The sequence below is a fragment of the Lycorma delicatula genome, chromosome 10 (assembly GCF_047948215.1).
Source record: "Lycorma delicatula isolate Av1 chromosome 10, ASM4794821v1, whole genome shotgun sequence".
Lineage (NCBI taxonomy): Eukaryota > Metazoa > Arthropoda > Insecta > Hemiptera > Fulgoridae > Lycorma > Lycorma delicatula.
The window spans coordinates 102,805,363-103,028,637 of NC_134464.1; the positions used below are offsets into that span (position 1 = coordinate 102,805,363).

Genomic DNA, 223,275 nt, shown 5'->3' on the forward strand with positions numbered 1-223,275 from the left:
AGAAAATAAAATTATACTTTTTCATTCAGTTTTTAAATTTATAGAAAATATTTTTTTTTAATTTTGAGAAGATTGACCCCAAAAAATTATCTATACCGCCAAAACATTTACCAATAAATCTCTGTATAAGATGTCATGAAAATCAGTTTATCCAGTAAAAAGTTATTAAGATTCAAACATAAATATTTATATATGAACATTATCCCCCACTTTTGTTTTTTGGTCTGACTGATTTTATTGAACAAATCTATCAAACACATCTCTTAACAAATGAATTTAATAAGTTTGAATTTTGTTATCCATTATGTACATTGTACATAATATAGTAAAGTACATTGTACTTCACTATATCGGTGAAACCACTTACACAAACCATCTCATTGATATATGTACAATATACCTTGCACGTAAATTTTAAAGAAGTAACACAATGTCGTTTAACTACGAGGGTTATTTTTTTTCAAGGTCCGATCGGTCGCAAAATAAAAACCAGCACTAAAATCGGATGAACCTTTGCGCATATGTATTGCATAGCGTCTCTAGTATGTCTTTCTCCATGACAATGCTCGGCTGCACACTGCAGCTGTAACAAAGAAGCTCCTGCAGCGTTTTCGTTGCGAAGTGTTTGATCATCCACCATACAGCCCGGACTTGGCTCCATCTGATTTTCACCTCTTTGCTCATATGAGACGCTGGCTAGGAGGACAAAATTTTGGCACAGACATCGAGCTGCAGACCAGCGTAGAAACATAGCTGAAAACACAGGCGGCTCCGTTCTATAACAAGGGTATTGGAAAGTTTGTACCACGCTACGACAAATGTCTAAATCGGAGTGGCGACTATGTAGAGAAATAGCGTAACTATGTAAGTACTTGTTACAAATAAAACATTTTAAATTTTCACTGTGGTTTTAATTTCGTGACCGATCGGACCTTGAAAAAAAATAACCCTCGTGTGTGTGTATATATATATATATATATATATACGTATTACAAATCATAAATTTCCTTCAAACCTTAATACCTTAATACATACACCCAATAGGTTAATAATATTAAATAATATTAAGCAGTTACTGAAAAAACTTGATTAGAAAAAGCTACCTCAAACTTAATTTATGGTTTTACTTCTTTCACTTTAAATTAAAATGTACATTTTTTTTGCTTGATAAACTAATTGTATGTGGGAATATGGAAATGGAATTTTTTTAGTGTACGAAAAATGCCATATCTGACTGTGATCTGAATCCAGGACTCGGGTTGACTTGAGGACCTCAGTATGAAAGGCTAAGATTAAGATGCCACAGAGATGGAGACCCATACAATTTTTTTAGGTATGTTCATGCTTTACCTTTTAGTGAAATGTTATAATGAACCATTTTTTAACTTTATTAGAAATTCCTCTGGTTATTCCATAATTTTTTTCTATATATAGGGCATTGATGCCTTAAATTTTCAACTTAAAAGGTGAAGGGGTGAAGCAAGGTCATCTTTAGTATCTTTGAGATTTCACTTAATATTTTTCTTAGGCACATTTGTTAAAAATTAAAAAATAACAAAATTTGCAAAATCGCATTCCCACCCCCAAAAAATACAGTTGTCTGCTATGTTGTGATGTAACAGGTGAGCAGTCGAATTAAATAAATGAATAATATTTAACATATAAAAAAGTAACTTGATCTGGCTGGATCTCAGATTTGATCGCCTGGTTGTTACAGTATTTGGGGTGTTACGCTTCACAGCTATACCACTGTGCCAACTGTACAAGCGAAATTCGTTCTATGTAAGTTGTGAAATTATGTTAGTTTAGTTAGTGCTGATTGCCGCCGCTAGTACTGACACACCTCACAAATTAAATACGCTATGCGTGGACTTTCCTGGTACATGGCTTTAGCCTCTTGATGGAAAATCCTAGAACTGTGTTGTCAGCTTTTTTTTTTATGTCTTTCTATGCATACTAGTAGTGCAAGGGACTCAAAAAATACTTTGGGTTCAATTCTGTGAGTGGGGAAGCTGATAAAACTTTTAATATATCAATATTTTTTAATTAAAAAAATTTTATTTATTTTCATGCGTTATTTTTTCATTATATAAGAATAAACAACCAATGCCAGGAAAGTATTACAACTTTGTTGTATTTTTTCTAACAGAATAAAAAATTACATTGTCAAGAAAAAAAATTATCATAAAGTTTTAAACTAAAGAAAATGTTTGGGAACTGGATAAATTACATCACTTACAACCTGACAGTTCTTTTAAAAAGTACCTGATTGTCCTGGAGAAAATTTAAAAAGTGAAAAGAAAATTGAAGAAGTGAAATAAGATAAAACACCAATCACCTGTTACATTTAATAAAACAGTCAAACAATCATGTCATGTTATTAGCAGCAAATTATCAAAACAGTTAATGTCACTTGGAAAAAAGTTAGGAAAACAAAATACAACATCAGTGACTTAAATTAATAAAACATTATTCATTTATTTAATTCGTTCACCTGTGACGTTACAACATAGTTGGTGCCGGAGGCTAAACAGAAAAAGAAAGTAAGACGACTACAGCAGTTGTATGTCAGTTCTACACTAGCGCTACTTGTGGTGAGACGGGATACTAATGATACACTGTACTCACTTAGACACTAAGTTTATTTAGAGCATTTTTTGGGGCGGGGGTGCGACTTTACAAAATGTTTTTTTGGAGATATTATTTTTTAATTCCTACCAAATGTGTCTAAGAAAAATTTGACTTTAATTAGGTGAAACTCAAAATAATAAAGGTAACCTTACTCTACAGCCTCACTCCCTTGACTTGAAAATTTAATGGCATCGATGCTCCATAAAGTATAATGACCCAGTTTGGTCAAAATATGTCCAGTAGTTCTGTAGATATAAGTGATTCTAAATCACTGGCTTCTAAGGTCAACATCAAACACACATGTATACATACCAACATTAACATCTGAAAAATTTCCATCTGGTTTTTTAGGTTCCTTAGGTGTTAAAATGTAAAAATCAGGTGAAAACTGCATAAGCCCAATTTGGACTTTCTCTTATACAGTTAAGTACGAGGTAGGAAGTAATAAGATATCTGAACAGGATGTATTTCACCCAACATATATTTTCAGGTTAACAGTATTCTAAATCAATAGATGCAAGGATGTAAATAAATGCAAACATACAAATCTATATAATATGAATTTCCTCTTGTATTACGGTCCAGTTAAATAAACAGAGAAATGACAACAATGAATAACTAACTAAGTAAGCAAAGTAGGGATGATAAATAGTGAAGTACTATAGAGATGATGGTGGTAAGGGGTTTATAAAATTTGTGAATAGAAAATGAGTCAAACCCTTTTGAGTGGCTGTTTAATGTTTACTAGTCTCTTTTCACTCCCTACTTCCCCTACATTTCTTGTACAGTCCCAATAACAATCTCCTTTACTTTTCCAGTAAATAGAGTTCATTACCATATTTTCTTCACTAATTTTTTTTTTTAAATAAAAATCAGCACAATGTTTTAATAAAATTTTTGTTTACAAGAGAAGTATAGTATTAACGATGAATATAAAGATTTGGTAGCACAAGGCAGACAGTAACTGCATAGTGCAGGGCATTATGTTACTCTTTTCTTGAAACATTAGGCTAATTCAGAAACCGAGTATTTGGCAATACAGGGTATTTAATTATTTTCATAAATAGTAAAAATTCTTTCCACAATTAAAATTTATTATAATTTTGTTTAATTTCAGATGATAATTTATTTAAAAATATTTAGCATACTTATAAATATCTCTTATTGTATACAGTACAAAAACAAATAGTTTATACTTGTATTAATAGATTATTATTACACTCCCTCCATCAAGTGAGTCATAAAATGAATGACCACTTTATAAGAATAAAGGATGTTTATTACTATAAACATCATCATTAAATAATAGGCCTATACACTACAAATTATAATAATTTATGAATAGCTTAGTCATTTTATATGTATTCATAGAATAACTAAGTAGTAATTTTTGTATTGCATTATTGGCTAATATTCAATACTAATGTTTACATTTCATTTTTTGCAATGGTAGAATTTAAATCGTCAGCTAAGAATAAAAAGCTCCATTCTCATGAAATAGTTAATAATGTATACAATTTTATGAAAAAAGAAGCAGTAAAATTTAAAAAAATTAGATGATAAACATTTATTATACATTTAAAAATGTAAAGAAAGAATTGCTGCAGCTTGTGGGATTTCAAGATCACAAGTTTAAAAAATCCAAAAAGAAAAGCAGGCTCTTCTTAAATTTAAATCACAGTTGTGCTCATTCATCACACCAAAAAGTTTTAAACAAAGTTCAAAACCATTCATCAGTGGATTAGAAAATTTAGATCAAGGCGTTATAAGATGAGTAAATGAGTTTCACGCAAAATATAATGAACTGCCCACATTAAATAAATTATGTAAAGAACTTCAGAAGAGTATTCAATTTAAAGATCCTAGAACTGCGCTAGTAGCAGCTAAACCCAAAATCTGAATGATATAATTTAATTTAAAATTAATAATTTTTTATACTAAAATCAATCTTTTTAATTAGACCCGCATTATTTTACCGCTTTAATGTTTGGTAATTTAAACTTCATGAAGCCATTCTTATACCAAAACTCCATAATTTGGTGGTTTAACTTTTAATACTATACCTTGATGAATTCTCTGGTACTCCTAATCATGTCTGGTCAACACTGTACATATGAACAGTAGATCTAAAGAGACTGTACAAAACAGAAATAAAAAAATCATTTCACATCAATTAAATTGAAGAATTATATTTCATAAAAAATTACATTAAATATGCACATATATATATATATTAATATTAAAAAAGTATAAAAATACAGTAAAAAAATATATTATAGATTATCATGAAAGTTAATACTAATTTTATATTAGAGAAATACTAAAAACAATTAAGAATATTAAAGTGTAATTAATAAATAAAAAGTGTATCTAACTAGTAATTGTAAATATCAGCAGCTGACAATATACATTATAAAGTTAGATATATAAGGATACATATAGAAAATACTGATTATAATTCCAGCCACTGGAAAAGTAATTGTACCTATAGTTTATCGGATTCAAAATGAATACTTGGAAATTGATTGACGAGTTAACAAATGAACTGCATCACTTTTATTACTAGTATGTTGCTTAATTTATAAAACTAGTCATTAAACTATTATTTTTAAATTATACAGAACTACATATAATTTAATAGTAACCATTGATTGTCTTATAAACTAATTATATATAATTCGATAAACATCTAACAAGGAAAAATTATATAATATTTAAATGTAGATAAATTAGTCCACTAATTATTCATTAGTTGAAACTATTATCATTACATCAATCTAAAAAGGAATCACTTAATGTGTTAAACATATATAATTTACATCTGTACAAATAATATACAATAATTATTGCAAAAAATAATCATCTGTAATAAGAAAACACTAATTTATTACTGGCAACACACGTTTCCAATTTGATGAGTTAAACAAATGTATTTAATCTGCTGCTATTATTAATAAACTTTAAAATAATGCTGCCAATAAATACTAAAATTTATATAGAGTTTTAAACAAACTTGAAAGATAAACTTCAAGCTGATATTATATACAATAAAAATAATAATTTTAATAAGAATTTCAACTAATTCCAAACTACAATTAAGATTACTATAAAATATTATTTTATACACCTACTATTTCTAATTTCTACTTGGTACTTACTCTATTAATTGATAATATTTTAAGTCTTAAAAGCAATATGTTTTAAAATGTAAGGTACACTTTAATTCAAACAAATATTGAGAGAAATTGGACTGCTGCTTTAGAAACATTACAATTAAGTACATCAAAAAATTTACTACTCTAACTTGTAAATTTAGTGCAATTAAAATTGTTTAATTTGACAATTACTTTACTTAACTGCTGCTTGCAGAAATTAAAATTTTGTTATTACTAACAAAATTAATGATAAAATTGTCATGTATGATTAAAATAAACAATCTGTTAATTTTAAAATGAAGTATTGAATAACATTTTTTAGTTATTACGGCATTACATTTTTTACAAGTTCTCTACGTTACAAGCTCAAATTACAAGTTGTTTTTTTAAAAATTGCAGGTTATTACTACATTAAATCACCACCGTTTTTTTGGTTTCAAGAGTTTGGTTATTTGAAGCTAGCTACTGTGATCAGCAACCAGCTCAAAATGGCACAAGTACTTGAATAATTTACAATAGACATTGTTGTTATTGTTGCACATTTTCAAGGTCAACTGAATAATAGCACAAAATTTTAAAAGAAATACTGAAGTAGATAATAAAAATATTATGTAATCAACTAGATCCACCTGATCCTAAACTGATGCAGGATCCCATGAAAATAGTCTAGCAGAAAAACAACAAAATAAGGTAAGATATTTCTTAATTCTGTACTTGGGTGGATCAAGTTGATTTACATTATATATTTATTAGTACAGAGAAGAAACAGGTCTTGAAAGGATTGATTTTAGAAAAAAAAAAAAATATATATATAAATAATGTAATCAACTTGATCCACCCAAGTACAGAATTAAGAAATATCCTTACCTTATTTTGTTGTTTTTAACCTTTTATTTTTTTATATATTCTTTTTAATTTATTTTATTTATTATTTTTTTTAAATTTTTAATCTTTTTATGTTTGATATGTAATTATACAAAATGTTTTTTGTATAAACTGACGCAGGATCCCATGAAAACAGTCTAGCAGAAAAACAACAAAATAAGGTAAGATATTTCTTAATTCTATACTTGGGTAGATCAAGTTGATTTATATTTTAGTACAGAGAAGAAACAGGTTTTGAAAGCATTGATTTTCAAAAAAAAACAAATATATATATATATATATATATAATGTAATGTAATCAACTTGATCCACCCAAGTACAGAATTAAGAAATATCCTTACCTTATTTTGTTGTTTTTAACCTTTTATTTTTTTATATATTCTTTTTAATTTATTTTATTTATTATTTTTTTTTAATTTTTAATCTTTTTATGTTTGATATGTAATTATACAAAATGTTTTTTGTATAAACTGATGCAGGATCCCATGAAAATAGTCTAGCAGAAAAACAACAAAATAAGGTAAGATATTTCTTAATTCTGTACTTGGGTGGATCAAGTTGATTTACATTATATATTTATTAGTACAGAGAAGAAACAGGTCTTGAAAGGATTGATTTTAGAAAAAAAAATATATATATATATAAATAATGTAATCAACTTGATCCACCCAAGTTCAGAATTAAGAAATATCCTTACCTTATTTTGTTGTTTTTAACCTTTAATTTTTTTTATTTATTTTGTTTTGTTTTAATTTTTTTTTTTAATTTTAATCTTTTTATGTTTGATATGTAATTATACAAAATGTTTTTTGTATAAACTGATGCAGGATCCCACAAAAATAGTGTCTAGCAGAAAAACAACAAAATAAGGTAAGATATTTCTTAATTCTATACTTGGGTAGATCAAGTTGATTTATATTTTAGTACAGAGAAGAAACAGGTTTTGAAAGCATTGATTTAAAAAAAAAAACAAATATATATATATATATATATAATGTAATGTAATCAACTTGATCCACCCAAGTACAGAATTAAGAAATATCCTTACCTTATTTTGTTGTTTTTAACCTTTAATTTTTTTTTTATTTATTTTTTTTTGTTTTAATTTTTTTTTAATTTTAATATTTTTATGTTTAATATGTAATTATACAAAATGTTTTTTGTATAAACTGACGCAGGATCCCATGAAAACAGTCTAGCAGAAAAACAACAAAATAAGGTAAGATATTTCTTAATTCTATACTTGGGTAGATCAAGTTGATTTATATTTTAGTACAGAGAAGAAACAGGTTTTGAAAGCATTGATTTTCAAAAAAAAACAAATATATATATATATATATATATATAATGTAATGTAATCAACTTGATCCACCCAAGTACAGAATTAAGAAATATCCTTACCTTATTTTGTTGTTTTTAACCTTTTATTTTTTTATATATTCTTTTTAATTTATTTTATTTATTATTTTTTTTTAATTTTTAATCTTTTTATGTTTGATATGTAATTATACAAAATGTTTTTTGTATAAACTGATGCAGGATCCCATGAAAATAGTCTAGCAGAAAAACAACAAAATAAGGTAAGATATTTCTTAATTCTGTACTTGGGTGGATCAAGTTGATTTACATTATATATTTATTAGTACAGAGAAGAAACAGGTCTTGAAAGGATTGATTTTAGAAAAAAAAATATATATATATATAAATAATGTAATCAACTTGATCCACCCAAGTTCAGAATTAAGAAATATCCTTACCTTATTTTGTTGTTTTTAACCTTTAATTTTTTTTATTTATTTTGTTTTGTTTTAATTTTTTTTTTTAATTTTAATCTTTTTATGTTTGATATGTAATTATACAAAATGTTTTTTGTATAAACTGATGCAGGATCCCACAAAAATAGTGTCTAGCAGAAAAACAACAAAATAAGGTAAGATATTTCTTAATTCTATACTTGGGTAGATCAAGTTGATTTATATTTTAGTACAGAGAAGAAACAGGTTTTGAAAGCATTGATTTAAAAAAAAAAACAAATATATATATATATATATATAATGTAATGTAATCAACTTGATCCACCCAAGTACAGAATTAAGAAATATCCTTACCTTATTTTGTTGTTTTTAACCTTTAATTTTTTTTTTATTTATTTTTTTTTGTTTTAATTTTTTTTTAATTTTAATATTTTTATGTTTAATATGTAATTATACAAAATGTTTTTTGTATAAACTGATGCAGGATCCCACAAAAATAGTGTCTAGCAGAAAAACAACAAAATAAGGTAAGATATTTCTTAATTCTGTACTTGGGTGGATCAAGTTGATTTACATTATATATTTATTAGTACATTGAAGAAACAGGTTTTGAAAGCATTGATTTTCGAAAAAAACAAATATATATATATATATAATGTAATGTAATCAACTTGATCCACCCAAGTACAGAATTAAGAAATATCCTTACCTTATTTTGTTGTTTTTAACCTTTAATTTTTTTTTTTATTTATTTTTTTTGTTTTAATTTTTTTTTAATTTTAATATTTTTATGTTTAATATGTAATTATACAAAATGTTTTTTGTATAAACTGATGCAGGATCCCATGAAAATAGTCTAGCAGAAAAACAACAAAATAAGGTAAGATATTTCTTAATTCTGTACTTGGGTGGATCAAGTTGATTTACATTATATATTTATTAGTACATTGAAGAAACAGGTTTTGAAAGCATTGATTTTCGAAAAAAACAAATATATATATATATATATATAATGTAATAATCAACTTGATCCACCCAAGTACAGAATTAAGAAATATCCTTACCTTATTTTGTTGTTTTTAACCTTTTATTTTTTTTTTTAGTTTTAATTTTTTTTTAATTTTAATCTTTTTATGTTTAATATGTAATTATACAAAATGTTTTTTGTATAAACTGATGCAGGATCCCATGAAAATAGTCTAGCAGAAAAACAACAAAATAAGGTAAGATATTTCTTAATTCTGTACTTGGGTGGATCAAGTTGATTTACATTATATATTTATTAGTACAGAGAAGAAACAGGTTTTGAAAGCATTGATTTTCAAAAAAAAACAAATATATATATATAATGTAATGTAATCAACTTGATCCACCCAAGTACAGAATTAAGAAATATCCTTACCTTATTTTGTTGTTTTTAACCTTTTATTTTTTTATATATTCTTTTTAATTTATTTTATTTATTATTTTTTTTTAATTTTTAATCTTTTTATGTTTGATATGTAATTATACAAAATGTTTTTTGTATAAACTGATGCAGGATCCCATGAAAATAGTCTAGCAGAAAAACAACAAAATAAGGTAAGATATTTCTTAATTCTGTACTTGGGTGGATCAAGTTGATTTACATTATATATTTATTAGTACAGAGAAGAAACAGGTCTTGAAAGGATTGATTTTAGAAAAAAAAATATATATATATATAAATAATGTAATCAACTTGATCCACCCAAGTTCAGAATTAAGAAATATCCTTACCTTATTTTGTTGTTTTTAACCTTTAATTTTTTTTATTTATTTTGTTTTGTTTTAATTTTTTTTTTAAATTTTAATCTTTTTATGTTTGATATGTAATTATACAAAATGTTTTTTGTATAAACTGATGCAGGATCCCACAAAAATAGTGTCTAGCAGAAAAACAACAAAATAAGGTAAGATATTTCTTAATTCTATACTTGGGTAGATCAAGTTGATTTATATTTTAGTACAGAGAAGAAACAGGTTTTGAAAGCATTGATTTAAAAAAAAAAACAAATATATATATATATATATATATAATGTAATGTAATCAACTTGATCCACCCAAGTACAGAATTAAGAAATATCCTTACCTTATTTTGTTGTTTTTAACCTTTAATTTTTTTTTTTATTTATTTTTTTTGTTTTAATTTTTTTTTAATTTTAATATTTTTATGTTTAATATGTAATTATACAAAATGTTTTTTGTATAAACTGATGCAGGATCCCATGAAAATAGTCTAGCAGAAAAACAACAAAATAAGGTAAGATATTTCTTAATTCTGTACTTGGGTGGATCAAGTTGATTTACATTATATATTTATTAGTACAGAGAAGAAACAGGTCTTGAAAGGATTGATTTTAGAAAAAAAAAAAATATATATATATAAATAATGTAATCAACTTGATCCACCCAAGTTCAGAATTAAGAAATATCCTTACCTTATTTTGTTGTTTTTAACCTTTAATTTTTTTTATTTATTTTGTTTTGTTTTAATTTTTTTTTTAATTTTAATCTTTTTATGTTTGATATGTAATTATACAAAATGTTTTTTGTATAAACTGATGCAGGATCCCACAAAAATAGTGTCTAGCAGAAAAACAACAAAATAAGGTAAGATATTTCTTAATTCTATACTTGGGTAGATCAAGTTGATTTATATTTTAGTACAGAGAAGAAACAGGTTTTGAAAGCATTGATTTTCAAAAAAAAACAAATATATATATATATATATATATATATATATATATATATATATATATATATATAATGTAATGTAATCAACTTGATCCACCCAAGTACAGAATTAAGAAATATCCTTACCTTATTTTGTTGTTTTTAACCTTTAATTTTTTTTATTTATTTTGTTTTGTTTTAATTTTTTTTTTAATTTTAATCTTTTTATGTTTGATATGTAATTATACAAAATGTTTTTTGTATAAACTGATGCAGGATCCCACAAAAATAGTGTCTAGCAGAAAAACAACAAAATAAGGTAAGATATTTCTTAATTCTATACTTGGGTAGATCAAGTTGATTTATATTTTAGTACAGAGAAGAAACAGGTTTTGAAAGCATTGATTTTCAAAAAAAAACAAATATATATATATATATATATATATATATATAATGTAATGTAATCAACTTGATCCACCCAAGTACAGAATTAAGAAATATCCTTACCTTATTTTGTTGTTTTTAACCTTTAATTTTTTTTATTTATTTTGTTTTGTTTTAATTTTTTTTTTAATTTTAACCTTTTTATGTTTGATATGTAATTATACAAAATGTTTTTTGTATAAACTGATGCAGGATCCCACAAAAATAGTGTCTAGCAGAAAAACAACAAAATAAGGTAAGATATTTCTTAATTCTATACTTGGGTAGATCAAGTTGATTTATATTTTAGTACAGAGAAGAAACAGGTTTTGAAAGCATTGATTTTCAAAAAAAAACAAATATATATATATATATATATAATGTAATGTAATCAACTTGATCCACCCAAGTACAGAATTAAGAAATATCCTTACCTTATTTTGTTGTTTTTAACCTTTAATTTTTTTTTTTATTTATTTTGTTTTGTTTTAATTTTTTTTTTAATTTTAATCTTTTTATGTTTGATATGTAATTATACAAAATGTTTTTTGTATAAACTGATGCAGGATCCCACAAAAATAGTGTCTAGCAGAAAAACAACAAAATAAGGTAAGATATTTCTTAATTCTATACTTGGGTAGATCAAGTTGATTTATATATTTAGTACAGAGAAGAAACAGGTTTTGAAAGCATTGATTTTCGAAAAAAACAAATATATATATATATATATATATATATATATATATAATGTAATAATCAACTTGATCCACCCAAGTACAGAATTAAGAAATATCCTTACCTTATTTTGTTGTTTTTAACCTTTTATTTTTTTATATATTCTTTTTAATTTATTTTATTTATTATTTTTTTTTAATTTTTAATCTTTTTATGTTTGATATGTAATTATACAAAATGTTTTTTGTATAAACTGATGCAGGATCCCATGAAAATAGTCTAGCAGAAAAACAACAAAATAAGGTAAGATATTTCTTAATTCTGTACTTGGGTGGATCAAGTTGATTTACATTATATATTTATTAGTACAGAGAAGAAACAGGTCTTGAAAGGATTGATTTTAGAAAAAAAAAATATATATATATATAAATAATGTAATCAACTTGATCCACCCAAGTTCAGAATTAAGAAATATCCTTACCTTATTTTGTTGTTTTTAACCTTTAATTTTTTTTATTTATTTTGTTTTGTTTTAATTTTTTTTTTAAATTTTAATCTTTTTATGTTTGATATGTAATTATACAAAATGTTTTTTGTATAAACTGATGCAGGATCCCACAAAAATAGTATCTAGCAGAAAAACAACAAAATAAGGTAAGATATTTCTTAATTCTATACTTGGGTAGATCAAGTTGATTTATATTTTAGTACAGAGAAGAAACAGGTTTTGAAAGCATTGATTTTCAAAAAAAAACAAATATATATATATATATATATAATGTAATGTAATCAACTTGATCCACCCAAGTACAGAATTAAGAAATATCCTTACCTTATTTTGTTGTTTTTAACCTTTAATTTTGTTTTTTATTTATTTTTTTTTGTTTTAATTTTTTTTAATTTTAATATTTTTATGTTTAATATGTAATTATACAAAATGTTTTTTGTATAAACTGATGCAGGATCCCACAAAAATAGTGTCTAGCAGAAAAACAACAAAATAAGGTAAGATATTTCTTAATTCTGTACTTGGGTGGATCAAGTTGATTTACATTATATATTTATTAGTACATTGAAGAAACAGGTTTTGAAGGCATTGATTTTCGAAAAAAACAAATATATATATATATATATATATATATATATATATATATATATATATAATGTAATAATCAACTTGATCCACCCAAGTACAGAATTAAGAAATATCCTTACCTTATTTTGTTGTTTTTAACCTTTTATTTTTTTTTTTAGTTTTAATTTTTTTTAAATTTTAATCTTTTTATGTTTAATATGTAATTATACAAAATGTTTTTTGTATAAACTGATGCAGGATCCCACAGAAATAGTGTCTAGCTGAAAAACAACAAAATAAGGTAAGATATTTCTTAATTCTATACTTGGGTGGATCAAGTTGATTTATATTTTAGTACAGAGAAGAAACAGGTTTTGAAAGCATTGATTTAAAAAAAAAAACAAATATATATATATACATAAATGTAATCAACTTGATCCACCCAAGTACAGAATTAAGAAATATCCTTACCTTATTTTGTTGTTTTTAACCATTTTTTTTTTGTAATGTTTTTATTTATTTTTTTTTTTTGGTTTTAATTTTTTTTGTATAAACTGATGCAGAATCTAAGATAATAATCTTAGATTATTTTCGTGGGATTCTGCATCAGTCTATACAAAAAAAAAATTAGAACCAAAAAAATAAAAATAAAATTAAAATTTAAAAAAATAAATAAAAACATTACAAAAAAAATAATGGTTAAAAACAACAAAATAAGGTAAAATATTTCTTAATTCTGTACTTGGGTGTGGATCAAGTTGATTTACATTATATATTTATTAGTACAGAGAAGAAACAGGTCTTGAAAGGATTGATTTAAGAAAAAAATATATATATGTATATATATATATGTATGTAAATGTGTGTAATGGTCAAAATATTATTTATTGTTCTCTTTTTTTTATTCATTATCTTATAGTTTTTACTGCTTGGCTAAAGAAAAGAAAAATTATTGTTTTTTCTTGCGATTTTATACTAACTTATTCATAGTATGGAGCCAAGTATAACAATATATATTCTAAACGTAACAGAATACTCAAACAAAATGTAAGAATACTGATCACCATTGCATTTATTCCAATAAGTGTTTTTTTTGTCAAAGGAAAAATCACACTTTGATCACATGGAAGATGTTGAAAATCAAATGTATCTAACCTTGTGAGTGACACAGAACATTTTATAATTCACCTTAATGACTTGCATTTAAGCACCAGAAGTACAGAAAGATATTAGATAGTCTAGCTGTTAACCTATTAGAAAAATATAATAAAAAAGAAATTGCAATAACCAAAATAATGTAACAATTTTTACAGCAATTAAATTGTGTGTACATAGTGTAATATGAAATAAAGCACAATTAACAACTAAAAAATGTTTAAAATAAATGCCATGGCTAGTCAAGATGGATTACAAAATATTCTTTCAAAGTTTTCTGATAAATAATACCATCATTAACATTTTTGTTATCTCTAACAAAAATGTTGGCATGAAAATATCTGAAAGCCCCAGAGCTCAAAATTTTATTAGCTATTTTAATTTTTTAGAAAGACAGTATTAAGATAAATATGTTTTCATTGTGAATAATTTTTCTTATATACTAATAACTGTCTAAAGTATTCCTGTTTAATGAATATATTAACAACGGTTCTATTATCTAAAATAGAAAACCTTCTTTCATTTAACAGAATCTGTAAAATGAATAATTTCCTTCAGAAACAGGATAAATATAAAACTAAAGTAGTAACAAAAATGCATTTACAACATGGTAACTTACACTTGGTTTCACTTTAACTGTTAATTGTCAGCAAGCCTATCAGGGTAATAATTAGATAAAAAAATATTATTTATAATACAAACAACGCAGTTTATCAGCAGATCTTTTGCACATCCATTGAAATTTATGTAATTCAGTACCAACTAAATTTTTGGTTAAATTAATATTAAGTTGTAATGGATCTTGCAAACAGATTCCATTAGTTATAATAAATTTTTCATTACGATCTTGTTGTACCCTATATTTGTATTTGTTAAATGGTCCAGGTAAATAAAGTTTATCGAATTTATTTTTCACAAAAGCTTGTCCAGTCAAAGGGCAGTGAACATATTTAATAATATGATAACTACCAAAATATAAAAAAAAACCACTTAATAATTCATAAACTGAACTTTTACATGATAACACAGGTAATTGTGATATGTCTTTACAAAATCGACAATCCCAACCTGAAAAATAAAATAAAAGAAATAAAACCTTAAAAAAAATAAATAAACAGAAATAAAAACAAAAAATAAAATTAAAAAAAAAAATTATAATCACCTATATTGTTTTTTTACATTATAACTAAAAGTTTAAAAGCAGTTAACCTACTAGGGTAATAATTACTACTATAGGGTAATACCTACTATGGTATCACAACAATTCACAAGTACTTTTTACAAATGGGTCATGCAGTCATTTTTTTAAAAACTCACAGAAAATTCAATTTTCATCTTATATACTATTGAGCCAAACTGTCTGCCGCATGCCCGTGTCGATACTAGCCTAACCAAAAACATCATGCTTGCTTCCATTATCTAACACCTGTAGTTCAGCTAATGTGAACTGCTAAACTAACATTCATCAAAATTAAACTTATCTGATAATAGACCTCACTAATGTGTAACTTAGAAATAATTATTATGAATTTGTTAATTAATGTATTTACTTTGAATTTATATTATTAAAATCAAAACATGATCTTATAATTTTTTATTCTTCACTCATTTGACTGGTTTGATGCAGCTTTCCAAGATTCCCTATCTAGTGCCAGTCGTTTCAATTCTGTATACTCCCTACATCCAACATCTCTAACAATTTGTTTTACAGATTCCAAATGTTGCCTGCCTGTACAATTTTTCCCATCTTCCTGTCCCTCCTCCTAGAATAGCTGTCAAAGTAACTATTCCAGGATGCCTTAATATGTGGCCTATAAGTCTGTCTCTTTTTAACTACATTTTTCCAAATATTTCTTTCTTCATCAATTTGCCACAGTACCTATTCATTTGTCACTTTATCCACCCATCTGGATTTTAACATTCTCCTACAGCATCACATTTCAAAAGCTTCTAATCTTTTCTTCTCAGGTACTATGATCATCCAAGTTTCACTTCCATATAAAGCTATGCTCCAAACATATACTTTCAAAATGTTCCCCTGATGTTTAAATTAATTTTTGATGTAAGTAAATTATATTTCTGACTGAAAGCTCATTTCGCCTGTGCTATTTGGAATTTTATATCGCTCCTGCTTCGTCCGTCTTTAGTAATTCTACTTCCCAAATAACAAAATTCTTCTACCTCCATAATATTTTCTCTTCCTATTTTTATATTCAGCGGTCCATCTACATTATTTCTACTACATTTCATTACTTTTATTTTGTTTTTGTTTATTTTTATGTGGTAGTTCTTGCATAGGATTTCACCCACACCAATCATTATTTTTTCTAAATCTTTTTTACTCTCAACTACAATTACTGTATCATCAGCAAATTGTAGCATCTTTATATTTTCACCCTGCGCTGTTACTTCAGATCTAAATTGTTCTTTAACATCATTAACAATGTAAAGATAAAAAAGTAAGGGGGATAGAGAACATCCTTATCAGACTCCCTTTCTTATTGTGGCATCTTTCTCATGTTCTTCAATTATTACAGTTGCAGTTTGGTTCTTCTATCCCTACAGTGGAATCCTAAATTTTTTTAAGTGCTGAACATTTTATTCCAGTCTATCAAATGTTTTTTCTAAGTCTATAAGTCTACTCTAAATTTCTATAATACAGTACTTAATAAACTGCACATATAAATTTCTATAAACTACACATATTAATTTAATCTCAATTTATCCAATACAAAATTATTTAATAAAATATGATGACCAAGTATGTTATTGTAATAGCACTATAAAATAATTAAGTAGTATATTTCAAAGCATACTTTCTGTCAATTAATTACAACTATTATGAACTATTTCATAACTTTTATTATAATAATAGTAAAAAGGAATATTTTACTGTACTTACCCTACAATGAAATGGTTAAAAAAATGTTACAGCTTTACCTATCACTTATTACTTAACCATTAGCACTACATTAACAATTAAGGCATAATAAAGAAGTATTAATCAAGGAATATTTTATAAAAATCAAAAAAACATCATTGGTTATCTTTTCAAGTACCTTCACTTTTTCACTCATGCAGCTCAACCCCACTCATGTCATCTGAGTTTTCATCACTGCTCTCCAATGAGATGATTAACGATTCAACGAGGTTGTCGATCTCACTTTCCTTTGATAAGAACTCGTCTTCAATTTTTTTTTTTACATACGTCGCACTTCCTTATGCAGACTTCTTGGCCCATGCTAGCAATATTCTCTTCAGTTAACATTTGAACTTAAGGAAAACTACAAGATGTATCTTTACTAGCGACGTAGCTTTTAACATCAACCTAAATGAGTTCAATTGGGTTGAGATCCTGATGATATGGTGCCATTCTTAAGATATCATGACCCTTCTTTTGAACAACTTCATCAAGGATATAGCGACAAAATTAGGTTTGTGCAATTTTACCAGTTTGTACAGCTCGGGGACATATACAGCATCGGTAAAAGAAATGTGTTTCACTAGGCAATCTTTAATATCTTATTTTCTGCTCTTTGAGTTCAGGACTTTATTGATTTGAACATTATGGTGAAGAGCGTTGTCTGTTACTAAAACACTCCTTGGCTCCAAATTTGGCAGCAATTTTTCTTTCACCAATTTCATAAACATGTCAACTGTTTACATTATCGTGATAATTCCCAGTTTGATTTGTTGCTTTCCATATTGTCAAGGCATTTGAGATGAAACCTTTTTCACTGCAAGTATGAATAATTATTAATCTGTACCCTTTAGAGATTAGGTGTCAGACACCATTGTTGGAATTTTCTGACCACGATTGATTTTTAAGGTGTCTGCTAAGTATGTAAGATTCATCGAGATAAGTTATGGGTCATCCTTGATTAACTGAAATGCTTCATTGTCCTCAGATAAGAAATTCTTTGTTCTCAAACGTCTGGAGTTAATCATTTTCTGTAATTTTGGGTTCTTCTCCATTTGAAGCAAAGATCCTTCAGAATATATTTCAAACTGCTTTTCTGCCCTTGAAAGTTAATACTCTCTCGTAGCTCTTGTAATAGAATTTTCACTGTAGGAGGTAATGCATTTGCAAGTGAAAATTATAAACTATTTGTCTACCATTCATTTATTTAAGTCGTCCAGCCCTGTGATAGTTCTTTTAGAAGTTGGTAGTTTGCGCGACATTGAAAAATATTTTGTTTCATTGTCATCACTATCTGTTATTTTTTTCATTTGCTATTAATTGTTGTCACCACGCGCTCAGACACACCACATGCTGCAGCAGTTCTTCCTCAAGCTTTTAATAAAGGAATTGTCACAATCTAGTTATCTGCTTTTTCCTTCATAAACTTGTAAACAATAGGAATAATTTATAAGCCCTGACTATGAATGATGCGTCCTTTCAATTTTGATTAAACATTTTTATGCAAGCACAAACTTTTTAAATATTAACCTTTTAATTGTGAGCTTGAAATATTCCTAGCACAACCTCATGTAAATTCAAACTGATAAAAAGAGGTGTTTAATAATGTTTAAATAATTTTATACTATTTTCTTCATTTTCGACAACCCCAATTCTTATTTCAATTTGTAAATATGATTCAGGATTATTTATTTTATTGGTAGTGAAAATGTATATTATTGTACGATTATTCAACTATTATTGAATTATTTATTTTAACGATATTACTGTGCAAGTTATTCAGAGTAATTTTTTTTACCATTATGGACAACACTGATTTTATTACAAAATTTTAAATTTACAAAAACAAAACCAAATTTGTTGATGGAACTGGTTGGTCAGAAATTAACTAGTACAAAAGAGTGAAAAACAAGACCTTATAAGTGCCGTGCATTTTAGACTGTCATGAACAACCGTGGATTTTTATTGTGTTTTTTGCTTAGAAAGTCAAAATTTAATGTTTTTGATCATCATTTTTCTTTTTCCTGACATAAGGCAAGGTTTTTTTTACCTTTTTATTCTTTTATTTATTTATTTTTAATTATAAAACTTGAAATATTTAAAAAATTAATTTCAGCATAGAGGGTCCTGATGGTTCGTTACTATATAAGCAATGAAAAGGTTAAATTACTACCAATGAAACTACCATAAAGTTGTTTGTAAGCATAAAATAACTATCACAACACTTTATTTCATTTATTATAGGAAGACTATTATGTAAAAATCTTACGATCATACACAATTTTGCAATGCGAAGTTGAAGACTGTTAATTTATGCAATCTGTTTGTAGTTTTATAAAAGGATATTTAGGGGAGGGTTGTTTAAAAATTAATTACAACATTAGTCACTAAACTACAGTAATTGGTCATTGCTATGTTGACATTAGTCATCAATCAGCAAATTCTTACATAAATATTAGTCTAAATATGATGATGTAATAATAATAATAATAATACATCAGTGATGATAAGACATAATAATATGTTAACTGTGGTGTTATTCCTTATAAGATTCGAATGAGAACTGTGAAAGTGTCGTGCTGACAGACAGTCAACATGTTTTTGGAAGAGACCCTTCACCCCTGCTCACTCTTCAGTTGGCCTGCCTGGCCATGCACGCAGATAGGTACAACAGTACATCATGAGTACATCAAATTAAATATTCAATTCAAAATTTAAATAAACATTAAATAACATTCATTAAATTTTTTGGTTGTTTCTTTAGTATTTTTACAAAACAAAAAAATATAAATATCTTATAAACAAATTTTTTTTATTGGAAAATTAAACTTAATAAAAATAAAAATAAAAAAATAAAAAATGTAACTCACAAAAAAACATTCTGTACAGTTTACACCTAATTAAGAAATTGTTAAAACATTAACACACACTTAAACAATATATTACAAATAGTGCAATTTTTACTAGTAAAAAACTACAAATTATTCGGTTACTAAAAAAAAAAATAAAGCTTAAAATTATTAAAATAATGTTAACAGATGATTTACACAATTGGAACAATCATTTTTGAATAAATAAATCAGCAATGGCTCTCAATTATTACAAAACAAATAAATGCTATGGAAAAAATTCTACGCATCGCAGTTATAAATTAAGCAAAGTTTAATAAATAAATATAAAGCACTAATTTATTCAATGAAGAATAACCCTGACTTATTTATTTTTATTGAATATACACATATATTGTGTAATAAATTACTATTATTTTAAACAATTATTCTTTCTTTATTTCAATTTTAAAAAAAGGCCATGTAAAGATCAAAGATTTTTGTAGGATATTTTTTATGTACACTTAATATTTTTATAAACACTAACATAAATGTAAAATTCTTCAATTTTTTTTCATAAAAACTGTGGAAGACACATGTGGCAAACTGTACTACAAATTTATTGAATTGCTTCTACAAAACCTGCAATACTGGAAATGACATTTCTATTACCTACGTCAATAGTCGTAATATCTAAATGGATAGATCACATTTATTAAACATAATGGAAATGGCTTATATTTTCTTCACAGGTATCTCAGAATTAACAATATCATGATTAACAATATAAATGAATTTTCCCAGCAAATAATGACAGTCTGAACAATGATGGAATTTTTAGTTACAATTAACACCTACTCATTACCGGATTCTGCAACTTTAGTCATACTACATGGAACAAAGAAAAAATGCACTACTCCTAAATCATCTTGTATATTTATTAACCTTGACGATTAATTTATGGAGAAACAAATGTGTTTTACAATATTTTGTTCCATCTATCTTCTTTTATAGTGTTTTTAAATGAGCCAAAGAGGCTCCCCTAAAAAATATAAAAATTTTATTGCTAAATAATTCACATTAAAGATGACCATGGCTATAAATTTAAATACTACTGTTTAAACAAAGGAAAAATTTTGCCTATGGCAAACTAAAGTCTTATTCATGTAGAAAGAAAGTTGTAAGCTTATTTAATGTTTATCCATTGTTTTTATACAAATTTACTACATGCTTTTCCTAAGGTAATCCTGTGAATTCCACATCTTAAGTCTTATTTATATAACAAAAGCATTATTATCTTTTTAATGTCATCCATTTTCTATTATATTCATTATGCATTTAATTATTACTATTGTTTAAAAAAGGAGGAAAAATTTTGATTTATTTGAAAATGTAATGTCATTTATTCAGGGCAAAGTAAAATAATCCTGTATTCCAAATTTCAAGCCTTATTTACATAATGAAAAAGTTACAAACTTTTTAATGTTACCGTATTACATAAGAGGATCCTTCAAAATCATGAAAACTGGACTTTTGCGTTTAATATTTGTTATAAAAGAATGAAAACATAAAACATATACTGCTTTTATACGTAGTCTCCCTGCAGTTCTACAAATTTATCCCAAAAAGTGGGAGAGCTTGTGGATTTCTTCTCATAAAAAGTTTGATGAGCCAATTGCACACAAACTTCATGTTGATCTGAAATCATATCCTTCAGGAGTCTTTAGCCAATTTTCTGTTAGGCCTATTTTAAATTTAGGGTCAAAAGTCTTGGAAACCATACCACACAAACTTTTTGGAACCCAAGGTGCTTTTTGATAATGGTGGGTACTTCCATGGTGGCTACTTCCAAACCAATTTCATCAACCACATATGCCAATCATCTTCAATGAGATCACAGATCACTGAATGTTACATTTGTAATTGAATACCTAGTGTGACTCATTTTCTACAGTTTCTCAGTCTCCTTTAAATTTTCTAGCTCAGTAGTAGACATAGTAGATGATGGTCATATCCTTAACTTCCCAAGTCTAGACAAAATTTTGGAAGATTTGACACACTTATTTATAAGATACTTCACGATACTGACCAAAGAGACTTGAATGCTGAGTCTGAACCTGGAGTGTCCATCTCTTCCCCAAATCTCTACTGACAGTATCCCGCTGCGCCAACCCACTCACATTAGTATGTGAACTGTGGAAACAATGACCTTCGAATTATAATTTTATTAAAAGTTTCATATTTATTATAGGGTAGAAGGGTTAACACTGCTAAGCTACTGATTTACCATGTATTCTATTCTTATTTATTAAAAAGAAAAAAAATGAATCGTACATACCAGCAACAAATTTTCTTCCCTCTTGATTATTATGCCGTAATACGACTACAGGATGCACAAGAGGATTTTTGTTCTTCATTAAATAATATAATACCATCCACGTAACAGCATACTGAGATACAGTTGCTGTTAATTTAGTATGTTTTGCCCACTCTTTAACAATTAATATCAACTGAGTAATTCTGTCATCAAACTGAAGATATGTCCTAACACAAAAATAAGGTTATGTACAGTTATAATAAATCAAATAAGATTACTGCAAATAATTCTATTCATCAAAGCTTTTTTTAAAGAAAAAATAATAATTAGAAAAAGTCAGATCTATATAATGTATTTCAGTCTTTAATTACAATTATTTAATATTTGCATGTTTATTGTTTATTTATTATTGATCTGTCTGTAGGATTTCAGTTTATAAAAAATTTTTATGACCTATCTCACACTATGTCCTTCACAGCCTAGGGTACTGTTTCAACACGACTTGTTACTATCAACTGTATTTTATCATCATTTACAGAAAAATTATACAAGTATTACTGCAAGTAGTGTAGGCACAGTTTCAAATCTATAATTTAATTTTTGTAATGTTTAAAATTTTAATTCTTAAAATACTGACTTTAACTTACATTTTTAACTTCATAAATTGTCAAACACATTGTACATTAAAAATGTTCAAACAATTAAAAAAAAAGGGAATGTTAATTACTAAAGGTATTTTAATTTTTCTCATTACTTCTTTTTGTTCTCAGTATAATTAAAAAATGATCAATATTTTATCTGAGCTCTTGTTCATGTACAACTGATAATATTTAAAAACAGCTGACAACACAGTTGTAGGACTTTCCAGTGATGTGGCTTTTTTCTGATGCACAGCTTACACACACACAAATTAATTAAAAATATTTATTAATTCACAATATTTTATTATTACTTAATTCAATGAGTTTAACTAAAGCGCATGCATACCATTATTTCATTCGCGCGGGTGTGGCGGTACTAGCGGCCACTATAAATATTATTCATTTATTTGCTGCTCACCTTATATATATACATAAAAAAATAACTTTATAAAAATTCATTTCATAAAGCACATTTTATCTTAATTAGACACATAATTTTAATCTTTTAATATATGTTTTTGAACATGATACACATGCAGGAAATACAACAAACTGTGTTTTGCTACTTTCTGTACAGAATTGCTCGTAACTGTAATCTAGCAGAAATAAACACAATAATAAAATGTACACCTCTGCTTAACTAAAGAATTCTATATCTATGGAAGGAGAATTTGCTATCTACTGAACTTATGCAGCTACAGCTTATAGTAGAAGGCAGCACTTAAGCGAGCAAAAAACGTATTAGTGAATATAACAAAAGATTTTACTTTTGGTAACAGTAATTAAGGGTGCCTGCTGCTTGGCTCAGCTAGGAAAAACTCCCACCCCCATACCTTTACTGATTGTAGTAGAAATCTAAGCTCAGATTTAAAACTTATTTTTCTAATTATTCCAGAATAAAAAGACAATTTTAAACTTCCACTGAAACATCCTTACGTTGATCAAGAGGATTGGTTGGGAGGTAAGAGCATTCAGTTTAAACATTACAGTATAATATATTATCATATTTTGAATTGAAATGTGTCCCAAAATATCTGCAGTTTTATCAGGGATAATTTTTTATTCAAAATAGATTAAAAAACAAAATTAAATTTACATGAATCAATATATATTTCTCTTTATTGGAATATAAAATTCTTATCCAAGCATAATTAAGAAAAGAAAATTACATATACTGTAACCTGATTTTAGACCAAAAAATAATTATTATCTTTAGAGCTCACTAAATAATAACTTTAAATAAGGCTAACATTATATTTAATAAATATAGTTCATATTGAAAATTTCTTCTACACTAAGCATAGGCTAATTTGTTATAGCATATGTTTTCACGAATAAGAAATTTGTAAACAAAGGTATATTACATTATAAACAATTGATTCAAGAAGCATTCACATTAAGCCAAAAAAAGTGAAACAAATGTACATAAGAATAATATACATGTCTGTTGTATATTAATATGGAACTATGGTCGTAATTCACCAGCAATATGATTAAATACAATTATGTGAAAACAGCCAGTAGTGCTTTCTAAACAGAAAATGTTAAGGATATGCTCACAACTAGTCTGGAATACTAAAAGTGTCTTTTTTTTTTAAAATAGATTCTTGTTTGCTATTTTTAAAAGTTGCAAACCCCTGTAAATATATGAGAAACAGTCATTGCATCAGAAAGTAAAATTCTACAATGTAATGTTACTTGTACACCCATACTAATGAGATTCTGTAATTAAACTACTTACTTTATCAACTCTGTATTTTCTACAACAATTCCATTCAAGAAAAATATATTGCAATCTTGTGCACAATTTTTATGTCCTGCATGAACAATTGGAGCCTGATTACTAACTCTAATGTTATAAAATGATGGTGAACAGCGTAATGAATCTGAAATGTTGTTTGCTAGACGTATCAACATGAATGGATCTAGATTTTTATCACCAAAATAATTATTGCCTGAAAAAGAATCATTTATTTGTTATGTATTACTTAATTAACACAATATATTAATCAATAAGATAAACTGTACATCCATTTTCTTTGGACTGAGAATAATCCTGAATATGCAAGCTGCAACCTTCTTGGTAGTCAATTACAATTCTAGTAATCTACTACGCCATACATGTGTAAAGTATATTCTAAATTACTACATTCAATTTGAATATCCTAACTGGCTTTTAAATCGTCTGAAAGTTTGTTCTTTGAGTCAAACATTCAGTAATTATACAGACCAGAGTGCTGACTCAAGAAGGTTAAAAATAGTTTCATACCACTCAATCAAAAGTTAGCAAACTGTCAATTTAAAAAACCAATTGCCCGGCTTTTATGTATACTGAACAACCAGAAAACACTAGATTTAGTAGAATTTAGGCCTGATGAATATAAAATTGTAGCAAGTTCCCTAACTTGCTTGTTATGTAGTATGAACAATACTTTCTTCTTGCCTGAACAAACAGTATCATGTGAGCTTTAAATTCTCAACAGAACAAGACCATTAAATTAATTTTTGCAGGTTAATGGTAAAAATCTATCAGTTTTCAAAACTTTGGGCTTACAAATATCTTAACTGTGTTCACCACATGGAATGGTTGAATTGTGAACATTACTACTTTCAGAAAAAGGAACTCTGGTGACTTTTGATTCTCAGATGCTTTACATGCATCACAGCTACACAAAAGACTGATGTAGAAAACAAATTATCATTCTTATTTCTATTGTGAAACAATGTGTAATGTACATTGCTATAGTTAGTACAGAAAATGTTTATGTTAAAAATTTATAAAATATAATAAAAACTAATAATGATTCATATTACTATAAGAATACGATAAGGTATGAAAGTTTAAATATATTAAAGAAAAGGAAAGTAACCTAAGAGAAAACTTAACGTGTTTTACATAGCTTGTAATATTTTGTAAGTTATAGCTTCTTTTACAAAAAAAAAACTTTTTTTCGATTGGAAATTAATAAAGGTAGTTTTGCAAACATAAAAATATTGACATAAGGTTATAAAATGATTTAATTGTGTGTAGGATTTTTTTTGTCTTCAGTCATTTGACTGGTTTGATGCAGCTCTCCAAGATTCTCTATCTATTGCTAGTTGTTTCATTTCAGTGTACCCCCTACATCCTATATCCCTAATAATTTGTTTTACATATTCCAAACGTTGCCTGCCTGCATAAATTTTCTCACCTACCTGTCAGCCCTCAAATATCAAAGTGACTAATCCAGGATGACGTAAGGTGTGGTCTATCTGTCTCTTCTTTTAGTTATATTTTTTCAAATACTTCTTTGTTCATTAATTTACCGCAACACCTCTTCATTTCTCACTTTATCCACTCATCTGATTTTTAACATTCTTCTATAGCCCACATTTTAAAGGATTCTAATTTTTTCTTCTCAGGTACTCCAATCGTCTAAGTTTCACTTCCATGTAAAACTACACTCCAAACATATACTTTCAAAAACATTTTCCTAACATATAAATTAATTTTTATATAAGCAAATTATATTTTTGTACTGCAAATTTTATATCGTTATTGCTTCATCCATCTTTAGTCATTTTACTTCCTAAATAACAAGACTCTTCTACCTCCATAGTCTTTTCTCGTCCTATTTTTATATTCAGTAGTCCATCTATTTTATTTCTACTACATTTGATTACTTTCGTTTTTTTCCTTGGTAGTTCTTGTGTAGGACTTCATCCATACCATTCATTGTTTCTTCTAAATCTTTTTTACTCTAAGGTAGAATTATATATCTATGTAACATATAATTACTATACTACAAATGTTCAAGCGATATAAATAAATGGGAGACATCAAAGATTGTAAACATGAAAACAGAGTTCATATAATGCACTAAGATTGTTTTTTTTTGATTGATCATATAATCTTGACACATGTCCATGAAAATGTCAAATCTAACTGGAATTAAATTTACAGGCTCTTCTGGATTAAAGGCAATGCTAATCGGCTAAAAATTCTGTATTGAAAAGTAAATGTTTAAATGATGATGAAAAAAATCAGTTATAAATTTAAGTAACCCTTAATTAATAATATTTGATTTCATAACTAACCACAAAAAAAGCTATTTAAAATACTCCTAGACCAAGGAAAGTGTGAATTTAGTAAGTTCCTCCTATCAAACCTAAACAAAACAACTGATTGTTCAGCCTGTGACTTAGAGATGGGCATTTGTGTTGTTTCTGCGAAACAAAAATGAACTTTACGTTGAAAAAAAAAGCTGTTTGTAGAAACTGAAAGGGAAAAATAGGTTGTATTATTAATTTATTAATGATTAACAGATTTTTCACAATATTTTTCCATTACACTGCTAAACCGCTTGTTTTTTGCTTTTAAAAACAACAGTTTGATTTTAATATTGTTCTCAATGCATTAGCTACAGACTGCAGGATGTTTTGGTTGATGCCAGTAAACACAATACAATATTTTATTACAAGATTTGACAGCAGTGACGCCATTGAGTCAAAAAACTGTCAAACTGTTTATGACCCTTTTATTCTGCACTTTAATATTACAGTATTTTCATAAATAAGTTTATTTGGTTTTTAAAACAATTTGAAGTTAGCATTTAGCTTATGTTGTATTTAATATAGATAAAATGACAGTTTGCTGAGAAAATGACCTGTTTGTTTGTTGTCAGCAAACAGCTTATTCCTTTATCTGTTTTTGTTACATTCATTAGAGTGAGCTGACAGCTCTATCTGGTGATTCAATGTGTTTGCTAGGTAGTATTATTGGTTGTACTGAAATAACAGTTTAGTCAAACTGTTTAATATTTTCCAACACATCACTACTGTGAGGTATCACTCACTTATAAAGCATCTTTCTTTTTGGCCACACATCATTCATTAACTATTCACACAGACCTACTATCAACCAAAATAAATTAATTTGCAGATACAAATTTGAAACTGGATTTCCACCAGTTAGTTAGTGGCTTGATAGATTTCCAAGATTCATTCAATATTACTTAGGATTAGAACAAAATTTCAGAATACAAAAATGGGCTCTCAGATCTTTTTTTGGTACCAGTAATTGTTATTCATGTAGATAAATTTATAGTAAATTATAAATTTTGACATTTCCATTTGTTTACAAACATAGAATTTTTGGTAAAAAAAATTATTTCAGAAAGTAACAATATTCATAAATATTAAACAACATATCACAATTATATTCACGTTACAAAAATACTTCACACAATACGTAAAGATTTTATTTGTTTCATTTCTATTTTTAATAATGACATACTACTCTAAAACATTATCCAATCAATTTATTTAAAATTGTATAAACTTGAATTTATTGGGTAGTTTGTTTAATATGCATTCAAAAACGTTCAAAATTGATTATTGGTTTATTTAATTATCTTCACACAGTTACAAGAGTATAATTTCATTGAATTATTTTTACAGTTAAATTGGATTATAATACTTCTTTTTTTATTTATAATCTTTTACTTTACAGCTCTAATCAAGGATTTCTATGGTTTTGTTTGGACATCCTTCTAGGAAAATTCAGCAGCAGCCATTTTTGTTATCTCTGGAATAGCAAACCCAACATTCCTGACATTATCTGTATAATGTAAAATTACATCACCAAACGAATAAAGTATTTATTTAATAAAAAAAAATAAAAAATTAATGGTATAGAAAAAACATATTTACAACTCTGATACAAAAAAACACCAGTTTCTTGATTTATACAATTTAGAAATAACATAAGACTGCAGTCAAACATTGAGGCAATGTTAACCACATCATTACAGCAATGTAATATGATAAAGAAAATTATTATTTATACCATATACCAATTTAGCTTTGAAATTTTTTATTTTTTGTGCTTAATTGTATATTATGAGCTAAGGAATCAAATGAAAACATTAGGTTTTTGACTGTCTATTACTGTTGCGATTTCATATTCAGTGTATGAAATTTTATGCTTAGAGCATAAGCACAGAGGGATGGCTGAAATGTAATGCACAGATGCTCATAACGCGCAAATGAAAAGAGATATGCAAATAAAATAAATATTGCATAAAAGTATGTTTTATTTACCACAAATACTTAATCTACTTTTCCAAGTAGTTATTGTTTACAGCTTTCACCTTTCTTCCAATGGTGAACCAGTTTTCTTATTCTGTCAATGAAAAATGCTGTTGGTCTTTCCTTGATCCATAACCTCACTGTGTCCTTCAGTTCATCATTCCTGGTGAAATGAATACCCTTAATACTCTTTAATTGCACAAAGAAGTGAAAATCTCAGGGCACCAAATTTAGTGAGTGTGGGGAGCTGTGGTACAGGAAATTTCAACTTCATAAGAGCCTTGGCAGTTGCACATGATCTGTGTGGTCGAGCAATATTGTGTTGCAGAATTATTGGCTTCATGGATTGTCAAACACAATATACATGTCTCCTAAGGTTGTTTTAACATCCTTGTGTATCATTCAGAATTTACAGTTGAGCTGGATTCCAGGTAATCAATCATATATGCACATGTGGAATCCAAGAACACTGTCAAGAGAATTTTTTTTGTAGAGGGTTTTGTTTTTCTGATTGTGGTGAACCATATTGCTGGTAATTCCATGCTCTGCCATTTTTCTTATGGATCATAATAATGCACCCGATTTTTGTTTCTCATCACAATTTTCAAAGAAAGTAATTTCCCTCACCACAACAATGTTACAGAAGTTCAAATTTTTGCTGCTGATTGTGCAGCATGCACCACATTTAAATTTTATGGGAGCCCAGTTGTGCAATAATATATCCTACTTATTTTTTTATAAGCCTATCCCGGTGGCGATGCATTATTGTGTGATGTAATGGTCATTTTGAATCAATTCATCCATCTCCTTTTGGTGCTTCCCATCAGTCACAGGATCGATCAACTGCAAAATTGATTAATGTCATCGCAAGGTACATTCTCAATATTTGCTTTACCAGCATCTGAAACATTAATTTTATTGCCTACTTATAGCATTTCAATTATAGCTTAAGTTTCATTACCATTAACAGCTATTAGATGACGATGAATATCAGTAGCGTCCACTTTTTCCCCTAAATCACTGCATGTTTTAGATGCAATAACATAACAGGTGTATTTGACTCTATAACTATGACTGACAGAAAACGAGAGGACATGAGTCAATGAGTTTTGAAATATTAGTAGTAAGGGAATGAAACTATAAAATGGCAACACCTGCCCCTACACGAGACATTTTGTTCTCCTATTATGTTACAGTATGCATAACATTTCAGCTGCCCATCATATGAGCTAACTGATCAGACAAGACTACCCCCCAGTATGTATTTTATTTAACGTCATCAACAGAAGGATAAGTGCAGCGAGACAATCTAAGATCAGCGTAAATCAAATGCATATATTTGATCAGTTCAAAATTCATCACTGAAGGACAGGGAACTCATCAAGAAGAGTATGCTGATAAAGCTGAATAAAAAAAAATTTTGTGTTTACCTAAAATTTATTTACTCATTCTTAAAACCTTACTATCATATTAGATTTAATAATTTTCAAGAAAATTATTAAAATAAATTAAACGATTTTAACCGATTACTGACCAATTTCAATAAACACATCAAATAATGAGTCACCACAAGATAAACCAGTAGCCCTGGAACCAATTATTATAACGCTTTTAATTTTTGATATAGCATTTTTAATATCATTTAAAATAATTGATGTTTCAATCTCCATAACACCTCTGTTAAGCGTTTTCTTATGTTTTAAGAATTTGGCTTTCTTATGTAAATCTTCCATTAGATTAAAAAAATTAGGAACTGATGAAAAACTTTTTGATACAAATTTAGGTAGCTGAAGATTCACTAAAAAAAAAAAAAAAACATTAATAAAATAAATCCAGAAAAATAAATAATTTAATAAGTAATTACTAAGTGACTTAATAATAATTAAAGTAAAAAAAAAATAAATTACATAAACAAAGATCAATCAAAATAAATTAAAGTGACGTCCACTAGTGATATAAGAAAAATATCTATCTGCATCATGTCAGTACTAATGACATCCTTTATTTGTTGAATAATTAAAAAATCAACTAAGTTGAACAAAATCAAAAAAGTAGTTCAGTATAAGGACTTCAATACAATGAAAACAGTTATAGTAATCCACACTGTTTATAGATTTTGATTATTTACTCAGTTCTTCATCAGGTTTTTAGAATTTTGGAGTTAATCGGAAGAAATGTCAAATAGATATTTGGTAAAAAGTTCAATCTAAGAAATACAGCAACTCCTTGCTAAAAATGGGATAAATTTAGGCAGTTTAGTGTGAATAGTACAACCATGAAAAACAAGATTTCAGTTTAAGAGAAAAACTGAGATGAATTCCCCTGTTTTAAAATTAACAAAACAAAGTAAGTATAATTTAAGTAAAAAGAGGGTATTTGATGAATTACTTATAATGAATAATTTCAGAGACATAATTAAAACACTTATTTCTTTATCTTGATGTTTGAAGTACTGTTATTAACTCCTTAAACTTAAATTAAAATTATTTTCCAGAGTGTAATACATAACAAAAGAAAGTATTTTTTTTATCCAAAAAATGACATACGCACATGTATAAATGTGTCAACCTATGTTTTTATTTTCTTTTCTTTTTTTTTAATCTCCGGGTCCATCGTTACATATTGCTTCAGAGGATGAGATGTACGATTTTTAGCGTATGTGAAAATGCCATGCTTGATCGGGATATTCGAACCTGGGACCTCTTGATGAAAGGCCGAGACGCTACCAGCTAGCACCAAAATATCCTAAAAAAATCTGAGATTTGGCTCGATGTCTTCTATGAACGTTGATGCCATTAAAATTTGTTGCTGACGTCTTAAGGGAATTTTGAGTATGTGGTGGGTTATATGTTGTGATGTGTAAAGTTTGGTGAAAGACTTAGTTTGATATAACTTGAGTGCAAATAAAGACATATTGGAAAAAATAAATTTTAAAAAACTATTACCACTTCTAAAACAAATAATATATTTCTTTCTCTTTTTTGTTTTTAATACTTTCTTAAGCTTTAAATTTAATGTTACAACTTCTATAAATGGGGAAATTTACATACTCAATTTTTAGTAATGATATGTTGTGGACTGCAAGTCAGAAATTTGGCTACATGTTTGATTGAATTGTAGTGATTACAGTATTGTGGCTATGACAAATGGAGTAGTTATGACATTGGAGAGTAGATTCTTAAAATTGAAGAACAATAACAACCAGACTCGCTTTACTGCCTCAACTGTCACTGTTTATATCCAAACATAATTGACAAGGCTCTGAAAAGTTACTCGTTACTTTAAGAAACATGATCACTGTAATGGTAATATATCGTAATTGAGGTTCAATTACTTTTCTCAGCCTACTGGTTTCATAATTTCTAAGTGTACAACTTTTCCTTCAAACAACTTCATGGCCTGGCTGTCTTGGGCTGTCAGATCAGAGAGTCATTCTGTTTGTTCTCTCTTTCCCAACTACCTGTTTTGTAATTCACAAATCAAAATTTCCCTTGAAACAAAGTTATAGTGAGAAAGTGCACCATCCTACTGGAATAAGCAATGTTTGAGTTCATCACTTTGCATCACTGGCACCACAAGTTTATGAAGAATTTCACAATACTGATCAGCATTAACAATTCATTCAAGATTTGTATTTCTATCAATCCTTCCCATCTAATTGCTGCCCAAACTATGATCAACTTGAATTTCAAACATGCTTCTTTAATAACTTGACGATTCTGGGCAAGAATGTGATTTGTTAAAATCTTGTCTCACCAATCACAATCATTTTGGAATTTAACTGCCCATGCTGCAACTATATCTTGCTGCTGCATATTTGGTGCTATATTGCCTAATACTGTAAGCTCAGGGATGTAAATCCTATATTATAAAATGTATTTTCAAGTTTAATATACCATTCACTATTTCCCTCTGCAATGTACAGAAGCATACTACATTTACTCTGAACGTGTAGCCAAATTTCTGATTCAGCTATAGATTAATATTTAAGTAAACACTACAGATATTATCTAATAATGTATTTTTTTCTAATATGTATTTAAGTAACATTACAGATATCATGAAAAAATTATCCTTAAAAGACTTTCGGTACAGTACGGGAACAGTGTGTTGCTGCAATGGAGTGTCTACGAATGGATTGAAAAATTCAAAAATGGACGAAGGAGCCTGACGACCGTTTACCACCACAAATGAGAAAAACATTGAGCGTGCACATGACATGGTTTTCTTAAGACAGACAAGTAACTACTGATGAAGTGGCACATCTTCTGCAAATTACTCACGGTTCTACCTATGAAATCATCCACAACAGACTTGGGTTTCATAAAGTCTGTGCATGATGGGTCCCAAAACAACTCACATAGTTGCATAAACAAACGCACTTGGGCATCTGCCAAAAACATTTGGATCACTATGGTAACAAACAGGACATCTTCTTAGACAGAATTATCACTGGTGATGAAACATGGATCCATCATTAGCCAGAGAGTAAATGGCAGAGTGTGGAATGGAAACATCCAAATTCGCCGTGCAAAAAAAGTTCAAGACCCAACCATCTGGAGGAAAACTGATGCTTATGGGACTCACAGGGCCCAGTACTGTAACATTATGAGGAAAGGGGCACGACAATAAACAGCACGCGTTACAGTGAGATGCTTACTGCCAAGCTGAAGCCTGCAATTCTAAGTAAACGCCGAGGACTGCTGTTGAAAGGTGTTGTGTTGTTGCATGACAATGCCCGTCCTCATACTGCTGAAATGCTCCAGAAACTCAAGTTTGAAGTACTGACTCATTCTCCGTATAGTCTCTTGCCTCTTCTGACTACCACTTGTTTGGTCCACTCAAAGAGGCATTAAGGGGCCGTCGAAACAGTGAACAGTTTACCTCAGACGAAACAGTGAAAGAAGCAGTGCATTCCTGGCTCACAGCTCAACCGAAAACTTTCTTTTATGAGGGCATTAGGAAGCTTGTGCAATGATGGACCAAGTACGTCGAAATGCAAGGGGACTATGTTGAAAAATGATGTACATGTAAGTTTCCTATTCGTATTGCAATAAAATTTATAACTACATTACAGATAATAATTGACTTACCCTTTTATTACAAATTTAAATTTACACAATCATTTGAAATTCATTAAATTTCTTAATTATAGCTAGTAAACAGTGAAAGTAAGCTAGCTTGAATGTTTACTTCAAACTGGGATTATGAAGCTGATAAATTTATATAAAAGGACAATACAAAAATTATCTACACTTTTTGTTGTACAATTTATTTACATAAACATAGGGGTTCAACATTTACATAATTTTTCTTCACAGTCACCTCCTTTATCAACACACTTGGTCCAGCAGTCCACAAGCTTGTGTATCCCTTCCAAGGTTTTTGGTTGGTCATGAAGCGACTTTTGTACTGTTTCTTGCACACCGAGGTCTGTGGAAAATTCACAAAGCATTCTTGAGCGACCCAAACAGAAGAAAGTCGGAGGAAGCAAGATCTGGGCTGTACAGAGGATGTTCCAGTACCTCAAAATCCAACTTGAAGGTTTGAACGATGTGGCGAGCAATGTGTGGACAGCCGATGTTATGCAACAACACCTTCTTCGAAAACAGACCTCGGTGTTTGTTGCAAATAGCCGGCTTCAGCTTATTTTCCAATTTTTCTCACTGTGACTCAATGCTGTTGACTGTAGTCCCCTTTTCCATGAAATCTTCCAGTATAAGCCCTTTTATGTCCCCAAAAACAGTTAGCATAACCGTTTCCAATGATGACTCAGTTTTGAATTTTTTCTTAGCTGGAGATTCTGGATATTTCTATTCCATACTCTGGTGTTTTGATTCTGGCTCATAGTGATGAACCCACATTTCATCACCAGTGACTATTCTGCTTAAAAATGTGTCACTTTCTTGTTGAAGAAACTGAGTATTAGCATATGTCAATAGGTTTGAGTTTTTATTCTGCAGTAAGCTGTCTTGGTATCCATTGCACACAGACTTTACAGAAGCCAAGCTTGTCATGCATGATTTAATGGGCAGAACCCATGACTGATGATCAAAGAAGATGCTACCTCATTGATGGTAACTCGCCTATTCGCCAGAACCATCTCTTGAGCTTGCAAAATCTTGTCATCTATGGTGGAGGTTGACGGGTGTCCAGCTTCCTCATGCGTCACACTCATCAGCCACTTTTTAAGTTCCTGATTCACAAAAAAACAAGTTTTTGAGATAAAGCATTATTCCTGTACTGTGATGAAAGTCTGCAATGAATTTCAGCCCTGTTCACACTCTCCAACCAGAGAAATCAGATCGCTGCTCTTTGTTCTTCCCTGTGCAAATTGCTAGCACAGCGGACATGTTTACACTGCAATAGCCAGAAGGCAAATAGCACAATTGAAAGCAACTTTTTTACACGTGACTGCAGTCATACCAACTCTAAGCACACATGTGCAGAAAGCAGTTTGACAACCTGGAAGGCGTGTTATGGCAAAAGATAATTTTTTATTTGCCCTCATAAATCTTATATTATTTTAATTTTTGGTTAATCAGAACTTTTTATGTCCAGGAATAAGTGCAGTCCAACAAATATGAATTAAACAATACAACTATTCTATGAGTATATGACTTAAAAAGCTTTAATCTTATATAAAATAAAGCACAATTAAAATACAAAGCCTATCCCAAAACAACTATCAGTGGCACTCATATTTCCAAACAACCCAATCTAGCAACCTAACACTGATGTAAGCATGTAGTTTAACTAATATAAGTTAATGATAGAGTATGCTGTGAGGTAGTTTTAGTAAAGAATTCTTAGTGCTAAATACGTCTGAAGAAGTACAAATTTAAACAAACAGATTTAACTTATTAGTAAATTGTAACAAATATTTGCTATTGCTGTCACTCTATTACATTTCATCGTATGTGAGACCTTTCATCTTATGGATGAAATCTGAATTGTCATCAAGAATCTCCTACCACTGTTTGCAAATTTCCACTTGATTATTCATCTGATCTGTGATCAGGATGTGAAAGATCCATACAACTAAGCAAGCTCGTCTCATGTTCAAGTGGTTGGTCAGAAAGAGATTAATACATGTTTTTGGAATGCAGATTAACAATTCAATGGTTCACACTTCCATATACCTCAGTAATCATTCACAGCTGGCCTTAATGTGTGATGATGTGAACTGACTCACAACCTTCAACAAACACTTTATGCCAATGAAATATTGTTCTTTCACTTATACAAGCTTCTTTATAGATCTTCTCATCTCCTACACAGTCACCAGGGTTGATAAACTGTGTCAAACACAAAACTAAATTGCAAAACATTGTTTCGTTTTTATATTCGTTCTCACAACATGAAAAACCTGGCGTGTAAGAATCAACACATGTTCTTCGCATTGCTGCAGAGCATGGATTAGTGAATTAAACACGTCTGGTGCATAGTTATCATTATATAAGTTGAACTACACGTCTACACTGTTGCCAGTTCACCTCGTCATGTTCAGAAATATGAGCACTATTGACTGTTATTTTGGGACAATGTAAGTAAATAATAATATAATAAAAAAAAGTACTTACAACTAATTCTTTTTTCAATATAAACTTTAACATTATTAATCATAACATAGGTTCCAATGATATTTGTACTTTGATTTTTATCACTAAAAAAGAAAAAAATACACTAATACATTAAATATTTTTCACATCATGTATTGAACATATATAACTTACTCTTATAGGATTTTAAATGGCCAGTAACAAGATTATTCATGTTTTTAATATCATATAGCTGCATTTTAAATTATAATAATGTATTTCAAATTTATTTTGTAGATTGGGCAAAAGCAGTCGAACAGCAGATGGTGCACTGTTCTTGCAGACCAAAATACCAAAGTCAATGAATTTATTTTTATCTAGATTAGAAACTTTATGATTGAGTTTACGTTTCATTCATATGTTTGAGTTCTATATGTGCATTCTTACTACATGAATGCTATAATTATGACATTTGGAACACAATAAAATAGCACATTCTATTTAGTTAACCCATCAGTATGTACTATTATTTTAATAAATTCAACACCAGGTTTGAAGAAAAGTACTCTTATGAAAGTGGTCAAGGAAAAATTTAATTCAAAACTTGGTGAAAAATTTCCATTTTACACTCAACAGTTTTTTTATATTTTTCTAATAACAGATAACTCCTAGTGTATAATAGCAAGCTATCATTGAAATTTCATCTTAAACTGAAAAAAAATACAACCGAATAAGTTAATATACCGGTTAATCCTGATGATGTTATCAACATATATTACATATACTGTAACGCTATGTTACATGATGCATGTCATATTTTACATTAATGTCGTGAACCCTAACAGGGCTTACAACACAATGAATCATTTTAAGACTTGTTCTTGAGTATCGTTGTGAGAATATTAATCTTTCTGTTATTTTTTCATTCCATGAACTGTGATTTAAAACTGGATTAAACAAAAACATATTACAGATGAACTAACCTACACTTTTCCCTCTAAAATTGGAGAAACTTGTATATCAATTCAATCAAACACCATTCAAGAACTCAGTGTGTTTACTGAGGAAAATATTATGAGTAGAGAGATAACCTATTCTCCATATTATTATTTTACAATTTTTATCTCTGGGGCTTATCTTCTAGAAAATTGACAAAAAGCCTATCATCACCTTCTTACAGTTATACACTAAAATGAAATTTTAGCCTGTCTGTCATGAATTGAAGAACATCTTTCTCAACATGGTTATGATACATGTAACTGCACAATGGGAAAAATAAAATACCAATGCAAACTGGCGAAAATCCCAAGAAATTGATATTTTTGCATGTGATATATAATAATGATTCTTCCTTAAGATAAAATATGTTTATAAAACAATAATGCCAATATAGAAAAAAATTGCGATAGATTTCGATTATCAAACAGCAATAATTTTTTTTTATTTTAAATTTGAACATTTATTACAAATATATACTTTTGACAAATCCCTCATACTTTTATCAAAATTTACAGAATTTTATCAAAATCTCAGTAAAAATTGCCTCTAGTACTGCTTGAAGCATTTCTCCAATGGAATTACCTAAAACATCACATTTATACGAATAATACGACTTACAGTTTACCTACAAAAAAAAAAAAAATTAGTTGAACTCAATAAATAGTTTCAGACAAAATACTTCAGCTTGGAAAAGTATATGCATATAATTTTATGAAATGAAATCAATTAATCCAGTTTCATAAATACAATTTCACACTGTTTAACTGAATTCCCCAGTCACAGGACATTTTTCACACCTCATGTTTTTACTACTTGTTAAATTTGTTATGCATTGGTTTTTTATTTTTTGTTACTATACTGCCTTCACAAAATGCCGAAATATTGGTGTCCCAAACTTCAGTCAGATGTCTTCATCGTTTTGCTGGAAAGATATCTAAAATAAACACCCAATTATGAAAGAGAGCTTGCCTGAAGAAAATTTTAAATAGTTATGTTCTAAAATATGTTTTCATTAAAATTACTAATAATCTAAAGGAATATATTTCAACACAAATGAAAGAGAGATTAGATATACAGCCGAGATCACAAAAACCTATTCTTATGATTTTTTAGCAGCAGATAATAAATTTCAAAAAAGTTAATAATCAATACAAGTACTGGAACAAAAAACTATTTAATATAAACTCTATTTGGTCACCAGAAATATTCTATGATCATTAATAGTTCTAAAGTATAAAAAAATGATGATATAGCAAATATTTTTCATGTATGTTACAACGTATGGTACAGAAACAGCGACTCTAAAAAACAAACTATAATCTCAACCTTTGATTGGAAAATATTGATATGAATACTGGCCCAGTTAAAGAAAATTATCTGTGTAGGGGAAGATCTAATTGAGAATTGGGTACAATTACATTTAATCCTTAATAAAAGTATTAGGATTTATTTGGCACTTATTGATTTATAATTACAGATAGCCAAGAAATTACTAACTATTGTACCTGAGGGGATACAGCATATTGGTAGACCGATACTTAAATACTGGATGAAAAGAGGTTTAAGGGACAGCGAATTGCAGGAATGGCATAGACTGGTTTCAATCAATGCTCATTTTACTAGATTATAACATAGTTAAGGAGAAGAATCTTTTATTTACATACTGTAGCCACTTCTCATTAGGCTATGATACTGAATACACCTTTAACATTGATGTGGCATGTAAATTTTTAGTTTCTAATACAAATTATCCAGAGCCTGAACCATGGAGTAAAGATGGCTCCAGCAGTATCCAAAATACCTAAAATATCAAAATATTGTTATTAAAAAATAACTAAAAAATTCAAAGATTTATGTAAAATTGAAGCAATTTTGGCTTGCATCACTGCTACTTCAAATTAAAAGCGATTTCAGCCTTAAAAAATTGTTTTTTTACCAGTAGACAAAAAAAAAACAATGTAAAACTGCTATGATTTTTATATAAACCCTAATCCCTTCTAATAAAAGCATAAATAATAAAACAATAATGGATACATAACGTTTAACTATCCAAGCTTTAACCTATGTTAACTAATTAAAGTGATAAACTTTATTTTTTGTAATCTTTGTTGTACTTCATTACATTGATTTCAATAACAATTTCATTGTTAGATAATTTTTTAAGACAAAAAACACAAGTGAAAACATTATTTACATTGAAAAAATACCTGTTAACTGAGATATAAATGGTCAAATGCTAGTTGTTTATATCTGTTAAAGGCTAATTCATGTTGTATTAGTATTTTGAACCTTGCTTCACAACTTATAAATTCTATAAACAATTTATTTAAAATATTAGAATCACTATTTTAAATATCTTATGAGCATTTAATTCCATTAAGTAACTAAATTACTGATGTGTAATTTTTTTCAACATTATTTTCTTTGTTCAGGGTTTCAGGGTTCCCACCAAATTTTAATGTTTGCATGAAGAGCATGAGGATCTGAGCTCTGAAATTCCCTTTAAAGGAATTCACAGACAAAATCAATTTGTAAATTGCCAATTTATATTTTAGGAATTTTTTTCCTGTTTAACCTCCGGGACCGATTACATATTGCTTCAAAGGATGAGATGAATGATTTGTAGCGCATGTAAAAATATCATGCCTGACTGGGATTTGAACCTGGGACCTCCGGATGAAAGGTAGAGACGCTACCAGTCACGTCTCAGAGGCCAGCATTTTAGGAATTTGTCTTTACAATGCTCAACAACAATGGTGTTTGGCTTACAGTGAAGTTTCTTTGATATGTCAATAAATTTCTTTACGTCATCCAAAATTAGCAAGGCTCATTCTAAGCATTTCATATTATCTAACCATTTAGTCGTGCTGTTTTTAAAGGAAATTTATTATTTCCTGTGATTGAGGTAAATTCAGCATGCCACGCTGGGCTATATTAAACAAGAATTAAAGATCTCTTAAAGCGGTATGAATATTCCATTTGACAAATTCAATCCCTGTTTTCATGGCTCTGTTAACAACATGTAAACCACAAACCAATATTCACAAAACACTTTCCTTCAGGGCATTCCTCTATCAGCTGATCACTGAACATTTTTAAAACGCTTAAATTCACATTTGGTCCATCCATAGATATTTGTAATATTTTGGTTTTCAGGTAGAGGGGAGATACCTTCTATGAAACCATTGAGAAAATGTTGAACAGTGGACTTTCCCAAAAATATACTGTTATAATACCTTGTTCGTACTTTTATTTGTTTTTGTATAAAAACAAATTGCACAAATAAGTTTAATTCTTCATAATGCATACCACATAATTAACACAAGAATGCAGCTGATTTTACTGAGTGGTATCAAAGTATGGTGCAAGGCCATGATTGATGACATAAGAGCATTTAGTAGCTCCAAGCTGGAATTTTGACGCTATACAGTTATCAGCAAACATAATTTTAAAAGTTGCACCAATATCTTCACATGAACTTAAGTATAGTTTCTTGGTAGAGAAGGGGATCACTACACTATACTATCTCTAAAAATCACATTACAATTTTCAAAAGTGTAGACATGCTAATAAAACATAATAACTAAAATAAATTACCATGAACTCTCAAATATTTAACGATACCAGAATCATACCCCTCCAAAAGCTTTGGGAATAGACAATGAAAAGGGAATCAAACTATGTTCTAAAAAGCTGTCATGGTGCTAATTTTGCAACGCCAGAGGTTTTTTTCTCACTCCACCATAGAATTCCAGTTTGTTACTTTAGCAGAGGTTAAACTTTACTTCATTTGCCACGATGCAGAATGCTATGTCAGAAAGTCTTACTGTATTTTTTTGGATAGACAGTCATATCCTAACTAAAATATCATAGTAAAATTTGATTAAATTGTGGGGAGATAATATTGTAAAACTATATAAAATTTCATGTCAATCAGTTAAGTGATTAAGATACTAATATGGCGCATATATATAGTTAAAGAGGATATGAACATAGATTATTTTAGGGGTTAATAAAGAATGAACAAAGCAATTTAGTATGCACTGATTTTTTCAAACATTACCGTAGGTATTAGTTGCTGATGCTGAATGAACACACCAGGGTGATATAATGAAAGGGGAAATTGTCAGTTGAGCAATCGCTACCCTGTGCAAGAGAAAGTAATGTACTTCCTATCGTATCATGAAAGTGGATCTTTTATTACTGTTCATAAACGTTTTCATTCAGAGAACAGCTGTGATCCTCCTAATAAAAACTCTATTAAACTTTGGTACCAGCAGTTTAAAAATACAAGAAGTATAGTATACAAAAAAAGGTGCTGGCAAACCTCCTACCTCTGAGGAAGTTGTGGATCAAGTGAGGAAATTTTTCAGAGAAGCCCAGGTAAACTGACTTGTCATAATTATTTAAAACTGGGAATACTGTAATCAACAATTGTGAAGGTTCTACACAAACACCTAAAGCTTCATGCATACAAAATTCTATTAGTGAATGCAACTGAAGATTATAAACCACAGCGTTACAATTTTGCCGTGGAAATTCTTGATAAAGTAAACAAAGATGTGTTTTTAGAAAATGTAATTTTCTCCAATGAAGCTACATTTCATACTTCTGGTCATGTTAACTGTCATAATTGCTGGATTTGGGGTAGCAAGAACCTCATGTCGTTTGACAAACACAATATGACAGCCCAAAGATAATTGTTTGGTGTGCATTGACTGGTTATGAAGTGATCAGACCATTCTTCTTTGCCAAGCCAATGATTATTAGCACTAGTTATCAAGACATATTAAAGGAATATAATACCAAAAATTGAACACATCAGCAACCGAACGTTTATTTCCAACGAGATGGCGCATCACCACAATGGGGTTACATGCTAGGTATTACCTACATGAACAAATTCCTCAATATTGGACTGGCTGTGATAGACCAATTTCCTGGCAATCTCGATCCCTTGATATTACACTACACAATTTCTTTCTTTGGTGGGGGGGGGGGGGTGTCAAAGTCAGGGTGTTCGCAACAAAGGTTGACAACATCAATGAACTAAAAAAAAAGAACTGAAGGTATAATTAATGGAATAACTCCTGATGCTCTTCACAATGTGTGGCATGAAACTGAATATCATCTAGATATTATACACACCAGAAAAGGTGCACATCTGAAACTTATTTGAAGTTAATAAGTATATTGTTTTACTACTTTTTTATTAACATGTAGAATACACTGAATAATTTATGATCACCCTTTATATCTAGACATGAACTTTCAATTACACAGAATGTTTACAACAGTTTTTTTTTTCTTATTTACACTCATTATTTATCTTTAAATCATACAAGTTTTATAAACAAAGAATATTCTTGTATAAAATGTTTTGTGTATATGTAGATAAATTTATCAAGTGTAGTTATTTTGATAAATTCATTTTACATTAATATTATTATGATAATTTAAAATGTTTAGTCTTTGTAACAATAAAATTAATTGTTATCAGTTAGAAAAGATAACAGCACGAATAAAAGCTTTTTGAAAAGTAGTGAAGAATATTGTAAATATAAGTACTGGCTTCTTTTGTTATTCTTGGTTAAATCAAAATAAATAGAGGATGTAATTAAAAAGTTTTAACTTTGTTTAGATAATTTATCTAAACAAAAATGTAATTATAATTTAATAATTAATGTTATTATAATTTTTTAATCAACTGTGCTATTTATTTTACATCATAATGCACATATTGTATGCAATAAATAATTTATATTTGTACATCACTTTAACAAGTGTTTTATTTGTTATTAATTCCTTTGGAAGAGACTTAGAATCTAATTTTTTCCTCCCTGCAATGGGAGTATATATAATTTAGGACGTAGAATTAATTTTTATTAATAATCAATACATATAAAACATATGTTATCCATCAAGCATATTCAAACACTAAAAGATCTTAAATCTTTATTAAATGAACACACAGTTAAAAGATTCATAGACCTCACATACAAAAAAAAGGTAATTAACAGCATTTCTCAACCTCGGGGTTGTGGTGATATGCAAGGGGGATCGTGAAATTAGCCTACCTCTTTACAGGTAGACAACAATGAAATCATTTTACGACAATCATTTATTATAAACATGATGGTTGCATTTGTTTTTCATTTAAAAGTTCCTCCAAACATGGATCTACATTACAAACAAAGACAAATTGTTTTCAAGTGATAAAAGATGATTCCTATTTTTAGTTTTTAGCATACCCATAGACACAAAACCCTTTTCATAGTGGTAATTCATGGAGAAAGGAATTAATATTTTTAATGCTTCTGTGACTAAATTTTCATATTCACTTCGATGAGCAAGCTAAACATACTTAAATCTTAAGATGTGAATTATAGTTGTAAGGTTTTATTGGCATACATTTCAATGAGCTGGTCATGAATTTCAACAAGTAGCTTAGCATCTCTTTGAAAAATCATTTTTATTTTTTGAGAAATACTGCACCAATTGAATTTTTAGCTCACACAAATGCATCTTCATGCTAACCAAACTGCACTGAATGATAGTGTCTTCTTCATCAAACTTTTTCTCAATATAATCTGAATTGAGTGGAAACATCAAAATTTTTGTTTTAAAGGTGAATAATCCAAATATCGTGCTTCTTAATCAAAGCTTAACTTTTGTCTGTCATTAATAAAATGTTTTTATCATGTCCTTGTAAATTCACATTCAAGTCGTTTATATGCTAAAATACATCAGCTAAGTAAACCAACAGTAACATATACTCATTATTCTGTATAAACATTGAGTTTGGCATTTGTTCATCATTGAAAAATATTATTAATTAATTTTGCAATTCCAATAAGTAGATTAACACTTTCACCTGCGATAACCATTTGACTTTTGTATTGGCAAAAAAGAGATTTTTTCTTTCGCCCATTTCATTGCATAGTTTATCAAACACCATATTCTATAATGGTCGACTTTTAGTAAAATTAATCATATTACAGCTTCACAAAGAATTTGTTTGAGATTTTCCATCATATTTTTTGTGGCAAGAGCATGTCTGTGGAGAAAGCAGTGCATTCATTCCATACCCTCCGTACAGAAATAAACTGTCTTTCCTGTTATCCTCTTTGCAACTTCACTATATACTGCAATACATTTTATCCAATCGATGTTATAGTTTTAAGTAGCTTTATAAAAAACATTGTCCTGTTGCATAACCAGGTATTAATTTGCAAAACAACATATTTTTTTTGATTGATTTGTCCCTAACATATTCACATCTCACAAAACATAAGAAGTGAGAAATTTTTGCCACTTCTGTTGATTATCAAATTGAATACTAAAAAATTCACTTGAACTCACTTTCTGAATTATCTGATCGCAAATATCAGCAGCCATGTCACTGAATTCACCTTGATATTGTGTCATTGGGAGAAAGCAGAATTTTTGAAAACTTTTATGCTTCTTTCACAGCTATTAAGACACTGATCATATCAACTGCAGCAGGAAATATGAGGTTTTCTGCAATTGTATGAAGTCTGGACATCTTAGTTACAATTAATGCTACAGATAAGATGCTTAAAGTGTACTTTTATCAGTATGGCTTGATTTATAAAAAAGAAGCTTTGATTTCTCAAAGTATTTTCTTTCAAAAAATTCCAAGAGTTTGCTTTCATGATCCGGATGTTTAGTTTCCAAGTGTCAAATTAATTTTGATGGCTTCATGCTTTCATCAGACAGGGCTTAAAAGCAAACAATGCACTGTGGCTTTCCACCCGATAATTTAAAAACTGTCATTGTACAATTTTGTCTTCTTATCAATCGATTCAATGGATGTAGATGGCTCATTTTTCACAAATTTATCCATTTAGCATAAGAATCTAATTGGAAAAAAAACACAGTTTTACACCGTTTGACCACACACTAAAAAACTGAAACCTCAACTACTATTATTATTATTTTCAATGAAACTATGCTTTTAAAAACTTAAATAAAGGCAACAGATGCACACTTTGCATTCAAAACTAAACTGACATTCTACAATCCCTTATACCTCTTTTATACTGCTGAGAGCATGAAAAGTTCAAATTTATCTTATGCATGTTTGAACACACATATGATAAGCATGCATAGTGAATAATATGCAAGCAGATCAAATTATAAGGGGCATGAACACATCAAGTTGGAACCTGTAAATTGCTCGTGTTTGTACGCTTCAATACTTGCACGTTCATACCCATCAATACAGCTTAATTTTTAATTAGATTTCATTTGGTTGTGGTTGGAGGGGTTGTAATATTCATTATATTTTTTTTTTTTTTTACTTTCTGAGTCATGGAGCTAAAAAGGTCGAGAATCACTGCTCTAGAGCAGTGATTCTCTGATGTGGATTATTCTAGGAATAATCCACATAAAAATATGTTATTGTGTTAATTCCCATAAAATTGTTTTTGCATTCAAAAAGTTATCTTATTTTTTGTCAAAAAACGAATAATTCTTAAGTTAGTGTTTGCATTTGATACCAATGATATTGGGTTTCTTGTGCATGACAATGAATCAGACATTTGTTTGTTTTTCCTTGAGTTTAGTAAAAAAAAAGAAATCCCTTTAATTCATCCACCTACTTGCCATTTTTAAGAGTAACCTACTCACAAACTGAAGCAGGTTCCGAAGGAAGCATTTTCTCAGGCATTCAATTCATTGTATGAGCCATGTTAAAAAAGTACAAAAATTGATTGATATTGTACTGAATTAAGGCAATAATAAATATTTTTGATCAATTGTGTATTTTAATGAACTTAATTTGGGAACTTAGTTAATAGTTTGTAAGTCGAGTTAATATACCACTGCTTCTATTTGCCTTATCAACCTACTCTATACTATACTAAGAAGTATGTTACAACATGCTAACAAACCAGATATTTTTTTCTATCTGATGAATGATTTTTCAAACATTGCTAAAAAAGAAGGAAATTATAAATTTTAAGAAGAGAATAATAGTCATTAATTTATAGTGTCATGATGTACAACTGAAGGACATATAGATACAATCTTATCATACTTCATTTTTTACTTTACTATTGTGTAGATGTAATACACACCTATTTAATAAAAAAAATATGAGAGGAAAAAATAATCATGTCAAAAAATATCAGACCCTTGCTAGGAATCAAAATCAAGACCAAGTGATTGAGAAGTAAGCTATTAATCATTACACCAATATGGCAGAGAATATTAATTAATTCAATATAAAATTAAAGGTCACGTCTATGTCATATTGCTAATGAAACCATAAAAATTCCAAAGAAAAAATAAGTAACCACAATTTTCTTAAATCAATTTTTAACTATAAATAATCATTATTTACAAAATTTATTAAAATATAAGAAAACTGAAATCTTAATTTTTAATAGTAAATCAAATATAACTTCTTTAAAAAAAAACAGGCTGACTATTACTTAGCAGATCAAGTAAACTATAAATGAGGCAGCCTACTTTTAATGAATTATTACCACAATTAATAAAAAAATAAACAAATCAAAAAATAAATAAATCAATATTACAAAAACAGTTTAAAATTTTGAACAGTAATAAGCCTATATGAGTCATTTATTTATTGTTTTACTACATAAAACACTATCTATTTATGATCTAATTTACTATCTAATTTATTTTCATTATTTGGTTTATGTAATTAAATACTAATTATTCAATTAAACAGTCATAATGGTAAACAATGAAATAAACTATGAGATAATAAAATTACAATGATACAAAAATATTTAATGAAAATCAGAGTGGAAATTTGAATAGAAATGACAAATTTTTCTACTTCAAGCAGATCATGCATGAAGTTCGTGCCCCACCTGACTAAATGACAAACAATAAAACCAGGTCAATAATAGAAGAAAATTTAAGTGTACAAACACAAACAGAATATTAATAAATAAAAAAGAAAAACAAAATATCTGGTGAACAACTTAAAACTGAACCCAGGCTTCTTGAACTCAAGTTATTTAGATGTCACTTCTAATGTTGTTACCGTCACTGCTACTACTACTACTACTACTACTACTACTACTACTACTACTAGTAAGTAGTAGTAATGACACTAGAAGTAGTAATGGTAAGAGTTACTGGTAATAAGTCAAAGTTAGAATTTTTGAATGTATCCACAATCTACCAGTAAGTACCCCTTTTTCAAGAGATCACAGAAAATCATCAATAACAGATACAGAGCTACAATTTCGTAAAATGGGATTTATTGGTTATGTATGTTACTACTCATGTCTTTTGTTGTCAATTGTAAATAAACACTGTTCATGGTTAAGTGCAATACAGTTTTGTTCTTGCCAGTGTATTTTTCTAAAATACCTTGTTTGATTGTGGAAAGGATTACTATAATGAAAGCTTATGAGCATTCTGTTAACTTTCAAGAATCGCGTAAAATATTCATGGAAAAATTTCTGAATCCCAGCAAAGAAGTGCATATATGATTTAGTTAAAGAAATGATGCACCAATAGGCTCCATTTCTAACACGAAAGAAATAGTAGCCTTCTGTTAGGACTCTGAGTCCACAGCCAATATTCAAAAAAAAATTTCTGACAGTTCGAAAAAAATCGATACATAAAATGTTATCACAACAAAGTGACGTAAAATATATTTACTATAAGATTCTTTACTATTTAAATTTGAACCCATTTCATGAAACAACTATGCAACAATTTAAGAGAACAGATAAAGTGCAATGTCTTAATTATTGCAACTGGCTTCTCAAAAACATTATCGATAGTCAGATAAGCCTGTTACTACATTTCATGTCAGATAAGGACATGGTTTTATTTAACTAGGTACATAAATTTACACAACACAGGTATTAGATGACTGAAAATTCTCCCCAGATGTTAAAGATTAAGAGTTAACTTATCACTGAGAAAATCAATGTACGGTGCTGTTACTGGTAACAAGTCAAATTACTGTTATTGGGAATAGTAAATGGTAGTAATGGTAAGTTACTGGTAGGTAATAAGTCAAAGTTACAATTTTTGCATGTATCCACAATCTACCAGTAAGTACCCGTTTTTCAAGAGATCACAGAAAATCAGCAATAACAGATAGAGAGCTACAATTTGGTAAAATGTGATTTAAGATCTCAGCGAATGTCCACGCAAAATTTGATGAAGTTTGGAGATGGTCGACTGGGAACCCCTGGTCTACTTGATATGGAATGACCCAATAGGATGATCAAACAAGCTACCAAATTTCATTTCCATATCCCACGCACAAGTTTCAAGCTTTTATGTAATGATATCATCAAGCCAAAAAAAAGCATTGCTGAACAAGGGGCTAACATGAACATATTTTGTAAAAATATGGTAAAAATGCAAACTTTTTCTAATGCAAATAAAGAATTTAATTTAATCTACAATTTATTCATAAAATCTTGACGCAACTGTATTTAGTCTGTATCGGTTCGGTTTTAGGTTGCTCCCTGTATAATAGAACCTCTATTACGACTTGGTTGAGACAGAAGAGTAGATAGTTAAGTGAAACAGTCAAGAAAATAAATTAGTGAACAATTAAAATGACAAGACATTAATCAAGAGACATTGCTAGCGTTCCCTTTTTCAAGTATGGAGAGTATGACATATGACAGAGAGGCAACACTACCTCTATAATCTTTAAAAAGAGTTTTTTAACACCTTTTGTACCTTCAAATTCATTTTATTAAATAAATAAGAAAGATTTTAAATATATGAATTGTGTTAAGAATCCTGAATAAAAATGTAATCTTATCCGCAAAACAGTTTTTCAATTAGCATCCTTGTTTTTTTATTGGTGGACCAGTCAAGTATCGTCAAAATGCCATGTGTTTTCAATTGAAAATAAATCGAGTAATGATGTGGGTTACTTGGTCGATTCCATTTTTTCTATAGAGATCCCATTTTAATATGTGGCAAATTGTTTTTATCCTACAATGAATTCTATAGAAAGTATTTAGTAAGATAGTAAGAATGTGTTCAGTAACACTATTAAGAATAGTATTTAAAAATAAGCTGTTATACATTTTATTCATCACATCTCTTTTGTTAAGATCTAGTATATAAACGGTTTGCAAAAAACATTAGCTCAACATAAATATGTTTAGGCATAAAGCTGTATGAAGAAAAAATATACTGAAATATAAAAGAAAATTCACGTAGAAGGAAAATGATCGAATCAAAGTTTAAGCTTGACAAAATATGTTTTGATTTCATTTTTTGCATAGAGTTGAGATGGAATTGTCCATAGATTTCCATGTAGAATTAATAAAAAAGCCTTATATTGAAATGAAAAAGAAACTTTATGTAATATGCAAATTATTGAAGGAAAGTTTAATCCACAAAACAGTGCAGATAATCAAGTCATATTTGGTCCAAAATAATTTTTTTTTGTAAAAAAATAATAACTAATTTTGAAAATAAATTCAGACAAATTTTTGTTTTGAAAAAGCATAGTAGGATGTGTGAACATTGTTTAATAATAAATATTAAATAAATCACAAAAATAACAGATGGGATGTGTTTTGAATTCATTTTTTGCATTAAGTTGAAGATGGAATTTTTTTATTACATTTAATATATATTAAAAAAAAGTCAAATAAAAAAGTCAATTAATTACTAAAAAAGAATATAGTTTACTTATAGTTATTATCTGTTCCCAACATAACCATGATTACAAAAAACATTAGACTTATCATTTAAATTATTTTTGTACATGTATTTAGATCTTAAACACTTGCTTTACAGCATAATATTGTTTTTTTCAAGTTTTAGAGCATAACAGAGAGGCTGCTGTTCCAAGTAATGGACCACACGACAAAACTTCGTCGTTTTTTGAAACTGAAGAACAGCATGTTCTTCAGTTTCCATTTCAGCTTCTAACATACTCTTCTTTTTACTAATCTGATTTGCTATTGTCAGCTTAAATAAATTCATCTTCATTCACAATATAACTTTATAAGAGTCTAACACAACATATATATTTATTTATATAATTTTTAGAACAGCATGTTCCATGTCGGTTTACCTTATATCATTTAGCAAATCCTACTTCTTCATACCTGGATCTTATAATTTCTTATATACCTTAATATAATCTTATAATTTCTTATACTTGTACTCTTATTAGAATGCAATCTTATTGCAAGATTTATATAAATCTTGCAATAAAATTTCTTCGTACCTGGATCAAATATTTGCTCCCCAACAATGTTATCTTGTGGTAGCATCTTTTTTCAAGAATTAAAACTTCAAATTAAAATATCATGCTACTGCCGTACTATATATATATTTTAAAAATAACATTAATATTTTTTATGTAAAGAAAAAAAAATTAATAAGATTAAATTATTATATACTGTAGCTTAATTGTAATACTAACAGACGTCCATCATATAAAAATTAGTCATCATATGTTTTGGTAGAATAGGAGTCAGTTAGTAGAGGAGCAAATGTACATCATGTAACATATACATGGTGTGAAACATCACAAAGAATATACATGGTGTGAAACATCACAAAGAATAATTACATAGAAAATACATTATAACATACCTGAAATCTATATATACATTAGCTGAATTACTCTCAAGAAAATTTATATGTTTAACATTTCCAAGATGTCTAAAAGCACATAAAATATCATTGAAAGTTGTAACAGAAGGAAGACCTGAAACAACCAGTTAAAATTTTTTTTTTTTTTAAAAACCAGAGAAAACAAACATTAAAAACCAACTTAATGCAAAGCTATTATGACAAACTGAACAAACGTACATAAATTTTTATTTATTTATTAAGTGCTGTCCTTGTAACCTTTCTTAGAGATATCACTACTGCTATACTTCACTGTGATTTAATGTAAAGCTGTTGCTAGTGATCTTATAACCCAGGAAGACACAGCTTAGTCCGTTCACACTGTTAGGTAAGCTCTAGGAGCTGTTTAGGACACTGGTCGCTAAACTGTTTCGAGGCTCAGAAGCCGTTTGTGACACAGACATTCGGTCTTATGCTTTAGGGCGACCGAATGGGGTGGTGGCAGGAGAAATGCCAAACAAACCAATGGGAACCCAGGAAGAAATGATTCTTATTCATTATTTCATACCAAAGAGAATAACAATAAACTCACAGGATCACTATGAAACAGAAACAGTTAACCAGTTCTATAATGAAATAGAATTCAAAATATATGGAATACTGTCAAGCGCTATTTTATTTTATTTTAAGATTACTTCACTTGCACTCTTCAAAAATTTAAAAGAGTATCAGTTACACAGCCCTAATATGGTCCCTGTGATTTCCATTTGTTTTTTCAAATTAAAATATTTTTAAGTCGTAGTTTTGGAAATGAAAATTTTGTAAAAATATTCAATCTTAATAAAATGCAGTATTTTATGAAATATTTTATTTTAACAAAATATCATTTTACAATAACATTCATATATTTGGAAAAAATGGTTTTCATTTGGTTTATTCTCATAAAATGTATCATGAACAAATATTAAGAATGTTGCTTTATTAAAATGAAAGCACGGAAGAGCCCTACTTAAAATTTAACAACATCAATATTAATATTTAACAATATGTTTAGATTTTACTTTTTAAAATTTTTTTATAGATATGTTTAATGATTAAATTTTTTTTTTAATTGACAAAAGAGAAAGGGCTGCTGTAAATATGTTATATAAAACAACTTAAGACACAGTCGTCTTAATTTGAAAATGCACACAAAACTATCTTTTTTGACCATAACACTTCTTGTTTCATGAAAATATAATGCTGTTTTTCTGTGGAGTTCACTGTTAAGTTTTTCTTTCTCATCGATCTTGGATGTCATGCGTTCAAAGAACACATGACATAAGCATTCATTCATTTCATCATCAGTGAAAATCTGATATGAAAAGAAATATTGGATCTTATCAAGCACCATCCTACAAAAAGTTATGAAACAAATGGAAATCAATGGGTAACTGAAAATCTGTTTCATAGATTGTTTTTCCTTTAATAATATAGTTTTCTTTTTATTATCATTGTTGTTATTGACTTATGTTTAAATATTTCTGCAATATGAATGTAATAAATTTTAATTAATAATAAGGATGGGCAAAACTTTCTGGTATGGTATGCTGTATAAGGCATTCTTTCATGTACATGTGCAATACCATCATTTAAAAATATCTATTAAGACTGATCAAGATACCTAAGCTTTTGCTGATGTTTCTAAACTATCTTGAAAAATAATACAAATATATTGTTTACAAAAGAGCAATAAAGTTCTTTATAAAATAACTTTTATGTAGTATTCGAGTTACACCTCAATTTATTAAAATTTCTATGATAGACATATGTTTACACACTATATATGTACTTCAAGATGAAATTTATAGGCTATTTTGCTACTTTGTAGAAAGATAATGTTACCAAAACAAGAGTACTGGCTTATTTAATTGCTTTTATTCAATGCTTTATCTTATCATCTTCAGTACAATGTAATAAATCCACTGTTTTGCCGGCTAATGAAATTCATTTATACTGCTGTGCACCAAAATTAACTAGTTACACAATAAAATCTGTTTTGCAAAACTAGGCTGAAGCTTCTAGTTTTACAGAACAAACAGATTCTCTTCTTGTGAATGTTTTTCACTGCACGCAATATAATAAACATTCATGTCTATTAAAAGTGAGAATGCATGTCAGATATTGATTAATAAATTCAAGTGCTGTTATGATAGCTTGATTCACTTATGTACACGCTAATAAATTTTTTTCACGAGGGTGATGGTAACACAAACTTGATATGTAATAATCACTAGTGCAACAGAATGGAATAACTATATGTGTTTGATCTATGTCGTGGGAGTCAAAGACAGAGTTAACAAAGGTGACAATATAGGCATTCAGTTGAGAATGATGTTTTTATTTTCAAAATGAAAAAATTACAGCGTTCACATTTATTACCAACAATAAGCATTTCGGTAATTGTCATCAAAGTGGACAGTATTTTTTTGTTAAATTACCAGATCAAACTTTTAGAAGGAACAAGGTTTTTGGCATTTTAAGGTAAACCATATGTAAAATTTGTTGACCCTGAAAGCAGAGTATACTGAGAATATTAAAAATTTGTGGGAATTCTTGAAATGCTATAACAAAATGTACCATGGCACTGCAAGACATGATTGAGAGTTATTTGCCTGAATTCTTGCGGTCCATGTTATCAAAAATGCAAAGTTATTTCACACAATCTTAGTTTATATCACCAAAAATTGGCCATATACGGAAGATGTGACTACATTAGATAAATAAAGTTCTATTTGATCATAAAAGCATAACAGATAAAAATTGAGGATGGCACCCATACACTACATAAAAACTAAAAAAAATACTTGTACTCAACAAAATATTTCTTTTGTACTTTGAAATTTAACTATCTATACTTCATTTTGGAAAAAAAATTGATTCTCAATTTATGATCTATATGACAAAATGTGATATTTTCTTAAATGGTAAAAAAGTGTAATTCAAGTTACATAAAACTGTGCTTTTCTAAAATTACAAATTATTATAACGGTAATATAAAGTTAAACTTACCTTTAATACCAAATGATGATGTTTTACTCATTTTATTTGTTTTGTTTATAGCAACTTTATTACGATTTTTGTTTTTATTATACGAATAAAAACAAGGAAGAGAAGATGTTGAACCACGAAAACTTGTATTGCTTACTGTACTAGTAATACTAGACGTTTCAGAAATACTATCGATATCAAAATCTTCAGAAATACCCTCTGAATTATCTGAATTGTCATTTTTTTCTTCAATATAATCATTATCAACATGTTTTTCTTGGGTAGTATCAGATGCTGACAATTTATTTGAAATGAAACTTTTTAAATTGAAATGTTCAATACTAGATTGATGTTCAATCAATTTTTCTTCATCAGAGAAAAAAATAATTTTACAATCACACATTCTAACAAAATTATCTTTGTTACAATTATTAGATTTATGAAACTCATTATTATTAATATGATCACACCAAACATCATCATAATTACACCAATAATTACAAAGATAACAATAAAATCCAAAAACACTTTTATTTTTATAAATCAATACTTCTGAATTTTTCAATAAATCATTTATTACCATTTTTACATTTGCTTGTAAATTATTTTGATTATCATTCATTTCTCCTTTAACTTTTGATGCACTAATTTTTTCATCAGTATTTTTAATGGCATAACTACAAATCTTCTGTTTTACATTGCTATGATCAGATTTCATTTCACAAACAGTATTTTTTTTATCATTTTTATTTTTGTTCTGATCAGATTGAATTAATTTATGTAAATTATGATTTAAATGTAATTTATGGAATATATTATTACAATAAATGTAACAACGGCAAACATTACAAAATTTCCAATCATAATTAATTAAATCTATTATACTGATTTTATCCACAGCAGTTTTATGCTCAGGATCGGATGCATGTCTAATCATATCTGGTTTTCCCTCTAAGTCCAAAATACAAAGATAATAATTGCACGGCTGACAAAATATTGGATTGTATTTATTAAAAGAGAATAATTTATATAGTTCAGACATAAACTCGTCATGTTTTGTACAGATATCAATATTGTTATTCGTATTTACATCATCAAAATCAAATTTTTCAAGTGTGATAGCATCATCACTAACCACTAATCCTTTAATTGACTTTTTTATTTTATCAGTTAATTCGATATTATCAAAATTAAGATTAAAATCAATAACACCTTTAATATACTTCAAATGATCATCAGATAGAAGATGTTCAATTAAATTACATTTACTGTTATTAAGATGAATACAACATATTTTACAATAAAACCTTTTACTTGATTGTTCATTAATTATATATTTTTCGTTTAAAAACTTAAATATCTTGGCATCATCCAAAATTTTAGAATCATTGTTTATTAAATGTACACTTCTTATTTTATCAAAATTATTCAAATGCTGTTTTTCTTTTAAATGTATCAATAAATTTTCCTTCTTACAAATAAAATTAACATCACAAATACTACAATACAACTGCGGCAAAAATTCAGGTTTTGAAACGGTTTCACTATAGAATATACAATTTTCAAATATATGTTTGAGTAAAAAATTATCATCCCACAAATAATCATCAATTTTATTCCTTTTATTAATGACATTACTATCATTATTTTCTAATTCCCATGTTGTTAACAAATTATTTAACTGTTCATTAAGACATGATATTTTTATTTTAAAATTATGTGATACATCTGACGGCTCTGAATTTTTTAAAAATAATAAGAACTTTTCAGTCCTTTTTAAATTTAATGTAGCACACGTTTCATTAAAAATTTTATCATTAGGAATGTTTAAAATTCCACTCTCTTTCTTTGACATTTTAAAATAACTTTGACTTTCTTCTTTTTATTTTTTCAATGAAGATTGAGATTCGGTACCTCCTTAAAAATAAAATAAATTACAAATTAATGAGATGTCTAAGAAATTAATTCAAATTAACTAATTAGAATAATTTAATAATGTTTTTCTTCATTTTTTATATAAATTATAATTTCTTACATGGTATTCAGAAATTGTAAGGAACTAAGTAAGAATTTTCAATACAACATTGGTTAAAAATCGCCAAAGAAACATGGGAGTTGTTTCATGTTAATTTTTACGTTTCAATACTGAATGTAATTATAAAAAAATTCTGCAGAAAAATATTTATATATATATATAAAACAATTAATAAACTGTTCTAATTTTACATATACTTTATTTTTAAAAAAAATCATAATGATAAAACTAATTTTTTATGAAAATTAATGTAATAAAATTTGTGAAAAGAAAATTAGATTCTGCAAATGAATTCAGTTTCTTTTTATCTTGATATCTTACCATTATGTTTATCTACAGTATTTATAATTGTAACAAAAGTTATTCCCTGAATTCTTGTTGGAGGCATAACATAAACAAATCATTAAAGTCGCACTACAATTTTTTTAAATGGTAAATAATACTAATCACAGTTACCCTTACAGTTATTTATTCAAAATATCATTTACAAGGGCTGTTAGGAAAATTCTTAGTCTGATGAAGAAAACCCAAAATTTTTTAATGTATTCAATTTCAACATGCAAATATTGACAGCCATGTTATTGAACTTGTCTTGCTATTGTGCTGTTAGAAAGGAAAATTTTTTAAAATTTTTTGCTTCTTTCTCACCTATTAAAACATTGTTCATATCAATTGCAGCAGAAAATATGAGGTTTTCTGCAATTGCAAGGTTTGGACATCGTAGCTATTCTTAATGCTACAAAATAGAATGCTTCAAGTGTACTTTTATTAGTATGGCTTGATTTATAAATAGAAGCTTGTTGATTTCTCTAAGTACGTAATTTTCTTTCAAAAAATTCCAAGGGTTTGCCTTTATGATCCAGATGTTTAGTTTCCATGTCGAATTTTGATGGCTTCATGCTTTCATCGGAAAGAGCTTAAAGCAAACAATGAATTGTGGCTTTCAATCCAATGAGGTAAAACCATAATTTAAATAATTGTCATTGTACAATGTACAATCTCTGGTCTCTTTTCACAAACAGAATATTTGCGTTGTATAAAGTCTTTTTCAGTGCTGTTTTTGAGCTAGTGGTAGAGTGTGTACCTTCCCCAGTTTCACAATCTTGCTGTACGAGAATGTTACAATGGTTTTGCGCCTTTATTGTTTGGACAATTCATCTCCATATCACAGGGATTCAGAGTATTTTGGGGCACAATTTGTTCGAGCACCTGCCTCATCACGGCGAAAAGAGTGGCAACAGCTCCTGGTCGTAAGTCCCTGTTACAAGCAAAGGGACCTTTATCCTTAGTCCTGCTTGCACTCTTTTAGAGCAGGGGCCGTAATCTGTAACTGGGTGTTGATCTTTTATTTCACGCATTTGATCCAGTAGTGGTGAAGAGATGTAAAGAGTGACAGAATGCAGAAGGTCTCCAGCTGCCCGTGGCTTGCTGTGGGTGGTTGTCACGCTTGTGGGCTTGTGTGTAACATTTCTGGATAAAAGGAATAAAGTGAGCATTTTGTTCGTATACTGTTAGGTCAGGGAATCTTCAACCATGACCGATTTTAGAAAGATAAATAAAATGCCTGGCCAGAGGAGGGGACCAGAGCTTTTTCCTTCAACCTCCTCAAACACTGGTTCAGACAATGTTGGTTCGGAAATGGATGTAGGGGTGACCACCCAGGAGGGTATGAACCCAATCGTTGAAGAGTTTTCACAAGCCAGGGGGCAGGCCTAGCAGCTCTGCCCCATTGGCCCTTGATGTTTTGGTGGAACTAGATGGCTTGCTTTCCTATTTAGCGATCCCCAAAAGTACCAGTGCAGCTACCAAAGGGAAATTATTGCCTTGTTTAGAATTTGAGCAGCTTTCTCAGCTCTTGAGGAGGGTTTCAAAAATCTTGCCTAAAAGCCTGGAAGTAACTGTAGTTCAGAAACCCTGCTTTGTTGTTTTTGCCCTTGCATTGCCAATCCAGCCACACGTAGGTATGCTGAGGTGGTTAGGGGCAGATATAAAACCAGCCAACCTCAAGTTTCTTAAACTTGAGGTTGCGTTTGTCAACAGAGTGAAGGGCTCAACTGTGTCCAGCAGTCAGCCGAAGAAAGACCTCCAGGTTGCCCTTCGGGGTGACTAGAAGAATTTTAAAATCAGAAACATCAAAGAGACCAATAAGGGATTAGTTGTAGTAAAGAGACCATTCAGACAATTAGAGATTCCACTGCGATTAAGCAATTGAATATAAAAATAGATCCGAAGAGAATGCATAGGTCCCACATTATAGTCTATGATATTGACCATGACCTTACTGATGACGATGTCTTGTCCCTCATTACGGGGCAGAACACTGATTTGGATGAAGCCGCCTTCCGGCAGAACTGCAGGCTGGTCTTGAAAATGGGTAGGCGTGATACCCAGAAATATCACAGAGTTTTTGAAGTGGGTTCTGGTCTCTCAAAAATTTACGTCTGCAGGCAGACTGTTTATCGATTTTGGGTCCTGCCGAGTAAAAGAGTATGTGGATGTCCGAAGATGTTTCAAGTGCTGCAGATACGGTCATGGGGCTAAATTTTGTAAGTTTGCTTGGTGTGTGCGCATTGTGGTGAGGAGGGCCACAAGTGTGATGACTGTTCGCATAGGTCTGAGGCTCCGGCCTGTGCTAACTGTAAAAGATTGCATAAGAATCATGAGCACCCAGTTTTAGTAAGGAGTGTGGCTGTTTCATAAGGGTTGCTGAGCTGTGCTTTAATTCTTTAGATGGTTAGGTTTGGTTAATTTAATGCCCAGGATGCTTACGTAGTCCAGATTGAGTTAGGTGAGGTTTACAGATATGGAGCCTCAATCTTGTCCTTCTGCAGCACCCATATGTAATTAGGAGTGATCTGCCAGGCTGTAATAGCTGGTAAAGGTTTTGTGTAGGGTATACCTGAATGTCTGCTCTTCTGTGCAGGAAGTCGCTTGATAGTGTCTTTATTCGGCAGGTTTCTGATGCGCATCATGTGGTCAGACTTGCCATTCACGGGCAAAACCTTACAGTTGTTAGTTCATATTTTCAATAAAGGGATCCCACTGAGGAAAATTTAGCAAGATGGGATAGAATCGTATGTATTGTGGGTAGTGGTTCAATCCTTATTGGTGTTGATGTTAATGTACAGTCACTTTTCTGGCACTGATCATGGCGGTGACTTAACTTAAAGTTTCATTGCGCAGCATAATTTTGAGGTCTTTAATGTTGCAGACCAGTTGGCCACTTACGTTGGTATGGTTGACAGATGAAGGGCCTTTTCAGGTATAAATATTGACATTACCATTGGTAGGGACATCCCTGGCAGGATCCTTGACTGGTCTGTGGTCGATGACTGTTCTAGTGATCGATTGATACTTTTTGAAATAGCAGATGAGCTGCATGATGGCCATGAGGGACACTTTCCTGCATAGGAAGGCGGACTGGCCGAAATTCTCCTCTTTGTTGGAGTCCAGACTGGAGATTTTTTTCTCGAGACCTTGACGGCCTACCATTTAGATGTCCTGGCAGAAAATTTCACTTCTGCGGTGGTGGCGGGGGTTGAAGCCGCCATTCCTAGGGGCAGTGGCCGGGAACGTATATCTGGTTGGTGGTCTCGAAATCTGACAGCAATGAACCAGTTTGTGAATCGACTCAGAAGAGCTGCGCAACGGGAATGTGATCGCGATCGGCATGCGGCCGTAACTACGGATTACCGCAGAAACAGGGCTACGTACTTTCATAGCATTAGGTCTTCCAAGCGTAATTCCTGTCGTTCCTTCGTTCAGGAACAAGGAAAGAGATATACTTGGGGCGTTGTATACAGAGCCCTTGGGCATAAGCACAGAAAATATGTCCTCTTGTCAGCTTTGTCAACCCGCGAGGGTGTGGTAATTGATAAGAGCAGTGTCCTTAATATTTTGCTGAATGATTTGCTCCTGGATGACACTATGGTAGGTGTGGTTAGACACGCCCGTAGTCTGACACTACGGACGAGTCAGACGGGAAGTCGCGGCTTTCGACTTACAGTCTTCTGAGATCACTGAGGTAGAGGTGTGTCAGATGATCTGCAGTATGACACGGGACAAAGCCCCCGGATATGATTGTATCACAGTAGAGCTCCTAGTACAAACGCTTCCGGTAGTTCTTGGTCCTCGTAACTACAATTTATAATAGGTTGCTCTTCGCCGGCGTGTTGGAAGCGTACACTTGGTATTGTTGTACAAAGGTGGCGACAAAGATCCTACTGTTAGTTCTTCTTACCGACCACTAACGGTCTTGCCTGTGGTGTTTTTGAGAAGGTCCTATATTTGCATATTAATGTTAGATTGGTTACTGATCATTTGCTAATGGACAACCAGTATGGTTTCCGACCGTGCAAGAGCACTGAGGATGCATAGTATTGGTGATGGATATAACTTCGTCTAGTTCATGCAAATATGTACTGGGGATTTTTCTGGACATATCCGGGACATTTAATAACTTATGGTGGCCCTCTGGCCTGTTTCAGATGCAGAAGCGTATTGTACACGAAACGAATTAGAAGTGCTCTCAAGTTATTTCAGCCATCGGACTGTTTCCCTGCCTGATGGCGGCTCAGCGGTTCGTAAGACTAACTAATGGATGCCTTCAGGGCAGTGTTCCGAGTCCCCTTATTTGGATTATAGAATTCGATTCCATGTTGCGTTTGAGGTTGCCATGTGGGTGTCGTGTCATCTCTTATTTTGACGACGCGCAGCTGCTGATTGAGGGAGATTCGAATAACGAAGTTAGAGTTCCGAGATGCTAATGCTTGTGAGACACTCCGGCTGTGAAGTCTCCAACATAAAATGATTTTTAGCGTAAAGAAAACCACAATGATGTTGCTTAAGAGCCGATTGGCTGCTTCCCGACGAATCCGGGTTGGATGACTGATCCCCCCATTCGGTACGATATGGCTCAAAAGTACCTGGGTAATATCCTTGATGAGAATTTTCGGTTCAAGGAACATCTACAATATGTAAAAAAGACTCCTGATGCTTTTTATGGAATCCGTAGTCATTCATCCCGATTGGGGGTTGAATTACCGTACAATGCGTATCCTTTACAAATGTATATTTTGCACCAGTCGGAGCTCACCGCTTGGCTTTTAGGTGTTACACGGACATTATGTTGCGGGCCCAGCGACTCCTCTTGCTGGCTGTTATAGAATAATCTCGCGGTCTAGCAGTCTTGGATTCGAGTCAATGCCCGGATTGTAGGACTGATGATACAGTGGGCCACGTCCTCTACGTCTGTTCCCGATATGAGGTCGAACGTTCACGAACTGTTAGGGAACTTAGGAGAATACATTCCTTTCCGGAACTCCGTACTAACTGGATGATCCGCGAGCAGTGGTCTATAGTGGCTGGTTTTCTTCGCGCCCTCGGGGTGTATAGTCTGCAGAGGGAATTTAATCATGGTAGGATCCTGGGTGGCTAGGGTTCCGGCCTAGGTACTGGATTAGTTGGAGGTAGGCGCATTGGCATTATGTCATGCCTATTCATGGTATTGTTTGTAATTTGATTTGGGGATCCGAATGGCGGGGTTGGCGCCGCGCTGCCGGGGTATGTTAGCCCTTACGACCAGGGGCGTGGCTTCGTCTCGCCGGTGGCGGTCCCTGATAATGCCGCGCGAGACTCCATGATGGGAGTGCGGGGATTGTCCGCGGCTCCTGCGCGGACCGGAATAAGGTTACGTTCCCCTTGTTAGGTGACCTAATTTGGTCGACTTATTGGGTATAGGTGTGAATTTCTGTGTTGCGTAATACAAAATTTTGATTGGTATGAGTGTAGCACTGATATGACTTACAACTCGTTCGCTTTCTGGGGCATTCGCAGTCACAAACGGTGTTATCAAATTTAGACTAAGCGCGCGGTCCGCGCTTGCACGGACTCTTTGAGGGGATCATGTTTGGTTGGATGTGAAGATGTCCTTTTGAGACCTAGTGAAGGTAAAATTTGATTTGTATTTTACTGATGCAAATTTCTACAGGGGCATTTACATCGGTGGCATCCCGACCGAGGCCTGGCTGATGACTGTAAGATGTAACCAGTTAGAAGGTCTAAAGATGACCTCTGATAAAGCCCCTTGGGGCACGGAACAGAGGGGGTGGTGTGGCAATCCGTAATGTCACAAGGTGAGTGTCTTCCTCTATGGTGTTGGAATGTCATTGTAAATCTTGTGTTTTTACCAATCGTTTTATTGGATGTGATCACTTTGTTTTTCCACAAACTTCACCACTTACCAAAAGGTCTAATTCAAAAAACCAAAAACAAAAAAATAGTTAAACTGACTGCACACTAAGAAACTGAAACCTCAATTATTATTTTCTATGAAACTTCACTTTCAGGAACTTAAATAAAGGCACCAGACGCACGCTTTCCATTTGGAACTAAACTGATGTTCTGCAATCCATACGCGCTTCTTTTATACTGCTGAGAGCAAGACGTGTTCAAACTTATCATATGCACATTCGAATGTGAGGCTCTTACAGTGATTATTATGCAAGCAGATCAAATTACAAGGAGACGTACACATCAAATTGGAACCTGTAAATTGCTCATATTTGAACACTTCATACATGCATGTTCATATCCATCACTATCAACAGAGCTAAATAGTTTTAACAAGGTTTCATTGAGTAGGGTTGGGTTTGGGAGGGTTATGAAGTATTCATTATATATATTTTTTTACTTTTTGGAGGTTGTAAGGACTATAAAGTTGAGAATTACTACTGTTTTAAAGCTTTTCAGGGTGACCCCTCAAGAAAATATCTGATTAAATGTCCACCAACTTCTCTTTGAAACTCAGAAATTCTGTCATCCCCAGGAGCCTTTCTGTTTTGAGCCTTCGCAAAAATCTTATTCAACTCTTGCTTCACAAAGGATCCATCCATCCATTCATCCTCAATAAATTCCAAACTATTTCCAACAGAGATGGTAACAGGATTCAGCAACTATTTAAAATAACATAAACAGTCTTCCATAACTACATCAGAGCTCAATAAAAATTGTTACTTTTTCAAACATTGTACCAATGACCAGAAATGTTTTGTGTCTTTAACTGCCTTAAAATCATAAATACATTTATGATTTGTTTTTCTTTTCGAATATTTCCAACATTTCTTTTTCTTCTTCCCACATAGTCATTTTTATTTACTTTCAGTCACCAAAAATTGATCCTTAATAGCATTTAAATTAATTTTACTAAAAATCTTCAATAGTCTAAAAGTCTAACGTATTTCCTCTTGTCATTCGCAAAATTATTATTATTAAAATGCATAATTATAAATTATACAAGTACTAAGTAAATAATTTAAATCCTCATCTTCATCAATACTCCAAGCCTGACGAAGCGCAACAGATGTACATGTTCTTGTAATTGGGATTTTTTTAAAAAATACCTCTTTAATTTTGGAAGAACTTACAAGCACAATGCGTCTCATCATTTGATTCTGTTAATTTAAACCTCAATTTACTTAGTCAATGATCTGAGAATATTTTGGGTCACACTTCAAATGAAACAACCGCTGACACTAAATCAGAGGATATAATGCAAACATCTATTATAGATGATCCCTGAGAGCCAATGAAAGTCTCCTCGGCTTGATCATCTCCTACCATTTGTCCATTCAGTAGGCACAGAGAGGTTAAAATCATCAAAAAAAGATAACAAAGATTTTCCATTTGCATTTAGAACCTTATCCTTTGAATTCCTATTAAATCTCTTAAGAGATGAATACTACTGACAATTTCCTCCAGGATGACCTTTGTATCCTCGATTCTTCCATTACAGTCGCCCAGTAATAAAAAAATAGAACCTTCATATTTTAATACCTGATCCTATAATGAATTAAAATTTTGAAACTATTTGTTGAAATTCAGGTATATTGGAATTAGGTAACTTATTTGAGAGTATAGATTCATTACCATAATACAATCATCGTCAGTCTTGCCATATCTAACGATTCCATTGTTATTTTTCACTTTTCTGACACCATAAATAGAGCTCCCCCCCTTACCTACCTGAACGAAGAAGTCTTAACAGCCAGTACTTCATAATTTGGAAATTTATTTTGAAATGTCTGCTTCATCAGAAATCAAAGTTTCAAATAATAAAGAAATCTTGTGCTTAGTTAAACAGTCTACAAATTCTAATTTTCCTAAAATACCCGCTGCATTAAAGGATATAATATTTATATAATCACAACTATTGATTTTTCTGTATTAGATTTATGATTATCATTAATTTTAGGTGGTAGATGACCTGCTGGGAGAAGCTGATCAACCCACTTTGGGATTGAAGGGTCAGCAATACTCGTCATTGGAACACCTTTTATATTTTTTTGGCAATTGTTACACTTTTGCAAGGATGTTTTCCCTATAAAAATTAAATTTCTAATTGAATTTCTTTAACATGTTCATCAGGGCAATTAACACACAGTTCACTGTGATGGCAGAATTTAACATCTATCATGAGTCCATATTTTCTAATAGATCTGTATCTATTAGGTCATACTGGTCTATTAAGCTAAGTCATACTGTTATGACCTGATATCTGTAAGAAATTCTTTCTTTCAAGCAAAGCTTTTCAAATGATTTTCAGTCAAGGTCTATGGAAACAAATATTCTATTACCCTTGGAACCTTGCACAGTTTATAATTGCAGCTTTTTTTTTTAAGTTGGATATAAGAGCCAATAAAACAGGATGATTCTTACCAGGTACACCACCAAATCTTATCACAAAACTAATTTCAGAATCTTGTAAGTTGACCACCATAACTCTATTACACAAACCAAAATTTGTTTCTTTTAGCTTCTCATTGTCAGAAACCCTGAACTAAAAATTTTATTTTGTTTAAATGACTGTAACCAAAGACTTTCGTTTTGCCTACTTAAATCCACCTATCCTTTTGTTTTGCTCCTGGAGTAGCGAGGAAAAAGTTTAAAGAAACAATTTCCTGCTTAATCACCTGCAGCATATTTATGTTGATTTCCTCTTTAAGTAAGAAATAATGATAACTTTCTGAGATCCTCTGACATTTTAAAGTATGATAATGGACCAGTTGTACAAAAAAAAATAATAAAAATAGTTATTAAATATTACATACAAAAGTGGAATCTCAAAAGAAAACAATCAGTTTAGATTGTTCTATTACTAGTACGTATGTGGTACCCCCAACTAGTTCATACCAGCACCCAATATATGCATAATGCGTAATACTGATTCTCAGTAACTAATCAAAAACTTAAAATTTTGATAAAAATACCAGTTATCTGACTCAATTACTTCTCATAAACTAACAGATTACCACACTGTAATAAAAATAACTGAGAAAATCACTTAAAGTCAAAAACACAAAAATTCACATAACGATCTCATACTTCTGTTCTCTTTTACATCAGAAACTCAATTCCCAAATTAATTACAAATATATAAACAGTAAAATCAGAAAATAAAATGCTGCCTCTCTCACTTCAAAAGCTTTAAATATCCCTGGTGAATTAAAAAAAAAAAAAAAGGCTTAAATTACAACTCAAATACCCACGAATGTGTTTCTAATTTCTGTTCTAACAAATGGTAAGTTCAATTAATTGGTAAACAGTATGGGATATTTTCATTCTTGTTTTTATTTGGCAGCACTTTTTAAAATAGGTTTTTTAGCAAGCTACATTACAAAATAAATATTCTGTCATTGAACAACTATGTTGTCAAATTTTTTTAAGCTGAAGTTTCAACACCAGATGTGACTGAAATGTTCACTAGAGCATGACATACCAATTTAAAAATTTTAATTTATTCATATGTTTATACTTTCTTTGTGAATGTGCAACCTTTGTGAAAAACAATAGGCTGATTCTTAAAAAAATATTGGAAGTTCATCTCTAACAAACCAGACAACAGAATTGTTTTCATATAACTACACACAATACTCAAGAGGTCTTTTACAAGAAAGGATCTTATTATGTTTCCATTGTAATTTTCAATAAATTACCAAACCCATTTAAAAGAACTTTCCATCAATCTACTTAAAACAAGATTTGAAGACTTTATTCTACAGAAATAATACTACTCTTTCAATGAGTTTTTAAATAATATTAATTTAATTAATCTTGAATTTTCTGGATAACATCTAACATGTACAAAAATACGTGATCATATAATTTTCACTAACGCTTGTTGAATTGTTAAGTTTCACCAAGGTTTCCTTAATCTATCCATGTGAATGCTGGAGTTCCTTTTCTTTTATCCATGTAGTTTCTTTTATCCATTTCAATCTGATTGAATATTATCATTATATCATACTAATCAAAATATCTTTTTTAATTTATATAAAAGACATTATTAATAAAATTAAATTAAGAAAATAAATCTAACATTCAGTAATTTTTTTAATTACTCATATAAAATGTATGAAAACTTAGCTCTCAGCAAAGGGGAGGTTTATCTTGGTAGTGCCTGGTATCCTTCCACTTATTTTTTTGGCACAAATTATTCCAGCTGATTTAACTGGGGCAATAAGTTGAATATTGAATAACTGTTATTTTCTTAATAGCCAATATTAATAGAATTATGAGATATATAAACAAAAATTTTTAAATAATAATAATAATATATATGAGGTGCTACCCAAAAGTTCAGGGAATTTGAATTTCATGCGCGAACCATTGCTGGTATGACCTGTTGCCGCTAGATGTGGCTAACAGTACTCTTTGTGAATCAGTGTTCCAACAGTTGCGACGGTGAGAGGCTGCATTGTTGACTTTCGTGCAGTTGTGTACCGTTGTGTTTTACTGCTTCGGCGAAGTTTTGAATGGCAGATTTTAAAGAGCAAAGAACCTGCATCAAATTTTGCTTCATGCTTAAAAAAACCGGTGCAGAAACCCATCGCATGCTTGTGGAAGCATTTGGTGATAATGCTATGAGTAAAAGTAAAACTTTTTTGTGGTACAAACAATTCAAAGATGGACGAACAACAGTCGATGACGATGAGCGTTCAGGAAGACCATCAACAAGCGCAACACCAGAAAACACTGTAAAAGTGCAAGGGGCTATTGTTGCTGATCATAGACAAATAATCCATGATGTTTGTGCAATCGTACAAATGTCATATGGGTCCGTGCAACGCATCTTGTCGGACAATTTGAACATGAGATGCATTGCTGCAAAATTCGTACCGAGACTGTTGAACAGCGACCAAAAACAAAATCGCTTAGCTGTCTTAGTGAATTGAAAAATTCAGCAAGAGATGATCCTAACATCATAATGGGTGATGAGACATGGGTGTACGGGTATGACCCTGAAACTAAGCAGCAGTCGTCGCAAAGTTCACCGCAGCAAAAAAGCAAGCAAAGTTCACAGCAACTTGAAGTCCATGACAATTGTTTTTTTCAACATCAAAGGCATTATCCATAAGGAATTTGTTCCTCTAGGTGAGAGGTTCCCAAACTTATTTTTCTCATAGACCACTTTCAAAATTTTGCTGGTTCCGGTGGACCCCCTGCAGCTACATTTCTACCATATTTCCAGTCGACGGAAAATGTGAAGATTAGATCTAACTATGAAAATTTGTGTTACAGCTGAGTTCCACGAACTAACAGCTTCCGAAAAAAAAGTGAGAATTGATCGGTTAATTTTTGATTGACTGCTGTGAGTGGATGTCAAAAAAGTAAAGTTGGCCGATCAAAAAAAATGCTTCAATCCAACCTTACATTTTTGACATCTACTCACAGCACAAGAAAGCAATCAATTCTCACTTATTTTATTTAGAAAACTTCCCATTCAGAGTGGTAAAAAGCAAAAGAAAAATAGTATATTTTTTTGTGTTGCATTTATTCAAATATGTAATCATTACGCTATTAATTATTATTGTTATCGTATTGCAATGTAATATAATAAAATTGTCGTAATATAATTAAAATGAAACATTAATAACGTAATGTAACTTCTACAATGACAATCACAAAATAGTTACAATTTTAATGGGAGGGATGTACTTGATGGATTGACAGCAAATTATCAATATTTGGCTTCAGTTTTGTTAGGAATAAGCACAAATCTCCCCGTTCAATATCACAATATCTGTGATATTGAATATTGAATCTGCTCCTTTTTTTTGATAAAAGGTTTGTAACGACACTAAAACTTTTTTCGACAAGATATGATGAGGGAAACGCTATCAAAAGCTTTCTCGCAACTCCCCACAGTCCAGGATATTTTTCTGGTATTTCTGCCTGCAGCCAAAATGTTTGATACCCTCTTTTAAATTTCACCTTCAGCTCCTCATTAGTGCTAAGCTCGAGTAGCTCCTCTTGTAATATCACATTCTCCACTTCCGTTTCATCAAATGGATTTATGATCCATGGTGGTATTTCCATCGTCAGAATATCTTCAAATCTGATTTTGAAGATATCATCATGCAGGGCAATTAAATGTTGAACGTATGTATGAATATCCTCATCAAGGCATTCTACCTGTGACAGGTTTGAAAACTGGGAAAATACGCGCCGACTAATATTTTGCTTCATAAATTTCAATTTTCCAAGAAAAGCTGAAATTACACCCTTTGTTTTTATTAAATTGAGACTGTCCCCTTGTAATTGTAAGTTAATGTCATTCAATTTTTTGAACAAATCTGTCAAATACGCGATGTCAGCTTTCAAAGTGATCAGGTTTTCTTTTAAATCTGAATCTTTACCTTCCAGAAACTCTAAAACTGATTCAAAAAGTGAGTAAAATCTTGTTAAACATGCACCTTTCGACAACCAGCGTACTTCAGTATGTAAGAGCAATCGTTGGAAGTCTTCATCATTTTCATCGCACAATTGGGCAAATAAACGCGTATTCAATGCATTGCTTCTTATCTTGTTAACAGCATTAATTACAAGTTGAAGCGATTGGTGCAATCTATCACTCAGATTTTTCGGTACTAGGTGTTGTCGGTGGATGACACAGTGAATTGCAGTTACCTCTGGTATAATTCTTTTAAGATGGCTTATAAACCCACGACCACGATATCGGCCGACCATGGCAGGACCTACATCTGTTGCCACCGAAATGACGTTTGTGAATGGAATTGATTTTTCGTTAAAAAAATCACTCAGGACATTAAATATTGGTTCACCTTTAGTGTCCGTCTCCAAAGTTTTTGTGAATAGTAGCTCTTCATGAATTTCTTCGTCCATAACAAATTGAACATATGTCAATAATAATGCTTCATTACCAGGTAAAGTTGACTCGTCCAGTTGAATAGAAAAATGAGTTGTTTGCAGATAATTACACAAGAAACTTTCAATATCAGAGCTCATTTCATCAATACTCTTTGTACAGTGTTGTTACTCAAAGGAATTCTTTTGAGTACGTCAAATGCAGATTTGTGCAGAACAGTTTTTAAAACCTCTTCAACAGTGGGTAAAATTAACTGTTCTTCAATGGTGTGCGGTTTTCCAGATTTCGCTATAAGTAATGAAATATTGTACAATGCCCGCAAGCCATCATCGTTACTTTCAAATGTTGAAGCGAACATTCTGTGCACGGTAGGTCTCTTTTCATATTTTTCCTTCAATGTTTGAAAATATTTCAAATCTTTACCTATTTTATTAGGATGACACCTTCTTAGATGAACTTCGAGCTTCGATGGTTTCATAGAGTCATTGCTCAAAATTTTGCTGCACAAAAGGCATATAGGCAATCGCTTGTCCGCCTTTGATGGAAGAAATCCAAATTTTAAATAATCAACACTGTACAGTCGACATTTCTTCTTAGATTCAGCCATGTTTCGTATCAGTTACCTACCGGTAAATAAAAAAAAACTTTGTTTTAATTAATTATTGCAGTTAAATAAAGTACCAGTGGCAAACTGATTCTAATTATTAAAAGCAATAAATCGATAAGATCCATAATAAAGTTTTATGAAAATGGCTGAACCGATTTTAATGTGATGTAAAACATTTTTTCATTAATTAGATTTTGATATATTTCTGTAAATTCTATAGAACATAATTTTAAATAACCAAAATTTTGATATCACAACTCTGCGATTTTAATCAGTTATTTATTACTTTGATGGGACGTACGAGTATGTAAAGACAGGTTCAATTTATGAAAATATACAATGTGTTACAGAATAAGGGTTACAACCGGGAGAAATGGTATGTTCAGGATCAGTTAGTTTTTTTATATATCTGAAAAAAAATGTTGACCAAAAATTAATAAATCCTTAAACGGAAGAGACTTCTTTTAGGAATAAGCCTCGCCTTTTGTACCTACGTATTTTTTGTTTACTGACGTGTACAATAAATTGTTAAATAAATAAATAAACAATAAATAAAATAAAAGTAAGTATAACAAAAAAGCAGGTAAGTACTTACTACTTTTTCCGACACTGGCAAACGCTAACATCTATTCACTTTACTTTTCTTTTCGAAATTCAGGAAACAAATGAGTAACGTTTATCCTTGGCAATCGTATTTATATTAGTGAAGAATCAAACAAGTTCATGCAAGATTGCTAGCACACACACCACAAGTCGTATTTCGCCCCTTTGCACGTCTGAACAAGCGTTGCGGACGGCGGCGGCGCTTTGCAAGTCTCGACACGTTCGTTGTACTGAATATGGAATATGCAAGTTTTTACAAGTAACAGTCGCTGCTGAGCTTCTTAAAACATTATCTGCCTAGATTGATACGCAAAGTCAAGCCAACATTTTAGTTCTTCACTATCGAAACCAGATGAATTTTCGTGGACCCCCGCATAAGAATTGTGAACCCCCATTTTTGTGTCACGCTAACGTAGACCCCCGTCGAGTCTCCCGTGGACCCTGGGGGTCCTTCTGGACCACTTTGGGAATCTATGCTCTAGGTCAAACTGTCAATGGGATGTTCTATTGTGTACTTTTGAAGCGGTTACGTGAAAACATTAGACGCAAATGTTCAGATCTGTGGGGTAACAACAGCTGAGTTCTGCACCATGACAACACGCCCGCGCACACATCGCTAGCCGTTCGGAATTTCTTGACTTCCAAAAAGACGGTAGTGATTCCCTACCCACCCTATTTGCCTGACCTTGCCCCATCCGACTTTTTTCTCTGTTCGAAAATAAAATTTCAATTGAAAGGCCATCGTTGAGGAGATTCAGGAAGAAATGCAGAACGTGCTTCGAACACTTACACCTGCAGACGTCCAGGGATGCACGGAATCACGGGGAAAACGCTGGGATCACTGTATCAATGCCCACGGGGATTACTTTGAAGGAGAGTGGAAATTATAAGTTATGGTAAGCTATTTTATTTTTATGGTAAAATTCCCTGAACTTTTGGGTAGCATCTCGTACAGATAGATCGACTTTTGGGCCTTAGTTTGATCGTAGAGAGTATATAATTTTACAATTTATGTTGATTGTATATTTTATGTTCCAGCCGTATTAAGTTGATCTAGGAGCTATTAAATATACTGCGGTTACCTATATCATTGTTTTATACAATCTTCAAATTTATTTTGCTGTTGTTTTTCCAGCAGTTGTATTAAATTATGTTTTTCATCCCATATTTTTTATTTGCACCATTAAGTACACTTTAAATTATGAAATAGTACACTGGTACTCACATCTGCAGATATATTTGCTGTTTAAACAGTAAACAATGTTTTCACAAACAAAAGTTACTATTCCAAATGGCATTAAGTTAGTCATGTATTAATGAGCATCATGCAATGCAAATTAAAATAATAATTACACATTCACTAGTATATACGTTTATTATTCAGAATAAAACTATTATCTAAAAAAAGGAAATTATTTCAATATTTATATAATACTTAATTAATCTAGCTTAACTGTTTATTTATTTATTATTATTTTTTTTTATTTTTATAAATGCAGGCAATACCTTGAAGCAAAAGAAATAAAGCAATATGATAGTGTAATTTTTCCATAATCATTAAAAGTAAAGTCGTAATTTTTATCAGACTTATTTCACTACAAAATGGCCATAAGAAGCCAATAAAGTGTAACAATTATTTTATCTAAGATTTACTAACACACTTTTACATCAGTCTGATTATTTATTTCTGAGATAAAAAAAATACCACTTAATACAATACACTGACATATATTCTTTATTTTTTTTAATAAATAAAACCAACTACACATTAATTTTTCTTTACAAAATTTTGAAATCCAGACTACAAGAATAAACAGACCTACATTCTGTCAAATTTTCTGAAACTTTTTCATCTCATCAAAATTCAATTTTTAATCATTTTTAGCTATCCACAGTAGACTATTTGGAATCATTTTAGGCAACATATGAATATATATAAAGTTTCCACTTACCAACAATTTTCAATATTGAAAATTAATACTCAATGTATTGAAAATTGTTGATATGTTGAAACTTCAATTTGTACAAATTGTATTAATACAAACAGTGCCAAATGCTTACGAAATTAAATATATGAATAACAAAACAAGGAATTTAGAAATCTAAAAGATTTAAGTAAAAGTAAGATTAAGCTGCATTAATATAACACCAAATTGCTATTAAGATATTTGTTTATTTTTTAAGGTTTAACTCAAATAGCTGTTTGATGCATTTCTATTGGTAAGATTAATTCTGCAGAAATCCTAAGTATATAAAGTATGTAAGTAGTTTAATACTTAATACTTTAAGTATTAATTACTCATAATGTAATTTTCAAATTTGATACACACATTATTTACAATAATCTGGTTTTTTAGTCACGGTTAGTTTTAAAATCTAAAAATTACATCAAAATTTTGCAACTAAAAGTTGCAATTTTATCTTTTAGCTACCAGCATTTATATCGTAACAAGACCGGTATACCAGGCCCGCTCCTATTTGTTCCTTTCTGGATCTTTCCGATTAAATACATTTTTATTACTTTTATAATTGGCAGAAGTGAATTATACTCCTGCCAAGGACAACCCTTTTTGTCAAGAATAGGTCCATTTCACAACTGTCTTTTGTTATACTACATCTTAACACACGATGCACACCTGTTGCACGGTGAGAAGAGACCAGGCTTGGAATTTATGAGAACAAAGCCTTGGTCAACTCTTCTCACGCTTCTAATTGGGTCCGATCCTACAGGTAAAAGGGCTAACAGAATAAGTAACCTAGTAAGACCAGCTAAGAGTGCAGTTCGGTGGAAATCCATGAACCAGTCTGTGATGCATTACAACGTCGGTCCAGCAAGGGCAGTTCTGGCGAGGACAGGTTGTGAGTTGTGTGAGTTCGACCGGGAGTTCTGTGACCAGTCTGCAAGACGTATGATAACAGTTCAGCGTAGAGAGTCACAGGTGTGAGTCTACGAGATGTCAGTCCAGCGAGGTGAGTATCTAGTTCGATATGAGTAAGGTAATGCCACGAGTAATTCAGTAACCAAGAAAGAACTATCGGTGAGTTACAGTAAAACTATAAGTGTATATACAAAAGAAGTAATGCAATAGACTTCATTCATAAACTGTTAAGATAAACAAAATTTGCAAGAGTGAATTTTATAAGATTGTTTGTTAATATAAGACTAATGGTTAAAAAGGGTTAAAACTAACAGTTGCTTTGTTAATGGGTCTGAATACTAGTATTATACCTGGAATAAATTCCGAACGACTATATATTTCAAAACCTTCTTATGTGTAATCTGAATTTATTACTTACTACGGACATTATTATCACTATTTTATGTGTTGTTATCTACATGTTAATGTTGATTATCTTTGTTGATTATGTTATGTATTTTTGTCTGTTTTTATGTCATGCTTATTGCTTTGATTTATGTAATGTCATGTAATTATTGTTTACTACTATTACTGTATTATTACAGTAATATTATTATTATTATTTGGTTGTAATTACTGTATTAATATCTGTGTTTATTAACAGTTTTATTATTGTAATTTATTATTATTATTATTACTATTATCATTATTGTATTTATCACTACAATAAACTACACTTATATAAATATTATAAATTGTCAACAACCTCTCAATATCCTGATCGAGCCATGCAGAATGCACACCGCACACCCACATGTGACAATATGCTTATGCAAATATAATAATACCTTTAAGTTCAGTACCCTTAATGATCTTTAAATATGCGTAAAGGATTCCATAAAAAATCCCAAAAATAATGCATTTGATCATCAATTTTCAAGTTAAAGTAGTTTCAAAAAAGGCTGCCCTTTTATTTTGCGATATTACTACTGAAGCTGCTAATGAAAATTTGATATTTTTGACTATGTACATGATCAATACTGAATAGGATTTTGATATTGCAATCGAGAGATTTTCAATGAAAATTGGTTTATCTATTATCAAGGAATTTGAAGAATGAGACTGGTCAAAGACCTTTTTTAAACATATTTATCAGTATTGTATTGCTTCTTGTCCAAAAAAAATTTCTAACAATTAGTCTCTTTCTCTTTTTACTTTGATGTATAACCCAAAAAAATTACTCCATGTACTGATGTCAACACTATTGTAATCTAATTAAATAGGATTAACTGTGTGTAACTTAACAAACAAGTAGAGTTGATGTTCAGGACTTAAAATAAGACTACTTAGGGAATTTTAATTAATTTTTTCATATTTTAATTGCATATTTGTCTTTTTTTCCGTTATTTTGTTGAAAACTACAAGGGTTATTTTTTTCAAGGTCCGATCGGTCGCAAAATAAAAACCCGTGCAAAAATCAGATGACCCTTTGCGCATGTGTTGTGCAGCATCTCTAGTATGGCCTTCAATCACACCGCAACACTTCGTTTAGTTCTGAACAGCAGCTAGCACCATAAGATGTCTACAACACTAGCATCTCCCGCCAAGTGTGACGTGCATGCGGTAATTTGATTTCTTCAGGCTGAGGGGTGTAATGCGGCTGAAATTCATAGACGAATAACTAATGTGTACGGTGAAACTTCAATGAGTGACAGTAAAGTGCGACAATGGTGCAGGAACTTTAAAGCAGGATGTACAGATGTTCATGATGCAGGCGGTCAGGGAAGGAAGGAAGCGAGTGTCAACTGATGATCTCGTTGAGCGAGTGGATGAGGCAATTCGAGAAAATCATCGGTTCACAATTTCTGTATCGAGTGATTCGTTTCAGGGCGATTCAGAATAAGCGGAGAGGAATGTTGTCATCAGGCATTGTCTTTCTCCATGACAATGCTCGGCCGCACACTGCAGCTGTAACAAAGAAGTTTCTGCAGCATTTTCGTTGGGAAGTGTTTGATCACTCACCATACAGCCCGGATGGACTTGGCTCCATCAGATTTTCACCTCTTTGCTCACATGAAACGCTGGCTAGGAGAACAACATTTTGGCACAGACATCGAGCTGCAGACCAGTGTAGAAACATGGCTGAAAACACAGGCAGCTCAGTTTTATGACAAGGGTTTGGAAAGTTGGTACCACGCTTCGACAAATGTCTAAATTGGAGTGGTGACTATGTAGAGAAATAGTATAACTATGTAAGTACTTGTTACAAATAAAAAATTTTTTATTTTCACTGTGGTTTTAATTTCGTGACCGATCGAACCTTGAAAAAAAATAATAACCCTCGTACATGTAATTCAATTCTGTTTAAAGAGTATTTCTGTTCAGATAATAATCTGATATTCAGTAACAATCAATTACCTTATAGATTTATTTTAAATGAAATATTACACAAATTTTAATATCCAGCTGAGCAATCTTTTCACAGACAAACATTACCCTTATGTGAACAAAAATATTTTCATGACAAGTGTACAAGTAGATAAGGAAAGTTTCATTCTCTTGTCTACTTACATTATGTATATTATAAAGATGAGAATATTAATTATAGAATAATATTAAAAGAAGAGAACTTGAATATGGATAGTATATTATAATAAAAACAATCATCTATTTATGACCGACCTACCACCCTCACCTGTACTTTTACTTACTTCCCTTATATGTATAAAAGTTGTTTATGGTTAATATCCAGACATGAGAGTTTCACTGTATTCACAAAAAAAAAATTCCTGAAATCGCAATTAATGTATTTATTTATAAAAAGGTAAGTTTTCATGAATACTACATTCAGTTAACTTTTGTAAAGTGAAGAATCAACAAATGTTGTGTTTGTGTTAGAGTTCATCATGATTCTGCTGAGTCACATCCCTTGCATCAGTGCAAATTCACAGCGCAGCAGTATCTATATACAACACTATAACCATTACTCAAATATTAGTCACCGTATAATTAATTTCTCATATAGCAGTCACTGTAATCTAAAAATTTATATAACGTTATGTCTTCTCAGTTCTATTAAAACCCTTGGATCTTTTCATATGATCACTCTTTTATTATTGTGTTCCATTTTTGAACTTAAGGTTCAATTATTGCAAAGATTTTTGCATATTAAAAGTAATTTTATTATGTATAAAAATGAAGAGTTAGCAAGATCCAGTGGCAGAACCGTGCTTAGATTACCTCCCTTTCATTATTTACTCAACCCAACTGAATTAATTTGGGGACAAATCAAAAGTTACATAGCGTCAGAAAATACTGCTTTTAAAATAGCTGATGTTAAAAATTTAAGGTTAAAAGCCATTGATAAAACAGGCCAGCAGGAATGACAAAAGTAAATAAAACATATAACGGGCACTACTGAACTAAATTATTGGGAATTGGACTATAATAGAAAACAAAATCAAGCCTCCTGTTGTTGTATCTCTTAATACTGACAGCACTACAGATTTCTCATAATCAGATGACAAAAACTGAATGAATTTATTATTTGTTTATTATCATAGAAATTTAATCTAAGATATTAGTGAACTTTTACTGTTTGTGGAAAAGTAGCAATTTCATAATTCTTAAAAACTCAAATAAAATGTTTTACTTTCTTTAAATTTAAAATATATATATAATTTTTGTAAAATATAATAGTGTGTGGTTACTGAATATTAACATCACGTAGTTTTTCTTTTAGCATCAGGATTTACAGGAGATGCTTGTGAATCGGCCACCTGAATACTCATATGCAGTCTGTTTACTTGAACTCTAAAGCTAACTGAATAAGATATAGATATAAAACCGTCACATACTTTAAATAAAATTTTGTAAATAAATAACAAATTATAAAATAAAAAACAAAATACATTAAATACAAACAAAAGTAAAAATATTCTTTCCTTTTTTACACAAATGAAATTAAGTTCAAAGGTTAGGTCACAAAAAACAAAAGATTTAAAAATCCACCAAAAATATTATGCTGCATTTAGTTAGAAATCATGAATGAATATGAGGGGGGGATTTATTCTAAATAACTCCAGAAGGATGAAACTTTATCCTGAGAGATTACTACAAAGTTAAAATTATAAGGAATCATTTCAAGTAATTTAAAAATGGATGGATCCTCCTCCAATGCTGTATTACACATAAATTGATGATAAAAAACAAGGCAAACTTTTTCAGTATTAATTTATATTTGAATATTTCAGTAATATTTATATTTGAAAGATTAGAAGCTTTTGAAATGTGGTGCTATAGGAGAATGTTAAAAATCAGATGGGTGGATAAAGTGACAAATGAAGAGGTATTGCGGCAAATAGATGAAGAAAGAAGCATTTGGAAAAATATAGTTAAAAGAAGAGACAGACTTATAGGCCACATACTAAGGCATCGTGGAATAGTCGCCTTAATATTGGAAGGACAGGTAGAAGGGAAAAATTGTGTAGGCAGGCCACGTTTGGAGTATGTAAAACAAATTGTTGGGGATGTAGGATGTAGAGGGTATACTGAAATGAAACGACTAGCACTAGATAGGGAATCTTGGAGAGCTGCATCAAACCAGTCAAATGACTGAAGACAAAAAAAAAAAAAAAATTTATATTTGATACCCATTATAGTAACTTCATTGTTGTTATAACTTTTTTCAATATTTATTTTTAAAAAGTTTTACTTTGATTGCAAAAAACATTAGAATTCAACTAGGACAATTACAAACAAGATTAATCATTATAAAAGGTTACCATGTTCCAAGGGAAGTCAAATTTTGTTTGCTGATCAATCAGCAGCCCTACTGACTCGATTTAATTCAAAATAAATGAAAATCCATATTGGCTCAAATTAACTTGTATTGTTTCATTCTTACATCACCATTTTCTGCTAGCATATACAGATTTTAGTAAAAATAAATACTGCAATTCAACTACAGTGATGCATAATATAATTTTAACTTTATGCATGAACTCATTGTACAAGGATGTAAAATCAACAAATTTGTTTAATTCTGTCATATCAAAAGGTTAAGTTCAAGTTCATAACTCTACAATATGATAAAATTATCCACTTGTAAATACAGAATTTATTAACAATAGTAAATAAATTATTCCTGTCTTTTCATCATGTCAAATGTAATATTTTTATTAGGATATGCAAGTGGATTGCAAGTAGTTTTTTTATAGTATAAATACATCTAATGTTTAATAAAATTTCTTATAATCAGTTTAACATACCAGATTAAGCATCCTTCAGGTATAGGGAAATCCTGCAAATAAGAGACATTTTCTTCACTTTAAAATATACTCGCATATAACATGAAATACAAACTGTTAATAAAATAATGAAAAATAGATATATGTAGGTTTAAATATGTTTATGAGTATAGTTTTAATACTGTAATAAATAATTGTATGTTGTTTTTTTTATAAAATTAAACAATTTAATCAATCTATTTGATTAAGTTTTGTTTTCAATATCTGTCAACAAGTGTTTATTTTTCATTTGTAAACACCATTACTTCCTTTTCATCAACATAATGGCTGATTTAAGTTATTAAAATAATACATTGAAAGAAGAGAAAACATTAATTAACATATGAGATTGAAAAAAAAAATTACAGTAATAATAGTGTTTTTAATAAACTAATTTAACATTCATTATTTAATATGCTAGTCTTTTTTTATGAATAAACCTACTACAGTTACACATAAAGAATACGAACTCGCAGTTATGAATTAATTTATTATATAAATTTGCTAATCACCAAAGACCAAATTACTATCTGCAATAAAATTATATATTTATACATGTATAAATATCTACATTCACATAACGCATATGAATAAAAATCTTCCTAAATAATAAAACTCAATCAACCTACTGAATAATGCTTGCGTTTAAACAGAGTGTATAATGTTACAAAAATTGTCATTCTTATTTGAACACAATATGAAATTAAGATTTAAATAAAAATTATTTAATTTTAATTCATAGAATCTCTGGTTATAGTCTTAAGATCTGGCAGCTGATTTCTCCAGGTATCAGTTTTTTTTTAATGAAACTAGATTTAAATGAATGACTAATGATAATTTAATACATTACTGAGGTTGCCTAGCAAGAATTAGCCGCAATTACCTTTAATTAAATATATTGTAATTAATTTAACGAACTGTAACTATATTTTTTTTAAGTGAATTAAACGTCATTTGAAAGAAAATGATGTAAAGAATGTAAAAAAATGGTTACCAGCTCTCAGTCAACCACACCCTCCAAGTTGACATATGTAAACAGATATGTTATTGTTAATTATTTACGCTCATTGTTTACTTCGAAAAATTATATACTATATTAAAGTTTAATTTTTTCTGCACATGACAGTTGCGCTGCGTTCATGTTTATAACACGAAGCAGCACACATATTCCTTCTCTCTCATTTACACTCATCCAGACAGAAGGTAATTAATTCAAATAATGGCAACTACTATTTGTGGCCATTTTTTTACAGGCAACCATGTGTTATCAGGTACAGAAAAAATTAAACTTCAATTTAGTATATAATTTTTTTGAAAAACACGTTGAGAATAAATAATTAATAAATAACATATCTGTTTACACCTGGCAGCTTGGAGGTTGCAGCTGACTAAGAGCTGGCAACCATTCTTTTTTTACATTCTTCACATCATTTTCTCTCAAATGATGTTTAATTCACTTAAAAAAAGAAATGTAATTGCAATTCATTAAAATAAATTATTTACAATATATTTATAATTAAAGGTAATTGCAGCTAATTTTTGCTAGGCACCTGGCAGTAATGTATAAATTATAATTAATCTTTCATTTAAATCAAGTTTCATTAAAAAAAAAAACTGATAACTGCAGAAATCAGCTGCTGGATAATGAACTATTATGAGAAAATCTGAGAGTGTGAACTGCAGGCATGAAAGATTTACTGTATATTAAATACTTAAAATAGATAATAAAAGAAACTATTCTTATACTAATGGACTAAACTTTTTAATTCTTTATCTGGTGACATACAATGAATTGAAATATTTATAATTGATGTCATATTCAAATAGTAGAAGGGTGTTTACCTCTTTCTCAAAAATTATCTTTAATAGATGTGTTTCTCTTAGACTTAAACTACGTAACTGTGTGAAATAGCATTCAAAATGTTCTCTTGCAATAACGTGAGATTTTTTATTGTTTCATTTGGCACTTCTTTTAATTGTAAACATCAGTGGGCAAATCAACAATATTATCCAGTCAGACAAAAAATAAGGAGCAATAGTAAAAGCACTTGGTTTAGCATAAATCATTATTTGCTCAACTAAATGATGCTAAACTTATAAAAAATATTTCAGCCTTTGTATAGCTGAGTAGGTTCAGAACTTAAGCCATGGAAATGTTTATCTAAGTGTATTTTTATTAAATACCCCTTCAAAATTGTATGAATAACCATTACTCTTTGATTACTTCAACACTTCAACACTTCACTCTTGTAAGTTTTGGATACATAACCCAATATTTTACACTGGTTATGAAAACTGAATTATGGGCTATCTTATAAATTTAACTTTTAAACTGGATACCAGGAGAGACAATACTTTTCTTTATTTGCTTATGTGAGAACACGAAAAACAACTTACTTACACAAACCCTACAAATTAAGTCCACCGATTTCTTGCATCAATGTAATACATAAATCAATCCAATTATAATCCATTGTAATCCAATTAGACCACAGATACTTCAAATTGCTTTATTTTTATTTCACAAGGATATGTGAGTAAATAATAACAGGGTACTTTTCCTCTTATTTTCACAACTAATATTTTCTTCAGTTGTTACTTGAAAAGACATGAATTTTAATTAGAGATACAATAGAAAACATTCTGTTGATTGGTGTGAAAATAAAATTAGAAAATGTAGATGAACTAGTACATCTTTTGTAAATCTTTTTAACACTTTTTCCAACTTATATGGTATGTTTTAGAAATAAGTGAAGAGACAACTTTTCACAACATCTTGTAATGTATTCTTTTTAAGTTATAACTTCATTAAACTTTTCAAAAAAATGCAGCTAATGTCTAAATGATATGTTTAGGGAAGATTAAGAGTCTTCCCTAAATACATTTCTGAATACATATTCAGAAATATGTATTAATAGAGTATTTTTAGATATTTGAGAAATAAAAGATGTTAATTCGTAAAATTGAACTTAGTTTTAATAAAACCAAGTTCAGTTTCACAAAAATAAAAAAAATATTATTTTTTCTTTGTAACCATACACATAATTGATAAACATCATCGTCTATCAATGCTTCACACTTTCACGTACAGTTACCACGGTACCAGAATTTTAGTCCCGCAAAACCACTCAATGCGTAACAATAATTAAGATTTTATTGATTTCTTCGGTGATTAATTCAGTAAATCGGCTAAGTGTATGGTATACTATAATAAATAATCTAAAGAACTGTCATAGTAATTATGGAGAAAAAAAAACATAAAACTCACTAAAAAAGCAACAGAGAATGTACGCTTTAAAAGTATATTTTAAAAATATGAGGTTTACTAAACTGTATTAGAAAAAGTATAACACATTTGCAGTTTGATACATAAAGACGCTATTTAAAACAATTATCTAAATGTATAATTACTACTACAAAATAACTTAAATGTGATACCTTACAAATCCATGGCATAAAAAATCTACGGAACCTCTAAAAAGATGGCGACTGAAATTTACATCAAATAAATAAACAATTTCCACTAACGTGATTTATCATCTACGCTGGCTTTAACTAGCTTTAACTTAACTATTACATTCTTATAATCTCCGGCGACGTAGTACTGACAGGCTAGCCAACTGAAACACAGCACTTGGCTAGAGACATCACTAACAGCTAAAAATACATTACATTCATTTATTTTCTGTTAGTTTATGTCGGCGAAACACAAATTAGCAATTTCCGCAGATCATCCATACGAAATGAGGTTAAAATTTTTAATCATATGACGTAACGAGTCACTTCGAAATACATAGAAACAGCTACAAAAATATTTTCCATGTAATTACGTACTACAAAAAACCAAGCAGTTTTGAAGAGGTTTGATATCTCTTCCCTTTCAGATCCTCTACATCCCTTTAAACAAAAAAAATGAAGAAAGATTAAAAGATTACGATATTCGTACTGTTATTTTCGACAATAAAAAACTTTCTTAAGGAGCTAGAAGAAATTCTGATTTCATACAGATACATCCCTCTACTTCGAAGCCAAACCTTAGCCATCCTTCAAACAAAAAATGGGAAAACATGTTATGTCTTGAAGGTAAGACTCGTGTTGAAAAATAGGATTCAGAATGCCTTCGGTATTTGAATTAAATACAAAATTCCATTTTAAACCAATATTTAATTCTTAGATAGGACGCATTTTGAAGAAAATCCGGATCAAAGTGGGTTAACAATTTTAACTTTTCTCACAGTGTTTTGATTTGTAGCCAAGTAAAAAACGCTTAACGTTTTGTGTAAGATTTCAAATCCTTCTCCTGGTTTTTTAGACCTTTTTTTAACATAAAATATTAAGCAGGAGGGAGCATTATCGCTTTTGTTTTTTTTCTAAATTCAATCATTCAAAAGATCGCTTAAAGAATACATTTTAATTTAACGGTTAGGCTTAGTAGTTTTCATACACTGCAAAAAAAAAAGAACTTTGCGAAAAATATGCATTAAATTTATTTATTTTGTGTTTGATATTTATGTCTGTGAAACACAACATTAGCGATTATCTAGCTCTAGGCCGCTAACAATATTACGGAAAGAAATGCTTGCTATCAAATTCAAATCGATAAAATAATACAAGGTATAATTAAATAAAAATTATTTTTTTATAATAATTTACAATAAGTGTAAACAAACGTAAAAAGACAACAGATTACGGTAATTATGAACTTAATATAAAAAGAGCTAACACAATCAAATATATTGAAAATCTTTAAAAAATGCTTCATTTTTTGAATGATAAAACGTTAAGACCTAAGCTGAAAGTTTTCGTATTTGGTATGGTACATGGACAAATCATTATGAGTTACATTTCTCCTACATTACATCTGGTCCGAGTCAATCCAGTAGCGAAGATTGATTTCGTCAATAAAAAATACATTAAATTAAATATTTGTATAATTTTGAACATTACAAAACTCAGTTCCGTGCTGCTACGCAGCGTTATTATTACAAATGTTATATATTTTTAAAAAGTGGTTAAAAACCTATTCCATTTACAACACGTCTCACATCCAACCTCTTGTTTTTCTCTTTTGTTTCCTACAAAGGTAAAATGCATACTTAAAACCTATTCAGATGTTCTACTAGACGGATCTAGTTTGCAGATATGTCATCAATCATCGACGGACCTTCAAACTGATTTTCCTGCGAGTAATGATAACCTCGGAAAGTTCCTCAGTTAAATAATACACGAGGATTTTTTTAGAAATTCTCAGAGGAAATCAAATTTGGGATCTCATGTCGCTTCTTGACATATCTGGGAATCAACTTAAAATCAAAAGACAAAACAAAAAAAATCAAATTATCAACTTTTAAGTTTATTTTTATATATTTTGAACCATTGCTTTTTTATTATAAAATTTATCTGGTCATTTCGAGCAAAATAAAAAAAAAAATCAGTCCAATCCAACCAATACAACGCCCAGACGAACGGTAAAGAGGTTCTCTGCCCAATTTTTTTTTAATGTGTAAGATTCCGAATTGAATATGCGGTAGCCTCTCGGCCTTTCATCCGGAATTCCATGTTCGAATCCCGAACAGGCAAGGCATATTACATACGCTACAAAATTGCATTTCCAAATTCCCACGGACAAGCCTCAGGCTTAAATGGGAATTAATTTTCTTCGGTAAAAAAAATTAACCTTGAGCTGGAAAACCAAAATGTCTACTATCGGCCTAGAACGTACACTCAAGTTTGCGACTTTATAAAAACGAAACCGTCAATCAGATTTCAAAGTAACTGCACCAATTATTACATTATTTTAAGCTGAATTTAGTGATATTAAACTTTTTGTTTTTTACTAATTTTTAAGATATGTTGTATCTGTGAGAACGAAAAAGGTACCTTTTTGAGCTTTCTTTTGCGTACCTTTGAATTTAATCACTTGTTTCTGAAAAATCCACCGGAAAATTGTGTTCAAATTGTAACAAAACTTATCTCATTCTAATGCCATGGCACCTACAAAATTTCGGTATCTAATCAATTTTAGATAATTCCGTTTACAATCAAATTAGCTATATCTATACGACAAATCTTTTGTTCGTTACCTTCATCGCTATTTCAAAGTGATAAAAAAAATATTACTTATTAAGAATTTACTATTAATGATTATTTGCTAAAAATTCGTTGTTTTAGTAAGCAACTGAAAGAGGGAGAAATCGTTGTTCAGGATGTCAGTTCTTTTCCTTTTGTGATTAACGAACGGTCCTACATTACTAAACTTTATGTATAACGCTACATGACAGTATAAATCTGTTGCGTTACCTAATAATAGAATAACTCATGTGTTTTGAGATAAAAAAAGTAGGTTTTCTATCATTAATCATTATTATAGTTATATTAAATTTTTATAAAATAAAAGATAAAATAGAATAAATTTATTCAATGGGCAGCTGATTCATATTGCTTTAATAGCTTAGAAAAGGCGTATGACAATATTTCCATTAATAATTAACAGAAGAAGTTGATGGAATTGGAGCAAATTTGAGTTTAGTATATGCGTATGAGTAATACTCAGTAAGAACTGATCTGAATTTTGGAGAGTAAATTATACTAGGCGTGAATAAGGCTAGGTATTTAGGGGTTTAATTTGGTTGTTTAATAAAGAAGAAAATAGCCATACTGAAGTTGCAAAATGCATAACTAAAGAAAAGATGATTGTTAGAGCCTTAAATTCTATTTGGTGGAATAAAAAGATCACCAGAGATACAAAGAAAATAATGTAACGCATCATAGTTCAATACGATATTGTATAGAGTAGAAACATGAGTATGAAAAAAGGTTAAATCGAAATTACTGACAAAAGAGATGAGTGTATGGAAGAATGGAAGAGAAGTATGAAAAGTGTTAAACTGGGTAGAGCTAGGAATGACGATATAAGAAGAAGCATACAGGTGGAAAGAGATATTACGGATGATATTCGGCACAGACAGTTGAGGTGGTTTGGCCATATGAGTAAGTGAATGTGGTTAAAGACTTCCTAACAGGGTTTTGTATCACCAATGATTGGGCAGCGCCTAAATGACGGTAGACGCCCCCGTTGGTATAGTATTTCGAGATGTTAAAAATTTTTAGATTTTCTACCCACGAGAAGAGGGTGTGACAAACAGCGCTGTCTTTGTGGCGCTTGTGGATGTTGAATCAGAGGTGATGTTTGAACAGGTCAAAATGGCGTTGGACAGAGTACGCGTTAAGGATACTAGTGAGGACCTTACATTCTGTGCCCCCAGTGGTGAATTTCGGGACACCCTGAGTAAGATCATCGTTTTTTTTGGTCTCGTAGAGATAGAGACTTTACAAAGAAATTCCCCGTGTTTCTAATTGGAAGGGATCGAAGGAAGGAGGTCTTTCGCGGTCCAACCACCTCGATTGTGACAGTACGGAAGGATGGGATTACGTACGCTGATCTCTTGTGTCAAGTGAACACCAACCTGGGTTCGGATTTGGCTGACGATACACTTTCAGTTCGGAAAGTGGGAACTGACAGGTTGGAGATAAGGGTCCGACAGAGTAGCACGATGAGAGAGAGGATGTAGTTAAGAGGCTGGGAGAAGGACTCACAGAATCCGTAGTGAGTGAGAGACCTTTCGGCAGCCGATTGGTTGCCTGTATCGTGAAAGATGTGTTAGTAGATATAACATCTGATGAAGTCGAGGAGGCAGTGAACCAACCCTAGAGGAGGGTTCTCCGGTGCGGGTGGTGTCCCTACGTCTTGCCTTCGGAGAAAGAAAACGGCGACGGTTCTTGTAACGCAGATTGGAGCTGAGAGACTGATAAGCCAAGGACGGATTAAAGTGGGTTGGCATCCCTGCAGAATCGAATTACAAGGCACGACTTCCAAGTGCTACAAATGCTAGGCCTCGGGTCACCAGGTGTATGATGGTCAGGATCGCCGTAGTTTACTTTAATTATGGTGGGGATGGACACCAGGCGAAGGATTGTTCCTTCGCCAGACAAAAGTTTCAGACAAAAGGCGACCTTTTGTCTGAAACGAAGAAGGGTCCACAATTCAATTTATAATTGAATTGTGGATGGAGAAGGGTTTCCTATGATTTGGTATGGCGAGAGGCCTTTAAACTTGGTATGGACTTCATCTTGTTATCAGAACCCAATGTTAAGGCAGTTGAGGCGAATGGCTGGTATTTAAATGAGATGAGTGACGTTGCAATACGGAATTTTTCAAACCAGTTTGCGATCATATCCGTAACAAGAGGAAGGGGAATGGTTGCCGGTGACTTTGACGGCCTGTGTATTACGTTTCTGTTATATCTCTGAATTGTGGGAATGATGCCTATCAAGACTTCTTACCGGATTTAGAGTTTCTTTCGTCGGGCCGACAGGCTAACAGTATTGTCTGGTGATTTTCACGATGAGAACTACGAACTGGGCGGCTTGGCTCGACTGGTCGGGGTTGTCATTTGGCTGCGTTATTGGGATCGTGCGACCTGATTCTCGCGATCGGGCCCTGGTGGCTCGCGCAGAAGAGGGCAACGTGCTACGTTACATGAAGAAAGGCGTACCACAGGGCTCTGTTTTAAACCCGCTACTCTGGGATACTGCATTCGATGGAGTGTTGCGGCTAGTTTTTCCGGCGGATGTTACTTTATGGCTTACGCCGATGATTTGGTTATGATGGTGGCTGGAGATACGGATACTGAGGTAAAGCAGTGGCGAATTCCGCAGTCGGACGAGCTGGTGATTGGCTTCGGCACAGGGAACTGGCCTCAGCACCTGGGAAAACCTCTGTCATGACGATTGCAGGTCGTAGGCGGATTCGGCGACTCTCTGCGATTGTGGAGGGTGTAGGAATAGAGGAGTCTCCTTTTGTGAAATATTTAGAAGTGTGATTCTCTCTATCAGGCGTATTCTTAAAGCATCTGGACAATGTAAGAGGGACGGCAGAGCGTGTCATAAACAACCTACGACTGATGGAGGCGACTCTTGGTCCTCGGGCCTCGAAACACCAATTACTGATGACTGCGGCTACAGCAGTTTTGTTGTACGCTGTCCCCGCCTGGTTTTCAGCCCTGAGTGTAAGAGGAATGTGAACAAGCTTTGATGTACGTGTGTGTGTTCTGTAAATAATAAATCTTTGTTTGTTACATTACTTACTTGTTTACTTTATTGATAACCAAAAATAATAATTACAATAATATGATTCTACTAAATTTAATACTACAATAACTTTGTTTTGTCCTTTAAAAATATATTTATGCTTATTTCGATGTATTTATACGCTATATCCGTTCCGTCCTTTAATTTCCTGACGCCGCCGCCCCAACACAACAGCAAGCCGACCGCTACCGGATTGGGTTTCAAACGACAACGGGCTAAAAAGTCGCAGGTCCGCCATTCGTATTTTATCATACGGATATTAAAGGCACGCTCGTCGGGAAACACCTCTCTGTTGCTTAACACGATTAGGGGGGGGGGGGTCTTTTCCATGATCTTCGGAGGATGGTTAACCTGTACCTCCAGCTGATCGCCGGCCATGATCTGTTTGACGCCTTTATTGCAATAGATATTATATATATAATAATGTTTGACTTTGCGCAGAGCCAATTTAACTATTTTATCGGAATCGTCTAGCTCCTCAGTGACGGTCGAATCCAACCAAAAGGAGCTGGACAGCAGACGTTCCGGCGGGGACATGGAGTATTTTACAATGAAAGATACAAGCTCGCTGAGAGCTACTCTTTTCGGTTTTCGTTTCTAGCCGGTCTATTCCCTCCATCACCGTGTTCAGGAACAGCGACATCATCCGACTGCCCTCCTACAGGGCCACCTTCCCGCGCACGGTGGCAGTCCGCCACCACTCGCGGGACGGAATCGATTGTATCTTGTCCATAGGACACAGATCGAATTTGAGGAGGTGAGATCCACTCATCGTTTCCGAGGACCAGGGGTAGGACTGTCCGCTCTTCTGCATATAGATACTGGACGATACGGATCCAGTTCTCTTTTGGAGCTGGCAGCAGCGAACAGAGTGGCGATGTCTAACCGTCTTTCGGTAATACTTCCGTATGCTACACCTGCAGGTGGATCTCTGGTAGCTGCAGGTGTGTAAGATGTGGAGGTGCTCCCACTCTGGGTTGTCGGTTGTATGCCGACAGACGAGCACGAAGACGTCGTCCCCTGGTCTGAATTTCCGGACCCGAGCGAGCTGACCGCAAATTCCCGAAAGAATTCGATTACACTCAGCATCACCTCGTATCGGTACGATTTCCGAGAGAAGAATAGAGCGGGATGCTCTGCCGGCAAGTCGCTCAATAACGTTGTACCATAGGGTACAGGTTTGAGGGACTGCAAGACGATCAGGATCTGTTAAATGATCTGGGACACCTCGTACGGGATTTTCTTCATCCTCGCTACATAGGTATTCCTGATCGTCTGCAACTGGCTTACCATTATCTGGGGCAGCAGCGACACTATCATCATCAAACTCAGCAGCTCGTTGTCCGTCTTCGTTGCCTTCTCCGATTTCTTCGGAGCCGGAACTACGATCGACTTGCGGTCGTCCGTAGATCTCTTGGAAGATTTGCCGGAGCCGTTCGTCGTCGTCTTCTTGAACGTGATTCTTCTCTTGCTCTTGCCGGTGGCGGTCGTCTCCTCCTTCAACGCCGCCTCAGTCTGCTCGACGATGCGTTGCAGCGACGACAGAGTCGCCACCTCCGGTTCCTGATGGGATGTCGTTTCGTCGTCGCTTGCCTGTATTATTTAGCATTCTCGGGCAGCTGGGTGGCGTCGTCGTCGCTGCTGGACAGTATGTGGTCCCTGCCCTCCCGGCTTGCAACGTATCTGTCCTCGTCCCTGAAGCTGGTCGCCTGATCGCCGTGCTGTAATGTTTTCCGTCTCTGTTGTTTTAATTAAATCTTCGATGGTTTGCATCTTATATGCGGTTTTATCGGTTAAGACGATCTTTCTGTCTGACAGATTGACGGCCAAATGCAACTGTCGCATGTGTCAGCGGTTATGCCGCGGTATTTATAACGCGAAGAGAGGAGACGTCGAACGGGAGAGGTTTAAAGAGACGAAGGAGCCGTATAGGCAAACGTGTATCGGAGTAGAAATGAAGTCGCCGATAAACTTTATACGCTTTCACCCGGCTACCGTCCCCACCACCCGGTTCTAGCGAACCGGTCACTTGTTCGGATCTTTATCCCGAAAGGGAAAAGATCCAGCTTCGCACCGAACCCCATAGCCGCTAATGTATCGGAAGTTCGAAGCGAACTTCACTCCACAGGCAGGCAACTCTGAAGATCATCGCGGGATACTGATCTGAGGTTGCACTAGTTATTGCGGGCGTTTCCCCAATATATATACAAGCAGTTTATAGGAAGAGGATTTATGAAGGATGTCACGAAAGGAAACAAGAGAATCTTCATCGAGAATGGCAAAAGCCTGGAAGGCCTCCCCAAAGATGACGTCGACAAGAATCTTGATTCCCCGGATTGATGGCTGGCTGGATAGAAAACACGGTGATCCGATGTATTATACTACTCGACTTTTATCAGGGCATGTTGGTTTTGGAGAATATTTGTTTCGTTTTCACCGACGTGAATTCTTGAACTGCGTTTAATGTGGGGAGTATAACGATTCCCTGAGCCACACTTTCTTCATATGCGAGAAGTGGAGTGAACTGAGGCGGACCATGCGGTTGGGTTTTCAGACCGAGGGATCTGATGTGGACTTTATGTTGAAAGAAGAAAGAAATTGGAAGAGGGTAGAAGACTGTGATATTTGTCTTCCGGCGGAAAGATGAAGAGTTCCCGAGGTGGGCGAGCCAGTAGGCGCTAAGGGGAAAAAAATAAAACCCAAAAAATAATCCCGACTCCTGATGGTGGTTCCTGGGAACAGCATTGCTGGGCTCAGTTCCATCACTGGGGGTTTAAGGCAAAGGGTGAAAAAAAACATCCGCACCCAGCACGCCGACCTGTCATGTTAGACTTACAGCCGGTAGGGGGTGAGGCTCATTAACAGTCGGAGGGACACCCCTTGAGATTGGTTTGTCTGGCATTTCTCCCATCACCACCCCATTTGGTCGCCCTGAAGCACAAAACCGAATGTCTGTACCACAAACAGCTACTGTTCCTCAAAACAGTTTAGCGACCAATATCATAATTAGCTCCTAGAGCTTACCTAACGGCGTGAGCAGAATAAGCATGTTGCACTACAACAATCTCTTGCATGAGACTTGTCATCTATTAAAATGGGTAGGTGCACCCCGTCTACATACTAAAATATATGACCTGTCATATATACCAGTCCAGGGACTTCGTCGTTAGCAACGGAGCTAACCCTGAAGAAGGTCTTGGACCCGCGGAGGGAAAAGATCCAAGTCTCCCAGGTTACTAAAACAAAGAACCACAGTGTCATCTTGAAAGTCATAAGTAAGCAGCCGCTGGATGTTGACATTCTAACAAGGAATGGGCTGAAGGTATTCTGACAAGGAGGCCGCAGATATTGGTATATGATATGCTAAGGGCGACAAGGGTGGAGGAGCCTGAAATCCTCAGGGCCGTGAACGGGCAAATCCTACATTGGATATGTCTGTCGAGGATTTCCTTCGGGAAACCAAGGTGGTCAGGCAGCTAGGTACGAAGGAAGCCCCAAAGTGTCACTGGGTGTTCACACTCACCAAAGCCACTTTCCAACAAGTTGGAAAGCAACCCCAGCTTAGGCACCCCGAGAACAGTCTGCCAAGCGGCTCTCTTATGACAGGCAGCAGATGATAGAAAATATCCGGGTCAAGTTGGTCAATCCTCGGTGCCTTTCTCAGTGCCATTTGAGAAACCACTCGGTCTATATCTACGGGTTTCACAGTCCGTACGCCAGGGAATGGTGTCTCACCTGCCCTAACACCGACTTCTGCTTTACCCTCCGGAGCATCCGGAAACAGAGTATCCAGGAACACCAGGTATGGTGTCACAGATGTGAAAGTGTGGTCACGACCACAAAACCTGCATCTAAAACTGGACAGCACGTGCAATGGCTTTGGCTGGTAACATGACTTTGCTAGCTGCCTGGGGTTGCGCTGCAACTCACACAAGGAGTCTTGCCAAAACTTAAGTTTGGCTTCCTTGATGGCATGAACAAGCTCATTATGGGCACTGGTAGATCTGCAGACATTACACAGGTAAGCTTTGCAAAAATAAATTACCTAGACATTAAAGAATGTTTTATATCATCAAGCCAATGTGTAATGCAGAAATACTTTTTTTTTAGTTAATTCAGTGTTAGTGTATGTTTTAACAATTTGGGGAGGTACTTGTCTTACAGCATTGAAACCACTTGTTACACTACAAAACTTATTTGTTTGACTTATAAGAAATAAAAGCCAATTAGAGCACAATAAACCTCTTTTTGTTTCTCTAAGAATATTACAATTTAGTAACATGTATATTTATGAAGTACTTAAGAGTTTTTTTAAATAGAAATACTAATGAAAGTTATACAAAACATACTGAGGTGGATTTTAGAAACAAATTGGATGTCCCTGTACCTAAACCTAGATTGACAATTTTCAAAATGTTTTACACTTCTAAGGGACAAAATTTGTTTAACTTATTACCAGAAACCAAAAAAAAGCATTAAAAATTAAAAGAAAGTTTTTAAAAGCTTTGCAAGAATTTCTTTTACTATTGGACACTAATAGCCAAGTTTTATAATACTTTGATCTAGTTTCTATTCACTTACCTTTTCGCTTCATTAGTGTGGTGAGTTTACCTTGTTTTATTTGTTGTTGTATTTCTGGAAATATTATAAAGTTAAATAATTACAATTTAAGTAATAATTACATAAACGTGTATATATATATATATATATATATATATATATATATATATATATATATATATATATATATATATATATATATATATATATATAGATAAAAATAATATCATACTGATAAGGGAAAGTCATATTGAGATGACCTTATGTAAATATATATATATATATATATATATATATATATATATTGATTATATAAAGTACGGTAACTTTATTTTATGAAATAATTCTTTGGTTGGCCACAACTCCAACTCAATGAATTTACTGTAGAATAAATAATATAAGTACTACCCCCACAGGCTGAGGTCTTGGGATCTATTTTATTAATCTCTAAATTTAAAACAGTTTGTAAAATTGTATTAGACTAATAAAGATTAAACAAATAAATTACAAATAGATAATAATATTAACAAATTTTTCAATAATATATATACAAATTGAAGAAAATTACATTTTTCACTTATTGTGATAATGTAAAAAATATTAGCCTAAGCAGAATAAAGTGGGATGAAAACATTTTTGGTCAAAGATATTGAACTGTAGTCATGAACTTAAGTTGTTTCTGAAGGTGAAATTCAACACTTAACAGATAGCAGACAGTATGAAAAAGAGATACAATACAGTACTTTACAGACAAATCTCATGTAGGAATGATCCTACATAAGTATGAGATTTGTTAAAAAAATTGGACTTTCTATAAAAAAAACAAAATTTTATTGAATATTTTTAGTATTATATAATTACTCTTCTTCAATGTATTCTCTCCCCTATTCAACACAGAGTTTTTGAAATCCCCATTCTATTCAAAATTGCTTTCAGGATATTCAAACTGCAAATTTTCTTTTATATACTATTATCTCAAACCTCAATTCTTTTAATAGCAATTCTAATTCTGCAAATAAAAAAGTCAGCAGAGGCTAAGTACGTGAGTACTGTAGGTGAGGTAAAACACTAAGCAAATTTTTTGTATAAAGCTCGCAAATTAGCAGTGATATGTGCAAATTGGCACATTGTCATGGTGAAGGAACCACAAAAGTTGTCATGCTAAAGTTCAGATCTTTCATTTTTCACATTTCTACATAAATGTACGATGACCTCTAGGTGTTGCTGATGGGTGACTGTCAGTCCTGCAGGAAGAAACTAATAGTGAACAACGCTTTACAGTAAAAAAGAATGCTGACATCACATTTGTGTTTGAAAGACTTTTTCGGTCTTTGTGATTATTTTCTGACCCACTGCAATGACTGAGACTTTGTTTCCATACCATTTGTCACTGCTAGTTATTATCATTGTAAATAAGATTTCATCACCTTTCCTAATTTTTCAGTTAGGATTTTCCAACATGAATCCACTGAAATCCTAGTCTTTCATGTCCAGTTATCATCAATCTGACTTCATCAAATTGTATAATTTTTGGTAAATTCTCAATCACTTTTAAAATGCCTGAACCATTAAAATCATTGTGTGTGGCTTAGTAATTGATTTCCATAAGCCTTTTGAATGATTTTATATTTTGGTAAAATTTTTGGAAAGTTTAACACACACCTTCCTTTCAACTCTTTGCTGGTGCAAGTCATTCATCACAAAATCACCAAAGGCACAAAAATTTAGTCTTGTAATTCTAGATCTTATGATTACAAGATAATAATAATAATAATAATGCTTTTAAAAAAGAGACTTTTGTAATATAAGAAGGTGTATTGCTGTTAGTGATTTATTTAAATAACGCTAAAATAATATGGTTACAAAAAAAGATTCCTCATTTTGGTTAGTTTAATGCGGCATGAGGGCGAGGTTAATATTCATAAGAAAGAATTTGTAATGTTTAGATATAGTAATATAACAGGGATGATAACATAATATCATATTAATGGGAAGTAAAGTTCTTTAAAATATTCAATTCCTTACTATAAAATGGTGTAAATATGAATGAGATAATTTCATGGCAAAAAATAACTTTGTAAAGGCCATGATAATAATAAACAGGATAGATATGATGAGTTTAAGGATGGATGTTTATAAAAACTAAAAAAATAAAATAAAAAGATGAGGTATTAGAATGCTCACTTGCATTTGAGTTTGTGAACTAATAAAAGTTATCTTCTCATTTTTGATAATAGAACATCAAGGATGTGAAATAGAAAATGAATTTTACTGGTACAATGGGTGAAGAGTTAATTAACAATATCGCACTTTAATTTTAAAGAATATGAAATTTCACCTTGGCAAGCTCTGTGATGGATGTGGTGACATTTCAACCTTTCATCCAGAAGGTTCTGGGTCGAAATCTCAATCAGGCTTGGAATTTCTCAAATACTACAAAATATATTACCCATTTATAAAAAACTAGGTAACTAATTGAAATTGATTTAGGCTATGATCAATTCATGAATAAATAAACTTTTGATTTATAGTAGTCATACTTGGATCATAAAATAATTTGTTAAAATTAAATATTGATAATAAACAAATAATAAGAATTCAAAACTAGTTACGAGGTAATCTGTAATAAAATCATGTTTTAAAGGTAACATCATATTGGGCTAATAGGTATACTTAATGTTTAAAAATAGCAAGAAATATATGTAAAACCACATTTCTAAGATTATATTGTTTCATACTCATCAATCATTCAAGAATTGTGAAATACAATTAAATTAATTTATCAGTAGATTGATAGTGCAAGGAGGAAGCCTGTAGTAATCTACTGTTCTATTTAAATATGTTTATTCAGTTAGAATATCCATTTAAAAAAATCATGTCAAATGAAATAAAAAATGTTCAATTTAAAATCATTCTATTTTTATTTGCATGTAATGCAGGATTACGGAAAATGTTTTAAATTTGACATACTTTTTTAACTAATCAAATATTCATTACAATTCTTTTTGAGCAAATTTATTGAAACTTAATTACTTAGGCTAAAATTATAAAGAGTAATCAAAATCTGGTTTAAACATGGATTTATACATCTTTATAATAACAAAACATTAATAATCACAATATTACAAACCAGTTAAAGTTCTTTATAAATTTATAGTTTAGCAATATAGAAATTTAAATTAGTACAAAATATGAAACTAATTTAAAAGAAAAATAAATCAAATAAATTAAAATAATATAGTCAAATATTTCAATACTTGGTGTATAGCTGAAATAAAACAGAATACAAATCTCAGCCAACCTATATAATGAAAATATATATTTATTTGTATTCCAAATACAATTTCTGAATTACTATTGTTTAAAACAAAGAGCAGTTTAGTGTAATCAAAGCTTCCATGGCAGAGCCACCACTATAAAACTTGCAGTAAAAATGTATTTTCTTGGTTTCCATACCATTCTTTATATAACCTATTTGATGGTCAATGTATCTGGAATTATTGATAAACAAAAGAATCAAAAGTTATTTCTGGACCAGAAAACTGAGTAGGTAAGCTTATGGCTCACCTATGATTGTCATTAGATTTAGAATGGGGAGGAAGACATTCATTGCTAATTAAGGTAGATATAAAACCTGTATAACTTTGGCATTGTATCCTCCACATTCCTATAATAATGCTGTCTACGACAGGTTTACTTCACATCTCCCCTGAGAGCTCTCTAGATATGCTAACGTAGAGGTTTTCCAGAGCTTTATGTTTTTAAATGAAAGTTTAATTTCTAAATGGATTTTTAATTGTAGTAATTAAGACAGTATGGGACCGGACTTAAAAATAATACTATTACAAAAAGAATATAAAAACAGAAATAGTCTAGAAATTTTATTAGACGTGCATTAGCACCAGGTAGGTTATGCAGGTGCAATGTTAAAAATGTACTTTTTTCTTTAGTTATGAAAATAAAATCATACTAAATGGACTGTAATGAATTTTACGGATTAATTTTAAAAATTTCCATGTGAACGTAAAATAGCACAATCTATGTGAAATAAATATAATAAACACTGGTATTGAATTTGTTATGTTCAGGATGGTAATTATCAGTACTGAATATATTTATGAATACTTTCTAGATGCAACATACTGTGATTTTATTATAACACTAAATGAATTTGCTTACTGTTCATTAAACAGTCTACGTTATACAACAAAAATAATCACAGAGGTACACAAATTATTAGCTTCAACACCAGTTTTATTATTTTTTTTTTAATAGTTTTTCATATATACAAATTAGAATTGTAAATCTATTTTAGAATCTAATTACATTTATTCATAATATTAGCCTAAGAGTATCACCCCTTTCTAAACAAATTTGGTAAGGAAATTTAATTTTTTTAAATTCCTCTAAGGTGTGAGCCTTGCTCACATCAGGTACATTATCAGCTACTTTGTTTGGTCTATTAATGGACGCTTATAAATTCATTGCTGCTTCTTTTGAGTATTTTTTTTATAAATTGTAATTAATTGTTTTTGTAGTTTTCTAATTTTTTTTCATCTATAATAAATATTTTTTTTTTTGTCTAATCAGATCATTTATGAAATCAACATTTTGATTTATAGTAACAAAAATAAGAAGTTATGGGACAGGCAGCAGATCCATCACCAAAACAAAAAAAGGCCTTGGTGTAATATGCACAGCAATGTAAATGACACGAGGATCTTGTTTTAAAAAGAGAAAGGCGATTATGGTCACCAACCCAAAATGACCCTACATGAAGACAAACTTGCAAGATTACTAAATCAAATATAAAAGCATTCAGTAAAACAATTTTAAAGCTTATGAAGTAGAAATATCATCTGTGAAAACAATTTTGAACTGCTGGTCTGCAGCATGAAAGAAAGCAAAAATTACACCTGCAATGCCTGATTGGTGAAGGAATTTCAACAAATATTAAGTAGTAACAAGATTAAGAAGAATAGCTATCACTGTCTTTCAAGATTTTCAAGTGGCTAGCAGTATAAGCTTCTCAATATTTTGTTTTTAGATTTAGAGAATACTGAGGGTAAACCTGATTTACTAGACAAGTCAATACACAAAAATGCTGTTTCCTGTTTTCTTACTTCTAAGGTTTTCTTTACTGATGAATCCATACACTGGGAAGGTTAAGAGATCAATACATATGCTGAACCGAATATGATAAATTGAAACCACAATGTATTGTAAAGACAGTGAAATAGTCAATTTCTGTAATTGTGTGAAACTGCATGACTTCAAGAACAAATGTCATGCCTCAAGACTACATTGAGTAGGATACTATGAGGCACCACCAGTACAAAAAAAAATTGTAACAAGACCTTTTTCTGTAATTGAATGATTAATTTCCTGATGGAGACACTTTCTTTAAGCAGGATGTGGCTTCTAGTCACAAAGACAGATAAATACTATATCTTCTGTGTAATAAGTACATAAGACAATTTTATACAATATCAATATTTTTTAATATAGTTTTAAGGAAAAAGTATCTACTTCAGTCTTTTAATTTATAAATTACAAACAAATTAGACAGGAATTTAAAAAAAGATTAAGTGGATATAAATGATTGGAAATCTTAGATAAATAATTCTAAAAATATTTTTTGTATACTTCTAAATATAATTATACAAATTAAGGCACTTTATAGAACACATTGTACAATATAAATAAATCTACAACTTATGCTGACTGTAACTCATTGATATAAGTCCTCTTTGTAACAAATGATAAATAATTCTTTTAATGTATAACACAATACATTTCTTTTAATAATATATATATATATATAGCAAGTTAAGACAACCATAAAAAAAAAAATAGTTTTAGTAATTAATATATTACAAATAAATATTCTCAATCAATCTTTATAAGAATTCATTCTTTTCTAGCAGAAAAAACTTCAATTTAGCAATGTGTAAATAAAAAAAAACCCATTAAGCAGTATAAAATAAGAAAAACTCCACAGATTAAATATACATTGAAGAAATAAAACCTATTATAGTTATCCTAAATAATTACAATAAAAAAACTTAACTAATTCATCAAGAAAAATTATTTACATACGAGCATAAATGTACTAATTTAATTATGTATGAATTCTGTATAACCTTTTTCATAAAAAATTAATTATAATATGTTTTACTGTACTGTTTTGATGGTTTTACAATAAGAAAAACCATCAAACAATGATTTTATATAAATACGTAAATATATACATAAAACTCTGCAACCATAAGGCACATAATCCATTTTACCCTCATTAAAATATAAATCCATTATATTAAAACTAATAATTTTAGGATAAAACATTTTTTAGGATATAGTTTTTTAATAATGTATTAAAAATTACTGTAATAATAAAACTTCATACAAAAAATATTAAATTAGACAAATATTATTACTTCGCTTATCTGTAACCTCTTTTACAACATAAAAAGTAATTTTACTTTCAGCACTATAACTTTCACAGCTACAGCTCTATTGCTGCTATGCAGCAACTACAAATAGAAAGTATACAATGGCTCAAAAGAATTTCTATATATAAGGCATTAGGTTTTGGGTAAAATTAAAAAAGGTAGAGAGGTAGTTTTTGCATTTTTAATATTTAATCAAAGTTTTAAGTTATTTCAATTTCCAAAGTTTTATATCAATTGAATATAATGGTGGGGGATATTTGACATTATTTCTAAGTTACTATTTTCTGTTTACGTTGAGGCCTAAAGTAAACAATCTACATGTGTGTAGTGCATGTAAATACACAACACACATATGACAACCTTCACTTCAACCAGTTGAGCCACTCCAACGGGTGGTAAAAAATGACACATCACTTTTAAATATAGCTACCACACAATAAGAATGTTAATAGGAGGGTTATTTTTTCAAGGTCCGATCGGTCGCGAAATAAAAACGTGCGCAAAAATCGGATGAACCTTTGCGCATATGTGTTGCGCAGCGTCTCTAGTATGGCCTTCAATCACGCCGCGTCACTTTTAGTTCGTTTAGTTCTGAACACGCAACTAGCACGTAAACATGTCTACAACAATAGCATCTTCCGCCAAGTATGAAGTGCGTCCGGTAATTCGATTTCTTCAGGCTGAGGGGTGTAATGCAGCTGAAATTCATCGACGAATAAGTAATGTGTACGGTGAAACTTCAATGAGTGTCAGCAAAGTGCGACAATGATGCAGGAACTTTAAAGCAGAAAGTACAGACGTTCATGATGCAGGCGGTCAGGGAAGGAAGCGAGTATCAGTCGATGATCTCGTTGAGCGAGTAGATGAGGCAATTCGAGAAAATCGTCGGTTCACAATTTCTGTATTGAGTGATTCGTTCCTGAAATTTCAAGGTCAGCTCGCTACACCATTGTGAGTTAGAGACTTCAGTACCGCAAACTGTGTGCGAGATGGGTTCCCAAGATGCTGTCCGACCATCACAAAACAATGAGAATGGACGCCTCCATAACGTTTCTTCAGCGCTACCACAATGAAGGAGAAGATTTCTTGAACAAAATTGTCACAGGGGACGAAACACGGGTCCATTTCGAAACTGAAGAAACAAAAGAACAATCCAAACAGTGGATGCATTCTCATTCTCCCAGTAAACCAAAGAAGTTCAAGCGAACCTTCTCCAACAGAAAGTGTATGGTTACTGTGTTCTGGGACCGGAATGGAGTTCTCTTGATGGAATTCATGGAACGTGGCAAGACCATCCATCACTGCAGCCTCATACTGCGTGACTCTTCAACGTCTACGAAGGGCGATTCAGAATAAGCGGAGAGGAATGTTGTCATCAGGCATTGTCTTTCTCCATGACAATGCTCGGTCGCACACTGCAGCGTTTTCGTTGGGAAGTGTTTGATCACCCACCATACAGCCCGGACGGACTTGGCTCCATCCGATTTTCACCTTTGCTCACATGAAACGCTGGCTAGGAGGACAACATTTTGGCACAGACGTCGAGCCGCAAACCAGCGTAGAAGAATGGCTGAAAACACAGGCGGCTCCATTCTGTGACGAGGGTATTGGAAAGTTGGTACCACGCTACGATAATGTAGATAAATAGCGTAACTACGTAAGTGCTTGTTACAAATAAATTTTTTTTTATTTTCACTGTGGTTTTAATTTCGTGACCGATCGGACCTTGAAAAAAAAATAACCCTCGTAATTTCAGATTATCACAATTAGTTATTATGTAATTACAAGTATGTTAAATCTACAGCAACGTAAACAATGCATTATTATTGAGAAATTAATACTAATCTCAGTTTCCTAATTATATAATATTCATGTTACTGTATTCGTTACTTGAAGCCTTGAGTAAACAAATTTTCCGTGTATTAGTGCAAGTATTTGAACTGCAATTCAGTATGATCTTATATAAACAACAGCAATACATCATAGTTATTTATAGTTTAATGATGCAGTTAAATTATATTTCCGACATTTATTTTAAAAACGATCACTTGACCTTGTGAAACTTCATGTTATTTTAACCATGGCGTTGTTAAATGTTTATAGTAGAAGTTACTTTGAGTGAGATTGTTTTTGTCATTAATTTGGTTTAAATAAGTACCATACTGAAATTTATGACTTATTTGCTTTATAACAGTGCTAGAAATTAAGTTTTTGTTTATAAGTGTAGTCTATGGGTGAGAGTCCTTCTTGCTGTATAGTTAAATTAAACTAAGAAAAGATAAAATATTAGGAAGTGGGGAAAAGACAGATGATATAGTTCTTAATGTTTTCGATAAATTTTGTAAAAAAAATACCATACTTTAGAAATTAAACTAATAGAAGAAGGGCTTACATCTGAATACACGAGTGTATCCATTTCAAGTATTGCAAGATTGCGAGCTGAAAAAAATGAGGTAGTATACACGCTGAAAAAGAAAAAAAAACATTCAAAACCCTTTTTGGCCAATTTAACAAAAATGTTGTCAGATCCAACGTCCAAGGTTATTTTTATAAATAAAAAAAAACTATTGATGACTGAAGCAAATTTGTTACGGACCTTGAAAGCATATCAAATGAAGCTATCTACGACCACTTCATGAAGTGGAAACACCACTGGAAAAAGTGTGTGAATAGAGAAGAGGATCACTTTGAGGGGGATAAGGACCAATACTGTGTAAAATTATTAATAAAGATTAAAAAAATTAATTTCATTATTTTCTGAACAGACCTTGTATCAAAGCAAAGTCAACGACACAAAGCAACAAAAATCGAAGTGATGTTATTGAAAGATACAGAAGTGGCGATGAACAATTAGAAAGTCGAGGACGAGGGTAGTAGTGACCATAGAATAATCGTATTCAATGTTGAGGTTGGTGTGACACGTGAGAGTGTCGGTTTTGGAAACAAGACTGAAAAGAGGAAGATTCCTAAGGTAGACTGGAAAATGTTGGATCTTGGCTTCCGTCAAAAAATGGAGAATGCTTGTGGATTATGTCAGTGAAGAAGACTTTGTGGATAATCTCATGGAGGGTCTTCTGACAGTGGCGGATCGAACTATCCCAATAGCCACAAGAAAAGTGAAGAAAAAGAAAAATGCATAACGAGAGTGAAATCTGGTTCGTCACGATTGGAAATCTAGAGAATATAGAAAAGCCAGGAATGAGTATTATATGGCAGTGAAAACTGCAAAAAGAGATTCCTGGCATATTTTCATAACGGATCAAGGAAGTAAGGACCTGTGGGGAATAGTTCTACAAAAAAGGTTCTTGATAAGAAAAAAGATATTTTACTAGCAGCCATGGAATTCCAAGGAAGAATTGTAACCTACAAGCGTTTTGTCATTATGAGAGTGTTGGATGAACTACTGCCAGATGATAATGAGTTCGTGGAAGGGGTATATCTAAAAGAAAAAGTGTGGAGGAAGTTTTGCAGATATACATTCTGACACGATCTTGAAAGAAGTTGATGGGACAATTGTAACACTTAAAAATGGTGAAGCCCCTGGATTTGATGGCATTAACTGGTGAATCTTTTAGAGTGATTTTCTCACACTGTAAAGAACTTGCATAATTATTCAATATTTTGTTGAAGAGTGGCAAGTTTCCAGCGTTCGACCGAATGTGGCCTTCAATATTACATCAGTTTGGAACTTGGGAGGAGTATAATTTTTTCTTGAGGAGCTACTTCAAGGGCAAAGAAGTAATACTAAGGTCTGCTGCAGCAGAATGGAAGAAACAGATGAGCAAAGGTTGTCCTCAAGGAAGTGTTATCAGACCGATGATGTGGATAGTGAAATTAAGATTCATTTCTGAGGTTACATTTACTGGAAGGATCTATGTATGCAGATGAAGCCCAGTTAACTGTGGAAGTATACTCCAGGATGCAAATGCGATGAGCAACCCAGTTAAGCTGTGGAGATATTGAGAAAATGGAGTGAGCAGCACAAAATAGTCTTTAGTGCTGAAAAAACAATGATGATGATGCTCAAAGGTGCACTGCAGAGAAAGCCGTTAGTGAAAGTTGGGGGAGAATATTAAATATGCCAAGATGCAGAGACATTGGGTGTTGTCACTGAAGAAAGAAGGGAATACAAGGAGTGTATGACAGAGGCCACAGGAAGAGTGTTAAAAAATTGCAAATTACAAATGGGAACTGGAGTTCCTGACACTAAGTATTTTACACAAAGGCTTAGTGGAAGGAATAATATTATATGGAACATTGATATGGGCACACGGGACAAGCTTGGTATAGTTTAGAAAGACCCCCATTGAGTGTGTATAGACTGATCCTGCTGATAGTAATTAGTGGATATCGAACTACCTCAAGTGGTGCAGTGTGTGTGATTGCCAGAGTAAAGCCTCTTGATATTACTGTTAGAAAATGAAAGATCAAATAGCTGAGGAAATCAGGTATATATAGGCAGAGTGAGAGAATTATAGAAGGTTTAGCTGAATGCCAAGATAGATCAAACAACTTGGTGAAAAGAAGATATGCATACATGATTTTCCCAGATGTTCGGGAAAGATGCAGAAGGAAGTTGCTCATGGTGAATTATATGATGTAGGCATTATCAGCTCATCCATTCAAGTACTATCTGCACCCGACATTGGTTAATTTTGGTGATCAGATGAGAACCAATGTATTCAACATGGTATGGTTTTTGGCTATACACACAGATCTCAGGAATGGTCGACCTGAGATTGTACAAGACTACACTTTATTTACATTCATACATATCATCCTCGCTCATCCTCTGAAGTAATACCTTAGAGTGGTTCCGGAGGCTCAACAGAAAAAGAGAGAGGTATTATCAGGTCACAGGAATTTTAATAGTAAGCACACTGGATTTGGGCTGGTACCAAGTTCACTGTGTTGTCTTTGGAATAGAAGAGACTGTTAGAACATGTGCTCCTTGTTTGTGAAACGTATGAAGAAAAAGGTGGTAATTCATGCAGCAGTTTTGTGAAATAGATGTAAGATTTTGGTTAGAAGATATAAATGATAGGGTAGCTTATAGTAATTTCAGTAGTATATCTGTTAAAAAGATCCTGGTTAAAAAAAAATACCAGGATCTAAAGAAAAAAGAAGATTGTCTGTGGGCACAACTCTGAAGATGTCCTAATACAAAAGATTTCCAAGACGTGTCAATAGATTTCAGGAAAACTATGTTTAGGAAATTAATAAATAAGTTTAAATTTAGAGACAAGATAACTATAGTACAGTATATTAAAATAGTGTATAATATAACATAACTGCCACAAGATCAGTACAAATGTGCCCTAAAAAAAATATTATAAGCGGACCACACAGCAAATTAGGAAATATTGGGAAAAGAAATGGAAATGTCTGGTGTGAAGAAGAGAAGAAAGACACTTGAATCCTTCAGTAGAGTCTATAAGAAGGCAAAATATCACCACAATACCACGCATTAAAAACATCTGAGGAGGCCAGAGAATTATCTGCTGATTTATAATTGCAGATCAGCTGAGGTTTCGAGGAAGGCTGAGGGGGTCATCTTTGGCCAGTGCCAAGTGCAGTGTTGTACGAGAAAGGTATTAGGGGTTTAGAGGACTGCTGACAAAAGCTACTGGCTTAGAAGTAGCAGGGGTGGAGGACTACCAGAATAGTTGATGATGGGAGGCTCTATGCAGCATTAGTCACTTCTGCTTCTGGTTTGTTTACAGTTGTGGTTGTCAGTTTCCTTTGACTGGTTTATTATTCTGTTACACTTGTGTTATTGTTTCAGTAGTTTTATTATTATTTATTAGTATTTTTGCCGCGAGACGAGTGCGAAAAGTGTATTGTTTTAAGTGTCTTAGTACCTGTATACATAATGCATAATCATAATATGCCGGTAAAGAGTGCTTTGTGGCAACATTTCATAAGAAATCCAAACCAAACAGTGACATGTCATCACTGTGGAAAAAGTAATATGTCTAATTTAAAGTGCCATCTCCAGAATAAGCATTCAAAGATTTATTCTCCATTTGAGTAATCATTAAAAAATCTGATGTGGACATCTCATAACTTCCTTGTATGCCTATTAAATATCATACACATTTTTTTAAATGAAAAAAGTACATAAAATTTTATTTCACTAACTTTTTCAATTTTTTTTATTGTTATTATTGAATTATTTAAATCTTTTTTTTACATCGGAGCTTAATAATTATTGATAAATCAATATACTTAAATTAAAAAAAAAATTTTTTAAATATAAAATGAAGTCGGGATTTGAACCGATGTATCTTCTCCTTGTAAGATCCAAATGTTGCATTAATTGAAATTTCATTTGGCTATAACTCTGGAATCAATGAAAATAAGTAACACTTACGACATATCGTTGAAAAGCTCTCAATGAAGGCTTATTACTGCAGTTAAGAAAAACGTCCAAAATCCAAAGTTTTATGAATTTTGGTCTTTTTTGGACACTTTTGGTCCAGTTGATTGCATTGATTGGCAATTCAAATAAATATTCATGAGAAACAAAATTTCTCAACATCTAACTGTGTGTAAAAAAAAAACATAAATATATTCCAAACCACAAAACCAGTTGCATTAAAAAAAATAGTCATTTAAGAAAGGGGTTGCTTTAACCTAAAAATTAAACAGGCTATTATATATGTGATTAGTAAAGACTGGGCGCCAACCAGCTCTGCCGACAAAGACACCATGCACCAGTATAATGTTTTTTACCTCTGTGGTGGTGCTGGCGCTCGCCATCAGACAGAGGGTGGCAAGAGCGATAGTTTTGACGGTTTGACCCTCGGTCAAACCGTAAAAAACAGACATATTAGAACCTCTTGAGACTAACATGTCTGAAATTAGTGCCTAATATTACATAACTTCAAGTTTGGCTACTCCAATAGCAAATATTACTAAATGAAAATTAAACAACCTGAATCTTAAAACTGAAGTAGGAAAGTCATGTCACAAAGAATTGGGTAATTTTCACAAGTTTTCTAACATTGAGCAAGTTCATCTATTAGCAGTTGCAACAACTGTCAACCCCCTGCTTTAAAAAAATGTACTTTGAGAATGCTGTGTCATTATATAAGCATAAAAATTTCATCAACTAAATGGATAAAGAGCTCTCTACAAAAAGACTGTCAACTGATTCATCATCTTCTTACTCTGAACCTGACCAAAAAAAAAAAAAATAAAAGGATTGTTCGGTCAGCAGAATAAAACAGTTCAGAAGAATTGGAGAAGACAAGATGTTAGTGATGTGACTGCAACCAATCAATGTCTCAAGAAATGCATCCAGACCTTTTGTTGTATTTAGGTAAGCAAATGTCATTTACTTTCTTTTCTTTATTTTACATTTACACTAAATAAATTAAATATGTTTTTTGATTGAATTGGTATATACGTTGTAACAAAACATAACTGTTCAGTTAATCAACTGCAGGTGCCCCATCAGAAAAAATACAACAAATTCCACTCTTGTTCTGGAAGGAAATTGCAATCATCCATCCACTACTCCCTGAAAAGGTAAAATTGTATTAATTCTGATGGCCACATCTGTGTTGTCAGAGCATCTGTTTTCAAAAGTGGGGCAAACTGTAACAAAAGCCAGCAATAGGCTAAAGGGAAAAATGATATCTAAAATAGTATTCTTCCAATCCACTGATGACTCTCTTTGAAGCGGGGATTAATTAATTTAGTTTTTAAAAATCCAATTAATTATAGGTATAATATTTCAAATATCAAATGTAATAAATGTCATTATTTCAATAAAATTAATTGAACACATTAAGACAATTAATTTTATTGAAATAATGACATTTATACGACTGATGTATATGACAGTACTTATTAATAAACACTGATGTTTAACAACTCAAAAGGTCAATATTTTGGTTGTAAACATCAATTTTTTTTCAACAATGCACATTCCTAATTTATAGCCGAACAGTCAGTGTTGCAAGAAATATGATTGGGAGGGAAATGAAGATTCCACTTTGCTTTTTGACTTATCCTCGTAATATGAAAATATTTTACATTAAAAAAAAATAAATCAATTTTTAAATTTACACCAACTTGTTGGTGTAAACATGATTGTGAGCCAATATGTGAAATGTTTTTAGGTAACCACATGTTATCAAAATATGGAACAACCTGTGACTGTTAGAAATAAAAAGGATCAAACAGAGATTGAAAAGCCTGATATTTTACTGGATTATAGTTGCAATAAAACAGGAACAGACAGAGCAGACTAGCTTATGAGTTGTTACCCATTTCAAAGAAAAACTCTAAAATGGTGGATGAAGTTATTTTGATATTTTTATAATGGCTCTAAAATACACAAAACAAGAACATAACAGAATAAAAATTTCATTGATTTTATAAGTGCAATTGGCAAACAATTACTTTTTAAAGCCAGAGAAGTGACAGAAGATGAACCGACAACTTCAGTTAGTTTACATTGACCTTACAAATTATTGTAAGGTTTGCTCAGATAAAACTAAACAGAATGGGAAAAGAAAAAGAAAGAATACCAGGTGCAAAGAATGTAAAGTTGGTTTGTGCGTTCCAGAACACTTGAAGTATTTCACACGGATGTGAAATATTGTTAATTACAATATTTTCAAATTTTCTATTGGACTTTGTAATGTATAATGGACTAAAATGGTTAATTATAGTTATGTAATGTAATTAGTGTTAAAAGTAATGTATAAGAATGCAACAGTTTAGTCTAAATGTTCAACTTACAAATAAAAAAAAAAAATGAATTGAAATTCAGTGGTTGTTTGGCAATAACATACTTCAAAATCTATTTACAGAATTACAAAAGTGAGTACATCATACTAAAGAGAAAAAAGGAGCTTCAAACAGAATACTAAAAGGTAAGAGATGAATTTTTACTTAGTTTGTTGTAAGCTCTTAAAAATTGCAAAAAAGGGCACAGCAGACATGCATGTTAAATATACATTCAGTCCCTGCAGAGCAAGCAAGAACTATATCCCAGGCCACCATAAATATGCATAGTAAAATATTGCAGGGTCCAGAGAGTAAACGATCAAATGATTAAATATAATTTAAACACAAACAGAATTGTATAACTGCATTACTTTAATATAATTAAATTTATTATACAGGGCGTTTCATCGTTATGAAACGCCCTGTTTTTTTGTAACTTTTGTAACTCCTAAGAACGTTTTCTTAGGAGTTACAAAAATTCAGTACAAAAAAAGTATTTCACTTACCTAAATGAAAGTTGTATGAAGTGATGCAGGGATTCAAACAGTTTTTGTTAAAGTCTATAAATGTTCAATATGTGCTCCTCTGGTGACACAGCACACATCAACATGAAAGTCCAGCTCTTGCCAAACTCGTTCTAACATGTCATTTTCGATAGAGTTGATTGCATTGGTGGGATGAACACCGTATCTTTCACGTAACCCCAAAGAAAGAATTCACATGGCGTGAGGTCTGGTGATCTTGGTGGCCACAGCATAATGTGTTGGTCTTCTTCAGAGATGCTTGTCCTATCCAGCGCCGAGGTAATGTTGTGTTAAGGTACTGTCAAACCTTGTTATGAAAACGGGCAGGACAACCATCTTGCTGGAAAATGAAGTCGTTGAGTAGCTGAGGCATAAGCCATAATTGTAACATATCCAAGTATATCATGCTGGTTACTGTCGTTTCCATAAAAAAGAACGGCCCATCCACTGCCTCACGAGAGATCGCACAAAACCGTTGACTTTTGGAGAATCAGGAATGTGTTCCACGTAAGCATGTGGGTTTTCAGTTCCCCAAACTTGCACGTTATGACGGTTTACTTTGCCGCTAATATGGAAAGTAGCTTCATTGCTGAAAATTATCTTGCTTACAAAACCTTCATCTAACAACATCTTTTCCTGCAACTGTAAATAAAAATCGAGCCTACGTGTTTTATCTCCATCAGAAAGACGCTGGATTAATTGAAGACAGTACAGTTTGCATAATAAACGTTTACAGAGAACTCTCTACACAGTTGTTTTCGGAATTCCTAATTCTCTGCCTGCAGCCGCAGTCGATTTTGAAGGGCTGCGAATGAAACTTGCACGCACATACATGTTCGACATTGACTTCTGAGGTTGATGGACGACGACCAGTTGATTTTCGCTTGCACAAGCAACCAGTTTCACTGAATTGTTTATACCACGAATGAATTGAATTGTTGTTACTTGGTGGCTTCTTATGAAATTTCAACAAACGCACGTTGTACAGAAATTACTGACTTTGACAAGTGAAATTCTAACACACAAAACAACTTCTCGCTTCCCGTGGCAGCCATTTTCTCTACTGTCGACGACTAGCGAGCAGATGGTTTACTAACTGCCTAGTATATGTGGAAAAAACTATTTGAATTACTCTTTCGTTAATGAATTTTTGAAACTCTGAAGAACATTACGAAATGTCCTGTATTTATAACATAAGTAATAGCTAATAAAGACATTACAATTACAGCCTAGAATGGGTATGACCCTGAAACTAAGCAGCAGTCGTCGCAGTGGAAGTCGCCAAGTTCACCATGGTCAAAAAAAGCATGCTAAGTTTGCAGCAACATGAATGATCCATGATGATTGTTTTTTCAACATCAAAGGCATAATCCATAAGGAATTTGTTCCTCTTGGTGAAATTGTCAATGGGGTGTTCTATTGTGAAGTTTTGAAGTGGTTACGTGAAAGCATTAGGAGCAAACGTTCAGTTCTGTGGGGCAACAACAGCTGGATTCTGCATCATGACAACACGCCCGCGCACACATCGCTAACCGTTCGGAATTTCTTGGCTTCCAAAAAGACGGTAATGATTCCCCACCCACCCTATTCGCCTGACCTTGCCCCGTGCGACTTTTTTCTTTTTCCGAAAATAAAATTTCAATTGAAAGGCTGTCATTTTAACACAATTGATGAGATTCAGGAAGAAACGCAGAATGTGCTTCGAATACTTACACCTGCAGACTTCCAGGGATGCATGGAATCATGGGAAAAACGCTGGGATCACTGTATCAATGCCAAAGGGGATTACTTTGAAGGAGACAATGGAAATTATAAGATATGGTAAGCTATTTTATTTTTATGGTAAAATTTCCCGAACCTTTGGGTAGCACCTCGTATTCCATAATTTTTCTCATAATTAATGAGTTGTTACAAGTTTTAAAACATAAAATAAAATGAGTAATTACAAACTCATTAATTAATAAACAAATTTTGGGAAAAAAAATTAAACGTAAATACATTAATGATTAATCAGTAATGCAGTATAGATATATACAAACAGCAAAGTAAATATATACACAAACATTATAACTATATAACATATAATTACATAAGATTTTAAAACTTAACAGTTCATAATTACATTTTTATTATTATACATATAAAATATAGTCATATAAATATTACTTAATGTTACTTTTAATCCATTAAAACCATAGCAGTATTATAAAACTCATTTTTTTTAATCAGAAAAAAGTAAAACAAGAAATTATTATTACTCGAAATGTAAATTTTTTGCATTTTTGTTTTAAATTATAATTTCTTAAATATATAGCATTTTAACAAACAACATTTAAACATAATATTTTAACAAGCCCTAAGCAAAATAAGGTGAGATATTCTGAACAATAAGATTCAATTATTACTAACATGTTCTACAAAAAAAAGAAAAGATTTCATAAAGAATTTAACAAAATTAAAATACATATAATGCAATAAAATCTTGAAATAAATATGTAACGCACTGTAATATTTAATCCAAAAATTAAGAAACATACATATATACATATATATATATTTTTCATCCAACTCTGTATGTATAAAAATATATATAATTTTGTTTACTTGATCTAATTTTCATTTATTTTTTGTTTATAAGCAGGTTTAACACACATGCTGCCTCACTATTCTAGGTTTTTAACATTTGCTCGACCACAAGTAGATAAATTTCCTGTACACCTATGATTTACGTGTGGAGTACAGTACAGTATGCAATGTCATAATAATTGTTCATAATTTTTCACATGTATTACTTTACTACAGTACAGTGTACACTCTATATTAGATCAGTTTGGCTTATTTAAGTGTGAGTTTTGTAGTTGTGTTTTGTGTGAAAGTCGTTTGTACAAAGAAACCTTTTTGTAAGAATGGCAACTGCTAAACATAAGCCATATTCCATAAGGGAGAAATTAGAATTAATCAATAAAGTAAACACGGGGGTTTCAAAAGCACAGTTAAAGAGAGAACTCAGAATTCCAAAAGATACAATATGGGGTGGATGACGGAAGAAACTAAATTACATTCCTTTCTACATAAAGTTGAAGAAACAGCTGGTCTTGAAAGAAAAAACCAAACTTTCAAAAACCGATGTTACTGATGATAGTCTTTACACATGGTTTGTCCAGAAAAGGAGTGAAGGAGGTCTAGTTTTTGGTTCAGATAGCTAAATGTTTTGTAGACTTAAAACTTGAGGGTGAGTTTCAAGCTACAGACAGTTTATTGTGGTGCCAGCAAAAAAGGCATCAAAATGGAGAGATTATAATAAGCGAGAGTCTATGTTCGTTGATTCTGAAAGCACAGAAACATTTCTGCTGCAATTAAAAATAACTAATTGAAGAAGAGGGTTATACTGACGAACAATTATATAATTGCAAAACCACATTATATTATAGAATGCTTCCAAATAAAACTACATAAAAATCGTGTCACTCTTTTACTTTGTGTAAATAAAACAGGGACTCATAAACTAGCTCCTCTCTACATCAGGAAAAGTAAAAATCCCCGATGTTTTAAATATGTTAACCTTAAACAATTACTGATTGAATACACAAGTAGCTGCAATGTGTGGATGACAGGTAATTTGTTTACAAAATTGTTCCACAAGTCTTTTGTTCCAGCAGCAAAGATCATTTAAAAGAGAAAAATATGGGAGGAAGTAAAAAACATTGTTGTTGTTAAACAACTACTCTGCTCACCCTCCTGCTGAATGACTAATATCAAAAGATGGAAATATTAAGGTTCTTTACCTAAAAATACTACGACACTGATTCAGCCAATCGATCAAGGGATAATTCAAGCTTTCAAAGTGAATTATAGATGTAATTTTAAGTCTACTTTCTTCCAATAGAATTATAGATGTGAGGTAATCTTAAGACTACTTTCTTCCAATAATTTTTTTTCTTGCAAAAAAAAAACTTTGAAAGAAGTGACTATAATATTGGTTTGGCTATAAATTCTGTAACAAAATTTCCAAAACAGAAATGTCGAAAAAACTGCACTTTATATTTGGATACAAACAATAATTTTAACGAAGAAAATCAGAAATCATTAGACATGCTAATTTCAATATCTTATGATTTAATGGAGATTAAAAATTTCTCTGAGAGCCTGATCTCACAGCTGAACAATTGGATCAGTGGGTAGAGATCGACAAAGGAGCAACTGTACATAATAAAATCACTGAAGAAGAATTGTCACTTGAAAAAAATGATCCTGATTTTACTGTAGATGCCGACAAAGAAGATGAAAAACAGCCGATACAGAACCCAATGGCACAGGAAGCAATAAGCAGTTTAGAGGATGTAATGGCATTTTTGGAAGGACAAGATGATCTTCAGTACATCAGACTTCTCCAGTTAGTGTCAAAACTACGAACTACGCTTTTATTAAAAAAAAAATATCGTCGTGTAAAACAACAATAAATCAGACTTTTGACTTTTTTAAAAATTAATTTTTTACAGAACCACACATAAACGTTTATGCAACATAGTTTTTCTTATATCTACACAAACTATTTTAATAAAACTATATTTAGAATAAAAAATAGTTTTTATTCCTACCCTAATAGTTTAAATTCCTACCCTTTATACTGCAGTAAGTGATAGAATGCGTCAGTGAATGTCCCCTTACTTCTGTGTTTTAACTGGGGACCTCACTCTATCTTCATAAAGAGAAGCTTTCACTTTTTTACCTAGAATAGTGAGTGGTATTTCAGCTTCAATAATATTTTGTGCAATTTTTCTGAAAAAAGATAAGTTATTTATTATTAAAAAAAAACTAATACACCCACATAAAAACACATCACAACATTAAACAAATTTTATATTTACAAATAAATAAGAAAAACTTACATTTATGTTTATTTAGATAAAATTCTTTTCTAAAAAGTAACAATATAACATCTCATTAAGCTAGATTGAAAAATAACCCAAAAATGTTAAGAGTAAAAATGTATAACTATATATACATTTTGACTATTAAATGATCATAATCAGTAGTAGAAAGCAATTGGAAAGAAATTGTAGAAATACAATCATTTACAAAGAAAAGAACATTTATGGATATCCATTTCTTGCATAGGTGACCAACAAAAACCATTTAAATACCCTGTTTGGCAGTAATCAGCATATGAATTTTAAAATTTGTTTTGTCAGTTTGAAAAGGAAGACTATCATTTTCAATTTTACATACACACACACACACACGCACGTGCTTACATTTTTTGCTGTGTGACAAATTCTTCAAATCTTCTAAATTCATCTTATTTTGATGGGGGATTCCTTACAACCCTAAGGCATTGTAATGACACTAAGGAGTTATTCTTAAATCTGCTTGAAAATGCATACCCTGTTATATAAATAATATTTTTTTTACTTCTGTGGCTTTTCTTTCAATTTCTTCAAGATAATAATTTTTAAAAAATGCAAAAATAGTTAACTGTAGTGTGAAAATTTTTGTTTGAATTTAGATGATTATTTATAGATTTCTTTTCCTAATAAGTATGTTGCAATCTGTTCAACTAGTGAACAATAAACAACCACCTACACCCCAATGAGATGAGGATGATATGTAAATGAAGTATAGTCTTGTACAGGTTCAGGTTGACTATTCCAGAGATGTGTGGATAATTGAATCCCAACCACCAAAGTACTGATATCCACTGTCTAGTATTCAAATCTGTATAAAAGCAATTAACTTTTGCTAGGATTTGAGCCTCAGAACTTTCAACTTTGAAAATTAGCTGTTAAACAACTTTTCTTTTCTTTCTTTTTTCCTGTTTAGCCTCCGGTAACTACCGTTTAGATAATTCTTCAGAGGATGAATGAGGATGATATGTATGAGTGTAAATGAAGTGTAGTCTTGTACATTCTCAGTTCGACCATTCCTGAGATGTGTGGTTAATTGAAACCCAACCACCAAAGAACACCGGTATCCACGATCTAGTATAGCTGTTAAATAACTGATTTGCAACAAGTTAACCAGTAGCTAGACTAGCATAACGGGCTGGTCTGATGAAATAATGAGTAGAGAAAATTTTCCTGACATTCTGTTAACATTAATTAATTACTTCAATATGTTTCTAGAAGAACAAACAAACATTTATTTATTTTCTGAAAGAAAGCTTCTATGATGAATAATTCATCAGTCAAAAAAAAAATTGCACTTTCATATCATCCTCTAATTATTAATTTGTCTAGATGTACTTCAAACCTATATTAATTATATATTTTAAACTTATAAAACTATTCTGCATGCATAATGTTGTTATAACAATACATCCATGCATATGGTAACTAAACAATAAATTAATACTCTTTAACACAATTTCCTACATGATGAAACAAATATGAAACTAAAGTTATTAATTATTTACAAAAATCTATTTAATATATTTAATTGCTTAACGCTTTTAATGGTTAGCTCTGATCTTCAGAGCACCACTGATGTAAATACTGATAAAAAAATATTAATCTCTGAACCAGCAAAGTAAAAAAAAAAAAAATAAAGACTTAACATCACAATGCTATCCAGTAACTCCAATATACATATAACCCCATACTGAACCTTAATTTTCTAGATCAGATAACCCTCATTTGCAGCTGCCATTTTTTTGTGAAAAAAAAAAATTATTCTGACCAAGAAATAAATACCAGATGGATGGCAGATGAACAATTAATACATTTTTATGTTCAAAATGACCAATATACTATTATCCTAGTTGCAACGTATGACTATTATCACAATTCAACAGGATATCTTTTCCTTCAATGTAAAAAGCATACTACTCATAAGTCTACAAATTTGAAATGTTGTTCAAGTTATGTTTGAAAGAAATATTAGAAAATTAAAAATTGTTACACAGTATAAACAATTTTTCCTTGTGCAAAAAGCTACTTACTGCTTGAATGAGCATTTTTTACTCCATAAAATGAAGCGTAATAAAAATACCAATTTTCAATAGATCTTTTTATTTGAACACCCTTTACATTTTATTATTCCTTCTTTGAATATTCTGTAAATAAATAACTGTAAAAAATGATTTCTTTTTACTAACAATATTAACATAATGTATGTGAAAAAGATCACCTTAGAGCAGCGTTCCTCAACTTGGTGGTTGTGGTGACATGAAAGGGGGCTGTGAAATTAGCTTACATACATGTTAACAATAATGAAATCACTTCAAAAGAAAAAAAAATCATTTACTATAAACATTTTACTTACACTTTAAAGTACACATGTAAAGAAAATAAATTAATGAAATAGTTTAGTTTGTTTTCCATTTAAAAGTTTCTCCATATGTGGATCTACGTTAGAAACACACAAAAGCAAATTGTGATAGGGCATATGGTATTCATATCTCACAAAATATAAGAACTGAGAAATGTTTGCCACTTCTGCTGATCCATCAAACTGAATACAAAAAAATTCACTTGAACTTACTTGTGGAATTATTTGACTGCGAACATCAGCAACCAAGTTGTCAATTCGTCTTGATATTGTGTCATTAGAAAGTGAAATTTTTTCAATCTTTTTGCTTCTTCAAAGCCCTATTAAAACACTGAACATATCAACTATGCAGGTAGGCAATATGAGGTTTTCTGCGACTGTGCTTCAATTGTACTTATATTAGTATGGCTTGATTTACAAATAGAAGCTTAATGGGTTTCTCAATGGGTGTAATTTTCTTTTCATAAAATTCCTAGGATTTGTTTTTATGATCTGGATGTTTAGTTTACAAGTGTTGAATTAATTTTGATGGCTTCATGCTTTCATTGGAGAGGACTTTAAAGCAAACAAAGCACTGTGGTTTTCCATCCAGAGATAAAACCATAAATTCCACTTTTTCACAAATTTAACCATTTTGAATAAGAATCCAATTGAAAAAAAAAGAACAATTACATTGGCTAACTGCACTCTAAAAAACCGATACTTCAAATTATTTTCAATGAAACTTTGTTTTTAAAAACTTAAAGGCACCAGATGCATGCTTGTATTCAAAACTAAACTGACATTCTGCAATCTCTAACGCCTCTTTTATACTGCTGAGAGCATGATATGTTCAAATGTATCATATTTCTAGCATGACGCTCTCACAACGAATATTATGCAAGCAGACTAAATTACAAGAGCACATACATCAAGTTGGAATCTGTGAATTACTCTTGTTTGTACATTTAACTTCATACATGCATGGTCACACTCGCCGCTGTCAATGCAGCTAAATAGTTTTAATTAGGTTTTATTGAATTTTGGTTGAATTTTTGATTTGAAGGTTTGGAGAGGGGGTCGTGAAATATTAATTATATATATATTTTTAAATTTAATATATATTTACATTTTTTGGGGATTGTTGGAGCTAAAAAGGTTGTGAATCACTGCTCTAGAGGATAAGTAAAGACATGACATAACAATGACCAAACCTCCATAACAAAAATGTTTAAACAGATCTTGAACTGTGGTGGGCAACTTCTAAGAATAGATGTAGAAATCTACATCTGTAGTTGTATATGTAGAGATATATATCTAGAAAAAAATAATAAACACTTGTATTATCTCGTTTTGGTTGACCTTCTTCCCTTTTCATTATTTTTTTAGTAATTTTTTATAGTTTTATTTTAATCTTAAACTAGAAAATACAATCTTATTTTACTTAATAAAAATTAATAAAATAGTTCCTTGTTATTATTAAAAATGTTTGAACACTTATGGTAGACTCTTTAACCCATGAACTGATTTCAAAATTCAAATTTGTTTTTTCGAATAAGGTTGTATACTTGCTACAACAAAATTTTCAATCTTATCATATTTTTGCTGTAAATATTTTTACTGGAAAAAGAAAGAGATTCATTTAAATGAATCATAATTGTTACCTTCTCACATAATAAATGCTTTTCTATGTACAATTTTATATCTTACCAATTCAAACAAAATATGCTATTAATTTCAATTAAATTTTTAATTAATTTTATTCCAGTTTTTAAATGTTAAACTTAAATATCTCAATAAGTATCATACTGATTTTTATCATTCAAATTTTATCTCTAGATTTTTTTGTATAGTAATTTGATTTTTCTACAAGTCCAATTTAATTCTTTTCATATTTTATAGCATAATAAGGAAAATGTTTTAATTACGTTAATCGTTCAGTGTATTTTTATTCTTATATCAACATTAGGTTATAACCAGTGGCATCTTCAGTAAGTTAACTGATATTGATCCTACTGAATTAAAATTTTGCACTACTGAAATCCTAAATTTTACACTTTACTATATTATAATTGAATTTTTATTTATTTTTTTATACTTGATTCACCATCGACATATTACATCATTCAAAATGTGAATGTTCCTAGAACACAGTAATTTTCTTTCTCCCAGTATTCCTTTTAAAATATACAATCTTTTATTTCAAATATGATTTCATATTTATATTTTTCCAAATCCTCCAATTTCCTGAGCCTTTGTATACTAAAAGTACCCTAGCCACCATGTAAGGATGCAGCTTTACTTCTTACTGTACACCGAACTGCTGAACATTTCACTCCATACAGATATACACCACACCACAAACACTACACAGATTACAACATTTATCCTTACATAGCAAATACAACAATACCTTCACACTACTTTCTTCTTACATTTCAGTGGAGTTGCAGCACCTTACGAAACGCAACCGTAACCCGAAGTGACAACTACCATACCGATGGATGGATGGCTCTACATAGTGGGTCTCAAGCTATCCTCTGGGTACGAGGGTAAATCGAGTTAAATGCAACCCTAGCTCTAATATGGGCATGCTCTGTTGGAGTGATCCATTAAATCACTGGTACTGGTAGGAACTGTATGGCAGTCTTAAATAATAATCTTTTGGTGGGTATTTATCCACTTGAAAAAATCAACAAAAACAAGGGTTTGAGGAAACTTCAACCGATCTACTCAGCCAAAGATATATTCATGATAAGGAAAAGAGAAATGTTATGGAATGTTTTAAATATACTTAGGTTTTAGGTTTCTTTAAAAAAGGAAGGTAATCCTTTGCTAAAATTTTTTAGTTGGTTTTTTAATTGGTTTATGGTCTCTGCTGTAAAAATTGTCATTTTGTCAATTGTCAATTTTTACAGCAGAGACCATAAACCAATTATTGTTGCTTTTGGTGTCCACCATGTGGTGAACAAAGGACCACAGAGATGGATTGTTGAAAGAGCAAATTGGAACAATTTTCATTAAGCTGTCCCATCACAGTATGATGTTAGTGATGATGCCCTTGATCAACTTACTTCTTTTACCTCCCTGGTACTCAAGAATACCAATATAGATATATTCCACAAACATCAGGAAACCAAAGACATCCCTCTATTCCCTAGTGGATGATTGCCTAAGAATGTTTAGAAAAGTATGGCAGGCACTGCGTAAATTTAACTGCAGACCTCCAAATGAACATCTGAATTTGTAGTGTAAGGCTAGAACTGTATGTCATTAAGATGCTAGGAGAAAATCATAGAAGAATTACATAGACATCATCTTGTGCACTATTCCTATGTCTACTGTGCGGGAGAAGCTTTGTGTCATTTGTGATTACGGTAACAATCTACTCTCAAACTTATTCATATAGGAGAACTTCTTACATCACCTTCAGCAGTCACAACTAACCTGGCAGATTGTTTTCATTCGGTGTCCCTAAATTCATCATATACTAAAAAATTTCAAAAATATAAGATACAGATGGAAATAATACTGTTAAAAGTTGGTGATTTGGTCAGTGAATTAAATACTCCCTTTATATTTGAAGAGTTGTTGTATGCATTAAAAAACCCATGTGACACACCCATGATCCTGACAACATTCATCACAGTATGGCCTCAAACCTTCCCATTTCAGCATTTCAACACCTATTGCATATTTATAATGTTTTGTTCTTCATGAATCTTCCCACCTGTCTAGTCTGAAGCCATTGTAATGATGTCAGTACTTAAACCTGTCTTTTTTTTTGTTATCAGTGTTGCAGAGAAATACCATTTACGTAACCCCCCCCTCCACAAATGGGGAAATGTCAAACTTGCACGGGATTGGCTAGATGTTATTTAGAGCTTATGTGTGCCCGCACGCTACCGACTAGAACTCCTAGTTCATCGCTTCTTCCCTCCCAAGGTCGGATTAGCAATTAAGCATGGCTCAACCTTGGGGGGGGGGGGGTCAAGAAGCCCCGTGCTTCATCACCATCGCCCATCTGCACAAGTGCGAATGAATGATGGCTCCATAAAGGGCTGTCTATCACCCTTTCACTCTCCAGTTCAATTCTTCGCCTGAACTCAGAACTTTTTCCATGGCGTCAGTCTTATCAAATCTAAATCTCTCCAGGGGTCTCCGATCATTCATAAGAGACAGCCCACCTCAGCAAGCTGTCCTCTCCCTATCGGAGCTACCCTCCCTTCCCCTATCCGCTAAAAACCACACCGATGACCCACAGCATCCTTCAACCGTAAAACCCTTGTGACAAGAGTTGAAAGCCCTCCAGCTCTCTTCCAGATGCATGGTACCAGGTTTTTGGGATTGTCTTTCTATACCAGTTTGTATTCGAAAAGGTATCCATTCTTTGCAATCAAACATGGTATGCTCAGCAGTATCAGTCACACTGCAAAACATGCAATGGAGGGAATCGCATCTACCAAATCTACGAAAATATGCCTCAAAGACCCCTTGTCCGGAGAACACCTGCGTTGTGAAATAATTTATTTCTCCGTGATCTCTGCTAATCTAAGAATCTAGGTCTGTAATCAATCGTCTTGTCCAAGAACTCATACCTGTCCTCCACCTTTCCTTCCAGGCATCTCTTGTTATTATCGCTGCCTCACATTTCCTCATGCCTTCAAAATGCATCATACACTCCCCAACTTGCAAATTTACTGGCAGGACTGAAGCCAAAACACTTCCCGAATCATAAGACAAGGTCCTATACCTTGACACTACATCTAGCAACGAACAGTGATGTACACTGTAGTCTACCCAGATTCCTCTTTATAATAACCGCAGCACCCCAAACTGGGGCAGCATATAACATTGTAGACATGATAGTCGATGTAATCAGCTTCCTTTTTGTGGCCTGTGGGGCCGCCCGTGTCATGAGCAGTATATTCAATGTCTTAAGCATTCTCTCTGCCCTGGAACAACACTCAACAATATTGTGAGTGAACTTACAACCTCTATCTATATTCACTCATAAATATTTTATGTTATTTCTATATTGTAGTGGCTGTCCACCCGCTAAGGTCAATTCTTTCGATAGTGCATCTGACAGTTAATGTAGTGAAAATACATTTCTGCGGGTACAATACAATTCTAGATCGTGAGTGTTCATCCAGTCCCCAAACCTAGCCAAAGCTGTATTCCCCTTTTCCTCTAGCTCCATCACGGTCCTGCCATTTACCAGCAAGACCTGGTCATCGGGATAATCCATTGTCTCAGTAACGGTTGGCATAGGAAGGCCAAGATCTCCATTGTAAACTAACAGCCATAATAACAGACCTAGGACCAACCCCTGCAGTACCCTGCCGAAAACCTAGAATCTTAGGGTTCCCTCAACATACCTGCGGTAATTTACCTTTCTGTCAAATACTAAACAATCTGCCTCCTAAGGTAAGGGCTTATACCCTTCCTTATCAACGCGGACATGAGTGAGTCTCAACTGACAGTCCCGAAAGCATTTCAGAAATCTAGCATAATCACCATGGGCATCTTCCTTGTTTTCCATGTTCCTCTTCTCTATATGGTCACCCTGTTAACAACCTTTTGTATTACCTGGTATGTGGACCTCCCCATCAAAAGCCATACTGATTAGCGCTTATGCCTGCGCCTGCATGTTCTTCAATTATGCGGGATGCCAACATTCTTTCCACGACCCAAATATTAAGGCCTGTAATCCGTATTTATCTTGTTGTTACTGTTCTTGGGTAAAGTTATTAGTGTCAAAATACTTCCAGCTTGGATGGAGTATCGATGGACTTGCCGGGAGGAGCTTTTAAATTTTGACTTCTTGAGCAGGTTGTGTGAGAACGGACGGCCTTGCTCGAGGAAAAGATTGTTGACACTCACCTATATTGTGTTAGGTGGTAGTTTCACTCAGACTGTAAACATAATTAAAAATTAATTTTAAAAAAATCGGACATCATTACTTCAGCGAAAGTGGGATTAAAGCATTAAACCCGAGTAAATTATTCAATACATTAAAAGTGAATGTTAACATCAATGACACATTATTATTAAAATTATTTTCATTACTACAAGACTATGAATTTTGAACGAATTGACAATGCCAGTAAATTAGTATTTTGTTACAAAAATCTGTCCAAGCATGATTTAATTACATTTTTAACACAATATAAATGGTGATATTGAACAATTGTATAAAAAATACACTTCTAATCCATTTACTCTGCAATTAATGTGTCAATATAATAAAGATTTATTTACTTCATGTGGAAAAAATCTTTATACATCAAATAAATTGGAGAAAATAAAACTTTTCGTGGAAAATAAGTTGTCTACTGAAAGATTTAACAATATTTTGAATTGAAACACAAACAAAATAAACAAATATCTGTTTCTGAATTGATGTTGCATAATCAAATACCTGAAACAAAACAAGCATTGGGTGGTTCTTTAATAAAACACTCGTGGAATGTTGGTGAAAAAATTTTGTAGATATTTATGAATTTTAAATGGATATGAAAGATGTGGTATTTAACGTTATAAGATTACAAGCTGAAAAATATAAAGGAGACAATATTAAATATTATTTTGTCATTGTTGTTGAGTTGGAAAACTGTGTGGGTGATAAATGTGATTTTTGTAAAGTTAATTTACACAGCAGCACTCTATTTGCTTTAAATGTGCGTGAAAATCCACCGTTTTGAATGAACAATATTTACAAGCCTATGAAAAAATTAACGAATCTTTTGAAAGATTTATTCAAATGGGAAGTGGATGGGCTATTAATAAAATATTAAGCTTGGAGCTCTCAATATCAGAATTCGATCCATTATATGGTGGTAATAGTACATATTTACAAACACCAAAAGCTCTATTAAAAAAACACGCTATTATAAATGTACAAAATGTTGATGAAAAATGTTTTTTATGATCAATTCTAACACATCTATTTCCCAACAAAAATAACACGCGTCCTGGTTCATCCTATAAACAATTTGAAAATTGATTAAACATGAAAGGAATAGAATATCCTGTTTGTATTAAAGATATTGATAAATTTGAAGCGCAAAACCCAAATATTGGTGTAAATGTCTTGTGTTATGATATCGAAGATGACGAAGAATCATTTAATCCTAATGATGTATATATAAAACGTGTAAATAATAATCGAAAAATTGTTGTTTGGTTATTATTATTAACCGATATTAAATTAATTCGCTCCCATTATACTCTAATAAATATGACAAACGAATATAATGGTTTATCAAGGATGTTGAGTGGTAATAATAAATGTCCCAGAAAAGGTGAATATTCCCCCTATTGTTGCATTGTTTTAAATCTTGGTCATGTGAATGCGAAGCTAAAGAAAAGCTTGCAAAACATATTGAAGATTGTAAACAAGGAAAGATTCAGAGAATTACAATACCAAAGGAATGGATTGGTGTAGGAGAGAATCGTAGACGAGGAAATGTAGTATCGTTTAAAGACTATTCTTCAACATTACCCATGCCGTTTGTTGTATATGCAGATTTCGAATCGTTTATAATTCCAAACCATATTGCAAACCCCGAACCAGGTACTAGTAATACTACAAAAACACATACCCATAAACCATCTGGATATTGCTATGTAATTATCAACGAAAACTGTCGTATTGTCGAATCAAAATTATATAAAACCACTACAGATGATGACAAGGTGGTTGAAAAGTTTCTCGTTGATTTATGTAATAAATACGAATATTTCAAAAAGGAATTGTCAACTAATAATGTATTATGAGGGAAAAAGATAAAAAAAATTTGAAAATGATACAAAATGTGTTATATGTGGAGATGAGATTAATGTGAGTCGTGTAAGACACCATTCACATACAAGTGGTAAATTTATTGGGCCGGCCCATGAAAATTGCAATTTAAATTGTAAACATGCAACATTTATTCCAGTTAGATTTCATAATTTACGTGGTTACGATTCACATCATATTTTATTGGCGCTGAATGAATTTAAGGATAAATTTGAAATTTCTTGTACTGCAAACAACAGTGAAAAACTTGTATCTACAATACTCAAGAATGAATATCATATAGCTTAGATGATTTGGTGCAAAGTTTATTTGATCATTGTCATTATTTAGTAAGAATAAGAAAAGGTTTTTTATAACATATAAATTATTTAAAGAAAATATACAAAGAAATAGCGAAGAAAAGAAAAAAACAAATACAATTGTTTAATATATTGATCCGACGAAAAGGTGTTTATTCCTATACATATATTAAATCGGCATCTGTTTTCAATGAAATGCAATTACCATCGAAGCGTTTTATGATGATTTAAAGAGAGAAAACATCTCCCAATACGATTATATTTATGCGCAAAATGTTTGTAATACTTTTAAAATTGAAACGCTTGGTGAATACCATGATTTCTATATGAACTTGGACGTTATGCTGTCGAAAATTTTCGGAATAAAATGACTGACACAAACAATTTGGATTCCTGTCATTATATATCGGCTACACATTTATCATGGTTTGCAGCACTCAAGGCGACAAAAGCACAATTGGAACTTGTTACAGATCCCGATATGCATTTGTTTTTTGAAAAAGGCATTCGCGGTGGGGTATCGATAATTCCCAACCGTTATGCGTTCGCAAACGATCCCAATATAGACAAATATGATGAAAATAAACCCATGAAATTTATTAAATATTACGATTTCTGATCTCTTTATGGAAAATGTATGATGGAACCGTTGCCAGTAAATGGATTCAGTTGGTGTAATGAAAATGATCTCGAATATTTGTTTACAAATGTGCAAAATGTAAAAGGCGACAAGGAAATAGGTTATATATTGGAAGTTGATTTAACATACCCTCAACACTTGCACGAAACACAGAGATTATCCACTAGCGCCAGAAAGAAAATCCATTCCCAATAATATGCTTTCTCCATTTCTTTCCAATGAAAAACGAGCACCGTGTAAAAATGTTTTGTGGACTTTGCAAGATAAACACAAATACGTCTTACATTATATAACGTTAAAATTGTATCTTCAACAGGGAATGGTGATGACGAAAATACAGAGCCGTCAGTTTTAGGCAATCTCCGTGGTTGAAAATTTGCATTTGGACAATTTCTTTGAATGGCGCCGCACAGATGATCCGATTGAAAAAAAAGTCTATAAACTATTAATCAAGTGTTTATGGTAAAACTATTGAAAATGTAAGAAAACGAATCGACATGCGATTAATCAACAATAAATTAAAATTTAAAAAATTAAACGCCAGCCCGAGAGTAAAACATACTCTCGGGATTGATTACATTTTACGGAAACAATGTGGTTGGAATAACAATGTTGAAAAAAAAATATATATATATTTAAACATACCCATATATGTAGGTTTAACAGTGACAGATTTGGCAAAACTAATCATGTACGATTACCATTAAACCACTTTTTACCTAGATATGACCATGAAAACATAAAACTGCTAATGACAGATACAGATTCGTTATTATACTCAATAGTACCAACAAAACAGAAACATTTTGATACACCAAAACAATTGAATAAAAAAGATGGAAATGTTTACGGTCATGATATAGGACTTTTAAAAGATGAAATCGGCGGGAAACCAATCTATGAATTTGTCGGGTTAAGAGCAAAAATGTATTTTTTCTGAAAATGATTTGGGGATATAGACAGGAAGCTTTAGAACAAAAAAAAGACTGCCACAGGAATTATAAAAGGTTCCCGTATAATCGACAAAGATTGCAATTTAAACGTTTTAAATCACGAGCTTTATAAAGACTGTTTATTCAATAGAAACATTTCATATTCCACCTCGAAATCATTACGTAGTTTTAACCACCAAATATACTCGATGGATCAATGTAAAAAAGCTCTTTCTCCATATGACGACAAGATTCGTATTGGAACACCTTATAGATACACTCCCATATGGGGATAAATAAATTAATGAATATTTATTGAAAAAAAGAAAAATGTAATATGCAACATCAATACTACATGTAAATTCTACATCATAATTATGACCATTACCCGTTTCTCATACCCTTGTGTATTATATAAACGTCTTTAGAATTGTTAATTTCATTCAAATCTGACAATGTAAGATCACTGAACCTTTGCGGTAAAAATATTTTTCCAAATCCCTCAATTGTCGCAATAATTGAATCACCATTTATTGCTTTTATAAACTCTACTTTTTGAATTCGATAACGCCTATTTTGCATCATTTCAATAATTTTTTTAATATTGTTGCAATAATTTAAACTATTCAGTTTGTCGAAAATATTAAACATTTTTACTTGTCTATATAAAAACTAAAATTATTTAAAATTAATATTTTATTGACGATGTAAATTTTTTTTTTCTATTCACAGCCTCTGTAACCGAGTAATAATGTCAATAAAAAGTAGAATACCAAGAGTGAAACAATCACCATTCTATATATGCAAATGAAAAAAATAAATTGAATAAAACATTACAAAACTACGTCGCTCAAATCGATCCAAGAATTGTACGTTTTATCAAAACCCAACCATTTTACATAGGCTTTGTCGCCTTTTCGCGTAAAATTTTTCAATTTGGTATACATATTTGTTTGGTTTTTTGTAGTTCGTGTTGGTAAAAACGGCCTTTTATGAGTTCGTTTCGGGAATCAATTAGCTCATAGATAACAGGATTGGATTCAGTATGAACAGTGTGTATTTTAAATATTTCATTCGTCCAATTTGGTAGATGATAGCCCTTTTCAAATACCTTTTTATGTTTACTTACACGAACACTGTCGCCTACATTAAATTTAATTTTTACAACTTTTTTTCTATCGTATTTTTTATTTAAATTTGCCAAAACTTGTGCTTCGTTCGTCTTGTTTACATCTTTGGGTTTAAATAATGTAGCCGAATGTATAGAATTATTGTATTCATCTAAAAGTGTTTGCAAAATATCAATCCATTTATAATTGCCATATTCTGTAAATTTAGTCCACATTTTTGTTTTCAACGTTCTATTGAAACGTTCAATAATGGTAGCTGTTTTATCTGAACGGGTGGAATAATGATTTATATTGAATTTTTTTCAATAAGGCTTTCACATGTGGATTGTAAAATACCTTTTCCTGATTTGTTTGAAAATGTTTCATTTTATGTCTTTTCAATATCGGTTCCAAAGCAAACGCGACCTCTGTACCCGTCTTGTTGTTTAATGGTAGACCATATGCAAATTACTAAAACAATCTACATTTATTGATTGTAAAACAGTCAATAAATATTTATAACCTTTATTGGTTCGAGAATAAGGAATCATTTCAACTATATCCGCTTGTACTACGTCTAGTGGGATAATTACGTCTAGCTGGCCTGTGTAATTCAACTGCTACATCACTTTTAATAGACATTCTAAAAAAAGAAATGGAAACAATAATTTACTCGTCTTGTACTTTTGGTGTTGTAATATTCAACGTATTGAAAGCTTTTTCATACGTTTCCATCTTTTCTATAAATTCATCAATTTCCATATTTATATTAAAATGATTACGTTTCCTTTTAAATTTCAATTCTTTAAAAGCAAGGTTAAAAAATCGTATACTATTTGGATCTTTTAATTTTTACAGACAATTTTAAAATTGGGATATATCTTTTCAAGTTTATTCAATGTATCTTCTAAAATTCTATATTAAACACGAACAACATAATATTTAAACTCTTCGTCATCTTTATTTTTGTCTAATATTACAAGACAATTGTCATTTTCATCGCGCGGATAATGTGAAGATAAAAATGGGGTGGCCATTGTTTTAATTTTCTTTACGTTACCATTCAATTCGTCAAAAAATTCGTCGAAAATTGCGTTTTAAAATTACATCTTCAAGTCTATTATTTTCAATTTCCAATTGTTTTTGCTTATTTTCTATATAATCCAATTTTGAATGCAACTGAGCAATATCATCTTTATACGACTTGAAATCTTTAATAAAATACTCTTATATAATTTTTTAGCAATTTTCATAGAAATCTTTTGATATCCAACAAGCTAAATTTAAAATTAATTCCTCCCTTAAATAAGTACCAGAAATTAGTAAATCTAATGGATTTGTACCCTTTGGATTCACTTTATATGGGATATTTTGTTGGCCCGAATTCGGGTCGACTAATTTTTGTGAATAATAAGCAATCAATTCTTTAGTTTGTTTATTTTCAAATCAATCATTTTTTAAATCGTTTCCCTCCATTATTACATAATTTTGTCGCATTAAAAAAACCCGTATGTGTCGATAATTAGCTTAAAATAACTATAACTATAGCATATGAAAAATTGTCTTTTATTTGTTCATAACAACATCAATTAAACTAGTCGTTTGATTCTATATAAAAATAAAATTTTTCCATCGACAATAAAATTTTGTTTTTAAATATTTTCAACTTTTTACAAAATTGCAAAAACGTTTAATATTTTCAATAAATTGAAAAAGTTAAAATAAACCAGAAATAATGGATTTTGTTCCCTTGGATTTTGAATCGGCTTTATATGAATTATTTTGGTAGCCCAAATTTGGACGACCAAATTATTCTAAATTTAATGGATTTAAAAATATTATATAAAATTGCAAAAATGTTTATGACAAAATGTTAAAAAACAGCATCTTGGCAATATTTATGTAAAAATTTACTTTCAATAGTCTATTTGAATTTAAAAAACTTCACTTTACATATAGAACAAGAAATACTGAATATTTTAAATTGCATTAATTAAAAATATTTTATACAGAATTCAAAAAAACTTACTATTACCAATAGTCTATTTGAATTTAAAAAAGTAAACTTTAATATAGATACCAAAATGAAGCTTCATCATAATAAACTTATTTTACCAAGACAATCATTACGACTGAATATGTACTTATAAATGAAGAAAATAATTTAATAACGATAACCGATTCAATTTACTTCTTTATTGAAAATTTCTATAATAATTTGAATGAAATAATACATTTGAAAATAGAATATTACCTTTTTCATAAATGTCACTCTTTTTGAAAGATATTATGAATTTGATAATGTAGGCTGTTTATAAAAAAATTTCCCACTGATTTGTCAAAAGTTTATTTTCGCCCTATCCTTTTTCAGAATAACTTTAAATCTGTATTAATTTTTAATTAGAGAGATGAAGGAAATAAAACAAAAAACAAAATTCCCTATTGTAAATGTATTGGGTGGATGTACATTTAAAAAAATAAGTAAACATGGTACTCTATTCCCAAACACCATTAGGTGTATTGTATGCGGTCCATGTAATTGTGGTAAAATAAATGTAGTTTTTAATCTATTAGTTCAAGAAACCGGTACACCGTTTTCAAAACTTGTACATTTTCTAAAAATCGCTTCATCAACCTCTCTATAGAATTTAATGATGATGAATTCTGCTGAAATGGGCTATTATGAATATACCAAAAACGATCAAGTCCCTCAACCAGAGGCGATTGAACCACATTCAATATTTTTGACGATGTAATAAAAGTGAAACAAAATAATATCGGCGCTTATTTTGCACGGGGTCGTCATAATAAAATTTGTTGTTTTTATCTAGGCCAAACATACCAAAATACCAAAACAACTCGTTCGTGACAATTGCAATTTTTAATTGTATTCAAACAAGACAATTTATATTTATAACGCATTTATGATGATCATGTAAACGTCGACATGTCTTTTGATGATTTTAAATTAATGTGCGATCAAGTTTCGAATACAAACCGATATAATTTTCTAGTCGTCGACAAAGAAAAGAGTAAAAATAAAGGTCGATATAGAAACAACATCGACAAATTCATCGTTATTGAACGTAACACGTTTAACATTAATAAAAGATTTTTTTTAAGTTTCTTTTTTTCTTTATAGAGCAATGAAAAAGGAGAAACAAATGATTGAAATTGACAAGCTTAATAAACATTTTAAACGTAAACATGCAGCCTTTATGATGGGTTTGGCTGAAGAAGAAGCTTTATTTGCTAAAGATTTCAAACCGATAATAGATCCTATAAATGAAATTAAAGAAAAAGTAAATAGACCCAGACAACCTCCACCTAAAACCGATAGAAAAATTGCTGTAGACAAAATAGGACGTAAATTGGGTGATAGATTATCGGCTCATTTAGAAAGACACCAAGACATATGTGATCAGCGTTTATTGGAACAAGATTCAGAAGAAGATATAGCCTATTCTGCATTATTATCTGAACAAATATTGTCACTATATTCTGATCGATCTCAACCTAGAATATATACAAAATATGCGCCTATATTAGAAGAGTGACACTGAAATAATTAAACCGTACTTGGAAACGTTAAAAACCGGTGCAAAAACATTTCTAGGCCCTGTATATGGTGTAAAGTATGATAAAATTCACATACTTATACTTTGGGCGACATTAAAATTGAATTTAAATACGATAAAATTCATTTGGGGGATTTCATTTATTCGGCCACAACAGGTCTTTTAGAGTTGTTGGTTTATAAAACTCCAGACTTGTAAAAGGTTCACACAGAAGATATGAGGGTTTATGGAGAAATGTTGAAATATACTGGTGCTCATTTGATGGAATAACACGATTCACAAACGGTCAAATCGAATAGATCTTTTAAATATTGATTTGAAAATTAATATTGAAGTTGAAGAGAATTTTAAACCAAATACAATCGCTCGTTTATTAATATATCAAAATGTAGTGGCTTACTCGCCGTTAACCGGCAAAGTAATTAAACAACCTTCATAAGTAAAAATTTTAATTATTTTTATTTTTGCTTTCGCTGAAAGTAATGAAGTCAGATTTTTTAAAATTAATTTAAAAGTGATTAAAACTGTTAAACCGAGTACATTTTCATTTCATTTCAGCACCAATTTCGAAAAATGTGTAACTCGAGAACAGGTACACTTGGGCGGATGAAACTACCAGATTTCAAAAGAAACTACTAATCGATTCAAAAAACTGGATAGTACCCTTTCGATTAAGTCTTTCAAAATCCCGTTAAAAATGGCCTACGACGCGCCGTTTTCGAGTTACGCCGTTTTTTAATTTTTTGGATTTTTGTAGTAAATAGTCGCTTTGGTAGTGAGAATTTAACTGGAAAGTGGCGGTCGCTCTCGTGAAAAGGGCTTCATGAAAGGGGTTGGCAGCGAGGATTGCATCTTAAAAGCTCTTGCCGAGGTAGAAAGTGCCGACTATACATATGTTTTGGCAATTTTTATTGACATAGAGGCAGCATTTCCTTACTTGTGTTGGAGTTCTGTTCTGTATGAGTTGAAACGCCGCAACGTTCCCATAGCCCTGCAGGCCGTGGTAGTGACAATTTGTCTAACCGTACGGCTCTGTTTAAGGATGCGCACCTAGTTGTGGAAAAATCAGTTACCAGGGTAAGCCCGCAGGGTTCCGTTCTCGGTCCCTTGCTGTGGAACCGGTATTCGATGGATTTCTGGGATTAACATTCACGGCCCAGGCTTCCGCAGATGACTGATGTCTTTTAGTTCGTGGTGATTCACAACCACAGCTAGAAGACCAGGCGGCTTTGCTGACCGCAGAGGGCTGGATAGACATGCAAGATTTAAAGATTTCTGTGCTCAAGACGAAGTTTATGCTTGTCAAGGGTGCAGACAAATTATAGGGTTGGACAGAAATAGAGCACTTACTCAGAATTTAAGGAGTCCCCAGCGTAGAGTCTTAATAGTACGCACTGGTGTTTTTAAAAAAAATCCTACGAGGCTACCACCGTATTGGGAAAGGCTCTCCCATCTATTTAGTGGTGAAAGTTCGGGCGGCCATGTGGAAGTTGCGAGAGGCCGAGGCATTTGGGATGCGGTTTCGAGCCGGGCCTGTACCGGAACGAAACGGTGATCACAATGCACCGGTTCTAAATTTCATTCAGTTGCCCATCTCCCTCCTGCGGAAGAGGCTGCAGAGCCTCGCGATGGAAGATTGGCAGCTGAACTGGAATGGAACATCACGAGTAAGAAAATATCCCTGTATAAGTTTATACGGGGTCTGAGAGGATGGTATGCCTCGGGTTCGTTTTTAAGGGCAACGGGTGCCCAGGTACTCACCAATCATGTTAATTTGAACCAATATCTGTTTCGGTTCCGCCTGCAGCTGATGAGCTGTGCGTCTGCGGGGAGGTCCAGTCAATGAACAGCCGATGTCTGACTGCCCTGCTCTTGGGGTGGGGGGGGGGGCAGAGACCGGGCCACCCTGGAACTTAAAGAGTTCAAGGGGGAAAACTGGCCACTCACAACCGCCGAGTCAACGTGGCGAGAGCCGCACTGTCGGACCGTGTGGGAGTTCCTAGACGCGGTTTCTTTATTCAACCGACATCAGTAGTTTACTTAAGGGAAAGAATCCTAACGCACTGCTGTGGGAAGCTAACCTTTAGATATATGGCTGACCACCAGCCAATTAAGACTCCAAGCGCTTTAATATGATGGACAGGTACTTGCAGCCACTCAGCGACCTAGGGATGGCAGAAAATTGCTGTCTAGACAAAGTAAACTTCAATTTATGGATGTCATACATATTTTTAGCAGTTGATGGGATGCGCCTACCCATTTTAGCAAATATTTGACAAGTGAGCGTTTGGGACACGTAAGCCAGTGGTGTATGGCATCGCGCTTAGTTCGCTCACGCTGTTAGGTAAGCTCTAGTTGCTATTTAGGACATTGGTCGCTGTTTCGAGGCTCAGTAGCCGTTTGTGGCACAGACATTCGGTCTTATGCTATAGGACGACTGAATGGGGTGGTGGCGGAATAAATGCCGAGCAAACCAATTCTTGGGTAGATAGACGAGTCTAGAATCTTTCCACCATTCGGGAAAGCACCTATGTTCAAGACCATAATTAGCAATATCAGTTACTAACCATGGGACCCGTGCAACCGACCCTTCAAACTGCGGCTGGTATGCCATCCGACCCGGAACTCTTTTTATCTCAAGGTCTAAGGATCGTCGTAGTAACTTCGTTCTGCTTAATCCTCTTACGATCGCAAGTAACCCTTGGCTAGGTGACTGGACTGCTACAGTAGATAATAAACTCCGACAAATCAAGAATACTGTGCTACCATGTTGCTCTACATTCAGGAATAACCATTGAGGGGAGGATATTATTTGTCGCTTACAAATAGGGGACACTAAACTTACTCATGGACATCTAATGAATCACATCAACATACTCGTTTGTGTTTGGTGGACTGCCCATTAATGATACACCACATCCTTGTATACAGTATGTGTTATGTGGTACTGTGTCAGAAATTAAAATTAGTTAATAACATCAGGGATATTCTAGGAAACAATGTGAGGATGTTATTGAATATCTTGTTTCTTAAAGCCAATCATCTGTATTTAATTATTTAATAATTATTGTAATATTTTTTTAGTATTTTTAAATATGTTTTTTAGTATTTCAATAACACAGGAAACACATTTTTCCTGTGCTATTGTGCATTTTGTTTATTAATTTTATTTTTTATTTTTCTATTTTTTTTTTACAGAGTATATCATGAAGTTCTACTGGGACTTTCATAATCTATTCTGCTTGTGAAAAAATGGAAAAGGTATAATAAACATGTGTCCTACAATGCTTCGTTTGCGAGTTAAGGGCTAGTGAAAGATTTTGCTCAGTTTTAAGCTACCCCAATGAAATGAGGTCATACTGAAATTTTTAGGACGTTAATTGAGGGATAATATGGGCTTCTTATGGGTTTTGACCTGAAAAATCGAATAAAATAGGTCCTAAAACCGTATCTGTAGTAGTTTTTGAGAAATTTTGGGTGAAAACCAATAAATTGGGGTACAAAATCCTGTTTTTTATATTTGATGTACAATAACTTAGTTAGATGGGTAATAAACACATAAAACTTGTAGAGAATTTAATTCTGAACAAAATTGTGTAAGATATTTTGATAAAACAAAGAAAAGTTAGAAAAATTTGAATTTTATTTACAAACAGTAACTAAACCAAAGTGCATTATATGTACGATATAATAAATGTTCAAAAATGAGTCGTGCAATTTTTAACAGATTCTTCAGGGTTATCCTTAAATTGCTGAGCCTCATCCATAATGTGGATAATTAATTCCTCACAAGAATGTATTTTTGTTTTGTATACTGTATTTTTCATCCATCCCGGGATGCAAAAATCTAAAGGTGTTAGATCAGGTGCTCTTGGTGGCCAGGAATGTGAACCTCCATGACTGATCCATTTCTCAGGGAAATAATGATTTAAGTGAACGATAATAATTGTGTTGGAACTATACATTGCATCTCTGAGCTAGAGGAACATTTTCAAGCAGCTGCAGCAATTCTTGAAGAAAATGCAACTAGACCTCATCATTTAAGCAGCCAGATAATATGAATGATCCAAACAGCTGGTTTTGAAGAAGGTCGCACTGTATGTTGATGCTAAATCAGTGTTCTACAAATTCATGAGGATTTACTTCTGCCTATGTATGCTCATTGTGTAAATTGTTGATGCCATCTCGAGTGAAATTTGCCTCGTCATTAAACAAAACATTCTTGCAGAGTTGTCAATTTGTATTCAACTACTTTCAGAACTCCAAGCTTTTAGGTGTAGATGTAGAACTGACTGTTTAAGATAAGGATAAAATTTGTCTTAAGTGTCCTCCAAACCATCAAATGGAAAACTCTGATCCACTTTGATGCCTAAACTGCATCCATAATAATTTCATCAATAAAAGTGTCATATGGGCAGATTGTTTGTAACTGATATGAATACTAGGTATGAAGCTGTTTTCCGAAGATTGCGAAAAGTTGCGCTAGTTTTAGGATTTGGAATCCTGCGATTCAGAAAATGTATTTGATATTCTACTACAGCAGTTGTAGCATTACCATTACACACACCCAAAATGAATACGATATCAGCACATTCCTCTGTTGTAAATAAATACGGCATTACTTCAATGGTAAACCGATCACATTCAAACTAAAATTCACAGAAAACCTTTGCTAATGACAATACAGTTCACAGTACCCGACATAATTAATGTAACTTACACTGCGCACTGTTGATCAGCTGTTATTTTACTGCCAACTTTGAAATAATTTTTTAAATAATTTATTTTATTTTTATCATTAATAAAAAAAATTATCAAAATCGTTTTTATTTATTTTTTCTTTTAACAGCAATTTGAAACAGTAAATTTTGTTTTTACAAATTTTTCACATCACAAAAAAAGAATCTGGTTTTCTATTTACATTAAATAAGTACTTTTCTGATAAATGTACTGTTTCTAAATAAAATTTGAAGTTTTTTCACTTTTTGTTTGGGTTACTTAACTTATTTTACAGCATTTTGTTCAGATTAAATTCTCTACAAGTTTAGTTAAAAAGTTTTATGTGTTCATTACTCACTTAACAAAGTTATATTGTATGTCAAACATAAAAAAAAGGGTTTTGTACCACAATTTATAGGTTCTCAGCCAAGATTTCTAAAAAGCTCCTGCAGTTACGTTTCTGGGACTTATTGACTAAAGAATCTTCATTGTGTGCCTCAAAAATTAAAAAAAAAAAATCATGTAGGGATGTTAGTAAAGCCCAACATAAGCTGTCATGTTAGGAGATACATCAAGTCAATCCTTCCAGCAATCACATCAAACAGTGAAAATGAACACCAGTTATCTGGACTTCTCCAGTTCATATTTTTAAAATTAATGAATTTTATTTAAAATGACTGGATAAAATACAATTTTTTTATATATAAATTGTCAATCAAAAGTGTTTTTTAATTCAAATAAGAAAGTAAACAACAGAAAAAGCAATCAAATCCTAAAGGCCCTTTAGGTGTAAAGGGTCCCTTCTAAAATTACTTAATGGCTTTCCAATGACACTAAATGGTCAATGGAAGATCATCCTTGTCAGAAACCACACTGTTCTGGAGATGAAAAGAGTTAAAAAGATTCCCTCAAACTAACTAATTGAGAATGCGGAAGCGTGAACCCTGGGCCTAGTCTAACTTTGACAACACCATTCATGACTGTGAATGCCTCAGAAAACAAGTAAGTTGCAAGTTAAATCAGTGCTACACTCATACCGATCAAAATTATGTTTTATGCAACATAAAAATTCAGACTTACACCCAAATAAGTTGACCAAATTAGGTCACCTGAAAAGGGAAACGTAACCTCATTCTGGTTCGCTGGAGACAAACCCCGCACTCCCATCAAATCCCATAATGGAGTCTCATGTGGCATTACCAAGTCACAATCAGGGACCCCCACTGGTGGAACAAAGCCACATTCCCAGTCGCACAGGCTACCATACCCAGGCAGCGCGGCCAGTCCTACCAGCGGGAGCCACAAATCACAAACAATACCAACATAACTATGGTATGATGCCAATGCACCTACCTCCAACCAATCTTCCAATGCCTAGGCCAGAACCTTAGCCACCTGAGATCTTTCCACGATCAAATACCTCGATTAAACTCCCTCTACCAACCTACACACCACAAGGGCACAAAGAAAACCAGCCACTATATTCCACTCCTCACAGATCATCCAGTTAATATGAAAATCCAGAAAGGAATGTATTCTCTCAAGTTCCCAAACAGCTCATGATCGTTCGACCTCATATTGGGGACAGACGTAGAGGACGTGGTACATTGTATCATCAGTCCCACAATCCGGGCATTGACTCAAATCTACCAAACAAAACCTAGCCAAACTCGTCCAAAACGCACCATGCCCAGAGGGAAAATGTGTGATATACCGATTGGGGAAAGCCTATCTAATCGCACCTATATCAGATACTATAAGAAATATACAATGTGTGCAGCGAACTGTGGGGGATTCGTCCCACCGACCTGCCAAGACGCAAGGCCCCGGTCTTCAATCTCCTGCTTTTGTTCTGATGTCAATAGGTTATTAAATGCCTCGGATATGTCCAGAAAGATCCCTAATACATACTTGCATGAACGAGAGGAAGCTAAATCCATCACCTTTAGCATGGCATCCTCACTGCTCTTGCCCAGTCGGAAAACATACTGGTTGTCCATTAACAAATGAACAGTGACCACCAACCATCATAGGATTTTTTTGTGGACTTGTAATTTTGGTTCCACCAGTACCAGTGATATAACGGACCACTCCAGCAGAGTGCACATGTACTGGAGCTGAAGCTAAATACAACTGGGTTTGCCCTGGTGCCCAGAGGTCATTGTTTGAGACTCACTATGTAGAGCCATTCGCCCATCGGCACGATAGTTTCCACCTTGGGTTACAGTTGTGTTTCATAAGATGTTGCAATCACAACACCACCAAGTGTCAATCTAAGAAGAAACAGTGTAGGATGTTGTTGTGTAGTTGTGTAAGAGTATGTTGTAATTTGTGTAGTGCATGTGTATAATGTATAGTGTTCTGCAGCTCTGAGTGTAGTGGATAATAAAGCTGCAGAGGCTAGGGCTGTGGGGATGCCAATCCCCAAAGTCTTAAAGAATAAGACTCCCCGTCGGGGATCTGATTTTTCTGGTCAGAGGGTGTGAAAGGGACTGAAATTATTAATAGATTAATTATGATGGAATGAAAATAAATTATTACCTTGTAACAAAAATAACATAATAAAATAGAACCAACTCACCTATCTTTAAATGATAATTTAGCAGTAGATGGCCCACCAAAAGGTATATAAATTTTATGAATATAACCAAAATCCTTGAAATACAAGAATAAATCATTTCTTTTTGTCTCAGGAGGTAAATCTGTAACAATCCATGTAATAATGGGGCTTAATCAAATTGTTCTTTGTTTTTATTATAAATTAATAATTTTATTTTTATAGGTTACTAAAGATTTTTGGAATAACAAATAATATTAAAGATACTAATTTTTCTCTTAAAAAAAATTACACAGAAGACCATCAGAAAAGTATATACACTTACAGCTTTCCAATCTGCCTACAGGAATGCCTAATTTACTTCAGAAGACATGTTTATAATAAAATAATATCACTGATTAAATATGTAAGAGAAAAGGTGATTTCAATAACAATTAAAAAATCCAGACATAATTTGTAGTAATAAAAGAATTCATTTTTAACATCTTAAAAATCATCCCAAACTTCTTTCAATATTTTCTTCTATAGTCCTGTCCTTCTATAGTCCTGGATAGTCCTGTCTATCCAGACATAAAAAAAATATGCAGAAGCAATTACATTTAAAAAGTTAAATAACAATGTTAGAAGTTACTTAAAAATAAAATAGATTTTATAAATATAGGTTTGATAAAAAAAATGTGGAATTTTAGTTTTTCTCAAAAAAATCTTTATTTTTTCTCTATTAGGTGACTTCGTCACATTCAAATTACTCCTTTTCAAAAATAATGCATTTGTACCAGCAGTTTTTTCAATCTACAAAAAACCTCTGAACACACAATGATATGGCACTTAGACAGAATTTAGAAATTCTGTCTTTATCTCTTCAATATTGGCAAAACATCGTCTTTCATGGTTCTTTTAGTAGGGGAATAGGAAGAAGTCACAAGGGGCCATGTCCAGCGAACACAAAGGCTGAGGCATCATAACAGTGTTGTTTTTGCCTAAAAATTCATGAACAAGCTGTGAAGTGTGAGCAGGTACATTATTGTTGCAATTGTCATGAATTGTTTCGCCACAAATTCAGACATTTTTTTGGATTAATTCAAGGAAATGTCATAGTAGAACCTCCAGTAGTAAGCCTTATTGACTCTCTGATAGTGATTCAGCGATTTGCATTATCACTGTTACTTTTTTCGGCATTCACTTTTTTGGCATTGTCATTGGTTGTTGTTGTGCTGGGATGTCCAGCACAACAACATGGTGGTGCTCATCATCTTCAACATCTTCTTGGCCCTCTTGGAAACGTTTTTACCGCTTGTTTTATTCATAGAAGAATAGCCAAAAGCAACATTCAACATTTCCAATACGATACTGCACTTTATTCTATTCTTTAAGCAAAATTTAATGCAAATTTTTTCCAGAGGTTAAAAATTGCCAACCATACAAAAATAATCTAACCTTTACGACAGTCAACAACAAACTAAGTATCTGATATGGCTACCAATGTAAACATATGTTAGGGACAACTGTATCAACACAACAAAAACTATAGTGACAACTGGAATTATACAGCCTGAGAAATTTTAAAATTCCATATTTTTTTATCAAACCTTGTATTTTCCCTTCTTTTTAAGCAGTAACATTTTACTATCTCAGTGTAGTAGACAAAATGCTCTTCTTAGACAACAAAATATAAAGAATAACTGACTCCCTGTATGTATATATTAAAGTAGAGATGTTCAACTTCAACAACTAAAGAGACCACATCACTCAGTAATTTATTATAAAAGCATATACTGGTGTGAGATAGGTAAATAATGAGGAAGATGTTGGTACGACTAGAGCTGGAGTGGGAAGGACTGCTTATTTCTCGCACATTTGAGTATTGTCAGTTTGTGTTGAGCATTGGCTTTTGAACAAGGTTACATAATTAAGTGGTGTTGTTTGTTAAAATGCCTTAACTGTTGAAGAAAATGTATTCATGATGAAAATTTATTTAGAAATGAAATCTCATGTTGTGCATCGGCGAAAGTTCAGGGAGAAATTTGAAAAGGAAGCACCAGTGTAGTGTTATTCAAAAGTTAGTTAACAAATTTCATGAAAGAGGTTTGGTGTTAGACCAGAAATGTTCCACACAGGTCAGTTTTAACGACGCAGGTTGTACAGGACATTAAAGTGGTAATTACAATCCTCATAAATTTTGTGGAGAATAAATTGGGAAAAGTACATTTCACTAGGTTCAGCCTACACTACAGACAGGAGAAGGCTGAAATGTTATCTGTATTGAATGCAGGATTTCCATAAGATAACTAATGCTGATTATGCTTAAAGAGTTAACCATCAACTACTGTTGATGGTTCAAGAACTTCATTAAAGGCAACGTTGGCATTTTAGATCAAAGTGTTTTTCACAGATAAAGCGTGGTTTTACCTTGGTAGGTATGTTAATAGTCACATCAGATCTGGGGTACTAAAAACCAGCACAGAAATCAATCAGTAAATTATGGAAAAAAAAAACATTCGAACAACCTTTTTTGGCAGCAAATTATTATCCTTAATTTGGGTCCTAAAAATTACAATAGGGATTCATTTTATTAGAAGAGTTGAAATCCAGGCAAACTTTTTCGCTAGCCGAACATAAGACCAGACCTATGTTATATTATATACATGAACCTTTTTCATTATTTTCATCAGTAGAACATGTTCTGAAAGTTGCATGGATATTATGATGTTAACATTTCTAGTAAAAGTATCAGATTCCTTTTGCTAATAATATGAAGCATAGATTATTTAAATATTGTTAGTGAGGTACTACTGGCCAGATGTGAGTGGAAAGACTTAATCTTGTTAACGAAAACGTTGTTGGTATGTTAGCGATAAGCTTTTTAATTCTTTTAAAAGACTAATTGGAGATATTTACTTATAATGCCTCTACTAAATAAGTGTGGTTATCACTTTGATCTACTCAACTTCTGGTGAGCAGAATATACGAGTATAATCAGTATAATAATACTATGCATAATTCCTGTTAAAATTACTTTTTTGCACTTGATGTAAATTTTAGTGAGATAATGATGTACTCTTAGTATTAATTATTATTCTTTGACTAAGTACACACTTGTGTATTAGTTCTTTGACTTCATACTATTTAAAGAGTACGTTTGTATTTTATGGAATATTTCTGATAATTTTTTTGAGTATTCTACATACTCTGATAGATTATACAGCTAACAATGTTTTTACTGTTTACTGTTTCTGCTCCATGTCCTTTTATCATTAACTAGGTCTTCCTTACTTTCCTTTGTAGATTAGGTATTTTCATTGAGACTAGCAGGGATGAGAGGAAGCCATCCAATAAATAAATAAATATTTTGAAGCGATTAAAAGAAAAACTGTTAATATACAATAAATGTAACAATTTAAAAATAAAAACATATAAGTTTTAAGCCAAACAATGTTGTCGGCTGAAAAAGATTGAAATATAGCGTCATAGTGAAAATGAAATCATGATGAAACTAGAGGCTAGCACATAGATGTAGCAAGCACTCGTTCAAAATTGTTTAGACTGCCTGTGTTCAAAGGATCAAGTTACAGCAAATACACTGGTATCAAAGAATAATTGCAAAACAGAAAAATGTGAAGAACAGAAAAAACCACTTGCATGACTAATGGTAAAAAGAGAAAATGCAATTAGTAAAATTAATAATAATTGATAAATTTACCTTCAAGAAGAAGTTCAAAGGGTTTTCTTCTTTGCTTATCGTCATCATTATCATCATCATCACCACCATTATCATCATCGTCTTCATTATTATCATCACTACTGTCATCACCACTACTCTTTTTAGTTTTGGTAAAATTTTTTAACTTTAATAATAAAAATTTTTTAAAGTTATCATGGTTTTCAGCACTGCAATGAAAGTCTTTAAATTTGTCACTGCCTATTATAATTAATTTACAGCCAATACATACTGTAGCATTTTTTATAGTCTGATCATTCTTATGAATAAGATTATGATTTTTCCATTGATTGTCATTATCAGTCCAAATTTCACAATTATGACAATAAAACGAAAATTGTTCAATACTTTTTTCAAATAAGCGATAATAAAATTTTTCAATTATATCTTTTCTTAAGTCTAATTGAATTGAAGATAAATATTCATTATTTTGTTCTGTTAGTACGTCAAGAAGTGATAAACCAGCCACTGAATCTAATATATCATCTTTTTTTTTTGAAATATTTTTAATCTTGTTCTTATTAACACCATCACCACTATTAGTATTATCAATATTTTTACCTGATTCTTTCTTACTGCAATTATTCTGTTTATTTTTACTGGCTAATACTTGATGTAACTCCATGTTTGTATGACTGAGCCAAAATTCTCTACTACCGAAGAAATGTGCTTTACATGTTTTACAATAATATCTTCTTATATCTGGTTTGTCTTTTACACTATATTTATGTTCTTCAGTTTCATCATGATGAATTTTTGAATCATTAAAATAAATAAAAAATTGATTACATACATCACAATAAAAACCTCTATTTCTAGTTCTAGAATGTATACAATATCTTGCAATTAATTTTTTTAAAAATACTTCGTGTTTAGCCGAGACCTTATCACAAGAATCACTCTCAATTTTTTCATCATCTTTTTTAGGAATCTGTCTTGTTTCAACATTTATGTTACACTGAGCTGGTTTATCAGTCTGTGCTGTAATATTTATTGGCGAGTTTAAATTAGATGAAGCTCTATTTCTTTGAGTTTCTGTATTTTTAATATCATGATTAATTGTTTGACTTGTAGTATTCGGAGATGGATTTAAATTTCTATATGGTGCACTCCACTCCCTTTGTCTTTCATGATTTCTGGAAGGTTGATCAAATTCGTTGAAAATATCTCTTGAGCTTCGATGATCATGCATTGTTGATTTTTTTGCACCCATTTTTACCTTAAAAAAATAATTTCTTTGTATTAATAAATACAATTATAAAACAGGTTAAAGAATTGCAAGTTTCATTTTTTAAGAAAATATACAATTATATTAACAAATCATTAGTTACACAAAAAACCAAAAATAAACACAAATTATTCCAATACTCTATACACAGACCAGGAACAGTGGATTCAATAGTTCCTCAAACTTTTCATCATGCATTAGTGATCGTATTTGTGAACCCAAAAATATTCTTTTTAATTTTTGCATTACTAATTTTAGGAAACTTCTGTTTTAAGTACATTAAACCAGTGAGCATTGTCCATAGCCTTGACAAAATTCTTCATTTATTCTAGTTTGTTATGTAACAGAGGTAGATACACACACATTTTTAGGATTATACAATGGGTCAGTCATGTTTCACATTTTACTGTTCAGGAATAAGTGATTCACGTTTAGGCCATTTTTTTCTAATGAAATGGTTTTTTTCTGTCCCTACTATCCCATTAACACAAAAAACAACAGTACTTTGTGTAAACAAGCTGCACACCAAGAATAAGTGCAATTTCCTTCAAATCGCTACAAATATTCCATTCATTCACTGCATATTGAAGCTTTTCCAATATAAATTTAAAGTTTTCATATGTTTCTTTCATACTAGTACAGTGAGTCACAGGTACTGATTAAAATTTATTGCCATTATGCAGAAGCACAGCATTTAACTAAATTTAGAGGAATCAAAGAACAAGCGCCATTCTGTTGGGTTATGTTCATTACAAAGTGTCTCCATAAGAGAAGAAATGTCATTACAAAACACTAAGCTATTTTCATCAGAAAAATAGTCTTTAAACTCAGAATGACGATTATGATAAGTACATATCTTTGTATTCTTTTGAAGAAGATTCCATTCCTTTTAGCCGTGAAGCAAGCTTATCAGACTGTTTTTTGGATAACTTGTATGAGATCGTTACGATTTTCTTTGTTTAAAAGTTGCATCACTAGAATCTGTTTCTTTTTCTTTCTTATGTTCATCTGACTCTGAGCTCTCTTTATCTAATGTCACATGTTCTGGAGGTTTTGGTATAGTTGCATCACTAGAATATGTTTTTTTTTCTTTCTTACGTTCATCTGACTCTGAGCTCTCTTTATCTAATGTCACATGTTCTGGAGGTTTTGATATGGGCAATTCTTCACACTGTGGAACTGGTCTCATTGCAGGTTGCAAGTTAGGCTACACCATTGAATGTTTTGATTTTGATGTAATCCCTTTAATGTTTATTAAGCAGAAATAACACTCAGAACAGTCTTTGGGTTCCCTCCAAATCATAGGGATAGCAAATGGCAAGTATCGTGTGCCAGTTTTCCATGGAGTGAGAAGCCTAGAACAATATAAACAACAGATATGTGGGGCCCAGGCCCTTGTTTGGTCCCTGACTTTACACCCAAAATAAAGCTCATATCACTTTTTTACTAATGAGGTAAGATGTTGCTTTTGGTACTTCACCACACATATAACAAAAATTCTTGGGATGATTTAAACAAACTTTAAGCATTTTGTAACTAACAACTAATTAAAAGACATAAAGTTGTGAATATGTGATATACAATAATTCAGGCACACCTTGTTTACTAGATCACTGCTATCTCACAACTGGCATTGTTTTGATGAATGTGTGTTACACTAGATCACATTTGTACATGTCTGAACCTGCACAACAGTAGCAACACTATCCTTTGAGTCAGCTTATTTGGTCCCATCATATTTACAATGCTCTTGGAGCTTATACTAGACAACAGACAAATGGACGAAAAAAATTTTAAAATATTTAAAAAAGTTAAAATAACAAAAAACTGTGTGTGATGGAGAAATTCTGAATACATATTTGAAATCAGGATAAAAAACTGCATTAAGTACACATATTGGTACTCATGATTCAAAGAAAGACATGTTGACCAATGCTAGTGATCATAAATTAATTAATCTAACACAACAAATAACTTCTTATATTAACTACTCAATTAAACCCTATAATATAATATAATATATTACAAGCCATAACCAATCCCTATCATAGATAAACATTTACATTTAAACAAAAAAGAAGGATATAAATTAAAAAACTTTTTTCTGAGCAATAAGAGTATGATGAAATGCAATGGTTTTTTTTTTATTCCTTGTATTTGTGAGTTTAAAGATGACTAATTTTTATTATGTACATTAAATTTATATTACGTACAATATTTTATGAATTTCATAAAATATTTGCAAGTTGTGGATAATTTATGAGATGATTTTCTGAAATGTTGATCCTGATGTGTGTGGTGTAATTATATGCTATTTGCAGCTAAGAAAGAATCTCCTTTCAGTCTGACAAGAGCAAATAATTAAATCAATTATTTTAGTCCCTATGTTATTAATGTGTGCTTTGCTAGTACGGTGTCTGCTTATATATTTTGTATCTGCTATGTATGATGAAGTTCTTTATGTGCTGTCTGTCACTTGGTATCTTGTGATTCTGTTCTGAATTTTACATAATGTGTCTGCAAGTGTAAATAAGTTGCCGACTGGGTGCTAAATGGCTTAATTCACTGACTTTAAATTATTACAGTTGTCAATCAAGAAGGTTGTACAGATTTGGTCATCACAGCATCTGTAAAAAGGAGTATGTCTGCGCTGCATAGATGACCATACATGTTGTATTATTGTGACAAGTTTTCTACATATTTTATAGGTTTAAAAGTTGACCGATTTGGATCCGATGATGTTAAGGAAGCTTAGTGATTTATTGTTTATATTCTGTGGTAAGCCTGAGTGTAACTGATGATTAGAGTTTTAGGAACGCATGACATGTGTTTTTTGTTGTCTTTACATCAGTATAATTGACACAGCAGCTGGCATAATACTCTGTGTTGCACTCACTTCACAATAGAATGCTTTTTTAAAGTAAAAATATTTTGGCCAGGAAAGTGAAAATCAGTAACCTGTGGCATCCCTTGTTAATATAATAATGTTCTATGTGAAACAATCTTATTCTGTTCATATAAAGGTTTCAAATATTTATAGGTTTTATAGGTTTCACATATAAAGGTTGCATAATGATTTCAGTTATATGTTGTACTAACGTGTTGCTGTTTCTGCTAGTGATTCCTGTTACTAACTAAATAAATAGTTTCCTGCACAAATATACTAGTGTAAAACTTGATTATGACAAAGGATGCAATTGTAGAGCTGTGTAAAGTATGTAAATTCCTTGATTTTATTGCTTTTTAGTTCTTATTAATGTTCTTGTAATGTATAGTTTTAACTGTATGTCTGTTTAGTTTGTGTGTAAATCTAAGTATGCTGTATTCAGGATATATAATGATGAATTATGTAAAACATAATGAATTAATAATGATGAATTGTCAAGAGTAAAATTTTGTTTAATTTTTGCTTAAACTTTAGATAAATTAGAACTTTATTTGACAGAATGTTTACAGTATTGATAGAGCTGTACAATATCCTTGAGGTCTCCAGAAATCTAATACAGGTTTCTTGATTTAGGCCAATAGATAACCGTTTCCCTTATTTAAGTAAGTAGTGTACCTATAGCTTGTTACATCCTTGGTTCCCAAATCAGATTTAAAGACAACATAATGGGTGGTGTACGATAGAATCAAAAAGTCATTAGCAATAAAATACAACTGATTCAGTCAGAACAAGATAAATGCAAAATTAAAATCACGAGATAAACTCAAAGATAGGGGACAAGGTCAAAATCTAAGATATAATTATTCTGAATTGTATTACTTGCCTTAAGTTTTATTTTTATTTGATATTCTAATCCAGGGTCAGAATTCAATTCTATTATACCGTGATATAATATTAATAATAATGTTTTTATCCAAGAAAATATAAAGATTAAACAATCTGTAATCCTTAGTACAAAAAAAATCCAAAAATATAAAAGTACAGAGTAAAATATATTAAAGAACTTAGCAAACTATTCTCGTGACCTTTTGACCATCCCAAACCTGATAATTTGCAAAAACAAAAATTAATAATTACCATCATAATTATAGAGCTCATTAAAAAATGATATGTAAAACAAAAGTAAAAAAAAAATACATTACTTTTTTTTTGTTATGTATAATTTATGGTAAATTTACTTTACCTAATACCAATTAGAAACAAAGGTTGTCCTCCATTATACTCCCTTCAGTCTGCCAAACGTCATTATAATTACCCCATGATTTATATAACATTTATTTCTGCACACATAAGACCTTTTTTTTTTACCCTGTTTAGCCTCTGGGAATCACCGTCAGGTATTACTTCATAGGAAGAATGAGGATGATATATATGAGTGTAAGTCAAGTGTAGGTGTAGTCTTGTACAGTCTCAGGTCGACCAGTTCAGAGATGTGTGGTTAATTGAGACCGAACCACCAAAGAACACCAGTATCCATGATCTAGTACTCAAATTTGAATAAAAGTAATGCCTTTCTTTACTAGGATTTGAATGTTGGAACTCTCGACTTTGAAATCAACTGATTTGTGGAGACATGTTCACCACTAGACTAACCCAGTAGTGGGTTATATATTAAAGACTGTATTAATGTAACTGATAACTCAAGTTCATATTCATTCTAAGTTTAAGATAGTCCCCAGCAAGAGGTTGGTGCAATTATAACTACTTCTTTTAGATTTCAGTAACCATGTCATGTAGTCAACATCATCATAGTGCAGATACTTTTATTTGGGATGTTTGATATTTATTTTTAGAAATAACATCAATACATCACAAAAAATACAATCCAAAAATATAAAAGTACCATGTCATAAACACCATAAGTACCATGTCATATAAAAGTACCAAAATAAACACCATGTTATTTTCATCATATAACATGGTGAAAATAAACACCTAAATAAGGAAAAACAAGAAGATGTCTTGCCAGCTGCTTATGTGAATTCTTAAGATGGAAAAAAGGGCAAATGGATGATCAGAATATGTTTCAAGCAATTTTCAAAGATTTTAGTCACTTTTGGCGTACACGTTAAATATCTGTGTTCACAATCAAAGTAAGTATAAAGTATGTCAGTCACGTTTGTTTAGTGCTCCATGATATTGATCAGTTTAAGTGGTATAAAGTGTGTTTTTATGGAATATTCTGTATTTAACTCTTAATGCTAAGTGACAGGAATGCGTAGATTTAATTTGTTTTAATCTATCTGTTAATTTTTATTTTATTTAAGTTTGAAAATTTGAGTTCACATCAGGATTATAACCTCCTGACCAGCAGCGTGATAAATTTTTTAAATGCCATCCAAAACAAAAATTTACAGTAGTAGTGTGTTTATTATGTAAAGGAATATTTCATCAAAGTGAATTTGTGAAAAAAGGAGGAACCAAATATATAAGTGATACATTAGTAATTTGTCCGGAGAATAAGCTAACCTCAGAGTATAATGACAAGTCACTACGGACTTTGAAAGACAATAATAGCTGAGATTAAAAGCCAAAAGCAAGAACATATCAGGGCACAAATGCTTAAATAACTACAAGAAGAATCTCAAGACACCTGTAATATTACAATAGTAGATGAAGATGCAGAATATCAAATCATAAAGAAAGAAAACGGATAAAAATGTACTCTTAATAGAATTGAATAAGATACAAAAAAGTGGATAAGTAAACCAACTTTTGCAGAAACAACTAACAAAATTAAACCCCAAACAAAAAGAGTACCAAGAATAATAATAAAGAGAATAAACAAAGATGACCAAACTGACATAAAAGATAAAGTAACACACTACATGATAAAAAATATAAATCTATTCAATCTAAACGAACTTACAGGAAGAATGATAATGAAATGATTAAAAGTTGTATGAATGAAAATTGTGTACTTACAACTGAAAAAGTTCCACAAAATAAATTATCTTGTGCTTTTAAAATTCAAGTGGAACAATTACTAAAATCCAAAATAAAAATAGTTTGAATGGATAATTATGAAAAAATGGACAATAAAAAAATAGAAAAAATATAGGTAACAGGAATTTCAGCACCAAACAGCATGTTTTACACACGTACACTAATAAAAATACTGGAATGGATACAGTTATTTTGAAAGTTTTATCTGATATTTATGTACATCTAAGAGAAAGCAACAATTGAATTTTTGTAGGATATCAAAATTGTAGAATATGATATAATAAATGTTCGACCATACTTCAATTATGTTAGATTTGGACATAGTGGAAAGAAATATAGAGACAAAGTTATATGGCTAAAGTGTTCCGATAAACATGAAACTAACATGTGCTCAAGTCAAGAAGTAAGGTTCCAAATTGTATTTATAAAAATAATACAAATCTAATTATAACATTAATCATTCTGTTATGGACTTGAACACGTATCAAATATATAAGAACAGAGTAAAAGAGTTAATTGAGGTGACTGATTATTCTGTAACACCTGAATTAACAACATGGAACAACTCAAATATACAGGCACATCGACTAAGGGTAACGCAACGGATGACACCTACTACATCAATAACTAGACTGCACTACAGTCTCTTGTGCACTATATGTAAGCAACAGAATTGCCCGTCTGTATAAATATGCAGTGGTCATTGGAAAAGAGGATAGAAACTGATTAAGTCACAATCGAGAATATAATAGATGTTACTGAAAGTATACAACATGACAATCTTGTGAGGGAAACAATATATATTGTGATCTTGAAACTTTCATCAGAAATATGCATGATGATGATAGATTAATACTAAACCTAAACATAAGAAGCTTAAATGCCAATCATGAAAAACTTGACATTTTGGTTGAGAGTTTATCAACTACACCCTATATCATCATTTGTACTGAAATTGGACTTGAAAATTTTGCATGTTTTTGTTTGACAAGGTAAAAAATATATTATAATAATAGTAGAATTAACAAATCGAATGTTGTTGTTATATGCGTGAGACAAAATTTAATGAATACTGAAATTATAGAAATAGACAGACTTAAAGTTCTAAATACAAGTGTGAAAATTGATGAGTTGAGCAACTTTAACATATCGGCAATATATAGAGATCACATGATATGCCTGAACTTGAATTTAACAGTAATATAAAGAATTAGAAGAAAAATCTCAAAAATCATATAATCATTGGCGACTATAACACTGATCTGCTAGAATATAATGATATAAGTCAGAAACTTTTAAACTACTTGCTTGGGAATGGATATATAAACAGTTTTCAAGGAATAACAAGACCATCCAATAATGAAAGCAATGGATCATGCATTGAAAATATGTTCATCAAAACATCATTAATCTTGAGGATATTAAAATTTGAAAGCTCGATGACAGACCATTACAAGTTATTTGTATCTTTGAATAAATTGGAAACAATAAAAATAACTGGTATAAGATACAATTTAAATTATGGCAAACTCAAAAATTATGCTGAAATAGTTAATTGGAATAGCATCAACCATTGTGTTAAATTCCAGAACACACCAAAAGAAGTCAAAATTATGTAAGTGATAATTTACTAAACTTAATTAATTTTTAACATAGTAATTATCAGGATGATAATGGTAATAACTCCACAATTGATTAATTCATTAAAATATACTGTCTACTGTAGGTTGAACTATTCTGTAAGAAAAGATTATTTAGAATTGTATAAATGTTAAAAACATAAAAATTAAACTGAAAATGCAGTTCTAAGAATAATTCTGATAAAAAATAACTTTTTTTTGTCGTTTTTGGCATTTTATATCACTCCTGCTTCATCCATCTGTAGTAATTCTACTTCCCAAATAAGAAAATTCTTCTATCTCCACAATCTTTTCTCTTCCTATTTTTACATACAGTGGTCCATCTATGTTATTTCTACTACTTCATTACTTTTGTTTTGTTTATTTTCATGTGGTAGTTCTTGTGTAGGACTTCATCCATGCCGTTCATTGTTCCTTCTAAATTGTTTTACTATCAGCTAGAATTACTATATAATCAGCAAATCGTAGCATCTTTATCTTTTCACCTTGTACTGTTCCTCCAGATCTAAATTGTTCTTTAACATCATTAACTGCTAGTTCCATGTAAAAATTAAAAAGTAACGGGGATAGGGAACATCCTTGTCAGACTCCCTTTCTTATTACAGCATCCTTTCTTATGTTCTTCAAATATTACTGTTGCTGTCCTTGTCAGACTCCCTTTCTTATTACAGCATCCTTTCTTATGTTCTTCAAATATTACTGTTGCTGTTTGGTTCCTGTAAATGTTAGCAATTGTTCTTCTATCTCTGTATTTGAACCCTAATTTTTTTAAAATGCTGAACATTTTATTCCAGTCTACATTATCGAATACCTTTTCTAGGTCTATAAATGCCAAGTATGTTGGTTTGCTTTTCTTTAATCTTCCTTCTACTATTAATCTGAGCACTAAAATTGCTTCCCTTGTCCCAATACTTTTCTGAAACCAAATAGGTCTTCTCCTAACACTTCTTCCACTCTCCTCTTAATTCTTTATAGAATTCTAGTTAATATTTTTGATGCACGACTAGTTAAACTAATTGTTCTGTATTCTTCACATCTATCTGCCCCTGCTTTCTTTGGTATCATGACTATAACACTTTTTTTTTTAAGTCTGACGGAACTTCCCCTTTTCATAAATATTACACACCAGTTTGTATAATCTATCAATTGCTTCCTCACAAACACTGCGCAGTAATTCTACAAGTATTCCGTCTATTCCAGGAGCATTTCTGCCATTCAAATCTTTTAATGCTCTCTTAAATTCAGATCTCAGTATTGTTTCTCCTCTTTCATCCTCTTCGACTTTCTCTTCTTCTTCTATAACACCATTTTCTAATGCAATTCCTGCGTAAAATGCTTCAATATATTCCACGAACCTATCAACTTGGCCTTTCGTATTATCAAAAATCTTCTTTATCTCCTCTTCCTCAAGCTTCTCTAAATTCCACCGATTCATCTGACACCTATTCTTCAGGTTTTAAACCCCAATCTACATTTCATTAACACTAAATTATGGTCGCTATCAATGTCTGTTCCAGGGTAAGTTTTTGCAGTCGATGAGTTGATTTCTAAATCTCTGCTTAACCATGATATTATCTATCTGATACCTTGCAATATCATGCATTTTTTCATGTATATATTCTTCTATTATGAATTTTAAACTGGGTGTTGGCAATTACTAAATTATACTTCATGCAAAACTCTATAAGTCGGTCGCTTCATTCATTTCTTTTGCCCAGCCTGTATTCACCCACTATATTTCCTTCCTTGCCTTTTCCAATGCTTGCATTCGAATCTCCAACTATTATTAAATTTTCATCTCCTTTTATGTGTTTAATTGCTTCATCAATTTCTTTGTATACACACTCTACCTCATCATCATCATCATGGGCGCTTGTAGGCATTTAAATGTTAACAATTGTCAGTTTAGGACAATTATGTTAACAACGTAACATAATGAAACTATGTTTGTTTATGTTGACAATTTGTCAATTGTTGGTTTAGGTTTCAAGTTTATCCTTATTACAATGATTCTATCGTCAAGCATTTTAAAATACTCTAGTCTCTCCCCTATCTTATTGTTCATTACAAAACCTACACCTGTCTGCCCATTATTTGAAGCTGAGTTAATTATTCTAAAATCACCTGACCAAAAGTCGTTTTCCTCTTCCCACTGAACCTCACTAATTCCTACTACATCTACATTTATCCTATCCATTTCCCTCTTTAAATTTTCTAACCTACCAACCTTTTTTAGACTTCAACATTCCACGCTTCGACTCGTAGAATGTTATTTTTTAATTTCTGGTAACTGCTTCCTTAGTAGTCCCCATGCAGAGAACTGAACCATGACTAGTTTACCTCTGGAATATTTTATCAAGGAAGGCACCTCCATCATTTTTATATGAAAATGTACATCGCAATAAATGTAGAGAGCTACATTTTCTTGGGAAAAAAGCAGCTGTAGTTTTCCAATATTTTCAGCTGCGCAGTACTCAGAGGATTGAGTGATGTTGATATGGCCATTTAAGTCGTCCTGACCTAAATCCTTTACAACTACTGAAAGAGCTGTTGCCCTCTTTCAGGAATCATTCCTTAGTATGGCTCTTAACAGATACCTATCCGATATGGTTGCACCTTCGATTCAGCTATTCTGTATCACTGAGCACTCACAAACAGCAAGGTCTCATGATAGAGGGAGAAAAAATAACATAACAAAACCATAATAAATATTACACGAAAAACTGATTTTACTTATAAAAAATTAATAAATGGGATTATGATAAAACAGCGGTGATTTCATGCAAATAAAATGTATTTAACTTAAAAAATAAGACTGCTCTTTTTTATATATTAACCCTAATAGTAGCAAAAGTCACAGCTGTGATGTTAATAAATGTGGTGGCTATAGTTGTAACCTAATAGTTGCTATGAATGATTCAATCACTTTTATTCTTAATATTCATGTTACCATCAGCAGTTGTTTCTATATGATAATCAACAATGGAGTTTTTCTTTTAAAACACTTAAATAAATACAATATTTTATTTTTTTTTTAAATCCACACATGGCATATTTTAATAATTTGGCAATTCTAAACAATTACTTGATCACTTTAAAAATTTGTTCATACTTTAATCAGCATCCTTCTTCAATAAGATCTGCAAGATGGGTTTACAATAGAGTTTTGTGCATATGAGGAAGTTCTAGTGAAGGAAGGACAGACAAAGAAAATTTATAGAGGAAAGATAAAAAAAAAAATCATTAAGAATTTAAACATAGAAATGTCTCGACACTATTGCAAGTGGAAAACTTGAAAATGTAAAAAATAAGATGGTCAAAAATAACTTAGATATACTTGGTATGAGTGAAGTGAAATGGAAAGGAAAAGGAGATATATCAAGTGGGAATTTCCAGTTTTACTTTTCAAATGCAGATATGTGTTGTAATGGAGAAAATATTTGATAAACAAGAAATTGGGAGAAAAAGTATTAAAGGTTGAGCATGTTGATGAAAGGTTAATGAAGATGAGGGTAAAGGGAAAGGATAGATAACATAATAATTGAAGTGTACATGCCAACTACTCAGCACATAAATGAGGAAGTAGAACAGTGGACAAAGGAATAAAGTGGGAATGGGAAAGCAAAGAAGGGAACATGTGTAGTGATATTAGGGGATTGGAATGCTGTGGTTGTAGAGGGAAAGGAAAACAAAGCAGTAGGAAAATATCGCCTAGGAATTAGAAGTGAAACTTGAGAAAGACCGGTTTGATTCTACAAGAAGGAATTAGTGTAGGAAACACCCTGTTTGAAAGTCATAAAAGAAGATATACATGGCTATCAAGAATGAACACAGAAAAATATCAAATTGATTATATTATGATACAACAAAGATTAAGAAATAGTTTAACGAATGCTAACTAAGAATTATCAAGATGCAGATATAAATTCAGATCACTATCTAGTTGTAGCAAAAGTAAACAATAGGTTCAAGAAAATTGGAAGTGGCAGAAGAGATGCTACGATTTAGAGAAGCTAAGAGAATAGGAAACAATTTAGGAAACAGAAAAACTGATGCTGGAAAAAACTAAAATGGGAGATAAACCAAGTACTAGTTATGTGTATGACAGATAATCACCTCACGAAGAGCAACATCAGACTCAGAGTCTGTTTCTGACAACAATTACAGCTAGTTTATTCCTTACTTCACAAAACTATTAACTTAACTTTAACCTTAACATTTTTCAACAAAACTTTAACCTTACGACTACCATAACCTGTGGGATCCATGCCCATGTTCCATACCACATATGGGTTTAAAAGAGGTGTTTACCATGTATGGGTTCAAGGGATACTACTGGGCTGCTAAGAGTAACTAGTGAGGTATACATGGAAAGGAGGCAGAGTATGTTGCATTTGTCGACCTAGAAAAGGACTTTGACAGTTAGATGGATAAATTACAGCTAATTTTGGAAAAGGGGCTGACTGGAAAGAGGGGCGCCTACTAAAGGAGCTATATTATAACCAGAGAATAAAAGTGAGGGTAGAAGATGAAATGACAGGAAGAATAGGGATTGGAAGGGGAGTGAGGCAGGGATGCTGCAAGTCACCAACACTGTTTAATATATATCTAGAAGAAATAATTAAATGCTGTCTGAATTGGAAAAGAAGAAAAAGATAGAGAGAAGAATAGAATACATACATTTTGCTGATGATATGGCGGTAAAGGCAGAAAATCCCAGTAAACTAAATGAAATGCTTGATGACTTAAGTGAAGCTTGCAAAACTCAGGGTATGGGGATAAACAAAAAGAAGACAAAATATACGGTATTAAGTAGAAAAGAGGAAAGAATTGAGATTAAGGTAGGAAATTAAGTTTTAGAGCGGGTGAAGAAATTTCAGTACTTAAGGAGCTTTATAACTGATGACCTGATTTGCACAGTAGAAATTAAAACAAGAAGTAAGCAGCCATTTAGTATGAAGGGAAGACTGCTGTGTGGAAAATTAAACTTAGTATTAAGGAAGAGATTAATTAATGTAACTCCAAACTTTGTTTGGAGTGTGATGCTCTATGGACCAGAGACACAGAAGATGAGAAAGTCAGACAGAGAATGAGTTGAGGCTTTTGAGATGTGGGTGTGATGCAGAATGATAAATGTCAGACAGCAAGACATGTAACAAACAACTAAATATTAAGGAGAATTGAGAGAACAAGAAAATGCTAAATGTGACTGAATATAGGAAAAAGAACTGGATAGAACATTCCATGGGAAGAAGATGTTTATTAGTGGATGCAATAGAAGGCTTGGTAAAAGGAAGAGATTTCAAATGATGGATGGGATTATGGAAGAATAAACATGCGAAAACAAAGAGGTTAGCAAAGATGGCGAGCAGCAGCTGTGACAGGTTAAAATTATATGTCAGTATATTAGGTTAAAATTATATGTTAGTTATATTAGATGTCAGTTTTGTAAGATACGACACTTGTTAAGACCATAATTTGTTTAGTAGAGAGAAGTTAAAGTTCTGTAGAGAAATGTTAGCATTACGGTTAAAGTTTTGTGAAGAAAGGAATAAACAAAGTTTAATAGTCGTCAGATTCAGACTCTGAATCAACCACTGAAGATAGTGTTCTTTGTGAGGCGATTATCTGTCATTCATATAATTAGTACCACGAAACATGAGATGTGGTTTCTCTGAAACTATATTTCCATTTAAACATAAATTTGGCCAAATAATCTACAAGATAACATTAAGTATTTACACGTTCATAAAATAATTTATCCTTAACTTCTCTCAATGAAAGTCTAGGCTTAACCCTAAATTCCTTCCTCAGAACAGGGAAGAATTTGAACAAGTTTTGATAACTCACAAAACTGATAGCTAACTGACTAGAGTGCTGATAACATGGTGCAAACTTGACCTTGCACAGATCACCTGCTCTCAGGCATTTAGATCTTATGTCTTTGTGATCATAAACATACGGTTTATGGTTTACGGAGTTGAAGTAATTGCTCAAAATCACCAATAAATTACCTTCTCTGGCATGTTTTTGTAGTGCATTTACTTTGTTTAAGAATTCATTTTATTATTTTTCAGATGTAAGTTTTTAAAATTTTATTTATAGAAAATAACTTTGTTGATAACCAGAAAAATTAGGCTGTGTGTATATTATATCAATAACCTTTTTATTGTTACCAAGCCATGAATGATTTTTTATTTATTAAATCAATCATAACAATTACAATCAACATAACTAAAATACAACAGTTTGTACATAAACCAATCAGGGTTAGTAACTTAAATAATTTTTAGCAAGATGTAAACTACATAGAATCTTTGTTTTGTTTTCTTAAATCATTGAAGAAACACCACAGAATTTAACTAAATGTCTGAACCTCTTGTTACAATGTTTGGTTTCTCAATGCTGTAAATGGATTTGTTTGTGTACTAAGTGAAACTACCACATATGTTTGTTTAAATATAAATAATACATATTTATATAATATCCCAAATATTAATCTCTCCACATACTCTACGATTACAAGTACAGTCAACTTGACAATAGATACAAAAGAACTACTAAATAGTCTTCAATAAGTAAACTAAATAAATTTTGCATTTAGTTTACTTATTGCAAAAGTTTAGTTTACTTATTAATGTAAGTTTATTTACGCATATGAAAGCTGCCATTACCACCGGGCAGTTGGTAAACTTGCTATTAAAAAGTAGATAACATTTTACATAATGTTAATTGAGTAATTACAATAAAAATTAGTAACCTAACTAAAATCAGTAGATACGGCATACACATCAGTAATTAATTTTTCTGTAGGAAATAAAGTAAACGTCATGAAGTTCTTATTTATTTTGAAGGAAACAGATTGATTAAACGACCTGAGTAATCAACAAATAACAATTTTGTTATATCAATCTCTGTAGGTATGAAAATTAAAAATATTAAAACTAATCAAGAAATTAATATCACTGTACTTACTAATACAATACTTAATACACAAGCAAAAAAATAATAATAACAAATTTAAAACACGGAAATAACCAACATTACCTACGAGAAACGAATAAAATGAGACGCAAAACTATACAGGTTATAGTCACAATCAGATTTATGTGTATTCCCCGACAGTACAGAAAACTTTCTGCAAATAAAATTCCCTGAAAACAGTTCTGAGAATACATCCAATAAAGTTAGTTAATAAATAACAAAAACATATTTAAAAATTGTAACAGAAATGTTTTATAAACCTGAACTACTGTATACATTAAGTGGTTTACACAATCTATGTTTTATTTACTTTTAATTAATTTTAATTCGTTTTGATCTTAATGAAGAACTTAACTTTAGGTTTTAATATTCTTATTAATTATACGTTCAGTATTTCTTAAAGTATCTGGCAATTAAATGTGTGATTTTAATGTTAGATAATTCCACAAGAGGCTATAACAACGAATGCTTTACACGAATAGTATCCTTAAAAAAATTTGTTAAACATTTCCTCAGATCTGTTTTCTTCATGAATATTATGCACTTCGCACAGACTCCTAATAATATCAGTATTGTTTCAGTAATCTTAAAAGAGTAAATAGTAATGCCCGTTTTAATACTAGTTAAAAAAGTAAACTATTTAAATATTAAATTATAAGAGTTTTCAGTTCCTTTTAGAAAATCTATGATTTCCATTCTTTTTTTGCACTTTCTTGTAGTTATTAATCAACCCTTTTTTTCTCTATAAATTTCCCAGCCAGTTGGTTTGCTTATTCTGAATTGTTCTGTATATACTCTTCTATTCATGATTTACTCGTCTCGCCATCCATTTAATCTTCTCCAATCTCTTCCACTCATATATCTCAAATTTCCTCCATCCTTTTGTTATCTCAGTGTACATGTTCCACATCTGAATACAAGTACACTCCTGCACAAGATTCTTCAGATTAATTCCATCTCATTACATAATGTTTTCATTCTGTGCTTCCTGACCCATTGCTATTGCACGAGAGGTTATCTCTAATGTAAAGACAGTTTCATTGTAAAAAGATTTATTCTGAAAAATTTATTTTTTATTACTCCCGCCATATGGATTAAGACATTTATCGTAGCAATACACCAGTTTCAATATATCCTCGTATTCTTTTGCCGCCAGTCCAATTAGTCACTGATAAACAGAATTTTTAAGTTCATCGTCATCAGCGAATTGCTTACTACTCAAAAATTCTTTCAATTTCCCCAAAAAATGTTAATCAGAAGGAACTATATCCGGACTATATGGTGGGTGATCATAAATTTCCCTTCCAAATGTTCTCAGTAAATCACGTGTAGGACCCGCAACATGTGTACGTGCATTATCGTGCAGCAGGACGACACCGTCCTGCTATCCGGCGACGTCAGCCGCCCACGTCACAGATTTTGAATGGCGCGCCGTAACTTACGTAGAGTTTTGCGGTAGGTTTCTACATTTATAGTCATTCCACGTGGCATTAAATTGTTCAGCAGTAAGCTAATCCGATCCCAAAAGACTGTGGCCATCAGTGCTTGATATTTCCATTAATTTATCCCATTTGACACAGACAAATGCTTATTCCATATCGCTAAAGTATATGTATTCCTTTACCACAATTTAATACCTCTCACCAATAGTTCTTCATAATGCAAATGCATCCCTTGTTTCCTTCACTTTATAAAGAAGTGGGTTTCTTCGTTGAGGGTTTGGATGTTGTTCCTTCACTACGACGGGTACTATGCGCAGGTGTTCCCCTGGCAGTTTATGATGTATGGGAAGCGGTATGGGAAGAAAGTCAACCAATGTAATGAGTGTAGGTAGAGATACATCCTTTGTAAAGAGTTTGTCAGAAGGGTTGGTAGTCAGAAGACTAACGCTGCCTGGGTGGCCTTCTCTCCCCTTTCATGGTTCACAATCTAACCTGGAAGGCAGCAGTTGCTGCCATGTCTGTGGTAATAGAACAGTAGCGGAGGTGGGTCACCAGGGGTGAAGGTTTAGTCATTAGTGCGCAGGAATACATACACATTTTCTGTAACAGCTTGCAGAAACTGTCAGCGAGTCCGACACTGCTTTGGCACCCATAAATGGAGTTCCTCCACCTCAAAAAAAAAAAAGGTGGTCAGGAAGATGGAGCATTACTGGGGGGTTTACGGTTAGCGAGTTATAATTGGCTGGTCAAGGAGACCTTGATGATGGTAATGTTGGAGCTGAGATCTCTCAGTGAAGTTGCCAAAGGAGGAAAGAAGAAGACCATGAAAGTAATACTGCTCGACAAGCTGGATGAGATTCTCATTGACTTCATTCAAAGAGGCAATAGCTGAAAAGCTGAAACCGCGAAGAGGGGATGAAAAGTCTCAGTATGAGAGGGAATCCAAAGGGTATAAAGATAATTACACACAATTCGGATACTGAAAAGAAGATCCTTCAACAGACTCACAGTGAAGTCCACAGGGGAGAAGAAGCTGCGGCTGCGAATGACTGTTTTTGATGTGCCGTGAGATTTGGCAGAAGGTGATGCAATGGAGGCATTTCGGACGCAGAACACAAAGCTGCAGAAGGAAGAGTTTGGCAAGATAGTATTTAAAACAGAATGGAAGATGGGGAAGTTTGATCACTATGTATGTGATCATACATATCAGGTGGACAAAGAGTGGAGGGAAAGGTTCCTCGAGACAGGTAGAATATTCATTGAATATCAGGCCTGTAAAAACAGAGATATTTTAAGGCTGACGTGTTTCAAATTGGGCAAGTTGCAAAATTTTGAAAGAGCCCGAAATTGTGTGTACACTGTTATGAGGAAGGGCGCAAAAGTGATTTGTGTCTGAACAACGCCAAACCACTGGTTTGCGCAAACTGAAAAAAGTTACATAAGAAAGCCAACCATAATAGTAGAGATCCTACCAGTCCAGCATTGTTAATGGCAGAAAGGAACTTAATGGCCCGTAATGATGTGTAGGGTCATTCAAGTAGACTTACAGCGAGCCTACACAGCACTGGTGGAGATGGGAGCTATCTTCAGTAATTACAAAGTGGTGTTGCAAGGCTCTAATGCAACACCCCTATGTAGTGGAAGAGAGACTGCTGGGATTAGAAATGCTTCGTTATTGGGAAAGGAACTACGACTGTGATCGGGATGAGAAAAGGAATACATGCACTATTCCATAAGCAGTTCACAGATACTAACAATGTGGTGGTAACTGTTAATAGTGAAAATGGAAGTGTGATATTGATGTCCTCATATTTTCAACTCAATCAACCGATAAAGGGTTATCTTAACAAATGGGTTGAGATATGCCAAGAATGGCATGAGAACATCAAACTGGGGGGAGATGTCAATGTGAAATTACCATTGTGGTACAGTATGGAGCGAGATTGGAGAGATAGAGGAGATAAACTCGAAGAAGTGATTGTAGAATACCAGCTTCAAGTACGCAATCAGGAGGAAGCGCTCTCAATATGCTCATATCGAGGCTGTCTTCGAGCATAGACACTTCAAAGAAACAAATAACAATGTGACGTTATAGAATGGTTCTGAGTGGAGGTGAAGAATTGTAAAGTCGAGAACAAGAATAGTAGTTACCGTAGAATAATTGTATTCGATGTTGAGGTTGGTGTGACTTGTGTGGAGTACCGGTCATGGAAACAGACTGAAGAGAGGAAGATTCTTAAGGCAGACTGGAATAGGCTGGATCTTGGCTTCTGTCAAGAAATGGATAAATGGAGAATGCCTACTTGTTGGTTCTTGGTAAGAAAAAAGAAGTACTACTAGCAGCTGTGGAATTCCAAGGAAGGATTGTCACCGACAAGCGTTTTGTCATTATGAAATTGTTGGATGAACTGCTGTTGGATGATAAGGAGTTCATGGAAGGGGTATATCATAGAAGAATTCAGAGAAGTGTGGAGGAATTTCAGGCAGATATACATTCAGATGCGATCTTGGAAGAAGTTGATGGGGCAATTGCAGCACTTAAAAATGGAAAAGCGCTGGGTTTGATGGTGTAACTGATGAATTGTAGAATGGCTTTCCCGCACTGTAAAGAAGAACTTGTACAATTAATTATTCAATATCCTGTTGAGAAGAGGCAAGTTCCAGCAAGATGGAAATTTAAGATAGTAAAGGTATTGTATAAGGAACAAGGGAAAGATCTAACTTTATAGAAGTTGTATCGGCCCCTTACATTTTTACTACTATTGGGGAAGCTTTACAAAGTAGCGATATTCAATAGAATAGACAACAGAATGAATGTAAATGATCTTCTCTCAGATCATCAGTATGGTTTTCAGCCTGGCAGAGGTACTGAGGACGCGGTTTCATCATTGTTTGCAGATGTAGTTTGTTCACAGAGAAGTTATATCGTGGGTATTTTCCTCGATACCTCTAGAGCGTTCGACTGAATGTAGTGACCATCAGTGTTACATCAGTTTAGAAGACAAGTGGTGACTTGGGAGGAGAGGAGTCTAATTTAAGGTGCCATCTCCAGAATAAGCATTCAGAGATTTATTTTTCATTTGAGCAATCATTAAAAAAAGAAACAAATTCCAATGATGATTTAAGTATGTCTAAAGAGCCAAATAATAATAATAAAATTATTCATGAAACACAAAATTAAACAATAGCTAAATATATATAATAAAAAAATATAAACACACCAGACCGCGATACCAAGTGCATTCAAAAAGATAGTCATTTAAGAAAGGTGGTAGTGCTAATGTAAAGATTACAACATTTTTTACATTACAAAAAAAATAAATCAGTTTTTAAGTTTACACCAACAAAGTTGTAAACAAAAGAATACTACAAAAAAGAAATTATCCTTACAGAAATTATCTTTTGGAAATTATTTATAGCTGCATAGTTCACCCAATTGAAACAAGTGTATGTAACTTATGATGGTAAACAGGTCTATGCAACTGCCAAGTAAACCTATGTAATCAAACAAAATATACCAGTAACATTAATAACAATAACCTACTGTTAAATATTTATTTTAGTAATTTCTCAATTATACAATTTTTTAATTTAAAACTAAAGTAAATTTATCGCTTCAATATTGCAATTTTGTCGAGTCAATGATTATGATAAATATGTGTAACAGAGTAATCTCTGCCTTAACTGGAAAAATGGTGGGGATGACAGTTACAGATGATGGAAAACTGTAAGTAGTCCAGTTGATTGTAAAAATTGTTTCACAGTAATACCAATGAATATACAAATATACTTTTTATAGGTTACTCTAGAGCAGGGGTCAGCAATGTGGCGCCATGACAACCTCTATGAGATTTTTATATCCCCTCATTATATTGTACATCTACTAAGCCAAATAACCATATTGGTGTCGTACGTATATAAGAAAATATAATTGCGCAAGATAAGTGATAGCAAGTAGCAATCAGTCATACACTGACACACTTGCTACTTAGCACGTAGGAATATTCTTGCTTCTGATAAATTTGGTAGTATGTTACTATATTCTGAGTGCTACGTATTTTGAGTGTTATTATTATTATTACAACTGATTATATTTTATTATTTATGTATTATTAGTAACCGTATCACGCAATATAGTCACATTTTTCACTATCATATATGTATCCAACTGGATAAACAGATTTTATAAATAACCCATCATGAATAATTGTAAAAGAAAACGAATTTATTGTTTTAACGTTGATTGGGAAGAACAATTTTGTTTTATTGACTTAATAGGCAAATTTATCTGCTCATTGTGTAATAATAATGTGATACCCCAATAACTTTTGAATTTATTTTGTACCCTTACTGACAAAAAACGTTGCTGATCTCTGCTCTAGACGATAGCATGGCTTTGCATCTGTGGACCTTCAGAATCACTTCCATTGCTGCGTTGGAGTTAGCTATGGCGCTGCTAGACCTATGCATATTTCCAAGGGCAGATTACCAACATAGTCACCAGAAAATGCTGAATATGGCATCTCTTATGTACTACTGTAATGATTTTTATTGACCGAGGTCTGAAAAAACATCACAAATCTAATGATTTTAATGATATACTATCCACGTCAAGGGCAGGTTGGAATGGAAAGAATTTACATTGCCAAGAAGTATGGAATTTTCACAAATGGTTTCAAAATTAACAGGTTGATTTTCAAAATCTACGGTTGATTTTGATGACACCTTTTCTTGATACAGTGAGAGATGAATTTCTCTCTCACTGACTTTTTCTATATTTGTTCCTGAGAGATAAATTTATCTCTCAGTGCACGTGGTAAAGAAACAGCTGAGAGATTATTTATACATTAGTTTCAATAGCATTTCTCTATTGCACAATGTAGAAAAAATCTGTAGTTTTTGGAAATGTGCTTAGCATTTGTGTAGCATCTTCAATAAAAACATTCAAGTATTCAAAAAAGGTAAATAATTTTCTGTAGTTTTTATAAATAGTAAATATAAAATGTGTTTCATTGATTCAGAGATGTTCTGATTGAACTTATTGTAACATATTTTTTTGTCCCCAAAGATGCCAACATATTCTGTTTGTTTTTATGTCTTTACACTGTATAGAAACAATTGATGTAATTGTTTATTTGTGAAAGGTTATATTTCTATTTTCTGTTCAGTTTGATGATTTACTAGTGCCAGTTTGTCCAGTTAATTTGCTTTTATAGTAATATTATTAATAATTTTAATGATATACTATTTGAATAGTGATCGTGCTTTTAAAATAACATAATTATTTGTTTTCATGATTGTAAGCCACTGTGTGAAATGTTTTTAGGTTATTACATTTTGTCAATTTGATTATTATTAGTAGTTATTTATTTGTTTGTTATGAATACAAAAAACATTGAAATGGCTTTGGAAGAACCTAGTTCTCCAGCAGAATACACTGATTGTGAAAATAAAAGCTTATTTAGCTCTGACATTGAACAAGATCCCACTTGGGAACCTCAAAATGAAAGTGATATGTGTTCTAGTGATGATGATAATTCAGAAGCTGATAATTCAATTTAGTTATTAACAATTCACCTTCTGTTAATGAACTGGGTCCTTCTGTGAAGCCATACACACATTATTCATCTCATTCAGATAATGCACAACCTACTTGATGCCGATGCACTAGAAGAATCACCTAATGCAATTAATAACTGGAGAGCATTAGATGATTGTGATTTGCCAAAGCAAATTCCATATAACCCAAATGACGAGTCTCTTGATATTAATCCCAACATTATTGAAATGATGCAAGAGTATAGCCCATTAGAGAAGAACTGGCAGTTATTTGTAACTGATAATATTTTAGAGACATTAGTCATAGAAACAAATTGTTATGCACAGCAACAGTTAGTATTCAGACCAGTTATAAAACCTAATGTCAGAATTCGCCAATGGTTTGATACTAATAATAAAATTAGTTCTCTATTTATTGGAGTCATAATGTGTATGGGTTTAAATCCTCTCCCTACCACGGCTCATTAATGATTGTTTGTACTCTTACCCTATTTCAAAAATAATGATGCACAATAGATTTCAATTACTTCAGAGTGTTTCATTGTGCAAACAATCAAGAAGCACAAGGAAATGACAGGTTACATAAAGTCCAGGGTATAATTCATTCTGTAAATCATAATTTTAGAATAGCTCTTACTCCTGAATAGAGTATTTGCATAGATGAAAATACAGGATGATTCAAAGAAACAGGAAATTTTGAAAGTTGTGTTGGTAGCTGTGGGCGATTGGTACCACTTGATAAGTGGCGCCAGCCTCTCTAACCTAACCTGCCATTTAGTTGTCATGGATCCTTGGAGTGGTGCGCAACGTGCATTTGCTATCAAAGCGTTTTACAAAAACAATGACAGTGTGGAGGGAGCGCATAGAGAATTTCGCCGTCATTTTAATCTGGGATGGCACATCGTATCGTGTTCCATCAGCACATGTAATTAAAACATTGGTATCTAATTTTAAGGAAACTGGTTCGGCAATGAAAAAGAAACTTCCAGGCTGTGAGCGAACTGTCCGTACACCACAGAATGTTCAAGCTTTACAAGATGCTGTCACACGAAGTCCACATCGGTCAATCCGTCATCTCTCAGCATCTTTACAATTGCATAGTTCAAGAGTTCGAAGAATGTTAGTGAAGGACTTGCAATTCCATCCGTACAAGTTGCAGATCGTCCAGGAACTGAAACCGAACGGTGCAGTTGTGCAAGCACAATTCTGTAATGCAATGCTTCAGAAGATAAATGATAACGAAGAGTTTGTTCACGAACTGTGGATCAGACGAAGCGCATTTGCACCTTAGTGGATTTGATAACAAGCAAAATTTCAGATACTGGGCACAAGAAAATCCTACGCAGCTACACCAGCGTCCGTTGCACAGCCAAAAAGTGACCGTGTGGTGTGCTATGTCATCTTATGGTGTTATAGGCCCTTATTTTTTTGAGGATATCAACGGTGCGATTACAGTGACGTCGGCTCGTTACATAGCCGTGCTTGAAACCTTTGTTGTGGAACAACAAAAGAGATTTCCACCGATTCTTAACACAGCCTGGTTTCAACAAGACAGAGCAACGTCACATACTGCACGAATATCAATGGCAGCTGTAAGCCGATTGTTTGGACAACGTGTCATTTCACGAAATGGTGACATTAGATGGCCTCCCAGATCGCCTGATCTCTCAGCTTGCGATTACTTTTTGTAGGGTCACCTTAAAAGCAAAGTGTTCCACAGTAGACCTGCTACAATGGAAGAACTGAAGGCAAAGATCCGTTCTCGGATCTTTGCCTTCAGAATTTCCGCAATTGCTTCTGCAATTGCGGAAATTCCAGATGAGATGTTACATCAAACCATGAACAATTTAACGAAGAGACTTCGTGAGTGTTTACGTAGAAGAGGTGGTCACCTGGAAGACGTCATCTTTAAAAAATAAACTAAAATGTATGTATCCTAAAATAGCAATATTTGTACAATTGCATAAAATAAAATTCATTTTCTAAAAAAAAAATTTTCATTAATGTTATTTAATTTTTTTAATTTCCTGTTTCTTTGAATCACTCTGTATTATTCCATTTTTGGGACAAATATTCTTTAGAAAATATATAAAAAGTAAGCATCATCGGTATGGCATAACAATTTTTAAGCTTTGTGACTGCTATACATTATGTTTTTAAGTCTACTGTGAAAAAGAAGAGTCCTAAAAAAGACAAACTATCACAAAAAGTAGTTATGGAACTTAGCAAGCCAAACCTTTACATGGGCAGAAGTATGTATACTGACAATTGGTATATTAGCGTAGAGTTAGCAGAATGTCTGTTGAATCAGGGTACAAATTTAGTTGGAACAGATGTAACACAAGATACACTGCATAAACGTGAACATATTTCTTGAAAAAACTGAATAATGTTGTGATAATTAAGTGGAAGGACAAACATGATGTATTAGTGCTTACTATAAAACATACCGATGGCCTGGTATCAATTCAGTGACAAGGGAAAGAAATTTTAAAGTCCGCTGCAGAAACTGATTATAACAATGGAAAGTCAGTTATTGACTTGACTGACCAAATGGCTTCCTGTCCCCACACCCCACTTTGCCACAGTGTGAAGTGGTATTGAAAGGTGATATTCTACCTCCTTTTCACAACTTGTGTTATTAATGTATTAAAGCTTTTCAGAAGTATTACAAATAATAAAATAACAATTACACAGTTTAAGGAGGAAATTATAAAATCAATACTGTTTGGGAGTGTGACACAAGTAGTTCTACAAGTTCTACCACTTCTAAACCCATGAAACCTTCAAGATGTAAATTTTTCTATAAAAAAATGCTCTTGCGATGGGACAAAAATATGCTCAGCGTAAGACAAACTAAGTGAGAACAAGACGCGATAGTTAAAATACCACTACGTGCATCAATTTTTTTTATTGAAAATCATATAAGTAAACCAAAAGGAAAAATCATGTTGTAAATATTTTCTTTATATTGAAAAAATCATAAGCTAGTTTAGGCCAACATAAGACAAAAACCACGTACTAAATTTGAGAATCTAAAAGGTGTGCATCTGAAACCCATGATTGAATGCTGAATAATCGCACTGATGAGTATATCAAGTATACTGATGAGTATATTAACTCTAGAATAAGTCAGATAATTATTATTATAACCTCTATTTTTAATTTTTAGTGCAGTTTTGGCATAAATTTACTGCAAATGTAAAGAATGAATTTCTCTTTCAAAATTTTCCGGTCACAAACAACAAACTGAGTGCTAGAAAAAATTTTTATGTGTACATTAATGTTATACCATCAAGATAATGTCTGAAAATGTAAAAAAAAATTAATTTTATTTCTCTGGAGAAATCTACCTCTCACTCATGTAGAAACGAGTTTCATGATTAAGTCGTCAAGAGATACCACATCTCTCATAGCAGTCAACCTGAGCTGCTAGACCTTTGCATAATAGCCAAGGCCAGATTAGCAACATAGTCTAATGCAAATGTTGAATGCTGCATATCTCTTACATACTAAATGATTTTTATTGATTGAGGTCTGAAAAAACATCACAAATCTAATGGTTTTAATGATTTACTATCCATATCAAGAACAGGGTGGAATTAAAAAAAAAAAAATATACATCTTAGGTTGCCAGGAAGCCTGGAATTTACACAGATGGTTTTAAAATTAATAAACAGGTTGGAATTGGAACTGGAATGAGTGATGTCTATCTGGTGGCTCCTCAATTGTTAACCAAATTAAAATTAGTGGAATGATACAAATTTTCAGACCGACATGACATCTAAGTTATTTTATGAATTGTATGTAATTGAATTTATGTAATTTGTAGGAATTAGAGAGGTTCGATGGGAAGAGGAAGGCGACTTTTGGTCAGGTGACTTTAGAGTAATTAATTCAGCGTCAAATAATGGGCAGGCAGGAGTAGTTTTTGTGATGAACAAGAAGATAGGGAGGAGAGTGGAGTATTTCAAGACGCATAGCGATAGAATCATTGTAATAAGGATAAAATCAAAACCTAAACCGACAACGATTATTAACGTCTATATGCCTACAAGCGCCCATGATGATGATGAGGTAGAGTGTGTAAACGAAGAGATTGATGAAGCAATTAAACACGTAAAAGGAGATGAAAATTTAATAATAGTTGGAGATTGGAATGCAGGCATTGGAAAAGGCAAGGAAGGAAATATAGTGGGTGAATACGGGCTGAGCAAAAGGAATGAAAGAGGGGACAGACTTATAGAGTTTTGCACGAAGTATAATTTAGTAATTGCCAACACCCAGTTTAAAAATCATAATAGAAGAATATACACTTGGAAAAAGCCAGGCGATACTGCAAGGTATCAGATAGATTATATCATGGTTAAGCAAAGATTTAGAAATCAACTAGTTGACTGCAAAACTTACCCTGGAGCAGACATTGATAGCGACCGTAATTTGGTGATAATGAAATGTAGATTGGGGTTTAAAAGCCTGAAGAAAAGGTGTGAAATGAATCGGTGGAATTTAGAGAAGCTTGAGGAAGAGGAGGTAAAGAAGATTTTTGAGGAGGACATCGCAAGAGGTATGAGTAAAAAAGATAAGGTAGAAAATGTAGAAGAAGAATGGGAGAATGTTAAAAAGGAAATTCTTAAATCAGCAGAAGCAAACTTAGGCGGAATAAAGAGAACTGGTAGAAAACCATGGATTTCAGACGATATATTGCAGTTGATGGATGAACGTAGAAAATATAAGAATGATAGTGATGAAGAAAGTAAAAGGAACTATCGGCAATTAAGAAATGCTATAAACAGGAAGTGCAACCTGGCAAAAGAAGAGTGGATTAAAGAAAAGTGTTCAGAAGTGGAAAGAGAAATGAACATTGGTAAAATAGACGGAGCATACAGGAAAGTTAAGGAAAATTTTGGGGTACATAAATTAAAATCTAATAATGTGTTAAACAAAGATGGTACACCAATATATAATACGAAAGGTAAAGTCGATAGATGGGTGGAATATATTGAAGAGTTATACGGAGGAAATGAATTAGAAAATGGTGTTATAGAGGAAGAAGAGGAAGTTGAGGAGGATGAAATGGGAGAAACAGTACTACTGAGATCTGAATTTAAGAGAGCATTAAAAGATTTAAATGGCAGAAAGGCTCCTGGAATAGACGGAATACCTGTTGAATTACTGCGCAGTGCAGGTGAGGAAGCGATTGATAGATTATACAAACTGGTGTGTAATATTTATGAAAAAGGGGAATTTCTGTCAGACTTCAAAAAAAGTGTTATAGTCATGATACCAATGAAAGCAGGGGCAGATAAATGTGAAGAATACAGAACAATTAGTTTAACTAGTCATACATCAAAAATCTTAACTAGAATTCTATACAGAAGAATTGAGAGGAGAGTGGAGGAAGTGTTAGGAGAAGACCAATTTGGTTTCAGGAAAAGTATAGGGACAAGGGAAGCAATTTTTGACCTCAGATTAATAGTAGAAGGAAGATTAAAGAAAAACAAACCAACATACTTGGCGTTTATAAATCTAGAAAAGGCATTCGATAATGTAGACTGGAATAAAATGTTCAGCATTTTAAAAAAATTAGGGTTCAAATACAGAGATAGAAGAACAATTGCTAACATGTACAGGAACCAAACAGCAACAGTAACAATTGAAGAACATAAGAAAGAAGCCGTAATCAGAAAGGGAGTCTGACAAGGATGTTCCCTATCTCCGTTACTTTTTAATCTTTACATGGAACTAGCAGTTAATGATGTTAAAGAACAATTTAGATTCGGAGTAACAGTACAAGGTGAAAAGATAAAGAAGCTACGATTTGCTGATGATATAGTAATTCTAGCCGAGAGTAAAAAGGATTTACAAGAAACAATGAACGGTATAGATGAAGTCCTACGCAAGAACTATCGCATGAAAATAAACAAGAACAAAACAAAAGTAATGAAATGTAGTAGAAATAACAAAGATGGACCACTGAATGTGAAAATAGGAGGAGAAAAGATTATGGAGGTAGAAGAATTTTGTTATTTGGGAAGTAGAATTACTAAAGATGGACGAAGCAGGAGCGATATAAAATGCCGAATAGCACAAGCTAAACGAGCCTTCAGTAAGAAATATAATTTGTTTACATCAAAAATTAATTTAAATGTCAGGGAAAGATTTTTGAAAGTGTATGTTTGGAGTATCGCTTTATATGGAAGTGAAACTTGGACAATCGGAGTATTTGAGAAGAAATGATTAGAAGCTTTTGAAATGTGGTGCTATAGGAGAATGTTAAAAATCAGATGGGTGGATAAAGTGACAAATGAAGAGGTATTGCGGCAAATAGATGAAGAAAGAAGCATTTGGAAAAATATAGTTAAAAGAAGAGACAGACTGACTTATAGGCCACATACTAAGGCATCCTGGAATAGTAGCTTTAATATTGGAAGGACAGGCAGAAGGGAAAAATTGTGTAGGCTGGCCACGTTTGGAATATGTAAAACAAATTGTTAGGGATGTAGGATGTAGGATGTAGAGGGTATTACTGAAATGAAACGACTGGCACTAGATAGGGAATCTTGGAGAGCTGCATCAAACCAGTCAAATGACTGAAGACAAAAAAAAAAAATGAATTGTTAACCTATGTAGTGTGGTATAGTAGACCGCAAAAGAGTAAGAAGGTAAGAAGCTGAATTTTCATCTGTACTGATAGTCTGCAACAAATGGGCGTTGGCTGAGCTCATATCAATTTAATTCTGAACCAGTGCCGCAGCATTACCATATCTTACTCATAAAAAAACAATTTGAGTTAACGTAGTAGTGAAGAAGATAGGCTTTAAGTCTCTTTGTAATATAAATTCAATTAATAATCTCAAGTAGGCTAATAATGAGCACACTAAAAACTGAGATAAGTAGCCAAAAGCATTAAGAAGATGCTCATTTATAAACCCAGTAAGTTCCTCTTGAACGCAAAAGTGTTCACTCCATGGTGGAGTCTGTACATACTTTAGCACTACTCTTCAGACTTCTACACACTATCCTTAATAGGAGGAAGTGCTTTCATACTTTGGTAGCCAATATTTGAGATCCAACCACCATAGGGGAAGACATCTGCCTTGTGACAATTCCGGTTGCCACACCACCCTCCCCGTTTCTAGCCCTGATGGGCTTAATGGGAGTCGTCTTTTGCCCTCTAACTTTTTACATCTCACAGTAATAAGCCAGACCTTGTTGGATGCCACAGATGTAAATGCCTCGGTAGACATTTACATCAGTATATTGATGACTCAGCCTTTGCCTTCGTTGTAGGCTTCTTTTGGACAATCTTGACTGTCCTACTTCGTTGCCCTCTGAACTAGCCAACCGAGTTTGCAGGTACATGAACTTTGCGCCTAGTTCTAAACTTTAACAGAACCAACAATATTTGAGACAGTATAGATATTTCTGTCTTGATTGAGAAAGTTCTGACACTGAAAAAAGAGTTGGACAGTTTAATTTCTTCAGGAAGTGCAACATAGCCTCCTAAATTAAAATCCCAATCTAAAAATCAATAGCAATAAAGCCCCACTTCTTGATATATTTCTAAGATTAAAAAAAAAAAAAACTAATTTTAAAAACTTAAGAGTATTCTAAAAGAAAATAATAACTGGCATGGCATGTATTTCTCAATCATAAAGAAAAAAATATTAATTAAATATACTTTATTTATTTATATTCCACAGGCAAAACTTTAACAATTAAATGATTATGTATCATTTAAACACAAACAATGATTCTATTCTGAATCACTCTATACACAGATAAACATTTATACACTCTAAACAATGTATTTATTTATACACTCTATAAACATTCTATTTAAAAACTTTATCAAATTTATTTTGCTCTGTACTAAAAACACAATCGTATAACTGCATTACACTTTAAGAATGCTGATTATAAAATTAAATATTGTATACACAGAAAAATAAAATACCATCAAGATGTATTTTATTTATTTACACCATATCCAAACAAAAGAAACTTTGATTGATGTACAATGAAATATGTTTGTTTATACAATACCTAATAAGTAATTTTGAGCAATTGGTTCTCTCTATATACTTATTCTGATTATTTATTTGTGAAAGTAACAACTTTGTAACATCAATTTAATGTGTAAAGTTTATCTCATAAATGAATGTAATTATGGAATAATTTTTAAAATGTTATAATACAATTAAATTTTAATACATTTATAACATAATTAATAAGGAATATTTACATTATTATAATTCCATCCCAGTACTGGGAGTATGCCTGGGATTGATAATTCATAGGATGTCATGTAGTTATAGGAAATAACCAGATCGGTAATGAAATCCTGACAAATGGTGCCGTTTAAAATTTAAAAATTGCATTAAACAAATTTTCAGGTAACTTTCGCAAGGAATCACAGTCTGTTAACCCAGGTATAAAATACTGAGAACATTTTTTAACTGTTCAATGTTGTTATACTTATTTCTATAACTTTTTCCCCTGTGATTAATGAATTGTCACAAGTTTTTAAAAAATAAAATAAAATAAATAAATTAATTAAAAAACTCCTTAATCGATAACAAATTATAGAAAAAAAAATAAAAGTTAAATATATAGAAAATTAATCAGTAATACGGTACAAACATACACAAAGAGAAAAGTAAATGTACAAACATAAATAATGTATAAATGAACATAATAATATATATTTAATAACTACATTTTTATTATTATACATATAAAATATACTCATATAAATATTAGTTAATTTCATATTAATTAAAACCCTCTGTATTACAGGTATTTTATTTTATAATCAGAAAAAAGTAAAACAAGAAATTATTACTCCAAATCAAGTTTTTTGCATTTTTGTTTTAAGTTATAATTTCTTAGCTACTATATAGCATTTAAAAAAATGGCATTTCGTTTAAACACACCATTTTAACAAGCCCTAAGCAAAATAAAACCGTAGGTTTAAGATATACTGAAAAATAACATGCAATTGCTATGTTCTACAAAAAAAAAATCTCATAAAGAATTCAACAAAAAAAATCCACAAAATTCAATAAAATCATAAAATAAATATGTAATAAACTGAAATATTTAATGTAAAAATTAAGAAACACACACACACACACATATATATATATATATATATATACATTATATCTTTTTTTTTCATCCAACTCTGTGTGTATATATATATATATATGAGCTGCTCAGGGGAACATAATGGTACGTGCCATTGCCATCAAACAAGCAATATTTGACCATCCCGCTTGTTTGGTGTAATAGAGTCGTATGTAATAAGTATTAGTTTCTAACTTACTCACTAGATGGAAGGACAAGGCAATATGGTAACAGTCATCTGCTACTGGAAGCAGACACACAATGGTAAGAGATAATTAAGGTGGCTGCCATCATGAATAACATGTGTGAATCTCGAATAAAAATGAGAAAGATGAGCAAGGAAACGAAAGGTGGAGATGACTTTAGTGATATTAATAACAGTGATGTTGACCCAGACTACATTCCAAATGATTTATCTGATTCTGAGGCATGTTAAATCAGATTTTTTTACTTAAATTTACATTTCAGTAACACAATGGTAAGATTATTAACATACAATATGTTTCAGAAATCAAGATTATTTCATGATTACAAGAAACAATACTTATGTTTTCAAATTTTAGTCTCATAATATGAGACTATTATAATAGTTTCATAATAACATTATTATAATGTATTTCAATTATATTTCACTATTATTTAAAAAAAAAAAAAAAAAAAAAAAAAAAACTATTTTCCCATCCCCAAGGAAATACTAAAATTAGGTTAGGCAACATACCACTGTGTTCCTGAAATGACCGGTCTTAGTTGATTAGATAGGGAATAACTCAGGTTTTACATAGTTTTTGTAATTACATATATTGTAATTATGGTCATTGTAGAGATGTAGCCCCTCCTCTTGAATATTGCGTATGATGGTGTCCTCAGTCAACAATATATGGAGCGGGTAGAGGTGGTCGGCTTTGCCGACGAACTAGCCGTATTAGTCAAAGGGATGGATGAAAACCAAGTGATTGAGAGGGGGAACCAGGCGCTGGAGGTGGTATACGACTGGATATTCTCCCGGGGTCTGGAGATAGTTCCAGAGAAGTCGGAAGCAGTCAGTCATCTTTGCAGGAAGGAGGACACTCTGCGAAATCCACTTTAGCATAAATGATTCCGCAATTATGCAGGTTAAGAAAACAAATTACCAAGGGGTCTGGATAGACAAAAATCGGTCGTTCGAGCCCCATATCGTGGAGACAAAGGACAAGGCGGAGAGACTATTTACAGCTGTTTCAAGACTAATGGCTAATACGGTAGGGCCGAGCGAGAAAAAGAGGAAAGTAATAGAAATCACAGTAGCATCGGTGATGCTATATGCTTCCCCTGCGTGGATCAGAGGAATAAAAAGAATTCAGAAATACAGGACGCTGCTGGAATCTATTCATAGGAGACTGCTACTACGCACTACATGTGCGTACAGGACGGTCTCCTATGATGCGACTTGTGTAATTGTGAGTACCCCACCAATAAATCTGCTGGTAGAAAAGAGGGGTCTCCGCTTTGGTGGGATGTCTAAGATAGAGGCGAGACATAAGATCATGGCCAGCTGGCAGATGTGGTGGGAGACGAGTGAGAAAGGAAGTTGGACTCGGTGTCTCATTCCGGTAGTGAAGGAATGGGTGGGGCAAAGACATGGAGAAGTCGATTTCTGTCTTACCAAATTACTCTCTGGCCATGGTGACTTTGGCAGCTCCCTGAAGAGATTCAAATGCAGGACATCAGTGACCTACAAATACTGCACTGAAGATGATACTGTAGAACATATCTGGTTCAAGTGCGACAAGTGGGAAATAGACTGTCGATTAATATCACACTGGGCTCTGTGGTCAGGCACATGGTAAGGGGCAAGGAAGACTGGGAAGAGGTGGTCAACCTGGTGCATACCATACTGAAACAAAAGGCGGAAGAGGAAGTTCACTGAAAGAAAAAGGTGCTAGGTCAATTTGTATTGCCAGGATGTACCAAATTCCCTACCATGATGTATCAGGATGCTATTACTATCATGTTGCTGTGTGGAGAGTATCTTGTATGGTATTGTATCATGTAGTGTGTAGATTATATTACCATGTTTTTACAATATAGTCGTGTAGATATGTTTATATAAGATATATATATTGTGATATATATTGTAGTATTGTTTTGGTACATTGTATATTGTCATGTAAAGTAGCGTTATGTATTATTATCAGGTATTGGGTACTGTTGTAGTATTGTAGTTGTTGCATTGTATTTAAAACGGACTTGGTGAGTGCACGGCCTCAACATCTTGGATAATAATAATTACATTTCCATCTGTGTAGTATCGTAATGTTTATTAATAAGTATGTTTGGTTTAAAATCAGGCACTCAGCGCTGCCTATGGGCAGCTTTAGTATTAAGAACATTCTTTTGTACTAGTCATTCGGAGTTGGACAGTCTTAGAGTATACATGCACGCCAGTAAGGCCTCTGCATTATAGTAATATAATTTAATGTTGTTAATCTTATAAATATAGTCTATTTAGTTATCAATCAGTGTGTAATTATTTATTCATAATACAGTCCATTATTCTGCTACAACATACAGCCCGTTACAAAGTATTACTGTGCAGTATTATAATGTTAATATTATAATAGTGTAGTATTGTATTTTTTTTGTATGGCTTGATAGGGGAAATGCCCCGCCATACCCGGAATAAGGATAGCACCATGTGGAACAGTAACGTTATGTATAGGGGATATAAAACGTGGCAACATTCAGGGCCAGGGAGGCAGCTTCTATATCTAGGGTGCTTTGGCTTGCTCACATGCAAAGGTGGATGGGTAAGAGTTCCCTAATGATGATATGGGGGACCCTCAAGGTGTGCAGGGGGCGCAGATCATGAAGGATATGTGTAAGGCTTGTCTGGAGTGTGTAAGTTAGGGCAGCCCTCCAGTGGAGGGGCACATCAGCTGTCTGGAAGAGGTTGGCGTTTCCTTATGAGGCTCAGGGGATCACTGTTGGGAAAACCCTCCGGTGGGGGTAAGATAGGGAGGGGAGAGACTGCTGCCATGGCATCCTGAGGTAATGTCTAAATGGAGGGAGCTGGTAGCCTTAGGGGGTGTAATAAAAATAAAAAGTAAAAAAAGAGATGTAGGCCTATAATACGCCTAATAAATTGCACGATATTTTACATTTGACATGTCCAACATTAAAGAATAATCATCATTCTGATAGAGATTACTTTTGTTTTGAAAACAAAAGTAATCTCTAAAACAACAGATGCAATAATGATGCAGGAACACAATGATGATGCAAGAACCAGTAATTTACCACCATCAGTAGAGCCTGCTACACATGCAGATACTGATACCAAGGAGACAATAAAGAGAGCTTCTCGATAAAGGAAAAGGAATTTTTCCAAGCACAAAGAGAAACAAATTAAAAGAAATATGGGAGAAGAGCATGATTCTCCTACAGGAAATACCATCCACAAAAAACATGTGGGACCAGAGTGCCAATGTTCATCCAAATGTTTTAAAAAAGTAGGTGAAGACAATGTAAAACAATATTTTAAAATGTTTTGGGAGACTTCAGCACACAAAATGCCTATTTATTTGTGCTATGAAAGTTTGTACTGTTGCTCGACTTCGGAAGACAATTTCTGTGTTTATTACATTAAATCTAATGCAGCAGATGTGAGAGTGTGCAAGAAAGCCTTTCTTGCCATTCATGGTTTACAAAACAACCATGGTAGGGTAGAAAATATTCAGAAAAAGATTGGCAAAACCTAACCTAATAACATACCACTCCAAAGGTAACACATCTAGAACAAACACTCCACCCACAGACAAATGGGGTAAGCACTTTGTCCACCCACATGCATTTTTGAAAGAAAAAATTCAAGGAAGTAAAAGAGCACATAGCTAAAATACCAAAATATGAGTCATTACCGACGATCTAATAACAATGGTAAACATTATTTAGGTTGTGATAACAGCTTGTTATGAACACTATAAGAATGTCTTCTGAAAGGAGATGTCTTATGATCTTGTTTCTAGTGACACGTATTGGCAAATTTTTACTGAAGACTATAATATAGTAGTGAAATCACCAATGACTGACACATGCAAAACATGTGACATGATTAAAGTGAAAATTGAGCATGAAAATTGAAACATGAGCATGAACTACATCGCAAAAAACAGAAGCAGGGCAAGCTGATATTAGCATCCAAACAAAACGTGCAGAGGCAAACAGCGATTATTCTGTAATAACTTCTGATTTACAACAGACACTTCCCGTGCCAAAATTAACATGCAGACCTGCATTCTACAAAAGAAAGGTATGGGTGTACAATTTAAATCTACATGATTGTGGAAAGAACAAGGGCCATTGTTTTTTGTGAAATGAGACCATCGCAGCAAGAGGCTTGGAGGAAATTATCAGTTGTCTTTTGCATTACTTTGAGAAAAATGATATTAGGGTAAACACACTTGCTCCGATTTTGAAAAACTGTTGTGGTCAGAATAAAAACTGGAACATGGTGTTATTTGGACAACATTTAATATTAATGGGCAGATTTAAAGTTGTTCACCACCATTTCCCAGTCAGTAGCCATACAATGTTGCCTTCCGATAGAGATTTTGCCAGAAGTGAAAATTACACTCGGCGACAGGTGACAGAAGTCTTCAGTCCAGGACAGTGGGCTGATGTAATAAAAAAATATGGTAAAAAAAAATCCATTTCAGATATATGAAATATCAAGGCATGATTTTTATAAAATCAGTAATCTAAAAGAATCATTTGCTTCAGAACAAGACAATTGCAGATCAAGCAGTCAATTTAAGGGATGTGTGTAGTTTGAAAATAGAAGGTGACAACCCTACATCAGTATTCGTTTCATGGACTTTCTGCAACAATGTGTGGGAGGAGATCAGCCTGAGGAAGTGAGGGAGACCTAGTAACCTTCAGAAACTTCAACTCAAACAACATGAATCTCGGCCTGTAGATAAGAACAAAGTTAGTGATGTTTTATCCCTCCTGCAGTTTATTCTGCCTATATACCACACATTTTTCAACTCCCTTAAGCCTACAGATTTGAACAATACACAATCTGACAATCAGGACTGTTAACTGTACTTGAAAGGGTTAGAGATTTCACATAATGTCACCAATATAATGTCATTTATAATGGTAGTAAGTGTTCAGTCAAATATTAGTTATGAGTAACATAATGTTATCTTCATGTCAATAATCAATAATTTTATTATTATTGCAGTGAGGTTCTTTATTTGTGATTTCTTTTGTATCAATATCACTGCATTATGTTGTTCAAATGTATTGAGTACAAAACTGAGGTGAAAATAAAATTATTCTGATTTGTAGTCTATGAGAAATTTATTTGTTCTCTATTTGAAAACATTCCTTTTGGCACTTACCATTCTGTTCCTCCAGGCAGCTCATATATATTCTTTTTTTTCATCCAACTCTGTATACATTTATATAAATTTTATTTAAAAATTTGTTTTCTTGATCTAATTTTCATTTATTTTTTGTTTATAAGCAGGTTTAACACACATGGTTCCTCACTATTCTAGTTTTTTAACATCTGCATAACCACAAGTAAGAGTAGATAGGATGACATCAAAATCAAATATAAAACTTAGAACAATAACAAAAGTAATAATAAAATCAATATCAAAATATCATAAACAAAAAACTTTTCTTAATTGCCCTCATAAAGAGAAGCTTTCACTTTTTTACCTAGAATAGTCACTGGTACTTCAGCTTCAATAATATTTTGTGCAATGTTTCTGAAAAAAGATAAGCTATTTACTATTATTATACATAAATAAAAAAACACTCACACACGTGCGCGCACACACAGTTAAACCAATTCTATACTTGCAAATGAATAAGAAAAATTTACATTTATGTAGGAAAACATTGTCCCATATTTGAATTTTGGTCAGGCATGGCATTTTTCATGTGCTTCAAATTTCCATGTTCACATTACCACATAAAGTTTGTAAGCTTCTGTGGTGGAATAATTCATTAGGCAAAAAAAATTACACTTTCATATCAATCCTCTAATTATTAATTTATCTAGATGTACTTCAAAACTATATTAATTATATATTTTAATGAAAACCTTAAATATTTTTTTAAAGTTATAAAACTATTCTGCATGCATAATGAATGTTATTATAACAATACATCCATGCAAATGGGAACTCAAAAATAAAATACTTTTTATTAACACAATTTCCTGCACAATTAAACAAACATGAAACTGAAGTTATTAATTATTAACAAAAATCCATTTAATATATTTAACTGTTTAACACTTTCAATGGTTAGCTCTGATCTTCAGAGCACCACTGATGTAAATTATTGATAAAAAAAGATTATCTCTCAACCACCGAAGTAAAAAAAAAAAAATAGACTTAACATCCCAATGCTATCCAATTATTTGTATAACCAGAAACTCCAGTATACATATAGACTCCATAATGAATTTTGTTTTCTTTACTTTCCTTCATCAGATAATCCTTCATTATGCAGGTATACATTTTTTTTTGTAAAAAAAAAAAACAATTCTGACAGAGAAAATAAATATTTTCCCCTGGCAGAGCAGATCCACAATTAATAATACATTTTTATGTTCAAAATGACCAATATACTGTTATCCTAGTTGGAACGTATGACTATTATCATAGCCCAATAAAATATCTTTTCCTTCAATGTAAAAAGCTTACTTCTGTCACCAAATTTGGAATTTTTTATCAAGTTATGCTTGAAAGAAATATTAGAAAATTAAAAATTGTTACAAGGCAAAAAAATATTCAACAATTTTTAATTATGCTAAAAGCTATTTGCCGCTTGAAAGAGCATATTTTTACTCCATAAAATGAAATGTAATGAATATACCAATTTTCAATTAATCTTGTTTTTATTTAGATATCTTTTACATTTTATTATTGCTTCTATGTATGTATTGCTCCTCTTCTAATAGTTTGTAAATAAATAACTATACAGAATAATTTCAATTTACTAACAATATTAACATAATATAAGTGAGACACAGGTCACTAGACAGCAATTCTCAACCTTGGGGTCAAAACTTAGCCTATAACTTTACATATAAACAATAATGAAATCATTTTAAGAGAAAAAAAATTATTTATTATTAACACTTTACTTAAATTTATAAGTACACATGCAAGGAAAATAAGTTAATGAGATTGTTGCATTTGTTTTCCATTTAAAAGCTTCTCCATATGTGGATCTATGTTAGAAACACACAGAAGCATATTGAGATAGGACCTGTATCACATTTATATCTCACAAAACATAAGAACTGGAAATGTTTGCCACATCTGTTGATTGATCAAACAGAATACTAAAAAATTCACTTGAACTCACTTGCTGAATTATCTGATCGCAAACATTGGCAGCCAAGTCATCGATCTGCCCTTGATATTGTGTCGTTAGAAAGTGGAATTTTTTCAATTTTTCTGCTATGTCTAAACCTTGTAAAACACTGACCATATCAATTGTAGCAGGCAATGTGAGGTTTTGTGTGATAGAATGGGGTTTGAACATCTTAGCTACTCTTAAACCTATGATATAAGATGCTTCAATTGTAACTTTATCAGTATGGCATGATTTGCAAAATAGAGGCTTGTTGATTTATTATGTAATTTTCTTTCAAAATATTCCAGGGTTTACTTTTACCATCTGGATGTTTTGTTTCAGTGTCAAATTAATTTTGATGACTTCATGCTTTCATCAGAGAGGTCTTGAAAGCAAACAACGCACTGTGGGTTTCCATCCAATGGGGTATAAAACCATAACTTAAATAACTGTCATTGTACAGCCTTGTCTATTGACCAATTGATTCAATGGATGTAGGTGGCTCACTTCTTTTGACAAACATTTACATTTGACGACATACTAAAAAACCAAAACCTCAATTATTATTATTTTCAATGAAACTTCACTTTTAAAAACTTAAATAAAGGCACCAGATGCACACATAGCATTTGAAACGAAACTGACATTCTGTAATTCCTTACGCCTCTTTTATACTGCTGAGAGCATGGCACATTCAAACGTATCATATGCATGTTCGAGTGTGACGGTCTTACAACAAATATAATGCAAGCAGACCAAATTACAAAGAGCAAATACAATTCAAGTTGGAATGTGTAAATTGTTCTTATTTGTACACTTCATACATGCGTGGTCATAATCACTGCTATCAATGCAACTAAATAGTTTTAATTAGGTTTTATTGGGTTGGTGGTGGGGGGGGGGGTCAGGAATTATTCATTATATTTTTTTTACTTAATATATATAATTTTACTTTTTGGTTGTTGTGAAGCTAAACAGGTTGTAAATCACTGCTCTAGAGGATAAAGTAGGAACAAGACATAACAATGACCAAACCTACACAACAAAAACGTTTGTACAGAAAAACTCTGTTAAGTTATCACATCTTGGACTGTGGGGACAACTTCTAGGAATAGGTGTAAAAATCTACATCAGTGGTTGTAGATCTAGAAATATATCTAAGAAAAAGTAATAAACACTTGTAGGCATCTCCTTTTGGTTGGTGTTCTTCCCTTTCCATTATTTTTTTACTAATTTTTTATAGTTTTATTTTAATCTTCAACTATAAAATACAATGTTATTTTATTTAATAAAATAGTTTTTTGTTCCTATTAAAAATGTTTAAACAGTTATGATAATTCTTAAATCCATTAACTGAATTCAAATTCAAATTTGCTTTTTCTAATAAGATTGTATACTTACTACAACAAAATTTTCAATGTTATATTTTTACTGGATTTGCTGAAAATATTTTTACTGGGCTTTTACTGGAAAAGAAAGGGATTCATTTAAATGAATCATAATTTTTATCTTCTCACATAATAAATGCTTTTCTGTATACAATATTATATCTTACCTCTTCAAACAAAATGCTATTAATTTCAATTAACGTTTTAATTAATTTTATTCCAGTTTTTAAAATTTTAAACTTAAATATCTTACGTATTGTACTGATTTTCATCATTAAAATTTTGTCTCTGTAATTTTTTGTATAATAATAATTTGGTTTTTCTACAAGTTCAGTTTAATTCTTTTTAAATTTTATATATAAGGAAAATGTTTTAATTAAAAATTTTAGGTAAAAAGTTAAATAAGAATAAGAATAAGTATTCTTATTCTTATATCAACATTTAGGTTGTAACCAGTGGCATCTTCAGTAACTTAACTGATATTGAACCAACTGAATTTAAATTCTGTATGAGTGAAATCCTAAATTTTATACTTTACTAAAATTATACTTGAATTTTTATTTATTTTTTATACTTCATTTACCATCAGCATATTATATCATTTAAAATGGGAATGTTCTTTGACCTTAGTAATTTTATTTCTCCCAGTTTTCCTTTTAAAATGCACAATCTCTTATATCAATTATGATTTCATATTTATATTTTTCCAAATAATCCCCAATTTCCTGAGCCTTTGTCCAGTAAGGTATCCTAGCATCATGTAGGGATGCAGCTTTACTTCCTACTACACACCGAGCTGCTGAACATTTTACCTCAAACACATACGCCACACCACAAACACTCCACAGATTACAAAATATACCCGTACACATCACACTGTTTCTTCTTACAATTTTCATCATGTGGGTGAATCCCACCCATTTTCATCAGTTCAATGAATACTGTTACATCTGATTTAAAAATTATATTTATTAATTATGGTGGAATGAAAATAAAATTATTACCTTGTTACAAAAAAACGTAATAAAATACGACCAACTCACCTATTCTGAAATGATAATTTGGCAGTAGATGGCCCACCAAAATGTAGATAAATTTTACCAACACGTCCAAAATCCTTGAAATACAACAATAAATCATTTCTTTTTGTCTCAGGAGGTAAATCTGTAACAATCCATGTAATAATAAGAATTAATTAGTTTTTTTTTTTTAATAGAAATGTAATAATTGTCTGTAAGATTTTTGAAACAATATTAAAGATAAACCTCTTAAAAAATTACACAAAACACCTTCAGGAAAGTATATATTTTTACAGCTTTTCAGTCTGCATACACGAACGCCTAATTTACTTCAGAAGACATGTTTATAATAAAATATTATTACTGATTTAGATAAGTTAGAAGAAAGGTAATTTCAGTAGTAATTAATTGAAAAATGCAGACTTGTAGTAATAGAAGAATTCATTTTTAATGTCTTAAAAATCATCCTAAAGTTCACCCAACATTTTCTTCTATAAGAGATTTGCATCTGCAAAGGTGACTGCAGTCCTATGTATCCAAACATAAAAAAATAAATATGCAGAAGTAATTATGTTTAAAAAGTTAAATAACAATGTTAGAAGTTACCTAAAAATAAAATAGTATATATATATATATATATATATATATTGCACAAAATCTATTTTGTGATCTATGATTTTCTGTCTATTTTACTTCAATTTTTTTTTTTTTTGTCTTCAGTCATTTGACTGGTTTGATGCAGCTCTCCAAGATTCCCTATCTAGTGCTAGTCGTTTCATTTCAGTATACCCTCTACATCCTACATCCCCAACAATTTGTTTTACATACTCCAAACGTGGCCTGCCTACACAATTTTTCCCTTCTACCTGTCCTTCCAATATTAAAGCGACTATCCCAGGATGCCTTAGTATGTGGCCTATAAGTCTGTCTCTTCTTTTAACTATATTCTTCCAAATGCTTCTTTCTTCATCTATTTGCCGCAATACCTCTTCATTTGTCACTTTATCCACCCATCTGATTTTTAACATTCTCCTATAGCACCACATTTCAAAAGCTTCTAATCTTTTCTTCTCAGATACTCCGATTGTCCAAGTTTCACTTCCATATAAAGCGACACTCCAAACATACACTTTCAAAAATCTTTTCCTGACATTTAAATTAATTTTTGATGTAAACAAATTATATTTCTTACTGAAGGCTCGTTTAGCTTGTGCTATTCGGCATTTTATATCGCTCCTGCTTCGTCCATCTTTAGTAATTTTACTTCCCAAATAACAAAATTCTTCTACCTCCATAATCTTTTCTCCTCCTATTTTCACATTCAGCGGTCCATCTTTGTTATTTCTACTACATTTCATTACTTTTGTTTTGTTCTTGTTTATTTTCATGCGATAGTTCTTGCGTAGGACTTCATCTATGCCGTTCATTGTTTCTTCTAAATCCTTTTTACTCTCGGCTAGAATTACTATATCATCAGCAAATCGTAGCATCTTTATCTTTTCACCTTGTACTGTTACTCCGAATCTAAATTGTTCTTTAACATCATTAACTGCTAGTTCCATGTAAAGATTAAAAAGTAACGGAGATAGGGAACATCCTTGTCGGACTCCCTTTCTTATTAGGGCTTCTTTCTTATGTTCTTCAATTGTTATTGTTGCTGTTTGGTTCCTGTACATGTTAGCAATTGTTCTTCTATCTCTGTATTTGAACCCTAATTTTTTTAAAATGCTGAACATTTTATTCCAATCTACGTTATCGAAAGCCTTTTCTAGGTCTATAAACGCCAAGTATGTTGGTTTGTTTTTCTTTAATCTTCCTTCTACTATTAATCTGAGGCCTAAAATTGCTTCCCTTGTCCCTATACTTTTCCTGAAACCAAATTGGTCTTCTCCTAACACTTCTTCCACTCTCCTCTCAATTCTTCTGTATAAAATTCTAGTTAAGATTTTTGATGCATGACTAGTTAAACTAATTGTTCTGTATTCTTCACATTTATCTGCCCCTGCTTTCTTTGGTATCATAACTATAACACTTTTTTTGAAGTCTGACGGAAATTCCCCTTTTTCATAAATATTACACACTAGTTTGTATAATCTATCAATCGCTTCCTCACCTGCACTGCGCAGTAATTCTACAGGTATTCCGTCTATTCCAGGAGCCTTTCTGCCATTTAAATCTGTTAATGCTCTCTTAAATTCAGATCTCAGTATTGTTTCTCCCATTTCATCCTCCTCAACTTCTTCTTCTTCCTCTATAACACCATTTTCTAATTCATTTCCTCCGTATAACTCTTCAATATATTCCACCCATCTATCGACTTTACCTTTCGTATTATATATTGGTATACCATCTTTGTTTAACACATTATTAGATTTTAATTTATGTACCCCAAAATTTTCCTTAACTTTCCTGTATGCTCCGTCAATTTTACCAATGTTCATTTCTCTTTCCACTTCTGAACACTTTTCTTTAATCCACTCTTCTTTCGCCAGTTTGCATTTCCTATTTATAGCATTTCTTAATTGCCGATAGTTCTTTTTACTTTCTTCATCATTAGCATTCTTATATTTTCTACGTTCATCCATCAGCTGCAATATATCGTCTGAAACCCAAGGTTTTCTACCGGTTCTCTTTATTCCGCCTAAGTTTGCTTCTGCTGATTTAAGAATTTCCTTTTTAACATTCTCCCATTCTTCTTCTACATTTTCTACCATATCTTTTTTACTCAGACCTCTTGCGATGTCCTCCTCAAAAATCTTCTTTACCTCCTCTTCCTCAAGCTTCTCTAAATTCCACCGATTCATCTGACAACTTTTCTTCAGGTTTTTAAACCCCAATCTACATTTCATTATCACCAAATTATGGTCGCTATCAATGTCTGCTCCAGGGTAAGTTTTGCAGTCAACGAGTTGATTTCTAAATCTTTGCTTAACCATGATATAATCTATCTGATACCTTCCAGTATCGCCTGGCTTTTTCCAAGTGTATATTCTTCTATTATGATTTTTAAATTGGGTGTTGGCAATTACTAAATTATACTTCGTGCAAAACTCTATAAGTCGGTCCCCTCTTTCATTCCTTTTGCCCAGCCCGTATTCACCCACTATATTTCCTTCCTTGCCTTTTCCAATGCTTGCATTCCAATCTCCAACTATTATTAAATTTTCATCTCCTTTTACGTGTTTAATTGCTTCATCAATCTCTTCGTATACACACTCTACCTCATCATCATCATGGGCGCTTGTAGGCATATAAACGTTAACAATCGTTGTCGGTTTAGGTTTTGATTTTATCCTTATTACAATGATTCTATCGCTATGCGTTTTGAAATACTCCACTCTCCTCCCTATCTTCTTGTTCATCACGAAACCTACTCCTGCCTGCCCATTATTTGACGCTGAGTTAATTACTCTAAAATCACCTGACCAAAAGTCGCCTTCCTCTTCCCACCGAACCTCACTAATTCCTACTATATCCACATTCACCCTATCCATTTCCCTTTTTAAATTTTCTAGCCTACCAACCTTTTTTAAGCTTCTAACATTCCACGCTCCGACTCGTAGAATGTTATTTTTTAATTTTCTGGTGACACCTTCCTTAGTAGTCCCCACCCGGAGATCCGAACGGGGGACTATTTTACCTCCGGAATATTTTACCAAGGAAGGCGCCTCCATTGTTGCTATGTGAAAATGCAGAGAGCCACATTTTCTTGGAAAAAAAGCAGCTGTAGTTTTCCATTGCTTTCAGCTGCGCAGTACTCAGAGGACTGAGTGATGTTGATACGGCCGTTTAAGTCATTGTGACTCACGCCCCTAACAACTACTGAAAGAGCTGCTGCCCTCTTTCAGGAATCATTCCTTAGTCTGGCTCTCAACAGATACCTCTCCGATATGGTTGCACCTTCGGTCCAGCTACTCTGTATCCCTGAGCACTCAAGCCCCCTCACCAACGGCAAGGTCTCATGATTCATAGAGGAGGTTTACTTCAATAAAAAACCTATTTTTAAAATTTCTTTTTTTTACTTTTTATTAGTTGTTACATTAATTTTCTGTGAATTAAATTTTCTACAAGTTTGGTTACTAAATCCATTGCATTTATTAGTAACTTACCAAACCTATTGTACTACAAAACTAAAAAAATTTGTTTTTCCACACCGAATTTTGTGTTTTATGACGGATATCTTAAAAAAGCTACTGGAGTTACAGTTCTGGGACTTGTTTTATCTTATTTTCCAGCTCAAATTATATAAGATACCAACAACTGTACTCCTTAATTTGGGTCCCACAAATCGGTACTTACGTATTAACGCCACCACAGCTACAGCTTTATTTAAAAACAAAGTAGTCAATCCGATTTCGGTGGAAAATGGGCCGATATAGAGTTTAACATAGATCCAAAACAGTCTCTTTTATTAATTCTAATAAATGGTTATTTATATTTATTTATTTTATTAACCAAACTTAACCTACGCTCGCTAACCTTGACTAATTAACAGGAGTGATTTGATTTATTTAAATAATAAATAATTGCAATAATTACTGAATTTATTAAATAAATACTCAAAAAATTACGGTGTTAATTAGTCAAGGTTAGCGAGCGTAGGTAATGTTTAGTTAAATTATATTTATAAAATAAATAAATATAAATAACCATTTATTAAAATTAATAAAGAAACTGTTCATTTTCCACCGAAATCCGATTGACTACTTTGTTTTTAAAGAAAGCTGTAGCTGTGGTGGCATTAATACGTAAGTACCCACAAATCTTTCTCTAGCCGTAACTTAAACATAAAGCATTTCCAGACCTAAGTTTACATGAATTTTTTAGATTACTTTCACCAATAGAACATGTCCTGAAAGTTTCTTCATGGGTCACTCTGTATAAGGCAATGCATGGATACAGTGAAGTTGACATCCCTAATAAAAGTATCAGATTCCTTTTGTTAATAATAGGAAGCATAGATTATTTAAATACTGTCAGCTGTACTGCTGGTCAGATGTGTGGAAAGTCTTAATTTTATTAACGAAAGCGTTGTTGGTATGTCAGTGAGAAGCTTTCTCATTCTTTTAAAAGAATAATTTGAGATATTTACTAATAACACCTCTACTAAATAGATGTGATATCACTTTGATCTACACAGCTTCTGCTGAGTAGAATATATAATCTGTATTTTATAATAATACTATGTATAAGTTCTGTTAAGATTACTTTTTTCAAACTTATGTAGATTTTAGTGAGATAATGATATAGTCTTAATATTAATAATTATTCTCTGACTAAGTGTACACTTGTGTATTACTTCTTTGATTTTATACTATTTAGAGTACAATTGTATTTCACGGATTATTTTAGATAATTTATTTGACTATTCTAGGTAACTTGATAAATTAGTATAGCAGACAAAGGTTTTTTGCTGTTTTGCTTTACTTCTCACTAAGTAGGTCTTCCCTGCTTTTCTTTTCATATTAGGTATTTTCATTGAGGCTAGACGAGTTGAGAGGATGCCATCCATTTAATAAATTTAAATATAAATATATATAAATAAATAATATAATAAATATATTAATGGATGCCATCCATAAATATATACAGACCCTTTTTCAGACCCTGTTCAAAACAGACCCTGAACAAGGTGGAAACCTCTCCATTTTGGAAAATAATATTGTTCTCAATAAAAAAAGGAGGAAGATCATCCTGTATATCCAATGAAATCATCCTGTATAATACGAAACTTCCACAACACGGAAACAAAAAGTTAGGCACCCGGAATAATACAGAAAATATAGTGTATGAACTAATGGTAATAAGGAAACAAAATTGATTTTATCACAATTTTTAGAAGATGATTAAAAATGACAGTAGCCTATAAGGAAACTGAGACAGATGTACATGAATTGGCAGTTGAACATGCAAGGAGGAACATCTATAGTGGTGCCAAACACATTGTACAAAAATAATGTCCTTGTTTCTGTATTTGTCTACACTTCTTTTCTGTCAGTACTGCAGCTGGGTTTACTTGCTTGTAACGTAGTCGTGTATATCGAGTTACCAGACATTAGGGTTAGTTTTTTGCTGTTTAACAATTAATGTGTTTGTGCTTTATTGTATTCTTGTGTATTGTGTCTGTATCTTATTATTGCACCTTACTGGTATATATATATATATATTGGTTTTGTCATAATTTTATAATCTGTTTTTGTTTTAAAATTCACTAAAATGTCTCATAAAAATACTGCAATAATACTTGTGAAAAAGTTAGTTATGTTATATTAGTCTGGTTTATACCTAACACTACAAACACCACACAATCATCGGATCAGGGTGTGATTTACACAATAAAAATCCTCTACAGAAGAATGGTGTTGTAATCGATTATTAAAAAAATGAACAGTGTGAAGAGTGCTAATGGGCTTACAAAATCAATTTCAGTAGTTGATGCTGTCTACTGGATACATATGGCAGTAAATAACATAAAAGAGGAAACAAAAACAATATGTTTTAAAAAAAACTAAATTCTTGTTGTTTTCCTGATGCAACTGTAGTATTAGATGTAGCAGAGGAAAATATGAGAATTTTAAAAGATCTGGACAGTACTAATGAATTTATCAGAGACACTGATACATATTTAACCACTGACAGTGATTTGGCTACCAGTATTATAGCTAACAATTAAAGTGAGGTAGTTTTGTCAGTTCCACGGGAAGATAATGGTGACATTAAACCGCCTACTGATGAAGATGGAGACTATACCGAATGCGGTGATTCAACAGCAACACTAACGATCCTGTCAAAATAAACTTGTACTTTGATGCAATCCAAAGCTTAAGTAACTTACAGAAGTTCGGCAAGAAAGAACTGTACTGAATTTTTGGAGTGTTTGTGTAAGGCGCATATTTCTTTAGAACAGCGTGTTAAAGAAAAGACAAAGCAGGCAACATCGGTAAATCACACAAATAATTATAATGTAATTTAATCTTACATACTGTACTTTTCAAAAATTGTGTTTTTATATTTTTTGTAGTTAATTAGTGTAACATTAATTGTGTAATAAAAACATCTGGTAAGCCTAGAAAATTGATTATTTTAATATATACTACATTATTCCAGTGGATTACAGCATTACTGGTGAGCTGCCCTGCATTCTTAGCATGACATAGTATTACTTAGCACAAACAGTACATAGTATGCTTATAATTAACTGGATAAACCAGAAACCTGTCCAATATGGAAAAAAAATTGATCCCATTCATTTCTGTTTTGAACAGGCTTCCTGAATGTAATTTGAAGTGATTAAAAGAAAAATTGTTAATATATAATAAATGTTACAATTTGAGGAGATAAACATACAAGTTTTAAGTAAAATTTTTGTGAAGTTTTTTTTTATAACAATGCAGTCAGCTAAAGAGATTACTTTTCAAAAGGGTTTATAAATGCGGTTTATTATTAAACAAATTTTTCAGATGGATGGCAAATGAATACAGTCATAGTGGAAATGAAATCAAGTTGAAACTAACAAGCTAGCGCATAGATAACACCCACTGGTTCAAAATTGTTTAGACTGCCCGTGTTTAAAGGGTGAAGTTACAGCAAAAACGTTTGTATTAAAGGATAATTACAAAACAGAAAAAGTGAAGAACAGAAAAAACTACTTGTATGACTAATGATAAAAAGAGAAAATGCAATTGGTAAAATTAGTAATAATAATTGATAAACTTACCTTCAAGAAGAAGTTCAGTAGGTTTTCTTCTTTGCTTATCATCCTTATAATCATCCTTATCATCATCATCTTCATCATTATTATCACTACTGTCATCATCACTACTCTTTTTAGTTTTGGTAAAATTGTTAAACTTGAATAATAAAAACTGTTTAAAGTTTTCATGGTTTACAGCTGTGGAATGAAAGTCTTTAAATTTGTCACTGCCTATTATAATTAATTTACAGCCAATACATACTGTAGCATTTCTTATACTCTGATCATTCTTATGAATAAAATTATGATTTTCCCATAGATTGTCATCATCAGTCCAAATTTCACAATTATGACAATAAAATGAAAATTTGTCAATACTTTTTTCAAATAAGCGAAAATAAAAGTTTTTAATTATTTCTTTTTTTAAATCTAATTGAATTGATAAATACTGATTCTTTTGTTCTTTTAGTACACCAAGAACTGATAAACCGGCCATTGAATCTAACATTTCATCTTGTTTTATTGAATTATTTTTAATCTTATTATTACCACTACTATTAGTATTATCAACACTTTTTCCTGATTCTTTCTTACTGCAATTATTTAGTTTATTTTTACTGGTTAATACTTGATGTAACTCCATATTTAAATGACTGAGCCAAAATTCTCTATTGCCAAAGAAATATGCTTTACACGTTCTACAATAATGTCTACTTATATCTGGTTTGTCTTTTACAGCATATTTATGTTTTTCAGTCTCATCATGATGAATCCTTGAATCTTTAAAATAAATAAGATATTCATTACATATGTCACAATAAAAACCTCTATTTCTAGTTCTAGAATGTATACAATATCTTGCAATTAATTTTTTTAAAAATACTTCGTGTTTAGCCGAGACCTTATCACAAGAATCACTCTCAATTTTTACATCATCTTTTTTAGGAAACTGTCTTGTTTCAACATCTGTATTACGCTGAGCTGGTTTATCAGTCTGTGCTGCTACATTTACTGGTGAATTTAAATTCAATGAAGCTCTACTTCTTTGAGTCTCTGTATTTCTAATATCATGATTAAATGTTTTATTTATAATAGTTGGAGGTGAATTTAAATTAGATAAAGTTCTGTTTCGTTGAGTTTCTGTAATTCTAATATCATTATTAAATATTTTATTTGTAATATTGGGAGGTGAATTTAAATTAGATAAAGTACTATTTCTTTGAGTCTCTGTATTTCTAATATCATGATTAAATGTTTGATTTGTAATATTGGGAGGTGAATTTAAATTAGATAAAGTTCTGTTTCTTTGAGTTTCTGTAATTCTAATATCATTATTAAATGTTTTATTTGTAATATTGGGAGGTGAATTTAAATCAGATAAAGTTCTATTTCTTTGAGTTTCTGTAATCCTAATATCATGATTAAATATTTCATTTGTAATATTGGGAGGTGAATTTAAATTAGATAAAGTTCTATTTCTTTGAGTCTCTGAATTTCTAATATCATGATTAAATGTTCGACTTGTAATATTCGGAGGTGGATTTAAATTAGATGATGCTCCATACTCCTTTTGCATTTTATATTTTCTGCAAGCAGCTTGATCAAATTCATCTAAGTTTTTGAAAAGTTTTATTGATTCACGATGGTCAAGATCATCTAAGATCGTGGTAACTTTTCTTGATTCACGATGGTCAAAATCATCTAAGGTCGTGGTAACTTTTCTTGATTCACGATGGTCAAAATCATCTAAGGTCGTGGTAACTTTTCTTGATTCACGATGGTCAAAATCATCTAAGGTCGTGGTAACTTTTCTTGATTCCTGATGCTGTAATTTTGATTTTTTTCCACCCATTTTTACCTTAAAAAATAATTTCTTCACATTAATAAATACAAAAAACAATTATAAAACAGTTTAAATAAATATAAGTTCTATTTTTTAAGAAAATATACAATTCTATTAACAAATCATTAGTTACACGCAGAACAAAATTAAATAAATACAAACTATTTGCAGTACTCTATGTACAGACCAGGAATATTGATACAAAAGAACTGGAAGTATGCTTATGGAACAGAGACCTTGTCCAGCCATATACAATAATAATTCTGTAAAAATAAAAAAATTGTGAAAAATTTACACCAGAAATATGTGACATATTACAAGAACTGATACTGAGAAAAAATAAAAATCACTGATTATACAGGAAATACTTTAAGTACTGGTTTACTTTAAAATAGAAATGCTGTGTTCTATTTATAATTAAAAACCATTTTCTATTTAACACTGTACTCCGTAAGTGTAATCATGGAGGATGATTTAGGTTTGCAGTTGACAATTTCATTTTGCAGGTTTTGTCAGTGGACCACCATTTCAGCTTCATTTTTAAGGGAAACTTCAATTTATATATATTATATATATATATATATATAATGAAAAGTTAACATAAAACTTCAATTTAATAAATAAAAAAAGTAGTTTAAAAATTTGTTTTATTCTATTACTATTTCAAAATTTACATCAGTATTGTAAAATACTATAAATATACATTCAAAGAGTGTTTCTGATCAAAAATAAAAAGCATTTCATTGTATTAGATAATTTTGGTTTATAACTGAATTCATCCAGTTTTACATGTCTTAATTCACTCCAGCCTTTACAAAAACTTACACTTAGAGAACTGATTTTCTTTACCAATGTTTTCCTAGTTGAATCTGAATATTTCGTTTTGCCAGGTATTGTAAGATATTTAGTTTATTTTAGTCACGACACTTAGTTTCACAATAAGCTGGCGATTTCATATTCCTGTTTGAATAGTTTTCATAATTACTGGGTTATACTGATATGTGAAATTTAAAAGAAAATCTTTATGTTCACTCACCATGATGCACAAGAGAAACTGTCACGAACAATAAATCCAGTCCAATAAATCCAACACATAATGACTTCTCTCCACTCACTGTGGGAGTCCAGGTGGCGAGTCAAATGACTCAGACATAGAAAATTACACAATATATTGAAGAGAGACTAAGGCAGTTTGATCCTTCACCCTGACTTGAGTAGAAATACTTGTGCAATATCCATAACCAGTATTTCAGAAAGTAAAATTTATTGCTTTCACAAGTGTAATTTACATTAAATTCAAGTGTATAAGGCCTTTAAGTATATTTCAGTGTTTATTCAGTTTTTATAATTCAGATGAATCAAGGTTTTATTAATATGAGTTTTATTTATTGTTCTATAATCAAAAAATACAGATTTTTTTTAATAGCAAATTTTTTTGTAGTTGTAATGTTATTAAATACCATGAATTAAATTTTGGTTTTTCTTTCTTTTTTTTAATAAGATGTGCAGGCATCGACTTCTATGATCATTTAGCGCAAATGGAAATTTGTAACGTACGAAGAATGCCATGCCTGACCAGGATTGAACCCAGGGCCTCTGGGTGAAAGGCTGAAACGCTACCACTCGCACCACGGTTTTTCTTATTTTTAAATTAGGGTAGGAATTAATCTATAAGTTATGTTGTTGTATCTATTGACTTTGGTTGAAAATGTTAGTGTGTAAAATGATTCTGAAAACAGATATGTTGTATCAGGTGGTACATAGAAGGACTACAGCGTTATACAAATAATGTCATAATCCAACACATAGACATTACTTGCTAACATAACAGGTGACATGATACAGAAGCAGATGTATATAAAGAATGCAACTATTACTATGCTTGAATATTGTGTAGCTAGCTTAATTGGTCCTAATTTTTTTTTTTTTTCATTTATAAGAACCTTTCAATAATAATATTATAGCAGCTGTTTAACTAAATATAAATAACATATAACATATTTTTATTATGTTTTTTTTCTTCATGAATTAATTCACAACAGAATCTTACAGAGAAGGTTGTACATGGGAATATGAAACTGAATTTTATAGTGTATAAATTAAATACTTTTTACAATTTATCGCTGCCAAATAAGTAACTTACATATTTTAACTACTTTCCCTAAAAATTTAAAAACCTATCGATGAGAAAAATGTTTCAACTAAAACATTAAAGTTTTTACAACCCCATATTTTCCATTTAATTTCCCAAATGAAATGATTCTGAAAGCAGATATATTGTATCAGGTGATTGGTAGAGTAGTGTATGAATATGTCGGCTGTGATAGGTTTACTGTAGCTCTAGAATGTAACCCACCGGGTTGGTCTAGTGGTGAACGCGTCTTCCCAACTCAGCTGATTTGGAAGCCGAGAGCTCCAGCGTTCAAGTCCTAGTAAAGCCAGTTATTTTTACACGAATTTGAATACTAGATCATGGATACCGGTGTTCTTTGGTGGTTGGGTTTCAATTAACCACACATCTCAGGAATGGTCGAACTGAGAATGTACAAGACTACACTTCATTTACACTCATACATATCATCCTCATTCATCCTCTGAAGAATTATCTAAACGGTACTTACCAGAGGCTAAACTGGAAAAAGAAAGATCTAGAATGTACATCTGTGTTCATATTTAGTAAATGTGAAGTTGAAGAATGTCCTTTTGTCTTTTTCTTATTTAGTGATGAAGGTAATGTTTTTGCGTGTGAATTCTGTTAGTACATGATGAGTGTTTGCATAATTAGGATTTTATTACATAGGACAACAATATTAAACAAATAATGTCATAATCCAACACATAGATACTACTTGCTTATATAACAGGTGGCAGGTGGGATGATACTGAATCAGATGTATACAAAGAATGCAACTACTACTATGCCCGAGTATTTATTATAATACTGGGTAGCCAACTTAATTGGTTCTAATATTAAATGTTTAACTAAATATTAAATAACATAATTTTATTACTTTTTTTTTTGCTTGATGAATTAATTCACCACAAAAGCTTACAGAGAAACTTGTACATGGAAATACGGAAATGGAATTTTATGATATATAAATAATATCACATCTGACTGGATTTTAACCTGAGATCCTAGATGAAAGAGCAAGATGCTACAATTCTGCCATTGAGATCAGCATATATTAAATGTTATCCCTTTTCTTATAAAACATGATATGTATAAAATTCCAAAGAAGATTTTTAAATATTTTTTGACAATTTTTCTACTGTAGGCAAATGAACTATACTGTAAGAAAAAATTATTCAGAATTGTATTAATGTTATGAACATCAAAATTATACTGAAAATGCAGTTCTAAAACTAATTTTAATAAAAAATAACATAAAAAACCATAATAAATACTAAAAGAAAAATTGATTTCATTTATAAGAAATTAATAAATGGTATCCTGATAAAATAGTGATGATGTTATACAAATAAAATGGATTTAAAATAAAAGATCAGACTTCTCTCTTTTAATATATTATCCGTAATTGTGGCAAAAGTCGCAACTGTGATGTTAGTAAATGTGGTGGCTGTAGTTGTAATCTGACAGTTCCAATGAATAATTCAATTGCTTTTATTCTTAATATTCATGATATCACCAGCAGTTGTTTCTTCAGATACTCAACAAAGGAGTTTTCCTTTTAAAACACTCATAGACTCACAGGAACAGAATACGAAAGAAGTGGATTGCAAGTGAAATTTAAAGATAAATGAAATGAGAAAGTGGAAAAATGTACAAACAGCAGAAGGTAGAAGGAAATATAGAAGGATGAATAATGAACTAAGAAGGAAAACTGAGAAAGGTAAGTAGTTAGAAGAAAATCTACAGTGAGAAAAATTCAGAAAAAGAAAGGAACTATGAGCTAATGTATAAGCAAGCATCAGAAATAGTTTTTAGAGGAATGGGGCAAAAACATGTATCAGATAGAGGCAAAGGATGGGGAAACACTTAATGAGGAGAATAAAACAGAGATGGGAAGAATACATTGCGGATTCATATGCATTAGGAGAAAAGCTAAGAGAAATAGATATGGAAGTGGAAGAAGCATACACAGTTCATGAAGATCAAAAAGGGTACAATATATTTGAGAAATAAATGAAGCAATTAAAATGATGAGAAAAGGAAAATCTGATTGATGTGATGAAATACAAATTGAATTGTTCAAAGCACTAGGAGAGACAGGAGAATCGTTATTACTAGATCTATGCAGTGAAATACCTGAAGAAAAGTAGTCAGAGGACTTCTGGGATACAATAATGGTATCAATAAAAAAAAAAAGAAATACAAAAAAGGAGTAAAGAACACAGAATTAATCTAACATCACTTATAGCTAAAGTACTATTAAAGGTTCTGAATAATAGGATATACAATAAATTAATACTAAATAGAACACATACTAAATTTTTGTTGAGAGAGGTTAAGAAAAATTATCTTATCAAGGTATGACAATACTTAACATCATCTTGTAGGTTATTTGGCCAACCTTATGTTTAAATGGAAATGCAGTCAGAAAGAGACTACGCCACATATTACATAATACTAGTCATGTGTATGACAAATAATCACCTCAGGAAGAACACTATCAGTCATCTTCAATAGCTAGAGTCTGATTCCAATGACTATTATAATTATTTTATTCCTTTCTTCACAAAACACTAACTTAACTTTAACCTTAATGCTAACATTTTTCAACAAAACTTTAACCTTATGGCTACCATAACCTGTGGGATCCATGCCCATGTATGGGCATGGGCATGTTCCACACCACGTATGGGTTCAAGGGATGCTACTGGGCTGCTACGAATAATAAGTGGGAGATACATGGAAAGGAGACAGTGTATGTTGCATTTGTCGACCTAGAAAAGGAATTTGACAGTTAGATGGGATAAATTACAGCTAATTTTGGAAAATAATGGGGCTGACTGGAAAGAGAGGCGCCTAATAAAAAAGCTATACTATAATCGGAGAATAAAAGTGAGGGTAGGAGATGAAATGACTGGAAGAATAAGGATTAGAAGGGGAGTGAAGCAGGGATGCTGTCAAGTCACAAATACTGTTTAGTATATATATATATATATATATATATATATATATATATATATATATATACCTATATCTATAGTATATATTCAAATATATTAGTGTATACATTTATATGGCTCATATCCCAAATATTAATTTCTCTACGTACTCTACATTTACAAGTACAGTCAACTTGACTTAAGCAGAACAAAAGAACTACTAAATAGTCTTCAATAAGTAGGTTAAATTTTGCATTTATAGGTTATAGTAGATTTTAATACAAATGAAATCTGTCATAACCAACGGGCACTTTCACTACATTAGATTTACATAGTATAGTAACCTTTAAGTATCAGTAACGTAGTGACGTTTAACCTAGTTTCTCTAAAGATTCACTAACGTTGTGTAAAAAAGTAAATAACTTTTAAATTTACATGTTAATAGAGTAATTACATTAAAAATTAATAAACTAACTACAATCAGTAGGTACGGCATACCGTCAGTAATTACTTTTTCTATAGGAAATAAAATAAACGTCACGAAGTTCTTATTTATTTTGAAGGAAATTAAACAACCAGAGTAATCAACAAATAACAATTTTGTTACACCTATCATAAAATTAAAACTAATCAAGAAATTAATATGAGTATACTTACTAATACAATACTTCATATACAAGCAAAAAAATAATAACAAATTAAATACGAACAGAAAAAATTGCCAGTATTATATACGGGCCACGAATGCGAATGTTTCAACGAACGACTCTCAACAACAATGAATTGGATAGGCGATACGAAACAAATCTTTCTCAGTAACGATTCGATTCGATTTTTAGTAAACTTTTTAAGGAGTCGAATAAGAGTTGAAGAGAGAAGAAGCGAAGACATTTAGTAGGAATGCATAAGATGAGTTGAACACGAGTATGATGAAAGATGAAGCTCTAAACATGAGAGAAAGAGAGCACGCGTAGATACTGATACAGGCCGGTAAATGTGCTGCACAGTTCTTAGCGGTGAGAGGTAAGTATGATCAGAACGATCATCATCGCTTTTTTCAAGATTATGACTATCAGAGAAATGATGGAACTTAGAATGAGAATGAGTATCTTTTGTACGAAGCGGAGCGGACTAAAGGAGAATACAAAACGTTTAAGAAGGAGAAGGAACGGAAAGAAATGGAGTAGCTTCAAAGGTAAATTGATCTGAAGGTCAAGGAGATCGAAGAGGAAGGGGAAAAAGAGCTAAGTGACCAAGTAGTGGCAAAAGACAACAGAAAACTTAAAGAACAGAGATACAAGTCGGAAGAAATGACAATGGACGTCGATGAAATTTCATCGACGTCTAATGTCTCATCGCCAGGAAAAAGGAAGATCGTTTACAGGTGCAGTAGCCTGGGCTGAATCTCTGAGGTTAGTAGGAAGTTCACCGAGCTGTCTTAACTCATACCAATTGACGAAAGAAAAAAAGGACAGGCTTAGAAGAGTTAGAGAAAAAAGGACGGATTACCTTGAAACAGAAAAAAGCTATCCCGAGAAAATTAAAAGAAAACGGGAAAAATTATGGGAGGTGCTATCAAGTAGAAGGTAGAGAATGCTTGTGGTAAAACCCTTCACCAGGAGATGATGGAAGCCTCTTACAGTAGCAAGATGGGAAAGACTTCTCCTAATACGAGATAGAAAAGAAAGGGTAGAAGAGTAACCGAATCGAACGGGACTGATAAGGAGATTCAGTCGGGACATTCCTCCAGAGGGTCCGTCTGCAGAAGATAAGACAGACACGGGGAGGATCATTCATATTGGAGTGAGTTTAGCAAGGAAGCGTCCGCAGTTGCGTAAGACGGAAAGCAAAAGTTCGACGGTCGAAGAAAAAGTTGATCTGGTCGAAGAAATTTTCGCAGAGGCAAGCAGGGAACCAGCAAGGGTCCTGTCCTTTCACCATAGTTGTCCAAGAAGGAAAGGCCCTTGAGGAAAAAATTTCCAAACAGGAACTTGTTGACGGGCAGACGCTAAAGGAGGTAATCGGAATGTCTAGTTCCTAGTTAATGAGATATTAGAATGGAGGGGAACTGGGAAGAATACTAACATGAAAGCGAGACCTGGTTCCAGGTTTGAATCAGGAATCTAAAAAATTCTTGTATGACTAGGAGGTCAGGAAGACGATGCATTACTGGGGGTTTGCGTGTTGCAAACGGCCGATCAAGGAGACCTTGATGATGATAACGTCAGTCATTAATGAACTAAAGAAAACTGAAAATACACGTTTACAACATACACATTATTATTTACTGTTTCTATTGGAAATAAAATAAATGTCACGAAGTTCTTATTTATTCTAGCGGAAACAGATTAAACGAACACAGTAATCAACAAAAAACAATTTTTTTTATTCATCATTGAGCAGCTGAAATCACAAAAATTAAAGCTAATCTAGAAATCAATATCAGTATACTTTTCAATTCAATACTTCATATGTTTATAGGCAACAAAAAAAAAAATAAGCAAACTGAAAACAAACCTCCTCTATGAATCATGAGACCTTGCCGTTGGTGAGGGGGCTTGAGTGCTCAGGGATACAGAGTAGCTGGACCGAAGGTGCAACCATATCGGAGAGGTATCTGTTGAGAGCCAGACTAAGGAATGATTCCTAAAAGAGAGCAGCAGCTCTTTCAGTAGTTGTTAAGGGCGTGAGTCAGAATGACTTAAACGGCCATATCAACATCACTCAGTCCTCTGAGTACTGCGCAGCTGAAAGCAATGGAAAACTACAGCTGCTTTTTTTCTAAGAAAATGTGGCTCTCTGCATTTTCATATAGCAATGATGGAGGCGCCTTCCTTGGTAAAATATTCTGGAGGCAAACTAGTCCCCCGTTCGGATCTCTGGGTGGGGACTACTAAGGAAGGGGTCACCAGAAAATTAAAAAATAACATTCTACGAGTCGGAGCGTGGAATGTTAGAAGCTTGAAAAAGGTTGGTAGGCTAGAAAATTTAAAAAGGGAAATGGGTAGGACAAATGTGGATATAGTAGGAATTAGTGAGGTTCGGTGGGAAGAGGAAGGCGACTTTTAGTCAGGTGATTTTAGAGTAATTAACTCAGCGTCAAATAATGGGCAGACAGGAGTAGGTTTCGTGATGAACAAGAAGATGGGGAGGAAAGTGGAGTATTTCAAAACGCATAGCGATAGAATCATTGTAATAAGGATAAAATCAAAACCTAAACCGACAACGATTGTTAACGTCTATATGCCTACAAGCGCCCATTATGATGATGAGGTAGAGTGTGTTTACGAAGAGATTGATGAAGCAATTAAACACGTAAAAGGAGATGAAAATTTAATAATAGTTGGAGATTGGAATGCAAGCATTGGAAAAGGCAAGGAAGGAAATATAGTGGGTGAATAAGGGCTGGGCAAAAGGAATGAAAGAGGGGACCGACTTATAGAGTTTTGCACGAAGTATAATTTAGTAATTGCCAACACCCAATTTAAAAATCATAATAGAAGAATATACACTTGGAAAAAGCCAGGCGATACTGCAAGGTATCGGATAGATTATATCATGGTTAAGCAAAGATTTAGAAATCAACTCGTTGACTGCAAAACTTACCCTGGAGCAGACATTGATAGCGACCATAATTTGGTGATAATGAAATGTAGATTGGGGTTTAAAAGCCTGAAGAAAAGGTGTGAAATGAATCGGTGGAATTTAGAGAAGCTTGAGGAAGAGAAGGTAAAGAAGATTTTTGAGGAGGACATCGCAAGAGGTATGAGTAAAAAAGATACGGCAGAAAATGTAGAATAAGAATGGGAGTATGTTAAAAAGGAAATTTTTAAATCAGCAGAAGCAAACTTAGGCGGAATAAAGAGAACTGGCAGAAAACCTTGGGTTTCAGACGATATATTGCAGCTGATGGATGAACGTAGAAAATAGAAGAATGATAGTGATGAAGAAAGTAAAAGGAACTATCGGCAATTAAGAAATGCTATAAACAGGAAGTGCAAACTGGCGAAAGAAGAGTGGGTTAAAGTAAAGTGTTCAGAAGTGGAAAGAGAAATGAACATTGATAAAATAGACGGAGCATACAGGAAAGTTAAAGAAAATTTGGGGTACATAAATTAAAATCTAATAATGTGTTAAACCAAAGATGGTACACCAATATATAATACGAAAGGTAAAGTCGATAGATGGGTGGAATATATTGAAGAGTTATACGGAGGAAATGAATTAGAAAATAGTGTTATAGAGGAAGAAGAGGAAGTTGAGGAGGATGAAATGGGAGAAACAATACTGAGATCTGAATTTAAGAGAGCATTAAATATTTAAATGGCAGAAAGGCTCCTGGAATAGACGGAATACCTGTAGAATTACTGCGCAGTGCAGGTGAGGAAGCGATTGATAGATTATACAAACTGGTGTGTAATATTTATGAAAAAGGGGAATTTCCATCAGATTTAAAAAAAAGTGTTATAGTCATGATTCCAAAGAAAGCAGGAACAGATAAATGTGAAGAATACAGAACAATTAGTTTAACTAGTCATGCATCAAAAATCTTAACTAGAATTCTATACAGAAGAATTGAGAGGAGTGGAGGAAGTGTTAGGAGAAGACCAATTTGGTTTCAGGAAAAGTATAGGGACAAGGGAAGCAATTTTAGGCCTCAGTTTAATAGTAGAAGGAAGATTAAAGAAAAACAAACCAACATACTTGGCGTTTATAAACCTAGAAAAGGCATTCGATAACGTAGACTGGAATAAAATGTTCAGCATTTTAAAAAAATTAGGGTTCAAATACAGAGATAGAAGAACAATTGCTAACATGTATTGGAACCAAACAGCAACAGTCACAATTGAAGAATATAAGAAAGAAGCCGTAATAAGAAAGGGAGTCTGACAAGGATGTTCCCTATCTCCGTTACTTTTTAATCTTTACATGGAACTAGCAATTAATGATGTTAAAGAACAATTTAGATTCGGAGTAACAGTACAAGGTGAAAAGATAAAGATGCTACGATTTGCTGATATAGTAATTCTAGCCGAGAGTATAGTAAATTCTAGCCAAGAAACAATGAACGGTATAGATGAAGTCCTACGCAAGAACTATCGCATGAAAATAAACAAGAACAAAACAAAAGTATAATGAAATGTAGTAGAAATAACAAAGATGGACCGCTGAATGTGAAAATAGGAGGAGAAAAGATTATGGAGGTAGAAGAATTTTGTTATTTGGGAAGTAGAATTACTAAAGATGGACGAAGCAGGAGCGATATAAAATGCCGAATAGCACAAGCGAAACGTGCCTTCAGTAAGAAATATAATTTGTTTACATCAAAAATTAATTTAAATGTCAGGAAAAGATTTTTGAAAGTGTATGTTTGGAGTATCGCTTTATATGGAAGTGAAACTTGGACGATCGGAGTATCTGAGAAGAAAAGATTAGAAGCTTTTGAAATGTGGTGCTATAGGAGAATGTTAAAAATCAGACGGGTGGATAAAGTGACAAATGAAGAGGTATTGCGGCAAATAGATGAAGAAAGAAGCATTTGGAAAAATATAGTTAAAAGAAGAGACAGACTGACTTATAGGCCACATCCTAAGGCATCCTGGAATAGTAGCTTTAATATTGGAAGGACAGGTAGAAGGGAAAATTTGTGTAGGCAGGCCACGTTTGGAATATGTAAAACAAATTGTTAGGGATGTAGGATGTAGAGGGTATTACTGAAATTAAACGACTAGCACTAGATAGGGAATCTTGGAGAGCTGCATCAAACCAGTCAAATGACTGAAGACAAGAAAAAAAAAGAAAAAAGCAAACTTAACACAAATAGTCAGAATTATTTACGGGCAATAAAATGACAAAGCATAGAAGTTATGTTAATAACTTCTATGTTTCAACCAGAAACAATTATAGTTACCATGCGCTGATTTCTATATAACTGACTAGAGGAATCCATGTATATGAACTGGTAAAAACTAGCGCTTTACCAAATAAGTAGCAAGAACAAAATAAAATGAAACTGCGCATGCGCACAGATAAAGGATAAAACAACTTTAAACTGACACAGTAGAAGTGTTTTGAACATTGATCTTTCTGTATAACTATATATCTGATCTCTATATAAATTTTCTACATTTGTTTTTAAATTTCAGCTTGTTTGGCGAAAATGGTGGTTCTTTTAGTTATCTTACTTTCTTTTTCCTGTTTAGCTTCCGGTAACTACCGTTTAGATAATTCTTCAGAGGATGAATGAGGATGATATGTATGAGTGTAAATGAAGTGTAGTCTTGTACATTCTCAGTTTGACCATTCCTGAGATGTGTGGTTAATTGAAACCCAACCACCAAAGAACACCGGTATCCACGATCTAGTATTCAAATCCGTGCAAAAATAACTGGCTCTACTAGGACTTGAACGCTGGAATTCTCGACTTCCAAATCAGCTGATTTGGGAAGACGCGTTTACCACTAGACCAACCCGGTGGGTTTGTTATCTTACTTGAGTAAAATAAACATCCCTACAATCACGTTTATAGTCGCGCAAGCGTACAATGGGTTTATTTAGTTTCCAGCCATTCATTCTGCGATGCTGAAAAATGCAATAATGATGAACACTTTTATTTTAATTTACACAAAGGTTCTCTATCCAGTTACATAAGATCAGTGTTACTACGTTACCCGAAACAACAGACTACGAGGCGGGTACTGAGATTTTGTTCCACTTTGGTTGATTTTTTTTATGTTTTTTCCAACTATACTAGCCTTTTTGGTATGTTTTTCAAAAAAATCAAATATAAAAGTAATTTTATTGACGAAAATATAAAACACTAACCAAGCAAAATAAACTCGAATGCAAAACCAATTATTTTCAAGTACGTTAAAATGAACTGTTTTTAAAAAAACTTAATAAATTATTATAAAAAAAAACTTAAGATTAAGAAAATATGAATTAAGAATAATTAAGAAACAAAAAAATTAATCTTTACGAAAATTTCAATACATTACAGAAAGTAACAGTACCATATACACCTCAACTAGATACAAAATGCGCTTTAAAATTATTTGCTATTTTTTTTGTCTTCAGTCATTTGACTGGTTTTGATGCAGCTCTTCAAGATTTCCTATCTAGTACCAGTCGTTTCATTTCGGTATACTACCTACATCCCTAACAATTTGTTTTACATATTCCAAAAGTTTGGAGTTATTAACTCCAAACATCCTGCCAGCAAAAGTTTTCCCATCTACTTGACTCTCCAGTATAAAAGCGAATTTAGCAGGATGCCTCAGTATGTGGCCTATAAGTATCTCTTCTTTTAACTATATTTTTCCAAATGCTTCTTTCTTCATCAATTTTCCACAACTTTTCTTCATTTGTCACTTTATCCAGCCATCCCTTTTTAACATTCTATTACAGCACCAAATTTCAAAAGCTTCTAATCTTTTTTTCTCAGGTATTCTGATCATTCAAGTTTCTCTTTCATATAAAGCTATACTCCAAACATATACTTTCAAAAATCTTTTCCTGACGTTTAAATTATTTTTTTATGTAAGCAAATTATGTTTCTGACTGAAGGCTCGTTTCGCCTGTGCTATTCAGCATTTTTTATTGCTCCTGCTTCATCCATCTTTAGTAATTCTACTTCCCAAATAACAAATTTCTTCTACCTCCATAATCTTTTTTCTTCCTATTTTTATATTTAGCTGTTCATCTACATTATTTCTACATTTCATTGCTTTCGTTTTGTTCTGGTTTATTTTCATGGAGTAGTCCTTGCATAGGACTTCATCCGTGATGTTCATTGTTTCTTCTAAATCTTTTTTACTCTCCGGTAGAATTGCTATATCATCAACAAATTGTAGCATCTCTATTTTTTCACCTTGTACCGTTACTCCAGATCTAAATTGTTCTTTAACATCATTAACTGGTAGTTCTACATAAAGATTAAAAAGTAACGGGGATAGGGAACATCCTTGTCGGACTCACTTTCTTATTACATCTTCTTTCTTATGTTCTTCAATTATTACTGTTGCTGTATGGTTCCGGTAAATGTTAGCACTTGTTCTTCTATCTCTGTACTTGAACCCTAAATTTTTTAAAATCCTGAAAATTGAATTCCAGTCTAGGTAATCAAATGCCTTTTCTAGGTCTATAAATGTCAATAAGTATGTTATTTGTTTTTTTTTAATCTTCCTTCTAATATTAATCTGAGTGCTAAAATTGCTTCCCTTATCCCTATACTTTTCCTGAAACCAAATTGGTTTTCTCCTGATACTTCTTCCACTCTCCTCTCAATTCTTCTGTACAAAATTCTAGTTAAGATTTTTTGATCCATGAGTAGTTAAGCTAATTGTACTGTATTCTTCACATTTATATGCTCCTGCTTTCTTTGGTATTACGACTATAAAACTCTTTTTGAAGTCTCACAGAACTTCCCCTTTTTAGTAAATATTACACACCAGTTTGTGTAATCTATCACTTCCTCACCAGCACTGCGCAATAATTCTGCAGGTATTCCATCTCCCCAGGAGCCTTTCTGCCATTTAAATCTTTCAGTGCTGTCTTTAATTCAGATCTCAGTATTGTTTCTCCCTTTTCATCCTCTATAACTACAGTTTCTAATTCATTTTCTCCGTATAACTCTTCAATATATTCCATCCACCTATTGATCTTTTCTTTCGTATTATAAATCGTGTACCATCTTTGTTTAACATATATATTTTTTAATCTATGTACCCCAAAATTTTCTTTAACTTTCCTGTATGCTCCGTCTATTTTACCAATGTTCATTTCTCTTTCCACTTCTCTTTCGCTAATTTGCACTTCTTGTTTATAGTATTTCTTAATTGTGAATAGTTCATTTTATTTTCTTCATCACTAGCATTCTTATATTTTCTACGTTTATCCATCAGCTGCAATATATCCTCTGATATCCAATGTTTTCTACCAGTTCTCTTTGTTCTGCCTACGTTTGCTTCTGCTGATTTAAGAATTTCTTTTTTAACATTCTCCCATTCTTCCTCTATATTTTGTATCTATCTTTTTTACTCAAACCTCTTGCGATGTCCTCCTCAAGAATCTTCTTTACCTCCTCTTCCTCAAGCTTCTCTAAATTCCACAGATTCATTTGACACCTTTTCTTCAAGTTTTTAAACCCCAATCTACAGTTCATTATCACAAAATTGTGGTCGCTATCAATGTCTACTTCAGGATAAGATTTGCAGTCGACGAGTTGATTTCTAGATCTTTGCTTAACAAAGTCTATCTTATACCTTGCAGTATCACCAGGCTTTTTTCATGTGTATATTCTTCTATTATGATTTTTAAACTGGGTGTTAGCAATTACTAAATTATACTTTGTGCAAAACTCTATAAGTCGGTCCCCTCTTTCATTCATTTTGCCCTACCTGTGTTCACTCACATATTTCCTTTTTTGCCTTTTCTAATGATTGCATTCCAATCTCCAACTATTATTCATTTTTCATCCCCTTTTATGTGTTTAATTGCTTCATAAATTTTTTCATATACACACTACCTCATCATCCATCATGGGCGCTTGTATGCATATAGACGTTAACAATCATTGTCAGCTAAGGTTTTGATTTTATCCTTATTACAATAATTCTATATCTATGCATTTTGAAATACTCTAGTCTCTTTCCTATCTTCTTGTTCATTACGAAACCTACTCCTGCCTGCCCATTATTTGAAGCTGAGTTAATTATTCTAAAATCACCTGACCAAAATTCATTTTCCTCTTCCCACTGAACCTTGCTAATTCCTACATCTACATTTAACCTATCCATTTCTATCTTTACATTTTCTTACCTACCAACCTTTTTTAGACTTCCAACATTCCACGCTCCAACTCATAGAATGTTATTTTTTAATTCTCTGGTGACCCCTTCCTTAGTAGTCCCAACCAGGAGATCTGAATGGGCAACTAGTTTACCTCTGAAATATTTTACCATGGAAGGCGCCTCCATCTTTGTTACATGAAAATAATGCAGCGTTACATTTTCTTGGAAAAAAAAGCAGCTGTAGTTTTCCATTGCTTTCAGCTGCGCAGTACTCAGAAGATTGAGTGATGTTGATATGCCATTTAAGTCCTCCTGACCTACGGCCTTAACAACTGCTGCTCTCTTTCAGGAATCATTCCTAGTCTGGCTCTCAACAGATACCTCTCTGATATGGTTGCACCTTCAGTCCAGCTACTCTGTTTCACTGAGCACTAAAGTCCCCTCACCATCGGCAAGGTCTTACGATTCATTTTGCTATATTTTAGTCTTTGAAACACTATTATAATAAAATGTGAATTTTAGGCTGTTAAAACGTTAAGTTCATTTACACAGTTTTTTAAACATTCAAGACAGTTAAGAACTTTACACAAAACACATTTATAAGCAGTCATTAGCTTTTTTGTCTGCGGATAATAACGACAGGTTTTCCTTTTGTCTAATTTTTCAGATCTAGTATTTTTTATAGTTTGTTTTTCAGCTTCCATTTGTCCTAGTGAATTAGAAATTATATTTTTCACATCAAAGAGCAAATTTGGAATGAATAGTCGTTTTTCTGAGTGGTTTTTGATCAGAGTTATGGCTAATTTTTTTATAAAAACAAATTGCTTTATGTTTGGTGTTTTTGAATAAGAAGCATCCAAAATACTGGATAATTTGGACACTTTAGGTCAAGTGTATCAACACCTGATTTAATTGGATTATAATATGAAATCATTCTTGGCTACCAGTCTTTTTGACAAAATATCCAGACTGGTGCATTGATGAAATTAAAATTACTGCTTCAATCTGTTTGGCACAAAAGAATGCAGAGTGTGACCATCATTTGAAAATCCATAAATGCTAGAAACAACTACTCTTTTTTTCTCGGGAAGAAATTGTGGTACACATTGTACCAACATGTTATTTTTTTTCTCTAATTCATTTGCTAGTTCAATAGACGTAAACCAGTTATCGTAAGTAATGTTTCTCTTGGTTCTGATAATTGATTTTGTTAAGACAGGTAACAGTCTGTGTTCGTATTTGAAGTTTTTGTTCTTTTTATAAAGTTTCACAATCACTTCTTTTACTTTATGTATATATAAGCATTGAAAAGATAAGAACTGCAATGAATTTGGACATATATATACGGAAGCAGCACTGTCCTCTAAAGGGTATCATAGTTTCATCCATGCAAGCATGGGTGCCAATGGAGTAAACACCTTGACAATTTTTAATAAATTTGTGAAATTGCTGCAGCAGGACCTCCCTTTTCTCGTTCTATACAAGTCGATGATTCATCAAATCTCAGGGCTAGCAATAAAATCTCACACCTTTTGACAGACATTATAGCCCAAAATATAGGACGGCCAGAGCTGTCTGTAGAAAAAAGTGAATACAATGATTCTCTTTCTGATTTAAATGTAGGAGTGTAAATAAGAAGATGTAAGAGTGAAATAAGAAGTGCTTCTACTTTTCTAATGTCAGTTTCTTTATAATTTAGATTTTTTGAATTTTGTAATTTTTCACACATATGTTCTAACTTTTTGTTAAGTGTTATTGACTATTTCTAAAATAGTATCATCTGTAAAAAATAAGCGCCAAATCTCTTCAGGTGTAAAGTTATTTCCTAAACGGATGGCTCGACCGTCTGCACTGGAAATCTTTATTATTATTACGTTGTTTTCAGAAATTTTCCTTTTTGTTTAGGGCCAACAGAATTTCACGTATGGCACTTTTTCCAAAATATTTTTTATTTTCTAAATTTTTGATTTGAAGAATTGTCTTAAGCTACTTCATTGACAATATTTATCTGGGCATCTGATTATTACCTTCCGTTTCGGCACCTGAGTAATGTTCGTTTTCACATGAAAGCTCAGATTCATATAACCTAAAATTTTCTTTTGGATTGTAAGATTTGTCTGAAGATATTTCTTCATCACTAAAATCTGACTCACTATCAATGATATCTCATAATACGTTTGTTCTTTCAGACACAGGATATTATTACAAGCCATATTTACGTAAAAAAATTACAATATACACCTAGATAAAATAAAATTAAAATTACCACACGCTTACTGAAATACCCGTCAATGAATTGGGTAATATACACAAAACAACCGCCTGAAAGTTGGGCAAAAAATATGCACCTCAACAGAACAACCAACTGATAAATGGCTAACATGACGACTCAGTTACATCATAATAAATGTAAAACAATACCGAATATGAGCAAGTATTAGTCATATTTCAATGAAGGAATACAGACATGCATGATGTGATAAGACAAACAGTATTTCTTTATTCATAAATATATTTAACACATAACCGACTGATAGACGGGTGTTTCCGTGAAGGTTAGTATTATGAAATTTGTCTGAAATTATTGACAGTGAAGAAAACTTTATACAAATAAAGTTAGTTAATAAACAAAAAAAATATAGATAAAAATTCTAACAGAAATGTTTTATAAATATAAACTTCTATATACATTAAACGAGTATATACAAACCATATTTTATTTCCTTGGAACAAATTTAAATTCGATTTGATCTTAATGAAGAACTTAGTTGAGGTTTTAATCTTCTTAGTAATTATACATTCAGTATCCGGAAATTTAAGGTGCGATTTTAATGTCAGATAATTCTATACGAGGCAACTATATAACGGATAGTATCCTTAAAAAAAATTGTTAAATATTTCCTGCGATCTGTTTTCTTCATGAATATTATGCATTTCGTCCAGACTTCTTTCCAATCACATTAATATTGTTTTGTAATCGTAAATAGTAATTACCTGATTTAATACTAGTTAAAAAAGTAAACTATAGAAATTTTAAGTTATAATAGTTTTTATTTCCTATTAGAAAATCTATGATTATTTTGCACTTCTTGTGATGTTTAATCAACCCCTTTTCCCCTAAAGATGTCCCTGCCAGCTGGCTTTCCTATTCTGAATTGTTCTGTATAAACTTCTCTATTCACGATTTACTCATCTCACTATTCACTTCACTTAACTATTTAGTCATCTCCAATCTCTTCCATCCTCACTTTTCGGATTCATCCATCCTTTTGTTATCTTACTGAACATGTTTCACATCTAAATGCAAGTACACTCTTGCAAAAGATTCTTCTTTAATTACAATTCCATCTCATTACATAATAATGGTTTCATTCTGTTCTTCTTGACCAATTGCTATTGTAATTTTTATTTTCACTTTTGCAATCTTCTGTTCATGCATTACATATGTATCAAGTGTTTTACTTGTCCAATTATTTTGTGCAAACATTCGCTGGTTTATATTTTCCTACCTTTAGCTTTCTTAACATTTATTTTCATTCCATATTTGGTTTTCTAATTTTGAAATCCTATTCATCTTGTAAAAAAAAAAAACACCATGTCATTTGTAAACCTTATACAACTCTCCTTCCTGCAACACTGGTACCATCCATGTTCTTCAGAATTTTTTTATTAAATTTTCAACAAACATAGTAAACAAGATTATAAGTAGCACAATTATCTTATTCCGCTCCTTGGATCAAACCACTATGTTTCAGTGTCTTACTTCAATTGCAGTTTTCTAATTCAGACACAATTCTTTAATTAACTTTCTTCTACCTTTCCAATCTGCTCTTTGGCTACTTGATAATTCCATTAGACACAGTCAAATGCTTATTCCATATCTACAAAACATGCATATTCCTTTACCACATCTATATACTTCTTACCAATAGTTCTTAATAGTCCAATTGCATCCCTTGTTTGTTTCACTTCCTGAATCCATGTTACTTTTCTATAAACGTTTGCTCCATATCTGTTCAAAATTTGTTGGAGAATCTTTACTGAACACATAATTAATTTAGTTGTTCTGTAATCTTGATACTTAACTGCACAAGTGGTTTGGAATCAGATTGAATTACACAGTTTCACCGCCTCTTATAATTCTTCATTAAGATATTTAATTGCTTAAGTTGGCAACTCATTTATTCCAGTATCTTTTGAATTCTTTATTTCTTGTACAACTTCTGATTTTAGGATTGTTCCTATTTCTCCTTTTCCATCTCAACCTGATCTGAAAGTGAATCATGTAAAGTTTCTCCATATATTCTTTTCTCTGTATAATTCGTTGCCATTTCTAATGTCAATTTCTTTAATGCCTATGCTCTGCTCTACATATGTTTATCCCACGTTTCTGTTTTTACTTTCTTATACAATAGTTCATATTTTCCTTCAAACTAAGTATTCATCTGGAAGCCATGTCTTTGTATTTTGTATATTCTTAATTTTTCGTTTTCACTCTTCTTGAATTTTCATGTAAAAAAAATTTAAAATTTTCTTGTAAAATGTAAAAAAAATAATAGTTTTCAATTTATCATACTTTTTGAAGTTAAAACCACCTAATTAATGATTATAAATTAGTGATGGAGGTTTGCTCTTGGTTTAGCTTCGACTTACTTGCTTCTAAAAATAAAAATTTATAGAAGACTTGAAAAACTATTAATTTTCAGTTTATGGTTTTAATATTTTTCTAAATGGTGTACATGGAGCAAAATAATTTTTTATCAAAAGCACATTATTTTATTCTTTATTTTACTTTTTTTTAGATCAAAACATTATTTTGTTGTTCTTGGATTTGTGCGCTGCAATATTTTAAATAAAAAATTTACTATGATCATAAAAATAATTATATATTTTAATTTGGCTTACAATAATTTTAACAACAGAAAACCATCTACTTTCAGAATTTATCTTAAAAAAATTCAATTTTTTCATTTCCACATCTGTTTATTTCAAGAGCCAATATAGCAAATAAATTTTTAGGATATAAAAAAAATCCATTATTGTATAGTTAGAGAAAAGAGATAGACATTAATGATTTTATTGAATATATGTTTGTTTATTTTCCAACCCTTACTTACACAAAAAAATAAGTTACAATAAAACCTTACTTAATAGTACACTACAACAAAACTAAATGAAACTTAAAAAAAAAATAAATATATTTTGAAATAAATCAGGTTTGATGAATTTATTTAAATGGTCAACAACAATAAATTCATAAGTGAAACATGATTAAATTTAAGTTTTCTTAATATCATGAAAGCAGTTACGTTATGATAAACAAAAGAATATTTATCATTAGCAAAAAGGCTTCCAAAAATTACAGTACTCAGTGATAATGAACATTTTGCAGAACATTCTGCAGCAATCTAAACTCTAAAATCTAATTACCACCATTCAAAATTCAAATGGAGTTCCAGTGAACCAACAATTCATGTATCCAAATCAACATAAATTTATATCACACAAGTTTTAGATATATGACAATAATTACCTTTGGTGAAATAACAAAACTTTCTATTTGCATAGAATATAAATACAGAGGAAAGGCAAACATTTATTTAAAATAAATAGAACAAAAGTAACAGATAAATAAACAATAGCATATTAAATGTTATTTTTATTCAAAACCTCATAAATACTTACTTAAAATTAAAACAAACCTAAAGTAGTATAAATGCATAAAATGTATTCACAAATAAACTGTGCTGTATAGATATTGTGTTTATGCTTCATACGGCGAAAACAACAATACAAAAGTTGAGCGTTATTAACATTTTAATAACAAGATTATATATTAAAAAAACTTATCTGTTTTTAATAACAAAATTAAATTAAATGTGCACATTTTAATAGAATAATTTCTTTGCAAAATTCCCCACACAAGTTGCTAATTTTTGTGATGTTATATAAAAGTTGTGTGCCTATTAGGTGTCTTCACCAAATGATTACAGGCAATCTGATTACATTAAATATAAGTTACTTCAGCTAATGGCATAACCATTCTTAAACACCACAACAAATCAACCCTATTCTACAAAAAAATATTTAACAGAAATCAACAATAAATATTTAAATTAAGAGAGTAAAAAAAAATATATATATATTTATACATAGATTATAAACGAGATTGATCCACCTAAGTACAGAAATATACATTGAATAAGATGACACTTACTTTATTTCATATTTTTTTTTTTACAAAAACGTTTTTGTGGAAACCCACATCTTCAGTTGTAATTATTTTATTTTAAACTGTTCGTATCACACTACACATTCCACACTTAACTTCATTCAAATTTATAAAAAAATACAAAATTTTTCATTTTAAAAATTAAAAACTTTTTAAATATAAATACAGAAGTTAACAATTAAAAACTACATTTATAAAATATGATGTCAAATTTAGTAAAAATTAAATAAATGAATAACTAGGATTAAAAGCAACATGTAACTTGGTCAGTCAATATTATAGTACAATGTGAATTTGAGTTAAATTAAATTGAACTATACATTATCATTATTTGAATTAAAATTTATGATTAATGTATACATTTATTTATTTAGAGTTTAATTAAATATTTAACGTTTTTAAGTAAAAGATGGCAGCACTTTTTCAAATAATGATAATGTATAGTTCAATTTAATTTAATTCAAATCCTCACTGTACTATTATAACACTGACTGGACAAGTTACATGTTGCTTTTAATCCTACTTATTCATTTACTCATTTATTTAATTTTTACTAAATCTGATGTCATATTTTATATATGTAGTGTTTCATTTTTAATATTTAATTTCTAAATTTTTAACTCTGTATTTTATTTTAAATTAAAATTTTTTAAAATAAAAAAACTATATTTTTTTATAAATTTGGATGTATTTTACGTGTGGAATGTAGTTTGATACGATCAGTTTAATATAAAATAATTACAACTGAAGATGTGGGTTACCATGAAAATGTTTTTATTAAAAAAATATGAATTAAGTGTCATCTTTATTTAATGTATATTTCTGTACTTTGGGTGAATTTGGCTTAAAGTTGTATATTAGTATAGAGGATTATGGGTCTTGAAAAGATTGACTTTAAAATAATATACATAGATTTTGTTTTCTTAAATCTAATATTCCTTCAGTATTTTAACAAATTTATTGCCATGAAGGTGTTTTTTGACATACAATATGTCATTCAAATTCAATGTCTGATATAAAAACTGTTGCTTCAATTTTTTTATGCAACAGATCAAATGGTTTTGAATAAATCAGGGGAATTTTTTTCTGCCATTTTGAAACATATGCTGAACTTTGTTTCAAATGTCCTTTACATGAAAATGTTAAATGAAAGATTTAATAAAGATATAAATAGTTTAATTCATCTAAAAGTACTTCCATTCACTGACCACAAATGCAGAGTGCAAACAATTACAAATTTTCATAGATATTTCTAAAATTCTTTTTGATGAAACATTTATCAAACACTAATCATAGAAACTAACAATTTTCATAAGAAAATTAATTAGTTTTTTCGTTATCTTGTTGACATATTGTTATCAATTTAATTTTTCATTTACAGTGACTATGTCTGTTAAAGACGTTTTCGGTTTTTTTAAAGTAATTGTTCTAATAATAAAAAAATATTTAAATAAAAATAAAACCTCACATTTATTCCTAAAATTCAATTAGCATTATTTTTCTGTTTTAGAACAATATCAGTATTAATGTACTATTATGGTCATAATTTTTTAATATTACTAAAGTTACTTACAATATTTTTTGAATAAATTTTATTTTAAAAAATATTGTAAACTTTCATAATCAGTCACAAATACTGTATATTTAATTTAAACAGATGCATAAATAAGGAAATATAAATAAAATTTATCAGAAAAAAATGTTTTACTGACAGCAAGAAAAATTTTATTTAAATAAAATTTAAATATCAACAAGAAAAATCATTTCTACTAACGGCAAATCTTAAGAAATTAAAAAAAAAATCAATATAAAGTAGAAACGAAAATTAATACTAATTTTTTATTAATTTTAAATAAATAGTTTAAATATTAAATTCTTGTCTTTTAGAGAAGCTGAAACATATTAAAGGAGCATAAATATTAGATTTTTTTTCAGTTAGCAATGGTGTTGAACATTTACGTGAAGTCTAAAAATCATGTACTTATATTATAATATTTATTAACCAATTAATTTAATGAATATAAATTCATACTACTCTTCCCATTTTTTACTTTCTATAAATGTTAAATATTTATAAATAAGGCAAATAACAAAATTAAAAAAAAAAATTAATTAAAGTGGATTTTTTATGGGATGATTTTACTCAAATTGTCAGCCAGAAATACTTTTAGTTGGGTGGGGGAGGTAGATGGTTAAGTAAATTTGAATTTCTTAGATGTAATACATTTGTTAAATTTTATGGACTTTTTTTATATAGAAAGAACAAATTTGGGAACTGTTTGATTTCTCCAGAAATCTGAGCTACGGATTAGTTTTTATCAGTAAATTTATACTAAAAAACAAAACATAAGAAAGCATTAATAACATATTTATTCTGATAGAAAAAAGTGACAAAACTTGAATGATAAGGAGCTCGAATAAAAATGAGCAACATTGGAGTAACTGATAATCAAAGTCTTCACAATTTTGAAGTAAGACACTATCGAGGTGGAGGGTCTCTTATTGTTTTTTCTAAGTCATTCATTACCTCTATCTCAGTTTTATGCTACTGTTCACGCACATATATTGTTATTTCTATTTGCATGTATCTAATGTTTATCATCTCAGAATGAAAGCAAAATTGGAGAAGTGTAAGTTAAAGTTAAATAAGTGTTAAAGTTCATTGCACAAATTTAATTTTAGAAAAAATTAGAATTATCATTTTTCTTTTTATGATAAGGGGTATTGGGAGATATTTAAATGGTTACGTAATTTTTACCATCGTAACTTTTCTTTTCTTTTTTTTTTTAAACAAGTCTTACATGTTTGTTTTTGTTCTAATTCTAGTTTTTATATATTATTTTTATGGAAAATATAGGTCTAATTTTCATAAGCTTTTATTTGTTTTTTATCGTATAAGGTTTTTATAGTATGTTTATTTTTAATTTTCCACATTTTTTGAAACATTTATTCTGTTTATAAGTGACAATTATTAAAAAAAAGTTAACATTTGCAATAAGGCTCAATGCAGCTGCACATTTGATGGTCAATTTGAAGCAAATTTTAAAGGCAGTTTTTACCTCACACTCTTTATAAGAATAAAAAAAAGTTAGTGTGTACTAAAATAGCAGAGTTATATAAATTATCAATAAATATAAGCATAGTAACTGAATTATAATAAAATAATAATAAACAATTCATCAACTACATTTTACAATAATTTTTAAATATTTAAAATAAAGTTTTGGTCTCATTTTATCCAGATTAATGAGGTTTTACTGCATTTTAGACTAAATATGAAAATTAACGATTACTTTTACATAATTAAACAACACAATAGTAACACAACAAACATTTCTATATTTTACTTACATATTAAAAAAAATCAGTTTACCTTCTAATAATGCTAATAAAAAATATGACATTTATATTAATAATAAATATTACTAATATACACTGTATAAATACATGTTACATATATATATATATATTTATATTATATATAATTACTAAAGCACAATAGGACTGTAATAAACATTTTAGAATATTGAGCAGTTTCTTCAAAGAAATTATATAGTAACTGAAAAACGATAAAAGATTGAATAAATATTAATATTAACTGGATAATAAACATTTTAAATTATTAAGTTTTCTTTTCTACGCAGTTGAAAAATACATTTGTAAAAAATACATTCAGTTAACTCAAATAAGAAAAGTTTTTAAAAGTATTTTTCTTTATCAATTTAAAAATCAGTCTCTGCTGATATTTATATTTTATTATGTTTTATTTTAAACAAGGTTTCTTAAGAAATTATCAAATGTTTCTTCCTTCAAAAACTTTGTCAGACTTAACTTTTAAATTATTAAACATAATTACAATAGAATCCTGGTTAATGAGAATAATAAAATAAGATTCTTTTTGTTATAATTGGAATTTTTTAAAATACAATTTTAAAAATCATAAAACAATATTCAAGACTGGTATAAGAATATTCTATTTTTTTTATTGCAAGTACATCAAATTTTCTTAATATAATTCATTCCAAGAGAAAAACATGATTTTATTTAACATAATTGTTCAGTTCCAGGGCTAAGGTTTTGCTCTTTTAAAATAAAATATGTGGATAATATTTATAATTATTAATAGACACTTTAGTAAAATTACTTGAAAGTTAAAGTTAAATTTTATCCTCTCACACAATAAGAATATTTTTGTAATTGTTCCTTTGTTTTGTTTGTTGGGTGCCATAATAAAAAATGGTTATAGGCGACCTATATTAAGATACAAATTATTCCTGTAACTAGTTCAAGTATTATGTAATCATTTTGAAGAGGGGAATTTGCTTTGCTTTCTCTTTCTGACAAGGGGTGCTAGGAGATATTTAAATGGTTACGGAAAAAAACAGAGAAAACAAAATCAAAAAATTTACTTTAATAAAATGCAACCCTAAATGTACATGTTACATAAATGTAACTCTAACAATGCAAATTGTTACATTATTGTGTTTGCTTCATTATTTTAAGGGGTGTGGTAATTGCTTACAAAAGGGAAAGGGCTATATTACTAAAACAGTGCTTACAAAATATTTGAATGATACTATTCTGAAGAAAACAAGTATCTTCTGCCAGGTTTACTAAGGAAAGTGAGGAGTGAAACGGTTTCCTGTTGTTTTCTTTATTAAATCAAAGTAATGTTGTACAATGGCATCTCAAACAAATTCACTCTGTTCACCAAGAACACCGGCTATATAGTGGACATCATTATTTTAAAGAAAGTAACTTTGATAAGTGTCTGTTGAACCTAGGACTTTACATGCACCAGACACATAAGAAAGACTTACACAGATTGTATAAAGTAACAAATCAATACGACCTACATGTTGAGAAACAATGTATTATAAATATACATTGCTTCTACTTCTTTCTAAAGCATAATTAAAAACAATAATAAATTTAATTTATGAAATGAAATCCATAATTTAATCAATTTACTAATCTTTTAAAAAATTTTGAACAATGAACTCCGCCAAAAAATAAAATCGAATTTATTGTTTTTATATAAGAAAAAAAACTTTGACATATAAAAATGAATGTGGGTTTTACAACACCAGTTTCTACTGCAAGCTAAATGATTGGAATGTTTTCCATATTTTATTAAAGAGAATAGCCCAAAATTTAATCCCGTCTGTAAGATTTATGTCAATATTTCTCACCAAAATAGTCACATTTACAGTGAAGACATTAATTTTTCTTTTTTATAATTGGAAAAAATCATTCTAAAAAAATAATTTTAATTTCTTTGCCAATGAAAATCTAATGAATGAATACAGTAATAAAACTCAAACGTAATAGATTTCTTACTTTATTTTCTAAAGTAGGTTTGGTTAAACATCTTTTTTACAAAGATTGTTTTGAACATAATTATTTATGTTGTAACTTTGATGAAATTTTATTCTAACGATTTACTGATAACTATAAGTATTTTTTTATTGTGTGTATCTGTGTGAGCGTGTCATTTAGGATTTGTATTCAGCAAAATAAACAGCATGTTTTATACAGTATAAAAATCTTAATATTTTATCTATTTATTGCCTCAGATCTAGGTTTTAATGCGGTGATTTTGTAAAATAAAAAAAATTAACTTTTAAAAAAAAAAAAAATAAAAACTATTTTTGGCTCTTAACCCTAACATTTTCATCATGAAAAAATTCTGTGATCTTGTAGTTTTTCAAGTTCAGTTAAACTGAAATTCCTAGCTACCCTCTCTCTTTTTTCTGTTTAGCTTCTGGAACCACCATAAGGTATTACTTCAGAGGATATGTATGAATATAAATGAGTGTAATAATTTTGTATAGTCTCAGGTCAAACGTTCCTGAGATATATGGTTAATTGAAACCCAACCACCAAAAGAGCATCGGTATCCATGATCTAATATTCAAATCTGTATAAAACTATCTGCCTTTACTAGGATTTGAACCCTAGAACGTTCGACTTTGAAATCAGCTGATTTGCGATGACGAGTTCACGAGCAGACCAATCTGATAATTTAAGTTAACCTGAAATAATTTTTTTTAAAGAAAAAAACAATTATAAAAAATTACTTCATTTAATTTTAATCATAACTTTTAAAAAACATCAATCAACGATTGAAAAATTTACAGTAAAAGTAATATCGAATGATAATAGAAATTAAGATGTGGAATTAGTACAGCAAATTAATAAAATCAGTCAGCTGGAATTAAATTCTGAGGAAATATGAAACTGGATAAATGGGAATATAAACGATAATGAATTATAATCAGAACAGGAGTAACATTATAAATGCGATGTAATTTTGTTTCTAATATGTCTACTAAATGAGAAGTTGGAAATGATATTTCATTAAAGTAAGACAATCTGCTTTGGCTACAGATTTGAAGCAGGAAATCACTGATTTATTTATATAATAGATTCCACTTACCAACAAACTTTAATAGTATGTTCAAGCGCTTTCAAATTAGTAATCCATCCTCAGCTACACTGATGTGTTATAATTATAATTATTTACTTCACATATCAATAATTACACTCATTCCAATGAATTATGTTAATTTACAATGAACATAACTGAGATCTTCATACTGACATAACAGATAATGTTTAGATTATTTTACCTTTTGACGATCAATTGTTATATTTATAATTTTCGTTTTTAAAATTCAAGTTAGTATAATTAATGATATATGAAGTAAAAAAATTATAATTATAATACATCAATGTTCCTGAGGATGGATTACTAATCCAAAAGCGCTCAAACATACTATATTAAAGATTGTTGGTAAGTGGAAACTATTATATAAATAAATTACAACATGATTAATAAAATTATGCAAATCACGGACACTTTACATTTTAATAAATAAATAAATTGAGATAAAGAATGTTTATACAAATATGTTTATTTATTAACAGACATATTATTTATTTTGTTATAGGTATACTAAAGTTTTTAGTAAAATACTAAAAACAGAGATGAGCCTACGGCACCCCTGGCGAGCGGCATCTTGGAATGGGATTTTTAGATGTCCAAAATTGATTACCTCTTGTGTAAAAATATTCTTTTTTGAATGATGAAAATTTATATGAGTTAAATTAGAAATAACTCTAGAAATTAATACTTACAAATTGGGATTTTCCACTAGTGATCGGTACATTCCGGTGCCTACTTTTTGGCTATAGTTCATTATTTTATGAAGAAAAATTATCACATAAATAAAAAAATATATTATTAATACATATATTTTCAGGATTTTCCATTAGAGATCGGTACATTCTGGTGCTAAGCTAAGGGGGATGCAGACGCACACACACAAATGCCCTTTAGTAGGGTAGGATCTCTTTTGGTGGATGTTTTATTTGAATTGTTTATAATGCAACAAAAACATTACAAAATATATAATATATATGAAATGAACTATATTATTTAAGATTTCAAATGTTATAGTATGCTGCAGGCTACAGTTGAGGTTAACCACAATTATTATGATAACCACAAAACATGCTTACTCTGAAAAAACTTGTTAGTTCAAAGCAATATAACATCTTTTGGTTTTGATTACCAGGTTTATGAGTATTTTTCACTGACCAAATATGGCCCTTAGAAACAAAAACAAACACTAGATGGTAACACACAAAACAGTATATTAAGTTGTGCTTCTTTGAAGGTAAGTATTATTACTTATTACTTTATTTTAATAAAGTTGTAATTTTGTACTAATTTAACATTTTCTAAACTCATTGTTTATTCACTACGGAGATATCTGAAATACTATTTAACAGTATAAATTTTATATTTTATTTGTAACATTTATGATATCAAATGTTTTTTCTACAATTCACAGCAAAATATTATATCCAAGTTTTACTAAGCAAAACTTAATGCAAAATATTCATATAATTAAAAAAAATCAAAAATCACTTTTAAAAAAAATCATGGAAGAAATAAATATTAAATTAAATAGTTTTCATTTTCCTGTTTAAAAAAAATTAACAATTTTATACCAAACAAAAAACATTATAAATGTACCCTAATGTATTTTTTCTCTAAATAATTTACTATAAAAAATATAATAAATATTATACAAAGCAGTGTGCATAGCAAAAAAGCATTGCATTTATTATTTTTAATAATTAATTTTTCTGCATAGTTACAAATAACTAACGTCCTTTTAATGTTTATTATTATCTGGGCTATATATTACATTAATATAAATTACAGAACATATACATTAAACCACTATAAATTCATAGAATTTCTCATATTTATTGTAAAAATAATTAAAAGAAAAAAATATTAATATGTAAATGAAATGACCTACATAAAATTCAATAAAAAAATTGTATATATATATATATATATATAGTTGTTTCGATAATTTTTCCTGTGCACTTTGTAATAGAACACAGGGTACTTAAAAAAAAAAACTTAACTTTGAAAGCACATAGATGTTTATCATGAGGAAACATTTTAAAGATAAATTTATCAAGTTCCAAAGAAAAGACATTAAGAGTATTAGTGGCTTCAATTCAAAACAGCTATTTTCATACGCGCACAGCAATCTTTTTTTTTTATATAGCAACAGTTCAATGTACTTTTTGCACACAATAAATTATAAGGATCCTTCTAGCAGAGCTACAGTATTACTCTTCGTGTCAGAATTTTTCCTTCTAGCAGAGCTACAGTATTACTCTTCGTGTCAGAATTTTTTTAAGTAATTATTCTATTTGGAATCAAAGAACTTTAGTACCCTAAGCAGTTTAAATTAAATTACTAAGTTTTTATAAAAAGCATCATTTCCATACATAAATTTAAGGTAACCATTTCGAAGGTCAGTGGATTGGTCGAGAAGAAGGGCCAACTAATTTTCTACCATTTCACAAATTTGACACCACTTCATGGTTTTTATGGGGTTTCATTAAGAATGAGTGCTCATTTTATACTAACTAATCAATATTTCTGAGCTAAAAAAAAATTAGATTACCTTTCTCCGTTGGACAAGTGACACAATGTACTTACTTAACTTGGTAAAAAATTAAATTTCAGATTGGATGTCTTACCCACCAGTATTAAACTAAATTGAATTTTACTATATTTCTATATGCTTTTAAAGCTATTAGGTCATTTTTGTACTAATATGTAATAAAAAAAAAAACTTTTTATAAACCTGTAATTTATTTAAAACAAGTGTTTTTATTTAAACTGACTCTCAAACTCTAGAATTCAAAACTTATTTAAAAACAAAATAATAATAATAAATAGTATGTAAATGACAAAATCCTACTACAGTAATAACTTTTATTACATACATATGAATTTACAGTAATACTTCAGGCATACATACATAATTTAAAGATATTCATATATAATCCCTTTTAAAAATTATAATATAGAAAAATTAAATCTTAGCACCACCTTATTTTCAAAATAAACAACGAATACCTTTGGCATACTGAAATTTTATTAAGAGTTTGAATATATTACTAACAGTATAGAAGTTATAATTCAATTCTATTATATACTAATCATTTTTCTTTTTCTAACATCATACTATATACATTTTACCATCATAGAGTACTCACTTTAAAATCAATTACTGAAAATGAATAACTTGCATCATTTCTTAATGATGAATTTAACCAAATTACAAATTGTATCAGATTATACACACAACTTGGATGTAGTTCTCTAAATTAACTGTGCTACATATGAGTACTTGGCTCTAAATATATACTTATCAGGTAATTAACTGTTCGTGTAATAAAGAAATTTTTTTTATTTTTGTGGTAAACACAATCTTATATTTTTAATTCACTAAGAAATTATTTAAGCCTCTTTTTGATGAATAAAATCTCAGGATACTTGTGAAGAAAAAAATTATTGATTGGAGCATATCCTATGTAAAAAAAATAATAATCTGCATTGAGATATATGGGGAAAGTAAAAAGTTGTAAAAAAAATGAAGGAAAATGATCATGATAAATAATGTTGAACAGTCAGTAGAAATATTTTCAGTGAATTTGTT

General features: G+C 31.5%; 3 protein-coding genes across 12 annotated transcripts; all 3 read right to left on the reverse strand.

Annotated features, from left to right (window-relative positions):
* Nucleotides 1-13,409: 13,409 nt before the first annotated feature.
* Nucleotides 13,410-82,644, reverse strand: LOC142331815 (uncharacterized). Of its 3 annotated transcripts, XR_012758097.1 has the most exons (10): nt 82,363-82,602; nt 78,907-78,938; nt 54,390-56,285; nt 51,360-51,474; nt 36,807-36,889; nt 30,758-31,021; nt 24,896-25,109; nt 22,535-22,740; nt 15,068-15,516; nt 13,410-14,543 (listed from the first exon to the last, which is right to left on the reverse strand). XR_012758097.1 is itself a non-coding variant. In XM_075377948.1 (9 exons), the coding sequence occupies exons 3-9, from the start codon at nt 56,221-56,223 to the stop codon at nt 15,134-15,136; spliced, it is 3,099 nt and encodes a 1,032-aa protein (XP_075234063.1). In that variant the 5' UTR covers nt 56,224-56,285; nt 78,907-78,938; nt 82,363-82,602; the 3' UTR covers nt 13,410-15,133. The 3 variants fall into 3 exon arrangements, 2 of the variants coding, with proteins under 2 accessions (XP_075234063.1, XP_075234064.1); XM_075377948.1 differs by having other exon boundaries at nt 13,410-15,516; XM_075377949.1 differs by lacking the exons at nt 13,410-14,543; nt 15,068-15,516 and adding an exon at nt 22,317-22,389 and having other exon boundaries at nt 82,363-82,644.
* A 13,140-nt stretch (nt 82,645-95,784) lies between these two features.
* LOC142331528 (uncharacterized) lies at nt 95,785-156,837 on the reverse strand. Of its 6 annotated transcripts, XM_075377508.1 has the most exons (6): nt 156,693-156,808; nt 143,782-143,946; nt 140,939-142,175; nt 137,263-137,383; nt 112,972-113,131; nt 95,785-96,125 (listed from the first exon to the last, which is right to left on the reverse strand). In XM_075377508.1, exons 3-5 carry the CDS (start codon nt 142,167-142,169, stop codon nt 113,017-113,019), a joined length of 1,467 nt encoding a protein of 488 aa, XP_075233623.1. In that variant the 5' UTR covers nt 142,170-142,175; nt 143,782-143,946; nt 156,693-156,808; the 3' UTR covers nt 95,785-96,125; nt 112,972-113,016. The 6 variants fall into 6 exon arrangements, with proteins under 6 accessions (XP_075233623.1, XP_075233622.1, XP_075233621.1 ...); XM_075377507.1 differs by lacking the exon at nt 95,785-96,125 and having other exon boundaries at nt 110,414-113,131; nt 156,765-156,837; XM_075377506.1 differs by lacking the exon at nt 95,785-96,125 and having other exon boundaries at nt 110,414-113,131.
* Nucleotides 156,838-172,383: 15,546 nt separating this feature from the next.
* LOC142330966 (uncharacterized) lies at nt 172,384-197,972 on the reverse strand. Of its 3 annotated transcripts, none has more exons than XM_075376445.1 (4): nt 197,870-197,972; nt 190,321-192,154; nt 182,628-182,748; nt 172,384-178,388 (listed from the first exon to the last, which is right to left on the reverse strand). In XM_075376445.1, exons 2-4 carry the CDS (start codon nt 192,146-192,148, stop codon nt 178,382-178,384), a joined length of 1,956 nt encoding a protein of 651 aa, XP_075232560.1. In that variant the 5' UTR covers nt 192,149-192,154; nt 197,870-197,972; the 3' UTR covers nt 172,384-178,381. The 3 variants fall into 3 exon arrangements, with proteins under 3 accessions (XP_075232560.1, XP_075232558.1, XP_075232559.1); XM_075376443.1 differs by having other exon boundaries at nt 172,384-178,593; XM_075376444.1 differs by lacking the exon at nt 172,384-178,388 and adding an exon at nt 179,870-180,736.
* Between the last annotated feature and the right edge of the window lie 25,303 nt (nt 197,973-223,275).

Coding starts and splice junctions, on each gene's coding strand:
- LOC142331815 (XM_075377948.1), bottom strand. CDS start 56,223: ATGTCAAAGAAAGAGAGTGGAATTTTAAACATTCCTAATGATAAAATT. Junction 51,475..54,389: donor ATCATCATTTGGTATTAAAG/GTAAGTTTAACT, acceptor TGGTTGTTTCAG/GTCTTCCTTCTGTTACAACT. Junction 25,110..30,757: donor TGATGTGTTTATTGAAATTG/GTCAGTAATCGG, acceptor ATTCTTTTTCAG/GCAATAATTATTTTGGTGAT.
- LOC142331528 (XM_075377508.1), bottom strand. CDS start 142,169: ATGGGTGCAAAAAAATCAACAATGCATGATCATCGAAGCTCAAGAGAT. Junction 137,384..140,938: donor CTTTGAACTTCTTCTTGAAG/GTAAATTTATCA, acceptor GGATTGTTACAG/ATTTACCTCCTGAGACAAAA. Junction 113,132..137,262: donor AAATTATCATTTAAAGATAG/GTGAGTTGGTTC, acceptor ATCTTTTTTCAG/AAAAATTGCACAAAATATTA.
- LOC142330966 (XM_075376443.1), bottom strand. CDS start 192,148: ATGGGTGGAAAAAAATCAAAATTACAGCATCAGGAATCAAGAAAAGTT. Junction 182,749..190,320: donor TACTGAACTTCTTCTTGAAG/GTAAGTTTATCA, acceptor GGATTGTTACAG/ATTTACCTCCTGAGACAAAA. Junction 178,594..182,627: donor AAATTATCATTTCAGAATAG/GTGAGTTGGTCG, acceptor ATCTTTTTTCAG/AAACATTGCACAAAATATTA.